Source organism: Phyllobates terribilis, unplaced genomic scaffold (genome assembly GCF_046119375.1).
Source record: "Phyllobates terribilis strain yellow unplaced genomic scaffold, ASM4611937v1 Scaffold_1__5_contigs__length_1240528914, whole genome shotgun sequence".
Taxonomy (NCBI): Eukaryota; Metazoa; Chordata; class Amphibia; order Anura; family Dendrobatidae; genus Phyllobates; species Phyllobates terribilis.
Window position 1 is genome coordinate 627,714,404 of NW_027362761.1, and position 288,358 is coordinate 628,002,761.

Here is a 288,358-nt window from a genome sequence, read left to right on the forward strand (position 1 = left end):
AAGCAGCATAGGAAACAGCAGAGTTACAAGGAGTCAGGGGCTGGCAGCTGCAGAGCTCGCCCTGACTAAGAAGATTCTTTACCGGACCCGGAGTCCGAGGCTGTGGGGACTAACTCCTACCCAGCAGCAGAATCCGTCAGGCAGGGGATTTCAGGTCCTCTGGCCCAGAAGCCCGAAGGCACGGTCACACGCGTGGGACCAGCACCGCCATCGTGGAGCGGAAGCCATTAGAAGGCCCCGAGTCACCGGCCATACGGGTGAGCACCACACGGTACACTCAGGGACGTGGGCTACTTACATCAGCTTCTAGCAAGGTAGCCAGAAGAGTACAGTCAGTTTGGGAGGCCTACAACTACGCCTGGCCAGGGGAGATCCCATCTGCTCAAAGACTGACCAGGCCCCGTTTGCTAGCAAGTACTCCGGGAGGGTCTGTCGTTGTTACCAGTAAAGACCCTGAACTACACCGTACCGTCTCTGAGTGGTTCCTGCTACCCCCATCATCCACGTCGGCTGCCCTGAGGCCATACCCCTCCCGTTGGGGGTTATACTATCACGCTGCATAATCCTACCATCGGCCTCAGCGGTCTGCCCCGCAGCAGCAGCTCCCTGGCTGCACTCAACGGGTGGCGTAGTCATCAACTATTTACTACTAATAGACTGCCGTCTAGTTTGACTCCCTGGGCACGGACCGGGTCACCGCCACGAGACTACAACCCTCCACTGATCCGGCTCCGGGTAGGCTCCCGCGTGCGCAACGCAGCGCGACACAGGCCCAGGGGCGCGTCAGATACATCATGGCCAGTGGTCGGCAGGTGGATACATTATGGCCAGTGGTCGGCAGGTGGGTACATCATGGACAGTGGTCGGCAGGTGGATACATCATGGCTAGTGGTCGGCAGGTGGATACATCATGGCCAGTGGTCGGCAGGTGGATACATCATGGTCAGTGGTCGGCAGGTGGGTACATCATGGACAGTGGTTGGCAGGTGGATACATCATGGCTAGTGGTCGGCAGGTGGTTACATCATGGCCAGTGGTCGGCAGGTGGATACATCATGGCCAGTGGTCGGCAGGTGGATACATCATGGCCAGTAGTTGGCAGGTGGCTACATCATGGCCAGTGGTCGGCAGATGGATACATCATGGCCAGTGGTCGGCAGGTGGATACATCATGGCCAGTGGTCGGCAGGTGGATACATCATGGACAGTGGTCAGCACAAGCTACATATTTGACTATTTGACAGCAATTTCAGGCAGTCACATACAGAAAAACAATCAGCATCAGTAGTGTTAGGGATGTATAGGTATTTTTGAATAGCTTTGGTCATCTTGGAAATCTTTGGGGATTGACTGATCAATAAAGCAATGTAAATGGACAAGTGCAGTCTAGTTTAGTAAATCTCTCTGGAGTCTTAGGCTATGTGCCCACGTAGCAGATTTGATGCAGAGCGTTTTTGCCTCTCTCTGGCAGAAAAAAACGCATGCAGATTTACATGCGTTTTTTCAAGCACTTTTCCAAGCGATTTTGAGCATCACTTGAAAAGTGCTTGACAAGTTGGTCACATGCAATCTGCATGGATTTATATAGCGTGACCAACTTAGATGCTTTAAATGCTGCATCTATAGTTAAAAAAAAAAGAATTAAAAAGTAAAAAATAAAAAAAACCTGTATACTCACCTCTCCGGTATCCTCCCGGCCACGTCCTCTCTCATTGGCGTTCCGCGGTGTACTGTCAGGACCTGCGGTGACGTCATTTAGTCAGCTGATGGTCACACGACCATCACCTGACTGCTGATGTCAGCGGTCTCTTGACCATCAGCTGACTAAATGACGTCACCGCAGGTCCTGACAGTACACCGCGGAACGCCAATGAGAGAGGACGCGGCCGGGAGAAGACCGGAGAGGTGAGTATACAGGTTTTTTTTATTTTTAACTTTTTAATTTTTTTTTTCAGAAGAGTTGTAGTCTCCTCTTCATCCCGGGTACCACACGCACCGCGATTACGCTGCAAATTCGCGGCCATTGAATTTAATTGAAACGCAGCAAATCCACATATACCTGCGGGTTTGCTGCGTTTCAATATTCCTCAATGGCCGTGAATTTGTGGCGTAATCGCGGTAGAAATAGTCATGCTGCGTTTTGCAACGCAATGCGAATTCGGCGCGCTAATTAGCGCATTATGTGCACAACACATCCGAATTCACATTGCTTTGCATGGCAGACAGTGTTACAAGCGTTTTTGCGACCGTAAAAACGCTTCAAAAACGCTACGTGAGCACATAGCCTTACTACTGCAGATGAACTTTATATCATTGTGTATTTTCTAGAAAAATCTGCCTTTGCCAACCTTCTTGAATTGTGATAAGAACTGACACCATACAATGAGGTGACTGTAGAATAGATAAGAGAATGTTCTGTCCACAGATATTTGTCTCAATAAAGGATTAGTCATAGATCATGTTCTGCACCATTCTCCGGTGGAGGCGACCGTAGTCATGTCCTGTAGGCTGAGATCCCTTAGTTCCAATAAAGATAAATAAACTGGAGAGCACATGGTGCCCAGTGATCAACAGGTGGTGAAAACATGGTCAGTGGTCAGCAGGAGGCCACATCACAGACAGCAGTCAGAAAGATTTCACATCATGAACAGTGGATAGCAGACGGTCACATCATGAACAGTGGCTAATGGTAGACCACATAATTGACGCGCCCAGGGGGATATGGAGGACTCGGTACCCAGGCCTTTACCTTTTTTGTAGGATGTCACAGCAGTCGGCTACCGGGCCCGTACCCTGGGGTCACTCTTTAAAAGGGGTTTTGTTACTTGAACGGATGGATATTAGTTTTGTCTCGTGATGCCACCTGTGATTTCTGGTAATGGGTACCAGCGCTGCTGCAGACCTCCGGGGGTGATAGGATGGCAGCTAGGATGCTTCGGCTCCCCACAGGCGGAGCGGGCCCCCCGGGGCAGGGTTGATGGAAGGAATGCAGGTGAGAGGTGGCCAGGTCAGGTCAGGGGAGAATAACAGACACGCACACAGGGGGTTCGCTTCAGTACCTTTACTGGTGTAGATGGCAGGTACGGTCCAGGGTACTTGATAGGAAGGGTGCACTTCTGGACTCTCCCCAGTGAACGGGTATAAGGCCTCCTGATCCATTTCTTCCTCTCACTCTGAAGCTTCTGACCAGCCTGAAACTAGGCCTAGCTTCTGTACTTGTGGCACCCCTGAGGGTTCGGTCGCCACAGAGGTACTGCACCTTACCCAGAGGTGTGGTGTCTTCCTTCTCTCAGGTAAGGAGGGAGTGCTGCACGGAACCTCAAACACCTACATCCAAAACTACATTACCCCAGGCAAGCAGGAGGGGCAAGATGCAATGTAGTTTTCTGCTGAGCCCTGTCCCTGGCTGGGGTGGGGGGAACCCAAAGTTAGGGGGAACCAGTAGTGGGTGTGGGTGGAGGAAGTAGTTTAGGGGAGCACTCATACAGTAGATATATAAAAAGGCAGACATCTTAAGAGTGTAGAGAGTGGTTCAGAGGAACAGTCTGGGAGCAGAGTCTCTGTAGGAGCTCTGCTCCACTACAAGGGCCCAGGACTGAGGCCCAGGAGTGGAGCAGGGAGTAAGCTCCATTTTGTACAAGGGATCCTAGGGGAGTACGGCGAGTGCAGGTGGCACCCGTACACTCCGAACCTGCCAAGTGTCAGGAGGATCTAGGCCGCAAGAAGGGGACCGGCCCCTGGCCCAGTCATGCAGCTTCAAGCCTCGGGTGGAAAAACCAGAGGCTTCTGACTTCTATAACCAGAAGCCAAACCCCCGGACTAATCCTAGTAAGGTCAAGCAGGTCTATGCAACTCTGACGGACAGGGGGGACCTCGCAGCACCCGAACAGGATTCACAGTTGGAAGCGCAGGGCAGGAGGGAGTAAAGACCCAGCGTGAAGTCGGTCTAGAGAGGCACATGAGAAAGTGGGGTTCTGCCAGGTACTCCCGAGCTGCCTGAGGAAGGACTGAACCCCTGCCCGGTGAATGCAGTGCGACGTGGGAGGCCTGCACTAGTACAGTGCACCTGTGGACTGTCTAAGAACTGTGAGTAAATGTCACGCTGTCTCTGTATACTGGAGGTAGGGGGCCTAAGCTGACCCTAAGCTGGGGCCCTGACTAATCCCTCAACCTGGAGGTACTGCTAAAGGTACAGAGGTCCAGGCCGCCAGCGTAACCCCTACCTCCTGAGGATCCCTGCACCTAAGTAATCTAGTCCTGAGAAGGACCCCGATCACAACAAAAGGGGACAAGTAATAATATGCCCACACACAGTACTTAGATGAACGAGACAGTAAAAGGGAAAAACCAAAACCACCTTGCATACAAAAACTACACAACTACAACAGAGGGAACACCAACGGGAAAGGAGATAAATGATAAAGCGAGGAAGGGAAAAAACACTCCAAATACACTTATCTCTGAAACTCCAAATACCACGATCCGCTCTGTTAGTCTGCATGAAATGCTTTCACCGACACTTCCCTAACAGACCAGCAGGCATTTGAAGGAGTCTCACTACAGCAGCATTGATTGCAGCTGGGCGAGGCAGGACCTCGTCTAACACAGAGAGAGAGAGAATTAACTCCCTCACTGCCGAAAAACACAAAGCACCAAAAAGTCAGCTGCGAGAAGTCAGGCTGTGTAATCGTGACGATCTTCGTGGCGACACACCCGTGACAGTACCCCCCCTTCTACGAGGGGCCTCCGGACCCTCAGGGCCAGGTTTATCCGGGTGAGTCGTGTGGAAGGCCCGAACTAATCGGTCTGCGTTAATATCCGACGCAGGAACCCACATCCTCTCCTCAGGACCATACCCTTTCCAATGAACCAGGTACTGAAGGGACGGGCGATTAAAGCGTGAATCGATGACCCTCGATACCTGGAACTCCAAGTTACCCTTGACCACCACTGGAGGGGGAGGTAAAGGTGACGGTACCACCGGCGCCACATACCTCTTAAGCAACGATCTGTGGAACACGTTGTGAATTTTAAACGTAGGGGGGAGGTCAAGACGGAATGCCACCGGATTAATAATAGAACTGATTCTGTACGGCCCGATGAACCTGGGACCCAGTTTCCAGGAGGGAACCTTAAGTTTTATATTCCTGGTAGACAACCATACCCGATCGTTCACACTTAGGTCCGGACCAGGCACTCTCCTCCTATCAGCCATACGTTTGTATCGGTTCCCCATAGTATTCAGATTCTTCAGCACCCCTCTCCATACTGAAGCGAGTGATGAGGAAAATCGTTCCTCCTCAGGAACCCCCGAAGAGCCCCCCCCACTGAAAGTACAAAACTGGGGGTGAAAACCATATGCCCCAAAAAACGGGGACTTACCAGTGGACTCGCTCCGCCTATTATTAATAGCAAACTCTGCCAGAGGTAAGAAAGAAGCCCAGTCCTCCTGGTTCTCTGACACAAAACACCGGAGATATGTCTCCAAGCTCTGGTTCATACGTTCCGTCTGACCATTGGTCTGAGGATGAAAAGCCGATGAGAACGACAAATGCATCCCCCGCCGTGCACAAAACGCCTTCCAGAACTTGGACACAAACTGAGACCCCCGATCAGACACCACCTCGGAGGGTACCCCGTGAAGCCTCACAATCTCCCCAATGAACACCTGCGCAAGAGTTTTAGCATTAGGGAGAGCCGGAAGAGCGATAAAATGTGCCATCTTGCTGAACCTGTCCACTACAACGAGTATGACCGTTTTACCCGAAGACGGAGGGAGGTCCGTAATAAAGTCCATAGACAGATGAGTCCAAGGACGCTCCGGGATCTTCAAAGGTAAGAGGGCCCCAGACGGACGGGTATGTGAGGTCTTAGAGCGCGCACAAACCCCACAGGACGCGACAAAAGTTACCACCTCCTTATGTAAGTCAGGCCACCAAAACCGACGCGAGAGGAGATCCACAGTTGCTCTACTCCCCGGGTGTCCTGAGAAAACTGAGTTATGGTGTGCCTCGATCACCTTTTGTCGCAACTGATCTGGAACAAACAGTCTCCCCGGAGGTCCAACAGTGGCGTCCCCCTGAGCCTCCAATACCTCCTCCTCCAGCTCAGAGCATACTGCCGAAACCACCACCCCCTCCTGAAGGATAGGAATCGGGTCGTCCGTATTCCCGGCCCCAGGGAAACTACGAGATAAGGCATCCGCCTTTACATTTTTTGACCCAGGACGATATGTAACGACAAAATTAAACCTGGTAAAAAACAATGACCACCTAGCTTGTCTGGGATTCAGACGTTTCGCGGACTCCAGATATAGCAGGTTCTTGTGATCGGTGATGACGGTGACCGGATGGACTGCCCCCTCCAAAAAATGGCGCCACTCCTCAAAAGCTAACTTAATGGCCAAGAGTTCCCTATTGCCGACATCGTAATTCCTCTCAGCGGACGACAATTTTTTAGAGAAAAAGGCGCACGGATGCCACTTACCAGGGGACGAACCTTGTGACAATACTGCTCCCACCCCTACCTCGGAAGCGTCTACCTCTACAATGAATGGCTGTGACGCATCAGGTTGAATGAGTATGGGTGCCGAGGCAAAACATTTTTTCAAGGAGGAGAATGCTTGACAAGCCTTGTCAGACCACCTAGAAAAATCCGTCCCCTTTTTAGTCATGTCTGTGAGAGGCTTATCCATGGACGAGAAATTACGAATGAACTTCCGGTAATAATTAGCAAACCCCAGGAAACGTTGTAGTGCCTTAAGATTCTCTGGCCGATCCCACTCAAGAACTGCCCGCACTTTCCCAGGGTCCATACGAAAACCGGACGCTGAAACCAGGAAGCCTAAAAACTGGAGTTCCTGTACGGCGAACACACACTTTTCCCATTTGGCATACAGTTTATTATCCCGCAAGATCTGTAACACCTGCCTAACGTGCTCCTGATGAGACACCAGATCCGGCGAGTAAATTAAGATATCATCCAGATATATGACAACAAACTGTCCCACCAGGCGGCGAAAAATGTCATTAACAAAGTGTTGGAACACCGCCGGGGCATTAGTCAGACCGAATGGCATGACAAGGTTCTCATAATGCCCCTCCGGAGTGTTAAACGCCGTCTTCCACTCATCCCCCTCCTTCATCCTAATCAGATTGTACGCCCCCCTGAGATCCAACTTAGAGAACCATTTGGCGCCCACGATCTGATTAAAGAGATCGGGAATAAGTGGGAGCGGATACGGATCTCGGACCGTAATCCGATTAAGTTCACGGAAATCCAGGCAAGGGCGTAGGCCTCCATCTTTCTTCTTAACAAAGAAGAACCCCGCAGCCACCGGTGAAGATGAAGGTCTAATATGCCCCTTAGCCAGACTTTCTGAAATATAATCCTTCATGGCCTGCCTCTCAGGACCAGAAAGGTTATACAACCTAGCTTTAGGTAACTTGGCCTCAGGGAGCAGTTTTACAGAACAGTCATACTCGCGATGAGGAGGTAGTTCCTGACACCCTTTCTCCGAGAATACATCCTCAAAGTCCGCCAGAAATGGAGGTAAGACCCAAGGAGTAACCGCACCGATGACCGTGTTCATGCAGTTTTTATTACAGAATTTACTCCATTGGCTTATCTCTCTGGTTTGCCAATTAATAACCGGGTTATGCTTAGTTAACCAAGGAAGGCCCAACACTATAGGAGTGGGAAGACCCTCCAACACGTAGCAAGACAACAGTTCTTTATGTATCGCCCCCACTTGAAGTTTTACGTCATGCACAGCTTGCAAAAAACTTCCCTGACCGAGAGGCCTGGCATCGATCGAGAATATGGGGATGGGTTTAGCCAACTCACTCAATCGCATACCTTGAACCCGGGCAAACCGAGCATCAACCAGATTAGCCCCAGCCCCACTATCCAGAAGAACAGATATCCTCTCAGTTCTCGTACCCACCACCACCTCCGCCTGTACGAGAAACTGAGACGAACCTAGGGACGAAATACCTACTCCCAGATTGCCGTCCACCACACAACCTGGGATCAACAGTTTTCCGACGACTCTTCACTCTGCAAGGGACGAGATGGACACCCCCCAATAAAATGTCCCTTTCTCCCGCAGAAGAAACACCTTCCTGTCCTATGGCGCACCACCGGTCCCCTCCCCCGAAATGATGTCCCTCCTAATTGCATAGGCTCCTCTGGACTGACCAGGGGAACAACCATATGAGGGGACCTTGTAGGAGGTGGAGTCATCACAGGGGGTAGAGTTATCCCGCACCTCTTCCGAAGCCGTCTGTCAACGCGAATAGCAAGGGCCATAGCGGCTTCCAGTGACGCGGGAGAGTCATACTGTGCCAACACATCCTGTAATTTGTCGGATAAACCTTGACAAAACTGGCTCCTAAGAGCCGGGTCATTCCACTGGGTGTCCGTGGCCCACCTACGGAACTCCGAACAGAATTACTCCGCCGGACGATCTCCCTGCTGGATCCTACGTAACTTAGACTCAGCAAGGGAGATCCGATCTGGGTCATCATATACGAGTCCCAGAGCAGCGAAAAACCTATCCACTGACTGGAGAGCCGGGGAGCCCGGGGGAAGAGAGAACGCCCAAGATTGTGGGTCCCCTTGTAGGAGCGAGATGACAATTCCCACCCTTTGTTCTTCACTCCCCGATGACTGAGGCCGCAGCCGAAAGTACAACTTGCAAGCCTCCCGGAAAACAAAAAACTTGTCCCGCCCCCCAGTGAACCTGTCAAGGAGAGCTACTTTAGGTTCTGGTCCGGCTTGCTCCTGAGGATACAAAACCTTGGACCTAACGTCCGCCAGCTCCATGGACAAACTCTGCAACTGCCGAGCTAGACCGGCTACTGGATCCATGGTAGCTGGAGAAAAACTAAGTGGTCGGTGAAAATGTCACGCTGTCTCTGTATACTGGAGGTAGGGGGCCTAAGCTGACCCTAAGCTGGGGCCCTCACTAATCCCTCAACCTGGAGGTACTGTTAAAGGTACAGAGGTCCAGGCCGCCAGCTTAACCCCTACCTCCTGAGGATCCCTGCACCTAAGTAATCTAGTCCTGAGAAGGACCCCGATCACAACAAAAGGGGACAAGTAATAATATGCCCACACACAGTACTTAGACGAACGAGACAGTACAAGGGAAAAACCAAAACCACCTTGCATACAAAAACTACACAACTACAACAGAGGGAACACCAACGGGAAAGGAGATAAATGATAAAGCGAGGAAGGGAAAAAACACTCCAAATACACTTATCTCTGAAACTCCAAATACCACGATCTGCTCTGTTAGTCTGCATGAAATGCTTTCACCGACACTTCCCTAACAGACCAGCAGGCATTTGAAGGAGTCTCACTACAGCAGCATTGATTGCAGCTGGGCGAGGCAGGACCTCGTCTAACACAGAGAGAGAGAGAATTAACTCCCTCACTGCCGAAAAACACAAAGCACCAGAAAGTCAGCTGCGAGAAGTCAGGCTGTGTAATCGTGACGATCTTCGTGGCGACACACCCGTGACAGTAAATCTTGGATGACTGCACTGAGCTGCCTCCGCTCCTTTCTTTCGCTGGTGCCATTTCCCTCCCTGCACTACAACACCCAGCGCACCTCCATTTCATCTACACTGCCCTGAGGCCTGCTCCACCTGTGGGGAGCCATTCCATCTCAAGCTGACCTATCATCTGCCTCAGAGGACTGTTGCAGCGCTGGTGATCCTCACCAGACACCACAGGTGGAGTCACGACAAATCCCTTATAAATATCCCCTTTTTGCACTGACCGCCCTGCGTCACGGACCGGGCTAGCCACCGTAATCTCCCCCAAAAGCAGCCATAAGGCCCGGCTGCCGAGTACCCCACGGCCCTAGGGGCGAGTCATAATCTTTCACTCTCCTAACCTGTATGCTTGGTGGTAAGAACTTTCTTCTGGCTACCACTATCCCTGGACGCTGAGGCCTTCGTGGTTCCTAGTTCTTTAAATGATTGTAGCTTCAGGTTGACCAGGGGTTTAGAATCCTCCTGGTATACCGGTTGTTCCTACTGGGTGTAGAGGACCCTGTAGTCGCGGACCTGGTGTCCGGCTTGTGTCCTGGGCTGAGCCTGAGATGCTCCTCTGCCCCATAACTCCTCTCATTCTTCTCCTTGCCTCCGGCCCTGCTCTAGGCCCTGAGACTTCAGCACGTGCTTTAGACCTTGGCTGGCCCTCAGCACAGCAGCTCACATGCTGCTTCTTCACTGATCTCTGTGCCAGCACAAACTGACTCTAACTCCACCTTCCAGTCTATATATATCCCTAACAGGGCTCCCTCTGGTGGTATGAGGTGGAAGGGTGGAGGTGTCTGTTATGTAATTGAGGGCATCTTGTGGAGAAGTCCGTCCATGCACCCTTTTGGGTTCTGTGGTACCTGTGGTAGCAGGGTGCCACATAATAGACAGTAATCCACAGGAATGCCACATCATGGGCAATGGTTAGCAGTAGGACACACTCATCAAGGACAGTGACCATCAGGAGTCACCATTTTAGAAAGCAGTCTGTAGATAAATACATCATGGACTGTAGTAAGCAGGATACCACATTATGGACATTGGTCAGCAGGTCAAAAAACCCACATTGGTCAGTAGGAGGCCACATCATGGACAGTAGACAATAGGAGGAAATATCATGCTCAGTGGTCTGCAGGGGGCAAAATCATGGACAGTGGTCAGCACAAAACTACATAATGGAACGCAGTATGTAGCAGTGGTGTTGGGGATACATGGGTAGTTTTGCATAGCTTTGGTCATCTTGGAAAACTCTGGAGATGGACTGATCTGTAAAGCAATGTAAATGGGTGAGTGCAGTGTAGTTTAGTAAATGTTTCTGGAGTCTTACCACTGCGCTCTAGGATATGAACTTTACATCATTGTATAATTTCTACAGAAATCTGTCATTGCCAACCTTCCTGCAGAATTGTGATAAGAACTGACACATACAAGGTGACTGTAGATACAGTAACTGACTCTTCTGATCACAGATCTCTGTCACAATAGAGGGTTAGTCAGGGTGATGTTGTGTATTAGACTCTGTACACACAACGCAGTTGGCGGGCACAGCTTAATTATTAGATACAGTATATGAATACATGAAGGGGTGCTGCAGTAAATCCACACTAGGGATCAATTAGTATAAAGAAGAGAAAAGGACGTGGGGCAAAACAAAGAGCCGTGCACTCCCAGATATAATGCAAAATATCAAAAAATCTTTATTAATAATACATCAGCAACACACAGACAAGCAGATTTTTTTAAAAAAACACTTAAAACACGTCATGTACAAACAATATTCAGATACAAGAGGTATGGACACAATAGCCAAAAAATGCAAAAAAAACTCTTAACTTTGTAGGCCCTGTGAAAAATCCTTTATTTATTAAGTCCAGATAGAAGACACCACCTTAGATCACTGACCACAAGGTGAATATATTAATAAACGATCAGTGTCTGCGGTAACAACGTGACCTAGGCAGATGAAAGAACTATATAGAATTAATGCATATAGTTACCTGCAAAGAGAATGGACCCAAAGCGTGATGTTTAAATACCCCAGATAAGAAGAACATGTGACCATTGAGAGGTGTAATAGATTAGGAGGGAGGCATTTGCGGTCCTGGTACAGGCGTGCATACCAGAACACAGACCACAAGGCGTAAGTAACCCATCGTGGAGGTAGCAGCCGGAAGTACCATGCGTTCCACCGTGTATCGCGGTGGAACGCAACCGGAAATGACGATCCAACGTCACTTCCGGTAGCCTTGTGTCTGAAGCGCCTGCATTCCACATACTAGCCGCAGTGGAACGCAAGCAAAGAAGTGTGATGCATGACACCTGCGGTTCGGTAAAGACAGGGGGGGGATGTATGGGGTGTCTGCCAGGTAAGTAAAAGATATGTACAGCACTTATAAAGTGGAAAAATATGAACAAAATACAAGATATAAAAAGAACATTAAACAAATACAAAAAAAGAATACTAAAGATCACCCATAGTGTGAATATAAATCAATACCCCAGGAGAGAAAAACTCAACAAAACAACATATAACAGGTATATACCTACCATCGGGAGCCAAAAATGAGATTATAGCTCAATCAACTACTTAGATCAGACACAAAGGAAGGGGGTCAGACTGTCAGAAAAAATATATATGTTAAGCCAAAAATTTGAAAAATTCCCATTAGACAATCAATAAACAATATACATAAAATACATAAAGAGAGACCACTAGTCACCCAAGAGGAAACCAGAGAACATCTAATTAAGATACCCCGTGAATGAGAGGTCCTCATTGATTCCCTTTGGGGCAACAGAATCAAGCGAAAAGATCCATCTGGACTCCAATCTCAACAGATCATTAGTGTGATCCATTTTACGAAAGTTAGGCTGAATTTTCTGCAGACCTATTACATGCAGATATTTGGGATTAGCCGAATGAAAATGCAAGAAATGTGATACTACCGTCGTAATTACCCGACCTTTCCTTACATCCTGTTCCGCAAGATTAATATTAGAGATATGCTGTTGTACCCTTTTCCGCAGCTGTTGAGTAGTTTGCCCCACATATATCTTGGGACAAGTACACCTCAAAGCATAAATAACATTCGATGTTCTGCAATTGATGTAATCCCTCAGGGGATACTGTTGATTATCCCCTGGGTTTGTCAGAGTGGTTCCTAGCAAGATATGTGGAGATATGTGGAGACACAGAGCAAACGCCACATGGAAAGGCTCCCCTAAGACGTATCCCTCCAGCAGTGTTATGCGTGGGGCGTGTATAGTGGCTCCTCATGAGCTTGTCCCTAAGACTGGGTGCATGTCTAGCCGTCATAAGTGGTCGCTCTGGTATCAGACCTGATATGCATCGTCAGCTTTTTATGGTCAGGTTTCTGATACCGCAATGGGTGCACGTTGTGCGCCTTCCTTTGCCAACCTATTTATGGATTGGTGGGAGGGCGAGTTTTGTACCCCTTGATAGGTTTTCGGAAATATATTTTCAGATGGCTCCGGTTCATAGATGACATTCTAGTCATCTGGACCGGTACCGAGTCGGAAGCACTGACATTCATTGAGGAGCTAAACAATAATAATTTAAATATTCATTTGACTCACCAAATATCCTCTGTTTGTCAATTTTTTAGATCTGGTGATTAAAGTAAAGGACAACATCCTTACGACCAAGTTGTATAGAAAGGTGTTGGCAACCAACAGTCTCCTGCATTACAATAGTTTCCATCCTCGGAACCTAAAGAATGGGATACCTATTGGACAATTTTCAAGGATTAAGAGGAACTGCACCATCCATGATTATAGAAGTGAGGCTAGAGACTTGTCCATGAGATTCCGTCAACAGGGCTACCCCAAGGCTGTGGTCTCTAGGGCTCATCAGGAGATCTTGGCTAAACCTCGTGAAGTTTTGTTGCAGTCTCATGCCAAAACGGATGATAATCAAATCAGATTTATCACACGGTTCAACAACCAATGGAGTCAACTTAATAAACTTTTTTGTAGGCACTGGGATATCCTGAGTACAGATAAATGCATATCAGGTCTGATACCCGAGCGACCACTTATGATGGCTAGACATGCACCCAGTCTTAGGGACAAGCTCATGAGGAGCCACTATACACGCCCCACGCATAACACTGCTGGAGGGATACGTCTTAGGGGAGCCTTTCCATGTGGCGTTTGCTCTGTGTCTCCACATATCTCCACATATCTTGCTAGGAACCACTCTGACAAACCCAGGGGATAATCAACAGTATCCCCTGAGGGATTACATCAATTGCAGAACATCGAATGTTATTTGTGCTTTGAGGTGTACTTGTCCCAAGATATATGTGGGGCAAACTACTCAACAGCTACGGAAAAGGGTACAACAGCATATCTCTAATATTAATCTTGCGGAACAGGATCTAAGGAAAGGTCGGGTAATCATGACTGTAGCAACACATTTCTTGCATTTTCATTCGGCTAATCCCAAATATCTGCATGTAATAGGTCTGCAGAAAATTCAGCCTAACTTTCGTAAAATGGATCACACTAATGATCTGTTGAGATTGGAGTCCAGATGGATCTTTTCGCTTGATTCTGTTGCCCCAAAGGGAATCAATGAGGACCTCTCATTCACGGGGTATCTTAATTAGATGTTCTCTGGTTTCCTCTTGGGTGACTAGTGGTCTCTCTTTATGTATTTTATGTATATTGTTTATCTGATTGTCTAATGGGAATTTTTCAAATTTTTGGCTTAACATATATATTTTTTCTGACAGTCTGACCCCCTTCCTTTGTGTCTGATCTATCTAAGTAGTTGATTGAGCTATAATCTCATTTTTGGCTCCCGATGGTAGGTATATACCTGTTATATGTTGTTTTGTTGAATTTTTCTCTCCTGGGGTATTGATTTATATTCACACTATGGGTGATCTTTAGTATTCTTTTTTTGTATTTATTTTATGTTCTTTTTATATCTTGTATTTTGTTCATATTTTTCCACTTGATAAGTGTTGTACATATTTTTTACTTACCTGGCGGACGTGCCATCCCCTCCCTCGCCCCCTTTCTTTACCAAACCGCGGGTGTCATCCATCACACTTCTTTGCTTGCGTTCCACTGCGGCTAGTATGTGAAATGCAGGCGCTTCAAACACAAGGAGACCGGAAGTGACGTTGGATCGTCATTTCCGGTTGCGTTCCACCGCGATACACGGTGGAACGCATGGTACTTCCGGCTGCTACCTCCACGGTGGGTTACTTACGCCTTGTGGTCTGTGTTCTGGTATGCACACCTGTACCAGGACCGCAAATGCCTCCCTCCTAATCTATTACACCTCTCAATGGTCACATGTTCTTCTTATCTGGGGTATTTAAACATCACGCTTTGGGTCCATTCACTTTGCAGGTAACTATATGCATTAATTCTATATAGTTCTTTCATCTGCCTAGGTCACGTTGTTACCGCATACACTGATCGTTTATTAATATATTCACCTTGTGGTCAGTGATCTAAGGTGGTGTCTTCTATCTGGACTTAATAAATAAAGGATTTTTCACAGGGCCTACAAAGTTAAGAGGTTTTTTTGCATTTTTTGGCTATTGTGCCCATACCTCTTGTATCTGAATATTGTTTGTACATGACGTGTTTTAAGTGTTTTTTAAAAAAAATCTGCTTTCCTGTGTGTTGCTGATGTATTATTAATAAAGATTTTTTGATATTTTGCATTATATCTGGGAGTGCACGGCTCTTTGTTTTGCCCTACGTCCTTTTCTCTTCTTTATACTGTGTATTATACTCTGGTGAAAGCCACACTTATATCTCTAATACTCTGCAGAATAGTGCTGTGTACAAGGGGTTGCAAGGTGTGATATACTGCAGAATGGGGCTGTATACAGGGAGCTGAACACATCATAGTCAGTGGTCAGCAGGAGGACACTCTCTAAACAGTTGTCAACAGGAGGTCAAATCCTGTACAGAAGTCAATGGGAGACCACATCATGGACAGTGGTCACATATACAAAACAGTTTGGACAGTGGTCAACAGCAGTGATCATTAGGGACAGCAAACAAAAGGAGTCCACACCAAGGAGAGTTGTCAGCAGGAGACCACAGTGGTGGACAGTGGTCAGCAAAATGACACACTATGGACAGTGGTCAATGGAGGACCACATAATGGCAAGTGAACAGTGGGAAGGTATACCTTGGACAGTTGTCAGCAGGAGGTAAAATTGTGGACTCCAGTCAGAAGTGGGACCCATCATGGACAATGGTCAATGGGAGACTACATAATGGCCAGTTGTTAACAAGAGTTCACATCGTGGACAGTTGTCAGTAGGAGACCACATCATGGACAGTGATTAGCAGCAGGTCACATCATGGACAATAGTCAGCAGGTAGACACTTCTTGGACAGTTTTCAACAGGAGGCCATATCACTGAGAGTGGTCAGCAGTAGGATGCACACATCATGGACAGAGGCCAGTCAGCAGGAGTCCCCATTTTGGAATGTAGTCAGTGGATAGATAGACATCATTGACAGATGTAAGAAGCAGGTCAAATTATACTCATTGGACAGCAGGAGGCAACATTGTGGCCAGTAGTCGGCAGGTGGATACATCATGGCCAGTGGTCGGCAGGTGGATACATCATGGCCAGTGGTCGGCAGGTGGATACTTCATGGCCAGTGGTCGGCAGGTGGATACATCACGGCCAGTGGTCGGCAGGTGGATACATCACGGCCAGTGGTCCGCAGGTGGATACATCATGGCCTGTGTTCGGCAGGTGGATACAATGTTATAGCAGAAGATAAGGCCCCTCAAATTCAAAGACCCCATCTATGCTATATAAGTTTGAAAGTTACTTTAGGTCAAAATAACACCAGCTGTGAATGTTGCTTCTTGAATCAATAATGCGTCCTTGCTAGTCATCAGAATGTATCTGATTAAATGTGTCTAATTAAATGTGTCCGAATAAATGTTTCAACACAAGCATAGACACCACGAGAATAGAAACTAGTCTTTGTGTGCTAAAATTGTATAATCAAACCATATATGGTAAATCCGTTTCCTGCCTTCAGAGTGGATATAAACCCATGCTTTGAAATAAAGTTTAGAGCTTGTTTGACACACATCCTGTCCTGTGTCTCAGTCTCTCCGAGCTTGTAATCCAAAGGATAGAAGACTCAGAATGCAGTGACCACAACATCATGTCCAGTGGTCAGCAGGTGGATACATTAAGGCCAGTGGTCGGCAGGTGGATACATCATGGTCAGTGGTTGGCAGGTGGATACATCATGGCCAGAGGTCAGCACAAAACCACATAATGGAACGCAGTCTGTAGCAGTGGTGTTGGGGATACATGGGTGTTTTTGATTCGGTTTGGTCATCTTGGAAAACTCTGGAGATGGACTGATCTGTAAAGTAATGTAAATTGGCGAGTGCAGTCTAGTTTAGTAAATGTTTCTGGAGTCTTACCACCAGGATATGAACTTTACATCATTGTATAATTTCTACAGAAATCTGTCATTGCCAACCTTCCTGCAGAATTGTGATAAGAACTGACACATACAAGGTGACTGTAGATAACTGACTCTTCTGTCCACAGATCACTGTCTCAATAGAGGGTTAGTCAGGGTGATGTTGTGTATTATACTCTGGTCAAAGTCACATGGGGTCAGATCACATAGTTTGAGGCCCCTTAGTTTGAATGAAGATAAATCTTAATTAGTGATGAGCAAACGTGCTCACCACTGCTCGGTCCTCGCCTGAGCATCTCACTGCTCAAGATGCTCGGTGCTTGGCGAGAATTTCCGGGGTTGCTCAGGCGGGAGCTTGGATCTCCTCCCTGCATGTTTGGCGCTCTTTTTAAGAGCCAAAGAACATGCAGAGATTGTAATGCTGCAGCCATGTTGGTTGTGGCATTACAGTGATTGGCTGGCCGCACAGCATCATCAGGTCAATATAAGACCAGGCGCCGCCATGCTCGTCACTTTCTACCCCAGGATCAGACAGAGTAGGGAGAGGTGCTGCTGAGATACGGAGAAATATGCTTGTTTAGAGTTAGTATAGGAATTCCACAACATATATATATATATACATCTGAACTAACAGTCCTTCTGAGGAATAATCCAACTGCATATAATCAGTGGTGATAGCAGGAGTTAGTCAGGCAGGCAGTGTATGTGGCAGACTGCAGTATATAATACAGCACAAGAGGCTCCATTCCAGTTCTGTCTGCTGTTTCTATTACAGATATTTCTAGAAATAGCCCCAGGTCTCAGGGGCCAAGGATAATTATTTTTTTTATCTTAATCCTGATTATTTGGTTAAAAATCAATCCAGAGAACACCGTTTTTGTGCTCTATTTGCTTCTTGCCACTGCAGAATACAGCCAGATTCTTTCCATATTACAGCGATAAAAATCCAGAAATTTATAGTGAACGTGGAAAATATTGGCCTCCATTTAAATTTTGTTGCAGTGTGTCAGTGAAGTTATTGACACGAGGTCGCAGTGAAAAATAGTAACCTACAGGCCAGGTATTTAAAACTGTGGTTTTCCGTCACACGTATCACATCGGTTCAAATCCAGCCATTTGTAGTGAGCGTGGAAGATATTGTCCTCCATTTAAAATGGGCAAGGCACGTGGCAAGGGATGGAGAAGTGGACGTGATGTTGATTGATAGTGCATGCAGAGGACGAGGCCGAGGGCAAGCGGAAATTGTGCCACAACACGCTCCCACATCTTGTCGCTCGACCTTCCTGTCCCAATTAATAGGGGACCGCAGAACACCACTATTGAACACAGAGCAGTGTGAAAAGGTTGTTGGTTGGATAGCAGATAATGCTTCCAGTCACTTAGCCACCACCACCACCAACCTGTCTTCCACACGGTCAAGTCTCAGTAGCCGTGAGTCTGGACCGCATATTCCTCACCCTGATACTCCTTCCTCCCACCATGCCGAGTGCCCGGAGACAACTGATCCCACACTTGGACACTCCGTAGAGCTGTTCACTTTTCCATTTATAGATTTGGGCCTCTCGCCCGGTCCACTTGAAGGGGGGCAAGAGGAGATCACATGTAGCCATGCCCAAATATTTGAGCAGCCACGGTCACACAAAGGCAATGGTGGAAAACTGTCACAAGCGGTGGATGATGATGAGACACAATTGCCAGACATTCAGGAGGAGGACCAGGGTGCGGAAATGGAAGATGAGGTGGTGGATGATGAAGTCACTGACCCAACCTGGCAAGGTGACATGCAGAGCGAGGACAGCAGCACACAGGGAGTGTGAGGCATAGCACCACAAGAGGCAGGAACAAGCAGTGGGGTGGCCGCAGACAGAAGGCAGGCAACCGTTCCCCGTAACATCAGCATGATGCAAAATGCCAGTACAACTGTTAGGTCTTCCCGAGTCTGGTTGTTTTTTAAAGACTCTGCCGATAACGATAACCTCAAAAAGGCCATTTGCACCACTTACCAGGCCAGCAACAGCAGGGGTAGCAAAACTAGCAGCCTGACCACCACCAGCATGATCAGGCACATGGCAGCAAAGCATCCGATTAAGTGGGCAGAACCCCAGGGTCCAGCAACAGTGTCTGCGGGTGACACCACTGCTTGCTCAGTTGTTGTGCGTGCACGCCAATCCCCTGTCCATAGCGCATGCCAAGATGCCTCCTGTCGTGCATCTGTTGTTGAACACTATCAGCTAGCACCATCAGCAAGCACGTCCATGTCCTTGTCCCAGCGCAGTGTTCAGTTGTCCCTACCCCAGTCCTTGGAAGGCAAGCGCAAATACACAGCTCACAACCCTCAGGCCACACTACTAAATTCACACATTTCGCGAATGATTACATTCGAAATGTTGCCTTTTAGGGTCATTGAGACGGAAACTTTCCCCAACCTCATGGCGGCAGCCGTCCCTCCGTACTCGGCCCCCAGCCGCCACTATTTCTCCCGGTGTGCCGTCCCCGCATTACACAAGCACGTGTCCCACAACATTAGCCGTGCCCTCAACAATGCAGTTACTGGGAAAGTCCACCTAACCATGGACACATGGACAAGTGCTTGTGGGCAGGGACGGTACATCTCGCTGACGGCACACTGGGTTAACATAGTGGAAACAGGGACTCAGTAGGACCTTGGGACAGAACACGTCCTCCCGGTGCCGAGGATTGCAGGCCCTGGGTCAATCAGGGTTGCCACCACATTCTACAGCTCCTGCACCTCCTCTTCCTCTTCAGCATCCATCTCCGAAATGACCACATCAGTCACAAGCTGGAAGCACTGCAGCACTGTGCTGAAGCTAATATGCTTAGGTGACAAACCACACAACACTGAAGAGTTGTGGACAGCTTTGAAAGAGCAGGCAGATCTGTGGCTCACACCGCTGAACTTACAGCCAGGCATGGTCATGTGTGACAATGGCCAGAACCTGGTGGCAGCTCTGAAGCGAGGCGAGCTCATACACGTACCATGCCTGGACCATGTGCTTAACATTGTGGTTCAGCGGTTTCTCAAAACCTACCTGGATCGGTCAGATCTGCTTGTCAAAGTACGCTGCCTGTGTGCCCATTTTAGAAAGTCAGCTACAGTGTCCGCCGCTCTTGCCGTGCTTCAGCAGTGTTTGCAGCTTCTGGCTCACCGATTGGTGTGTGATGTCCCCATGCGTTGGAACTCTACATTGCAGATGTTGGGAAGGATTTGTGAGTAGAAGAGGACAGTTGTTGACTACCTGCATAAACAAGAGCATCGGTATTCAGGTCAGACTCCACACAAAAAATCTCAGGAGTGGACATGAATGTCAGACATATGTACCATCCTCCAAAACTTTGAGGACTCCACTAAGATGGTGAGCGGCGATGACGCCATAATTAGCATCACCATCCCACTTCTCTGTCTTCTGAAACGCTCTCTGCTCTCAATTAAAGAGGATGCATTGCAGGCGGAGCACGATGAGATGGAGCAAGGAACCATACAAGGTGATTATACACAGCCCAGCCTCATCTCATCCCAATGTGGATTGGGTAACAATTAGGAAGATGAGAAGGAGGAAGAACAGGAACTAGTTTCCTGCGCTATAGACGCTACTACCTGCACAACTGCCATACTGTCTGTTCAGTGTGGATGGCCTGAGTACAGAAAAGAGGAGGAGGAAGAGGAGGAGGATGAGGAGGAAGAGGAGGAGGATGAGGAGGAGAGCATGGTCAGTCATCCTCTTGGTGAGGACACAGAAGTCTTGCCTCCTTGCAGTCTGGCACACATGGCTGAGTTTATGTTATGCTGCCTTTCCCGTAACCCTCGCATTGTCCAAATTTTGGGTGACAGTCATTACTGTTTGGTGACACTTCTAGACCCACGCTACAGGGAGAACTTTATGTCTCTTATTCCTTTGCAGGACAGGCCTAATAAAATAGGGCAGTACAAGAAGGCCCTTGTTGCGGAATTAGTGAAGAAATAGCCATCTGAAAACGCTGGCAGCAGAGGTCACAGTTCGTTGGACAACCAATGAGTACAGGTGAGAGAGACACAATTGCAATCCAGCAGAGGCTGGGGAACACTGTCAAAGTTCTGGGAGAGTTTTCTCAGAGCCTCCCATCGCACAGGCCCTGAGGCGGGGGTACTCTCACAAGGAGTGCTAAGTTTCGGAAGATGGTGAGGGAGTACCTTGCCGACCGTTCCAACATCCACCGTGATTCCTCTGTGCCTTATAATTATTGAGTATCCAAGCTGGACACGTGGCATGAACTGGCTCTCTACGCTTGGAGGTCCTGGCCTGCCCTTTCGCTAGCGTTTTATCAGAGCGGGTTTTTATTGTGGCCGGTGGAATTATAACCGATAGGCGCATTCGCCTCTCAACTGAAAATGCTGACAGGCTGACTCCTATAAAAATGAACAAGGGCTGGATTGGGCCAGACTTCTCAACACCTCCGAATGATAGCAGCGTAACATAAACTCAAATACAGTGGCTTTTTTTGGGAGGTCTAACTCTATTCCCATGCACCTCTGTCTTCACACCCAGACATGGGTTTACACTTCCTTATTTTGTCTATTTGCTCTTGTTCTCCTTCTTCTCTGCATCCTCATTCTCCACCACCATATCACCACCATATGTACCATATCAACATATCTACGTCTCTTGCAAGTGGCATTTGAGTGCCTCCAAATTTTTGGCAGCCGTTGCTTCACTGCATAGGCTAACACTATGGGAGACCCATTTCCTAATAATGGGAACATTGTTTTTAGGAAGTTCTTTGACCTCTATGTCTCTTGCAAGGGGCATTGGAGTGCCTCCAAATTTTAAGCAGCCCTTGCAGTCACTGCATACGCAATAACAGTATGGGATACCCACTCGTTAATAATGGGAACAACAAAGCATAGCCGGCTGATGGCTCTCTAACGATAGCGAGGGCCGACTGCTGGCCCTTTAAGAATAGTAAAGGTGGGACATGCAGAAGTAGTGCTGCTGCGGAGTGTGACATGCAGAAGTAGTGCTGTTGCTTTAAAAGCATTCTGCAACTATTAGCAGTAACACAAGCACATTAGGCAAGAAGTGTTGTGCTCCAGAAGCATCCAGCAAATAGAGGGGTTAACACAGTCACAGAAGAAGGGGAGTGTTTTAGCACAGCCCCAGGGTGATTGTGGGGAAGTTGTTTACTGTCTGGCTGGAGCCGAAGAGAAAGGTGTTGTGTGTGTTCTACATCTGCAAATGAATAGGATTCAAGTCAGGAGTGAAGCTAAGCACAGGTCAGGTAGAGTTCCTGAACTAGCAGTGCAGAGTATTGTCAAGCAGAAAGATAAGACTGGAAGAAATGGTGTCACAGGGATCATTTCCCCCAGGAAACCCTCCCCCCCTCCATCTCACTGTGCTGTAAAGAATGCTGTGTTCATTAGTGTGCCTTTGCATTAGAACTGTGCTGTCCTGTACTACTGGGAAGACTGTGAACTGCTGTGCTGCTAAGGAAACTGTACTGATTGTTACTGGAGTCTGTTGCTCATAAGACTTAACTTGCACTGGCTGTTCGGCTTCTTATTAAATGCTACTGTTCTACCGTTTATGAGGACTCTTGTTAAGTGTGTCTGGTCAGCAAGTGAAACAACCTATGTGTCTGTGCCTGAGGGTCAATACCCCTGTGTAGACTGAAAAAAGTTAATTAGCTCATATCACCTGATACTCACAGGAATCACAGGCTCACGGATTAGTGTCCAGCATACACTTGCAAGGATATATAAAGAAGGTAAAATCCAGTGTCACTTGCGATAAATCCTTTTATTCCAAAATTAAAAATCACAACATGTCCCTCCTACTCAAACACAAGAGAGTGAGGGTAACACTGTGTGGCAATACTTTATTGAACCACCAAACAGATAATAAACATATAGAACAGTCCCAGCAAATACACAAGATGGTGCAAGTTACAGAGTTTCACCCTTCCGCTGGCCTGCCGGGATTAGAGCCGTGAGATATGTGGCCAGGTGACCTGATTGTCCCAACCTGGATCTCCTCATAACATCTGAGAGTTCAGTGATAATCAATGTAGCAGATCTGTATTCCTCTTGATGGAGCCATGTGTCCTGGTTTCTGTCCCCAACAGTCTCTCTTGACTCTCTTTTTTTTGTAAAGTCTCTTTGATACAGATATACAGTATGTGCCTTAAATAGTTCACAATTGTCCTTTCAAGCACACATCTACAGGTCAAGGATACAGGATGATGATATTATTCCACAGGGCTCAAGTATCCACAGCTCATCCCCTAATGTTGACTGGCAAACATCCTACAATGGTATTTAACATATTTAGCAAACATCCATTGTTCAAAGACCCCGAGTCCCTGTATTGCAAAACTGGCAGACAATACATTGTGGGAGCTGATATAAGATGTAAACAACAGACATTCATCAATTAACAAATATTAACACAAATGATCAACATTTAGGTTTATAAAAATAATAGTCTGTGTTGACCAACCAAAGAACAACACAAATAAAAAAGTCACCATAAAAATAAAGGTATATGGCTCCCGGCCTTCTGAATGTATGTCTGGCATAATTAAGAAGAAAAGCTGTGTTGTCACAGGGCACATACTTTTTTCCATATTAGTGTCTATGGATATAGATGAGGACCGTGAAGCACCCGGCGGTGGATGTTGGGGTGGGGTGGGGGGCGGGGACATACTTTCTCCATATTAATGTCTATGGATGTAGATGAGGACAGAGAAGCCCCCGGAGGTGGATGTGGGGGGCACATACTTTCTCCATATTAATGTCTATGGATGTAGATGGAGGACGCAGAAGCCCCTGGAGGTGGATGTGGAGGGCACATATTTTTCTCCATTTTAAAGTCTATGGATGCAAATGGTGTACAGAGAAGCCCCCAGAGGTGGATGTGTTGGGAAAATACTTTCTTTTCTCCATATTATTGTCTATGGATATAGATGAGGACAGAGAAGCCCCTGGAGGTGGATGTGGGGGGTACATACTTTTCTCCATATTAATGTCTATGTATGTAGATGAGGACAGAGAAGCCCCTGGAGGTGGATGTGTTGGGAACATACTTTCTTTTCTCCATATTAATGTCTTTGGATTGTAGTAAGACGACTCACTCGGCCGCTTTTTGAAGTAGAGTCAGGAACCCGGGTTTTCTCTGCAGGCTTTATTGTAAGGCATAAAGCCCTTCAGCTCCAGCAAAATAAACACGGCCTTACTGGAAAAACAACAAAGCAAAAGAGAAACGATAACACAGTCCATATGTGTGTGTGGTTATCCCACACAGGTAGCTCCTTCCTGAGCTATGGCTATCCAGTTTGGAGACCTTGTCTCTTCAAGCACAACAACAGAAAGAAAAATAGTCCCTGAGCATTTAAGCTTGTTCAGCTACACCCTGAGGGGAGGTAGGGGAATGGCCTCCCATCCTCTTTGCCATTCCCATAAAACCACACCCTTTGAGAGAGTTAACCCCCATCATATAGCATGCTGGCAGAAATCTAGTAGGTTTTAGTTCACACAGGAGAGCAATCTGAGTGACACATACCTCCCCTCACATATAATACCAGTGACTCTGTCACATATTCCCACCCTCTTCCCAAAGCCAGGGGTTTGGGCACTTTCGGACACCAAACAGAGAATTCTGGAGAGGGGATCAGCAGTAGCGTGTAACTTCCCAGGTCTATGCTCAACGTAAAAGTTAAAGTCTTGGAGCCCTAAGAACCACCTAGTTACCCGGGAATTCTTACCCTTCTTTTCCCTCCACCATCTCAAAGGGGCATGGTTTGACACCAATTTAAACTTTCGGTCAAGTAGGTAATATCTTAGCATGTCTATGGCCCATTTTATGGCTAAGCATGCTTTCTCCACAATGGCATAATTTTTCTTGCAGGATGATAGCTTCCGGCTCATATACAGGATGCTCTTCCCCATTTATCTCTTGGGACAGTATGGCTCCCAAGCCAACTTCTGAGGAGTCTGTCTGGACCACAAATTCTTTACTGAAGTCTGGTGCGACCAGGACCGGCTGCTTACGTAGAGCCATTCTCAGCTCTTGAAATGCCATCTCAGTATCATCCATTGATTTCGCTTTCGCCATTGTAGATTTGGTGCCTTTCAGAAGGTCCATCAGTGGTGCGGCAATCAAGGCAAAATTTGGGATAAACCGCCGGTAATTCTTGGAGAGTGGTTGCAGCGAGTTCTGAATTGCCTTGATCTTACTGACCTGTGATTTCACCTCTCCCGATGATGTAGCCTAAGTACTTGGCCTCCTCCTTTCCAATAGCACATTTCTTCGGATTTATAGTAAACCCCGCCTTCCTTAGAGCATCCAGAGAGCCTGTACCATTGGCAGATGACTAGCCCAGTCTAGGCTAAAGACTACAATGTCATCAAGGTAGGCTGCAGCATACTTCTTATGATGGCCTAAGATCCGATGCAAAGCCCTCTGGAAGGTGGCTGGGGCCCCCTGTAGTCCAAACGTCATCCGAGTGTATTGCAAGCACCCATCAGTTGTCGAGAAAGCCGTCTTCTCCTTGGCCATCTGAGACATCATAGAATCATAGAATGGTAGAGTTGGAAGGGACCTCCTGGGTCATCTGGTCCAACCCCCTGCTCAAAGCAGGATTCACTAAATCATCTCAGACAGATGTCTGTCCAGCCTCTGTTTGAAGACGTCCATTGAAGGAGAACTCACCACCTCTCGTGGCAGCCTGTTCCACTTATTGATCACCCTAACTGTCAAAAAGTTTCAAAAAGACATGGGGATCTGCCAATAGCCCTTCGTCAGGTTGAGGGTGGTAATATACCTCACCGGTCCCAGCCTCTCGATAAGCTTGTTAACACTGGATATCAGGATACCTAATTTAGCCAGCGGTAGTCATTACAAAACCCCCACTCTCTGTTGGGTTTTGGTATGAGGACGATGGGGCTCGACCATCCACTCTTCGACTTCTCTATCACTCCAAGGTCTAACATCCTCTTCACCTCGGTTGAGATCACCTCCCGGCATGCTTCAGGAGTCCTGTATGGCTTCAGGTTCACCCTTACATGCGGCTCTGTTAGTATGTCATGTTCTACCACCTGGGTATGCCCCGGCAACTCTGAGAACAGGTCCTGATTCTGCTGGAGCAGTTCTCGACACTGGTTCTTCTGGGCTTGCGAAAGGGTCTCCGCTATCATGACATCTTCCACCTGACCTTCGGGAGTGCATTCCAGGCAAGGAGCTCCCACGGGTTTCCGATCTCGCCACGGCTTGAGCAGGTTTACATGGTACACCTGGTGTGGCTTCCTTTGGCTAGGTTGATGGACTCTGTAGTTCACTTCACCGAGTTTCTCAACCACCTCATACGGGCCTTGACACTTAGCCAGAAACTTACTTTCAATGGTAGGAATGAGAACCAGAATGCAATCCCCAGGTTGGAACTGTCTCAGTCTTGCCGATCGGTTATATACCCTCGCCTGAGCTTCCTGCAGGAGATGTTCCTTCACGATGGGCATCAACTTCGCCATTGTCTCCTGTAACTGGGCGACACCTTCAATGATGCTCCAGTGGCACATGACCTCGGCTTCCCAGGTTTCCTTGGTGATGTCTAGGAGACCCCTTTGAAGATATCTTTACAGGATCTCAAATGGGGAGAAGTCGGTGGATGCTTGAGGAACTTCTCTGATGGAGAAAAGTAGAAATGGGAGCAAGTAGTCCCAGTCTAACCCATCCTTTTCAACAACTTTCCTGAGCATCTCTTTTAAGGTCTTGTTGAAGCGTCCCACTAGGCCGTCCGTCTGCGGATTGTAAACTGAGATCCGAATCTGGGCAATCTGAAGAACTCTGCATAGTTCCTTCATCACTTTGCTCATGAAGGGGGTTCCTTGTTCTGTCAAAATCTCTATTGGCAGACCTGTTCAAGCAAAAATATGGACCAGCTCTCAGGGGTACCGGGTCGCATAGTCCATGACCATCAGGATGTATTGGTGGCCCCGGGCCAATTTAACTAAGGAACCTACGGGGTCCATGGCAATCCTCTCAAAGGGAACCTCTATCACAGGTAGTGGAACTAAGGGACTACGGAAGTGGGAGGTTTGTCAGTTATCTGGCAGGTGGGGCGGGACCTAGGATCTCCCGGTAACATCCTGGCCAATAGAACCTCCTCATTATTCTCTCCTGAGTTTTCTCAACCCCTAAGTGCCCCCCAGTATCTGTGAATGGGCCATGTCTAATACCCTCCGACAAATATTGCCCTGGAACCAACAGCTGTTCCACTACCTCTTCACCTTTTAGTTCAGTCACCCAGTATAATAGCTCCCCTTGAACTGCAAAGTGTGGGTACCTGGTGTCCGCCCCCGGCTCTTGAGCAACACCATTACAAACAGTAACAATGTCCCATGCCCCCTTCAAGGACAAGTCCCGAACTTGGGCTGACTCAAAGTTCTCTTTGGGCACTTCTAATTCCGAGAGGTCAGCCAACTCGGTTACAGTTTCATCCTCATCGCCAGCAAGGACACACAGTGGGAATTCATCCATTTCCGATGTTGACCAGGGTATTTCTCTTGGGTTCTGGCTTTTGTCCAAGTGACTAAGCCTGGTTCCCTTCCCCCACAAGTCCCAGAACATGGTAAAATTGCACCCCAATATGACGGGATGTATCAGGTCCTTGACCACCCCGACCTCGTGGGATTGGGTGCCACAGTTTGTTCCGACTGCCACTCTGGCCACCGGGTAGTTCTTGGCGTCCCTATGTATGCAGCAGACACCCACAGATTTGGTAGGGATCAGCTGGTGGGGAAGGGTGGCATTGATCAAGGTTATCAAACTCCTGGAGTCCAACAGCCCCACGACCATCACTCCATTAATGGATATGGCACACGCCTTTGGCTCCTTGCCAGATTGACAGTCCACACTGCAGGCTGGGTAAGCATAATATGAACATTGTCTGCCTAGGCTGCAGTCCATTGGCTCAGCAGACATATGACACTGGGCGGCTACGTGTCCTGGATTGTGACACCACTAACAGATCACATTCCTACCAACAGTCCTTGCGGCACCTTCAGTGGAAGTGGGATACCCCCCAGTGGTGGCTCTGAACCACTTTCTTGGTGAACCCGTCCCCTTTTGGGCACTAAAGTATGGGTAGGTGACTATGTCGGGTTTCCCCAGGGATTTTTCGATCACTTGGTACCTCTCTACCAGACCAACAATGTTGTCTGCATTCCGAGGGTTGCCCTGGGTGACCCAGGTCTGCACCGTCCTCGGTAGGGAATGGATGAACCTGTCCATCACCACACGCTCAACCATCTGAGCAGGAGAAGAAGATTCTAGCTGCTGCCACTTCTGGACCCGATGCAGCAAGTTGAACATCTGTGAGTGTGGAGGTTTGTCACCAGCATATGCTCATTGGTGGATCCTTTGCACTCTGACAGACATAGTCACTCCTGAGCGTGCCAATATCTCGGTTTTTAATTTAGCGTATTCCTTTGCGTCCTATAAAGTCAGATCATAATAGGCCTGCTGCGGCTCCCCGGTCAAATCTGGAGCCAGAACCTCCTCCCACTACTCCAGTGTCAATTTCTCCTGTTCTGCCACCCTCTCAAAAACAGTCAGAAATGCCTCAACATCATCCCCCGGGGTCATCTTCTGTAACGCTCTCCTTACCGTCTTCCTGACATATGTGTCATCACCTGGACTTGTTGGAGCCATCGCCTTGCCACGGATCGCCAATGCAAGTAACTCGATCTGCGGTTGCTGTTGGCAATGCTGATCCTGTTTCTGCTGTTTCTGGAGCTGAAACAGTTGTATCAGCAGCTTAGTGGTTTCTTGTTGCTGTAGCTGCTCACGGTGCTGCTGCTGCATGCTCTGCTGGATGCTCTGATGACTCTGCAAGCGCTGCATTCTCTGCCAGCTCTGCACCAGGTGCTTAATTAGCTCTTCCTTGCTGCCGGACGACTTCTGCCGTCTGGCAGCCTTCACCCAAGACAGCCACCCTTCTCTGTAGCAGTTAAACGTGTTACTGGATTCTTGCACGCACTCTCGCACCAACTGTTGTAAGATGACTCACTAGGCCGCTTTCGAAAGTAGACTCAGGAACCCGGGTTTTCTTTGCAGGCTTTATTGTATGGCATAAAGCCCTGCAACTCCAGCAAAATAAACACGGCCTTACTGGCAAAACAACAAAACAAAAGATAAACGATAGCACAGTCCATATGTGTGTGTGGTTATCCCACATAGGTGATAACCCAGCCTTCAGATCCTTCCTGAGCTCTGGCTGTCCAATCTGGAGACCTTGTCTCTCCAAACACAAAGAAAAATAGTCCCTGAGCATTTAATCTTGCTTAGCCACACCCTGAGGGGAGATAAGGGAATGGCCTCCCACCCTCTTTGCCATTCCCTTAAAACCACACCATTTAAGAGAGTTAATGTGACATGCAGAAGTAGTGCTGTAGCTTCAAAAGCATCCAGCAACTATTAGAAGTAGCACAAGCACAGGAGACAAGAAGTGTTGTGCCCCAGAAGCATCCAGCAAATAGAGGGGTTAACACGGTCACAGGAGACAGGGAGTGTTTTAGCAGAGCCCCAGGGGGATTGTGGGGAAGTTGTTTACTGTCTGGCTGGAGCCGAAGATAAAGGTGGTGTGTGTGTGTGTGTTCTGTATCTCACAGAAGGCAAGGGAACAGAATTCAGGTCAAGAGAGAAGCTAAACACAGGTCAGATAGACTCCCTGAGTATTATCAGACAGAAAGATAAGGACTGGAAGGAATCGTGTCATAGGGATATTCTCCCTCATCAAACCCTCCCCCCCTCCATCTCCATGCAGGATAAAGAATGCTGTGTACTATTGAGTCTTTGTGAAGGAAAAGCCTGTGGTTGTGTATGCATTAAAACTGTGCTGTACTGTGCTACCGGATAATAGACTGTGTACAGCTGTGCTGTGAAGGAGATTGCACTGTTACTGGAGCCTGTTACTCAAAGAGACGCTTAAATTGACAGGCTGTGCTTCATTAAATGTTACTGTTCTACCATTTCTGAGGACTCTTGTCAAATGTGTCTGGTCAGCAATTGAATCTATCCTGTGCCTGAGAGAAGCTGCAGCCTATGGTCGCCCTGAGTAACGGTTCCCCCAGGATAACAATGAATTCATGTAACCGGTCTCGCCCCTATCTGAACTTAGGCGGCGTACGTGTAACATTAACCGCCAACATATAGCATGATGGCAGAAATCTAGTAGGTTTTAGTTCACACAGGAGAGCGACCTGAGTGACACATACCTCCCCTCGCATATAATGCATGAGACTCTGTCACAGGATGTAGATGGAGGACAGAGAAGCCACTGGAGGTGGATGTGGGGGGCACATACTTTCTCCATATTAATGTCTATGGATGAGGACAGAGAAGCCCCCGGAGGTGGATGTGGGGGGCACATACTTTTCTCAATATAAATATCAATGGATGTAGAGGAGAAGAGAGAAGCCCGCGGAGGTGGATGTGGGGGGCATATACTTTTCTCCATTTTAATGTCTACGGATGTAGATGAGGACAGAGAAACCCCCAGAGGTGGATGTGGGGGGCACATACTTTCCACTATATTAATGTCTATGGATGTAGATGAGGACAGGGAAGCCCCTGGAGGTGGATGTGGGGGGCATATACTTTTCTCCATATTAATGTCTATGGATGTAGATGAAGACAGAGAAGCCCCCGGAGGTGGATGTGGGGGGCACATACTTTCCTCCATATTAATGTCTATGGATGTAGATGAGGACAGAGAAGCCCCTGGAGGTGGATGTGGGGGGCACATACTTTTCTCCATATTAATGTCTATGGATGTAGATGAGGACAGAGAAGCCCCTGGAGGTGGATGTAGGGGGCACATACTTTTATCCTTATTAATGTCTATGGATGTAGATGAGGACAGAGAAGCCCCTGGAGATGGATGTGGGGGGCACATACTTTTTCCATATTAATGTCTATGAATGTAGATGAGGACAGAGAATCCCCCGGAGGTGGATGTGGGGGGCATATACTTTTCTCCATATTAATATCTATGAATGTAGATGAGGACAGAGAAGCCCCTGGAGGTGGATGTGGGGGGCACATACTTTTCTCCATATTAATGTCTATGGATGTAGATGAGGACAGAGAAACCCCTGGAGGTGGATGTGGGGGGCACATACTTTTCTCCATATTAATGTCTATGGATGTAGATGGGGACAGAGAAGCCCCTGGAGGTGGATGTGGGGGCCACTTACTTTTCTCCATATTAATGTCTATGGATGTAGATGAGGACAGAGAAACCCCTGGAGGTGGATGTGGGGGGCACATACTTTCTCCTTATTAATGTCTATGGATGTAGATGAGGACAGAGAAGCCCCTGGAGATGGATGTGGGGGGCACATACTTTTCTCCATATTAAAGTCTATGGATGTATCTGCTCCAGATACAAGAGTATAACAGGAATCTGCTCCAGAGGCAGGAGACATCGGAAATCAGTTCTAAAGACAGTCAGGGTAGCAGGAATCTACTCCACAGACAATGAAAGCTCCAGAAATTTGCTCCACAGTCATTGGGGGCATCAAGAATATGCTCCAGAGACAGTGAAGGCACGAGCAATGTTCTTCAGATACAGGACAACATCAATAATCTGCTCCAGAAACAGGAGGACATTGGAAATCTTCTCCAGAGAGAGTGAAGGCACCAGGAATCTGCTCCAGAGACAATCAGGTCAGCAGGAATCTGCTCCAGTAACAGGAGGTCATCAGGAATCTGCTCCAGAGACAGTGAAGGCACTAGGAATCAGCTCCAGAGACAGTGGGGTCAGCAGGAATCTGCTCCAGAGACAGGAGGACATCGGAAATCTGCTCCAGAGACAGTGAAGGCACTAGGAATCAGCTCCAGAGAAAGTTGGGTCAGCAGGAATCTGCTCCAAAGACAGGAGGGCACCAGGAATCTGCTCCAGAGAAAGTGAAGGCACCAGGAATCTGGTCCATAGACAGTGAAGGCATCAAGAATCTGCTCCAGAGACAGGGATGGCAACAGGAATCTGCTCCAGAGACAGTGAGGGCATCAGGAATCTGCTCAAGAGACAGGGATGGCTACAGGAATCTGCTCCCGATACAATGAGGGCACCAAGAATATTTTCCAGATACAGCAAAGGCACCAAGAATCTGCTCCAGAGATAGTGAGGGCATCAGGAATCTTCTCCAGAAACAGTGAAGGCACCAGGAATCTGCTCCAAAGATAGTGAGGGCATCAGGAATCTGCTCAAGAGACAGTGAGGGCATCAGGAATCTGATCTAGAGACAATGAGGGCATCAGGAATCTTCTCCTGACACAGTGAGTATATCAGGAATCTGCTCCAGAGACAGTAAGGGCACCAGGAATCTGTTCCAGAGACATTAAGGGCATCAGGAATCTGCTCCAGAGACAGTGAGGACAGAAGGAATCTGGTCCAGAGAAAGTGAGGGCACGGAGAATTTGCTCCGAAGACAGTGAGGGCATCAGGAATCTGCTCCAGAGACAGTGAAGGCATCAGGAATCTGGTCCAGAGACAGCGAGGGCACCAATGATATTTTCCAGATACAGTGAAGGCACCAGGAATCTGCTCCAGAGAAAGTCAAGGTACCAGGAATCTGCTCCAGAGACAGTGAAGGCACCAGGAATCTACTCCACGGACAGTGGGGGCACCAAGAATATATTCCTGATACAGTGAAAGCACCAGGAACCTTCTCCAGAGACAGTGTAGACACCAGGAATCTGCTCCAGACACAATGAGGTCACCAGGAATCTGCTCCAGTAACAGGAGGTCATCAGGAATCTGCTCCAGAGACAGTGAGGACATCAGGAATCTGCTCCAGAGACAGTGAGGGCACCAGGAATCTGCTCCAGAGACAGTGAGGGCAAAAGGAATCTGCTCCAGAGCCTGTGAGGGGTTCAGGAATCTGCTCCAGAGAGAGGAGGACATCGGAAATCTGCTCCCGAGACAATGAAGACACGAGGAATCAGCTCCAGAGACAGGAGTACATCAGGAATCTGCTCCACGGACAGGAGGACATCATAAATCTGCACTAGAGACAGTCAGGGAAGCAGGAATCCTCTCCACAGACAGTGAGGGCACCAGGGATCTGCTCCACTGACAGAGAAGGCACAATCAATTTGCTCCAGAGACAGTGAGGGCACCAGGAATCTGCTCCAGAGACAGTGAGGGTACCAGGAATCAGCTACAGAGACAGTGAAGGCACCAGGAATCTGCTCCACAGACAGTGAAAGCACCAGAAATCTCCTCCACAGACAGTTGGGGCACCAAGAATATTTTCCAGATACAGTGAAAGCACCTGGAATCTGCTCCAGAGACAGTGAAGGCACCAGGAATCTGCTACAGACACAATCAGATCATCAGGAATCTGCACCAGAGACTGTGACGGCACGAGGAATCTGCTCCAGATGCAGTGAAGGCACCAGAAATCTGCTCCAGAGACAGTGAGGACATCAGGAATCTGCTCCAGAGACAGTGAGGGCATCGGGAAACTGCTCCCGAGACAGTGAGGGCATCAGGAATCTGGTCCAGAGACAGTGAGGGCTCCAGGAATCTGCTACAGAGACAGTGAGGGCATCAGGAATCTGCTCCAGAGACAGTGAGGGCATCAGGAATCTGCTCCAGAGAAAGTCAGGGTACCAGTAATCTGCTTCAGAGACAGTGAGGGCATCAGGAATCTGGTCCAGAGACAGTGAGGGCATCAGGAATCTGGTCCAGAGAGAGCGAGGGTACCGAGAATCTGCTCCAAAGACATTGAGGGCATTAGGAATCTGCTCCAGAGACAGTGAGGGCACCAGAAATCTGCTCCAAAGACAGTGAGGACACCAGGAATCTGCAACAGTAACAGGAGGTCCTCAGGAATCTGCTCCAGAGACAGTGAGGGCATCAGGAATCTGCTCCAGAGACAGTGATGGCATCAGGAATCTGCTCCAGAGACAGTGAGGGCATCAGGAATCTGCTCCAGAGACAGTGAGGGCACCGGGAATCTGCTCCAGAGACAGTGAGGACATCAGGAATCTGCTCCAGAGATAGTGAGGACATCAGGAATTTGCTCTAGAGACAGTGAGGGCATCAGGAATCTGCTCCAGAGACATTGAGGACACCAGGAATCTGCTCCAGAGACAGTGAGGACACCAGGAATCTGCTCCAGAGACAGTGAGGACATCAGGAATCTGCTCCAGAGACAGTGAAGACATCAGGAATCTGCTCCAGAGACAGTGAGGGCATCAGGAATCTGCTCCAGAGACAGTGAGGGCATCAGGAATCTGCTCCAGAGACAGTGAGGACACCAGGAATCTGCTCCAGAGACAGTGAGGACACCAGGAATCTGCTCCAGAGACAGTGAGGACATCAGGAATCTGCTCCAGAGACAGTGAGGGCATCAGGAATCTGCTCCAGAGACAGTGAGGGCATCAGGAATCTGCTCCAGAGACAGTGAGGACATCAGGAATCTGCTCCAGACACAGTGAGGACATCAGGAATCTGCTCCAGAGACAGTGAGGGCATCAGGAATCTGCTCCAGAGACAGTGAGGTCATCAGGAATCTGCTCCAGAGACAGTGAGGGCTCCAGGAATCTGCTCCAGAGAGAGTGAGGGCATCAGGAATCTGCTCCAGAGACAGTGAGGGCACCAGGAATCTGCTCCAGAGAGAGTGAGGGCATCAGGAATCTGCTCCAGAGACAGTGAGGGCATCAGGAATCTGCTCCAGAGAGAGTGAGGGCATCAGGAGTCTGCTCCAGAGACAGTGAGGACACCAGGAATCTGCTCCAGAGACAGTGAGGGCACCAGGAATCTGGTCCAGAGAGAGTGAGGGCACCGGGAATTTACTCCAAAAACAGTGAGGGCATCAGGAATCTGCTCCAGAGACAGTGAGGTCATCAGGAATCTGCTCCAGAGATAGTGAGGACATCAGGAATCTGCTCCACAGACAGTGAGGGCATCAGGAAGCTGCTCCAGAGACAGTGAGGACACCAGGAATCTGCTCCAGAGATAGTGAGGGCATCAGGAATCTGCTCCAGAGACAGCGAGGGCACCAGGAATCTACTCCGAAGACAGTGAGGGCACCAGTAATCTGCTCCAGAGACAGCGAGGGCACCAGGAATCTGCTCCAGAGACAGCGAGGGCACCAGGAATCTGCTCCAGAGACAGTGAGGGCACCAGGAATCTGCTCCAGAGACAGTGAGGGCACCAGGAATCTGCTCCAGAGACAGTGAGGGCACCAGGAATCTGCTCCAGAGATAGTGAGGACATCAGGAATCTGCTCCAGAGACAAAGAGGGCACCAGGAATCTGCTCCAGATACAGTGAGGGCACCGGGAATCAGCCCCAGAGACAGTGAGGGCATCAGGAATCTGCTCCAGAGACAGTGAGGACATCAGAAATCTGCTCCAGAGACAGTGAGGACATCAGGAATCTGCGCCAGAGACAGTGAGGACACCAGGAATCTGCTCCAGAGACAGTGAGGACATCAGGAATCTGCTACAGAGATAGTGAGGACATCAGGAATTTGCTCCAGAGACATGTGAGGGCATCAGGAATCTGCTCCAGAGACATTGAGGACACCAGGAATCTGCTCCAGAGACAGTGAGGACACCAGGAATCTGCTCCAGAGACAGTGAGGACATCAGGAATCTGCTCCAGAGACAGTGAGGACATCAGGAATCTGCTCCAGAGACAGTGAGGGCACCAGGAATCTGCTCCAGATACAGCGAGGACATCAGGAATCTGCTCCAGAGACAGTGAGGGCATCAGGAATCTGCTCCAGAAACAGTGAGGACACCAGGAATCTGCTCCAGAGACAGTGAGGACACCAGGAATCTGCTCCAGAGACAGTGAGGACATCAGGAATCTGCTCCAGACACAGTGAGGACATCAGGAATCTGCTCCAGAGACAGTGAGGGCTCCAGGAATCTGCTCCAGAGAGAGTGAGGGCATCAGGAATCTGCTCCAGAGACAGTGAGAGCACCAGGAATCTGCTCCAGAGAGAATGAGGGCATCAGGAATCTGCACCAGAGACAGTGAGGGCATCAGGAATCTGCTCCAGAAAGAGTGAGGGCATCAGGAGTCTGCTCCAGAGACAGTGAGGACACCAGGAATCTGCTCCAGAGACAGTGAGGGCACCAGGAATCTGGTCCAGAGAGAGTGAGGGCACCGGGAATTTACTCCAAAAACAGTGAGGGCATCAGGAATCTGCTCCAGAGACAGTGAGGTCATCAGGAATCTGCTCCAGAGATAGTGAGGACATCAGGAATCTGCTCCACAGACAGTGAGGGCATCAGGAAGCTGCTCCAGAGACAGTGAGGGCACCAGGAATCTGCTCCAGAGATAGTGAGGGCAACAGGAATCTGCTCCAGAGATAGTGAGGACATCAGGAATCTGCTCCAGAGACAGCGAGGGCACCAGGAATCTGCTCCAGAGATAGTGAGGACATCAGGAATCTGCTCCAGAGACAGCGAGGGCACCAGGAATCTGCTCCAGAGATAGTGAGGACATCAGGAATCTGCTCCAGAGACAGCGAGGGCACCAGGAATCTGCTTCAGAGATAGTGAGGACATCAGGAATCTGCTCCAGAGACAGCGAGGGCACCAGGAATCTGCTCCAGAGATAGTGAGGACATCAGGAATCTGCTCCAGAGACAGCGAGGGCACCAGGAATCTGCTCCAGAGACAGTGAGGGCACCAGGAATCTGCTCCAGAGATAGTGAGGGCTTCAGGAATCTGCTCCAGAGATAACGAGAACATCAGGAATCTGCTCCAGAGACAGCGAGGGCACCAGGAATCTGCTCCAGAGATAGTGAGGACATCAGGAATCTGCTCCAGAGACAGTGAGGGCACCAGGAATCTGCTCCAGAGATAGTGAAGACATCAGGAATCTGCTCCAGAGACAGTGAGGGCACCAGGAATCTGCTCCAGAGATAGTGAGGACATCAGGAATCTGCTCCAGAGACAGCGAGGGCACCAGGAATCTGCTGCAGAGACAGCGAGGACACCAGGAATCTGCTCCAGAGACAGTGAGGACACCAGGAATCTGCTCCTGAGACAGTGAGGACACCAGGAATCTGCTCCTGAGACAGCAAAGACACCAGGAATCTGCTCCGAAGACAGTGAGGGCACCAGGAATCTGCTCCAGAGACAGTGAGGGCTCCAGGAATCTGCTCCAGAGACAGTGAGGACACCAGGAATCTGTTCCGAAGACAGTGAGGGCACCAGGAATCTGCTCCGGAGACAGTGAGGGCACCAGGAATCTGCTCCAGAGACAGTGAGGACACCAGGAATCTGTTCCGAAGACAGTGAGGGCACCAGGAATCTGCTCCAGAGACAGTGAGGACATCAGGAATCTGCTCCAGAGACAGTGAGGACATCAGGAATCTGCTCCAGAGACAGCGAGGGCACCAGGAATCTGCTCCAGAGACAGTGAGGGCACCAGGAATCTGCTCCAGAGACAGTGAGGACATCAGGAATCTGCTCCAGAGACAGTGAGGACATCAGGAATCTGCTCCAGAGACAGTGAGGACATCAGGAATCTGCTCCAGAGACAGCGAGGGCACCAGGAATCTGCTCCAGAGACAGTGAGGGCACCAGGAATCTGCTCCAGAGACAGTGAGGGCACCAGGAATCTGCTCCAGAGACAGTGAGGGCACCAGGAATCTGCTCCAGAGACAGTGAGGGCACCAGGAATCTGCTCCAGAGACAGCGAGGGCACCAGGAATCTGCTCCAGAGACAGTGAGGGCACCAGGAATCTGCTCCAGAGACAGTGAGGACATCAGGAATCTGCTCCAGAGACAGTGAGGGCACCAGGAATCTGCTCCAGAGACAGTGAGGGCACCAGGAATCTGCTCCAGAGACAGTGAGGGCACCAGGAATCTGCTCCAGAGACAGTGAGGGCACCAGGAATCTGCTCCAGAGACAGCGAGGGCACCAGGAATCTGCTCCAGAGACAGTGAGGGCACCAGGAATCTGCTCCAGAGACAGTGAGGACATCAGGAATCTGCTCCAGAGACAGTGAGGGCACCAGGCTGTTGATCTTACATGGATATTAGGACTATAAAACTTTCTCACTACTAATCTAATCCAATTAATAATTCACTCTCTAAAATGAGTTTGTTCATTTAAATGTCCAAAATGTTCCTTTTTTCTGCCACGCCTCTACCTTTATTTGTGTATATATTTTTCCTTTGCTCAGATACTTTGTGACACAATGACTGATATAGAGTCCTAAGAAGTTTCGAAAGCTTGCTATGTAACATCATTTATTTTATTTTTGTTAGCCATTAAAATGTCTCATATCTACAAGATTATCTTGTTTTTCCCACTGAGAGTGATCATATTTCAGCCCGCTAAGACGATACTAAACCCTTTTTATTTGAATGCAACTTTTTATTTTTTTCTGATAATTTTTCCTCTTTGATATTATTGTTTGAAAATCTATTTTTTTGCACATTTTTATCCCTGTGTTTGTGTCTTTTTTAAATGTCACCCTTTGATTTTTACATAATAATAAAAATAGTGAGAAGTTCTTCTAATTCTTCCTCTTTCTCTCATTAATTTTCCTAGATGGTGGTTTCTTGTATTTCGTGTTTCCTGTCACTTTCTCTTTTTCTTCTCTTTCTCGTTTCTAGGTTCATTATAATAATATTTTTGCTACTTTCCTTCCTCTTTTTATGCAGTAAGGTCTCTGTTCTCAGCTGGTAATCAGGACAGATATGGCTGATGCTGTGACTTACGCCGACCTAAGATTTGCTGAGGTCCCGCAAAGGAAGAAGAAACTTTCCGGTAAGTTAATTTCTTCTTTATTAGCATCCATACAATCTACAGATTAAGAAACATTTAGCAAAAATGTCTACAGTCTCATACTCAATAAACCAACACCCCCATAGGGGTGTGTTGTATTGAAAGTTCCACACGGCAAGTGTAGCAGGTTCAATACATACCGCAACATATATCTCATAAGAAAAACATGTATATGAGAACCACATAGATATATTAACCATATCAACTCTTTATTTAGAAAAATTACCCAAACGTTAAAATCACATAAAAGACATATAAACAGTGAATTAATCACTAAATGACATCAGCATAAATATCTAATCATTCTTCAAAGTCTAGTATTGATATTATCATCCTTGTTGAATTGGGCCCATAAACCATATTGGACCAAAAATATATAAGGCAATCCAAAGTGATAACTTTGAGAGGATGTGGTGCCAATCCCAGGTGCCAAAAACACCCGACGTACGTTTCGGCTTGCTCCTTCTTCTGGGTCATACTGGTAAGAGCAGGTGACGGGCCCCCTGGGCCGTGTGCGAAGGAATACCCGGAGCCGGATCTCTGTGTAATATCAGGGGTTGTAGTCTCCGTGGCGGCGACCCGGTCCCGTGGCTCAGGGTGGTCAAACCAGTGGCGGATCTGTTTACTTGGTTTTTAATGTTGAAATGTCCGACTACGACACCCGTGGATTGCGGTCACTGAGAACCGCCGCTGTGGGGCAGACCGCTGAGGCTGATGTTGTGTGCGCAGTAGAGGGTAGTATAACTCCTCACGGGAGGAGTATAGCATCAGGGCAGCTTGTGTAGATGGTGAGGGTTGTGGTGCATGGGCGCAGCAGAAATGACTCAGAGTCCGTGCAGTGCAGTTCAGGGTCTTTACTGTTGGTAATGAAGAAGGCCCTGCTGGGAGTACTGGCTAACATTAGAGGCCTGGTCAGTCTGTGAGAGTACAAGAGTCCCCCTGGCCAGGTGGAGGCGTAGGCCTTCCCGTCTGACTGCACTCTTCCTGGCTACCTTGCTGTAGTCGTGTAGTAGCCCACGTCCCTGAGTGTACCGTGTGGTGCTCACCCGTATGGCTGGTGACTTGGGGTCTTCGGTTCCTTCCGCTCCTCGATGGCGGTGCCGGTCCCTTGCGTGTGACTGAGCCTCCGGGCTTTCTATGGCCAGAGGACCTGAAATCCCCTGCCAAGTGGTTTCTGCTGCTGGATGTGGATATCCTCGCAGCCTCGGACTCCGGTGTCCGGTTCTCTGCGTCTTCGGCCAGGACGAGCTCTGCTAGCTCCAGTCCCTGGTCTTCAGCTCCTGTCTCCTACAGAGCTCCTTGCTGCTCCTCTGTCCCTTCCTCTGGAACTAACTAACTAACCCCGCCCCAGTTCCAGTTTATAAAGGGCAGGTTCCTCCCCTCCCTGGACTGGGGCAGGAGGCGTTGCATGTAATAGTGCTCCTGACCAGGAAAACCCATGCTTGCTCTCAGACATGGTATTTCTACCACTGTGGCAACCAGACCCCCTGGGGTGCCACATTCCCCTCTGGTAAATTTTAGTACTCCGGGATGAAACACATTTTATGAAAACATACATAACAGGGTATAAGTAATAACACATCAACATATGTACAAGGAGTTCAGTTTTTATAGGTCACGGTGCTTCCGTAACCAGGTGTCCATGTCACCCAAGATGTATTTTGAGGGACCCGTCCCAAACCCTCCACGTAGGCCCTGGGGTGGCTACAGGGCATCGATGATCCGGCGTTGGACCACGTCTTCAGTCACCTCCACGTGTTTTTGTTCTGTGGTCTGGCACAAAAGGGGCACTTAACAGGTGCAACTATTTACAAGGTACAGTTCCGGTTATTCATTGTCCATAACCTGTCAGTCCATAAACCCTGTCGGGTAACTTGAGAGACATAGTTATTATTCATGCAACAAACCTAAAACATTTCAACATTTGCAATATACAGGTAGATATCATCATTTTTTTCTAGATTCTCCAGCGAGCGGGCTTCTGACCTCCAGTGCTCCTGGTGGACCTTCGTAACACACTATCTGGTGGTGTTCTTTCTGAGTCCCCTGTTTCCACCCCTTGTGTAGTGGGCTCGCTAGTGTCTGCACTACAGGTGTTTGGAGATGTTACGGGTAGGTTGGGCAGCTTTCTACGTACTCGTTGGCTTACCACGGGCATGGCAGGCTCACTACTAGCAGAGGGTTGATTCTCCTGGGCTGCTGGTATGGAATCTTCTGCCTCCGGGGCCGGTTTCTCTCCAAACACTACTTGCTCTTCTGTAGGCCCTTGCGGGGCTGGCTGGAGAAAGGTAAGGATGGGTACCACAATAGTGTTGTTAATTTGTGTCCAGGACCGGGGAAATTCTCCGAGTACTATACTGACCATTTCTTCCCTTTCCTCTGCGGGATGAGGGCTATCTTGGTCTTCATCAGTGCTTTGCAGCTGCTCAGGACACTTCTTCAGGTGGTCTCTGGAGACAGTGGCTGTGGTCTCTCCTCCATCCTTACTGATAACACATACTTTCGGATTTTCATGGCTTGAGGGCAGTACTGTGTATGGTTCTTTCTCCCACTGGTCATCCAACTTATGGAGCCGCCTCTTTCTCTTCAAGACCTGCTCTCCAGGTACCAGGGGAACAGCGGGAGTATGCTGGTTGTAAGTCCTCTCTTGCCTTTCTCTTGCTTGAGACAGACTTCTCTCAACACTCTCCTGCACTTTCCGGTACTGTTGCTGCCGTTCTCTATCCCAGTCTGCCTCTGGCGAGGTGTCCTCGGGTGTCAGGACTTCCATATCCAGGTCAATAGGCAGCTTACCAGGTCTTGCTCTCATTAGGTAAGCCGGGGTGCAGTTGGTGGAATTTACTGGGATGTGGTTATACAAGTCCACCAGATCAGGCAGTTTTTCAGGCCACAGACTACGTTCTTCCAGGGGCAACGTTTTCAGCAAGTCTATCACCACCTGGTTCATCTTCTCGCATAATCCATTGGTTTGGGGGTGATAAGGCATTGTCCTTATCTTCTTGCAGCCATACAGGTTGCAGAACTCCTGGAAGACCTCCGCTTCGAAGGCTGGACCTTGGTCAGGCAACACTTGCTCCTGATACCCGTGTGGACGGCAGAAGTGCTGCTGGAAGGCTCTTGCTGCTGTCTGAGCTGTTAAGTCCTTGACAGGGACCACCACCAGGAACCGGGAGTAGTGGTCTACAATGGTGAGGGCGTAGACGTACCCGGACCTACTTGGAGCCAGCTTCACATGGTCCAGGGCTACCAGTTCTAGAGGCTGATTGGTGATGATGGGCTGCAGGGGAGTCTTCTGGCTGGCATGGTCCTTTCTTCTTAGGTTGCATGGGCCGCAGTCTCTGCACCATCTCTCAATGGCCCCTCTCATGCCTAGAACCGTTCACGCAACAGGAACTCCAGCTTCTTCCATCCAAAGTGCCCTGCTCTGTCGTGGTATGCCTCCAGGACCATAGCCGCGTCTCGTCTCGGGACCACTACCTGCCAGGTCAGCTCATGTGTCCGGGAGTTGACAATTCTCCGGCACAGCTTCCCCTTGTAGAGAAACAGTTTACTCTTCTCATTCCACAGCTGTTTGGTGTCTTCCGGAGCATCTGGGTCAATCCGGGCATCAGCCTGTGTCATCATCTCTTTTACCAGGCGGACGGCTGGGTCACTGACTTGCGTCTCCGCCCAGCTGTAGTGGGGTAAGGGATTGAACGTGGCAGAGTGCTTGTCCCTTACACAGTGGGAACACTGGGTAATCCCATGACGGTGGAACGCAGGGAGTTCAATCTCTTCCAGTTCTTCTGGATCTTCCCCTCCGTCCGGCAAGTTTGGCATCCTGGACAGGGTGTCTGCGTTGGCATTTGTGCGTCCCGCCCGGTTTTGGATGGTGAACTCATAGTTGGACAGCCGGGCCATCCATCTTTGCTCCAGGACACCAAGTCTTGCAGTGTCCAGGTGTGTCAACGGGTTGTTGTCGGTGCATGCAGTGAACTTGGCAGAGGCAAGGTAATGTTTGAAACGTTCCGCCACTGCCCACACCACTGCCAGGAACTCTAGCTTGAAGGAGCTATAATTCTCAGGGTTTCTCTCTGTGGGCCGTAGTTTTCGGCTGGCGTAAGCGATTACCCGTATTCTGCCCTGCTGGATCTGGGATAGTACGGCTCCTAGCCCGATGTTGCTCGCGTCCGTGTGGAGAATAAAAGGCTGGCCAAAATCAGGGCAAGCCAGGATCTCATCCCCCGTGAGGGCCATCTTCAGCTGGCGGAAAGACTCCTCTTCCAGCGTGACCCACCTGAAGGGCGGCTTCTGATTCTTGGTCTTTGACTGACCTAACAGGAGGTCTTGCATAGGGGCTGCCATTTTGGTGAACCCGGGGATGAATCTTCGGTAGTAGCCTACCAACCCGAGGAACTGCCGCACTTCCTTTATGCTGGAGGGTCTTGGCCATTCCTTAATCACCGTGATCTTATCAGGGTCTGGAGCACTCACCACGTCAGCACTCACCACGTGTCCGAGGTACTGTACCTTTGGTTTCAGTAGATGACACTTGGAGGGTTTCACCTTTAGGCCGTAGCCTGCCAGGGCATCAAACACCTCTGCCAGGTGTTTCAGATGGTCCTCATATGTTTTGGAATACACAATGACATCGTCCAGGTATAGCAGGACCGTCTCGAAATTCCTGTCCCCCAGGCAGCACTCCATCAACCGCTGGAAGGTTCCTGGTGCGTTGCAGAGCCCGAATGGCATACAGTTGAATTCACTGAGACCCATCGCGGTGGTGAACGCGGTCTTCTCCTTGTCTGCCTCTGCTACAGGAACCTGCCAGTACCCGCTAGTAAGATCCAAAGTGGAGAAGAAGTTAGCAGACTTTAAATGCAGCTAAAGATTCCTCTATCCTAGGTAACGGGTACGCATCTTTGTGTGTGATACGGTTGACCTTTCTGTAATCTACACACATTCTCATGGTGCCATATTTCTTTTTCACAAGAACTAGTGGACCTGCCCAGGGGCTACAGCTGTCCCTGATTACCCCAGCCTCCTTCATTTCTCGTAACATTCCCTTGGCATTCTGATAGTGTGCAGGGGGTACAGGTCGGTATCTTTCCTTTATGGGTGGATGGTCTCCTGTGGGGATGTGGTGTTCTACCCCCTTTACTTGCCCAAAGTCTAGTGGGTGTTTGCTAAAGACTCTTTCGTACTCCTGCACCACCCGGTAGACTCCCTGTTTTTGGTGTGAGGGAGTGGAGTCGGTGCCCACATGCAGCTTCTGACACCAGTCTTCCATTTGTTTCTTAGAGCCGTTAACCTCCTCTGGTTGAGATGGAGGCTAGGGTTCCACTGCCTTTACAGAGTTTTGGTTAACGGTGAACAATTTGGCTAGAGTGGCATACCGGGGCAAGTATACTTCTCTTTCCCCAATGTTTAGGATGCGGACGGGTACCCTCCCATGGCGTACATCGACCACCCCCCATGCTGTCAAAATAGTGGGCCTACTGTCTGAGTAGACGGGTTCTACCATGGCTTGGTAGTCCCTTCCTCTTAACCCGATTGCAGTCCGGCACCAGATCATCATCTCACTTTTTGGGGGCATGGCGATAGGGAACGGGTCACTCATCCTAACGCTACCAATCTCACCACCAGACAGTTCTACCTGTTGCCTTTTCATCAGGGTTCTGATCTCTTTTTGTAGGACACGCAGCTGGCTGGAGCTGGCGTTCACCGCAACCTGCTGTAATATGACAATTATCTCTGCAAGACAATTTTCAATAACATTAGTACCCAAGGTTATCTTAGGGTGGCTTTCACGACCGTCAATGTCCACAATAATCAGTCCTTGCGCTGGCAGTTCAACTTCACCAATTTTGATGGTCACCTCCTTGAATCCCACCTGTGGTACGGGCTGACCATTGCTGGCGATGATGCTCAAATCGTTATCTGGGTAGCGGGTAATATCTGAGTCATTCCAGTGCCGCTTGAAAAGCACATAGGGGATGGTGGTTACCTGCGACCCGGTGTCCAACAGTGCAGTCATAGGAATGCCATCCAGCACCACAGGCAAGACCGGTCGTCCCCCTACCTACTTATCACACCAGCTCGATGGGCCTTGTGGTCTTATGCCTGGGGGTCGGCCCTCTGCCCCAGGTTGGGCCCGTTTAAATAACAGTACCTTGCCATATGTCCTGGTTGGTTGCAGCGTCGGCAGATGGGTTGTCAGTCCTGGTCGTAGCGGTCGCTGGGCCTTCCTCTGGAAGATGGGATCCTCCTCTGTCGGCGCCAAGGGATGTCCTCCGGACTGGAAGCCAGCTGGATCTTTCCTGGGGGGGACACCTGTAAAGACTGCACAGTTCTGGTTAGCGTGGCAATGCTTTTGGTCAGCTCTTGGACCTGATGGTGCACGTCTGCAGCCGGGGCTTTGTCCAAAGCCTGTGCATCAGCTCCCACAGGGTCTGCAGACAAGGGCGCCGCCTCCTGGTGATAGGTAATAGCAGGGCGCCTGTGGGTTACAGCGCCACCTGGTGCCAGTTCTCGGAGCACCCGGATAGCCCTGTCTTTGAACTGCACAAAGTTCAAATCAGGGTTCTGCAAGGCCATTACACGCAACTGGGTTCGGTGGGTGCTGAACTGTAGACCCTCAATGAACTGTTCAGTCAACAGCTTATCCTCATTCCGCACGCTGTCAGGGTCTGCCTGCTTAATGGCTCTCATGGCCTCCTGAAAATTCAAAGCATAGTCCCGTATACTGTCTTGTGCCCGCTGTTTTCATCCATAAAATTTTAATTTGATCTCTGCTGAGGTGCGGGTATCAAAAGTGTCCTTTAGACTGGCCAGTATTTCCTTTACAGTCCCCTTTTCCCTGGCTGACCAGGACTTCACTTCTCTTTGGGCTGCTCCGATTAACTGACCTATCAGAATGCTCACTTTTTGTTCCTCGGACAGGGGGTATACTTTGAATAGGCTATTCAGTCTTTCTTTAAAGTCGCTCAGGGTATGCGACTCCCCTGAGTACTGGGGTAACCATGCCGCTCCGGGGATATACGGCATCGTGAACGGCATCACTGAGGCAGCAGCCGCGCTGGCGGTGGGAGCTCCCTCCATTCCTGGTGTCTTCCTCCCCCCTAGTTAACCGTGGCCTACCTTCCGTTGCTTCTACTTCGTAGGCCGCAGCTCCGCAGGCGATCGTCGGGGCCAAGGACCTCGCATCGCGCGCTGGTGACGCCTGCATCCGCTGGGCTCTTCCAGGACCTTGCGCAGCTTCAGTACATAAGGCGGGGCTTCAGCTCTTGCGTGCTTTTGGCGTCCACGCCCCTCTTCTTCCCGTGCGCCGTCCCAAAAATGGCGCCCAGTGGCGGTAAAATGGCTGCGAATGGTGGGAAAATGGCTGCGGATGGTGGGAAACTTCACCACGGTAAGTATCACAGTCTTTCTTAAGGCACGCAGTACCCGGTGGTTGCGGGCATGAAGTCCTGCCGACTACGCCGAAGTTGACGCGCCCCCTGGGCTGTGTGCGAGGGAATACCCGGAGCCAGGTCTCTGTGTAATATCAGGGGTTGTAGTCTCCGTGGCGGCGACCCGGTCCTGTGGCTCAGGGTGGTCAAACCAGTGGCGGATCTGTTTACTTGGTTTTTTAATGTTCAAATGTCCGACTACAACACCCGTGGATTGCGGTCACTGAGAACCACCGCTGCGGGGCAGACCGCTGAGGCTGATGTTGTGTGCGCAGCAGAGGGTAGTATAACTCCCCACGGGAGGAGTATAGCCTCAGGGCAGCTTGTGTAGATGGTGAGGGTTGTGGTGCATGGGCGCAGCAGAAATGACTCAGAGTCCGTGCAGTGCAGTTCAGGGTCTTTATTGTTGGTAATGAAGAAGGCCCTGCTGGGAGTACTGGCTAACATTAGAGGCCTGGTCAGTCTGTGAGCGAACAAGAGTCCCCCTGGCCAGGTGGAGGTGTACGCCTTCCCATCTGACTGCATTCTTCCTGGCTACCTTGCTGTAGTCGTGTAGTAGCCCACTTCCCTGAGTGTACCGTGTGGTGCTCACCCGTATGGCTGGTGACTTGGGGCCTTTGGTTCCTTCCACTCCTCGATGGCGGTGTGACTGAGCCTCCGGGCTTTCTATGGCCAGAGGACCTGAAATCCCCTGCCAGGTGGTTTCTGCTGCTGGATGTGGATATCCTCGCAGCCTTGGACTCCGGTGTCCGGTTCTCTGGGTCTTCGGCCAGGACGAGCTCTACTAGCTCCAGTCCCTGGTCTTCAGCTCCTGTCTCCTACAGAGCTCTTTGCTGCTCCTCTGTCCCTTCCTCTGGAAATAACTAACTAACCCCGCCCCAGATCCAGTCTATAAAGGGCGGGTTCCTCCCCTCCCTGGACTGGGGCAGGAGGCGTTGGATGTAATAGTGCTCCTGACCAGGAAAACCCTTGCTCGCTCTCAGACATGGTATTTCTACCACTGTGGCAACCAGACCCCTGGGGAGCCATACAGGCATATATGTTGAAGAACCATCAATCAGCAGATTGCTGCACATGTGGAAACTGATAATTGTCATCAACACAGGCTCATATAGAGGCTCGGGGCGGGACATGGTATACATATTCATGGCAGTGGATGTGTCATATGTTAATCTCCCAGGCACGCCCCTATATCTGCCTCCCATCTCCCATTCAATCTCTTTCTTTTCAAACAGTTCCTCTCATTTACAAGTGTAATAGGATCTGTGCCATTATTGGACTACAAGAAAAGATGATTATCTCATCATAAGAGACAAGGGGTTGTATGTTGTTCGTGGGTGCTCATGAATATGGGCCACTCCCATGTGCAGGTGCTAGTGGCACACATCGCACCGGTGCGCTGGGGGAGCGCATCCATCAGCCACGTCAGAGAGGGCGGTCCGGTCACTCGACCAGCCACAACACACCCACGTGTGCACGTGAGCGAAGGACCTGGCACGTGACCGGAGCGACGATCCCCAAAGACACAGCGATGAATGCGCGTCACCGCATGGCGGTGCGACCGCGCGCCTGACCTCCCTTGAGAAAACATCACATGCTGTACGGGTAAGGAGACTAAATATGAAAAATGGGCTATTATCCTATGGCAGATCAAAGGAACTTCTTAAAAAGTATGTAAAGCTATCCACATTCCATAATCAAGTAAATTCCTCAAAATCTCAATAAGTCAAAAGTGGATCATACCTGTGTAAAAACAAGCAGTATAGCTCATACACATAATTCATATGCAATGTCCCACACTTATCAAGAGATATATATGTATATATATTCATATCAAACTAAAAAGAGATATCACAAGGAAAAGTACATATATATATCAGGTCTCATAGAAATTCTTGAACTAAGCTTGTAGATCCATCATAAGTCCATATAGTCCAGATGAAATAGAACTTATAGGACATCCCACTTGTCATGTAGATAGCATCCAAAGAGGATTATTCGTAATTCCACCTCCCAACACAACCAGCTGTATATTCCACATGGCGGGAAAATGGACCATCTATCGCGGTATATATGTATGCTCTTCTAAAATATGGGAATTGGATGTTTCGCCCCCAGCAGTTCTCCCCCAGCAGTTCGCCCCCAGCAGTTCGCCCCCAGCAGTTCGCCCCCAGCAGTTCGCCCCCGGGTACATTTCGCCCCCGCACATTTCATCCCCAGCATTTGGCTGATAGGGGCAAAATGTGCGGGGGCGAAATGTACCGGGGGGCGAACTGCTGGGGGAGAACTGCTGGGGGCGAACTGCTGGGGGCGAACTGCTGGGGGCAAATTGCTGGGGGTGAAACTTCCTATAACCCTAAAATATAACAAAACAACAAACAACTTTAAACAACAGACAAGGATAAAAAGCATAAAAACAATGAAAAAGAGGGAAAGGGAATGAATGGAGAAAGAAAAATATACTATTTCTAATCATTCTAATCAAAGGAATGGAGCAAAACTCGGCGTGGAGGTCAGATCACCTGCGTGCTCAAATGGTTGGAAACAAAATGGATTTGGACCTCACGAAGCTTAAATCCAGATGGTTTGAATGAACGTGAGTTTTGCTCCATTCCTTTGATTAGAATAATTAGAAATAGTATATTTTTCTTTCTTCATTCATTCCCTTTCCCTCTCTTTCCTATTATATATCTATGTGGTTCTTATGCACATGTTTCTCTTATGGGATATCAGTCAGACACAACCTCGTACAGTTGTCACAATCACACAGTTGGATGCAATAATATGGTATATACCCTCACACAGACGCATACAGAATGGTCAGGTCCACTCACATACACTCAGATACACCATCAAAAAGTCTCATACTGCGGAGATAAGGGGAGCGAGAAAGAATAATGACTGACTTTATCAGTCTCCAAATATAATGGAAGTGGCAGAAAATATACTACTAGACCAAATATTAATCAATAGATGGGACCACATATCACGTATATGAGTCGGTGGGCATTTCTGTAATTGTGATCACAAGATAAAACATGTATAGTAGAGGGGGGACAAGAACACTGCGGGAAGGAGCGTTTCCAACAGCTGAGAAATAAAAGTACAAAGCAACTGGGAGACTTTCCTAAACCTCCTGAATAAGAGCTGCTTAATATATATAGAAAGAGACAAGAAAATAATACAAGAGGGAGGAGGTACGGAAATTATATAAGAGGGACGAGATGAGGAAATGATAAAAGAGGGAGGAGACAAGGAGATAATACAAAAGGGAGGAGAGGGTAAATAATACAAGAGGGATGAGAGGAGGAAATAATACAAGAGGGATGAGAGGAGGAAATAATACAAAATGGCAAAGAGGGGGAAATAATACAAGAGGGATGAGAGGAGGAAATAATACAAGAGGGATGAGAGGAGGAAATAATACAAGAGGGGGGAGACAAGGAGATAATACAAAAGAGAGGAGAGGGGAAATAATACAAGAGGGAGGAGGTAAGGAAATTATATAAGATGGACGAGATGAGGAAATGATAAAAGAGGGAGGAGACAAGGAGATAATACAAGAGGGAGGAGGTAAGGAAATTCTATAAGAGGGAAGAGATGAGGAAATGATACAAGAGGGAGGAGACAAGGAGATAATACAAAAGGGAGGAGAGGGGAAATAATACAAGAGGGATGAGAGGAGGAAATAATACAAAATGGCAAAGAGGGGGAAATAATACAAGAGGGAGGAGACAAGGAGATAATACAAAAGAGAGGAGAGGGGAAATAATACAAGAGGGTTGAGAGGAGGAAATAATGCAAAAGGGAGGAGAGGGGAAATAATACAAGAGGGATGAGAGGAGGAAATAATACAAGAGGGAGGAGATGAATAAATTATACAAGAGGGAGGAGATGAGGAAATAATACAAAAGGGAGGAGACAAGGAGATAATTCAAAAGGGAGGAGAGGGGAAATATTACAAGAGGGTTGAGAGGAGGAAATAATGCAAAAGGGAGGAGAGGGGAAATAATACAAGAGGGATAAGAGGAGGAAATAATACAAGAGGGAGGAGATGAAGAAATTATACAAGAGGGAGGAGATGAGGAAATAATACAAGAGGGAGGAGACAAGGAGATAATTCAAAAGGGAGGAGAGGGGAAATAATACAAGAGGGATGAGAGGAGGAAATAATACAAAATGGCAAAGAGGGGGAAATAATACAAGAGGGAGGAGACAAGGAGATAATACAAAAGAGAGGAGAGGGGAAATAATACAAGAGGGTTGAGAGGAGGAAATAATGCAAAAGGGAGGAGAGGGGAAATAATACAAGAGGGATAAGAGGAGGAAATAATACAAGAGGGATGAGAGGAGGAAATAATACAAGAGGGAGGAGATGAAGAAATTATACAAGAGGGAGGAGATGAGGAAATAATACAAGAGGGAGGAGACAAGGAGATAATTCAAAAGGGAGGAGAGGGGAAATATTACAAGAGGGTTGAGAGGAGGAAATAATGCAAACGGGAGGAGAGGGGAAATAATACAAGAGGGATGAGAGGAGGAAATAATACAAGAGGGAGGAGATGAAGAAATTATACAAGAGGGAGGAGATGAGGAAATAATACAAGAGGGAGGAGACAAGGAGATAATTCAAAAGGGAGGAGAGGGGAAATAATACAAGAGGGATGAGAGGAGGAAATAATACAAAATGGCAAAGAGGGGGAAATAATACAAGAGGGAGGAGACAAGGAGATAATACAAAAGAGAGGAGAGGGGAAATATTACAAGAGGGTTGAGAGGAGGAAATAATGCAAAAGGGAGGAGAGGGGAAATAATACAAGAGGGATAAGAGGAGGAAATAATACAAGAGGGAGGAGATGAAGAAATTATACAAGAGGGAGGAGATGAGGAAATAATACAAGAGGGAGGAGACAAGGAGATAATTCAAAAGGGAGGAGAGGGGAAATATTACAAGAGGCAAGAGAAGAGGAAATGATACAAGAGGGAGGAGATGAGGAAATGATATAAGAGGGAGGAGATAAGGAAATAATACAAGAGGGAAGAGATGAGGAAATAATACAATAGGGAAGAGATGGGGAAATAATACAATAGGGAAGATATGAGGAAATAATACAAGGGGGAGGAGACAAGGAAAATTACAAGATGGAAGAGACCAGGAAATAATACAAGAGGAAGGCGAGAGGGAAATAATACAAGAGGAAGATGAGGAATAAATAATACAAGAGGGAGGAGATGAGGAAATAATTAGTGATGAGCGAACATGCTCGCCACTACTCAGTACTTGCCCGAGCATCATGATGCTTGACAAGCTCGGCACTCAGTGAGCATTTCCGGGTTGCTCGGGCAGGAACTCGGGTCCCCTCCCTGCATGTTTGGCGCTCTTTAGAGAGCCAATGAACATGCAGGGATTGCTTGCCATGCACTGTAATGCCGTAGCCATGTTGGTTGTGGGCATTACTGTGATTGGCTGGCCGCACAGCGTCATCAGGTCTATATCAGACCCGGCGCTGCCATGCTCGTCACAGTCTACCCCGGAAACAGGCCGAGCAGGGAGAGCTGCTGCTGAGCTAGGGAGAGATTTGCTTGTTTATAGTTAGTGTAGGTATTCCACAGCATATCTATATATATATATACACACATATATATATATATATATAAATATATCCATCTGAACTAACAGTCCTTCTAAGGACTAATCCAGCTGAATATATTCAGTGGTGATAGCAGGAGTTAGGCAGGCAGTGTATGTGGCAGACTGCTGTGCATATAGTGCAAGAGGCTCCATTGAACGTCCTGTCTGCTGCTGCTATAATTACAGATACTTGTAGACATAGCCCCAGATATCAGGGGCCAGGGCTATTTTTTTTTTATCTGAATCCCGGTTATTTTCTTAAAAAGCAAGGCAGGCAGGGTATGTGACAGACTGCAGTGCATGATACAGCACAAGAGGGTCCATTGCATGTTCTGACTGATCCTGCTAATACAGATATTTGTAGATAAAGCCCCAGGTATCAGGGGCCAAGGCTAATTTTTTTGTTATTTTTATCGTAATCCTGATTATTTGCTTAAAAAGCAATCCAGAGTACAACATTTTTCTGCTCCATTTGCTTGTTAGCACTGCAGAATACAGCCAGATATTTTCCATAATACAGCGATAAAAATCCCGAAAATAAAACTGAACTTGGAAAACATTGGCCTCCATTTCCATTTTGTTGCAGTGTGTCAGTGACAGCTCACACAAGGTCTCTGTGAAGAATAGTATTAGTAAACTACAGGCCTGCTATTTAAAACCGTGGTTCTCTGTCAGACGTATCACATATAATTGCGTTCCAAAATCAGCCATTTCTAGAGAACGTGGAAAATATTGTCCTCCATTTAAAATGGGCAAACTGAGTGGCAAGGGACGGGAAGTGGACGTGATAGTGATGGTGCATGCAGAGGCCGTGGGCAAGTTGAAATTGTGCCACAACAAACACCCACATCTTGTCGCTCGACCTTCCTGTTCCATTTACTAGGGGACTGCAGAACACCACTATTGAACCTAAAGCAGTGTCAAAAGGTTGTTGGTTGGATAGCTGATAATGCTTACAGTCACTTTGCCACCACCACGACCACCTTGTCTTCCACACGGTCAAGTCTCAACAGCCGTGAGTCTGGGTCGCATATTCCTCACCCTGATCCTCCTTCCTCCCACCAAGCTGGATGCCCGGAGACAACTGATCCCATACTTGGACACTCCGAAGAGCTGTTCACTTTTCCATATGTAGATTCGGGCCTCTCGCCCGGCCAGCTTAAAGCAAGTCAAGAGGAAAACGCGTGTAGCGATGCCCAAATATTTGAGCAACCACGGTCACACGAAGGCAATGATGGGAAAGTGCAAGAGGTGGATGAGTATGATAACACACAATTGCCAGAAAGTCAGGAGGAGGGCGACGACGTGGTGGATGATATAGTAACTGACCCAACCTGGCAGGAGGACATGCAGAGTGAGGACACCAGCACACAGAGGGAGGGAGGCGTAGCACCACAACAGGCAGGAAGAAGCAGTGTGGTGGCCGCAGACAGAAGGTGGGAAAGTGTTCTCTGTAATGCCAACACGACGGAAGTTGCCAGTACAACTGTTAGGTTTTCCCGAGTCTGGTTGTTTTTTTAAAGATTTTGCAGATAACCCCAAAACTGCTATTTGCACCACCTCCCAGGCCAGCATCAGCAGGGGTAGCAAAACTAGCAGCCTGAACACCACCAGCATGATCAGGTACATGGCAGCAAAGCATCCGACTAAGTGAGCCGAACCCCAGGGTCCAGAAACAATGTCTGCAGGTGACACCACTGCTCTTTCCACTGTTGTGCATGCACGCCAATCCCTTCTCCATGGCACATGCCAAGATGGCTCCCGCCCTGCACGTGTCGTTGCACACTCTCAACTAGCACCATCAGCAAGCATGTCCATGTCCTTGTCCCAGTGCAGCAATCAGTTGTCCCTACCCCCGTCCTTGGAACACAAGTGCAAATACGCAGCCAACGCCCCACAGATCACACTACTAAATTCATACATTTCGCAAATGCTTGCTCTCAGAATGTTGCCTTTTAGGCTTGTGGAGATGGAAGCTTTCCGCAACCTGATGGCGGCTGCCGTCCCTCGGTACTCAGTCCCCAGCCACCACTATTTCTCCCGGTGTGATATCCCTGCATTACACAAGCAAGTGTCCCACAACATTAGCCTTGCCCTCAACAACGCAGCTACTGGGAAAGTCCACCTAACCGCAGACATGTGGACAAGTGCTTGTGGGCAGGGACGGTCCATCTCGCTGACGGCACACTGGGTTAACATAGTGGAAGCAGGGACCCAGTCGGACTTTGGGACGGAACACGTCCTCCCGATGCCGAGGATTGCGGGCCCTGGGTCAATCAGGGTTGCCCCCACATTCTACAGCTCCTGCACCTACTCCTCAGCCTCCTCTTCAGCCTCCATCTCCGAAATGACCACATCAGTAACAAGCTGGAAGCACTGCAGCACTGTCTAGGCCAAGGGGCAACAGGCTGTGCTGAAGCTAATATGCTTACGTGACAAACCGCACACCGCTGAAGAGTTGTGGACAGCTCTGAAAGAGAAGGCAGATCTGTGGCTGACACCGCTGACCCTACAGCCAGGCATGGTCGTGTGTGACAATGGCCGGAACCTGGTAGCGGCTCTGAAATGAGGCAAGCTCACACAAGTACCATGCCTGGCCCATGTGCTTAAACTCGTGGTTCAGCGATTTCTCAAAACCTTCCCAGATCTGCTTGTCAAAGTATGTACATGCCCATTTAAGAAAGTCAGCTACAGCTTCCACTGCCCTTGCCGTGCTTCAGCAGCGTTTGCAGCTTCCAGCTCACCGACTGGTGTGTGATGTCCCCACGTTATGGAACTCTACATTGCAGATGTTGGGAACGATTTGTGAGCAGAGGAGGGCAGTTATTGACTACCAGCGTCAACAAGGCTGTCAGTATTCATGTCAGACTCTCAGCCACATAGAAATGCACGTGATGGCACACTGCATGAGGTAAAATCATCTTTTTATTCATGTCAGGATTAAAACATGGAAGCTGGGGGAGCGGGTCCACAGTTGGACAATGGCCTTTTCGGGTGCCAAGCACTTAAGTCTAACTTAGGACCAAGTTGGACCCTGAGAAGAGTGCTTGGTGCGCGAAAAGGCCATCGTCCTACTGTGGATCCGCAGGGTGATTACACACAGCCTAACCTCATCTCATCGCAATGTGGGTTGGGTGACAATGAGGAAGAGGAGGAAGAAAAAGAGGAGCTAGTTTCCTGTGCTATAGACGGTACTACCTGCACAGCTGTCATACCGTCTGTTCAGCGTGGATGGCCTGAGGACAGGGAGGAGGAGGAGGAGAGCATGGTCACTTGTTCTCTTGGTGAGGACACGGAAGTCTTGCCTGTTAGCAGTCTGGCACACATGGCTGAGTTTACGTTACGCTGTCTTTCCCGTGACCCTTGCATTGTCCAAATTTTGGGTGACCGTCATTACTGGTTGGTGACACTTCTAGACCCACGCTACAAGGAGAACTTTCTGTCTCTTATTCCCATGCAGGACAAGCCTAATAAAATGGGGCAGTATGAGAAGTCTCTTGTTGTGGAATTATTAAAAAAATTCCCATCTGAAAATGCTGGCGAACGAGGTCACAGTTTGTTGGACATCCAAGGAGTACAGGCGAGAGAGACACAACTTCAATCCAGCAGAGGCAGGGGAACACTGTCAAAGTTCTGGGACAGTTTTCTCAGTTTTCTCAGACCCTCACATTGCACAGGCCCTGAGGCGTGGGGTACTCTCAAAAGGAGAGAAAAGTTTTGGAAGATGATGAGGGAGAACCTTGCCGACCGTACCAATGTCCTTTGTGATTCCTCTGTGCCTTATAATTATTGGGTATCCAAGCTGGACATGTAGTATGAACTGGCTCTCTACACCTTGGAGGACCTGGTTTGCCCTGCCACTAGCGTTTTATCAGAGCGGGTTTTTAGTGCTGCCGGGGAGATTTTAACTGATAAGTGCATCCGCCTGTCAACTGAAAATGCTGACAGGCTGACTCTTATAAAAATGAACAAGGGCTGGATTGGGCCAGACTTCTCAACACCACCGAATGATAGCGGCATAACATAAACTCAAGTACAGTGTCTTTTTTTGGGAGGTCTATTCCCATGCACCTCTGTCTTCACACCCAGACATTGGTATACACTTCCTGATTTTGTCTATTTTCTCTTGTCCTCCTCTTTCTCCTCATCCTCATCCTCCACCACCATATTACCACCATATTTACCACATCTACATATCTTGCAAGGGGCATTCATTGCATAAGCAAACAGTATGAGAGACCCACTTCCTAATAATGGGAACATTGTTTTCAGGAGGCCCTCCGACTTCTATGTCTCTTGCAAGAGGCATTGGAGTTCCTTCAAATTTTTGGCAGCCGTTGCATTCACTGCATAGGCAAACGGTATGGGAGACCCATTCCTTTCTAATGGGAATATCTTGTTACTATGGCCCACCTCTACGTGTCTTTAAATTGTTATTAGGGTTTTTCCTAAATTTTGGAAGCCGTTGGACTCACTGCATACCCTATAAATGGGTAGCAGAACTGCTCCTTTCCAGGAACATATCGTTACCGAGGCCCATTTCTATGTGTCTTTAAATTGTTATTGGGGTTTTTCCAAATTTTGGCAGTCCTTGCAGTCACTGCTTGGGCATTACCACTATAGGAGACCCGCTCCGTTATAATGGTAACATTTTTTTTACTCAGGCCCTCCTCTATGTCTCTTCAAAGGGGTATTGGGTTGCGTTCAAATTTTTGGCAGCCCTTGCAGTCACTGGATATGCAATAACAGTATAGGAGACCCACTTGTTAATAATAGGAACAACAAAGCATAGCCGGCTAATGGATCTCTAACAATAGCGAGAGCCGACTGCTGGCCCTTTAAGAAAAGTAAGGGCCACCTGATGGCTCTATTAAAATAGGCTTTGTGACTTTCAGAGTCCCTCCATCATAAATGAAACACGATGTGTCTGATGATGTTTCACACACCACATGGCCAGATAAGGTAGTAAAATGTTAAAATGATATTTACCGGTGAATGTATTTTTCACGGTTTAAAGTAATGCAAAATTGCAAAAATGCATCAAAAATGCTATGTGTGAACATAGCCCAAGGTGTGGAGGAGCATTTTTGTTTTGGGTTATTTTTGTTTGCCTTATATACAAGTCATTACCCTGGAAAGGATGTTCCTTAACATTTTTCCCAGGAAAATCCATTTTGGTTTAGTTTTTGTATGCTTTATTGTGAGTCTGTAAAAGAGGACTAATACTCTGACAACGTTGTTGACAACAGTGACCTGGGAGTCAGGGATGCTTCTAGGGGTCTTCCCCATGCTGTTCCCATGTCATTTGAGCACTGTTCCTATTGATTTGGGCAACTTTTTGGCCCCCCACAGACCACCGGGGGGAGCCGCCTGAAAAATGCTCGAGTTTCCCATAGACTTACATTGAGCTCGTTACTCGGAGCTGGCACTTGAGCATTCCAATTTGCTCAACCCGAGCAACGACTACACGAGCATTTTAGTGCTCGCTCATCACTAGAAATAATACAAGAGGGAAGAGATGAGGAAATAATAGAAGAGGGAAGAGATGAGGAAATAATAGAACAGGGAGGAGAGGGGAAATAATACAAGAGGAAGGAAAGGGAGAAATAATACAAGAGGGAAGAGATGAGGAAATAATAGAAGAGGGAAGAGATGAGGAAATAATAGAAGAGGGAAGAGATGAGGAAATAATAGAAGAGGGAGGAGAGGGGAAATAATACAAGAGGAAGGAAAGGGAGAAATAATACAAGAGGGAAGAGATGAGGAAATAATAGAAGAGGGAAGAGATGAGGAAATAATAGAAGAGGGAAGAGATGAGGAAATAATAGAAGAGGGAGGAGAGGGGAAATAATACAAGAGGAAGGAAAGGGAGAAATAATACAAGAGGGAAGAGATGAGGAAATAATAGAAGAGGGAAGAGATGAGGAAATAATAGAAGAGGGAGGAGAGGGGAAATAATACAAGAGGAAGGAAAGGGAGAAATAATACAAGAGGAAGGAGAAGAGGAAATAATACAAGGGAGAGGAGATGAGGAAATAATACAAGAGGAAGGAAAGGGAGAAATAATACAAGAGGGAGGAGATGAGGAAATATTACAAGAGGAAGGAGAAGAGGAAATAATACAAGGGAGAGGAGATGAGGAAATAATACAAGAGGAAGCAAAGGGAGAAATAATACAAGAGGGAGGAGATGAGGAAATATTACAAGAGGAAGGAGATAGGGAAATAATACAAGAGGAAGGAGAAGAGGAAATAATACAAGGGAGAGGAGATGAGGAAATAATACAAGAGGAAGATGAGGGGGAAATAATACAAGAGGGAGGAGATGAGGAAATAATACAAGAGGAAGATGAGGGGGAAATAATACAAGAGGGAGGAGATGAGGAAATAATACAGGAGGGAGGAGACAAGGAAATAATACAAGAGGGAGGAGACAAGGAAATACCGTAATACAAGAGGAAGGAGAGGGGGAAATAATACAAGAGGGATGAGAAGAGGAAATAATACAAGGGAGAGGAGATGAGGAAATAATACAAGAGGAAGATGAGGGGGAAATAATACAAGAGGGAGGAGATGAGGAAATAATACAGGAGGGAGGAGACAAGGAAATAATACAAGAGGGAGGAGACAAGGAAATACCGTAATACAAGAGGAAGGAGAGGGGGAAATAATACAAGAGGGATGAGAAGAGGAAATAATACAATAGTCAGGAGATGAAGAAATAATACATGAGGAAGAAAAGAGGGAAATAATACAAGAGGGAAGAGATGAGGAAATAATACAAGGGGGAGGCGACAAGGAAATATTACAAGAGGGAGGAGATGAGGAAATAATGCAAGAAGGAGGAGACAATGAAATGATACAAGAGGAAAGAGAAGGGGAAATAATACTAGAGAGAAGAGACGAGGAAATAATACAAGAGGCAGGAGATAAGGAAATAATACAAGAGGAAGGCGACAAGGAGATAATACAAGAAAAAAGAGATAATATAAGAGGGAGGAGACGAGGAAATTATACAAAAGGGAGGAGACAAGAAAATTATACAGGGTTGAGGAGGTGAGGAAATAATACAAGAAGGAGAGGGAGAAATAATAGAAGAGGGAAGAGATGAGGAAATAATACAAGGGGGAGGAGATGAGGAAATATTACAAGAGGAAGGAGAGGGGGAAATAATGCAAGAGGGAGGTGATGAGGAAATAATACAAGGAGGAGGAGACGAGGAAATTATACAAGAGCAAGGAGACAAAAAAAATATATGAGATTGAGGACACGAGGAAATAATACAAGTGGGAAGAAACAAGGAAATAATACAAGAGAGAGTAGATAAGGAAATAATACAAGAGGAAGGAGACAAGAAAATTGTGCACCTCCAGGTCATTCACCTCCAGAGCAGGGAGCAAAACTGCTCTGCGAGCTCTGCAACAGTACCCATACCAAGGGAGAAAGGAAAAAAAAGGTCCAAACCCAAAATGTCATGTTTTTTTTTCCTTTTCAAAACGTGCTCGGCAGGCGATGATGTCACTCAGGGAGTGGGAAAGACTTAGTGCACACAGAGGGAAGAGGGAAAGGGAGCCCAGACACTATGGAAAGGGGGGAGTGGAGACCTCCTAGTCTGGTCTAGTGTCACCCTGTCTCAACTGCCAACCCTATATTGGCTCTTCACCAATCGCCGCACGCGTGACTCGCCCTGACTTTCCCTGGCATAAGGCTAAGGCTAGGGAAGGGAGGAGATGAGCACTAGTCGATCTCCATTAGACACTATAGACAATGAGGGTAGACAAACAGGGAGATTGCTTAGCTTTAGACGACTCCAGACAAATGTGCACACGGCCTCAAGCTCCAGAGAGGACGAAGTACTGCTCTTGCTAAAGCCGCACAAGTAGTAATGAATATCGCCGGCACCTCCCTCTCAGACACACCAGGTATTTATACACCCAGGTCAGGGAGCTAATTAGCCAGAGGGAGGTAGCCGCTGGGTCCTAGAGACAGTCACTAGCCTCTAAGAAGATGTCTGTAATGCCAAATGCAGAGATCTCCTGCAACCAACTGCTAGGCGACTGTCTGTCTCCTCTGACACACCTGTGACACATACATCCTCAGACAGATGAATACAGCCTGATATTCTATCACTCCATTTGTTGATATCAATTTCGTGGATTTATTTTCCTCTGTATAACACAGTAAATACCAGATGGAGATAAGCCCCTTTACATGACCAATTTTCTCTTGCGTTACAGAGACCCTACATGAGAGAGACAGTGATTTCTTGGATGATACCTATGAAAATGTCAATAAAGCACCTGTAGAGATAGAAGTCCCTGAAGTGCCCCCTAGTAGAAGATGGCATCCCCTTCTAACAGGTAGGTCAGAATTGTGAGCATCAAGATTCAGTGGCTCACATGTATCAATGAGACGCTGAGAAAAATCTATCTCTGCTATGTAAATGGGCAACATATCAATTATCAATATCTGTATGATGGCAGTTTTTAGCAACAGGGCCACCATTGAGGCCACCACCAGAGAGTGACTTCAAACATAGGATGAAGTGACACTGCCAAAGGGGTGACCATCAGAGGGTGACACTTTTCAGAAAGTGACACCAGTAGAGAGAGATCACCACCAGAAATTGACACCGGCATAGACTGATACAGCCAAAGAGTGACATTACCAGAGTGGTCACCATCAGAGGGTGACACTTTTCAGAAAGTGACACTAGTAGAGAGAGATCACCACCAGAGATTGACACCGTCATAGACTGATACTGCCAAAGAGTGACATTACCAGAGTGGTCATCATCAGAGGGTGACAATTTTCAGAAAGTGACACAAGTTGTCACTCAATGCCTTGGGACTGTGGGAACTAACCAGGTCCCTAGAAGTAGGACGCCCTAGTCCATTCCTGTCTCCCGGAATACTCCTCAAGGCGGAGATGCCGTGTTCACAATCCTTGGTATGCTTAATCAAACCGGCGGGAGTCACTGCCATTTCCTGGCACCTGCGCAAAAGAAATCTGCGGCGCAGAGCACAGGCCGATGATGAAGAAAAGCGTGCTCTATGTGAGCTGTATGTGAATGGCGCTCTGCACATGTACGGAAAGTCAGGGGGCACAGTGTACATCACAGGGCCCTGTGATGTGCAGGGGAGGAGGAATATGATAATTAAGCATATAGGCGGGGATTTGGGGGGGAATAATAAAGAGATGGACGGGGTTTCTTGGCGTCCCCCGGACTCCAAGCCTGTACAAAATAGAATTGATTAAAGCGCTTTTCTCTGCAATCAGACTTCTACTATGGCCATACAGGTAGGTATAGAGTTACATTTCTATCACCTGTATGCCCATAGTAGAGGTCAGATATCTCCCAGGGGGGACAGACTCCCATCAGACCTCTACTATGGCCATACAGGTAGGTATAGAGTTACATTTCTATCACCTGTATGCCCATAGTAGAGGTCAGATATCTCCCAAGGGGGACAGATTCTCATCAGACCTCTACTATGGCCATACAGGTAGGTATAGAGTTACATTTCTATCACCTGTATGCCCATAGTAGAGGTCAGATATCTCCCAAGGGGGACAGACTCCCATCAGACCTCTACTATGGACATACAGGTAGGTATAGAGTTACATTTCTATAACCTGTATGTCCATAGTAGAGGTCAGATATCTCCCAGGGGGGACAGACTCCCATCAGACCTCTACTATGGGCCATACAGGTAGTTATAGAGTTACATTTCTATCACCTGTATGTCCATAGTAGAGGTCAGATATCTCCCAGGGGGGAGAGATTCCCATCAGACCTCTACTATGGCCATACAGGTAGGTATAGAGTTACATTTCTATCACCTGTATGCCCATAGTAGAGGTCAGATATCTCCCAGGGAGGACAGATTCCCATCAGACCTCTACTATGGCCATACAGGTAGGTATAGAGTTACATTTCTATCACCTGTATGGCCATAGTAGAGGTCAGATATCTCCCAGGAGGGACAGATTCCCATCAGACCTCTACTATGGCCATACAGGTAGGTATAGAGTTACATTTCTATCACCTGTGTGCCCATAGTAGAGGTCAGATATCTCCCAGGGGGGACAGACTCCCATCAGACCTCTACTATGGCCATACAGGTAGGTATAGAGTTACATTTCTATCACCTGTATGGCCATAGTAGAGGTCAGATATCTCCCAGGGGGGACAGATTCCCATCAGACCTCTACTATGGCCATACAGGTAGGTATAGAGTTACATTTCTATCACCTGTATGCTCATAGTAGAGGTCAGATATCTCCCAGGGGGGACAGACTCCCATCAGACCTCTACTATGAGCCATACAGGTAGGTATAGAGTTACATTTCTATCATCTGTATGTCCATAGTAGAGGTCAGATATCTCCCAGGGAGGACAGATTCCCATCAGACCTCTACTATGGCCATACAGGTAGGTATAGAGTTACATTTCTATCACCTGTATGCCCATAGTAGAGGTCAGATATCTCCCAGTGGGGACAGATTCCCATCAGACCTCTACTATGGCCATACAGGTAGGTATAGAGTTACATTTCTATCACCTGTATGGCCATAGTAGAGGTCAGATATCTCCCAGGAGGGACAGATTCCCATCAGACCTCTACTATGGCCATACAGGTAGGTATAGAGTTACATTTCTATCACCTGTATGCCCATAGTAGAGGTCAGATATCTCCCAGTGGGGACAGATTCCCATCAGACCTCTACTATGGCCATACAGGTAGGTATAGAGTTACATTTCTATCACCTGTATGGCCATAGTAGAGGTCAGATATCTCCCAGGAGGGACAGATTCCCATCAGACCTCTACTATGGCCATACAGGTAGGTATAGAGTTACATTTCTATCACCTGTATGCCCATAGTAGAGGTCAGATATCTCCCAGGGGGACAGATTCCCATCAGACCTCTACTATGGGCCATACAGGTAGGTATAGAGTTACATTTCTATCACCTGTATGTCCATAGTAGAGGTCAGATATCTCCCAGGGAGGACAGATTCCCATCAGACCTCTACTATGGGCCATACAGGTAGGTATAGAGTTACATTTCTATCACCTGTATGCCCATAGTAGAGGTCAGATATCTCCCAGGGAGGACAGATTCCCATCAGACCTCTACTATGGACATACAGGTAGGTATAGAGTTACATTTCTATCACCTGTATGCCCATAGTAGAGGTCAGATATCTCCCAGGGGGGACAGATTCCCATCAGACCTCTACTATGGCCATACAGGTAGGTATAGAGTTACATTTTTATCACCTGTATGTCCATAGTAGAGGTCAGATATCTCCCAGGGGGGACAGATTCCCATCAGACCTCTACTATGAGCCATACAGGTAGGTATAGAGTTACATTTCTATCACCTGTATGTCCATAGTAGAGGTCATATATCTCCCAGGGGGGACAGATTCCCATCAGACCTCTACTATGGCCATACAGGTAGGTATAGAGTTACATTTCTATCACCTGTATGCCCATAGTAGAGGTCAGATATCTCCAGGGGGGACAGATTCCCATCAGACCTCTACTATGGCCATACAGGTAGGTATAGAGTTACATTTCTATCACCTGTATGCCCATAGTAGAGGTCAGATATCTCCCAGGGGGGACAGATTCCCATCAGACCCCTACTATGGCCATACAGGTAGGTATAGAGTTACATTTCTATCACCTGTATGTCCATAGTAGAGGTCAGATATCTCCCAGGGGGGACAGATTCCCATCAGACCTCTACTATGGCCATACAGGTAGGTATAGAGTTACATTTCTATCACCTGTATGTCCATAGTAGAGGTCAGATATCTCCCAGGGGGGACAGATTCCCATCAGACCCCTACTATGGCCATACAGGTAGGTATAGAGTTACATTTCTATCACCTGTATGTCCATAGTAGAGGTCAGATATCTCCCAGGGGGGACAGATTCCCATCAGACCCCTACTATGGCCATACAGGTAGGTATAGAGTTACATTTCTATCACCTGTATGTCCATAGTAGAGGTCAGATATCTCCCAGGGGGGACAGACTCCCATCAGACCTCTACTATGGCCATACAGGTAGGTATAGAGATACATTTCTATCACCTGTATGGCCATAGTAGAGGTCAGATATCTCCCAGGGGGGACAGATTCCCATCAGACCTCTACTATGGCCATACAGGTAGGTATAGAGTTACATTTCTATCACCTGTATGACCATAGTAGAGGTCAGATATCTCCCAGGGGGGACAGACTCCCATCAGACCTCTACTATGGCCATACAGGTAGGTATAGAGTTACATTTCTATCATCTGTATGCTCATAGTAGAGGTCAGATATCTCCCAGGAGGGACAGACTCCCATCAGACCTCTACTATGGCCATACAGGTAGGTATAGAGTTACATTTCTATCACCTGTATGGCCATAGTAGAGGTCAGATATCTCCCAGGGGGGACAGATTCCCATCAGACCTCTACTATGGCCATACAGGTAGGTATAGAGTTACATTTCTGTCACCTGTATGCCCATAGTAGAGGTCAGATATCTCCCAGGGGGAACAGACTCCCATCAGACCTCTACTATGAGCCATACAGGTAGGTATAGAGTTACATTTCTATCACCTGTATGTCCATAGTAGAGGTCAGATATCTCCCAGGAGGGACAGATTCCCATCAGACCTCTACTATGGCCATACAGGTAGGTATAGAGTTACATTTCTATCACCTGTATGTCCATAGTAGAGGTCAGATATCTCCCAGGGGGGACAGACTCCCATCAGACCGCTACTATGGCCATACAGGTACGTATAGAGTTACATTTCTATCACCTGTATGCCCATAGTAGAGGTCAGATATCTCCCAGGGGGGACAGATTCCCATCAGACCTCTACTATGGCCATACAGGTAGGTATAGAGTTACATTTCTATCACCTGTATGCCCATAGTAGAGGTCAGATATCTCCCAGGGGGGACAGATTCCCATCAGACCTCTACTATGGCCATACAGGTAGGTATAGAGTTACATTTCTATCACCTGTATGCCCATAGTAGAGGTCAGATATCTCCCAGGGGGGACAGATTCCCATCAGACCTCTACTATGGCCATACAGGTAGGTATAGAGTTACATTTCTATCACCTGTATGCCCATAGTAGAGGTCAGATATCTCCCAGGGGGGACAGATTCCCATCAGACCTCTACTATGGCCATACAGGTAGGTATAGAGTTACATTTCTATCACCTGTATGCCCATAGTAGAGGTCAGATATCTCCCAGGGGGGACAGACTCCCATCAGACCTCTACTATGGCCATACAGGTAGGTATAGAGTTACATTTCTATCACCTGTATGTCCATAGTAGAGGTCAGATATCTCCCAGGGGGGGACAGATTCCCATCAGACCTCTACTATGGTCATACAGGTAGGTATAGAGTTACATTTCTATCACCTGTATGGCCCATAGTAGAGGTCAGATATCTCCCAGGGGGGACAGATTCCCATCAGACCTCTACTATGGCCATACAGGTAGGTATAGAGTTACATTTCTATCACCTGTATGCCCATAGTAGAGGTCAGATATCTCCCAGGGGGGACAGACTCCCATCAGACCTCTACTATGGCCATACAGGTAGGTATAGAGTTACATTTCTATCACCTGTATGCCCATAGTAGAGGTCAGATATCTCCCAGGGGGGACAGATTCCCATCAGACCTCTACTATGGCCATACAGGTAGGTATAGAGTTACATTTCTATCACCTGTATGCCCATAGTAGAGGTCAGATATCTCCCAGGGGGGACAGATTCCCATCAGACCTCTATTATGGCCATACAGGTAGGTATAGAGTTCCATTTCTATCACCTGTATGCCCATAGTAGAGGTCAGATATCTCCCAGGGGGGACAGATTCCCATCAGACCTCTACTATGGCCATACAGGTAGGTATAGAGTTACATTCCTATCACCTGTATGCCCATAGTAGAGGTCAGATATCTCCCAGGGGGGACAGACTCCCATCAGACCTCTACTATGGCCATACAGGTAGGTATAGAGTTACATTTCTATCACCTGTATGCCCATAGTAGAGGTCAGATATCTCCCAGGGGGGACAGATTCCCATCAGACCTCTACTATGGCCATACAGGTAGGTATAGAGTTCCATTTCTATCACCTGTATGCCCATAGTAGAGGTCAGATATCTCCCAGGGGGGACAGACTCCCATCAGACCTCTACTATAGCCATACAGGTAGGTATAGAGTTCCATTTCTATCACCTGTATGCCCATAGTAGAGGTCAGATATCTCCCAGGGGGGACAGACTCCCATCAGACCTCTACTATGGCCATACAGGTAGGTATAGAGTTACATTCCTATCACCTGTATGCCCATAGTAGAGGTCAGATATCTCCCAGGGGGGACAGACTCCCATCAGACCTCTACTATGGCCATACAGGTAGGTATAGAGTTACATTTCTATCACCTGTATGCCCATAGTAGAGGTCAGATATCTCCCAGGGCGGACAGACTCCCATCAGACCTCTACTGTGGCCATACAGGTAGGTATAGAGTTCCATTTCTATCACCTGTATGCCCATAGTAGAGGTCAGATATCTCCCAGGAGGGACAGATTCCCATCAGACCTCTACTATGGCCATACAGGTAGGTATAGAGTTACATTCCTATCACCTGTATGCCCATAGTAGAGGTCAGATATCTCCCAGGGGGGACAGACTCCCATCAGACCTCTACTATGGCCATACAGGTAGGTATAGAGTTACATTTCTATCACCTGTATGCCCATAGTAGAGGTCAGATATCTCCCAGGGGGGACAGATTCCCATCAGACCTCTACTATGGCCATACAGGTAGGTATAGAGTTCCATTTCTATCACCTGTATGCCCATAGTAGAGGTCAGATATCTCCCAGGAGGGACAGACTCCCATCAGACCTCTACTATGGCCATACAGGTAGGTATAGAGTTACATTTCTATCACCTGTATGCCCATAGTAGAGGTCTGATATCTCCCAGGGGGGACAGACTCCCATCAGACCTCTACTATAGCCATACAGGTAGGTATAGAGTTCCATTTCTATCACCTGTATGCCCATAGTAGAGGTCAGATATCTCCCAGGTGGGACAGATTCCCATCAGACCTCTACTATGGCCATACAGGTAGGTATAGAGTTACATTCCTATCACCTGTATGCCCATAGTAGAGGTCAGATATCTCCCAGGAGGGACAGATTCCCATCAGACCTCTACTGTGGCCATACAGGTAGGTATAGAGTTCCATTTCTATCACCTGTATGCCCATAGTAGAGGTCAGATATCTCCCAGGAGGGACAGATTCCCATCAGACCTCTACTATGGCCATACAGGTAGGTATAGAGTTACATTTCTATAACCTGCATGACCATAGTAGAGGTCAGATATCTCCCAGGAGGGACAGATTCCCATCAGACCTCTACTATGGCCATACAGGTAGGTATAGAGTTACATTTCTATCACCTGTATGCCCATAGTAGAGGTCAGATATCCCCCAGGGGGGACAGACTCCCATCAGACCTCTATTATGGCCATACAGGTAGGTATAGAGTTACATTTCTATCACCTGTATGCCCATAGTAGAGGACAGATATCTCCCAGGGGGGACAGATTCCCATCAGACCTCTACTATGGCCATACAGGTAGGTATAGAGTTACAATTCTATCACCTGTATGTCCATAGTAGAGGTCAGATATCTCCCAGGGGGGACAGACTCCCATCAGACCTCTACTATGGCCATACAGGTAGGTATAGAGTTACATTTCTATCACCTGTATGCCCATAGTAGAGGACAGATATCTCCCAGGGGGGACAGATTCCCATCAGACCTCTACTATGGCCATACAGGTAGGTATAGAGTTACATTTCTATCACCTGTATGCCCATAGTAGAGGTCAGATATCCCCCAGGGGGGACAGACTCCCATCAGACCTCTATTATGGCCATACAGGTAGGTATAGAGTTACATTTCTATCACCTGTATGCCCATAGTAGAGGTCAGATATCTCCCAGGGGGGACAGATTCCCATCAGACCTCTATTATGGCCATACAGGTAGGTATAGAGTTACATTTCTATCACCTGTATGTCCATAGTAGAGGTCAGATATCTCCCAGGGGGGACAGATTCCCATCAGACCTCTACTATGGCCATACAGGTAGGTATAGAGTTACATTTCTATCACCTGTATGCCCATAGTAGAGGTCAGATATCTCCCAGGGGAGACAGACTCCCATCAGACCTCTACTATGGGCCATACAGGTAGGTATAGAGTTACATTTCTATCACCTGTATGTCCATAGTAGAGGTCAGATATCTCCAGGGGGGACAGACTCCCATCAGACCTCTACTATGGCCATACAGGTAGGTATAGAGTTACATTTCTATTACCAGTATGTCCATAGTAGAGATCAGATATCTCCCAGGGGGGACAGATTCCCATTAGACCTCTACTATGGCCATACAGGTAGGTATAGAGTTACATTTCTATCACCTGTATGTCCATAGTAGAGGTCAGATATCTCCCAGGGGGGACAGATTCCCATCAGACCTCTACTATGGGCCATACAGGTAGGTATAGAGTTACATTTCTATCACCTGTATGCCCATAGTAGAGGTCAGATATCTCCCAGGGGGGACAGATTCCCATTAGACCTCTACTATGGCCATACAGGTAGGTATAGAGTTACATTTCTATTACCAGTATGTCCATAGTAGAGGTCAGATATCTCCCAGGGGGGACAGATTCCCATTAGACCTCTACTATGGCCATACAGGAAGGTATAGAGTTACAATTCTATCACCTGTATGTCCATAGTAGAGGTCAGATATCTCCCAGGGGGGACAGACTCCCATCAGACCTCTACTATGGCCATACAGGTAGGTATAGAGTTACATTTCTATCACCTGTATGCCCATAGTAGAGGTCAGATATCTCCCAGGGGGGACAGACTCCCATCAGACCTTTACTATGGCCATACAGGTAGGTATAGAGTTACATTTCTATCACCTGTATGCCCATAGTAGAGGTCAGATATCTCCCAGGGGGGACAGAATCCCATCAGACCTCTACTGTAGCCATACAGGTAGGTGTAGAGTTACATTTCTATCACCTGTATGTCCATAGTAGACGTCAGATATCTCCCAGGGGGGACAGATTCCCATCAGACCTCTACTATGGCCATACAGGTAGGCATAGAGTTACATTTCTATCACCTGTATGGCCATAGTAGAGGTCAGATATCTCCCAGGGGGGGACAGACTCCCATCAGACCTCTACTATGGCCATACAGGTAGGTATAGAGTTACATTTCTATCACCTGTATGCCCATAGTAGAGGTCAGATATCTCCCAGGGGGACAGACTCCCATCAGACCTCTACTATGGCCATACAGGTAGGTATAGAGTTACATTTCTATAACCTGTATGTCCATAGTAGAGGTCAGATATCTCCCAGGGGGGACAGACTCCCATCAGACCTCTACTATGGGCCATACAGGTAGGTATAGAGTTACATTTCTATCACCTGTATGCCCATAGTAGAGGTCAGATATCTCCCAGGGGGGACAGAATCCCATCAGACCTCTACTATAGCCATACAGGTAGGTATAGAGTTACATTTCTATCACCTGTATGGCCATAGTAGAGGTCAGATATCTCCCAGGGGGGACAGACTCCCATCAGACCTCTACTATGGCCATACAGGTAGGTATAGAGTTACATTTCTATCACCTGTATGTCCATAGTAGAGGTCAGATATCTCCCAGGGGGGACAGACTCCCATCAGACCTCTACTATGGGCATACAGGTAGGTATAGAGTTACATTTCTATCACCTGTATGTCCAAAGTAGAGGTCAGATATCTCCCAGGGGGGACAGACTCCCATCAGACCTCTACTATGGCCATACAGGTAGGTATAGAGTTACATTTCTATCACCTGTATGTCCATAGTAGACGTCAGATATCTCCCAGGGGGGACAGATTCCCATCAGACCTCTACTATGGCCATACAGGTAGGCATAGAGTTACATTTCTATCACCTGTATGGCCATAGTAGAGGTCAGATATCTCCCAGGGGGGACAGACACCCATCAGACCTCTACTATGTCCATACAGGTAGGTATAGAGTTACATTTCTATCACCTGTATGTCCATAGTAGAGGTCAGATATCTCCCAGGGGGGACAGACTCCCATCAGACCTCTACTATGTCCATACAGGTAGGTATAGAGTTACATTTCTATCACCTGTATGTCCATAGTAGAGGTCAGATATCTCCCAGGGGGGACAGACTCCCATCAGACCTCTACTATGGGCATACAGGTAGGTATAGAGTTACATTTCTATCACCTGTATGCCCATAGTAGAGGTCAGATATCTCCCAGGGAGGACAGACTCCCATCAGACCTCTACTATGGCCATACAGGTAGGTATAGAGTTACATTTCTATTACCAGTATGTCCATAGTAGAGGTCAGATATCTCCCAGGGGGGACAGACTCCCATCAGACCTCTACTATGGCCATACAGGTAGGTATAGAGTTACATTTCTATTACCAGTATGTCCATAGTAGAGGTCAGATATCTCCCAGGGAGGACAGACTCCCATCAGACCTCTACTATGGGCATACAGGTAGGTATAGAGTTACATTTCTATCACCTGTGTGCCCATAGTAGAGGTCAGATATCTCCCAGGGGGGACAGACTCCCATCAGACCTCTACTATGGCCATACAGGTAGGTATAGAGTTACATTTCTATCACCTGTGTGCCCATAGTAGAGGTCAGATATCTCCAGGGGGGACAGACTCCCATCATACCTCTACTATGGCCATACAAGTAGGTATAGAGTTACATTTCTATTACCAGTATGTCCATAGTAGAGGTCAGATATCTCCCTGGGAGGACAGACTCCCATCAGACCTCTACTATGAGCCATAGAGGTAGGTATAGAGTTACATTTCTATCACCTGTATGCCCATAGTAGAGGTCAGATATCTCCCTGGGAGGACAGACTCCCATCAGACCTCTACTATGGGCCATACAGGTAGGTATAGAGTTACATTTCTATCACCTGTATGCCCATAGTAGAGGTCAGATATCTCCCAGGGGGGACAGATTCCCATCAGACCTCTACTATGGCCATACAGGTAGGTATAGAGTTACATTTCTATCACCTGTATGCCCATAGTAGAGGTCAGATATCTCCCTGGGAGGAAAGATTCCCATCAGACCTCTACTATGGCCATACAGGTAGGTATAGAGTTACATTTCTATCACCTGTATGTCCATAGTAGAGGTCAGATATCTCCCAGGAGGGACAGATTCCCATCAGACCTCTACTATGGCCATACAGGTAGGTATAGAGTTACATTTCTATCACCTGTATGCCCATAGTAGAGGTCAGATATCTCCCAGGAGGGACAGATTCCCATCAGACCTCTACTATGGGCCATACAGGTAGGTATAGAGTTACATTTCTATCACCTGTATGCCCATAGTAGAGGTCAGATATCTCCCAGGAGGGACAGATTCCCATCAGACCTCTACTATGGCCATACAGGTAGGTATAGAGTTACATTTCTATCACCTGTATGTCCATAGTAGAGGTCAGATATCTCCCAGGGGGGACAGATTCCCATCAGACCTCTACTATGGGCCATACAGGTAGGTATAGAGTTACATTTCTATCACCTGTATGTCCATAGTAGAGGTCAGATATCTCCCAGGGGGGACAGATTCCCATCAGACCTCTACTATGGCCATACAGGTAGGTATAGAGTTACATTTCTATCACCTGTATGCCCACAGTAGAGGTCAGATATCTCCCAGGAGGGACAGATTCCCATCAGACCTCTACTATGGCCATACAGGTAGGTATAGAGTTACATTTCTATCACCTGTATGTCCATAGTAGAGGTCAGATATCTCCCAGGGGGGACAGATTGCCATCAGACCTCTACTATGGGCCATACAGGTAGGTATAGAGTTACATTTCTATCACCTGTATGCCCATAGTAGAGGTCAGATATCTCCCAGGAGGGACAGATTCCCATCAGACCTCTACTATGGCCATACAGGTAGGTATAGAGTTACATTTCTATCACCTGTATGTCCATAGTAGAGGTCAGATATCTCCCAGGGGGGACAGATTCCCATCAGACCTCTACTATGGCCATACAGGTAGGTATAGAGTTACATTTCTATCACCTGTATGTCCATAGTAGAGGTCAGATATCTCCCAGGAGGGACAGATTCCCATCAGACCTCTACTATGGCCATACAGGTAGGTATAGAGTTACATTTCTATCACCTGTATGTCCATAGTAGAGGTCAGATATCTCCCAGGGGGGACAGATTCCCATCAGACCTCTACTATGGCCATACAGGTAGGTATAGAGTTACATTTCTATCACCTGTATGCCCATAGTAGAGGTCAGATATCTCCCAGGAGGGACAGATTCCCATCAGACCTCTACTATGGCCATACAGGTAGGTATAGAGTTACATTTCTATCACCTGTATGTCCATAGTAGAGGTCAGATATCTCCCAGGGGGGACAGATTGCCATCAGACCTCTACTATGGCCATACAGGTAGGTATAGAGTTACATTTCTATCACCTGTATGGCCCATAGTAGAGGTCAGATATCTCCCAGGGGTGACAGACTCCCATCAGACCTCTACTATGGCCATACAGGTAGGTATAGAGTTACATTTCTATCACCTGTATGCCCATAGTAGAGGTCAGATATCTCCCTGGGAGGAAAGATTCCCATCAGACCTCTACTATGGCCATACAGGTAGGTATAGAGTTACATTTCTATCACCTGTATGTCCATAGTAGAGGTCAGATATCTCCCAGGAGGGACAGATTCCCATCAGACCTCTACTATGGCCATACAGGTAGGTATAGAGTTACATTTCTATCACCTGTATGTCCATAGTAGAGGTCAGATATCTCCCAGGGGGGACAGATTCCCATCAGACCTCTACTACGGCCATACAGGTAGGTATAGAGTTACATTTCTATCACCTGTATGGCCCATAGTAGAGGTCAGATATCTCCCAGGGGTGACAGATTCCCATCAGACCTCTACTATGGCCATACAGGTAGGTATAGAGTTACATTTCTATCACCTGTATGGCCCATAGAAGAGGTCAGATATCTCCCAGGAGGGACAGATTCCCATCAGACCTCTACTATGGCCATACAGGTAGGTATAGAGTTACATTTCTATCACCTGTATGGCCCATAGAAGAGGTCAGATATCTCCCAGGGGTGACAGACTCCCATCAGACCTCTACTATGGCCATACAAGTAGGTATAGAGTTACATTTCTATCACCTGTATGGCCCATAGAAGAGGTCAGATATCTCCCAGGGGTGACAGACTCCCATCAGACCTCTACTATGGGCCATACAGGTAGGTATAGAGTTACATTTCTATCACCTGTATGTCCATAGTAGAGGTCAGATATCTCCCAGGAGGGACAGACTCCCATCAGACCTCTACTATGGCCATACAGGTAGGTATAGAGTTACATTTCTATCACCTGTATGTCCATAGTAGAGGTGAGATATCTCCCAGGGGGGACAGATTCCCATCAGACCTCTACTATGGCCATACAGGTAGGTATAGAGTTAATTTTCTATCACCTGTATGTCCATAGTAGAGGTGAGATATCTCCCAGGGGGGACAGATTCCCATCAGACTTCTACTATGGCCATACAGGTAGGTATAGAGTTACATTTCTATCACCTGTATGTCCATAGTAGAGGTGAGATATCTCCCAGGGGGGACAGATTCCCATCAGACCTCTACTGTGGGCCATACAGGTAGGTATAGAGTTACTTTTCTATCACCTGTATGTCCATAGTAGAGGTGAGATATCTCCCAGGGGGGACAGATTCCCATCAGACCTCTACTATGGCCATACAGGTAGGTATAGAGTTACATTTCTATCACCTGTATGCCCATAGTAGAGGTCAGATATCTCCCAGGGGGGACAGATTCCCATCAGACCTCTACTATGGCCATACAGGTAGGTATAGAGTTACATTTCTATCACCTGTATGCACATAGTAGAGGTCAGATATCTCCCAGGGGGGACAGACTCCCATCAGACCTCTACTATGGCCATACAGGTAGGTATAGAGTTACATTTCTATAACCTGTATGCCCATAGTAGAGGTCAGATATCTCCCAGGGGGGACAGACTCCCATCAGACCTCTACTATGGCCATACAGGTAGGTATAGAGTTACATTTCTATCACCTGTATGCCCATAGTAGAGGTCAGATATCTCCCAGGGGGGACAGACTCCCATCAGACCTCTACTATGGCCATACAGGTAGGTATAGAGTTACATTTCTATCACCTGTATGCCCATAGTATAGGTCAGATATCTCCCAGAGGGGACAGATTCCCATCAGACTTCTACTATGGCCATACAGGTAGGTAGAGAGTTACATTTCTATCACCTGTATGTCCATAGTAGAGGTCAGATATCTCCCAGGAGGGACAGATTCTCATCAGACCTCTACTATGGCCATACAGGGAGGTAAAGAGTTACATTTCTATCACCTGTATGCCCATAGTAGAGGTCAGATATCTCCCAGGGGGGACAGACTCCCATCAGACCTCTACTATGGCCATACAGGTAGGTATAGAGTTACATTTCTATCACCTGTATGTCCATAGTAGAGGTCAGATATCTCCCAGGAGGGACAGATTCCCATCAGACCTCTACTATGGCCATACAGGTAGGTATAGAGTTACATTTCTATCACCTGTATGTCCATAGTAGAGGTCAGATATCTCCCAGGAGGGACAGATTCCCATCAGACCTCTACTATGGCCATACAGGTAGGTATAGAGTTACATTTCTATCACCTGTATGCCCATAGTAGAGGTCAGATATCTCCCAGGAGGGACAGATTCCCATCAGACCTCTACTATGGCCATACAGGTAGGTATAGAGTTACATTTCTATCACCTGTATGTCCATAGTAGAGGTCAGATATCTCCCAGGGGGGACAGATTGCCATCAGACCTCTACTATGGCCATACAGGTAGGTATAGAGTTACATTTCTATCACCTGTATGGCCCATAGTAGAGGTCAGATATCTCCCAGGGGTGACAGACTCCCATCAGACCTCTACTATGGCCATACAGGTAGGTATAGAGTTACATTTCTATCACCTGTATGCCCATAGTAGAGGTCAGATATCTCCCAGGAGGGACAGATTCCCATCAGACCTCTACTATGGCCATACAGGTAGGTATAGAGTTACATTTCTATCACCTGTATGCCCATAGTAGAGGTCAGATATCTCCCAGGGGGGACAGATTCCCATCAGACCTCTACTATGGGCCATACAGGTAGGTATAGAGTTACATTTCTATCACCTGTATGTCCATAGTAGAGGTCAGATATCTCCCAGGAGGGACAGACTCCCATCAGACCTCTACTATGGCCATACAGGTAGGTATAGAGTTACATTTCTATCACCTGTATGTCCATAGTAGAGGTGAGATATCTCCCAGGGGGGACAGATTCCCATCAGACCTCTACTATGGCCATACAGGTAGGTATAGAGTTAATTTTCTATCACCTGTATGTCCATAGTAGAGGTGAGATATCTCCCAGGGGGGACAGATTCCCATCAGACTTCTACTATGGCCATACAGGTAGGTATAGAGTTACATTTCTATCACCTGTATGTCCATAGTAGAGGTGAGATATCTCCCAGGGGGGACAGATTCCCATCAGACTTCTACTATGGCCATACAGGTAGGTATAGAGTTACATTTCTATCACCTGTATGTCCATAGTAGAGGTGAGATATCTCCCAGGGGGGACAGATTCCCATCAGACCTCTACTATGGGCCATACAGGTAGGTACAGAGTTACTTTTCTATCACCTGTATGTCCATAGTAGAGGTGAGATATCTCCCAGGGGGGACAGATTCCCATCAGACCTCTACTATGGCCATACAGGTAGGTATAGAGTTACATTTCTATCACCTGTATGCCCATAGTAGAGGTCAGATATCTCCCAGGAGGGACAGATTCCCATCAGACCTCTACTATGGGCCATACAGGTAGGTATAGAGTTACATTTCTATCACCTGTATGCCCATAGTAGAGGTCAGATATCTCCCAGGGGGGACAGATTCCCATCAGACCTCTACTATGGCCATACAGGTAGGTATAGAGTTACATTTCTATCACCTGTATGTCCATAGTAGAGGTGAGATATCTCCCAGGGGGGACAGATTCCCATCAGACCTCTACTATGGCCATACAGGTAGGTATAGAGTTACATTTCTATCACCTGTATGCCCATAGTAGAGGTCAGATATCTCCCAGGGGTGACAGACTCCCATCAGACCTCTACTATGGCCATACAGGTAGGTATAGAGTTACATTTCTATCACCTGTATGCCCATAGTAGAGGTCAGATATCTCCCAGGAGGGACAGATTCCCATCAGACCTCTACTATGGCCATACAGGTAGGTATAGAGTTACATTTCTATCACCTGTATGGCCCATAGAAGAGGTCAGATATCTCCCAGGGGTGACAGACTCCCATCAGACCTCTACTATGGCCATACAGGTAGGTATAGAGTTACATTTCTATCACCTGTATGTCCATAGTAGAGGTCAGATATCTCCCAGGAGGGACAGACTCCCATCAGACCTCTACTATGGCCATACAGGTAGGTATAGAGTTACATTTCTATCACCTGTATGTCCATAGTAGAGGTGAGATATCTCCCAGGGGGGACAGATTTCCATCAGACCTCTACTATGGCCATACAGGTAGGTATAGAGTTAATTTTCTATCACCTGTATGTCCATAGTAGAGGTGAGATATCTCCCAGGGGGGACAGATTCCCATCAGACTTCTACTATGGCCATACAGGTAGGTATAGAGTTACATTTCTATCACCTGTATGTCCATAGTAGAGGTGAGATATCTCCCAGGGGGGACAGATTCCCATCAGACTTCTACTATGGCCATACAGGTAGGTATAGAGTTACATTTCTATCACCTGTATGCCCATAGTAGAGGTCAGATATCTCCCAGGGGGGACAGATTCCCATCAGACCTCTACTATGGCCATACAGTTAGGTATAGAGTTACATTTCTATCACCTGTATGTCCATAGTAGAGGTGAGATATCTCCCAGGGGGGACAGATTCCCATCAGACCTCTACTATGGGCCATACAGGTAGGTATAGAGTTACATTTCTATCACCTGTATGTCCATAGTAGAGGTGAGATATCTCCCAGGGGGGACAGATTCCCATCACACCTCTACTATGGGCATACAGGTAGGTATAGAGTTACATTTCTATCACCTGTATGGCCATATTAGAGGTCAGATATCTCCAGGGGGGACAGACTCCCATCATACCTCTACTATGGCCATACAGGTAGGTATAGAGTTACATTTCTATTACCAGTATGTCCATAGTAGAGGTCAGATATCTCCCAGGGGGGACAGACTCCCATCAGACCTCTACTATGGGCCATACAGGTAGGTATAGAGTTACATTTCTATCTCCTGTATGTCCATAGTAGAGGTCAGATATCTCCCAGGGGGGACAGATTCCCATCAGACCTCTACTATGGCCATACAGGTAGGTATAGAGTTACATTTCTGTCACCTGTATGCCCATAGTAGAGGTCAGATATCTCCCTGGGAGGAAAGATTCCCATCAGACCTCTACTATGGCCATACAGGTAGGTATAGAGTTACATTTCTATCACCTGTATGTCCATAGTAGAGGTCAGATATCTCCCAGGGGGACAGACTCCCATCAGACCTCTACTATGGCCATACAGGTAGGTATAGAGTTACATTTCTATCACCTGTATGCCCATAGTAGAGGTCAGATATCTCCCAGGGGGACAGACTCCCATCAGACCTCTACTATGGCCATACAGGTAGGTATAGAGTTACATTTCTATCACCTGTATGCCCATAGTAGAGGTCAGATATCTCCCAGGGGGGACAGATTCCCATCAGACCTCTACTATGGCCATACAGGTAGGTATAGAGTTACATTTCTATCACCTGTATGCCCATAGTAGAGGTCAGATATCTCCCTGGGAGGAAAGATTCCCATCAGACCTCTACTATGGCCATACAGGTAGGTATAGAGTTACATTTCTATCACCTGTATGTCCATAGTAGAGGTCAGATATCTCCCAGGAGGGACAGATTCCCATCAGACCTCTACTATGGCCATACAGGTAGGTATAGAGTTACATTTCTATCACCTGTATGCCCATAGTAGAGGTCAGATATCTCCCAGGAGGGACAGATTCCCATCAGACCTCTACTATGGCCATACAGGTAGGTATAGAGTTACATTTCTATCACCTGTATGTCCATAGTAGAGGTCAGATATCTCCCAGGGGTGACAGACTCCCATCACACCTCTACTATGGGCCATACAGGTAGGTATAGAGTTACATTTCTATCACCTGTATGTCCATAGTAGAGGTCAGATATCTCCCAGGAGGGACAGATTCCCATCAGACCTCTACTATGGCCATACAGGTAGGTATAGAGTTAATTTTCTATCACCTGTATGTCCATAGTAGAGGTGAGATATCTCCCAGGGGGGACAGATTCCCATCAGACTTCTACTATGGCCATACAGGTAGGTATAGAGTTACATTTCTATCACCTGTATGTCCATAGTAGAGGTGAGATATCTCCCAGGGGGGACAGATTCCCATCAGACCTCTACTATGGCCATACAGGTAGGTATAGAGTTACATTTCTATCACCTGTATGTCCATAGTAGAGGTCAGATATCTCCCAGGGGTGACAGACTCCCATCACACCTCTACTATGGGCCATACAGGTAGGTATAGAGTTACATTTCTATCACCTGTATGTCCATAGTAGAGGTCAGATATCTCCCAGGAGGGACAGATTCCCATCAGACCTCTACTATGGCCATACAGGTAGGTATAGAGTTAATTTTCTATCACCTGTATGTCCATAGTAGAGGTGAGATATCTCCCAGGGGGGACAGATTCCCATCAGACTTCTACTATGGCCATACAGGTAGGTATAGAGTTACATTTCTATCACCTGTATGCACATAGTAGAGGTCAGATATCTCCCAGGGGGGACAGACTCCCATCAGACCTCTACTATGGCCATACAGGTAGGTATAGAGTTACATTTCTATAACCTGTATGCCCATAGTAGAGGTCAGATATCTCCCAGGGGGGACAGACTCCCATCAGACCTCTACTATGGCCATACAGGTAGGTATAGAGTTACATTTCTATCACCTGTATGCCCATAGTATAGGTCAGATATCTCCCAGAGGGGACAGATTTCCATCAGACTTCTACTATGGCCATACAGGTAGGTATAGAGTTACATTTCTATCACCTGTATGTCCATAGTAGAGGTCAGATATCTCCCAGGAGGGACAGATTCTCATCAGACCTCTACTATGGCCATACAGGGAGGTATAGAGTTACATTTCTATCACCTGTATGTCCATAGTAGAGGTCAGATATCTCCCAGGGGGGACAGATTCCCATCAGACCTCTACTATAGCCATACAGGTAGGTATAGAGTTACATTTCTATCACCTGTTTGTCCATAGTAGAGGTCAGATATCTCCCAGGGGGGACAGATTGCCATCAGACCTCTACTATGGGCCATACAGGTAGGTATAGAGTTACATTTCTATCACCTGTATGGCCCATAGTAGAGGTCAGATATCTCCCAGGGGTGACAGACTCCCATCAGACCTCTACTATGGCCATACAGGTAGGTATAGAGTTACATTTCTATCACCTGTATGCCCATAGTAGAGGTCAGATATCTCCCAGGAGGGACAGATTCCCATCAGACCTCTACTATGGCCATACAGGTAGGTATAGAGTTACATTTCTATCACCTGTATGGCCCATAGAAGAGGTCAGATATCTCCCAGGGGTGACAGACTCCCATCAGACCTCTACTATGGCCATACAGGTAGGTATAGAGTTACATTTCTATTACCTGTATGCCCATAGTAGAGGTCAGATATCTCCCAGGAGGGACAGACTCCCATCAGACCTCTACTATGGCCATACAGGTAGGTATAGAGTTACATTTCTATCACCTGTATGTCCATAGTAGAGGTGAGATATCTCCCAGGGGGGACAGATTCCCATCAGACCTCTACTATGGCCATACAGGTAGGTATAGAGTTACATTTCTATCACCTGTATGTCCATAGTAGAGGTGAGATATCTCCCAGGGGGGACAGATTCCCATCAGACCTCTACTATGGCCATACAGGTAGGTATAGAGTTAATTTTCTATCACCTGTATGTCCATAGTAGAGGTGAGATATCTCCCAGGGGGGACAGATTCCCATCAGACTTCTACTATGGCCATACAGGTAGGTATAGAGTTACATTTCTATCACCTGTATGTCCATAGTAGAGGTGAGATATCTCCCAGGGGGGACAGATTCCCATCAGACCTCTACTATGGCCATACAGGTAGGTATAGAGTTACATTTCTATCACCTGTATGGCCATAGTAGAGGTCAGATATCTCCAGGGGGGACAGACTCCCATCATACCTCTACTATGGCCATACAGGTAGGTATAGAGTTACATTTCTATTACCAGTATGTCCATAGTAGAGGTCAGATATCTCCCAGGGGGGACAGACTCCCATCAGACCTCTACTATGGCCATACAGGTAGGTATAGAGTTACATTTCTATCACCTGTATGCCCATAGTAGAGGTCAGATATCTCCCTGGGAGGACAGACTCCCATCAGACCTCTACTATGGCCATACAGGTAGGTATAGAGTTACATTTCTATCACCTGTATGCCCATAGTAGAGGTCAGATATCTCCCAGGGGGGACAGATTCCCATCAGACCTCTACTATGGCCATACAGGTAGGTATAGAGTTACATTTCTATCACCTGTATGTCCATAGTAGAGGTCAGATATCTACCAGGAGGGACAGATTCCCATCAGACCTCTACTATGGCCATACAGGTAGATATAGAGTTACATTTCTATCACCTGTATGCCCATAGTAGAGGTCAGATATCTCCCAGGAGGGACAGATTCCCATCAGACCTCTACTATGGCCATACAGGTAGGTATAGAGTTACATTTCTATCACCTGTATGTCCATAGTAGAGGTCAGATATCTCCCAGGAGGGACAGACTCCCATCAGACCTCTACTATGGCCATACAGGTAGGTATAGAGTTACATTTCTATCACCTGTATGTCCATAGTAGAGGTGAGATATCTCCCAGGGGGGACAGATTCCCATCAGACCTCTACTATGGCCATACAGGTAGGTATAGAGTTAATTTTCTATCACCTGTATGTCCATAGTAGAGGTGAGATATCTCCCAGGGGGACAGATTCCCATCAGACTTCTACTATGGCCATACAGGTAGGTATAGAGTTACATTTCTATCACCTGTATGTCCATAGTAGAGGTGAGATATCTCCCAGGGGGGACAGATTCCCATCAGACTTCTACTATGGCCATACAGGTAGGTATAGAGTTACATTTCTATCACCTGTATGTCCATAGTAGAGGTGAGATATCTCCCAGGGGGGACAGATTCCCATCAGACCTCTACTATGGCCATACAGGTAGGTATAGAGTTACATTTCTATCACCTGTATGTCCATAGTAGAGGTCAGATATCTCCCAGGAGGGACAGACTCCCATCAGACCTCTACTATGGCCATACAGGTAGGTATAGAGTTACATTTCTATCACCTGTATGTCCATAGTAGAGGTCAGATATCTCCCAGGGGGGACAGATTCCCATCAGACCTCTACTATGGCCATACAGGTAGGTATAGAGTTACATTTCTATCACCTGTATGTCCATAGTAGAGGTCAGATATCTCCCAGGGGGGACAGATTCCCATCAGACCTCTACTATGGCCATACAGGTAGGTATAGAGTTACATTTCTATCACCTGTATGTCCATAGTAGAGGTCAGATATCTCCCAGGGGGGACAGATTCCCATCAGACCTCTACTATGGCCATACAGGTAGGTATAGAGTTACATTTCTATCACCTGTATGCCCATAGTAGAGGTCAGATATCTCCCAGGGGGGACAGACTCCCATCAGACCTCTACTATGGCCATACAGGTAGGTATAGAGTTACATTTCTATCACCTGTATGTCCATAGTAGAGGTCAGATATCTCCCAGGGGGGACAGACTCCCATCAGACCTCTACTATGGCCATACAGGTAGGTATAGAGTTACATTTCTATCACCTGTATGCCCATTGTAGAGGTCAGATATCTCCCAGGGAGGACAGATTCCCATCAGACCTCTACTATGGCCATACAGGTAGGTATAGAGTTACATTTCTATCACCTGTATGGCCATAGTAGAAGTCAGATATCTCCCAGGGGGGACAGACTCCCATCAGACCTCTACTATGGCCATACAGTTAGGTATAGAGTTACATTTCTATCACCTGTATGCCCATAGTAGAGGTCAGATATCTCCCAGGGGGGACAGATTCCCATCAGACCTCTACTATGTCCATACAGGTAGGTATAGAGTTACATTTCTATCACCTGTATGCCCATAGTAGAGGTCAGATATCTCCCAGGGGGGACAGATTCCCATCAGACCTCTACTATGAGCCATACAGGTAGGTATAGAGTTACATTTCTATCACCTGTATGCCCATAGTAGAGGTCATATATCTCCCAGGGGGGACAGACTCCCATCAGACCTCTACTATGGACATACAGGTAGGTATAGAGTTACATTTCTATCACCTGTATGCACATAGTAGAGGTCAGATATCTCCCAGGGGGGACAGACTCCCATCAGACCTCTACTATGGCCATACAGGTAGGTATAGAGATACATTTCTATCACCTGTATGTCCATAGTAGAGGTCAGATATCTCCCAGGGGGGACAGACTCCCATCAGACCTCTACTATGGCCATACAGGTAGGTATAGAGTTACATTTCTATCACCTGTATGCCCATAGTAGAGGTCAGATATCTCCCAGGGGGGACAGACTCCCATCAGACCTCTACTATGGCCATACAGGTAGGTATAGAGTTACATTTCTATCACCTGTATGCCCATAGTAGAGGTCAGATATCTCCCAGGGGGGACAGACTCCCATCAGACCTCTACTATGGCCATACAGGTAGGTATAGAGTTACATTTCTATCACCTGTATGCCCATAGTATAGGTCAGATATCTCCCAGAGGGGACAGATTCCCATCAGACTTCTACTATGGCCATACAGGTAGGTATAGAGTTACATTTCTATCACCTGTATGCCCATAGTAGAGGTCAGATATCTCCCAGGGGGGACAGACTCCCATCAGACCTCTACTATGGCCATACAGGTAGGTATAGAGTTACATTTCTATCACCTATATGTCCATAGTAGAGGTCAGATATCTCCCAGGGGGGACAGATTCCCATCAGACCTCTACTATGGCCATACAGGTAGGTATAGAGTTACATTTCTATCACCTGTATGCCCATAGTAGAGGTCAGATATCTCCCAGGGGGGACAGACTCCCATCAGACCTCTACTATGGCCATACAGGTAGGTATAGAGTTACATTTCTATAACCTGTATGCCCATAGTAGAGGTCAGATATCTCCCAGGGAGGACAGATTCCCATCAGACCGCTACTATGGCCATACAGGTAGGTATAGAGTTACATTTCTATCACCTGTATGTCCATAGTAGAGGTCAGATATCTCCCAGGGGGGACTGATTCCCATCAGACCTCTACTATGGCCATACAGGTAGGTATAGAGTTACATTTCTATCACCTGTATGCCCATAGTGGAGGTCAGATATCTCCCAGGGGGGACAGACTCCCATCAGACCTCTACTATGGCCATACAGGTAGGTATAGAGTTACATTCCTATCACCTGTATGTCCATAGTAGAGGTCAGATATCTCCCAGGGGGCACAGATTCCCATCAGACCTCTACTATGGCCATACAGGTAGGTATAGAGTTACATTTCTATCACCTGTATGCCCATAGTAGAGGTCAGATATCTCCCAGGAGGGACAGATTCCCATCAGACCTCTACTATGGCCATACAGGTAGGTATAGAGTTACATTTCTATCACCTGTATGTCCATAGTAGAGGTCAGATATCTCCCAGGGGGGACAGACTCCCATCAGACCTCTACTATGGCCATACAGGTAGGTATAGAGTTACATTTCTATCACCTGTATGGCCATAGTAGAGGTCAGATATCTCCCAGGGGGGACAGACTCCCATCAGACCTCTACTATGGCCATACAGGTAGGTATAGAGTTACATTTCTATCACCTGTATGCCCATAGTAGAGGTCAGATATCTTCCAGGGGGGGCAGACTCCCATCAGACCTCTACTATGGCCATACAGGTAGGTATAGAGTTACATTTCTATCACCTGTATGCCCATAGTAGAGGTCAGATATCTCCCAGGGGGGACAGACTCCCATCAGACCTCTACTATGGCCATACAGGGAGGTATAGAGTTACATTTCTAGCACCTGTATGCCCATAGTAGAGGTCAGATATCTCCCAGGGGGGGACAGATTCCCATCAGACCTCTACTATGGCCATAGAGGTAGGTATAGAGTTACATTTCTATCACCTGTATGCCCATAGTAGAGGTCAGATATCTCCCAGGGGGGGACAGATTCCCATCAGACCTCTACTATGGCCATACAGGTAGGTATAGAGTTACATTTCTATCACCTGTATGTCCATAGTAGAGGTCAGATATCTCCCAGGGGGGACAGATTCCCATCTGACCTCTACTATGGCCATACAGGGAGGTATACAGTTACATTTCTATCACCTGTATGTCCATAGTAGAGGTCAGATATTTCCCAGGGGGTACAGATTCCCATCAGACCTCTATTATGGCCATACAGGTAGGTATAGAGTTACATTTCTATCACCTGTATGCCCATAGTAGAGGTCAGATATCTCCCAGGGGGGGACAGATTCCCATCAGAGCTCTACTATGGCCATACAGGTAGGTATAGAGTTACATTTCTATCACCTGTATGCCCATAGTAGAGGTCAGATATCTCCCAGGGGGGGACAGATTCCCATCAGACCTCTACTATGGCCATACAGGTAGGTATAGAGTTACATTTCTATCACCTGTATGCCCATAGTAGAGGTCAGATATCTCCCAGGGGGGACAGATTCCCATCAGACCTCTACTATGGCCATACAGGTAGGTATAGAGTTACATTTCTATCACCTGTATGTCCATAGTAGAGGTCAGATATCTCCCAGGAGGGACAGACTCCCATCAGACCTCTACTATGGCCATACAGGTAGGTATAGAGTTACATTTCTATCACCTGTATGTCCATAGTAGAGGTCAGATATCTCCCAGGGGGGACAGACTCCCATCAAACCTCTACTATGGCCATACAGGTAGGTATAGAGTTACATTTCTATCACCTGTATGCCCATAGTAGAGGTCAGATATCTCCCAGGGGGGACAGACTCCCATCAGACCTCTACTATGCGCCATACAGGTAGGTATAGAGTTACATTTCTATCACCTGTATGTCCATAGTAGAGGTCAGATATCTCCCAGGGGGGACAGATTCCCATCAGACCTCTACTATGGCCATACAGGTAGGTATAGAGTTACATTTCTATCACCTGTATGTCCATAGTAGAGGTCAGATATCTCCCAGGAGGGACAGATTCCCATCAGACCTCTACTATGGCCATACAGGTAGGTATAGAGTTACATTTCTATCACCTGTATGTCCATAGTAGAGGTCAGATATCTCCCAGGGGGGACAGACTCCCATCAGACCTCTACTATGGTCATACAGGTAGGTATAGAGTTACATTTCTATCACCTGTATGCCCATAGTAGAGGTCAGATATCTCCCAGGGGGGACAGACTCCCATCAGACCTCTACTATGGGCCATACACGTAGGTATAGAGTTACATTTCTGTCACCTGTATGCCCATAGTAGAGGTCAGATATCTCCCAGGAGGGACAGATTCCCATCAGACCTCTACTATGGCCATACAGGTAGGTATAGAGTTACATTTCTATCACCTGTATGCCCATAGTAGAGGTCAGATATCTCTCAGGAGGGACAGATTCCCATCAGACCTCTACTATGGCCATACAGGTAGGTATAGAGTTACATTTCTATCACCTGTATATCCATAGTAGAGGTCAGATATCTCCCAGGTGGGACAGACTCCCATCAGATCTCTACTATGGCCATACAGGTAGGTATAGAGTTACATTTCTATCACCTGTATGCCCATAGTAGAGGTCAGATATCTCCCAGGAGGGACAGATTCCCATCAGACCTCTACTATGGCCATACAGGTAGGTATAGAGTTACATTTCTATCACCTGTATGGCCATAGTAGAGGTCAGATATCTCCCAGGGGGGACAGATTCCCATCAGACCTCTACTATGGCCATACAGGTAGGTATAGAGTTACATTTCTATCACCTGTATGCCCATAGTAGAGGTCAGATATCTCCCAGGAGGGACAGATTCCCATCAGACCTCTACTATGGCCATACAGGTAGGTATAGAGTTACATTTCTATCACCTGTATGGCCATAGTAGAGGTCAGATATCTCCCAGGTGGGACAGACTCCCATCAGACCTCTACTATGGCCATACAGGTAGGTATAGAGTTACATTTCTATCACCTGTATGCCCATAGTAGAGGTCAGATAACTCCCAGGAGGGACAGATTCCCATCAGACCTCTACTATGGCCATACAGGTAGGTATAGAGTTACATTTCTATCACCTGTATGGCCATAGTAGAGGTCAGATATCTCCCAGGGGGGACAGATTCCCATCAGACCTCTACTATGAGCCATAGAGGTAGGTATAGAGTTACATTTCTATCACCTGTATGCCCATAGTAGAGGTCAGATATCTCCCAGGGGGACAGACTCCCATCAGACCTCTACTATGGCCATACAGGTAGGTATAGAGTTACATTTCTATCACCTGTATGCCCATAGTAGAGGTCAGATATCTCCCAGGAGGGACAGATTCCCATCAGACCTCTACTATGGCCATACAGGTAGGTATAGAGTTACATTTCTATCACCTGTATGGCCATAGTAGAGGTCAGATATCTCCCAGGTGGGACAGACTCCCATCAGACCTCTACTATGGCCATACAGGTAGGTATAGAGTTACATTTCTATCACCTGTATGCCCATAGTAGAGGTCAGATATCTCCCAGGAGGGACAGATTCCCATCAGACCTCTACTATGGCCATACAGGTAGGTATAGAGTTACATTTCTATCACCTGTATGGCCATAGTAGAGGTCAGATATCTCCCAGGGGGGACAGATTCCCATCAGACCTCTACTATGAGCCATAGAGGTAGGTATAGAGTTACATTTCTATCACCTGTATGCCCATAGTAGAGGTCAGATATCTCCCAGGGGGACAGACTCCCATCAGACCTCTACTATGGCCATACAGGTAGGTATAGAGTTACATTTCTATCACCTGTATGGCCATAGTAGAGGTCAGGTATCTCCCAGGGGGGACAGACTCCCATCAGACCTCTACTATGGCCATACAGGTAGGTATAGAGTTACATTTCTATCACCTGTATGCCCATAGTAGAGGTCAGATATCTCCCAGGGGGGGACAGATTCCCATCAGACCTCTACTATGGCCATACAGGTAGGTATAGAGTTACATTTCTATCACCTGTATGCCCATAGTAGAGGTCAGATATCTCCCAGGGGGGGACAGATTCCCATCAGACCTCTACTATGGCCATACAGGTAGGTATAGAGTTACATTTCTATCACCTGTATGCCCATAGTAGAGGTCAGATATCTCCCAGGGGGGACAGATTCCCATCAGACCTCTACTATGGCCATACAGGTAGGTATAGAGTTACATTTCTATCACCTGTATGTCCATAGTAGAGGTCAGATATCTCCCAGGAGGGACAGACTCCCATCAGACCTCTACTATGGCCATACAGGTAGGTATAGAGTTACATTTCTATCACCTGTATGTCCATAGTAGAGGTCAGATATCTCCCAGGGGGGACAGACTCCCATCAAACCTCTACTATGGCCATACAGGTAGGTATAGAGTTACATTTCTATCACCTGTATGCCCATAGTAGAGGTCAGATATCTCCCAGGGGGGACAGACTCCCATCAGACCTCTACTATGCGCCATACAGGTAGGTATAGAGTTACATTTCTATCACCTGTATGTCCATAGTAGAGGTCAGATATCTCCCAGGGGGGACAGATTCCCATCAGACCTCTACTATGGCCATACAGGTAGGTATAGAGTTACATTTCTATCACCTGTATGTCCGTAGTAGAGGTCAGATATCTCCCAGGAGGGACAGATTCCCATCAGACCTCTACTATGGCCATACAGGTAGGTATAGAGTTACATTTCTATCACCTGTATGTCCATAGTAGAGGTCAGATATCTCCCAGGGGGGACAGACTCCCATCAGACCTCTACTATGGTCATACAGGTAGGTATAGAGTTACATTTCTATCACCTGTATGCCCATAGTAGAGGTCAGATATCTCCCAGGGGGGACAGACTCCCATCAGACCTCTACTATGGGCCATACACGTAGGTATAGAGTTACATTTCTGTCACCTGTATGCCCATAGTAGAGGTCAGATATCTCCCAGGAGGGACAGATTCCCATCAGACCTCTACTATGGCCATACAGGTAGGTATAGAGTTACATTTCTATCACCTGTATGCCCATAGTAGAGGTCAGATATCTCTCAGGAGGGACAGATTCCCATCAGACCTCTACTATGGCCATACAGGTAGGTATAGAGTTACATTTCTATCACCTGTATATCCATAGTAGAGGTCAGATATCTCCCAGGTGGGACAGACTCCCATCAGATCTCTACTATGGCCATACAGGTAGGTATAGAGTTACATTTCTATCACCTGTATGCCCATAGTAGAGGTCAGATATCTCCCAGGAGGGACAGATTCCCATCAGACCTCTACTATGGCCATACAGGTAGGTATAGAGTTACATTTCTATCACCTGTATGGCCATAGTAGAGGTCAGATATCTCCCAGGGGGGACAGATTCCCATCAGACCTCTACTATGGCCATACAGGTAGGTATAGAGTTACATTTCTATCACCTGTATGCCCATAGTAGAGGTCAGATATCTCCCAGGAGGGACAGATTCCCATCAGACCTCTACTATGGCCATACAGGTAGGTATAGAGTTACATTTCTATCACCTGTATGGCCATAGTAGAGGTCAGATATCTCCCAGGTGGGACAGACTCCCATCAGACCTCTACTATGGCCATACAGGTAGTTATAGAGTTACATTTCTATCACCTGTATGCCCATAGTAGAGGTCAGATAACTCCCAGGAGGGACAGATTCCCATCAGACCTCTACTATGGCCATACAGGTAGGTATAGAGTTACATTTTTATCACCTGTATGGCCATAGTAGAGGTCAGATATCTCCCAGGGGGGACAGATTCCCATCAGACCTCTACTATGAGCCATAGAGGTAGGTATAGAGTTACATTTCTATCACCTGTATGCCCATAGTAGAGGTCAGATATCTCCCAGGGGGACAGACTCCCATCAGACCTCTACTATGGCCATACAGGTAGGTATAGAGTTACATTTCTATCACCTGTATGCCCATAGTAGAGGTCAGATATCTCCCAGGAGGGACAGATTCCCATCAGACCTATACTATGGCCATACAGGTAGGTATAGAGTTACATTTCTATCACCTGTATGGCCATAGTAGAGGTCAGATATCTCCCAGGTGGGACAGACTCCCATCAGACCTCTACTATGGCCATACAGGTAGGTATAGAGTTACATTTCTATCACCTGTATGCCCATAGTAGAGGTCAGATATCTCCCAGGAGGGACAGATTCCCATCAGACCTCTACTATGGCCATACAGGTAGGTATAGAGTTACATTTCTATCACCTGTATGGCCATAGTAGAGGTCAGATATCTCCCAGGGGGGACAGATTCCCATCAGACCTCTACTATGAGCCATAGAGGTAGGTATAGAGTTACATTTCTATCACCTGTATGGCCATAGTAGAGGTCAGATATCTCCCAGGGGGGACAGATTCCCATCAGACCTCTACTATGAGCCATAGAGGTAGGTATAGAGTTACATTTCTATCACCTGTATGCCCATAGTAGAGGTCAGATATCTCCCAGGGGGACAGACTCCCATCAGACCTCTACTATGGCCATACAGGTAGGTATAGAGTTACATTTCTATCACCTGTATGGCCATAGTAGAGGTCAGGTATCTCCCAGGGGGGACAGACTCCCATCAGACCTCTACTATGGCCATACAGGTAGGTATAGAGTTACATTTCTATCACCTGTATGTCCATAGTAGAGATCAGATATCTCCCAGGGGGGACAGATTCCCATCAGACCTCTACTATGAGCCATACAGGTAGGTATAGAGTTACATTTCTATCACCTGTATGCCCATAGTAGAGGTCAGATATCTCCCAGAGGGGACAGATTCCCATCAGACCTCTACTATGAGCCATACAGGTAGGTATAGAGTTACATTTCTATCACCTGTATGTACATAGTAGAGGTCAGATATCTCCCAGGGGGGACAGACTCCCATCAGACCTCTACTATGGCCATACAGGTAGGTATAGAGTTACATTTCTATCACCTGTATGCCCATAGTAGAGGTCAGATATCTCCCAGGGGGGACAGACTCCCATCAGACCTCTACTATGGCCATACAGGTAGGTATAGAGTTACATTTCTATCATCTGTGTGTCCATAGTAGAGGTCTGATATCTCCCAGGGGGGACAGATTCCCATCAGACCTCTACTATGGCCATACAGGTAGGTATAGAGTTACATTTCTATCACCTGTATGCCCATAGTAGAGGTCAGATATCTTCCAGGGGGGGCAGACTCCCATCAGACCTCTACTATGGCCATACAGGTAGGTATAGAGTTACATTTCTATCACCTGTATGTCCATAGTAGAGGTCAGATATCTCCCAGGGGGGACAGACTCCCATCAGACCTCTACTATGGCCATACAGGTAGGTATAGAGTTACATTTCTATCACCTGTATGGCCATAGTAGAGGTCAGATATCTCCCAGGGGGGACAGACTCCCATCAGACCTCTACTATGGCCATACAGGTAGGTATAGAGTTACATTTCTATCACCTGTATGCCCATAGTAGAGGTCAGATATCTCCCAGGGAGGACAGACTCCCATCAGACCTCTACTATGGCCATACAGGGAGGTATAGAGATACATTTCTATCACCTGTATGCCCATAGTAGAGGTCAGATATCTCCCAGGGAGGACAGACTCCCATCAGACCTCTACTATGGCCATACAGGTAGGTATAGAGTTACATTTCTATCACCTGTATGCCCATAGTAGAGGTCAGATATCTCCCAGGGAGGACAGACTCCCATCAGACCTCTACTATGGCCATACAGGTAGGTATAGAGTTACATTTCTATCACCTGTATGCCCATAGTAGAGGTCAGATATCTCCCAGGGGGGACAGACTCCCATCAGACCTCTACTATGGCCATACAGGTAGGTATAGAGTTACATTTCTATCACCTGTATGCCCATAGTAGAGGTCAGATATCTTCCAGGGGGGGCAGACTCCCATCAGACCTCTACTATGGCCATACAGGTAGGTATAGAGTTACATTTCTATCACCTGTATGCCCATAGTAGAGGTCAGATATCTCCCAGGGGGGACAGATTCCCATCAGACCTCTACTATGGCCATACAGGTAGGTATAGAGTTACATTTCTATCACCTGTATGCCCATAGTAGAGGTCAGATATCTCCCAGGGGGGGACAGATTCCCATCAGACCTCTACTATGGCCATACAGGTAGGTATAGAGTTACATTTCTATCACCTGTATGTCCATAGTAGAGGTCAGATATCTCCCAGGGGGGACAGATTCCCATCAGACCTCTACTATGGCCATACAGGTAGGTATAGAGTTACATTTCTATCACCTGTATGTCCATAGTAGAGGTCAGATATCTCCCAGGAGGGACAGATTCCCATCAGACCTCTACTATGGCCATACAGGTAGGTATAGAGTTACATTTCTATCACCTGTATGTCCATAGTAGAGGTCAGATATCTCCCAGGGGGGACAGACTCCCATCAGACCTCTACTATGGGCCATACACGTAGGTATAGAGTTACATTTCTGTCACCTGTATGCCCATAGTAGAGGTCAGATATCTCCCAGGAGGGACAGATTCCCATCAGACCTCTACTATGGCCATACAGGTAGGTATAGAGTTACATTTCTATCACCTGTATATCCATAGTAGAGGTCAGATATCTCCCAGGTGGGACAGACTCCCATCAGACCTCTACTATGGCCATACAGGTAGGTATAGAGTTACATTTCTATCACCTGTATGCCCATAGTAGAGGTCAGATATCTCCCAGGAGGGACAGATTCCCATCAGACCTCTACTATGGCCATACAGGTAGGTATAGAGTTACATTTCTATCACCTGTATGGCCATAGTAGAGGTCAGATATCTCCCAGGGGGGACAGATTCCCATCAGACCTCTACTATGGCCATACAGGTAGGTATAGAGTTACATTTCTATCACCTGTATGCCCATAGTAGAGGTCAGATATCTCCCAGGAGGGACAGATTCCCATCAGACCTCTACTATGGCCATACAGGTAGGTATAGAGTTACATTTCTATCACCTGTATGGCCATAGTAGAGGTCAGATATCTCCCAGGTGGGACAGACTCCCATCAGACCTCTACTATGGCCATACAGGTAGGTATAGAGTTACATTTCTATCACCTGTATGCCCATAGTAGAGGTCAGATATCTCCCAGGAGGGACAGATTCCCATCAGACCTCTACTATGGCCATACAGGTAGGTATAGAGTTACATTTCTATCACCTGTATGGCCATAGTAGAGGTCAGATATCTCCCAGGGGGGACAGATTCCCATCAGACCTCTACTATGAGCCATAGAGGTAGGTATAGAGTTACATTTCTATCACCTGTATGCCCATAGTAGAGGTCAGATATCTCCCAGGGGGACAGACTCCCATCAGACCTCTACTATGGCCATACAGGTAGGTATAGAGTTACATTTCTATCACCTGTATGCCCATAGTAGAGGTCAGATATCTCCCAGGAGGGACAGATTCCCATCAGACCTCTACTATGGCCATACAGGTAGGTATAGAGTTACATTTCTATCACCTGTATGGCCATAGTAGAGGTCAGATATCTCCCAGGTGGGACAGACTCCCATCAGACCTCTACTATGGCCATACAGGTAGGTATAGAGTTACATTTCTATCACCTGTATGGCCATAGTAGAGGTCAGATATCTCCCAGGTGGGACAGACTCCCATCAGACCTCTACTATGGCCATACAGGTAGGTATAGAGTTACATTTCTATCACCTGTATGCCCATAGTAGAGGTCAGATATCTCCCAGGAGGGACAGATTCCCATCAGACCTCTACTATGGCCATACAGGTAGGTATAGAGTTACATTTCTATCACCTGTATGGCCATAGTAGAGGTCAGATATCTCCCAGGGGGGACAGATTCCCATCAGACCTCTACTATGAGCCATAGAGGTAGGTATAGAGTTACATTTCTATCACCTGTATGCCCATAGTAGAGGTCAGATATCTCCCAGGGGGACAGACTCCCATCAGACCTCTACTATGGCCATACAGGTAGGTATAGAGTTACATTTCTATCACCTGTATGCCCATAGTAGAGGTCAGATATCTCCCAGGAGGGACAGATTCCCATCAGACCTCTACTATGGCCATACAGGTAGGTATAGAGTTACATTTCTATCACCTGTATGGCCTTAGTAGAGGTCAGATATCTCCCAGGTGGGACAGACTCCCATCAGACCTCTACTATGGCCATACAGGTAGGTATAGAGTTACATTTCTATCACCTGTATGCCCATAGTAGAGGTCAGATATCTCCCAGGAGGGACAGATTCCCATCAGACCTCTACTATGGCCATACAGGTAGGTATAGAGTTACATTTCTATCACCTGTATGGCCATAGTAGAGGTCAGATATCTCCCAGGGGGGACAGATTCCCATCAGACCTCTACTATGAGCCATAGAGGTAGGTATAGAGTTACATTTCTATCACCTGTATGCCCATAGTAGAGGTCAGATATCTCCCAGGGGGACAGACTCCCATCAGACCTCTACTATGGCCATACAGGTAGGTATAGAGTTACATTTCTATCACCTGTATGGCCATAGTAGAGGTCAGGTATCTCCCAGGGGGGACAGACTCCCATCAGACCTCTACTATGGCCATACAGGTAGGTATAGAGTTACATTTCTATCACCTGTATGTCCATAGTAGAGATCAGATATCTCCCAGGGGGGACAGATTCCCATCAGACCTCTACTATGGCCATACAGGTAGGTATAGAGTTACATTTCTATCACCTGTATGCCCATAGTAGAGGTCAGATATCTCCCAGAGGGGACAGATTCCCATCAGACCTCTACTATGAGCCATACAGGTAGGTATAGAGTTACATTTCTATCACCTGTATGTACATAGTAGAGGTCAGATATCTCCCAGGGGGGACAGACTCCCATCAGACCTCTACTATGGCCATACAGGTAGGCATAGAGTTACATTTCTATCATCTGTGTGTCCATAGTAGAGGTCTGATATCTCCCAGGGGGGACAGATTCCCATCAGACCTCTACTATGGCCATACAGGTAGGTATAGAGTTACATTTCTATCACATGTATGTCCATAGTAGAGGTCAGATATCTCCCAGGGGGGACAGATTCCCATCAGACCTCTACTATGGCCATACAGGTAGGTATAGAGTTACATTTCTATCACCTGTATGCCCATAGTAGAGGTCAGATATCTCCCAGGGGGGGACAGATTCCCATCAGACCTCTACTATGGCCATACAGGTAGGTATAGAGTTACATTTCTATCACCTGTATGCCCATAGTAGAGGTCAGATATCTCCCAGGGGGGACAGATTCCCATCAGACCTCTACTATGGCCATACAGGTAGGTATAGAGTTACATTTCTATCACCTGTATGTCCATAGTAGAGGTCAGATATCTCCCAGGGGGGACAGATTCCCATCAGACCTCTACTATGGGCCATACAGGTAGGTATAGAGTTACATTTCTATCACCTGTATGCCCATAGTAGAGGTCAGATATCTCCCAGGGGGGACAGATTCCCATCAGACCTCTACTATGGCCATACAGGTAGGTATAGAGTTACATTTCTATCACCTGTATGCCCATAGTAGAGGTCAGATATCTCCCAGGGGGGGACAGATTCCCATCAGACCTCTACTATGGCCATACAGGTAGGTATAGAGTTACATTTCTATCACCTGTATGCCCATAGTAGAGGTCAGATATCTCCCAGGGGGGACAGATTCCCATCAGACCTCTACTATGGCCATACAGGTAGGTATAGAGTTACATTTCTATCACCTGTATGTCCATAGTAGAGGTCAGATATCTCCCAGGGGGGACAGATTCCCATCAGACCTCTACTATGGCCATACAGGTAGGTATAGAGTTACATTTCTATCACCTGTATGGCCATAGTAGAGGTCAGATATCTCCCAGGGGGGACAGATTCCCATCAGACCTCTACTATGGCCATACAGGTAGGTATAGGGTTACATTTCTATCACCTGTATGTCCATAGTAGAGGTCAGATATCTCCCAGGGGGGACAGATTCCCATCAGACCTCTACTATGGCCATACAGGTAGGTATAGAGTTATATTTCTATCACCTGTATGTCCATAGTAGAGGTCAGATATCTCCCAGGAGGGACAGATTCCCAACAGACCTCTACTATGGCCATACAGGTAGGTATAGAGTTATATTTCTATCACCTGTATGTCCATAGTAGAGGTCAGATATCTCCCAGGGGGGACAGACTCCCATCAGACCTCTACTATGGCCATACAGGTAGGTATAGAGTTACATTTCTATCACCTGTATGCCCATAGTAGAGGTCAGATATCTCCCAGGGGGGACAGATTCCCATCAGACCTCTACTATGGCCATACAGGTAGGTATAGAGTTATATTTCTATCACCTGTATGTCCATAGTAGAGGTCAGATATCTCCCAGGAGGGACAGATTCCCATCAGACCTCTACTATGGCCATACAGGTAGGTATAGAGTTACATTTCTATCACCTGTATGCCCATAGTAGAGGTCAGATATCTCCCAGGGGGGACAGACTCCCATCAGACCTCTACTATGGCCATACAGGTAGGTATAGAGTTACATTTCTATCACCTGTATGCCCATAGTAGAGGTCAGATATCTCCCAGGGGGGACAGATTCCCATCAGACCTCTACTATGGCCATACAGGTAGGTATAGAGTTACATTTCTATCACCTGTATGTCCATAGTAGAGGTCAGATATCTCCCAGGGGGGACAGATTCCCATCAGACCTCTACTATGGTCATACAGGTAGGTATAGAGTTACATTTCTAGCACCTGTATGCCCATAGTAGAGGTCAGATATCTCCCAGGGGGGACAGATTCCCATCAGACCTCTACTATGGCCATACAGGTAGGTATAGAGTTACATTTCTATCACATGTATGTCCATAGTAGAGGTCAGATATCTCCCAGGGGGGACAGATTCCCATCAGACCTCTACTATGGCCATACAGGTAGGTATAGAGTTACATTTCTATCACATGTATGTCCATAGTAGAGGTCAGATATCTCCCAGGGGGGACAGATTCCCATCAGACCTCTACTATGGCCATACAGGTAGGTATAGAGTTACATTTCTATCACCTGTATGCCCATAGTAGAGGTCAGATATCTCCCAGGGGGGGACAGATTCCCATCAGACCTCTACTATGGCCATACAGGTAGGTATAGAGTTACATTTCTATCACCTGTATGCCCATAGTAGAGGTCAGATATCTCCCAGGGGGGGACAGATTCCCATCAGACCTCTACTATGGCCATACAGGTAGGTATAGAGTTACATTTCTATCACCTGTATGCCCATAGTAGAGGTCAGATATCTCCCAGGGGGGACAGATTCCCATCAGACCTCTACTATGGCCATACAGGTAGGTATAGAGTTACATTTCTATCACCTGTATGCCCATAGTAGAGGTCAGATATCTCCCAGGGGGGACAGATTCCCATCAGACCTCTACTATGGCCATACAGGTAGGTATAGAGTTACATTTCTATCACCTGTATGTCCATAGTAGAGGTCAGATATCTCCCAGGGGGGACAGATTCCCATCAGACCTCTACTATGGCCATACAGGTAGGTATAGGGTTACATTTCTATCACCTGTATGCCCATAGTAGAGGTCAGATATCTCCCAGGGGGGACAGACTCCCATCAGACCTCTACTATGGGCCATACACGTAGGTATAGAGTTACATTTCTGTCACCTGTATGCCCATAGTAGAGGTCAGATATCTCCCAGGAGGGACAGATTCCCATCAGACCTCTACTATGGCCATACAGGTAGGTATAGAGTTACATTTCTATCACCTGTATGCCCATAGTAGAGGTCAGATATCTCCCAGGAGGGACAGATTCCCATCAGACCTCTACTATGGCCATACAGGTAGGTATAGAGTTACATTTCTATCACCTGTATATCCATAGTAGAGGTCAGATATCTCCCAGGGGGGACAGACTCCCATCAGACCTCTACTATGGCCATACAGGTAGGTATAGAGTTACATTTCTATCACCTGTATATCCATAGTAGAGGTCAGATATCTCCCAGGTGAAACAGACTCCCATCAGACCTCTACTATGTGCCATACAGGTAGGTATAGAGTTACATTTCTATCACCTGTATGTCCATAGTAGAGGTCAGATATCTCCCAGGGGGACAGACTCCCATCAGACCTCTACTATGGCCATACAGGTAGGTATAGAGTTACATTTCTATCACCTGTATATCCATAGTAGAGGTCAGATATCTCCCAGGTGAAACAGACTCCCATCAGACCTCTACTATGGCCATACAGGTAGGTATAGAGTTACATTTCTATCACCTGTATGCCCATAGTAGAGGTCAGATATCTCCCAGGAGGGACAGATTCCCATCAGACCTCTACTATGGCCATACAGGTAGGTATAGAGTTACATTTCTATCACCTGTATGGCCATAGTAGAGGTCAGGTATCTCCCAGGGGGGACAGACTCCCATCAGACCTCTACTATGAGCCATAGAGGTAGGTATAGAGTTACATTTCTATCACCTGTATGCCCATAGTAGAGGTCAGATATCTCCCAGGGGGACAGACTCCCATCAGACCTCTACTATGGCCATACAGGTAGGTATAGAGTTACATTTCTATCACCTGTATGGCCATAGTAGAGGTCAGGTATCTCCCAGGGGGGACAGACTCCCATCAGACCTCTACTATGGCCATACAGGTAGGTATAGAGTTACATTTCTATCACCTGTATGTCCATAGTAGAGATCAGATATCTCCCAGGGGGGACAGATTCCCATCAGACCTCTACTATGGCCATACAGGTAGGTATAGAGTTACATTTCTATCACCTGTATGCCCATAGTAGAGGTCAGATATCTCCCAGAGGGGACAGATTCCCATCAGACCTCTACTATGGCCATACAGGTAGGTATAGAGTTACATTTCTATCACCTGTATGCCCATAGTAGAGATCAGATATCTCCCAGGGGGGACAGATTCCCATCAGACCTCTACTATGGCCATACAGGTAGGTATAGAGTTACATTTCTATCACCTGTATGCCCATAGTAGAGGTCAGATATCTCCCAGAGGGGACAGATTCCCATCAGACCTCTACTATGAGCCATACAGGTAGGTATAGAGTTACATTTCTATCACCTGTATGTACATAGTAGAGGTCAGATATCTCCCAGGGGGGACAGACTCCCATCAGACCTCTACTATGGCCATACAGGTAGGTATAGAGTTACATTTCTATCACCTGTATGCCCATAGTAGAGGTCAGATATCTCCCAGGGGGGACAGACTCCCATCAGACCTCTACTATGGCCATACAGGTAGGTATAGAGTTACATTTCTATCATCTGTGTGTCCATAGTAGAGGTCTGATATCTCCCAGGGGGGACAGATTCCCATCAGACCTCTACTATGGCCATACAGGTAGGTATAGAGTTACATTTCTATCACCTGTATGCCCATAGTAGAGGTCAGATATCTCCCAGGGGGGACAGATTCCCATCAGACCTCTACTATGGCCATACAGGTAGGTATAGAGTTACATTTCTATCACCTGTATGCCCATAGTAGAGGTCAGATATCTCCCAGGAGGGACAGATTCCCATCAGACCTCTACTATGGCCATACAGGTAGGTATAGAGTTACATTTCTATCACCTGTATGCCCATAGTAGAGGTCAGATATCTCCCAGGGGGGACAGATTCCCATCAGACCTCTACTATGGCCATACAGTTAGGTATAGAGTTACATTTCTATCACCTGTATGCCCATAGTAGAGGTCAGATATCTCCCAGGGGGGACAGACTCCCATCAGACCTCTACTATGGCCATTCAGGTTGGTATAGAGTTACATTTCTATCACCTGTATGCCCATAGTAGAGGTCAGATATCTCCCAGGGGGGACAGATTCCCATCAGACCTCTACTATGGCCATACAGGTAGGTATAGAGTTACATTTCTATCACCTGTATGCCCATAGTAGAGGTCAGATATCTCCCAGGAGGGACAGATTCCCATCAGACCTCTACTATGGCCATACAGGTAGGTATAGAGTTACATTTCTATCACCTGTATGTCCATAGTAGAGGTCAGATATCTCCCAGGAGGGACAGATTCCCATCAAACCTCTACTATGGCCATACAGGTAGGTATAGAGTTACATTTCTATCACCTGTATGCCCATAGTAGAGGTCAGATATCTCCCAGGAGGGACAGATTCCCATCAGACCTCTACTATGGCCATACAGGTAGGTATAGAGTTACATTTCTATCACCTGTATGTCCATAGTAGAGGTCAGATATCTCCCAGGAGGGACAGATTCCCATCAGACCTCTACTATGGCCATACAGGTAGGTATAGAGTTACATTTCTATCACCTGTATGTCCATAGTAGAGGTCAGATATCTCCCAGGAGGGACAGATTCCCATCAGACCTCTACTATGGACATACAGGTAGGTATAGAGTTACATTTCTATCACCTGTATGCCCATAGTAGAGGTCAGATATCTCCCAGGGGGGACAGATTCCCATCAGACCTCTACTATGGACATACAGGTAGGTATAGAGTTACATTTCTATCACCTGTATGCCCATAGTAGAGGTCAGATATCTCCCAGGGGGGACAGATTCCCATCAGACCTCTACTATGGACATACAGGTAGGTATAGAGTTACATTTCTATCACCTGTATGTCCATAGTAGAGGTCAGATATCTCCCAGGAGGGACAGATTCCCATCAGACCTCTACTATGGCCATACAGGTAGGTATAGAGTTACATTTCTATCACCTGTATGTCCATAGTAGAGGTCAGATATCTCCCAGGAGGGACAGATTCCCATCAGACCTCTACTATGGCCATACAGGTAGGTATAGAGTTACATTTCTATCACCTGTATGCCCATAGTAGAGGTCAGATATCTCCCAGGGGGGACAGATTCCTATCAGACCTCTACTATGGACATACAGGTAGGTATAGAGTTACATTTCTATCACCTGTATGCCCATAGTAGAGGTCAGATATCTCCCAGGGGGGACAGATTCCCATCAGACCTCTACTATGGCCATACAGGTAGGTATAGAGTTACATTTCTATCACCTGTATGTCCATAGTAGAGGTCAGATATCTCCCAGGGGGGACAGATTCCCATCAGACCTCTGCTATGGCCATACAGGTAGGTATAGAGTTACATTTCTATCACCTGTATGTCCATAGTAGAGGTCAGATATCTCCCAGGGGGGACAGATTCCCATCAGACCTCTACTATGGCCATACAGGTAGGTATAGAGTTACATTTCTATCACCTGTATGTCCATAGTAGAGGTCAGATATCTCCCAGGGGGGACAGATTCCCATCAGACCTCTACTATGGCCATACAGGTAGGTATAGAGTTACATTTCTATCACCTGTATGTCCATAGTAGAGGTCAGATATCTCCCAGGGGGAACAGACTCCCATCAGACCTCTACTATGCGCCATACAGGTAGGTATAGAGTTACATTTCTATCACCTGTATGCCCATAGTAGAGGTCAGATATCTCCCAGGGGGGACAGATTCCCATCGGACCTCTACTATGGCCATACAGGTAGGTATAGAGTTACATTTCTATCACCTGTATGCCCATAGTAGAGGTCAGATATCTCCCAGGGGGGAACAGACTCCCATCAGACCTCTACTATGGCCATACAGGTAGGTATAGAGTTACATTTCTATCACCTGTATGCCCATAGTAGAGGTCAGATATCTCCCAGGGGAGACAGATTCCCATCAGACCTCTACTATGGCCATACAGGTAGGTATAGAGTTACATTTCTATCACCTGTATGTCCATAGTAGAGGTCAGATATCTCCCAGGGGGGACAGACTCCCATCAGACCTCTACTATGGCCATACAGGTAGGTATAGAGTTACATTTCTATCACCTGTATGCCCATAGTAGAGGTCAGATATCTCCCAGGGAGGACAGATTCCCATCAGACCTCTACTATGGCCATACAGGTAGGTATAGAGTCACATTTCTATCACCTGTATGTCCATAGTAGAGGTCAGATATCTCCCAGGGGGGACAGATTCCCATCGGACCTCTACTATGGCCATACAGGTAGGTATAGAGTTACATTTCTATCACCTGTATGCCCATAGTAGAGGTCAGATATCTCCCAGGGGGGAACAGACTCCCATCAGACCTCTACTATGGCCATACAGGTAGGTATAGAGTTACATTTCTATCACCTGTATGCCCATAGTAGAGGTCAGATATCTCCCAGGGGAGACAGATTCCCATCAGACCTCTACTATGGCCATACAGGTAGGTATAGAGTTACATTTCTATCACCTGTATGTCCATAGTAGAGGTCAGATATCTCCCAGGGGGGACAGACTCCCATCAGACCTCTACTATGGCCATACAGGTAGGTATAGAGTTACATTTCTGTCACCTGTATGTCCATAGTAGAGGTCAGATATCTCCCAGGGAGGACAGACTCCCATCAGACCTCTACTATGGCCATACAGGTAGGTATAGAGTTACATTTCTATCACCTGTATGCCCATAGTAGAGGTCAGATATCTCCCAGGGAGGACAGATTCCCATCAGACCTCTACTATGGCCATACAGGTAGGTATAGAGTTACATTTCTATCACCTATATGCCCATAGTAGAGGTCAGATATCTCCCAGGGGGGACAGATTCCCATCAGACCTCTACTATGGGCCATACAGGTAGGTATAGAGTTACATTTCTATCACCTGTATGCCCATAGTAGAGGTCAGATATCTCCTAGGGGGGACAGATTCCCATCGGACCTCTACTATGGTCATACAGGTAGGTATAGAGTTACATTTCTGTCACCTGTATGGCCCATAGTAGAGGTCAGATATCTCCCAGGGGGGACAGATTCCCATCAGACCTCTACTATGGCCATACAGGTAGATATAGAGTTACATTTCTATCACCTGTATGCCCATAGTAGAGGTCAGATATCTCCCAGGGGGGACAGATTCCCATCAGACCTCTACTATGGGCCATACAGGTAGGTATAGAGTTACATTTCTATCACCTGTATGCCCATAGTAGAGGTCAGATATCTCCCAGGGGGGACAGATTCCCATCAGACCCCTACTATAGCCATACAGGTAGGTATAGAGTTACATTTCTATCACCTGTATGCCCATAGTAGAGGTCAGATATCTCCCAGGGGGGACAGACTCCCATCAGACCCCTACTATATCCATACAGGTAGGTATAGAGTTACATTTCTATCACCTGTATGCCCATAGTAGAGGTCAGATATCTCCCAGGGGGGACAGATTCCCATCAGACCTCTACTATGGCCATACAGGTAGGTATAGAGTTACATTTCTATAACCTGTGTGCCCATAGTAGAGGTCAGATAGCTCCCAGGGAGGACAGATTCCCATCAGACCTCTACTATGGCCATACAGGTAGGTATAGAGTTACATTTCTATCACCTGTATGCCCATAGTAGAGGTCAGATAGCTCCCAGGGAGGACAGATTCCCATCAGACCTCTACTATGGCCATACAGGTAGGTATAGAGTTACATTTCTATCACCTGTATGTCCATAGTAGAGGTCAGATATCTCCCAGGGGGGACAGACTCCCATCAGACTTCTACTATGGCCATACAGGTAGGTATAGAGTTACATTTCTATCACCTGTATGTCCATAGTAGAGGTCAGATATCTCCCAGGGGGGACAGATTCCCATCAGACCTCTACTATGGCCATACAGGTAGGTATAGAGTTACATTTCTATCACCTGTATGTCCATAGTAGAGGTCAGATATCTCCCAGGGGGGACAGACTCCCATCAGACCTCTACTATGGCCATACAGGTAGGTATAGAGTTACATTTCTATCACCTGTATGCCCATAGTAGAGGTCAGATATCTCCCAGGGGGGACAGACTCCCATCAGACCTCTACTATGGCCATACAGGTAGTTATAGAGTTACATTTCTATCACCTGTATGCCCATAGTAGAGGTCAGATATCTCCCAGGGAGGACAGATTCCAATCAGACCTCTACTATGGCCATACAGGTAGTTATAGAGTTACATTTATATCACCTGTATGCCCATAGTAGAGGTCAGATATCTCCCAGGAGGGACAGACTCCCATCAGACCTCTACTATGGCCATACAGGTAGGTATAGAGTTACATTTCTATCACCTGTATGCCCATAGTAGAGGTCAGATATCTCCAGGGGGGACAGATTCCCATCAGACCTCTACTATGGCCATACAGGTAGGTATAGAGTTACATTTCTATCACCTGTATGTCCATAGTAGAGGTCAGATATCTCCCAGGGGGGACAGATTCCCATCAGACCTCTACTATGGCCATACAGGTAGGTATAGAGTTACATTTCTATCACCTGTATGCCCATAGTAGAGGTCAGATATCTCCCAGGGGGGACAGACTCCCATCAGACCTCTACTATGGCCATACAGGTAGGTATAGAGTTACATTTCTATCACCTGTATGCCCATAGTAGAGGTCAGATATCTACAGGGGGGACAGACTCCCATCAGACCTCTACTATGGCCATACAGGTAGGTATAGAGTTACATTTCTATCACCTGTATGCCCATAGTAGAGGTCAGATATCTCCCAGGGGGGACAGATTCCCATCAGACCTCTACTATGGCCATACAGGTAGGTATAGAGTTACATTTCTATCACCTGTATGCCCATAGTAGAGGTCAGATATCTCCCAGGGGGGGACAGATTCCCATCAGACCTCTACTATGGGCCATACAGGTAGGTATAGAGTTACATTTCTATCACCTGTATGTCCATAGTAGAGGTCAGATATCTCCCAGGGGGGACAGACTCCCATCAGACCTCTACTATGGTCATACAGGTAGGTATAGAGTTACATTTCTATCACCTGTATGCCCATAGTAGAGGTCAGATATCTCCCAGGAGGGACAGATTCCCATCAGACCTCTACTATGGCCATACAGGTAGGTATAGAGTTACATTTCTATCACCTGTATGGCCCATAGTAGAGGTCAGATATCTCCCAGGGGTGACAGACTCCCATCATACCTCTACTATGGCCATACAGGTAGGTATAGAGTTACATTTCTATCACCTGTATGTCCATAGTAGAGGTCAGATATCTCCCAGGGGTGACAGACTCCCATCACACCTCTACTATGGGCCATACAGGTAGGTATAGAGTTACATTTCTATCACCTGTATGTCCATAGTAGAGGTCAGATATCTCCCAGGAGGGACAGACTCCCATCAGACCTCTACTATGGCCATACAGGTAGGTATAGAGTTACATTTCTATCACCTGTATGTCCATAGTAGAGGTGAGATATCTCCCAGGGGGGACAGATTCCCATCAGACCTCTACTATGGCCATACAGGTAGGTATAGAGTTAATTTTCTATCACCTGTATGTCCATAGTAGAGGTGAGATATCTCCCAGGGGGGACAGATTCCCATCAGACTTCTACTATGGCCATACAGGTAGGTATAGAGTTACATTTCTATCACCTGTATGTCCATAGTAGAGGTGAGATATCTCCCAGGGGGGACAGATTCCCATCAGACTTCTACTATGGCCATACAGGTAGGTATAGAGTTACATTTCTATCACCTGTATGTCCATAGTAGAGGTGAGATATCTCCCAGGGGGGACAGATTCCCATCAGACCTCTACTATGGCCATACAGGTAGGTATAGAGTTACATTTCTATCACCTGTATGTCCATAGTAGAGGTCAGATATCTCCCAGGGGGGACAGATTCCCATCAGACCTCTACTATGGCCATACAGGTAGGTATAGAGTTACATTTCTATCACCTGTATGTCCATAGTAGAGGTGAGATATCTCCCAGGGGGGACAGATTCCCATCAGATCTCTACTATGGGCATACAGGTAGGTATAGAGTTACATTTCTATCACCTGTATGCCCATAGTAGAGGTCAGATATCTCCCAGTGGGGACAGATTCCCATCAGACCTCTACTATGAGCCATACCAGTAGGTATAGAGTTACATTTCTATCACCTGTATGCCCATAGTTGAGGTCAGATATCTCCCAGGGGGGACAGATTCCCATCAGACCTCTACTATGGCCATACAGGTAGGTATAGAGTTACATTTCTATCACCTGTATGCCCACAGTAGAGGTCAGATATCTCCCAGTGGGGACAGATTCCCCTCAGACCTCTACTATGAGCCATACAGGTAGGTATAGAGTTACATTTCTATCACCTGTATGTCCATAGTAGAGGTCAGATATCTCCCAGGATGGACAGATTCCCATCAGACCTCTACTATGGCCATACAGGTAGGTATAGAGTTACATTTCTATCACCTGTATGTCCATAGTAGAGGTCAGATATCTCCCAGGGGGGACAGACTCCCATCAGACCTCTACTATGGCCATACAGGTAGGTATAGAGTTACATTTCTATCACCTATATGCCCATAGTAGAGGTCAGATATCTCCCAGGGGGGACAGAATCCCATCAGACCTCTACTATGGCCATACAGGTAGGTATAGAGTTACATTTCTATTACCAGTATGTCCATAGTAGAGGTCAGATATCTCCCAGGGGGGACAGACTCCCATCAGACCTCTACTATGGGCCATACAGGTAGGTATAGAGTTACATTTCTATCACCTGTATGCCCATAGTAGAGGTCAGATATCTCCCTGGGAGGACAGACTCCCATCAGACCTCTACTATGGCCATACAGGTAGGTATAGAGTTACATTTCTATCACCTGTGTGCCCATAGTAGAGGTCAGATATCTCCAGGGGGGACAGACTCCCATCATACCTCTACTATGGCCATACAGGTAGGTATAGAGTTACATTTCTATTACCAGTATGTCCATAGTAGAGGTCAGATATCTCCCTGGGAGGACAGACTCCCATCAGACCTCTACTATGGCCATACAGGTAGGTATAGAGTTACATTTCTATCACCTGTATGCCCATAGTAGAGGTCAGATATCTCCCAGGGGGGACAGATTCCCATCAGACCTCTACTATGGCCATACAGGTAGGTATAGAGTTACATTTCTATCACCTGTATGCCCATAGTAGAGGTCAGATATCTCCCTGGGAGGAAAGATTCCCATCAGACCTCTACTATGGCCATACAGGTAGGTATAGAGTTACATTTCTATCACCTGTATGTCCATAGTAGAGGTCAGATATCTCCCAGGAGGGACAGATTCCCATCAGACCTCTACTATGGCCATACAGGTAGGTATAGAGTTACATTTCTATCACCTGTATGCCCATAGTAGAGGTCAGATATCTCCCAGGAGGGACAGATTCCCATCAGACCTCTACTATGGCCATACAGGTAGGTATAGAGTTACATTTCTATCACCTGTATGTCCATAGTAGAGGTCAGATATCTCCCAGGGGTGACAGACTCCCATCAGACCTCTACTATGGCCATACAGGTAGGTATAGAGTTACATTTCTATCACCTGTATGCCCATAGTAGAGGTCAGATATCTCCCAGGAGGGACAGATTCCCATCAGACCTCTACTATGGCCATACAGGTAGGTATAGAGTTACATTTCTATCACCTGTATGGCCCATAGTAGAGGTCAGATATCTCCCAGGGGTGACAGACTCCCATCAGACCTCTACTATGGCCATACAGGTAGGTATAGAGTTACATTTCTATCACCTGTATGTCCATAGTAGAGGTCAGATATCTCCCAGGGGTGACAGACTCCCATCACACCTCTACTATGGGCCATACAGGTAGTTGACGCGCCCCTGGGCCTGTGTCGCGCTGCGTTGCGCACGCGGGAGCTTACCCGGAGCCGGATCTCTTGAGGGTTGTAGTCTCGTGGCGGTGACCCGGTCCGTGCCCAGGGAGTCAAACTGAGCGGCGATGTAACAGCGGTAGATCCTGCCGACTACGCCAAAGTTGACGCGCCCCTGGGCCTGTGTCGCGCTGCGTTGCGCACGCGGGAGCTTACCCGGAGCCGGATCTCTTGAGGGTTGTAGTCTCGTGGCGGCGACCCGGTCCGTGCCCAGGGAGTCAAACTGAGCGGCGATGTATCGGCGGTAGATGTTGTACGACTACGCCACCCGTTGAATGCAGCTATGGAGCTGCCGCTGCAGAACAGTCCGCTGAGGCCGGTGGATGGATGGTGCAGCGTAGATGGTATAACCCCCAACGGGAGGGGTATGGCCTCAGGGCAGCAGATGTGGATGATGGGGGTAGCAGGAACCACTCGGAGACGGTACTGTGTAGTTCAGGGTCTTTACTGGTGACAATGATAGACCCTCCCGGAGTACTGGCTAGCGATTGGGGCCTGGTCAGTCCTTGAGCAGATGGGATCTCCCCTGGCCAGGTGGAGTTGTAGGCCTCCCAAACTGACTGTACTCTTCTGGCTACCTTGCTAGAAGCGGGTATAAGTAGCCCACGTCCCTGAGTGTACCATGTGGTGCTCACCCGTATGGCCGGTGACTCGGGGCCTTCTAATGGCTTCCGCTCCACGATGGCGGTGCTGGTCCCACGCGTGTGACTGTGCCTTCGAGCTTCTTGGCCAGAGGACCTGAAATCCCCTGCCTGACGGATTCTGCTGCTGGGTAGGAGTTAGTCCCCACAGCCTCGGACTCCGGGTCCGGGAAGAAATCATCTCAGTCAGGGCGAGCTCTGCAGCTGCCAGCCCCTGACTTGTAGTAGTATTGCTCCCACTGAGCTTCTGCTGTTTCTTCCTGTGACTGTTTCTCTGTCTCTACTCTCCTTGACTCCTAACCCTGCTTCAGCCCCAGGTTTATATAGGGGAAGTTCTTCCCCTCCCAAGACTGGGCAGGAGGTGTGGCATGCACAGGATCCCTGACCAAAGGACCTCCCACCTGCTCTCAGACGTAATATCTCTATCACTGTGGCAACCAGACCCCTGGGGTGTCACATTCCCCCCTAGTGAAATTTAGTACTCCGGGACTAAACATATTTTTTAGAAAAACATAACAAGGTATAACAATAACAATACAATAAGAAAAACACATAAGATGGTTGCGGCGTGTCCGCAACCGGGTGCAGTATTTGAAGAAAGCAAGGTGTCCATTTCACCAAAACAGGGAGACGTAACCAGGTAGGGGTCTGTCCTACCCCGAGTCCTTAACAGTCTCTAGTCCATCCTGGGTTACGCTCCAACTATGTACAAGGATTCCCGGTAAATCCACCAAGGACTCCTAAAAATAACTGGAAGCACAAAATTATACACAAGCAACAATACACAGATAAACATAAATAAAACAATTTATACACTTCAAATCCTCCACCGTGCGGGTAACTGGCCTCTAGTGGCCCTAGTGGACCTACGGAGCTGACTGCCTAGCCCTGAACTACAGGGTGTAGGAGCTGTCAAGGGTAAACTGGGCAGCTGTCTACCGGCTCTTTGGCTCACTAGGGATATGGCAGGCTCACTGCAAGCAGAGGGTTGATCCTCCTGGTCTGCGGGTGTGGGGTCTTCTGCCTCCTGGACCGGCTGTTCTTCCAGCTCTACCTGTTGCTCCGTAGGTGCTTGGGATGCTGGTTGGAGGAAGGTGAGTACGGGTACCACAACTGCACCATTGACTTGAGTCCAAGACCGAGGGAAGTCCCCGAGCACAGTACTAACCATATCTTCCCTTTCCTCTACGGGTCGATGGTCTTCTTGTTCCTCTTCAGGGTTCCTCAGTTGTTCGGGACACTTCTTCAGGTGGTCCCGGGATACAATGGCTGTGGTTTCCCCTCCGTCTTTACTGATGGTACAAACCTTCGGGTTCTCGTGGCTTGAGGGCAGTACGGTGTACGGGTCCTTCTCCCACTGGTCGTCCAACTTGTGGAGCCGTCTCTTCCTCTTCAAGACCTGCTCTCCGGGTACCAGGGGAACAGCGGGAGCATACTGGTTGTAAGTTTTCTCTTGTCTTTCCCTAGCCTGACAGAGACTTCGCTCCACGCTCTCCTGTACTCTCCGGTACTGCTGCTGCCTCTCTGTGTCCCAGTCTGTTTCTGGTGAAGTGTCCTCGGGTGTCAGGACTCCCATTTCCAGGTCAACAGGTAACTTACCAGGTCTTGCCCTCATTAGGTAAGCCGGGGTACAGTTGGTGGAACCTACCGGGATGTGGTTGTATAGGTCCACCAGATCGGGCAACTTCTCAGGCCACAGACTGCGTTCTTCCAGGGGCAACGTTTTTAGAAGATCCATTACCACCTGGTTCATTTTCTCACAAAGTCCATTAGTTTGCGGATGGTAGGGTGTCGTCCTTATCTTCCGGCAGCCATACAGATTGCAGAATTCCTGGAAGACCTCCGCTTCAAAGGCAGGTCCCTGGTCCGTCAGCACTTGGTCCGGGTACCCGTGTGGACGGCAAAAGTGCTGCTGGAAGGCTCTAGCTGCTGTTTGAGCCGTTAAGTCCTTGACGGGGACGACAACCAGAAACCGGGAGTAATGATCCACGATGGTTAACGCGTAGACGTAGCCACTTCTGCTTGGGGTCAGTTTTACATGATCCAAGGCTACCAGTTCCAACGGTTGCCGGGTGACGATGGACTGCAGGGGAGTCTTCTGGCTGGCACGGTCCTTCCTTCTCAGGTTGCACGGGCCACAGTCTCTGCACCACTTCTCGATGGTTCCCCTCATGCCTACCCAGTGGAACCGCTCGCGCAGCAGGAACTCCAGCTTCTTCCACCCGAAGTGTCCAGCTCCGTCGTGGTATGCCTCCATCACCATGGCTGCGTCTCTTCGTGGCACCACTACTTGCCAGAGTAATTCATGCGTCCGGGAGTTAACCATTCTGCGGCACAACTTCCCTTTGTAAAGGAACAGTCGACTCTTCTCTGCCCATAGTTGTTTGGCTTCCTCCGGAGCGTCTGGTTCAAGGCGAGCCTCCGGCCGAGTCAGCATCTCCTTCACCAGTCGGACGGCAGGGTCGCTGTCTTGCGTTTCCGCCCAGTTGTAGTGGGGTAAGGGGTTCAACGTAGCAGCCTGCTTACTCCTTACCCGGTGGGAATACTGGATAGTCCCATGACGGTGGAACGCAGGGAGTTCAACTTCTTCCAGTCCCTCCGGATCTTCTCCTCCGTCCGGCAGGTTGGGCATCCTGGACAGGGCGTCCGCGTTGGTATTGGAGCGTCCTGCCCGGTATTTGATTGTGAACTCGTAGTTGGACAGACGGGCCATCCACCTCTGCTCCAGGGCACCGAGTCTTGCCGTGTCCAGGTGTGTCAACGGGTTGTTATCCGTGTACACGGTGAACCGGGAAGAAGTGAGGTAATGCTTAAAGCGCTCGGTGACTGCCCATACTACGGCCAGGAACTCTAGCTTAAATGACCTGTAATTCTCGGGGTTCCTTTCGGTGGGTCGCAGTTTTCGGCTGGCGTAGGCGATTACTCGTTCCTTCCCCTGCTGGATCTGGGACAGTACGGCTCCTAGCCCGATGTTACTGGCGTCGGTGTAGAGGATAAAGGGCTGGCTATAATCCGGGTACGCCAGGATTTCGTCCCCCGTGAGGGCCATCTTCAGCTGGCGGAAGGACTCTTCTTCCAGCTCCTCCCATTTGAAGGGCGGCTTCTGGTTCTTGGCCTTCCGGGACTGGCCTATCAGGAGGTCCTGCATAGGTGCTGCCTTTTTGGTGAAACCGGGAATAAACCTTCGGTAGTAGCCTACCAACCCGAGGAACTGCCGCACTTCTTTTACGCTGGAGGGGCTTGGCCATTCCTTAATTGCGGTGATCTTATCAGGGTCGGGAGCCACTCCGTCAGCGCTCACCACGTGTCCCAGGTACTGCACCTTTGGTTTCAGGAGGTGACACTTGGAAGGTTTCACCTTTAGGCCGTAACTTGCCAGAGCTTCGAACACTTCCGCCAGGTGTTTCAGGTGGTCCTCATACGTCTTGGAATATACGATGACATCGTCCAGGTACAACAGGACCGTCTCGAAGTTTCTGTGGCCCAGACAACACTCCATTAGTCGTTGGAAGGTTCCCGGTGCGTTGCAGAGTCCGAACGGCATGCAGGTGAACTCGCTAAGTCCCATCGGGGTGGTGAATGCGGTCTTCTCCCGGTCCGCCTCTGCTACAGGAACCTGCCAGTACCCGCTAGTGAGATCCAAGGTAGAGAAGAAGTTAGCAGATCTTAAAGCAGCCAAAGACTCCTCTATCCTTGGTAAGGGGTACGTATCCTTGTGTGTGATACGGTTGATTTTCCGGTAATCTACACACATCCTCATGGTGTTGTCTTTCTTTTTGACTAAGACTAGTGGAGCTGCCCAGGGGCTACAGCTATCCCTGATCACCCCAGCCTCCTTCATGTCCCTAAGCATCCCCTTGGCGTGTTGGTAGTGTGCAGGGGGTACGGGTCGATACCTCTCTTTTATGGGAAGATGGTCTCCCATGGGGATGCGGTGTTCTACCCCCTTGACTCGCCCGAAGTCTAACGGGTGTTTACTAAACACTCTCTCGTACTCTTGAACCACCCGATAGACTCCTTGTTTCTGGTGGGCGGGAGTGGAGTCAGTACCCAGATGTAGTTGCTGACACCAGTCCTCCATGTTTTTCTTAGAGCCGTTACCTTCCTCCGGGTGAGATGGAGGCAAGGGTTCCACAGATTGTATAGAATTTTGGTTAATGGTATATAATTTGGCTAGCGTGGCATACCGGGGCAGGTACACTTCCCTCTCCCCGATATTTATTATGCGAACGGGCACCCTCCCATGGCGTACATCAACCACCCCCCGTGCTGTCAAAATGGTGGGCCTACTGTCCGAGTAAACTGGTTCTACCATTGCCTGGTAATCTCTACCTCTCAGACCAATAGCTGCCCGGCACCAAATCATCATTTCACTTTTTGGGGGCATGGCAATAGGAAAAGGGTCACACATTCTTACGCTACCAATCTCACCGCCGGAGAGTTCCACCTGTTGCCGTCGCATCAGTGCCCGGATCTCTTTCTGGAGCACCCGCTGCTCGCCGGAGCTGGCGTTCTTGGCAACCTGCTGTAAAAGGAAAATCACCTCTGCAAGACAATTTTCAATTACATTAGTTCCTAGAGTTATTTTTGGGTGACTCTCATGTTTGTCAATATCTACAATGATCAGTCCCTGTGCTGCCAGTTCGACTCTACCGATTTTGATGGTCACCTCTTTAAATCCGATCTGTGGCACGGGCTGGCCATTGCTGGCGATGATACTCAAGTCGTCGTCAGGGTAGCGGGTAATATCCGAGTCATTCCAGTACTGCTTAAAGAGCACGTACAGGATGGTGGTGACCTGTGACCCGGTGTCCAGTAGGGCACTCATGGGAATGCCATCCAGTACCACAGACAAGACTGGACGTCCTCCCACATATCTGTCGCGCCAGTTCGATGGGCCTGGTGATCTTTTTCCTGGGGGTTGGCCCTCTACCCCAGGTTGTGCCCGTTTAAAGAACAGTACCTTGCCATATCTCCGGGTTGATTGCAGCGGCGGCAGATGGGTCGTCCGTCCTCGCTGTATCGGTCACTGGGTCTTCCTCTGGCCGGTGGGGTCCTCCTTGGTCGACGCCACGGGATGTCCTCCGGTCCGGATGCCAGCTGGATCTTCCCTGGGGTGGAAGCCTGTAAAGACTGCACAGTTCGGGTTAGCGCAGCAACGCTCTTAGCTAGCTCTTGGACCTGATGGTGTAGGTCTGGAGCCGGGTCATTGTCCAAAGCCTGCGCATCAGCTCCCACAGGCCCTGCCGACAAGGGCGCCGCCTCCTGGTGGTAAGTGATAGCAGGGCGCCTGTGGGTTACAGCGCCACCCGGTGCCGGTTCTCGGAGCACCCGGATGGCTCTGTCCTTGAACTGTGCAAAGCCCAGATGGGGATCCTGTAAGGCCATTGCCCGCAACTGGGTTCGGTGGGTATTACAATACAGTCCCTCTATAAACTGTTCGGTCAACAGCCTGTCCTCGTTTCCCACTCCATCAGGGTCGGTCTGCTTAATGGCCCTCAGGGCCTCTTGTAGGTTTAGTGCATAGTCCCTTATACTCTCATGCGCTCGCTGCTTGCACCCGTAGAATCTAAGCTTAATCTCGGCTGAGGTGCGGGTATCAAAGGTGTCCTTCAGCCGGGTTAGTATCCCTGCGACAGTCTTCCTCCCAGGTGGCCAGGATTTTACTTCCCTTTTGGCTGCCCCGGTTAGTTGGGCCACCAGGATGCTCACTTTTTGCTCTTCTGTGAGGGGGTACACCTGGAAGAGGCTATCCAGCTTTTCTCTAAAGTCATGCAGGGTATGTGACTCCCCTGAGTACTGGGGTAGCCAAGCTGCTCCCGGGATATAGGGCATGGTGAAGGGCATAACTGCAGCAGCGGTAGCGCTGGCGGGGGTTGAGGCAGTGAAGCTCTCCTCCGTATCCGACATCTTCCTCCCCCCTAGTGGACCGTCGCCTACCTTGCGATGATCCTCTTCCGTAGGCCGCGGCTCCGCAGTGGATCGTCAGGGTTGAGGACCTTCCGTCGCGCTCCTGTGACGTCGGCGTCTGCTGGGCTCCTTCCAGGACCTTACGCAACGTCCGGACGTGAGGCGGGGCTTCAGTTCTCGCGCGCTTTCGGAGTCCACGCCCCTCTTCTTCCCGCGCGGCGTCCTCAAGATGGCATCCAATGGCGGGAAAACTCCATGGATGGCGGGAAGAAGGCAGAAGATGGCGCCGGATGGCGGGAAACTTCACCGATGGCGGGAAGAAGGCTGAAGATGGCGCCGGATGGCGGGAATCTTCACCACAGGTAAGTTTGAAAAGTCTCTTTTTCAGGCACGCAGTACCCGGTGGTTGCGGGCACGAAATCCTGCCGACTACGCCAAAGTTGACGCGCCCCTGGGCCTGTGTCGCGCTGCGTTGCGCACGCGGGAGCTTACCCGGAGCCGGATCTCTTGAGGGTTGTAGTCTCGTGGCGGTGACCCGGTCCGTGCCCAGGGAGTCAAACTGAGCGGCGATGTAACAGCGGTAGATCCTGCCGACTACGCCAAAGTTGACGCGCCCCTGGGCCTGTGTCGCGCTGCGTTGCGCACGCGGGAGCTTACCCGGAGCCGGATCTCTTGAGGGTTGTAGTCTCGTGGCGGCGACCCGGTCCGTGCCCAGGGAGTCAAACTGAGCGGCGATGTATCGGCGGTAGATGTTGTACGACTACGCCACCCGTTGAATGCAGCTATGGAGCTGCCGCTGCAGAACAGTCCGCTGAGGCCGGTGGATGGATGGTGCAGCGTAGATGGTATAACCCCCAACGGGAGGGGTATGGCCTCAGGGCAGCAGATGTGGATGATGGGGGTAGCAGGAACCACTCGGAGACGGTACTGTGTAGTTCAGGGTCTTTACTGGTGAGAATGATAGACCCTCCCGGAGTACTGGCTAGCGATTGGGTCCTGGTCAGTCCTTGAGCAGATGGGATCTCCCCTGGCCAGGTGGAGTTGTAGGCCTCCCAAACTGACTGTACTCTTCTGGCTACCTTGCTAGAAGCGGGTATAAGTAGCCCACGTCCCTGAGTGTACCATGTGGTGCTCACCCGTATGGCCGGTGACTCGGGGCCTTCTAATGGCTTCCGCTCCACGATGGCGGTGCTGGTCCCACGCGTGTGACCGTGCCTTCGAGCTTCTTGGCCAGAGGACCTGAAATCCCCTGCCTGACGGATTCTGCTGCTGGGTAGGAGTTAGTCCCCACAGCCCCGGACTCCGGGTCCGGGAAGAAATCTTCTCAGTCAGGGCGAGCTCTGCAGCTGCCAGCCCCTGACTTGTAGTAGTATTGCTCCCACTGAGCTTCTGCTGTTTCTTCCTGTGACTGTTTCTCTGTCTCTACTCTCCTTGACTCCTAACCCTGCTTCAGCCCCGGGTTTATATAGGGGAAGTTCTTCCCCTCCCAAGACTGGGCAGGAGGTGTGGCATGCACAGGATCCCTGACCAAAGGACCTCCCACCTGCTCTCAGACGTAATATCTCTATCACTGTGGCAACCAGACCCCTGGGGTGTCACATAGGTATAGAGTTACATTTCTATCACCTGTATGTCCATAGTAGAGGTCAGATATCTCCCAGGAGGGACAGATTCCCATCAGACCTCTACTATGGCCATACAGGTAGGTATAGAGTTACATTTCTATCACCTGTATGTCCATAGTAGAGGTGAGATATCTCCCAGGGGGGAAAGATTCCCATCAGACCTCTACTATGGCCATACAGGTAGGTATAGAGTTACATTTCTATCACCTGTATGTCCATAGTAGAGGTGAGATATCTCCCAGGGGGGACAGATTCCCATCAGACTTCTACTATGGCCATACAGGTAGGTATAGAGTTACATTTCTATCACCTGTATGTCCATAGTAGAGGTGAGATATCTCCCAGGGGGGACAGATTCCCATCAGACCTCTACTATGGGCCATACAGGTAGGTATAGAGTTACTTTTCTATCACCTGTATGTCCATAGTAGAGGTGAGATATCTCCCAGGGGGGACAGATTCCCATCAGACCTCTACTATGGCCATACAGGTAGGTATAGAGTTACATTTCTATCACCTGTATGCCCATAGTAGAGGTCAGATATCTCCCAGGGGGGACAGATTCCCATCAGACCTCTACTATGGCCATACAGGTAGGTATAGAGTTACATTTCTATCACCTGTATGTCCATAGTAGAGGTGAGATATCTCCCAGGGGGGACAGATTCCCATCAGACCTCTACTATGGGCATAAAGGTAGGTATAGAGTTACATTTCTATCACCTGTATGCCCATAGTAGAGGTCAGATATCTCCCAGGAGGGACAGATTCCCATCAGACCTCTACTATGGCCATACAGGTAGGTATAGAGTTACATTTCTATCACCTATATGCCCATAGTAGAGGTCAGATATCTCCCAGTGGGGACAGATTCCCCTCAGACCTCTACTATGAGCCATACCAGTAGGTATAGAGTTACATTTCTATCACCTGTATGCCCATAGTAGAGGTCAGATATCTCCCAGGGAGGACAGATTCCCATCAGACCTCTACTATGGCCATACAGGTAGGTATAGAGTTACATTTCTATCACCTGTATGCCCATAGTAGAGGTCAGATATCTCCCAGTGGGGACAGATTCCCATCAGACCTCTACTATGGCCATACAGGTAGGTATAGAGTTACATTTCTATCACCTGTATGTCCATAGTAGAGATCAGATATCTCCCAGGGGGGACAGACTCCCATCAGACCTCTACTATGGCCATACAGGTAGGTATAGAGTTACATGTCTATCACCTATATGCCCATAGTAGAGGTCAGATATCTCCCAGGGGGGACAGAATCCCATCAGACCTCTACTATGGCCATACAGGTAGGTATAGAGTTACATTTCTATCACCTGTATGCCCATAGTAGAGGTCAGATATCTCCCAGGGGGGACAGAATCCCATCAGACCTCTACTATGGCCATACAGGTAGGTATAGAGTTACATTTCTATCACCTGTATGCCCATAGTAGAGGTCAGATATCTCCCAGGAGGGACAGACTCCCATCAGACCTCTACTATGGCCATACAGGTAGGTATATAGTTACATTTCTATCACCTGTATGGCCATAGTAGAGGTCAGATATCTCCCAGGGGGGACAGATTCCCATCAGACCTCTACTATGGCCATACAGGTAGGTATAGAGTTACATTTCTATCACCTGTATGGCCATAGTAGAGGTCAGATATCTCCCAGGGGGGACAGACTCCCATCAGACCTCTACTATGGCCATACAGTTAGGTATAGAGTTACATTTCTATCACCTGTATGCCCATAGTAGAGGTCAGATATCTCCCAGGGGGGACAGATTCCCATCAGACCTCTACTATGGCCATACAGGTAGGTATAGAGTTACATTTCTATCACCTGTATGCCCATAGTAGAGGTCATATATCTCCCAGGGGGGACAGATTCCCATCAGACCTCTACTATGAGCCATACAGGTAGGTATAGAGTTACATTTCTATCACCTGTATGCACATAGTAGAGGTCAGATATCTCCCAGGGGGACAGATTCCCATCAGACCTCTACTATGGCCATACAGGTAGGTATAGAGTTACATTTCTATCACCTGTATGCACATAGTAGAGGTCAGATATCTCCCAGGGGGGACAGACTCCCATCAGACCTCTACTATGGCCATACAGGTAGGTATAGAGTTACATTTCTATCACCTGTATGTCCATAGTAGAGGTCAGATATCTCCCAGGGGGGACAGACTCCCATCAGACCTCTACTATGGCCACACAGGTAGGTATAGAGTTACATTTCTATCACCTGTATGCCCATAGTATAGGTCAGATATCTCCCAGAGGGGACAGATTCCCATCAGACTTCTACTATGGCCATACAGGTAGGTATAGAGTTACATTTCTATCACCTGTATGGCCATAGTAGAGGTCAGATATCTCCCAGGGAGGACAGATTCCCATCAGACCTCTACTATGGCCATACAGGTAGGTATAGAGTTACATTTCTATCACCTGTATGGCCATAGTAGAGGTCAGATATCTCCCAGGGGGGACAGACTCCCATCAGACCTCTACTATGGCCATACAGTTAGGTATAGAGTTACATTTCTATCACCTGTATGCCCATAGTAGAGGTCAGATATCTCCCAGGGGGGACAGATTCCCATCAGACCTCTACTATGGCCATACAGGTAGGTATAGAGTTACATTTCTATCACCTGTATGCCCATAGTAGAGGTCATATATCTCCCAGGGGGGACAGATTCCCATCAGACCTCTACTATGGCCATACAGGTAGGTATAGAGTTACATTTCTATCACCTGTATGCCCATAGTAGAGGTCATATATCTCCCAGGGGGGACAGATTCCCATCAGACCTCTACTATGAGCCATACAGGTAGGTATAGAGTTACATTTCTATCACCTGTATGCACATAGTAGAGGTCAGATATCTCCCAGGGGGACAGATTCCCATCAGACCTCTACTATGGCCATACAGGTAGGTATAGAGTTACATTTCTATCACCTGTATGCACATAGTAGAGGTCAGATATCTCCCAGGGGGGACAGACTCCCATCAGACCTCTACTATGGCCATACAGGTAGGTATAGAGTTACATTTCTATCACCTGTATGTCCATAGTAGAGGTCAGATATCTCCCAGGGGGGACAGACTCCCATCAGACCTCTACTATGGCCATACAGGTAGGTATAGAGTTACATTTCTATCACCTGTATGCCCATAGTATAGGTCAGATATCTCCCAGAGGGGACAGATTCCCATCAGACTTCTACTATGGCCATACAGGTAGGTATAGAGTTACATTTCTATCACCTGTATGCCCATAGTAGAGGTCAGATATCTCCCAGGGGGGACAGACTCCCATCAGACCTCTACTATGGCCATACAGGTAGGTATAGAGTTACATTTCTATAACCTGTATGCCCATAGTAGAGGTCAGATATCTCCCAGGGAGGACAGATTCCCATCAGACCTCTACTATGGCCATACAGGTAGGTATAGAGTTACATTTCTATCACCTGTATGTCCATAGTAGAGGTCAGATATCTCCCAGGGGGGACAGATTCCCATCAGACCTCTACTATGGCCATACAGGTAGGTATAGAGTTACATTTCTATCACCTGTATGCCCATAGTAGAGGTCAGATATCTCCCAGGAGGGACAGATTCCCATCAGACCTCTACTATGGCCATACAGGTAGGTATAGAGTTACATTTCTATCACCTGTATGCCCATAGTAGAGGTCAGATATCTCCCAGGGGGGACAGACTCCCATCAGACCTCTACTATGGCCATACAGGTAGGTATAGAGTTACATTTCTATCATCTGTATGTCCATAGTAGAGGTTTGATATCTCCCAGGGGGGACAGATTCCCATCAGACCTCTACTATGGCCATACAGGTAGGTATAGAGTTACATTTCTATCACCTGTATGCCCATAGTAGAGGTCAGATATCTCCCAGGAGGGACAGATTCCCATCAGACCTCTACTATGGCCATACAGGTAGGTATAGAGTTACATTTCTATCACCTGTATGCCCATAGTAGAGGTCAGATATCTCCCAGGGGGGACAGACTCCCATCAGACCTCTACTATGGCCATACAGGTAGGTATAGAGTTACATTTCTATCACCTGTATGTCCATAGTAGAGGTCAGATATCTCCCAGGGGGGACAGACTCCCATCAGACCTCTACTATGGCCATACAGGTAGGTATAGAGTTACATTTCTATCACCTGTATGCCCATAGTAGAGGTCAGATATCTCCCAGGGGGGACAGACTCCCATCAGACCTCTACTATGGCCATACAGGTAGGTATAGAGTTACATTTCTATCACCTGTATGCCCATAGTAGAGGTCAGATATCTCCCAGGGGGGACAGACTCCCATCAGACCTCTACTATGGCCATACAGGTAGGTATAGAGTTACATTTCTATCACCTGTATGTCCATAGTAGAGGTCAGATATCTCCCAGGGGGGACAGACTCCCATCAGACCTCTACTATGGCCATACAGGTAGGTATAGAGTTACATTTCTATCACCTGTATGTCCATAGTAGAGGTCAGATATCTCCCAGGGGGGACAGACTCCCATCAGACCTCTACTATGGCCATACAGGTAGGTATAGACTTACATTTCTATCACCTGTATGGCCATAGTAGAGGTCAGATATCTCCCAGGGGGGACAGACTCCCATCAGACCTCTACTATGGCCATACAGGTAGGTATAGAGTTACATTTCTATCACCTGTATGCCCATAGTAGAGGTCAGATATCTCCCAGGGTGGGACAGATTCCCATCAGACCTCTACTATGGCCATACAGGTAGGTATAGAGTTACATTTCTATCACCTGTATGTCCATAGTAGAGGTCAGATATCTCCCAGGGGGGACAGATTCCCATCAGACCTCTACTATGGCCATACAGGTAGGTATAGAGTTACATTTCTATCACCTGTATGGCCATAGTAGAGGTCAGATATCTCCCAGGGGGGACAGATTCCCATCAGACCTCTACTATGGCCATACAGGTAGGTATAGAGTTACATTTCTATCACCTGTATGTCCATAGTAGAGGTCAGATATCTCCCAGCGGGGACAGACACCCATCAGACATCTACTATGGCCATACAGGTAGGTATAGAGTTACATTTCTATCACCTGTATGCCCATAGTAGAGGTCAGATATCTCCCAGGTGGGACAGATTCCCATCAGACCTCTACTATGGCCATACAGGTAGGTATAGAGTTACATTTCTATCACCTGTATGCCCATAGTAGAGGTCAGATATCTCCCAGGGGGGACAGACTCCCATCAGACCTCTACTATGCGCCATACAGGTAGGTATAGAGTTACATTTCTATCACCTGTATGTCCATAGTAGAGGTCAGATATCTCCCAGGGGGGACAGATTCCCATCAGACCTCTACTATCAGCCATACAGGTAGGTATAGAGTTACATTTCTATCACCTGTATGTCCATAGTAGAGGTCAGATATCTCCCAGGGGGGACAGATTCCCATCAGACCTCTACTATGGCCATACAGGTAGTTATAGAGTTACATTTCTATCACCTGTATGTCCATAGTAGAGGTCAGATATCTCCCAGGGGGGACAGATTCCCATCAGACCTCTACTATGGTCATACAGGTAGGTATAGAGTTACATTTCTATCACCTGTATGCCCATAGTAGAGGTCAGATATCTCCCAGGGGGGACAGACTCCCATCAGACCTCTACTATGGCCATACAGGTAGGTATAGAGTTACATTTCTATCACCTGTATGCCCATAGTAGAGGTCAGATATCTCCCAGGAGGGACAGATTCCCATCAGACCTCTACTATGGCCATACAGGTAGGTATAGAGTTACATTTCTATCACCTGTATGCCCATAGTAGAGGTCAGATATCTCCCAGGGGGGACAGACTCCCATCAGACCTCTACTATGGCCATACAGGTAGGTATAGAGTTACATTTCTATCACCTGTATGCCCATAGTAGAGGTCAGATATCTCCCAGGAGGGACAGACTCCCATCAGACCTCTACTATGGGCCATACACGTAGGTATAGAGTTACATTTCTGTCACCTGTATGCCCATAGTAGAGGTCAGATATCTCCCAGGAGGGACAGATTCCCATCAGACCTCTACTATGGCCATACAGGTAGGTATAGAGTTACATTTCTATCACCTGTATGCCCATAGTAGAGGTCAGATATCTCCCAGGGGGACAGACTCCCATCAGACCTCTACTATGGCCATACAGGTAGGTATAGAGTTACATTTCTATCACCTGTATATCCATAGTAGAGGTCAGATATCTCCCAGGTGGGACAGACTCCCATCAGACCTCTACTATGGCCATACAGGTAGGTATAGAGTTATATTTCTATCACCTGTATGCCCATAGTAGAGGTCAGATATCTCCCAGGAGGGACAGATTCCCATCAGACCTCTACTATGGCCATACAGGTAGGTATAGAGTTACATTTCTATCACCTGTATGGCCATAGTAGAGGTCAGGTATCTCCCAGGGGGGACAGACTCCCATCAGACCTCTACTATGAGCCATAGAGGTAGGTATAGACTTACATTTCTATCACCTGTATGCCCATAGTAGAGGTCAGATATCTCCCAGGGGGACAGACTCCCATCAGACCTCTACTATGGCCATACAGGTAGGTATAGAGTTACATTTCTATCACCTGTATGGCCATAGTAGAGGTCAGGTATCTCCCAGGGGGGACAGACTCCCATCAGACCTCTACTATGGCCATACAGGTAGGTATAGAGTTACATTTCTATCACCTGTATGTCCATAGTACAGGTCAGATATCTCCCAGGGGGGACAGATTCCCATCAGACCTCTACTATGGCCATACAGGTAGGTATAGAGTTACATTTCTATCACCTGTATGTCCATAGTAGAGATCAGATATCTCCCAGGGGGGACAGATTCCCATCAGACCTCTACTATGGCCATACAGGTAGGTATAGAGTTACATTTCTATCACCTGTATGCCCATAGTAGAGGTCAGATATCTCCCAGGGGGGACAGACTCCCATCAGACCTCTACTATGGCCATACAGGTAGGTATAGAGTTACATTTCTATCACCTGTATGTCCATAGTAGAGGTCAGATATCTCCCAGGGGGGACAGATTCCCATCAGACCTCTACTATGGCCATACAGGTAGGTATAGAGTTACATTTCTATCACCTGTATGTCCATAGTAGAGGTCAGATATCTCCCAGGGGGGACAGATTCCCATCAGACCTCTACTATGGTCATACAGGTAGGTATAGAGTTACATTTCTATCACCTGTATGCCCATAGTAGAGGTCAGATATCTCCCAGGGGGGACAGACTCCCATCAGACCTCTACTATGGCCATACAGGTAGGTATAGAGTTACATTTCTATCACCTGTATGCCCATAGTAGAGGTCAGATATCTCCCAGGAGGGACAGATTCCCATCAGACCTCTACTATGGCCATACAGGTAGGTATAGAGTTACATTTCTATCACCTGTATGCCCATAGTAGAGGTCAGATATCTCCCAGGGGGGACAGATTCCCATCAGACCTCTACTATGGGCCATACACGTAGGTATAGAGTTACATTTCTATCACCTGTATATCCATAGTAGAGGTCAGATATCTCCCAGGTGGGACAGACTCCCATCAGACCTCTACTATGGCCATACAGGTAGGTATAGAGTTACATTTCTATCACCTGTATGCCCATAGTAGAGGTCAGATATCTCCCAGGAGGGACAGACTCCCATCAGACCTCTACTATGGCCATACAGGTAGGTATAGAGTTACATTTCTATCACCTGTATATCCATAGTAGAGGTCAGATATCTCCCAGGAGGGACAGATTCCCATCAGACCTCTACTATGGCCATACAGGTAGGTATAGAGTTACATTTCTGTCACCTGTATGCCCATAGTAGAGGTCAGATATCTCCCAGGAGGGACAGATTCCCATCAGACCTCTACTATGGCCATACAGGTAGGTATAGAGTTACATTTCTATCACCTGTATGCCCATAGTAGAGGTCAGATATCTCCTAGGGGGGACAGATTCCCATCGGACCTCTACTATGGTCATATAGGTAGGTATAGAGTTACATTTCTATCACCTGTATGGCCCATAGTAGAGGTCAGATATCTCCCAGGGGGGACAGATTCCCATCAGACCTCTACTATGGCCATACAGGTAGGTATAGAGTTACATTTCTATCACCTGTATGCCCATAGTAGAGGTCAGATATCTCCCAGGGGGGACAGATTCCCATCAGACCTCTACTATGGCCATACAGGTAGGTATAGAGTTACATTTCTATCACCTGTATGCCCATAGTAGAGGTCAGATATCTCCCAGGGGGGACAGATTCCCATCAGACCCCTACTATAGCCATACAGGTAGGTATAGAGTTACATTTCTATCACCTGTATGCCCATAGTAGAGGTCAGATATCTCCCAGGGGGGACAGACTCCCATCAGACCCCTACTATAGCCATACAGGTAGGTATAGAGTTACATTTCTATCACCTGTATGCCCATAGTAGAGGTCAGATATCTCCCAGGGGGGACAGATTCCCATCAGACCTCTACTATGGCCATACAGGTAGGTATAGAGTTACATTTCTATAACCTGTGTGCCCATAGTAGAGGTCAGATATCTCCCAGGGGGGACAGACTCCCATCAGACTTCTACTATGGCCATACAGGTAGGTATAGAGTTACATTTCTATCACCTGTATGTCCATAGTAGAGGTCAGATATCTCCCAGGGGGACAGATTCCCATCAGACCTCTACTATGGCCATACAGGTAGGTATAGAGTTACATTTCTATCACCTGTATGCCCATAGTAGAGGTCAGATAGCTCCCAGGGAGGACAGATTCCCATCAGACCTCTACTATGGCCATACAGGTAGGTATAGTGTTACATTTCTATCACCTGTATGCCCATAGTAGAGGTCAGATATCTATCTCCCAGGGGGGGACAGATTCCTATCAGACGTCTACTATGGCCATACAGGTAGGTATAGAGTTACATTTCTATCACCTGTATGCCCATAGTAGAGGTCAGATATCTCCCAGGGGGGACAAATTCCCATCAGACCTCTACTATGGCCATACAGGTAGGTATAGAGTTACATTTCTATCACCTGTATGTCCATAGTAGAGGTCAGATATCTCCCAGGGGGGACAGATTCCCATCAGACCTCTACTATGGCCATACAGGTAGGTATAGAGTTACATTTCTATCACCTGTATGCCCATAGTAGAGGTCAGATATCTCCCAGGGGGGACAAATTCCCATCAGACCTCTACTATGGCCATACAGGTAGGTATAGAGTTACATTTCTATCACCTGTATGTCCATAGTAGAGGTCAGATATCTCCCAGGGGGGACAGACTCCCATCAGACCTCTACTATGGCCATACAGGTAGGTATAGAGTTACATTTCTATCACCTGTATGTCCATAGTAGAGGTCAGATATCTCCCAGCGGGGACAGACGCCCATCAGACATCTACTATGGCCATACAGGTAGGTATAGAGTTACATTTCTATCACCTGTGTGCCCATAGTAGAGGTCAGATATCTCCCAGGGGGGACAGATTCCCATCAGACCTCTACTATGGCCATACAGGTAGGTATAGAGTTACATTTCTATCACCTGTATGTCCATAGTAGAGGTCAGATATCTCCCAGGGGGGGACAGACTCCCATCAGACCTCTACTATGGCCATACAGGTAGGTATAGAGTTACATTTCTATCACCAGTATGTCCATAGTAGAGGTCAGATATCTCCCAGGAGGGACAGATTCCCATCAGACCTCTACTATGGCCATACAGGTAGGTATAGAGTTACATTTCTATCACCAGTATGTCCATAGTAGAGGTCAGATATCTCCCAGGAGGGACAGATTCCCATCAGACCTCTACTATGGCCATACAGGTAGGTATAGAGTTACATTTCTATCACCTGTGTGCCCATAGTAGAGGTCAGATATCTCCCAGGGGGGACAGACTCCCATCAGACCTCTACTATGGCCATACAGGTAGGTATAGAGTTACATTTCTATCACCTGTATGCCCATAGTAGAGGTCAGATATCTCCCAGGAGGGACAGATTCCCATCAGACCTCTACTATGGCCATACAGGTAGGTATAGAGTTACATTTCTATCACCTGTATGTCCATAGTAGAGGTCAGATATCTCCCAGGGGGGACAGTCTCCAGTCAGACCTCTACTATGGCCATACAGGTAGATATAGAGTTACATTTCTATCACCTGTATGTCCATAGTAGAGGTCAGATATCTCCCAGGGGGGACAGATTCCCATCAGACCTCTACTATGGCCATACAGGTAGGTATAGAGTTACATTTCTATCACCTGTGTGTCCATAGTAAAGGTCAGATATCTCTCAGGGGGGACAGACTCCCATCAGACCTCTACTATGGCCATACAGGTAGGTATAGAGTTACATTTCTATCACCTGTATGTCCATAGTAGAGGTCAGATATCTCCCAGGGAGGACAGATTCCCATCAGACCTCTACTATGGCCATACAGGTAGGTATAGAGTTACATTTCTATAACCTGTATGCCCATAGTAGAGGTCAGATATCTCCCAGGGAGGACAGACTCCCATCAGACCTCTACTATGGCCATACAGGTAGGTATAGAGTTACATTTCTATCACCTGTATGCCCATAGTAGAGGTCAGATATCTCCCAGGAGGGACAGATTCCCATCAGACCTCTACTATGGCCATACAGGTAGGTATAGAGTTACATTTCTATCACCTGTATGTCCATAGTAGAGGTCAGATATCTCCCAGGGAGGACAGACTCCCATCAGACCTCTACTATGGCCATACAGGTAGGTATAGAGTTACATTTCTATCACCTGTATGCCCATAGTAGAGGTCAGATATCTCCCAGGAGGGACAGATTCCCATCAGACCTCTACTATGGCCATACAGGTAGGTATAGAGTTACATTTCTATCACCTGTATGTCCATAGTAGAGGTCAGATATCTCCCAGGGAGGACAGACTCCCATCAGACCTCTACTATGGCCATACAGGTAGGTATAGAGTTACATTTCTATCACCTGTATGCCCATAGTAGAGGTCAGATATCTCCCAGGAGGGACAGATTCCCATCAGACCTCTACTATGGCCATACAGGTAGGTATAGAGTTACATTTCTATAACCTGTATGCCCATAGTAGAGGTCAGATATCTCCCAGGGAGGACAGACTCCCATCAGACCTCTACTATGGCCATACAGGTAGGTATAGAGTTACATTTCTATCACCTGTATGCCCATAGTAGAGGTCAGATATCTCCCAGGAGGGACAGATTCCCATCAGACCTCTACTATGGCCATACAGGTAGGTATAGAGTTACATTTCTATCACCTGTATGTCCATAGTAGAGGTCAGATATCTCCCAGGGGGGACAGACTCCCATCAGACCTCTACTATGGGCCATACAGGTAGGTATAGAGTTACATTTCTATCACCTGTATGCCCATAGTAGAGGTCGGATATCTCCCAGGGGGGACAGATTCCCATCAGACCTCTACTATGGCCATACAGGTAGGTATAGAGTTACATTTCTATCACCTGTATGTCCATAGTAGAGGTCAGATATCTCCCAGGGGGGGACAGACTCCCATCAGACCTCTACTATGGCCATACAGGTAGATATAGAGTTACATTTCTATCACCTGTATGTCCATAGTAAAGGTCAGATATCTCCCAGGGGGGACAGTCTCCAGTCAGACCTCTACTATGGCCATACAGGTAGGTATAGAGTTACATTTCTATCACCTGTATGTCCATAGTAGAGGTCAGATATCTCCCAGGGGGGGACAGATTCCCATCAGACCTCTACTATGGCCATACAGGTAGGTATAGAGTTACATTTCTATCACCTGTATGTCCATAGTAGAGGTCAGATATCTCCCAGGGGGGACAGATTGCCATCAGACCTCTACTATGGCCATACAGGTAGGTATAGAGTTACATTTCTATCACCTGTATGTCCATAGTAGAGGTCAGATATCTCCCAGGGGGGACAGACTCCCATCAGACCTCTACTATGGCCATACAGGTAGATATAGAGTTACATTTCTATCACCTGTATGTCCATAGTAAAGGTCAGATATCTCCCAGGGGGGACAGTCTCCAGTCAGACCTCTACTATGGCCATACAGGTAGGTATAGAGTTACATTTCTATCACCTGTATGTCCATAGTAGAGGTCAGATATCTCCCAGGGGGGGACAGACTCCCATCAGACCTCTACTATGGCCATACAGGTAGGTATAGAGTTACATTTCTATCACCTGTATGCCCATAGTAGAGGTCAGATATCTCCCAGGGAGGACAGATTCCCATCAGACCTCTACTATGGCCATACAGGTAGGTATAGAGTTACATTTCTATCACCTGTATGCCCATAGTAGAGGTCAGATATCTCCCAGGGGGGACAGATTCCCATCAGACCTCTACTATGGGCCATACAGGTAGGTATAGAGTTACATTTCTATCACCTGTATGTCCATAGTAGAGGTCAGATATCTCCCAGGGGGGACAGATTCCCATCGGACCTCTACTATGGTCATACAGGTAGGTATAGAGTTACATTTCTATCACCTGTATGTCCATAGTAGAGGTCAGATATCTCCTAGGGGGGACAGATTCCCATCGGACCTCTACTATGGTCATACAGGTAGGTATAGAGTTACATTTCTATCACCTGTATGTCCATAGTAGAGGTCAGTTATCTCCCAGGGGGAGAGATTCCCATCAGACCTCTACTATGGTCATACAGGTAGGTATAGAGTTACATTTCTATCACCTGTATGGCCCATAGTAGAGGTCAGATATCTCCCAGGGGGGACAGATTCCCATCAGACCTCTACTATGGCCATACAGGTAGGTATAGAGTTACATTTCTATCACCTGTATGCCCATAGTAGAGGTCAGATATCTCCCAGGGGGGACAGATTCCCATCAGACCTCTACTATGGCCATACAGGTAGGTATAGAGTTACATTTCTATCACCTGTATGCCCATAGTAGAGGTCAGATATCTCCCAGGGGGGACAGATTCCCATCAGACCCCTACTATAGCCATACAGGTAGGTATAGAGTTACATTTCTATCACCTGTATGCCCATAGTAGAGGTCAGATATCTCCCAGGGGGGACAGACTCCCATCAGACCCCTACTATAGCCATACAGGTAGGTATAGAGTTACATTTCTATCACCTGTATGCCCATAGTAGAGGTCAGATATCTCCCAGGGGGGACAGATTCCCATCAGACCTCTACTATGGCCATACAGGTAGGTATAGAGTTACATTTCTATCACCTGTATGCCCATAGTAGAGGTCAGATATCTCCCAGGGGGGACAGATTCCCATCAGACCTCTACTATGGCCATACAGGTAGGTATAGAGTTACATTTCTATCACCTGTATGCCCATAGTAGAGGTCAGATATCTATCTCCCAGGGGGGGACAGATTCCCATCAGACGTCTACTATGGCCATACAGGTAGGTATAGAGTTACATTTCTATCACCTGTATGCCCATAGTAGAGGTCAGATATCTCCCAGGGGGGACAAATTCCCATCAGACCTCTACTATGGCCATACAGGTAGGTATAGAGTTACATTTCTATCACCTGTATGTCCATAGTAGAGGTCAGATATCTCCCAGGGGGGACAGACTCCCATCAGACCTCTACTATGGCCATACAGGTAGGTATAGAGTTACATTTCTATCACCTGTATGTCCATAGTAGAGGTCAGATATCTCCCAGCGGGGACAGATTCCCATCAGACCTCTACTATGGCCATACAGGTAGGTATAGAGTTACATTTCTATCACCTGTGTGCCCATAGTAGAGGTCAGATATCTCCCAGGGGGGACAGATTCCCATCAGACCTCTACTATGGCCATACAGGTAGGTATAGAGTTACATTTCTATCACCTGTATGTCCATAGTAGAGGTCAGATATCTCCCAGGGGGGACAGATTCCCATCAGACCTCTACTATGGCCATACAGGTAGGTATAGAGTTACATTTCTATCACCTGTGTGCCCATAGTAGAGGTCAGATATCTCCCAGCGGGGACAGACGCCCATCAGACATCTACTATGGCCATACAGGTAGGTATAGAGTTACATTTCTATCACCTGTATGCCCATAGTAGAGGTCAGATATCTCCAGGGGGGACAGACTCCCATCAGACCTCTACTATGGCCATACAGGTAGGTATAGAGTTACATTTCTATCACCTGTATGCCCATAGTAGAGGTCAGATATCTCCCAGGGGGGACAGACTCCCATCAGACCTCTACTATGGCCATACAGGTAGATATAGAGTTACATTTCTATCACCTGTATGTCCATAGTAAAGGTCAGATATCTCCCAGGGGGGACAGTCTCCAGTCAGACCTCTACTATGGCCATACAGGTAGGTATAGAGTTACATTTCTATCACCTGTATGTCCATAGTAGAGGTCAGATATCTCCCAGGGGGGGACAGACTCCCATCAGACCTCTACTATGGCCATACAGGTAGGTATAGAGTTACATTTCTATCACCAGTATGTCCATAGTAGAGGTCAGATATCTCCCAGGAGGGACAGATTCCCATCAGACCTCTACTATGGCCATACAGGTAGGTATAGAGTTACATTTCTATCACCTGTATGCCCATAGTAGAGGTCAGATATCTCCCAGGAGGGACAGATTCCCATCAGACCTCTACTATGGCCATACAGGTAGGTATAGAGTTACATTTCTATCACCAGTATGTCCATAGTAGAGGTCAGATATCTCCCAGGAGGGACAGATTCCCATCAGACCTCTACTATGGCCATACAGGTAGGTATAGAGTTACATTTCTATCACCTGTATGCCCATAGTAGAGGTCAGATATCTCCCAGGGGGGACAGATTCCCATCAGACCTCTACTATGGCCCTACAGGTAGGTATAGAGTTACATTTCTATCACCTGTATGCCCATAGTAGAGGTCAGATACCTCCCAGGAGGGACAGATTCCCATCAGACCTCTACTATGGCCATACAGGTAGGTATAGAGTTACATTTCTATCACCTGTATGCCCATAGTAGAGGTCAGATATCTCCCAGGGGGGACAGACTCCCATCAGACCTCTACTATGGCCATACAGGTAGGTATAGAGTTACATTTCTATCACCTGTATGCCCATAGTAGAGGTCAGATATCTCCCAGGAGGGACAGATTCCCATCAGACCTCTACTATGGCCATACAGGTAGGTATAGAGTTACATTTCTATCACCTGTATGTCCAGAGTAGAGGTCAGATATCTCCCAGGGGGGACAGTCTCCAGTCAGACCTCTACTATGGCCATACAGGTAGATATAGAGTTACATTTCTATCACCTGTATGTCCATAGTAGAGGTCAGATATCTCCCAGGGGGGGACAGACTCCCATCAGACCTCTACTATGGCCATACAGGTAGATATAGAGTTACATTTCTATCACCTGTATGTCCATAGTAGAGGTCAGATATCTCCCAGGGGGGACAGATTCCCATCAGACCTCTACTATGGCCATACAGGTAGGTATAGAGTTACATTTCTATAACCTGTATGCACATAGTAGAGGTCAGATATCTCCCAGGGGGGACAGACTCCCATTAGACCTCTACTATGGTCATACAGGTAGGTATAGAGTTACATTTCTATCACCTGTATGTCCATAGTAAAGGTCAGATATCTCTCAGGGGGGACAGACTCCCATCAGACCTCTACTATGGCCATACAGGTAGGTATAGAGTTACATTTCTATCACCTGTATGTCCATAGTAGAGGTCAGATATCTCCCAGGGAGGACAGATTCCCATCAGACCTCTACTATGGCCATACAGGTAGGTATAGAGTTACATTTCTATCACCTGTATGTCCATAGTAAAGGTCAGATATCTCTCAGGGGGGACAGATTCCCATCAGACCTCTACTATGGCCATACAGGTAGGTATAGAGTTACATTTCTATCACCTGTATGTCCATAGTAGAGGTCAGATATCTCCCAGGGGGGACAGATTCCCATCAGACCTCTACTATGGCCATACAGGTAGATATAGAGTTACATTTCTATCACCTGTATGTCCATAGTAGAGGTCAGATATCTCCCAGGGGGGACAGATTCCCATCAGACCTCTACTATGGCCATACAGGTAGGTATAGAGTTACATTTCTATCACCTGTATGTCCATAGTAGAGGTCAGATATCTCCCAGGGGGGACAGACTCCCATCAGACCTCTACTATGGTCATACAGGTAGGTATAGAGTTACATTTCTATCACCTGTATGTCCATAGTAAAGGTCAGATATCTCTCAGGGGGGACAGACTCCCATCAGACCTCTACTATGGCCATACAGGTAGGTATAGAGTTACATTTCTATCACCTGTATGTCCATAGTAGAGGTCAGATATCTCCCAGGGAGGACAGATTCCCATCAGACCTCTACTATGGCCATACAGGTAGGTATAGAGTTACATTTCTATCACCTGTATGCCCATAGTAGAGGTCAGATATCTCCCAGGGAGGACAGACTCCCATCAGACCTCTACTATGGCCATACAGGTAGGTATAGAGTTACATTTCTATCACCTGTATGTCCATAGTAGAGGTCAGATATCTCCCAGGAGGGACAGATTCCCATCAGACCTCTACTATGGCCATACAGGTAGGTATAGAGTTACATTTCTATCACCTGTATGTCCATAGTAGAGGTCAGATATCTCCCAGGAGGGACAGATTCCCATCAGACCTCTACTATGGCCATACAGGTAGGTATAGAGTTATATTTCTATCACCTGTATGCCCATAGTAGAGGTCAGATATCTCCCAGGAGGGACAGATTCCCATCAGACCTCTACTATGGCCATACAGGTAGGTATAGAGTTACATTTCTATCACCTGTATGTCCATAGTAGAGGTCAGATATCTCCCAGGGGGGGACAGACTCCCATCAGACCTCTACTATGGCCATACAGGTAGATATAGATTTACATTTCTATCACCTGTATGTCCATAGTAAAGGTCAGATATCTCCCAGGGGGGACAGTCTCCAGTCAGACCTCTACTATGGCCATACAGGTAGGTATAGAGTTACATTTCTATCACCTGTATGTCCATAGTAGAGGTCAGATATCTCCCAGGGGGGGACAGACTCCCATCAGACCTCTACTATGGCCATACAGGTAGGTATAGAGTTAAATTTCTATCACCAGTATGTCCATAGTAGAGGTCAGATATCTCCCAGGAGGGACAGATTCCCATCAGACCTCTACTATGGCCATACAGGTAGGTATAGAGTTACATTTCTATCACCTGTATGCCCATAGTAGAGGTCAGATATCTCCCAGGAGGGACAGATTCCCATCAGACCTCTACTATGGCCATACAGGTAGGTATAGAGTTACATTTCTATCACCAGTATGTCCATAGTAGAGGTCAGATATCTCCCAGGAGGGACAGATTCCCATCAGACCTCTACTATGGCCATACAGGTAGGTATAGAGTTACATTTCTATCACCTGTATGCCCATAGTAGAGGTCAGATATCTCCCAGGAGGGACAGATTCCCATCAGACCTCTACTATGGCCATACAGGTAGGTATAGAGTTACATTTCTATCACCTGTATGTCCATAGTAGAGGTCAGATATCTCCCAGGGGGGACAGTCTCCAGTCAGACCTCTACTATGGCCATACAGGTAGGTATAGAGTTACATTTCTATCACCTGTATATCCATAGTAGAGGTCAGATATCTCCCAGGGGGGGACAGACTCCCATCAGACCTCTACTATGGCCATACAGGTAGATATAGAGTTACATTTCTATCACCTGTATGTCCATAGTAGAGGTCAGATATCTCCCAGGGGGGACAGATTCCCATCAGACCTCTACTATGGCCATACAGGTAGATATAGAGTTACATTTCTATCACCTGTATGTCCATAGTAGAGGTCAGATATCTCCCAGGGGGGACAGATTCCCATCAGACCTCTACTATGGCCATACAGGTAGGTATTGAGTTACATTTCTATAACCTGTATGCACATAGTAGAGGTCAGATATCTCCCAGGGGGGACAGACTCCCATCAGACCTCTACTATGGTCATACAGGTAGGTATAGAGTTACATTTCTATCACCTGTATGTCCATAGTAAAGGTCAGATATCTCTCAGGGGGGACAGACTCCCATCAGACCTCTACTATGGCCATACAGGTAGGTATAGAGTTACATTTCTATCACCTGTATGTCCATAGTAGAGGTCAGATATCTCCCAGGGAGGACAGATTCCCATCAGACCTCTACTATGGCCATACAGTTAGGTATAGAGTTACATTTCTATCACCTGTATGTCCATAGTAGAGGTCAGATATCTCCCAGGGAGGACAGATTCCCATCAGACCTCTACTATGGCCATACAGGTAGGTATAGAGTTACATTTCTATAACCTGTATGCCCATAGTAGAGGTCAGATATCTCCCAGGGAGGACAGACTCCCATCAGACCTCTACTATGGCCATACAGGTAGGTATAGAGTTACATTTCTATCACCTGTATGCCCATAGTAGAGGTCAGATATCTCCCAGGGAGGACAGACTCCCATCAGACCTCTACTATGGCCATACAGGTAGGTATAGAGTTACATTTCTATCACCTGTATGCCCATAGTAGAGGTCAGATATCTCCCAGGAGGGACAGATTCCCATCAGACCTCTACTATGGCCATACAGGTAGGTATAGAGTTACATTTCTATCACCTGTATGTCCATAGTAGAGGTCAGATATCTCCCAGGGGGGACAGACTCCCATCAGACCTCTACTATGATCATACAGGTAGGTATAGAGTTACATTTCTATCACCTGTATGTCCATAGTAAAGGTCAGATATCTCCCAGGGGGGACAGACTCCCATCAGACCTCTACTATGGCCATACAGGTAGGTATAGAGTTACATTTCTATCACCTGTATGTCCATAGTAGAGGTCAGATATCTCCCAGGGGGGACAGACTCCCATCAGACCTCTACTATGGCCATACAGGTAGGTATAGAGTTACATTTCTATCACCTGTATGCCCATAGTAGAGGTCAGATATCTCCCAGGGGGGACAGACTCCCATCAGACCTCTACTATGGGCCATACAGGTAGGTATAGAGTTACATTTCTATCACCTGTATGACCATAGTAGAGGTCAGATATCTCCCAGGGGGACAGACTCTCATCAGACCTCTACTATGGGCCATACAGGTAGGTATAGAGTTACATTTCTATCACCTGTATGCCCATAGTAGAGGTCAGATATCTCCCAGGGGGGACAGATTCCCATCAGACCTCTACTATGGCCATACAGGTAGGTATAGAGTTACATTTCTATCACCTGTATGTCCATAGTAGAGGTCAGATATCTCCCAGGGGGGAGAGATTTCCATCAGACCTCTACTATGGCCATACAGGTAGGTATAGAGTTACATTTCTATCACCTGTATGGCTATAGTAGAGGTCAGATATCTCCCAGGAGGGACAGACTCCCATTAGACCTCTACTATGGCCATAGAGGTAGGTATAGAGTTACATTTCTCTCACCTGTATGGCCAAAGTAGAGGTCAGATATCTCCCAGGGAGGACAGATTCCCATCAGACCTCTACTATGGCCATACAGGTAGTTATAGAGTTACATTTCTATCACCTGTATGCCCATAGTAGAGGTCAGATATCTCCCAGGGGGGACAGACTCCCATCAGACCTCTACTATGGCCATACAGGTAGGTATAGAGTTACATTTCTATCACCTGTATGCCCATAGTAGAGGTCAGATATCTCCAGGGGGGACAGATTCCCATCAGACCTCTACTATTGGCCATACAGGTAGGTATAGAGTTACATTTCTATCACCTGTATGGCCATAGTAGAGGTCAGATATCTCCCAGGAGGGACAGACTCCCATCAGACCTCTACTATGGCCATACAGGTAGGTATAGAGTTACATTTCTATCACCTGTATGTCCATAGTAGAGGTCAGATATCTCCCAGGGGGGACAGACTCCCATCAGACCTCTACTATGGCCATACAGGTAGGTATAGAGTTACATTTCTATCACCTGTATGTCCATAGTAGAGGTCAGATATCTCCCAGGGGGGACAGACTCCCATCAGACCTCTACTATGGCCATACAGGTAGGTATAGAGTTACATTTCTATCACCTGTATGACCATAGTAGAGGTCATATATCTCCCAGGGGGACAGACTCTCATCAGACCTCTACTATGGGCCATACAGGTAGGTATAGAGTTACATTTCTATCACCTGTATGCCCATAGTAGAGGTCAGATATCTCCCAGGGGGGACAGATTCCCATCAGACCTCTACTATGGCCATACAGGTAGGTATAGAGTTACATTTCTATCACGTGTATGTCCATAGTAGAGGTCAGATATCTCCCAGGGGGGAGAGATTTCCATCAGACCTCTACTATGGCCATACAGGTAGGTATAGAGTTACATTTCTATCACCTGTATGCCCATAGTAGAGGTCAGATATCTCCAGGGGGGACAGATTCCCATCAGACCTCTACTATGGGCCATACAGGTAGGTATAGAGTTACATTTCTATCACCTGTATGCCCATAGTAGAGGTCAGATATCTCCAGGGGGGACAGATTCCCATCAGACCTCTACTATGGCCATACAGGTAGGTATAGAGTTACATTTCTATCACCTGTATGGCCATAGTAGAGGTCAGATATCTCCCAGGAGGGACAGACTCCCATTAGACCTCTACTATGGCCATACAGGTAGGTATAGAGTTACATTTCTATCACCTGTATGTCCATAGTAGAGGTCAGATATCTCCCAGGGGGGAGAGATTTCCATCAGACCTCTACTATGGCCATACAGGTAGGTATAGAGTTACATTTCTATCACCTGTATGCCCATAGTAGAGGTCAGATATCTCCAGGGGGGACAGATTCCCATCAGACCTCTACTATGGGCCATACAGGTAGGTATAGAGTTACATTTCTATCACCTGTATGCCCATAGTAGAGGTCAGATATCTCCAGGGGGGACAGATTCCCATCAGACCTCTACTATGGGCATACAGGTAGGTATAGAGTTACATTTCTATCACCTGTATGCCCATAGTAGAGGTCAGATATCTCCCAGGGGGGACAGATTCCCATCAGACCTCTACTATGGCCATATAGGTAGGTATAGAGTTACATTTCTATCACCTGTATGTCCATAGTAGAGGTCAGATATCTCCCAGGGGGGAGAGATTTCCATCAGACCTCTACTATGGCCATACAGGTAGGTATAGAGTTACATTTCTATCACCTGTATGCCCATAGTAGAGGTCAGATATCTCCAGGGGGGACAGATTCCCATCAGACCTCTACTATTGGCCATACAGGTAGGTATAGAGTTACATTTCTATCACCTGTATGGCCATAGTAGAGGTCAGATATCTCCCAGGAGGGACAGACTCCCATTAGACCTCTACTATGGCCATAGAGGTAGGTATAGAGTTACATTTCTATCACCTGTATGGCCAAAGTAGAGGTCAGATATCTCCCAGGGAGGACAGATTCCCATCAGACCTCTACTATGGCCATACAGGTAGTTATAGAGTTACATTTCTACCACCTGTATGTCCATAGTAGAGGTCAGATATCTCCCAGGGGGGAGAGATTCCCATCAGACCTCTACTATGGCCATACAGGTAGGTATAGAGTTACATTTCTATCACCTGTATGCCCATAGTAGAGGTCAGATATCTCCAGGGGGGACAGATTCCCATCAGACCTCTACTATTGGCCATACAGGTAGGTATAGAGTTACATTTCTATCACCTGTATGGCCATAGTAGAGGTCAGATATCTCCCAGGAGGGACAGACTCCCATCAGACCTCTACTATGGCCATAGAGGTAGGTATAGAGTTACATTTCTATCACCTGTATGCCCATAGTAGAGGTCAGATATCTCCCAGGGGGACAGACTCTCATCAGACCTCTACTACGGGCCATACAGGTAGGTATAGAGTTACATTTCTATCACCTGTATGCCCATAGTAGAGGTCAGATATCTCCCAGGGGGGACAGATTCCCATCAGACCTCTACTATGGCCATACAGGTAGGTATAGAGTTACATTTCTATCACCTGTATGTCCATAGTAGAGGTCAGATATCTCCCAGGGGGGAGAGATTCCCATCAGACCTCTACTATGGCCATACAGGTAGTTATAGAGTTACATTTCTACCACCTGTATGTCCATAGTAGAGGTCAGACATATCCCAGGGGGGACAGACTCCCATCAGACCTCTACTATGGCCATACAGGTAGGTATAGAGTTACATTTCTACCACCTGTATGTCCATAGTAGAGGTCAGATATCTCCCAGGGGGGAGAGATTCCCATCAGACCTCTACTATGGCCATACAGGTAGGTATAGAGTTACATTTCTACCACCTGTATGTCCATAGTAGAGGTCAGATATCTCCCAGGGGGGAGAGATTCCAATCAGACCTCTACTATGGCCATACAGGTAGGTATAGAGTTACATTTCTATCACCTGTATGCCCATAGTAGAGGTCAGATATCTCCCAGGGAGGACAGATTCCCATCAGACCTCTACTATGGCCATACAGGTAGGTATAGAGTTACATTTCTATCACCTGTATGTCCATAGTAGAGGTCAGATATCTCCCAGGGGGGAGAGATTCCAATCAGACCTCTACTATGGCCATACAGGTAGGTATAGAGTTACATTTCTATCACCTGTATGCCCATAGTAGAGGTCAGATATCTCCCAGGGAGGACAGATTCCCATCAGACCTCTACTATGGCCATACAGGTAGGTATAGAGTTACATTTCTACCACCTGTATGCCCATAGTAGAGGTCAGATATCTCCCAGGGGGGGACAGATTCCCATCAGACCTCTACTATGGCCATACAGGTAGGTATAGAGTTACATTTCTATCACCTGTATGCCTATGCCCATAGTAGAGGTCAGATATCTCCCAGGGGGGACAGACTCCCATCAGACCTCTACTATGGGCCATACAGGTAGGTATAGAGTTACATTTCTATCACCTGTATGCCTATGCCCATAGTAGAGGTCAGATATCTCCCAGGGGGGACAGACTCCCATCAGACCTCTACTATGGGCCATACAGGTAGGTATAGAGTTACATTTCTATCACCTGTATGCCCATAGTAGAGGTCAGATATCTCCCAGGAGGGACAGACTCCCATCAGACCTCTACTATGGCCATACAGGTAGGAATAGAGTTACATTTCTATCACCTGTATGCCCATAGTAGAGGTCAGATATCTCCCAGGGGGGACAGATTCCAATCAGACCTCTACTATGGCCATACAGGTAGGTATAGAGTTACATTTCTATCACCTGTATGCCCATAGTAGAGGTCAGATATCTCCCAGGAGGACAGATTCCCATCAGACCTCTACTATGGCCATACAGGTAGGTATAGAGTTACATTTCTATCACCTGTATACCCATAGTAGAGGTCAGATATCTCCCAGGGGGGACAGATTCCCATCAGACCTCTACTATGGCCATACAGGTAGGTATAGAGTTACATTTCTATCACCTGTATACCCATGGTAGAGGTCAGATATCTCCCAGGGGGGACAGATTCCCATCAGACCTCTACTATGGCCATACAGGTAGGTATAGAGTTACATTTCTATCACCTGTATGCCCATAGTAGAGGTCAGATATCTCCCAGGAGGGACAGATTCCCATCAGACCTCTACTATGGGCCATACAGGTAGGTATAGAGTTACATTTCTATCACCTGTATGTCCATAGTAGAGGTCAGATATCTCCCAGGAGGGACAGATTCCCATCAGACCTCTACTGTGGCCATACAGGTAGGTATAGAGTTACATTTCTATCACCTGTATGCCCATAGTAGAGGTCAGATATCTCCCAGGGGGGACAGATTCCCATCAGACCTCTACTATGGCCATACAGATAGGTATAGAGATATATTTCTGTCACCTGTATGTCCATAGTAGAGGTCAGATATCTCCCAGGGGGGACAGACTCCCATCAGACCTCTACTATGGCCATACAGGTAGGTATAGAGTTACATTTCTATCACCTGTATGGCCATAGTAGAGGTCAGATATCTCCCAGGGGGACAGATTCCCATCAGACCTCTACTATGGCCATACAGGTAGGTATAGAGTTACATTTCTATCACCTGTATGCCCATAGTAGAGGTCAGATATCTCCCAGGGGGACAGATTCCCATCAGACCTCTACTATGGCCATACAGGTAGGTATAGAGATACATTTCTGTCACCTGTATGTCCATAGTAGAGGTCAGATATCTCCCAGGATGGACAGATTCCCATCAGACCTCTACTATGGCCATACAGGTAGGTATAGAGTTACATTTCTATCACCTGTATGGCCATAGTAGAGGTCAGATATCTCCCAGGGGGGACAGATTCCCATCAGACCTCTACTATGGGCCATACAGGTAGGTATAGAGTTACATTTCTATCACCTGTATGCCCATAGTAGAGGTCAGATATCTCCCAGGGGGGACAGACTCCCATCAGACCTCTACTATGGCCATACAGGTAGGTATAGAGTTACATTTCTATCACCTGTATGGCCATAGTAGAGGTCAGATATCTCCCAGGGGGGACAGATTCCCATCAGACCTCTACTATGGGCCATACAGGTAGGTATAGAGTTACATTTCTATCACCTGTATGTCCATAGTAGAGGTCAGATATCTCCCAGGGGGGACAGATTCCCATCAGACCTCTACTATGAGCCATACAGGTAGGTATAGAGTTACATTTCTATAACCTGTATGCTCATAGTAGAGGTCAGATATCTCCCAGGGGGGACAGATTCCCATCAGACCTCTACTATGGCCATACAGGTAGGTATAGAGTTCCATTTCTATCACCTGTATGTCCATAGTAGAGGTCAGATATCTCCCAGGGGGGACAGATTCCCATCAGACCTCTACTATGGGCCATACAGGTAGGTATAGAGTTACATTTCTATCACCTGTATGTCCATAGTAGAGGTCAGATATCTCCCAGGGGGGACAGATTCCCATCAGACCTCTACTATGGCCATACAGGTAGGTATAGAGTTCCATTTCTATCACCTGTATGTCCATAGTAGAGGTCAGATATCTCCCAGGGGGGACAGATTCCCATCAGACCTCTACTATGGGCCATACAGGTAGGTATAGAGTTACATTTCTATCACCTGTATGTCCATAGTAGAGGTCAGATATCTCCCAGGGGGGACAGATTCCCATCAGACCTCTACTATGGCCATACAGGTAGGTATAGAGTTACATTTCTATCACCTGTATGCCCATAGTAGAGGTCAGATATCTCCCAGGGGGGACAGATTCCCATCAGACCTCTACTATGGCCATACAGGTAGGTATAGAGTTACATTTCTATCACCTGTATGTCCATAGTAGAGGTCAGATATCTCCCAGGGGGGACAGATTCCCATCAGACCTCTACTATGGGCCATACAGGTAGGTATAGAGTTACATTTCTATCACCTGTATGTCCATAGTAGAGGTCAGATATCTCCCAGGGGGGACAGATTCCCATCAGACCTCTACTATGAGCCATACAGGTAGGTATAGAGTTACATTTCTATAACCTGTATGCTCATAGTAGAGGTCAGATATCTCCCAGGGGGGACAGATTCCCATCAGACCTCTACTATGGCCATACAGGTAGGTATAGAGTTCCATTTCTATCACCTGTATGTCCATAGTAGAGGTCAGATATCTCCCAGGGGGGACAGATTCCCATCAGACCTCTACTATGGGCCATACAGGTAGGTATAGAGTTACATTTCTATCACCTGTATGTCCATAGTAGAGGTCAGATATCTCCCAGGGGGGACAGATTCCCATCAGACCTCTACTATGGCCATACAGGTAGGTATAGAGTTACATTTCTATCACCTGTATGCCCATAGTAGAGGTCAGATATCTCCCAGGGGGGACAGATTCCCATCAGACCTCTACTATGGCCATACAGGTAGGTATAGAGTTACATTTCTATCACCTATATGCCCATAGTAGAGGTCAGATATCTCCCAGGGGGGACAGATTCCCATCAGACCTCTACTATGAGCCATACAGGTAGGTATAGAGTTACATTTCTATCACCTGTATGCTCATAGTAGAGGTCAGATATCTCCCAGGGGGGACAGACTCCCATCAGACCTCTACTATGGCCATACAGGTAGGTATAGAGTTACATTTCTATCACCTGTATGGCCATAGTAGAGGTCAGATAGCTCCCAGGGGGGACAGATTCCCATCAGACCTCTACTATGGGCCATACAGGTAGGTATAGAGTTACATTTCTATCACCTGTATGCCCATAGTAGAGGTCAGATATCTCCCAGGGGGGACAGATTCCCATCAGACCTCTACTATGGCCATACAAGTAGGTATAGAGTTACATTTCTATCACCTGTATGCCCATAGTAGAGGTCAGATATCTCCCAGGGGGGACAGACTCCCATCAGACCTCTACTATGGCCATACAGGTAGGTATAGAGTTACATTTCTATCACCTGTATGTCCATAGTAGAGGTCTGATATCTCCCAGGGGGGACAGACTCCCATCAGACCTCTACTATGGCCATACAGGTAGGAATAGAGTTACATTTCTATCACCTGTATGTCCATAGTAGAGGTCAGATATCTCCCAGGGGGGACAGATTCCCATCAGACCTCTACTATGGCCATACAGGTAGGTATAGAGTTACATTTCTATCACCTGTATGCCCATAGTAGAGGTCAGATATCTCCCAGGGGGGGACAGACTCCCATCAGACTTCTACTATGGCCATACAGGTAGGTATAGAGTTACATTTCTATCACCTGTATGGCCATAGTAGAGGTCAGATATCTCCCAGGGGGGACAGATTCCCATCAGACCTCTACTATGGGCCATACAGGTAGGTATAGAGTTACATTTCTATCACCTGTATGCCCATAGTAGAGGTCAGATATCTCCCAGGGGGGACAGATTCCCATCAGACCTCTACTATGAGCCATACAGGTAGGTATAGAGTTACATTTCTATCACCTGTATGCCCATAGTAGAGGTCAGATATCTCCCAGGGGGGGACAGACTCCCATCAGACCTCTACTATGGCCATACAGGTAGGTATAGAGTTACATTTCTATCACCTGTATGTCCATAGTAGAGGTCAGATATCTCCCAGGGGGGACAGATTCCCATCAGACCTCTACTATGGCCATACAGGTAGGTATAGAGTTACATTTCTATCACCTCTATGCCCATAGTAGAGGTCAGATATCTCCCAGAGGGGACAGATTCCCATCAGACCTCTACTATGGCCATACAGGTAGGTATAGAGTTACATTTCTATCACCTGTATGTCCATAGTAGAGGTCAGATATCTCCCAGGGGGGACAGACTCCCATCAGACCTCTACTATGGCCATACAGGTAGGTATAGAGTTACATTTCTATCACCTGTATGCCCATAGTAGAGGTCAGATATCTCCCAGGAGGACAGATTCCCATCAGACCTCTACTATGGCCATACAGGTAGGTATAGAGTTACATTTCTATCACCTGTATACCCATGGTAGAGGTCAGATATCTCCCAGGGGGGACAGATTCCCATCAGACCTCTACTATGGCCATACAGGTAGGTATAGAGTTACATTTCTATCACCTGTATGTCCATAGTAGAGGTCAGATATCTCCCAGGAGGACAGATTCCCATCAGACCTCTACTATGGGCCATACAGGTAGGTATAGAGTTACATTTCTATCACCTGTATGTCCATAGTAGAGGTCAGATATCTCCCAGGAGGACAGATTCCCATCAGACCTCTACTATGGCCATACAGGTAGGTATAGAGTTACATTTCTATCACCTCTATGTCCATAGTAGAGGTCAGATATCTCCCAGGGGGGACAGATTCCCATCAGACCTCTACTATGGCCATACAGGTAGGTATAGAGTTACATTTCTATCACCTGTATGCCCATAGTAGAGGTCAGATATCTCCCAGGAGGACAGATTCCCATCAGACCTCTACTATGGCCATACAGGTAGGTATAGAGTTACATTTCTATCACCTGTATACCCATGGTAGAGGTCAGATATCTCCCAGGAGGGACAGATTCCCATCAGAACTCTACTGTGGCCATACAGGTAGGTATAGAGTTACATTTCTATCACCTGTATGCCCATAGTAGAGGTCAGATATCTCCCAGGGGGGACAGATTCCCATCAGACCTCTACTATGGCCATACAGGTAGGTATAGAGATATATTTCTGTCACCTGTATGTCCATAGTAGAGGTCAGATATCTCCCAGGGGGGACAGACTCCCATCAGACCTCTACTATGGCCATACAGGTAGGTATAGAGTTACATTTCTATCACCTGTATGGCCATAGTAGAGGTCAGATATCTCCCAGGGGGACAGATTCCCATCAGACCTCTACTATGGCCATACAGGTAGGTATAGAGTTACATTTCTATCACCTGTATGCCCATAGTAGAGGTCAGATATCTCCCAGGGGGACAGATTCCCATCAGACCTCTACTATGGCCATACAGGTAGGTATAGAGATACATTTCTGTCACCTGTATGTCCATAGTAGAGGTCAGATATCTCCCAGGATGGACAGATTCCCATCAGACCTCTACTATGGCCATACAGGTAGGTATAGAGTTACATTTCTATCACCTGTATGGCCATAGTAGAGGTCAGATATCTCCCAGGGGGGACAGATTCCCATCAGACCTCTACTATGGGCCATACAGGTAGGTATAGAGTTACATTTCTATCACCTGTATGCCCATAGTAGAGGTCAGATATCTCCCAGGGGGGACAGACTCCCATCAGACCTCTACTATGGCCATACAGGTAGGTATAGAGTTACATTTCTATCACCTGTATGCCCATAGTAGAGGTCAGATATCTCCCAGGGGGGACAGACTCCCATCAGACCTCTACTATGGCCATACAGGTAGGTATAGAGTTACATTTCTATCACCTGTATGCCCATAGTAGAGGTCAGATATCTCCCAGGGGGGACAGATTCCCATCAGACCTCTGCTATGGCCATACAGGTAGGTATAGAGTTACATTTCTATAACCTGTATGCTCATAGTAGAGGTCAGATATCTCCCAGGGGGGACAGATTCCCATCAGACCTCTACTATGGCCATACAGGTAGGTATAGAGTTCCATTTCTATCACCTGTATGTCCATAGTAGAGGTCAGATATCTCCCAGGGGGGACAGATTCCCATCAGACCTCTACTATGGGCCATACAGGTAGGTATAGAGTTACATTTCTATCACCTGTATGTCCATAGTAGAGGTCAGATATCTCCCAGGGGGGACAGATTCCCATCAGACCTCTACTATGAGCCATACAGGTAGGTATAGAGATACATTTCTATCACCTGTATGCTCATAGTAGAGGTCAGATATCTCCCAGGGGGGACAGACTCCCATCAGACCTCTACTATGGCCATACAGGTAGGTATAGAGTTACATTTCTATCACCTGTATGGCCATAGTAGAGGTCAGATATCAACCAGGGGGGACAGATTCCCATCAGACCTCTACTATGGGCCATACAGGTAGGTATAGAGTTACATTTCTATCACCTGTATGCCCATAGTAGAGGTCAGATATCTCCCAGGGGGGACAGATTCCCATCAGACCTCTACTATGGCCATACAAGTAGGTATAGAGTTACATTTCTATCACCTGTATGCCCATAGTAGAGGTCAGATATCTCCCAGGGGGGACAGATTCCCATCAGACCTCTACTATGGCCATACAGGTAGGTATAGAGTTACATTTCTATCACCTGTATGCCCATAGTAGAGGTCAGATATCTCCCAGGGGGGACAGACTCCCATCAGACCTCTACTATGGCCATACAGGTAGGTATAGAGTTACATTTCTATCACCTGTATGCCCATAGTAGAGGTCAGATATCTCCCAGGGGGGACAGAATCCCATCAGACCTCTACTATGGCCATACAGGTAGGTATAGAGTTACATTTCTATCACCTGTATGTCCATAGTAGAGGTCAGATATCTCCCAGGGGGGACAGACTCCCATCAGACCTCTACTATGGCCATACAGGTAGGTATAGAGTTACATTTCTATCACCTGTATGGCCATAGTAGAGGTCAGATATCTCCCAGGGAGGACAGATTCCCATCAGACCTCTACTATGGGCTATACAGGCAGGTATAGAGTTACATTTCTATCACCTGTATGCCCATAGTAGAGGTCAGATATCTCCCAGGGGGGACAGACTCCCATCAGACCTCTACTATGGCCATACAGGTAGGTATAGAGATACATTTCTGTCACCTGTATGTCCATAGTAGAGGTCAGATATCTCCCAGGATGGACAGATTCCCATCAGACCTCTACTATGGCCATACAGGTAGGTATAGAGTTACATTTCTATCACCTGTATGGCCATAGTAGAGGTCAGATATCTCCCAGGATGGACAGATTCCCATCAGACCTCTACTATGGGCCATACAGGTAGGTATAGAGTTACATTTCTATCACCTGTATGGCCATAGTAGAGGTCAGATATCTCCCAGGGGGGACAGATTCCCATCAGACCTCTACTATGGGCCATACAGGTAGGTATAGAGTTACATTTCTATCACCTGTATGCCCATAGTAGAGGTCAGATATCTCCCAGGGGGGGACAGACTCCCATCAGACCTCTACTATGGCCATACAGGTAGGTATAGAGTTACATTTCTATCACCTGTATGGCCATAGTAGAGGTCAGATATCTCCCAGGGGGGACAGATTCCCATCAGACCTCTACTATGGGCCATACAGGTAGGTATAGAGTTACATTTCTATCACCTGTATGTCCATAGTAGAGGTCAGATATCTCCCAGGGGGGACAGATTCCCATCAGACCTCTACTATGGGCATACAGGTAGGTATAGAGTTACATTTCTATCACCTGTATGTCCATAGTAGAGGTCAGATATCTCCCAGGGGGGACAGATTCCCATCAGACCTCTACTATGGCCATACAGGTAGGTATAGAGTTACATTTCTATCACCTGTATGTCCATAGTAGAGGTCAGATATCTCCCAGGGGGGACAGACTCCCATCAGACCTCTACTATGGCCATACAGGTAGGTATAGAGTTACATTTCTATCACCTGTATGCCCATAGTAGAGGTCAGATATCTCCCAGGAGGACAGATTCCCATCAGACCTCTACTATGGCTATACAGGTAGGTATAGAGTTACATTTCTATCACCTCTATGCCCATAGTAGAGGTCAGATATCTCCCAGAGGGGACAGATTCCCATCAGACCTCTACTATGGCCATACAGGTAGGTATAGAGTTACATTTCTATCACCTCTATGCCCATAGTAGAGGTCAGATATATCCCAGGGGGGACAGATTCCCATCAGACCTCTACTATGGCCATACAGGTAGGTATAGAGTTACATTTCTATCACCTGTATGTCCATAGTAGAGGTCAGATATCTCCCAGGGGGGACAGACTCCCATCAGACCTCTACTATGGCCATACAGGTAGGTATAGAGTTACATTTCTATCACCTGTATACCCATGGTAGAGGTCAGATATCTCCCAGGGGGGACAGATTCCCATCAGACCTCTACTATGAGCCATACAGGTAGGTATAGAGTTACATTTCTATCACCTGTATGCCCATAGTAGAGGTCAGATATCTCCCAGGGGGGACAGATTCCCATCAGACCTCTACTATGGCCATACAGGTAGGTATAGAGTTACATTTCTATCACCTCTATGCCCATAGTAGAGGTCAGATATCTCCCAGAGGGGACAGATTCCCATCAGACCTCTACTATGGCCATACAGGTAGGTATAGAGTTACATTTCTATCACCTGTATGTCCATAGTAGAGGTCAGATATCTCCCAGGGGGGACAGACTCCCATCAGACCTCTACTATGGCCATACAGGTAGGTATAGAGTTACATTTCTATCACCTGTATACCCATGGTAGAGGTCAGATATCTCCCAGGGGGGACAGATTCCCATCAGACCTCTACTATGGCCATACAGGTAGGTATAGAGTTACATTTCTATCACCTGTATGCCCATAGTAGAGGTCAGATATCTCCCAGGAGGACAGATTCCCATCAGACCTCTACTATGGCCATACAGGTAGGTATAGAGTTACATTTCTATCACCTCTATGCCCATAGTAGAGGTCAGATATCTCCCAGAGGGGACAGATTCCCAACAGACCTCTACTATGGCCATACAGGTAGGTATAGAGTTACATTTCTATCACCTGTATGTCCATAGTAGAGGTCAGATATCTCCCAGGGGGGACAGACTCCCATCAGACCTCTACTATGGCCATACAGGTAGGTATAGAGTTACATTTCTATCACCTGTATACCCATGGTAGAGGTCAGATATCTCCCAGGGGGGACAGATTCCCATCAGACCTCTACTATGGCCATACAGGTAGGTATAGAGTTACATTTCTATCACCTGTATGCCCATAGTAGAGATCAGATATCTCCCAGGGGGTCAGATTCCCATCAGATCTCTACTATGGCCATACAGGTAGGTATAGAGATATATTTCTGTCACCTGTATGTCCATAGTAGAGGTCAGATATCAACCAGGGGGGACAGACTCCCATCAGACCTCTACTATGGCCATACAGGTAGGTATAGAGATACATTTCTGTCACCTGTATGTCCATAGTAGAGGTCAGATATCTCCCAGGAGGGACAGACTCCCATCAGACCTCTACTATGGCCATACAGGTAGGTATAGAGTTACATTTCTATCACCTGTATGTCCATAGTAGAGGTCAGATATCTCCCAGGGGGGACAGATTCCCATCAGACCTCTACTATGGGCCATACAGGTAGGTATAGAGTTACATTTCTATCACCTGTATGCCCATAGTAGAGGTCAGATATCTCCCAGGGGGGACAGACTCCCATCAGACCTCTACTATGGCCATACAGGTAGGTATAGAGATACATTTCTGTCACCTGTATGTCCATAGTAGAGGTCAGATATCTCCCAGGATGGACAGATTCCCATCAGACCTCTACTATGGCCATACAGGTAGGTATAGAGTTACATTTCTATCACCTGTATGGCCATAGTAGAGGTCAGATATCTCCCAGGATGGACAGATTCCCATCAGACCTCTACTATGGGCCATACAGGTAGGTATAGAGTTACATTTCTATCACCTGTATGGCCATAGTAGAGGTCAGATATCTCCCAGGGGGGACAGATTCCCATCAGACCTCTACTATGGGCCATACAGGTAGGTATAGAGTTACATTTCTATCACCTGTATGCCCATAGTAGAGGTCAGATATCTCCCAGGGGGGACAGACTCCCATCAGACCTCTACTATGGCCATACAGGTAGGTATAGAGATACATTTCTGTCACCTGTATGTCCATAGTAGAGGTCAGATATCTCCCAGGATGGACAGATTCCCATCAGACCTCTACTATGGCCATACAGGTAGGTATAGAGTTACATTTCTATCACCTGTATGGCCATAGTAGAGGTCAGATATCTCCCAGGATGGACAGATTCCCATCAGACCTCTACTATGGGCCATACAGGTAGGTATAGAGTTACATTTCTATCACCTGTATGGCCATAGTAGAGGTCAGATATCTCCCAGGGGGGACAGATTCCCATCAGACCTCTACTATGGGCCATACAGGTAGGTATAGAGTTACATTTCTATCACCTGTATGCCCATAGTAGAGGTCAGATATCTCCCAGGGGGGGACAGACTCCCATCAGACCTCTACTATGGCCATACAGGTAGGTATAGAGTTACATTTCTATCACCTGTATGGCCATAGTAGAGGTCAGATATCTCCCAGGGGGGACAGATTCCCATCAGACCTCTACTATGGGCCATACAGGTAGGTATAGAGTTACATTTCTATCACCTGTATGCCCATAGTAGAGGTCAGATATCTCCCAGGGGGGACAGATTCCCATCAGACCTCTACTATGGGCCATACAGGTAGGTATAGAGTTACATTTCTATCACCTGTATGCCCATAGTAGAGGTCAGATATCTCCCAGGGGGGGACAGACTCCCATCAGACCTCTACTATGGCCATACAGGTAGGTATATAGTTACATTTCTATCACCTGTATGGCCATAGTAGAGGTCAGATATCTCCCAGGGGGGACAGATTCCCATCAGACCTCTACTATGGGCCATACAGGTAGGTATAGAGTTACATTTCTATCACCTGTATGTCCATAGTAGAGGTCAGATATCTCCCAGAGGGGACAGATTCCCATCAGACCTCTACTATGGCCATACAGGTAGGTATAGAGTTACATTTCTATCACCTGTATGTCCATAGTAGAGGTCAGATATCTCCCAGGGGGGACAGACTCCCATCAGACCTCTACTATGGCCATACAGGTAGGTATAGAGTTACATTTCTATCACCTGTATGCCCATAGTAGAGGTCAGATATCTCCCAGGAGGACAGATTCCCATCAGACCTCTACTATGGCCATACAGGTAGGTATAGAGTTACATTTCTATCACCTGTATGTCCATAGTAGAGGTCAGATATCAACCAGGGGGGACAGACTCCCATCAGACCTCTACTATGGCCATACAGGTAGGTATAGAGATACATTTCTGTCACCTGTATGTCCATAGTAGAGGTCAGATATCTCCCAGGAGGGACAGACTCCCATCAGACCTCTACTATGGCCATACAGGTAGGTATAGAGTTACATTTCTATCACCTGTATGTCCATAGTAGAGGTCAGATATCTCCCAGGGGGGACAGATTCCCATCAGACCTCTACTATGGGCCATACAGGTAGGTATAGAGTTACATTTCTATCACCTGTATGCCCATAGTAGAGGTCAGATATCTCCCAGGGGGGACAGATTCCCATCAGACCTCTACTATGGGCCATACAGGTAGGTATAGAGTTACATTTCTATCACCTGTATGCCCATAGTAGAGGTCAGATATCTCCCAGGGGGGACAGATTCCCATCAGACCTCTACTATGAGCCATACAGGTAGGTATAGAGTTACATTTCTATCACCTGTATGTCCATAGTAGAGGTCAGATATCTCCCAGGGGGGACAGATTCCCATCAGACCTCTACTATGGGCCATACAGGTAGGTATAGAGTTACATTTCTATCACCTGTATGCCCATAGTAGAGGTCAGATATCTCCCAGGGGGGACAGACTCCCATCAGACCTCTACTATGGCCATACAGGTAGGTATAGAGTTACATTTCTATCACCTGTATGTCCATAGTAGAGGTCAGATATCTCCAGGGGGGACAGATTCCCATCAGACCTCTACTATGGCCATACAGGTAGGTATAGAGTTACATTTCTATCACCTGTATGCCCATAGTAGAGGTCAGATATCTCCCAGGGGGGACAGATTCCCATCAGACCTCTACTATGGCCATACAGGTAGGTATAGAGTTACATTTCTATCACCTGTATGTCCATAGTAGAGGTCAGATATCTCCCAGGGGGGACAGACTCCCATCAGACCTCTACTATGGCCATACAGGTAGGTATAGAGATACATTTCTATCATCTGTATGCCCCTAGTAGAGGTCAGATATCTCCCAGGGGGGACAGATTCCCATCAGACCTCTACTATGGCCATACAGGTAGGTATAGAGATATATTTCTGTCACCTGTATGTCCATAGTAGAGGTCAGATATCAACCAGGGGGGACAGACTCCCATCAGACCCCTACTATGGCCATACAGGTAGGTATAGAGATACATTTCTGTCACCTGTATGTCCATAGTAGAGGTCAGATATCTCCCAGGATGGACAGATTCCCATCAGACCTCTACTATGGCCATACAGGTAGGTATAGAGTTACATTTCTATCACCTGTATGTCCATAGTAGAGGTCAGATATCTCCCAGGGGGGACAGACTCCCATCAGACCTCTACTATGGCCATACAGGTAGGTATAGAGATACATTTCTATCACCTGTATGCCCCTAGTAGAGGTCAGATATCTCCCAGGGGGGACAGATTCCCATCAGACCTCTACTATGGCCATACAGGTAGGTATAGAGATATATTTCTGTCACCTGTATGTCCATAGTAGAGGTCAGATATCAACCAGGGGGGACAGACTCCCATCAGACCCCTACTATGGCCATACAGGTAGGTATAGAGATACATTTCTGTCACCTGTATGTCCATAGTAGAGGTCAGATATCTCCCAGGATGGACAGATTCCCATCAGACCTCTACTATGGCCATACAGGTAGGTATAGAGTTACATTTCTATCACCTGTATGGCCATAGTAGAGGTCAGATATCTCCCAGGGGGGACAGATTCCCATCAGACCTCTACTATGGGCCATACAGGTAGGTATAGAGTTACATTTCTATCACCTGTATGTCCATAGTAGAGGTCAGATATCTTCCAGGGGGGAAAGACTCCCATCAGACCTCTACTATGGCCATACAGGTAGGTATAGAGTTACATTTCTATCACCTGTATGCCCATAGTAGAGGTCAGATATCTTCCAGGGGGGAAAGACTCCCATCAGACCTCTACTATGGCCATACAGGTAGGTATAGAGTTACATTTCTATCACCTGTATGTCCATAGTAGAGGTCAGATATCTCCCAGGGGGGACAGATTCCCATCAGACCTCTACTATGGCCATACAGGCAGGTATAGAGTTACATTTCTATCACCTGTATGCCCATAGTAGAGGTCAGATATCTCCCAGGGGGGACAGACTCCCATCAGACCTCTACTATGGCCATACAGGTAGGTATAGAGTTACATTTCTATGACCTGTATGCCCATAGTAGAGGTCAGATATCTCCCAGGGGGGGACAGACTCCCATCAGACCTCTACTATGGCCATACAGGTAGGTATAGAGTTACATTTCTATCACCTGTATGTCCATAGTAGAGGTCAGATATCTTCCAGGGGGGAAAGACTCCCATCAGACCCCTACTATGGCCATACAGGTAGGTATAGAGTTACATTTCTATCACCTGTATGCCCATAGTAGAGGTCAGATATCTTCCAGGGGGGAAAGACTCCCATCAGACCTCTACTATGGCCATACAGGTAGGTATAGAGTTACATTTCTATCACCTGTATGTCCATAGTAGAGGTCAGATATCTCCCAGGGGGGACAGATTCCCATCAGACCTCTACTATGGCCATACAGGCAGGTATAGAGTTACATTTCTATCACCTGTATGCCCATAGTAGAGGTCAGATATCTCCCAGGGGGGACAGACTCCCATCAGACCTCTACTATGGCCATACAGGTAGGTATAGAGTTACATTTCTATGACCTGTATGCCCATAGTAGAGGTCAGATATCTCCCAGGGGGGGACAGACTCCCATCAGACCTCTACTATGGCCATACAGGTAGGTATAGAGTTACATTTCTATCACCTGTATGTCCATAGTAGAGGTCAGATATCTCCCAGGGGGGACAGATTCCCATCAGACCTCTACTATGGCCATACAGGTAGGTATAGAGTTACATTTCTATCACCTGTATGCCCATAGTAGAGGTCAGATATCTCCCAGGGGGGACAGATTCCCATCAGACCTCTACTATGGCCATACAGGTAGGTATAGAGTTACATTTCTATCACCTGTATGCCCATAGTAGAGGTCAGATATCTCCCAGGGGGGACAGATTCCCATCAGACCTCTACTATGGCCATACAGGTAGGTATAGAGTTACATTTCTATCACCTGTATGTCCATAGTAGAGGTCAGATATCTCCCAGGGGGGACAGACTCCCATCAGACCTCTACTATGGCCATACAGGTAGGTATAGAGTTACATTTCTATCACCTGTATGTCCATAGTAGAGGTCAGATATCTCCCAGGGGGGACAGATTCCCATCAGACCTCTACTATGGCCATACAGGTAGGTATAGAGTTACATTTCTATCACCTGTATGCCCATAGTAGAGGTCAGATATCTCCCAGGGGGGACAGATTCCCATCAGACCTCTACTATGGCCATACAGGTAGGTATAGAGTTACATTTCTATCACCTGTATGCCCATAGTAGAGGTCAGATATCTCCCAGGGGGGACAGATTCCCATCAGACCTCTACTATGGCCATACAGGTAGGTATAGAGTTACATTTCTATCACCTGTGTGCCCATAGTAGAGGTCAGATATCTCCCAGGGGGGGACAGATTCCCATCAGACCTCTACTATGGCCATACAGGTAGGTATAGAGTTACATTTCTATGACCTGTATGCCCATAGTAGAGGTCAGATATCTCCCAGGGGGGACAGATTCCCATCAGACCTCTCCTATGAGCCATACAGGTAGGTATAGAGTTACATTTCTATCACCTGTATGCTCATAGTAGAGGTCAGATATCTCCCAGGGGGGACAGACTCCCATCAGACCTCTACTATGGCCATACAGGTAGGTATAGAGTTACATTTCTATCACCTGTATGGCCATAGTAGAGGTCAGATATCTCCCAGGGGGGACAGATTCCCATCAGACCTCTACTATGGGCCATACAGGTAGGTATAGAGTTACATTTCTATCACCTGTATGCCCATAGTAGAGGTCAGATATCTCCCAGGGGGGACAGATTCCCATCAGACCTCTACTATGGCCATACAGGTAGGTATAGAGTTACATTTCTATCACCTGTATGTCCATAGTAGAGGTCAGATAACTCCCAGGGGGGACAGACTCCCATCAGACCTCTACTATGGCCATACAGGTAGGTATAGAGTTACATTTCTATCACCTGTATGCCCATAGTAGAGGTCAGATATCTCCCAGGAGGGACAGATTCCCATCAGACCTCTACTACGGCCATACAGGTAGGTATAGAGTTACATTTCTATCACCTGTATGTCCATAGTAGAGGTCAGATATCTCCCAGGGGGGACAGATTCCCATCAGACCTCTACTATGGCCATACAGGTAGGTATAGAGTTACATTTCTATCACCTGTATGTCCATAGTAGAGGTCAGATATCTCCCAGGGGGGACAGACTCCCATCAGACCTCTACTATGGCCATACAAGTAGGTATAGAGTTAAATTTCTATCACCTGTATGCCTATAGTAGAGGTCAGATATCTCCCAGGAGGGACAGACTCCCATCAGACCTCTACTATGGCCATACAGGTAGGTATAGAGTTACATTTCTATCACCTGTATGCCCATAGTAGAGGTCAGATATCTCCCAGGAGGGACAGATTCCCATCAGACCTCTACTACGGCCATACAGGTAGGTATAGAGTTACATTTCTATCACCTGTATGTCCATAGTAGAGGTCAGATATCTCCCAGGGGGGACAGACTCCCATCAGACCTCTACTATGGCCATACAGGTAGGTATAGAGTTAAATTTCTATCACCTGTATGCCTATAGTAGAGGTCAGATATCTCCCAGGGGGGACAGATTCCCATCAGACCTCTACTATGGCCATACAGGTAGGTATAGAGTTACATTTCTATCACCTGTATGCCCATAGTAGAGGTCAGATATCTCCCAGGGGGGACAGACTCCCATCAGACCTCTACTATGGCCATACAGGTAGGTATAGAGTTAGATTTCTATAACCTGTATGTCCATAGTAGAGGTCAGATATCTCCCAGGGTGGACAGATTCCCATCAGACCTCTACTATGGGCATACAGGTAGGTATAGAGTTACATTCCTATCACCTGTATGCCCATAGTAGAGGTCAGATATCTCCCAGGGGGTACAGACTCCCATCAGACCTCTACTATGGCCATACAGGTAGGTATAGAGTTACATTTCTATCACCTGTATGTCCATAGTAGAGGTCAGATATCTCCCAGGAGGGACAGACTCCCATCAGACCTCTACTATGGGCCATACAGGTAGGTATAGTGTTACATTTCTATCACCTGTATGTCCATAGTAGAGGTCAGATATCTCCCATTGGGGACAAACTCCCATCAGACCTCTACTATGGCCATACAGGTAGGTATAGATTTACATTTCTATCACCTGTATGCCCATAGTAGAGGTCAGATATCTCCCAGGGGGGACAGACTCCCATCAGACCTCTACTATGGCCATACAGGTAGGTATAGAGTTACATTTCTATCACCTGTATGTCCATAGTAGAGGTCAGATATCTCCCAGGGGAGACAGATTCCCATCAGACCTCTACTATGGCCATACAGGTAGGTATAGAGTTACATTTCTATCACCTGTATGCCCATAGTAGAGGTCAGATATCTCCCAGGGGGGACAGATTCCCATCAGACCTCTACTATGGCCATACAGGTAGGTATAGAGTTACATTTCTATCTCCTGTATGCCCATAGTAGAGGTCAGATATCTCCCAGGGGGGACAGATTCCCATCAGACCTCTACTATGGCCATACAGGTAGGTATAGAGTTACATTTCTATCACCTGTATGTCCATAGTAGAGGTCAGATATCTCCCAGGAGGGACAGATTCCCATCAGACCTCTACTATGGACATACAGGTAGGTATAGAGTTACATTTCTATCTCCTGTATGCCCATAGTAGAGGTCAGATATCTCCCAGGGGGGACAGATTCCCATCAGACCTCTACTATGGCCATACAGGTAGGTATAGAGTTACATTTCTATCACCTGTATGTCCATAGTAGAGGTCAGATATCTCCCAGGGGGGACAGATTCCCATCAGACTTCTACTATGGCCATACAGGTAGGTATAGAGTTACATTTCTATCACCTGTATGTCCATAGTAGAGGTCAGATATCTCCCAGGGGGGACAGACTCCCATCAGACCTCTACTATGGCCATACAGGTAGGTATAGAGTTACATTTCTATCACCTGTATGCCCATAGTAGAGGTCAGATATCTCCCAGGGGGGACAGATTCCCATCAGACCTCTACTATGGACATACAGGTAGGTATAGAGTTACATTTCTATCTCCTGTATGCCCATAGTAGAGGTCAGATATCTCCCAGGGGGGACAGATTCCCATCAGACCTCTACTATGGGCCATACAGGTAGGTATAGAGTTACATTTCTATCACCTGTATGTCCATAGTAGAGGTCAGATATCTCCCAGGGGGGACAGATTCCCATCAGACCTCTACTATGGCCATACAGGTAGGTATAGAGTTACATTTCTATCACCTGTATGTCCATAGTAGAGGTCAGATATCTCCCAGGGGGGACAGACTCCCATCAGACCTCTACTATGGCCATACAGGTAGGTATAGAGTTACATTTCTATCACCTGTGTGCCCATAGTAGAGGTCTGATGGGAGTCTGTCCCCCCTGGGAGATATCTGACCTCTACTATGGGCATACAGGTGATAGAAATGTAACTCTATACCTACCTGTATGGCCATAGTAGAGGTCTGATGGGAATCTGTCCCTCCTGGGACATATCTGACCTCTACTATGGGCATACTGGTGATAGAAATGTAACTCTATACATACCTGTATGGCCATAGTAGAGGTCTGATGGGAGTCTGTCCCTCCTGGGAGATATCTGACCTCTACTATGGGCATACTGGTGATAGAAATGTAACTCTATACATACCTGTATGGCCATAGTAGAGGTCTGATGGGAGTCTGTCCCTCCTGGGAGATATCTGACCTCTACTATGGGCATACTGGTGATAGAAATGTAACTCTATACATACCTGTATGGCCATAGTAGAGGTCTGATGGGAGTCTGTCCCTCCTGGGAGATATCTGACCTCTACTATGGGCATACAGGTGATAGGAATGTAACTCTATACCTACCTGTATGGCCATAGTAGAGGTCTGATGGGAGTCTGTCCCCCCTGGGAGACATCAGACCTCTACTATGGACATACAGGTGATAGAAATGTAACTCTATACCTACCTGTATGGCCATAGTAGAGGTCTGATGGGAATCTGTCCCTCCTGGGAGATATCTGACCTCTACTATGGGCACACAGGTGATAGAAATGTAACTCTATACCTACCTGTATGGCCCATAGTAGAGGTCTGATGGGAATCTGTCCCCCTGGTAGATATCAGACCTCTACTATGGGCATACAGGTGATAGGAATGTAACTCTATACCTACCTGTATGGCCATAGTAGAGGTCTGATGGGAATCTGTCCCTCCTGGGAGATATCTGACCTCTACTATGGACATACAGGTGATAGAAATGTAACTCTATACCTACCTGTATGGCCATAGTAGAGGTCTGATGGGAGTCTGTCCCCCCTGGGAGACATCAGACCTCTACTATGGACATACAGGTGATAGAAATGTAACTCTATACCTACCTGTATGGCCATAGTAGAGGTCTGATGGGAATCTGTCCCTCCTGGGAGATATCTGACCTCTACTATGGACATACAGGTGATAGAAATGTAACTCTATACCTACCTGTATGCCCATAGTAGAGGTCTGATGGGAGTCTGTGCCCCCTGGAGATATCTGACCTCTACTATGGGCGTACAGGGGATAGAATTGTAACTCTATACCTACCTGTATGCCCATAGTAGAGGTCTCATGGGAGTCTGTGCCCCCTGGAGATATCTGACCTCTACTATGGGCATACAGGTGATAGAAATGTAACTCTATACCTACCTGTATGGCCATAGTAGAGGTCTGATGGGAATCTGTCCCCCCTGGGAGATATCTGACCTCTACTATGGGCATACAGGTGATAGAAATGTAACTCTATACCTACCTGTATGGCCGTAGTAGAGGTCTGATGGGAATCTGTCCCCCCTGGGAGATATCTGACCTCTACTATGGGCATACAGTTGATAGAAATGTAACTCTATACCTACCTGTATGGCCATAGTAGAGGTCTGATGGGAATCTGTCCCCCCTGTGAGATATCTGACCTCTACTATGGGCATACAGGTGATAGAAATGTAACTCTATACCTACCTGTATGGCCATAGTAGAGGTCTGATGGGAGTCTCTGCCCCCTGGAGATATCTGACCTCTACTATGGGCGTACAGGTGATAGAATTGTAACTCTATACCTACCTGTATGGCCATAGTAGAGGTCTGATGGGAGTCTGTCCCCCCTGGGAGATATCTGACCTCTACTATGGGCATACAGGTGATAGAAATGTAACTCTATACCTACCTCTATGGCCATAGTAGAGGTCTGATGGGAGTCTGTCCCCCCTGGGAGATATCTGACCTCTACTATGGGCGTACAGGTGATAGAATTGTAACTCTATACCTACCTGTATGGCCATAGTAGAGGTCTGATGGGAGTCTGTCCCCCCTGGGAGATATCTGACCTCTACTATGGGCATACAGGTGATAGAAATGTAACTCTATACCTACCTGTATGGCCATAGTAGAGGTCTGATGGGAGTCTGTCCCCCCCTGGGAGATATCTGACCTCTACTATGGGCATACAGGTGATAGAAATGTAACTCTATACCTACCTGTATGGCCATAGTAGAGGTCTGATGGGAATCTGTCCCCCCTGGGAGATATCTGACCTCTACTATGGCCATACAGGTGATAGAAATGTAACTCTATACCTACCTGTATGGCCATAGTAGAGGTCTGATGGGAGTCTGTCCCCCCTGGGAGATATCTGACCTCTACTATGGACATATAGGTGATAGAAATGTAACTCTATACCTACCTGTATGGCCATAGTAGAGGTCTGATGGGAGTCTGTCCCTCCTGGGAGATATCTGACCTCTACTATGGACATATAGGTGATAGAAATGTAACTCTATACCTACCTGTATGGCCATAGTAGAGGTCTGATGGGAATCTGTCCCCCCTGGGAGATATCTGACCTCTACTATGGACATACAGGTGATAGAAATGTAACTCTATACCTACCTGTATGGCCATAGTAGAGGTCTAATGGGAGTCTGTCCCCCCTGGGAGATATCTGACCTCTACTATGGACATACAGGTGATAGAAATGTAACTCTATACCTACCTGTATGGCCATAGTAGAGGTCTGATGGGAATCTGTCCCCTCTGGGAGATATCTGACCTCTACTATGGGCATACAGGTGATACAAATGTAACTCTATACCTACCTGTATGGCCATAGTAGAGGTCAGATGGGAGTCTGTCCCCCCTGGGAGATATCTGACCTCTACTATGGGCATACAGGTGATAGAAATGTAACTCTATACCTACCTGTATGGCCATAGTAGAGGTCTGATGGGAATCTGTCCCCTCTGGGAGATATCTGACCTCTACTATGGGCATACAGGTGATAGAAATGTAACTCTATACCTACCTGTATGGCCATAGTAGAAGTCTGATGGGAGTCTGTCCCTCCTGGGAGATATCTGACCTCTACTATGGGCATACAGGTGATAGAAATGTAACTCTATACCTACCTGTATGGCCATAGTAGAGGTCTGATGGGAATCTGTTCCCCCTGGGAGATATCTGACCTCTACTATGGCCATACAGGTGATAGAAATGTAACTCTATACCTACCTGTATGGCCATAGTAGAGGTCTGATGGGAGTCTGTCCCCCCTGGGAGATATCTGACCTCTACTATGGCCATACAGGTGATAGAAATGTAACTCTATACCTACCTGTATGGCCATAGTAGAGGTCTGATGGGAGTCTGTCCCCCCTGGGAGATATCTGACCTCTACTATGGCCATACAGGTGATAGAAATGTAACTCTATACCTACCTGTATGGCCATAGTAGAGGTCTGATGGGAATCTGTCCCCTCTGGGAGATATCTGACCTCTACTATGGGCATACAGGTGATAGAAATGTAACTCTATATCTACCTGTATGGCCATAGTAGAGGTCTGATGGGAGTCTGTCCCTCCTGGGAGATATCTGACCTCTACTATGGGCATACAGGTGATAGAAATGTAACTCTATACCTACCTGTATGGCTCATAGTAGAGGTCTGATGGGAATCTGTCCTCCCTGGGACATATCTGACCTCTACTATGGGCATACAGGTGATAGAAATGTAACTCTATACCTACCTGTATGGCCATAGTAGAGGTCTGATGGGAATCTGTCCCCCCTGGGAGATATCTGACCTCTACTATGGGCACACAGGTGATAGAAATGTAACTCTATACCTACCTGTATGGCCATAGTAGAGGTCTGATGGGAATCTGTCCCCCCTGGGAGATATCTGACCTCTACTATGGGCATACAGGTGATAGAAATGTAACTCTATACCTACCTGTATGGCCCATAGTAGAGGTGTGATGGGAGTCTGTCACCCCTGGGAGATATCTGACCTCTACTATGGGCATACAGGTGATAGAAATGTAACTCTATACCTACCTGTATGGCCCATAGTAGAGGTCTGATGGGAATCTGTCCACCCTGGGAGATATCTGACCTATACTATGGCCATACAGGTGATAGAAATGTAACTCTATACCTACCTGTATGGCCATAGTAGAGGTCTGATGGGAATCTGTTCCCCCTGGGAGATATCTGACCTCTACTATGGCCATACAGGAGATAGAAATGTAACTCTATACCTACCTGTATAGTCATAGTAGAGGTCTGATGGGAATCTGTCCACCCTGGGAGATATCTGACCTATACTATGGCCATACAGGTGATAGAAATGTATCTCTATACCTACCTGTATGGCCATAGTAGAGGTCTGATGGGAATCTGTCCCCCCTGGGAGATATCTGACCTCTACTATGGGCATACAGGTGATAGAAATGTAACTCTATACCTACCTGTATGGCCATAGTAGAGGTCTGATGGGAATCTGTTCCCCCTGGGAGATATCTGACCTCTACTATGGCCATACAGGAGATAGAAATGTAACTCTATACCTACCTGTATGGCCCATAGTAGAGGTCTGATGGGAATCTGTCCACCCTGGGAGATATCTGACCTATACTATGGCCATACAGGTGATAGAAATGTAACTCTATACCTACCTGTATGCCCATAGTAGAGGTCTGATGGGAGTCTGTGCCCCCTGGAGATATCTGACCTCTACTATGGGCGTACAGGGGATAGAATTGTAACTCTATACCTACCTGTATGGCCATAGTAGATGTCTGATGGGAGTCTGTCCCCCCTGGGAGATATCTGACCTCTACTATGGCCATACAGGTGATAGAAATGTAACTCTATACCTACCTGTATGGCCATAGTAGAGGTCTGATGGGAGTCTGTCCTCCCTGGGAGATATCTGACCTCTACTATGGGCATACAGGTGATAGAAATGTAACTCTATACCTACCTGTATGGCCATAGTAGAGGTCTGATGGGAGTCTGTCCCCCCTAGGAAATATCTGACCTCTACTATGGACATACAGGTGATAGAAATGTAACTCTATACCTACCTGTATGGCCACAGTAGAGGTCTGATGGGAATCTGTCCCCCCTGGGAGATATCTGACCTCTACTATGGACATACAGGTGATAGAAATGTAACTCTATACCTACCTGTATGGCCATAGTAGAGGTCTGATGGGAATCTGTCCCCCCTGGGAGATATCTGACCTCTACTATGGACATACAGGTGATAGAAATGTAACTCTATACCTACCTGTATGGCCATAGTAGAGGTCTGATGGGAATCTGTCCCCCCTGGGAGATATCTGACCTCTACTATGGACATACAGGTGATAGAAATGTAACTCTATACCTACCTGTATGGCCGTAGTAGAGGTCTGATGGCAATCTGTCCCCCCTGGGAGATATCTGACCTCTACTATGGGCATACAGGTGATAGAAATGTAACTCTATACCTACCTGTATGGCCATAGTAGAGGTCTGATGGGAGTCTGTCCCCCCTGGGAGATATCTGACCTCTACTATGGGCATACAGGTGATAGAAATGTAACTCTATACCTACCTGTATGGCCATAGTAGAGGTCTGATGGGAATCTGTCCCCCCTGGGAGATATCTGACCTCTATTGTGGGCATACAGGTGATAGAAATGTAACTCTATACCTACCTGTATGGCCCATAGTAGAGGTCTGATGGGAGTTTGTCCACCCTGGGAGATATCTGACCTCTACTATGGGCATACAGGTGATAGAAATGTAACTCTATACCTCCCTGTATGGCCATAGTAGAGGTCTGATGGGAGTCTGTCCCCCCTGGGAGATATCTGACCTTTACTATGGGCATACAGGTGATAGAAATGTAACTCTATACCTACCTGTATGGCCATAGTAGAGGTCTGATGGGAGTCTGTGCCCCCTGGAGATATCTGACCTCTACTATGGGCGTACAGGTGATAGAATTGTAACTCTATACCTACCTGTATGGCCAAAGTAGAGGTCTGATGGGAGTCTGTCCCCCCTGGGAGATATCTGACCTCTACTATGGGCATACAGGTGATAGAAATGTAACTCTATACCTACCTGTATGGCCATAGTAGAGGTCTGATGGGAATCTGTCCCCCCTGGGAGATATCTGACTTCTACTATGGGCATACAGGTGATAGAAATGTAACTCTATACCTACCTGTATGGCCATAGTAGAGGTCTGATGGGAGTCGGTCCCCCCTGGCAGATATCTGACCTCTACTATGGACATACAGGTGATAGAAATGTAACTCTATACCTACCTGTATGGCCCATAGTAGAGGTCTGATGGGAATCTGTCCCCCCTGGGAGATATCTGACCTCTACTATGGACATGCAGGTGATAGAAATGTAACTCTATACCTACCTGTATGGCCATAGTAGATGTCTGATGGGAATCTGTCCCCCCTGGGAGATATCTGACCTCTACTATGGACATACAGGTGATAGAAATGTAACTCTATACCTACCTGTATGGCCATAGTAGATGTCTGATGGGAGTCTGTCCCCCCTGGGAGATATCTGACCTCTACTATGGACATACAGGTGATAGAAATGTAACTCTATACCTACCTGTATGGCCATAGTAGAGGTCTGATGGGAGTCTGTCCCCCCTGGGAGATATCTGACATCTACTATGGACATATAGGTGATAGAAATGTAACTCTATACCTACCTGTATGGCCATAGTAGAGGTCTGATGGGAGTCTGTCCCTCCTGGGAGATATCTGACCTCTACTATGGGCATACAGGTGATAGAAATGTAACTCTATACCTACCTGTATGGCCATAGTAGAGGTCTGATGGGAATCTGTCCCCCCTGGGAGATATCAGACCTCTACTATGGGCATACAGGTGATAGAAATGTAACTCTATATCTACCTGTATGACCATAGTAGAGGTCTGATGGGAGTCTGTCCCCCCTGGGAGATATTTGACCTCTACTATGGGCATACAGGTGATAGAAATGTAACTCTATACCTACCTGTATGGCCATAGTAGAGGTCTGATGGGAATCCGTCCCCCCTGGGAGATATCTGACCTCTACTATGGGCATACAGGTGATAGAAATGTAACTCTATACCTACCTGTATGGCCCATAGTAGAGGTCTGATGGGAGTCTGTCCCCCCTGGGAGATATCTGACCTCTACTATGGACATACAGGTGATAGAAATGTAACTCTATACCTACCTGTATGGCCATAGTAGAGGTCTGATGGGAGTCTGTCCCCCCTGGGAGACATCAGACCTCTACTATGGACATACAGGTGATAGAAATGTAACTCTATACCTACCTGTATGGCCATAGTAGAGGTCTGATGGGAGTCTGTCCCCCCTGGGAGACATCAGACCTCTACTATGGACATACAGGTGATAGAAATGTAACTCTATACCTACCTGTATGGCCATAGTAGAGGTCTGATGGGAATCTGTCCCTCCTGGGAGATATCTGACCTCTACTATGGACATACAGGTGATAGAAATGTAACTCTATACCTACCTGTATGCCCATAGTAGAGGTCTGATGGGAGTCTGTGCCCCCTGGAGATATCTGACCTCTACTATGGGCGTACAGGGGATAGAATTGTAACTCTATACCTACCTGTATGCCCATAGTAGAGGTCTCATGGGAGTCTGTGCCCCCTGGAGATATCTGACCTCTACTATGGGCATACAGGTGATAGAAATGTAACTCTATACCTACCTGTATGGCCATAGTAGAGGTCTGATGGGAGTCTGTCCCCCCTGGGAGATATCTGACCTCTACTATGGGCATACAGGTGATAGAAATGTAACTCTATACCTACCTGTATGGCCGTAGTAGAGGTCTGATGGGAATCTGTCCCCCCTGGGAGATATCTGACCTCTACTATGGGCATACAGTTGATAGAAATGTAACTCTATACCTACCTGTATGGCCATAGTAGAGGTCTGATGGGAATCTGTCCCCCCTGGGAGATATCTGACCTCTACTATGGGCATACAGGTGATAGAAATGTAACTCTATACCTACCTGTATGGCCATAGTAGAGGTCTGATGGGAGTCTGTGCCCCCTGGAGATATCTGACCTCTACTATGGGCGTACAGGTGATAGAATTGTAACTCTATACCTACCTGTATGGCCATAGTAGAGGTCTGATGGGAATCTGTCCCCCCTGGGAGATATCTGACCTCTACTATGGGCATACAGGTGATAGAAATGTAACTCTATACCTACCTGTATGGCCATAGTAGAGGTCTGATGGGAATCTGTCCCCACTGGGAGATATCTGACCTCTACTATGGGCGTACAGGTGATAGAATTGTAACTCTATACCCACCTGTATGGCCATAGTAGAGGTCTGATGGGAGTCTGTCCCCCCTGGGAGATATCTGACCTCTACTATGGGCATACAGGTGATAGAAATGTAACTCTATACCTACCTGTATGCCCATAGTAGAGGTCTGATGGGAGTCTGTGCCCCCTGGGAGATATCGGACCTCTACTATGGACATATAGGTGATAGAAATGTAACTCTATACCTACCTGTATGGCCATAGTAGAGGTCTGATGGGAATCTGTCCCCCCTGGGAGATATCTGACCTCTACTATGGACATACAGGTGATAGAAATGTAACTCTATACCTCCCTGTATGGCCATAGTAGAGGTCTGATGGGAATCTGTCCCCCCTGGGAGATATCTGACCTCTATTATGGGCATACAGGTGATAGAAATGTAACTCTATACCTACCTGTATGCCCATAGTAGAGGTCTGATGGGAGTCTGTGCCCCCTGGGAGATATCGGACCTCTACTATGGACATATAGGTGATAGAAATGTAACTCTATACCTACCTGTATGGCCATAGTAGAGGTCTGATGGGAATCTGTCCCTCCTGGGAGATATCTGACCTCTACTATGGACATACAGGTGATAGAAATGTAACTCTATACCTACCTGTATGCCCATAGTAGAGGTCTGATGGGAGTCTGTGCCCCCTGGAGATATCTGACCTCTACTATGGGCGTACAGGGGATAGAATTGTAACTCTATACCTACCTGTATGCCCATAGTAGAGGTCTCATGGGAGTCTGTGCCCCCTGGAGATATCTGACCTCTACTATGGGCATACAGGTGATAGAAATGTAACTCTATACCTACCTGTATGGCCATAGTAGAGGTCTGATGGGAGTCTGTCCCCCCTGGGAGATATCTGACCTCTACTATGGGCATACAGGTGATAGAAATGTAACTCTATACCTACCTGTATGGCCGTAGTAGAGGTCTGATGGGAATCTGTCCCCCCTGGGAGATATCTGACCTCTACTATGGGCTTACAGTTGATAGAAATGTAACTCTATACCTACCTGTATGGCCATAGTAGAGGTCTGATGGGAATCTGTCCCCCCTGGGAGATATCTGACCACTACTATGGGCATACAGGTGATAGAAATGTAACTCTATACCTACCTGTATGGCCATAGTAGAGGTCTGATGGGAGTCTGTGCCCCCTGGAGATATCTGACCTCTACTATGGGCATACAGGTGATAGAAATGTAACTCTATACCTACCTGTATGGCCATAGTAGAGGTCTGATGGGAGTCTGTCCCCCCTGGGAGATATCTGACCTCTACTATGGACATACAGGTGATAGAAATGTAACTCTATACCTACCTGTATGGCCATAGTAGAGGTCTGATGGGAGTCTGTCCCCCCTGGGAGATATCTGACCTCTACTATGGGCATACAGGTGATAGAAATGTAACTCTATACCTACCTGTATGGCCATAGTAGAGGTCTGATGGGAGTCTGTCCCCCCTGGGAGATATCTGACCTCTACTATGGACATACAGGTGATAGAAATGTAACTCTATTCCTACCTGTATGGCCATAGTAGAGGTCTGATGGGAATCTGTCCCCCCTGGGAGATATCTGACCTCTACTATGGACATACAGGTGATAGAATTGTAACTCTATACCTACCTGTATGGCCATAGTAGAGGTCTGATGGGAGTCTGTCCCCCCTGGGAGATATCTGACCTCTACTATGGGCATACAGGTGATAGAAATGTAACTCTATACCTACCTGTATGGCCATAGTAGAGGTCTGATGGGAATCTGTCCCCACTGGGAGATATCTGACCTCTACTATGGGCGTACAGGTGATAGAATTGTAACTCTATACCTACCTGTATGGCCATAGTAGAGGTCTGATGGGAGTCTGTCCCCCCTGGGAGATATCTGACCTCTACTATGGGCATACAGGTGATAGAAATGTAACTCTATACCTACCTGTATGCCCATAGTAGAGGTCTGATGGGAGTCTGTGCCCCCTGGGAGATATCGGACCTCTACTATGGACATATAGGTGATAGAAATGTAACTCTATACCTACCTGTATGGCCATAGTAGAGGTCTGATGGGAATCTGTCCCCCCTGGGAGATATCTGACCTCTACTATGGACATACAGGTGATAGAAATGTAACTCTATACCTCCCTGTATGGCCATAGTAGAGGTCTGATGGGAATCTGTCCCCCCTGGGAGATATCTGACCTCTACTATGGGCATACAGGTGATAGAAATGTAACTCTATACCTACCTGTATGGCCCATAGTAGAGGTCTGATGGGAATCTGTCCCCCCTGGGAGATATCTGACCTCTACTATGGGCATACAGGTGATAGAAATGTAACTCTATACCTACCTGTATGGCCATAGTAGAGGTCTGATGGGAATCTGTCCCCCCTGGGAGATATCTCACCTATACTATGGCCATACAGGAGATAGAAATGTAACTCTATACCTACCTGTATGGCCATAGAAGAGGTCTGATGGGAATCTGTCCCCCCTGGGAGATATCTGACCTCTACTATGGACATACAGGTGATAGAAATGTAACTCTATACCTACCTGTATGGCCATAGTAGAGGTCTGATGGGAATCTGTCCCTCCTGGGAGATATCTGACCTCTACTATGGACATATAGGTGATAGAAATGTAACTCTATACCTACCTGTATGGCCATAGTAGAGGTCTGATGGGAATCTGTCCCCCCTGGGAGATATCTGACCTCTACTATGGACATACAGGTGATAGAAATGTAACTCTATACCTACCTGTATGCCCATAGTAGAGGTCTGATGGGAGTCTGTCCCCCCTGGGAGATATCTGACCTCTTCTATGGACATACAGGTGATAGAAATGTAACTCTATACCTACCTGTATGGCCATAGTAGAGGTCTGATGGGAGTCTGTCCCCCCTGGGAGATATCTGACCTCTACTATGGACATATAGGTGATAGAAATGTAACTCTATACCTACCTGTATGGCCATAGTAGAGGTCTGATGGGAATCTGTCCCCCCTGGGAGATATCTAACCTCTACTATGGGCCATACGGGTGATAGAAAAGTAACTCTATACCTACCTGTATGGCCATAGTAGAGGTCTGATGGGAATCTGTCCCCCCTGGGAGATATCTGACGTCTACTATGGGCATACAGGTGATAGAAATGTAACTCTATACCTACCTGTATGGCCCATAGTAGAGGTCTGATGGGAATCTGTCCCCCCTGGGAGATATCTGACCTCTACTATGGGCATACAGGTGATAGAAATGTAACTCTATACCTACCTGTATGGCCATAGTAGAGGTCTGATGGGAATCTGTCTCCCCTGGGAGATATCTGACCTCTACTATGGGCATACAGGTGATAGAAATGTAACTCTATACCTACCTGTATGGCCATAGTAGAGGTCTGATGGGAGTTTGTCCCTCCTGGGAGATATCTGACCTCTACTATGGGCATACAGGTGATAGAAATGTAACTCTATACCTACCTGTATGGCCATAGTAGAGGTCTGATGGGAATCTGTTCCCCCTGGGAGATATCTGACCTCTACTATGGCCATACAGGAGATAGAAATGTAACTCTATACCTACCTGTATGGCCATAGTAAAGGTCTGATGGGAGTCTGTCCCCCCTGGGAGATATCTGACCTCTACTATGGACATACAGGTGATAGAAATGTAACTCTATACCTACCTGTATGGCCATAGTAGAGGTCTGATGGGAATCTGTCCCCCCTGGGAGATATCTGACCTCTACTATGGGCACACAGATGATAGAAATGTAACTCTATACCTACCTGTATGGCCATAGTAGAGGTCTGATGGGAATCTGTCCCCCCTGGGAGATATCTGACCTCTACTATGGGCATACAGGTGATAGAAATGTAACTCTATACCTACCTGTATGGCCCATAGTAGAGGTCTGATGGGAATCTGTCCACCCTGGGAGATATCTGACCTATACTATGGCCATACAGGTGATAGAAATGTAACTCTATACCTACCTGTATGGCCATAGTAGAGGTCTGATGGGAATCTGTTCCCCCTGGGAGATATCTGACCTCTACTATGGCCATACAGGAGATAGAAATGTAACTCTATACCTACCTGTATGGTCATAGTAGAGGTCTGATGGGAATCTGTCCACCCTGGGAGATATCTGACCTCTACTATGGCCATACAGGAGATAGAAATGTAACTCTATACCTACCTGTATGGCCCATAGTAGAGGTCTGATGGGAATCTGTCCACCCTGGGAGATATCTGACCTATACTATGGCCATACAGGTGATAGAAATGTAACTCTATACCTACCTGTATGGCCATAGTAGAGGTCTGATGGGAATCTGTCCCCCCTGGGAGATATCTGACCTCTACTATGGGCATACAGGTGATAGAAATGTAACTCTATACCTAACTGTATGGCCATAGTAGAGGTCTGATGGGAGTCTGTCACCCCTGGGAGATATCTGACCTATACTATGGCCATACAGGTGATAGAAATGTAACTCTATACCTACCTGTATGGCCATAGTAGAGGTCTGATGGGAATCTGTTCCCCCTGGGAGATATCTGACCTCTACTATGGCCATACAGGAGATAGAAATGTAACTCTATACCTACCTGTATGGTCATAGTAGAGGTCTGATGGGAATTTGTCCACCCTGGGAGATATCTGACCTCTACTATGGCCATACAGGAGATAGAAATGTAACTCTATACCTACCTGTATGGCCCATAGTAGAGGTCTGATGGGAATCTGTCCACCCTGGGAAATATCTGACCTATACTATGGCCATACAGGTGATAGAAATGTAACTCTATACCTACCTGTATGGCCATAGTAGAGGTCTGATGGGAATCTGTCCCCCCTGGGAGATATCTGACCTCTACTATGGGCATACAGGTGATAGAAATGTAACTCTATACCTAACTGTATGGCCATAGTAGAGGTCTGATGGGAATCTGTCCCCCCTGGGAGATATCTGACCTCTACTATGGACATACAGGTGATAGAAATGTAACTCTATACCTACCTGTATGGCCCATAGTAGAGGTCTGATGGGAATCTGTCCACCCTGGGAGATATCTGACCTCTACTATGGACATACAGGTGATAGAAATGTAACTCTATACCTACCTGTATGGCCATAGAAGAGGTCTGATGGGAATCTGTCCCCCCTGGGAGATATCTGACCTCTACTATGGACATACAGGTGATAGAAATGTAACTCTATACCTACCTGTATGGCCATAGTAGAGGTCTGATGGGAATCTGTCCCTCCTGGGAGATATCTGACCTCTACTATGGACATATAGGTGATAGAAATGTAACTCTATACCTACCTGTATGGCCATAGTAGAGGTCTGATGGGAATCTGTCCCCCCTGGGAGATATCTGACCTCTACTATGGACATACAGGTGATAGAAATGTAACTCTATACCTACCTGTATGCCCATAGTAGAGGTCTGATGGGAGTCTGTCCCCCCTGGGAGATATCTGACCTCTTCTATGGACATACAGGTGATAGAAATGTAACTCTATACCTACCTGTATGGCCATAGTAGAGGTCTGATGGGAGTCTGTCCCCCCTGGGAGATATCTGACCTCTACTTTGGACATATAGGTGATAGAAATGTAACTCTATACCTACCTGTATGGCCATAGTAGAGGTCTGATGGGAATCTGTCCCCCCTGGGAGATATCTAACCTCTACTATGGGCCATACGGGTGATAGAAAAGTAACTCTATACCTACCTGTATGGCCATAGTAGAGGTCTGATGGGAATCTGTCCCCCCTGGGAGATATCTGACGTCTACTATGGGCATACAGGTGATAGAAATGTAACTCTATACCTACCTGTATGGCCATAGTAGAGGTCTGATGGGAATCTGTCTCCCCTGGGAGATATCTGACCTCTACTATGGGCATACAGGTGATAGAAATGTAACTCTATACCTACCTGTATGGCCATAGTAGAGGTCTGATGGGAATCTGTTCCCCCTGGGAGATATCTGACCTCTACTATGGCCATACAGGAGATAGAAATGTAACTCTATACCTACCTGTATGGCCATAGTAAAGGTCTGATGGGAGTCTGTCCCCCCTGGGAGATATCTGACCTCTACTATGGCCATACAGGTGATAGAAATGTAACACTATACCTACCTGTATGGCCATAGTAGAGGTCTGATGGGAGTCTGTCCCCCCTGGGAGATATCTGACCTCTACTATGGGCATACAGGTGATAGAAATGTAACTCTATACCTACCTGTATGGCTCATAGTAGAGGTCTGATGGGAATCTGTCCTCCCTGGGACATATCTGACCTCTACTATGGGCATACAGGTGATAGAAATGTAACTCTATACCTACCTGTATGCCCATAGTAGAGGTCTGATGGGAATCTGTCCCCCCTGGGAGATATCTGACCTCTACTATGGGCATACAGGTGATAGAAATGTAACTCTATACCTACCTGTATGGCCCATAGTAGAGGTCTGATGGGAATCTGTCCACCCTGGGAGATATCTGACCTCTACTATGGGCATACAGGTGATAGAAATGTAACTCTATACCTACCTGTATGGCCCATAGTAGAGGTCTGATGGGAATCTGTCCACCCTGGGAGATATCTGACCTATACTATGGCCATACAGGTGATAGAAATGTAACTCTATACCTACCTGTATGGCCATAGTAGAGGTCTGATGGGAATCTGTTCCCCCTGGGAGATATCTGACCTCTACTATGGGCATACAGGTGATAGAAATGTAACTCTATAACTACCTGTATGGCCCATAGTAGAGGTCTGATGGGAATCTGTCCCCCCTGGGAGATATCTGACCTCTACTATGGACATACAGGTGATAGAAATGTAACTCTATACCTACCTGTATGGCCATAGTAGAGGTCTGATGGGAGTCTGTCCCCCCTGGGAGATATCTGACCTCTACTATGGACATACAGGTGATAGAAATGTAACTCTATACCTACCTGTATGGCCATAGTAGAGGTCTGATGGGAGTCTGTCCCTCCTGGGAGATATCTGACCTCTACTATGGACATACAGGTGATAGAAATGTAACTCTATACCTACCTGTATGGCCCATAGTAGAGGTCTGATGGGAATCTGTCCCCCCTGGGAGATATCTGACCTCTACTATGGGCATACAGGTGATAGAAATGTAACTCTATACCTACCTGTATGGCCCATAGAAGAGGTCTGATGGGAATCTGTCCCCCCTGGGAGATATCTGACCTCTACTATGGACATACAGGTGATAGAATTGTAACTCTATACCTACCTGTATGGCCATAGTAGAGGTCTGATGGGAATCTGTCCCCCTGGGAGATATCTGACCTCTACTATGGACATACAGGTGATAGAAATGTAACTCTATACCTACCTGTATGGCCATAGTAGAGGTCTGATGGGAATCTGTCCCCCTTGGGAGATATCTGACCTCTACTATGGGCATACAGGTGATAGAAATGTAACTCTATACCTACCTGTATGGCCATAGTAGAGGTCTGATGGGAATCTGTCCTCCCTGGGAGATATCTGACCTCTACTATGGGCATACAGGTGATAGAAATGTAACTCTATACCTACCTGTATGACCATAGTAGAGGTCTGATGGGAATCTGTCCCCCCTGGGAGATATCTGACCTCTACTATGGGCATACTGGTGATAGAAATGTAACTCTATACCTACCTGTATGGCCATAGTAGAGGTCTGATGGGAATCTGTCCCCCCTGGGAGATATCTGACCTCTACTATGGACATACAGGTGATAGAAATGTAACTCTATACCTACCTGTATGGCCATAGTAGAGGTCTGATGGGAGTCTGTCCCCCCTGGGAGATATCTGACCTCTACTATGGACATACAGGTGATAGAAATGTAACTCTATACCTACCTGTATGGCCATAGTAGAGGTCTGATGGGAGTCTGTCCCTCCTGGGAGATATCTGACCTCTACTATGGACATACAGGTGATAGAAATGTAACTCTATACCTACCTGTATGGCCATAGTAGAGGTCTGATGGGAGTCTGTCCCCCCTGGGAGATATCTGACCTCTACTATGGGCATACAGGTGATAGAAATGTAACTCTATACCTACCTGTATGGCCATAGTAGAGGTCTGATGGGAGTCTGTCCCTCCTGGGAGATATCTGACCTCTACTATGGGCACACAGGTTATAGAAATGTAACTCTATACCTACCTGTATGGCCATAGTAGAGGTCTGATGGGAATCTGTCCCCCCTGGGAGATATCTGACCTCTACTATGGGCACACAGGTGATAGAAATGTAACTCTATACCTACCTGTATGGCCATAGTAGAGGTCTGATGGGAATCTGTCCCCCCTGGGAGATATCTGACCTCTACTATGGACATACAGGTGATAGAAATGTAACTCTATACCTACCTGTATGGCCATAGTAGAGGTCTGATGGGAATCTGTCCCCCCTGGGAGATATCTGACCTCTACTATGGGCACACAGGTGATAGAAATGTAACTCTATACCTACCTGTATGACCATAGTAGAGGTCTGATGGGAGTCTGTCCCCCCTGGGAGATATCTGACCTCTACTATGGACATACAGGTAATAGAAATGTAACTCTATACCTACCTGTATGACCATAGTAGAGGTCTGATGGGAGTCTGTCCCCCCTGGGAGATATCTGACCTCTACTATGGGCATACAGGTGATAGAAATGTAACTCTATACCTACCTGTATGGCCATAGTAGAGGTCTGATGGGAATCTGTCCCCCTGGGAGATATCTGACCTCTACTATGGACATACAGGTGATAGAAATGTAACTCTATACCTACCTGTATGGCCATAGTAGAGGTCTGATGGGAATCTGTCCTCCCTGGGAGATATCTGACCTCTACTATGGGCATACAGGTGATAGAAATGTAACTCTATACCTACCTGTATGGCCATAGTAGAGGTCTGATGGGAGTCTGTCCCCCCTGGGAGATATCTGACCTCTACTATGGGCATACAGGTGATAGAAATGTAACTCTATACCTACCTGTATGGCCATAGTAGAGGTCTGATGGGAGTCTGTCCCCCTGGGAGATATCTGACCTCTACTATGGACATACAGGTGATAGAAATGTAACTCTATACCTACCTGTATGACCATAGTAGAGGTCTGATGGGAATCTGTCCCCCCTGGGAGATATCTGACCTCTACTATGGACATACAGGTGATAGAAATGTAACTCTATACCTACCTGTATGGCCATAGTAGAGGTCTGATGGGAGTCTGTCCCCCTGGGAGATATCTGACCTCTACTATGGGCATACAGGTGATAGAAATGTAACTCTATACCTACCTGTATGGCCATAGTAGAGGTCTGATGGGAATCTGTCCCCCCTGGGAGATATCTGACCTCTACTATGGACATACAGATGATAGAAATGTAACTCTATACCTACCTGTATGGCCATAGTAGAGGTCTGATGGGAATCTGTCCCCCCTGGGAGATATCTGACCTCTACTATGGACATACAGGTGATAGAAATGTAACTCTATACCTACCTGTATGGCCATAGTAGAGGTCTGATGGGAATCTGTCCCCCCTGGGAGATATCTGACCTCTACTATGGGCATACAGGTGATAGAAATGTAACTCTATACCTACCTGTATGGCCATAGTAGAGGTCTGATGGGAATCTGTCCCCCCTGGGAGATATCAGACCTCTACTATGGACATACAGGTGATAGAAATGTAACTCTATACCTACCTGTATGGCCATAGTAGAGGTCTGATGGGAATCTGTCCCTCCTGGGAGATATCTGACCTCTACTATGGGCATACAGGTGATAGAAATGTAACTCTATACCTACCTGTATGGCCATAGTAGAGGTCTGATGGGAGTCTGTCCCCCTGGGAGATATCTGACCTCTACTATGGGCATACAGGTGACAGAAATGTAACTCTATACCTACCTGTATGGCCATAGTAGAGGTCTGATGGGAATCTGTCCCCCCTGGGAGATATCTGACCTCTACTATGGACATACAGATGATAGAAATGTAACTCTATACCTACCTGTATGGCCATAGTAGAGGTCTGATGGGAGTCTGTCCCCCCTGGGAGATATCTGACCTCTACTATGGACATACAGATGATAGAAATGTAACTCTATACCTACCTGTATGGCCATAGTAGAGGTCTGATGGGAATCTGTCCCCCCTGGGAGATATCTGACCTCTACTATGGACATACAGGTGATAAAAATGTAACTCTATACCTACCTGTATGGCCATAGTAGAGGTCTGATGGGAATCTGTCCTCCTGGGAGATATCTGACCTCTACTATGGACATACAGATGATAGAAATGTAACTCTATACCTACCTGTATGGCCATAGTAGAGGTCTGATGGGAATCTGTCCTCCTGGGAGATATATGACCTCTACTATGGACATACAGGTGATAGAAATGTAACTCTATACCTACCTGTATGGCCATAGTAGAGGTCTGATGGGAATCTGTCCTCCTGGGAGATATATGACCTCTACTATGGACATACAGATGATAGAAATGTAACTCTATACCTACCTGTATGGCCATAGTAGAGGTCTGATGGGAGTCTGTCCCCCCTGGGAGATATCAGACCTCTACTATGAGCATACAGGTGATAGAAATGTAACTCTATACCTACCTGTATGGCCCATAGTAGAGGTCTGATGGGAATCTGTCCCCCCTGGGAGATATCTGACCTCTACTATGGGCATACAGTTGATAGAAATGTAACTCTATACCTACCTGTATGGCCATAGTAGAGGTCTGATGGGAATCTGTCCCCCCTGGGAGATATCTGACCTCTACTATGGGCATACAGGTGATAGAAATGTAACTCTATACCTACCTGTATGGCCATAGTAGAAGTCTGATGGGAATCTGTCCCCCCTGGGAGATATCTGACCTCTACTATGGGCATACAGGTGATAGAAATGTAACTCTATACCTACCTGTATGGCCATAGTAGAAGTCTGATGGGAATCTGTCCTCCCTGGGAGCTATCTGACCTCTACTATGGGCATACAGGTGATAGAAATGTAACTCTATACCTACCTGTATGGCCATAGTAGAGGTCTGATGGGAGTCTGTCCCTCCTGGGAGATATCTGACCTCTACTATGGCCATACAGGTGATAGAAATGTAACTCTATACCTACCTGTATGGCCATAGTAGAGGTCTGATGGGAATCTGTCCCCCCTGGGAGATATCAGACCTCTACTATGGGACATACATCACATGTATTTCTGCATGCGGGTTGACAAGCGATTTTAGCATCACATGGAAAGTGCTTGACAACTTGGGTCACACTATATAAATCCATGTGACCGGCATGTATAGTGTTACCAAGTAATAGTTAAAAAAAAAAAGAATAAGAATGGTAAAAAATAAAAAATAAAGATTATACTCACCTTCCGATGTCCCCCGGTGTTTCCTCCGCTCCGTCCGGTGTCTTGGGCAGCTCGCGGTGGTGTGAAGGACCTGCGGTGACGTGACTGAGTCATGTTTCAGGTCACATGACTCAATGATGTCATGGCAGGTCCTTCACAACCACGCGACCCATACAGCAGACCAGACGGAGGGGAGAAAACCGTAAGGTGAGTATTATCTTTATTTTTTATTTTAAATTCTTTTTTTTACAGGTTCTATGGTACCCAGGTGTGGATGAGAGTCTCCTCTTCTCCAGACTTGGGTACCATCTGCACATTGAACCATATAATAACCGTGTGTACAAATGTACTGACACGGATATTATGCGTTTCAATGCAAGGCAATGGCGGCGAATTTCTGCAGCATGTGCACAGCACATGAGGATTATCATTGGGGACCATGGGGCGCGTATTACCAAGTGTTTTTAAACGTTTTTCGCTGCGGAAATTCCGCGGCAAAAAAACCCTTGAAAAACGCATAGTGGGCATGCAGCTCAATAATAAAAGCACCATTAGTACTTACCTGTCCCAGCTACTGCATTGCAGGGAGCTCCATAGGGCGTCCACATGTGACCAGCATTGCTGTCTAGGATCGGTGCTGGGAGGAGAGGATGAGTAGTCATGTAATGTGGGTGGCACAGGATGGCATCGCAGGTGGTAGATTGTAAAGCCATAGTCTAATAGTACAACAGTCTTCTTCAGTGCGCCTCCAGGAGGTGGAATAGTCTCCGCTTTGCTCCTGACTTTACTCCGTAATACAATGTGACCCATCTCTGTAATACAATGTGACCCATCCCTGTCCCCAGCATCCAGTAACCTTCTCTGTTATTTAGGGTTCAGACTTTGGGCTCCCCACTTGGCTCTTCTGTTCCTGCTGCTCAGTGTTATACTTTCCACAATCACCATCGAAAGGACAATAAAATGTAAGTAAAATTCCCAAAATCAACAATGACCATGAAGCGTTTCGAACTTATGTGTTAGCCTCAATGGGCAACTGGTTGGTTACACGACACCAGTGATGACCAGCAACACTCCCACTAGGACACATCCGTAGAGCGCTGTGTATTTGGTGGCTTTCTGATTCCAAGCCTCCATCTCATATGGCTGCTGCGGTGGTACAAGAGCAAGGAGGAAGGTGGAGCACCATAATGTCATGTATGACTGTCATGGACCACCCATGTTCCCCGCTGCCTACTGTGAGTCTACAGAAAAGGACATTTTAGATTTTTCTATGAGATCTTGGACTTCTAGTGACCCCCACCAGCTTAGTTTAGGACGTCATGGTGAGATCAGTAGTGATTTGATAAGTTATGATTAATATGGTAATCGTATTTCCAATGAACTGTCTCTGCTCCTACAGACCTCCACGTGTCCAGTGAACTCCAAGCTCTTTCTGCAAGTCACCAAGCAATGAACAGAAGTCTAATGCAGAATGTGCAGAGTAAAGAGGACATCTTGACCATCCTGCGGAGAGACCTGCAAAATACCGAGCAAAGAGTCAAGCAGCTGAGGGAGGAGACGGAGAGGCTGGCCTCCTCATTGCAACAAGCAGAAGTGGAGCTGCAGGCCCAGAAAACAGCAACCAACGGAGTCCAGACAGAACTGGAAAGAGCAGAGAAGAAGAGCAGGGAAGAGCAGGCAAAGCTAAGACAGAGGGAAAGAGGTATGTAGTGGGTGAGACAAGGGTCGGACTGTTGTGTCTGGGGCCCACAGCGGAAATGGACGTTAGTGGCTTACCCTACAGCTATAGGCAAATATCTGTAAGACCTTATCCCAGTTATAGTGGAGCGTCGACTTTAAGTCACAGGCGGATCCTGGACATCTACTGTGCGCCACCATAACTGGGATGTACAATTCCGGTAGTTTGCATTAAAGGGTTCTTTGGTTGAAAACAAGTTATCACCGATCCATGGGCTCCACAGGATCGATGATAACTTACGGATCGTTTGCGTCCGAACATTGAAAAACGCACCGATCGGAAGAATGGGGAAGTTTTATCCCATTTTAAAATGCAGCGGCAGGTGGGACGTCTGACCGCAGCTCCATTAATTCACTTGGGGGCTTCCAGAAGACAAAAGCCCAGCGCTCTCAGCATGGAGGAAATGAATGGGTCAGTGGTGGAGTCGCACATTTTGCTCCAGTCTAATGGGGATAAAAGTTCTACATTCTGCCGATAGGGTCCCAGCAGTCAGGCCCCCACCAATCAATATGTTATCACTGATCCTGTGGAGAGGCAATTACTTTTTTCACCGGAAAACCCTGTAAGTGCATCTCTTACGCTGCGTTACAAGTATTTAATCTCTAATAGAAATAAAGAATGTTCTCCTAATTAATATCAGAGAAAACAAATGACCGCCATACACAACACAGTCCACTATACCAACAACAATAATACCACGTACAAGGTAGAAATACCGCCACACCATGACCAGACCACATATTACCACCACATAGTGACCGAATAATAATACCACATACAAGGGACAAATACCGCCAGACCATGACCAGACTACATAGGGGTTGAGTAATGCCTCATACAAAGGGAGAAATACCGCAACACCATAACAGAACTATATATTCCACCACATAGTGACCAAATAATACCACATACTGTACAATGGAGAAATACCATCACACCATGACCGGACCACATCACCACCACATAGTGACCGAATAATACCACATACAAGGGACAAATACCACCACACCGTGACCAGACCACAAATTACCACCCCATAGTGACTGAATACTACAATACTGATCATGAATACAAACCACAATACTAACAACACTGTTATTACCACCAATGACATTATACACAAGAGCTCTGTATACAATATACAGTATACAGTATATAGTGTCAGTGTACAGGTAATACAGTGATCACCAGTGACATTATACACAGGAGCTCTGTATATAGTATATAGTGTACAGGCAATACAGTGATCACCAGTGACATTATGCACAAGAGCTATGTATACAATATACAGTATACAGTATATAGTGTCAGTGTACAGGTAATACAGTGATCACCAGTGACATTATACACAGGAGCTCTGTATATAGTGTATAGTGTACAGGTAATACAGTGATCACCAGTGACATTATATACAGGAGCTCTGGATATAGTGTCAGTGTACAGGTAATACAGTGATCAACAGTTACATTATATACAGGAGCTCTGTATATAGTGTACAGGTAATACAGGGTTCACCAGTGACATTATACACAGGAGCTCTGTATATAGTGTACAGGTAATACAGTGATCACCAGTGACATTATACACAGGAGCTCTGTATATAGTGTCAATGTACAGGTAATACAGTGATCACCAGTGACATTATACACAGGAGCTCTGTACATAGTATACAGTGTATGTATACAGTGTATAGTGTCAGTGTACAGTCATGGCCAAAAGTTTTGAGAATGACACCAAAATTATATTTTCACATGATCTGCTGGCCTCTGGTTTTTATTAGTGTTTGTCTGATGTTTATATCACATACAGAAATATAATTGCAATCATATTATGAGTACCAATAGGTTATATTGACAGTTAGAATGAGTTAATGCAGCAAGTCAATATTTGCAGTGTTGCCCTTTCTTCTTCAAGACCTCTGTAATTCTCCCTGGCATGCTCTCAATCAACTTTTGGACCAAATCCTGACTGATAGCAGTCCATTCTTGCATAATCAATGCTTGCATTTTGCCAGAATTTGTTGGTTTTTGTTTGTCCACCCGTCTCTTGATGATTGACCACAAGTTCTCAATGGGATTAAGATCTGGGGAGTTTCCAGGCCATGGACCCAAAATCTCTATGTTTTGTTCCATGAGCCATTTAGTTATCACCTTTGCTTTATGGCAAGGTGCTCCATCATGCTGGAAAAGGCATTGTTGGGCGCCAAACTGCTCTTGGACGGTTGGGAGAAGTTGCTCTTGGAGGACATTCTGGTACCATTCTTTATTCATGGCTGTGTTTTTAGGCAAGACTGTGAGTGAGCCGATTCCCTTGGCTGAGAAGCAACCCCACACATGAATGGTTTCAGGATGCTTTACAGTTGGCATGAGACAAGACTGGTGGTAGCGCTCACCTCTTCTTCTCCGAATAAGCTGTTTTCCAGATGTCCCAAACAATCGAAAAGGGGATTCATCAGAGAAAATGACTTTGCCCCAGTCCTCAGCAGTCCACTCCCTGTACCTTTTGCTGAATATCAGTCGGTCCCTGATGTTTTTTCTGGTGAGAAGTGGCTTCTTTGCTGCCCTCCTTGAAACCAGCCCTTGCTCAAAGAGTCTCCGCCTCACAGTGCGTGCAGAAGCACTCACACCAGCCTGCTGCCATTCCTGAGCAAGCTCGGCACTGCTGGTAGTCCGATCCCGCAGCTGAAACCGTTTTAAGATACGGTCCTGGCGCTTGCTGGTCTTTCTTGGGCGCCCTGGAGCCTTTTTGACAACAATGGAAGCTCTCTCCTTGAAGATCTTGATGATGCGATAGATTGTTGACTGAGGTGCAATCTTTGTAGCTGCGATACTCTTCCCTGTTAGGCCATTTTTGTGCAGTGCAATGATGGCTGCACGTGTTTCTTTAGAGATAACCATGGTTAGCTGAAGAGAAACAATGATACCAAGAACCAGCCTCCTTTTAAATTGTCCAGTGATGTCATTCTTACTTAATCATGACTGATTGATCGCCAGCCCTGTCCTCATCAACACCCACACCTGGGTTAATGGATCAATCACTAAAACGATGTTAGCTGCTCCTTTTAAGGCAGGACTGCAATGATGTTGAAATGTGTTTTGGGGGTTAAAGTTCATTTTCTGGGCAAATATTGACTTTGCAAGTACAGTAATTGCTGTTAAGCTGATCACTGTTTGACATTCAGGAGTATATGCAAATTGCCATTACAAAAAATGAAGCAGTAAACTTTGGAAAAATTACTATTTGTCTCATTCTCAATACTTTTGGCCATGACTGTACATGTAATACACTGACTCACCAGTGATGTCTCTAGGTGAAGTCCTTCATCTTATCTTTTCTTCTTCATCTGGCAGAACCGCAATCACTTCTTCCAGCCAGGACTTGTCTCTGCAGAAAATAACACACAGTCATCAATAGCTGATCGCATCTAGAGCACATTCCCCACTTTTTCTCTGACTTATACACTATGGCAGATGAAGAAAAAAAAACTGAGGTAGTGCCACCCTGCACAGTAACAGGACCCGCTTTTTGTCCCCTCCCCCATGGAAAACAGTTTCCCAAAAAGTAAATTATATTACAGTAGTAATAATGTCCTTAATTGGACCCTAAAGTAATTATGTTCCCCACTTGCCACCATAAACTAATAATGTATATTCCTCATTCTGGCCCCCAGACAGTAATTAAGTCCCTTATCCCGGCCCCCTATATTTAATAATGTGCCCTCATATGTCCAGCCTGGCCCCCATATGTCCAGCCCAGCCCCCATATGTCCAGCCTGGCCTCCATGTCCCTTGCCCAGCCTGGCCCCCATATATGTCCAGCCTGGCACCCATATGTGCATCCTGATCCCCTAAATGTTCCTTGTCCTGGTCCCCATATGTGTATCCTGGCCTCCCTATATATTCATCCTGGAACAAATATGCATATCTTGCCCCCTCCATATATCCATCCTGACCCCCATATCATGCCGCACTTGACGCGCCCCCTGGGCCGTGGGGTACTCGGTAGCCGGGCCAGTCGTTGCTAGGGGAGATGTCACAATGGCGGTGACCCGGTCCGTGACTCAGGGCGGTCAATCAAAGAGGATTTTATAGTTTTTGTATTTACTGTTCGTGACGCCACCTGTGGTATGCGGCCATATGGAGCCGCCGCTGCGGAGCAGGTCTTCTGGAGCAGCAGAGTTGTCAGCTCTCCACAGGCAGAGATTAGCTCCAGGGCAGGAAGTGGTGATGTTATAGATGTTGTTGTGCAGTGTAGATGTTGTATGAGGTAGATATTGCTGTGCAGTGTGATGCAGGGGATGATGGCGCAGCAATAATTCACAGAGGCAGAGGGGTGCAGTCTTCAGGGTTTACTCACGATTATCACGTTGCTCCTGGTTACAACTGCAGATTATAACCACCCACGTCGTCCTGCATTCTCCACGGGAGGGGTTCAGCAATCCCTCAGGTAGAATCATAGAATCATAGAATGGTAGAGTTGGAAGGATCAACCCCCTGCTCAAAGCAGGATTCACTAGATCATCTCAGACAGATGTCTGTCCAGCCTCTGTTTGAAGATGTCCATTGAAGGGGAACTCACCACCTCTCGTGGCAGCCTGTTCCACTCATTAATCACCCTAACTGTCAAAAAGTTTTTTCTAATATCTAATCTGTGTCTCCTCCCATTTAGTTTCATCCCATTGCTTCTAGTCTTTCCTTGTGCAAATGAGAATAAAGATGATCCTTCTACAATGTGACAGCCCTTGACATATTTGTAGACAGCTATTAAGTCTCCTCTCAGTCTTCTTTTTTGCAGCTAAACATTCCCAAATCCTGCAACCGTTCCTCATAGGACATGGTTTGCAGACCAGTCACCATTCTGGTCGCTCTTCTCTGAACTTGCTCCAGTTTGTCGATGTCTTTTTTAAAATGTGGTACCCAAAACTGTACACAGTATCCAGATGAGGTCTGACCAAAGAGGAGTAAAGACCGATAATGACTTCACGTGATCTAGACTGTATGCTTCTGTTAATACATCCCAGAATTGTATTTGCCTTTTTTGCTGCTGCATCACACTGTTGACTCATGTTTAGTCTATGATCTATTAGTATACCTAAGTCTTTTTCACATGTACTGTTGCTTAACTCTATTCCTCCCATTCTGTATATGCTTTTTTAATTTTTATTGCCCAGATATAGCACTTTGCATTTTTCCCTGTTAAAAACCATTCTGGTAGTTGATGCCCACTGCTCCAGTTTATTTAGGTATTTTAAAGCCTCTCTCTCTCTTCTCTAGTGTTAGCTATTAGTGTTGAGCGAACATGCACGACACTGCTCGGTACTCGCCCGAGCATCACGCTACTCGAGATGTTCGGCGAGCACCGAGCATTTCCGGGTTACTCGGGCGGGAGCTCGGGTCTCCGCCCTGCATGTTTGGCGCTCTTTACAGAGCCAATGAACATGCAGGGATTGCCAGCCAGTCACTGTAATGCCGCAGCCATGTTGTTTGTGGGCATTACAGTGATTGGCTGGCCGCACAGCGTCACCTCGAGTATTTAAAACCGGGCGCCGCCATCTTGGACACAGTCGCTCCGGATTAGACAGTGTAGGGACAGCGCTGCTGATTTAGGGAGAGATATATCCTGCAAAATAGTTAGTGTAGGGTCTGTAAAGGCTGCCAGATCAAACAAACAGTCCTTCTCAGGACTAATATCCATCCCAGGTATATCAGGCAGGCAGGCAGGCTGTATAGGAGACGCAGTGGTTATACCAGCAAACGCTGCATTACAGTCCTGTGTGCTGCTCCTGTTGCTGAAATTGCTGGACTTAGCTCCAGGTCCCGGGGGACAGGAAAAATCCTTTTTTTTTATCTAAATCCTCTTTTTTTTTTCCTCCTTCACAATGTACAAATACCCATCTTATTAACCTTTTGGTGTCCCCCCACCCCCAGAAAAAAAAAAGTGTGCCTCTGATTTTTCAGACACAAATATATCTGTTGAAAATAGTCTGGTGTAGGCCAGAGAAATAGAAGTGTGGTTTTGCAGTTCTATGGGCCATTTGTATCTAAACAAAACAGTTTGAGTGTGTCGCTCACTGTTCAGCCGCAAATATATATATATTTAAAAAAGTCTGGTATACACCAGTAAATTATTACTGTGGTTTTGATGTTCCATGGTAAAACATCTCTATTATCCTGTTTTTGGCATTTTTTGCTGTATAAAAATAATAATAGTGTCTCCCTGATTTTTCAGACACAAATATATCTGTTGAAAATAGTCTGGTGTAGGCCAGAGAGACAGAAGTGTGCTTTTGCTGTTCCACGGTAAAAAATCTCTATTATCCTGCTTTTTGCATTTTCTGCTGTAAAAAAAAAAAATAATAGTGTCTCCCTGATTTTTCAGACACAAATATATCTGTTGAAAATAGTCTGGTGTAGGCCCGAGAAATACAAGTGTGGTTTTGCAGTTCCACGGTACAAACCTCTGTATTATCCACTTTTGGGCCATTTGTATCTAAAAAAAACAGTTTGAGTGTGTCGCTCACTGTTCAGCCGCAAATATATATATATTTTAAAAAGCCTGGTATACACCAGTAAATTATATCTGTGGTTTTGCTGTTCCACAGTAAAAAATCTCTATTATCCTGCTTTTGGCATTTTTTGCCGCAAAAAATAAATAGTGTCTCTTGATTGTTCAGACACAAATATATCTGTTGAAAATAGTCTGGTGTAGGCCCGAGAAATACAAGTGTGGCTTTGCAGTTTCACGGTTCAAACCTCTGTATTATCCACTTTTGGGCCATTTGTATCTAAAAAAAACAGTTTGAGTGTGTCTCTCACTGTTCAGCCGCAAATATCTCTATTTAAAAAAGTGTGGTATACCCCAGTAAACAATAACTGTGGTTTTGCCATCCCACGGTAAAAAATCTCTATTATTCAGGTTTTGGTAGTTTTTTCCGTAAAGAAAAACAGTAGTGTCTCCTGACTGTTGTGACACAAAAATATATCTGTTGAAAATAGTCTTGTGTAGGCCCGACATCCCAGTGTGGTTTCGCAGTTCCACGGGTCAAATCGCTGTACTATCCAGTTTTGGGCCTTTGGTATCTTAAAAAAAAGCAGTTTGAGTGTGTCGCTCACTGTTCAGCCGCAAATATCTCTATTTAAAAAAGTGTGGTATACCCCAGTAAACAATAACTGTGGTTTTCCTCTTCCACGGTTCTAATCTACTCTTTATTACCCTTTTTCCATTGATAGTGCAAGTGTAAGCTATTTTACTTCATTTACAATGGGCAAGGCGCGTGGCAAGGGACGTGGAAGTGGACGTTCTGGTGATGGTTCGTGCAGAGGACGGGGCCGTGGCCAAGGTGGAAATGTGCCACAACCAACAGCCACATCTTCTCGCTCCCACTTCTTGACCGAATTACTAGGGAAGCACAGAAAAACACCAGTATTGAGAACTGATCAGTGTGAACAGGTTATTAATTGGATAGCAGACAATACTTCCAGTTACTTGGGCAACACCACCTCCGGTCTGTCTTCCACACGGTCAACTCTTAGTAGCCGTGAGTCTCGACCGCATACTCCTCCTCACCCTGATGCTCCTTCCTCCCACCATGCCGAGTGTCGTCAGACAGCAAGTGATCCCACACTTGGACACTCTGAAGAGCTGTTCACTGGTCCATTTCCATATTTGGGCCCCTCGCCTGATACGCTTGAAGTGGTGGAAGAGGAGATCCCATGTTGCGATGCCCAAATATTTGAACAGCCACGGCCACAGGAAGTCGACGTTGGCAATCTGTCACAAGAGGTGGACGATGACGAGACACAATTGCCAGGAAGTGAGGAGGAGGATCGTGGTGCGCAAGTGGAAGAGGAGGAGGTGGTGGATGATCTAGTAACTGACCCAACGTGGAAGGAGGACATTCAGAGTGAGGCCAGCAGCACACAGGGAGAGGGAGGCAGAGTACCCCAACAGGCAGGAAGAAGCAGTGTGGTGGCCGCAGACAGAAGGCAGGCAACCGTTCCCCGTAACACCAACACGAGGGACGTTGCCAGTACAAGCGGTAGGTCTTCCAGAGTCTGGAATTTTTTTAAAGACTCTGCTGATAACCCCAAAAAGGCCATATGTTCCACCTGCCTTGCCAGCATCAGCAGGGGTGACAAAACTACCAGCCTGACCACCACCAGCATGATCAGGCACATGGCAGCAAAGCACCCGACTTTGTGGGGTGAAACCCAGGGTCCACGACCAGTGTCAGCGGGTGTCACCACTGCTTCTTCCGCTGTTGTGCGTGTAAGAGAACCCCCTGTTGTGTGTGCAAGGCAATCCCCTGTCCATACTGCATGTAAAGATGTCCCCTCCTCTCAGTCTTCACTTGTTATGGCAGTTTCTCAAGAAACAGCATCAACGTCCACATCCACGTCCCACCGCAGCGTTCAATTGTCCATATCCCAGACCTTTGAACGAAAGCGGAAATTCGCAGCTAACGCCCCACAGGCCACAGTCCTAAATTCGCACATTTCACGACTGCTTGCATTGGAAATGCTGCCTTTTAGGCTGGTGGAGACGGAATCCTTCCGCAATCTTATGGCGGTGGCCGTCCCTCGGTACTCGGTCCCCAGCCGACACTATTTTGCCCGGTGTGCCATCCCTGCACTACACAAGCACGTGTCTCAAAGCATCTGCCGTGCCCTCAACAACGCAGTTACTGGGAGAGTCCACCTGACAATGGACACGTGGACAAGTGCTTGTGGCCAGGGACGGTACATCTCTCTGATGGCACACTGGGTAAACATAGTGGAAGCCGGGACCCAGTCGGACCTTGGGACGGAACACATCCTCCCCACACCGAGGATTGCGGGCCCTATGTCAGTCAGAGTTGCCCCCACAGTGTACAGCTCCTGCGCATCCTCCTCCTCCTCCTCCTCATGTTCAGCCTCCATCTCAGATATCACCACATCAGTTACAAGCTGGAAGCATTGCAGTACTGCCTCCGCCAAGCGGCAACAGGCTGTGCTGAAACTCCTAAGCTTAGGTGATAAACCTCACACTGCTTGTGAGTTGTGGACAGCTGTGAAAGAGCAGGCAGATCTGTGGCTGAGACCGCTGAACCTACATCCCGGCATGGTCGTGTGTGACAATGGCCGTAACCTGGTGGCGGCTCTGAGGCGAGGTGAGATCACACACGTACCATGCCTGGCTCATGAGCTTAACCTCGTGGTTCAGCGGTTTCTTAAATCGTACCCGGAGTTGCCAGATCTGCTCGTGATAGTACGCCACCTGTCAGCTCATTTTCGCAAGTCGGCTACAGCTTCTGCCGCACTTGCTGTGTTGCAGCAGCGTTTGCAGCTTCCGGCACACCGATTGGTGTGTGATGTCCCCACACGTTGGAACTCTACCCTCCACAAGTTGCAAAGGATTTGTGAGCAGAAGAGAGCAGTTGTGGAGTACCAGCTGCAACAAGGCCGTCGATATTCAGGTCAGACTCCACACATAAGACCTCAGGAGTGGACCTGGATGTCTGACATATGTACCATCCTGACAAACTTTGAGGAGGCCACCAAGATGGTGAGTGACGATGACGCCATCATTAGTGTCAGCATCCCACTTGTCTGTCTTTTGCAACGCTCTCTGCAGAGAATTAAAGAGGAGGCATTGCAGCCAGAGTTTGATGAGATGGATCAAGAAGCCGTAGCGGGTGATTACACACAGCCCAGCCTCATCTCATCCCAACGTGCATTGGGGGACAATGAGGGAGAGGAGGAGAAGGAGGAGGAGGAGGAAGAACAGGAGCTGCTATCATGCGTTGTAGACGGTAGTACCTGTACAAGTGTCATACCGTCGGTTCAGCGTGGGTGGCCTGAGGACAGGGGGGAGGAGGAAGAGGAGGAGAGCATGGTCAGTCGTCATCTTGGTGAGGACACGGAAATCTTGCCCGTTACCAGTCTGGAACGCATGGCTGACTTTATGTTACGCTGCCTTAACCGTGACCCTCGCGTTGTCAAAATGTTGGGTGACAGTCATTACTGGTTGGTGACACTTTTAGACCCCCGCTACAAGGAGAACTTTCACTCTCTTATTCCTGAGGTGGAGAGGTCTACAAAAATGGGGCAGTACCAGAAGGCCCTTGCTGCAGAACTCTTAAAAAAATTCCCATCTGAACACGCTAGCGGCAGAGGTCACAGTTCGTTGCCCAACCAAGGCGTACAGGCGAGAGAGATGCAACTCCAATCCAGCAGAGGCAGGGGAACACTGTCAACGTTCTGGGACAGTTTTCTGACACCGTCCCAGCTTACAGGCCCTGTGGCGTGGGGTACTCTCACAAGCAGTGGAAAGTTTCAAAAGATGGTGAGGGAGTACCTTGCCGATCGTACCAGTGTCCTCCGTGATTCCTCTGTGCCTTTTAATTATTGGGTATCCAAGCTGGACACTTGGAATGAACTCGCTCTGTACGCCTTGGAGGTCCTGGCCTGCCCTGCCGCTAGCGTGTTATCGGAGCGTGTTTTTAGTGCCGCTGGGGGAATTATAACTGATAAGCGCACTCGCCTGTCAACTGACAATGCTGACAAGCTGACCCTTATCAAAATGAACAAGGGCTGGATTGGGCCAGACTTCTCATCACCACCAAATGACAGCAGAGTAACATAAAGTCAAATCCACTGTGTTATTTCGGGAGGTGTATTCACATGCACCGCTTCACACCCACACATGGGTATACACTTCCTCGTTTCGGCTGTTTAATCTTCTTCTCCTTATCCTCAGCCTCCACCACCACTATACCACCAGGGTGCCAGCATTGCAAGTTCCTCCGTCCTAATTTTTGGCAGCTTTTGCTGGGAAAGCATAAGCAAATACTATGGGAGACCCACTCCCCAATAATGGGACTTATGTTTGTAATATGCTGTACTGAATGGCTCTTGTAAGGGGCATTGCAAGTTGCTCCGTCCTAATTTTTGGCAGCTTTTGCTTGCAAGGCATAAGCAAATACTATGGGACACCCACTCCCCAATAATGGGACTTATGTTTGTAATATGCTGTACTGCATGGCTCTTGTAAGTGGCATTGCAAGTTGCTCCGTCCTAATTTTTGGCAGCTTTTGCTGGGAAAGCATAAGCAAATACTATGGAAGACCCACTCCCCAATAATGGGACTTATGTTTGTAATATGCTGTACTGCATGGCTCTTGTAAGGGGCTGTAGCGCCGGCGTCCCTGCCCTCTGCTAGGCAGGGACGCTGTTCCCCTCACCTCCCTGCTCCGTGCCCGGCGTCCTCCTCCCGCTCTGCTGGCAGCGCGCGCTCCTTCCCGGCCACTGTGCTTAGGGCGCGCGCGCGCGCTCTCCCTCCCTCTTAAAGGGGCCGCGCGCGCCGTCCTAAGGAGTCCCCGGCCAATGGCCGGAGGACTTCACCATATATAAGGCACCTCCTCCAAAATGGAGGTGCCCGAGCAATGTTGTTGCACTGTTCACTACTCTGCTTCAGCCCTCAGGTCCCGTTGCCAGTTACCTGCCAGTTACCTGCCAGATTCCTGCCTGATTATCTGCTACCTTCCTGCTAGTCTGAGGTCCGACGGTCTGCCTTACTACTCCTGTCAGTCTGTCTAAGGACCAGCCTGCCCGCTCACCTGGGAGCGCACATCAGCCACCTGCCTGCTTGCCTGAGGTCCGACGGTCTGCCTTCCAACTCCTGTCAGTCTGTCTAAGGACCAGCTTGCCCGCTCACCTGGGAGCACACACCTGCTACCTGCCTGCTGGTCTACCTGGAGGCTCCGCCGTCACGTGCTGTGACCACCTGCCTGTCCAGTGACTCCTGCTCGCTCATCTGGGAGCGCTCATCTGCTGCCTGTCTGCTAGCCTACCTGGAGGCTCTGCCGTCACGTGCTGTGACCACCCGCCTGTCCAGAGACTTCTGCCCGCTCACCTGGGAGCGCTCATCTGCCGCCTGTCTGTTGGTCTTCCTGGAGGCTCCGCCGTCACATGCTGTGACCACCCGTTCATCCAGAGACTCTCGCTTGCTCACCTGGGAGCTCACGTCTATCATCAGCCGCCACAGGTCGTACCAATCCTTTACCTAGAGACTGCCCCGGTCACTTGCCGTGACCACCTGCCCGTTCATCCAGAGACTGCCCCGGTCACTTGCCGTGACCATCTGCCCGTTCATCCAGAGACTGCCCCGGTCACTTGCCGTGACCATCTGCCCGTTCATTCAGAGACTGCCCCGGTCACTTGCCGTGACCATCAGCCCGTTCATCCAGAGACTGCCCCGGTCACTTGCCGTGATCTCCAGCCCGTTCACTCAGAGACTGTCCCGGTCACCTGCTGTGACCTCCTGCCCGTCTTCCCTGGTTGCCACCCGCTCCCTTACAAGGACTGCCCGCTTGTATAGTAGCTCAGAGGTTCCGCCTCCCAGACCCGTTACAGTTTGCTCGGGCCATGGAACCCGGTGGCACCCAAGCTCCCTCGCTCTCGGACCTGTGTCATGAACTGTCCCGTCAAAGGTCCCAACAGGAGTCCATCCTGGGTCACCTGCGGAATGTCAATACTCGCCTGGACACTCTGACTGCTCCGCCAGCAACCTCCGCCAGTGCCATGACTCGCAATCCGGCAGCCCCGCTGCCCACTAATACCATGGTATCCTACCCCGGACCCCGGCTTTCTGCACCTCCTCGCTTCGGAGGCGACTCCGCCCAGGCTCGGGGCTTCATAAATCAGTGCACCCTGCACTTTGAACTATTGTCCTACCAGTTTAACTCCGACCGGGCCAAAATTGCATTCATCATGTCCCATCTCACCGGGGAGGCCCTGGCCTGGCTAAATCCTCTATGGGAGAGAGGAGACCCCCTGGTGTCCAACTTGCCTGCTTTTCTCACGGCTTTCCGGAAAGTCTTCGACGAACCCGGACGGAAGACCTCATCCGCATCATCACTGCTACGCCTCCGTCAGGGAAGTCTCACCGTGGGCCAATATGCCATACGGTTCCGTACCCTTGCCTCGGAGCTGGCCTGGGATAACGACGCTCTGGTATCCGTCTTCTGGGAGGGTCTGTCCGGCCGTATTAAAGATGAACTTGCCGGTCGGGACATTCCTACCACTCTCGATGACCTAATAATTCTTGCCACCCGGATTGACCTACGGTTCCAGGAGCGTGCCAAAGAGGTCACCCGTGAGAGGAGGTTACCACGTCTAGCTCCTACTTTTCAGAAACCCGTCACTCCCTCCGTCTCTGCCCAGGTACACTCTCCTGAGTCTATGCAGGTCGACCAGACCAAGATGGTCAAAACCCGTCAGGACTTACGCCGTGCCAAGGGGAGCTGCTTCTACTGTGGCAGTAAGGAGCACCGGATCCGTGCCTGTCCGGAGAGGTCGGGAAACGCCTGTGTCTAGGTTCGCTCAGAGAGGTCGACCTAGACAAGAATAAATCCTCTCCATCTCTGCTGCTGTCAGTCTCAATCGTCTGCGGGGAGAACCGTTATTTCGAACTTGCCCAACTTTACTCTGGAGCAGCCGGGAATCTTATTTCACAGTCCCTGGTAGAGAAATACCGCATCCCCACCAAACCTCTGGCTGTACCCTTGTCTGTTGCTGCCGTGGATGGGGGCCTCTTACCACGCCCCATCCAACTCATCACCGAATCCATTACTCTGCAGGTGGGAATGCTGCATTCTGAGAGTATCTCCTTTCATGTTCTGCCTGGACTCTCTCACGCCCTCTTGCTAAGCCTACCTTGGCTCCAGAGACATGCACCCGTGCTTGACTGGCAGACCGGAGAAGTCCTTCGCTGGGGACAGGACTGCCATAAGACCTGTCTGGTTCCCGTCCATCCCGTCCGTCCTTCTCCTACCCCAGCTAATCTACCTGGACTTCCGATTCCTTATTGGTCTTATGCTGATGTCTTTAATAAAAAGGAAGCAGAGACACTACCTCCTCATAGACCATACGACTGCCCTATCGACCTGTTACCTGGTACTACTCCTCCCCGTGGGCGTATTTATCCTTTTTCCGCTGCTGAGACCCGGTCGATGTCCGAATATATTGAGGAGAATCTGGCCAGGGGATTCATCCGGAAATCTACCTCCCCGGCGGGAGCAGGCTTCTTTTTCGTCAAAAAGAAGGACGGCTCTCTCCGTCCCTGTATAGACTATAGAGGCCTTAACCAGATCACGGTGAAGAATAAGTACCCCCTTCCGCTCATTCCGGAGTTATTTGATCGTCTGAGGGGGGCTAGAATCTTCACCAAACTGGACCTCCGTGGGGCGTACAACCTGGTTCGTATCCGTCAAGGGGATGAATGGAAGACGGCATTCAACACCCGGGACGGCCACTATGAATATCTGGTAATGCCCTTTGGTCTCTGTAACGCTCCTGCCGTCTTTCAAGAGTTGGTCAATGACATCTTCCGGGACCTTCTCTACTCCTGCGTAGTGGTGTACCTGGACGACATCTTGGTCTTCTCTCCGGATCTCCAGACTCACCGGAGGGACGTTCGTCAGGTCCTGCTCAGGCTCAGGCAGAATCACCTCTTCGCTAAATACGAGAAGTGCCTCTTTGAGCAGACCTCTCTTCCGTTTTTGGGCTACATTATTTCTCAGACCGGCCTACGAATGGATCCAGAGAAACTGTCTGCCATCGAGAAATGGCCTCGACCGGAGGGGTTGAAGGCCATTCAGCGATTCCTGGGCTTCGCCAACTACTACCGCCTCTTCATACCACACTTCTCTTCCCGGACTGCCCCAATTTCCGCGCTCACCCATAAGGGTACTAATCCCAAAGAGTGGCCGCCCGAAGCAGAGGAGGCCTTTCTTTCCCTAAAACAGGCCTTCTCTTCCGCCCCGGTGCTGCATCGCCCGGACGGCAACAAGCAGTTCTTCCTGGAAGTTGACGCCTCCTCCTCTGGAGCCGGAGCGGTACTTACTCAAAAATCATCTTCCGGGAGAATGGTAACTTGTGGCTTCTTCTCCAAACTCTTCTCCTCTTCTGAGCGCAACTATTCTATAGGAGACTGAGAGTTATTGGCCATCAAACTGGCATTGGAGGAGTGGCGTTACCTACTCGAGGGGGCTCTTCACCCGGTAATAATTTACACTGACCACAAGAACTTGGCTTACCTCCAGCATGCCGAGAGACTTAACCCGCGCCAAGCCCGGTGGTCCTTGTTTTTTGCTCGCTTTGATTTTGTTCTTCATTTTCGCTCGGCTGACAAAAACGTCAAAGCAGATGCCTTGTCCCGATCCTTTCTGGTGTCCGATCTCGAGGAAGAACCTAAACATATCATCGATCCCGCCAGAGTAATGCAGGTGGCTCCCGTGAGCCTAAATCGTCTCCCTCCCGGTAAGACGTTCGTATCAGTACCTGATCGGGAGAAAATCCTACACTGGGGTCACTCGTCTAAACTAGCTGGCCACGCCGGTCAGAAAAAGACCCTCCAGCTTATTGCCCGGCACTACTGGTGGCCTACCCTGCACAAGGACGTAATAGACTTTGTTTCTGCCTGTGTGTCCTGCGCCCGCAACAAAGTCCCGAGACACCTGCCAGCCGGTCGCCTTCTTCCGCTTCCTGTGCCTGCTGCCCCCTGGCAGCATATTGCTATGGACTTCATAACTGATCTCCCCGTCTCTGCCGGTTGTACGGTCATCTGGGTGGTCGCTGACCGCTTTTCCAAGATGGCTCACTTTATTCCCCTGCCTGGCCTCCCGTCTGCACCCGAGCTGGCTAAAGACTTTATCCGCCACATCTTCCGTCTTCATGGCCTGCCCCTCCACATCGTGTCGGATCGTGGGGTACAGTTCACCTCACGTTTCTGGAGAGCCACTTGTAAACTGCTAGACGTCACCCTGGACTTCTCTTCCGCTTACCACCCACAGTCCAATGGTCAAGTGGAGCGGATCAATCAGAACCTGACCAGTTACCTCCGGCACTTCGTTAATGCCCATCATTCTGACTGGGTGGATCTCCTACCATGGGCCGAGTTCTCCTATAACAATCACGAGAGCGAATCCTCCTCCAAATCCCCGTTTTTTGTAGTCTTCGGTCAGCATCCTCGGATTCCTTTTCCTGTCTCCACCTCTGTGGACAACCCGGCTGCGGAATCTCTCGTTAGCAAATTTTCCTCCATTTGGGAGAGTACCCGATCCGCACTCCTTCAGTCGTCCGAACGGATGAAAAGACACGCTGACAAAAAACGCCTGGATCCTCCACAATTTCGTCCTGGAGATAAAGTCTGGCTCTCATCTAAATATGTCCGACTCAAGATACCTTCTTACAAGTTAGGGCCTCGGTTCATCGGTCCTCTGGAGGTCATCAGTCAGATCAACCCGGTGGCCTATAAATTAAAACTCCCGGCCAACTTACGGATCCCTAACTCCTTCCATGTATCTCTCCTCAAACCTGTGGTACTTAACTCTTTTTCCAAGTCTACAGGTACGCCTCCTGCTCCGGTTTCTGCTGAGGACGAGTTTGAGGTAGAGAACATTCTTGCCACCAAAAGGGTAAGAGGAAAGACCTTTTTTCTAGTAGATTGGAGGGGGTTTGGTCCTGAGGAGAGAACGTGGGAGCCCCGGGAGAACATCCATGCCCCTCTTATCCTAGCTAAATTTCTGTCTGGCCTAAAAAAGGGGGGGCCTAAAGGGGGGGGTACTGTAGCGCCGGCGTCCCTGCCCTCTGCTAGGCAGGGACGCTGTTCCCCTCACTTCCCTGCTCCGTGCCCGGCGTCCTCCTCCCGCTCTGCTGGCGCCGTCCTAAGGAGTCCCCGGCCAATGGCCGGAGGACTTCACCATATATAAGGCACCTCCTCCAAAATGGAGGTGCCCGAGCAATGTTGTTGCACTGTTCACTACTCTGCTTCAGCCCTCAGGTCCCGTTGCCAGTTACCTGCCAGTTACCTGCCAGATTCCTGCCTGATTATCTGCTACCTGCCTGCTAGTCTGAGGTCCGACGGTCTGCCTTACTACTCCTGTCAGTCTGTCTAAGGACCAGCCTGCCCGCTCACCTGGGAGCGCACATCAGCCACCTGCCTGCTTGCCTGAGGTCCGACGGTCTGCCTTCCAACTCCTGTCAGTCTGTCTAAGGACCAGCTTGCCCGCTCACCTGGGAGCACACACCTGTTACCTGCCTGCTAGTCTACCTGGAGGCTCCGCCGTCACGTGCTGTGACCACCTGCCTGTCCAGTGACTCCTGCTCGCTCACCTGGGAGCGCTCATCTGCTGCCTGTCTGCTAGCCTACCTGGAGGCTCTGCCGTCACGTGCTGTGACCACCCGCCTGTCCAGAGACTTCTGCCCGCTCACCTGGGAGCGCTCATCTGCCGCCTGTCTGTTGGTCTTCCTGGAGGCTCCGCCGTCACATGCTGTGACCACCCGCTCATCCAGAGACTCTCGCTTGCTCACCTGGGAGCTCACGTCTATCATCAGCCGCCACAGGTCGTACCAATCCTTTACCTAGAGACTGCCCCGGTCACTTGCCGTGACCACCTGCCCGTTCATCCAGAGACTGCCCCGGTCACTTGCCGTGACCATCTGCCCGTTCATCCAGAGACTGCCCCGGTCACTTGCCGTGACCATCTGCCCGTTCATTCAGAGACTGCCCCGGTCACTTGCCGTGACCATCAGCCCGTTCATCCAGAGACTGCCCCGGTCACTTGCCGTGATCTCCAGCCCGTTCACTCAGAGACTGTCCCGGTCACCTGCTGTGACCTCCTGCCCGTCTTCCCTGGTTGCCACCCGGTCCCTTACAAGGACTGCCCCCTTGTATAGTAGCTCAGAGGTTCCGCCTCCCAGACCCGTTACAGGGGCATTGCAAGTTGCTCCGTCCTAATTTTTGGCAGCTTTTGCTTGCAAGGCATAAGCAAATACTATGGGAGACCCACTCCCCAATAATGGGACTTATGTTTGTAATATGCTGTACTGCATGGCTCTTGTAAGGGGCATTGCAAGTTGCTCCGTCCTAATTTTTGGCAGCTTTTGCTTGCAAGGCATAAGCAAATACTATGGGACACCCAGTCCCCAATAATGGGACTTATGTTTGTAATATGCTGTACTGCATGTGACGCGCCCCCTGGGCCGTGTGTACACGTGTGTGGGATACCCGGTGCCGGGTCTCTGGGGTCTGTAGTCTCCGTAGCGGTGACCCGGTCCCGTGGCTCAGGCTGGTCAAACCAGTGGCAGTCTTTCTTAGGTTTTGAGGTTAATTGTCCGACTGCGCCACCCGTGGATTGCGGTCAGGGAGTACCACCGCTGCGAGGCAGACCGCTGAGGCTGGTGTTGTGTGCGCAGCATAGAATGGGATAACTCCCCTCGGGAGGAGTATAGCCTCAGGGCAGTGAGTATGGATGATGGGGGTGATGGTGCACGAGCGCAGCAGTAACGACTCAGAGTCTTTGCAGTGCAGTTCAGGGTCTTTACTGATGATTATAAGGTAGACCCTCCCGGGAGTACTGGCTAGCATAAGAGGCCTGGTCAGTCTGTGAGAAAGCAGGAGTTCCCCTGGCCAGGTGGAGTTGTAGGCCTCCCCGTCTGTCTGCACTCTACCTGGCTACCTTGCTGTAAGCGGGTAGAAGTAGCCCACATCCCTGAGTGTACCGTGTAGTGCTCACCCGTATGGCTGGTGACTTGGGGCCTTCTGTTAGCCTCCGCTCCACGATGGCGGTGCTGGTCCCTTGCTTGTGACTGAGCCTCCGGGCTTCTATGGCCAGAGGACCTGAAATCCCCTGCCGGCTGGTTTCTGCTGCTGGATATATAAGTCCTCACAGCTTCGGACTCCTGTGTCCGGTTCCTACTGTCTTCTGCCAGGGCGAGCTCTGCTCAGCTTCCAGCCCCTGGTCTTTAGCTTCTAGCTCCTACAGAGCTCCTTGCTGTTACTTTCCCTTGCTCTCACTCTGACTCTGACTGTTCTCTGACTCACTCAACCCCGCCCCAGATCCAGTTTATAAGGGCAGAATTCTCCCCTCCCAGGACTGGGGCAGGAGGATGTTGCATGTTTAAGGGATCCTGACCAGGAAACCTCCCACTTGCTCTCCGACGTAATATCTCTATTACTGTGGTGACCAGATTCCTGGGGTGCCACACATGGCTCTTGTAAGGGGCATTGCAGTTCCTCATAATTTTTGGAAAGCCTTCCATTCACTGCTTAGGCCAACAGTGCACGGGAGATCCAGTTGTTATAAATCGAAAAAAAGGTTTAGTTAACGCCCTCTGACCTCCATGTCATTTCCAAGGGGCATTGGAGTGGCTTGAAATTTTTGGTAGGCATTGCACTCACTGTATGCCCTATAACTGTGTAGCCGAACCGCTCCTTTTGTTACAGAAACATATCCTACAAGACCTATCTGGTTGACTGGCCTGATATTGATGTGAATGGTCCCTGATCCTCCTGCTCTTTCTCCTTTGCCACCACCTCATCCATCATTTATCACCTGAAGCTTTGTTTTAACGGGAGTCATAGAACTGGGATAGTAGCAGGAAAACATCCAGCAATCCTTGAAGGAGGTAGGATATGCGCCAAAACGCGGACCACCTCAGGCCTAGCCGCTACTACATACATGCGTTTGCATTCCAAGAAAACAAAGCAGATGCTAACTTCTATCATCATCATCATGCTCCTCACCTAGGCACTCTCAACTCCCCTGATGGAGAAGCCAGGGCCCACCGGAGGAGTCTGGTTCTCTGGTGGGCTCGTCCAATGCTGCCCTAAAGCAGGCCAGGCTAAGAAAAGTGTGGGGGAAGGTGACAGGAGAAATCAGGGCGGCTGGGGACCGAGTATGGATACCCGGCCGCCACCTGGCGGCCGGGGACCGAGCGTGGACACCCGGCCGCCGGGCGGCTGGGGACAGAGTATGGATACCTCGCTGCCGAAGCGGCCATGAGGTAGTGGCCAGCTTCGGCCTCCTCCAAACTAAAAGGCCCCATTTCAAGTGAAAGCTAGCAGTATGGTATTGCAGCCTGCGGGTGGGTGGGTGGTTGGCTGCATATTTTCGCTTGCATTGCAAGGAATGGGGGAGGTACAATTGAACACTGCCCTGGGACAAGGACTTGCACGTGGATAGTTGCAAGTCTGCATCTTCTGATGCGGCAAGGATCACTTCTGATGGGCACACTTTTGGACAGTGACCTGGGGGTCAGAGATGCTTCCAGGGGTCTTCCCCATGCTAATCCCTTGTCTTTTCAGCACTGTATGCATGTGTCACACAGCACATGGCCAGATAAGGTTGTAAAATGTTAAAATGACATTTCCCGGTGAACGCATTTGTCACGGTTGAAAGCAATACAAAAGTGCAAAAACGCATGAAAAATGCTACTTGTGAACATAGCCCAAGGTGTGGAGGAGTATTTTTGTTTTTGGTTATTTATTTTACCTTATACACAAGTTTTTACCCTGGAAAGGAAATTCCTTAACATATTTCACAGGAAAACCGTTTCAGTTTCGTTTTTGAACGTTTTATTGTGAGCCCGCAAAAGTGGCTTAATACCTCTGACCACGTTGTTGACAGCAGTGACCTGGGGGTCAGAAATGCTTCCAGGGGCGATCCCCATGCTGCCCCCATGTCTTTTGAGCACTGTCACTATCGTTTTGGGCACTTTTTAGGCTTTCTACAGACTGCCGGGGGTGCTGCCGCAAAAATGCTCGGGTCTCTCATAGACTAACATTGGGCTCGTTGCTCAGGTCGAGCACCCGAGTATCACGGTAAGCTCGGCCCGAGCTTCGAGCACCCGAGCATTTTAGTGATCGCTCAACACTATCAGTCGTCATCTTGGTGAGGACACGGAAGTCTTGCCCGTTACCAGTCTGGCACCCATGGCTGACTTTATGTTACGCTGCCTTAACCGTGACCCTCGCATTGTCAAAATGTTGGGTGACAGTCATTACTGGTTGATGACACTTTTAGACCCCCTCTACAAGGAGAACTTTCACTCTCTTATTCCTGAGTTGGAGAGGTCTACAAAAATGGGGCAGTACCAGAAGGCCCTTGCTGCAGAACTATTAAAAAAATTCCCATCTGAACATGGTAGCGGCAGAGGTCACAGTTCGTTGCCCAACTAAGGCATACAGGCGAGAGAGACGCAACTCCAATCCAGCAGAGGCAGGGGAACACTGTCAATGTTCTAGGACAGTTTTCTGAGACCTGCCCAGCTTACAGGCCCTGAGGCGCAGGGTACTCTCACAAGGAGTGGAAAGTTTCAAAAGATGGTGAGGGAGTACTAGTGTCCTCCGTGATTCCTCTGTGCCTTTTAATTATTGGGTATCCAAGCTGGACACTTGGAATGAACTCACTCTGTATGCCTTGGAGGTCCTGGCCTGCCCTGCCGCTAGCGTGTTATCGGAGCGTGTTTTTAGTGCCGCTGGGGGAATTATAACTGATAAGCGCACTCGCCTGTCAACTGACAATGCTGACAAGCTGAGCCTTATCAAAATGAACAAGGGCTGGATTGGTCCAGACTTCTCATCACCACCAAATGAAAGCAGAGTAACATAAAGTCAAATCCACTGTGTTATTTCGGGAGGTGTATTCACATGCACCGCTTCACACCCACACATGGGTATACGCTTCCTCGTTTCGGCTGTTTAATCTTCTTCTCCTTATCCTCAGCCTCCACGACCACTATACCACCAGGGTGTCCGTGGTCCATGTTGCCAGCATTGCAAGTTCCTCTGTCCTAATTTTTGGCAGCTTTTGCTTGGAAGGCATAGGCAAAGACTATGGGAGACCAACTCCCCAATAATGGGAATAATGTTTTTAATATGCTGTACTGCATGGCTCTTGTAAGGGACATTGCAAGTTCCCCCTTCCTAATTTTTGGCAGCTTTTGCGTGGAAGGCATAGGCAAAGACTATGGGAGACCCACTCCCCAATAATGGGAATAATGTTTATAATATGCTGTACTGCATGGCTCTTGTAAGGGGCATTAAAATTGTCTTGTTAAGCTACTGTGATCTCCACGTCTCTTCCAAGGGTCGTTAATATTGTCTTTTTATTCCACTGCGACCTCCACCACTCTTCCAAGGGGCATTAAAAGCGTCTTGTTAAGCTACTGTGACCTCCAAGTCTCTTCCACAGGGCGTTGATATTGTCTTTTTATTCCACTGTAACCTCCACCACTCTTCCAAGGGGCATTGATATTGTCTTTTTATTGCACTGCGACCTCCACTACTCTTCCAAGGGGCATTAAAACCATCTTGTTAAGCTACTGTGACCTCCACGTCTCTTCCACGGGGCATTGATATTGTCTTTTTATTCCACTGTAACCTCCACCACTCTTCCAAGGTGCATTAAAACTGTCTTGTTAAACCACTCTGAACTCCACGTCTCTTCCAAGGGGCATTAAAACCATCTTGTTAAGCTACTGTGACCTCCACATCTCTTCCAAGGGGCATTAAAACTGTCTTGTTAAACCACTCTGAACTCCACGTCTCTTCTAAGGGGCATTAAAACCGTCTTGTTAAACCACTCTGAACTCCACAGCTCTTCCAAGGGGCATTGACATGTTGTTTTTAATTACCTCTAACCTCCATGACTCTTGCAACGGGCATTGCATTTCCTCCTAATTTTTGTCAGCTTTTGCTTTTCAATGCATAGGCAAACACTAAGGGAGACCCACTCCCCAATAATGGGTAGAAGGTTTTTAATACGATGTAATCCACGTCTGTTTCAAGGGGCATTGCAGTGCCTAATAATTTTTGGAAAGCCTTCCATTCCCTGCTTAGGCCAACAGTGTACAGGAGACCCAGTTGCTATAAATGGAAAAAACGGTTTAGTTAAGGCCCTCTGACCTCCATGTCACTTCCAAGGGGCATTGGAGTGCCTCGAAATTTTTGGTAGGCATTGCATTCACTGTATGCCTTATAACTGTGTAGCTGAACCGCTCCTTTTGGTACAGAAACATATCCTACAAGACATGTGTGGTTGGCTGGCCTGATATTGATGTGAATGGTCCCTGTTCCTCATGCTCTTTCTCCTTTGCCACCACCTCATCCATCATTCATCACGTGAAGCTTTGTTTTAACGGGAGTCATAGAACTGGGATAGTAGCAGGAAAACATCCAGCAATCCTCGAAGGAGGTAGAATATGCGCCAAAACGCTGACCACCTCAGGCCTAGCTGCTACTACATACATGCGCTTGCATTCCAAGGAACAGAAAGCTAAGGAGGTGGATGGCCTCATGATCATGAATAATTTACTCGTTGTGTAGGAGGCCGACCACTGCTGCTGTCTACCTTCTGAACTTTGTGTTGAAGCCTGATTGACCCAGGACCCGCAATCCTCTATGTCTGGAGGACGTGTTGCATCCCAGTGTCCAACTGTGTCCCGGCTTCCACAATATTAACCCAGTGTGAAGGAATCAGTGAGATGGACCATTCCTGGCCACATTCACTTGTCCACGTGTTTGTGGTTAGGCTGTCCTTCCCACTAAATGCACTGGGGAGGGCACAGGTAATGTTTTGGTATGCGCGCTTGTGTATAAGGCGCATCGGGACAAATAGGGGCGGCTGGGGACCGTTTATGGACACCCGGCCACCCCCACGCGGCTGGGGACTGTGTGTGGGCACCCGGCCGCGGGTCGGCTGGGGACTGAGTATGGACACCCGGCCGCCCCCTGGCGGCTGGGGACCAAGCGTGGACACACGGCCGCCGGGCGGCTGGGGACTGAGTATGAATACCAGGCTACCGACGCAGCCATGACGTGGTGGCCAGATTCCACCTCCACATGCCTAAAAGGCCCAATTTCAAGTGCAAGCAAGCTAGCAGTATGGTATTGCAGCCTGGGGGTGGGTGGGTGGCAGGCTGCATACTTGCGCTTGTATTGCAAGGAATGGGGGAGGTACAATTGAACACTGCCCTGGGACAAGGACTTGCACGGGGATAGTTGCAAGTCTGCATCTTCTGATGCGGCAAGGATCACTTCTGATGGGCACACTTTTAGGCAGTGACCTGGGTGTCAGAGATGCTTCCAGGGGTCTTCCCCATGCTGTTCCCATGTCTTTTTAGCACTGTATGCATGTGTCACACAGCACATGGCCAGATAAGGTTGTAAAATGTTAAAATGACATTTCCCGGTGAATGCATTTGTCACGGTTGAAAGCAATACAAACGTGCAAAAACGCATAAAAAATGCTACTTGTGAACATAGCCCAAGGTGTGGAGGAGTATTTTTGTTTTTGGTTATTTATTTTACCTTATACACAAGTCTTTACCCTGGAAAGGATGTTCCTTAACCCCTTTCCGACCTGGTCAGTAATAGTACGCACCAGTTCGGGAAGGCCGGTTCAGCGGCGGCTCCGGCGGTGAGCCCGCACTGAAGCGAGCACATGTCAGCTGATTATGGGAATCGCAATCCACCCGCAGCTGTTAACATGTTAAATCTCTGACTGTGGCATTTAACTCGCGCTTCCGGGAGTCCTAAGCCCCGCCCATCAGTGACCCCGTCACGTGATCGCGGGTCACCAATGGGTGGGCATGACAACTCAGGGTCTGCAGCAGACGCCTGTGGTTGTCATGTCTCAATTGCTATGAGCGCCACCTGGTGGTCAGCGCTCATAGCAAGTGAGCATTTCTCCTGCATACAAGCGATCTGCTCATCGCTTGTATGCAGTAGAAGCAATCAGACAACTGCTGCTTCTAGTCTCCTCTGGAGACTATAGAAGCAAGCAGAAAGTGTAAAAAAAAAGTTTTTAAAAAAATAAAAAATATATAAAAGTTTAAGTCACCCCCCTTTCGCCCCATTCAAAATAAAATATATATATATAAAAAAAAAAACCACATACACATATTTGGTATCGCCGCGTTCAGAATCGCCCGATCTATCAATATAAAAGAAGAATTAATACAATCAGTAAACGGCAGAATTAAGTTTTTTTGGTCGCTACAACTTTGCAATAAAATGCAATAACGGGCGATCAAAACATCGGATCTACCCCAAAATGGTATCAATAAAAACGTCAGCCCGGCACGCAAAAAATAAGCCCTCACCTGGCCCCAGATCCCGAAAAATGGAGAAGCTAAGGGTCTCAGAAAATGGCGTAATTTTTTTTTTTTTTAGCAAGCTTTGGATTTTTTTTTCACCACTTAAATAAAAAAGAACCTATACATGTTTGGTGTCTATGAACTCGTAACGACCTGGAAAATAATGATGGCAGGTCAGTTTTAGCAATCTGTGAACGTGGTAAAAAAAGGACCCAAAAAACAACTGTGGAATTGCATTTTTTTGCAGTTTCACTGCACTTGGAATTTTTTTCCCATTTTTCAGCACACGATATGGTAAAACCAGTGATGGTGTTTAAAAGTACAACTCGTCCCGCAAAAAATAAGCCCTCACATGGCCATATTGAACGAAAATTAAAAAAGTTCTGGCTCTGGGAAGAAGGGGAGCAAAAAAGGAAAACACAAAAACAGAAAGACCCATGGTCGTTAAGGGGTTAACATATTTCACAGGAAAGCACTTTCACTTTCATTTTTGAACGTTTTATTGTGAGCCTGTAAAAGTGGCTTAATACCTCTGACCACGTTGTTGACAGCAGTGACCTGGGGGTCAGAAATGCTTCCTGGGGCGATCCCCATGCTGTCCCCATGTCTTTTGAGCACTGTCACTATCGTTTCGGGCCCTTTTTAGGCTTTCTACAGACTGCCGGGGGTGCCGCCGCAAAAATGCTCGGGTCTCCCATAGTCTAACATTGGGCTCGTTGCTCGGGTCGAGCACCCGAGTATCACAGTGAGCTCGGCCCGAGCTTCGAGCACCCGAGCATTTTAGTGCTCGCTCAACACTATTAGCTATCCCTCCTAGCTTTGTGTCATTCAGGTAATTCACGAGCACTTAACGGGACCCCTTTCTGTGTGCCTTTCTCAGTCGTCTTCCTGCACTGGCTCTCACCCTCCTGCCCTGCGCCTCGCAAACAGTGTCCCAAGCTGGTAACCTCAGATCTTGGCGGGCAACCTGGAGTTCCCTGGATCCTGTGTGGCTACCTTTTTGGCGATTAATTGTGGTTGTGGCAACTACACCCTGGAAATGTAGAAGCCTCCGGTTTCTAGCTGAATATTGCAATTCTCACTAGTTAGGGGCCGGTCCCCTCTGCGGCTTGATCCCTCCACGTCCTGGTAGATTCGTGCATACGGGTGGCCTCCAGCACTTCCCGTACCCCTAGGATCCCCTCTTTCCTTCTTGGAGCCTTTCTTCCTGCTCCTCTTCTCTCTTCAGTCAGTCTCACCTCCTGGGCCTCTCTCGCTCAGGCCCGCTCCTCCTATTTTAAAGACATGCAAATTTTTAGAATGCATTCACATAGAAGAATTTTCACACAACTGTTGCTTCCCTTTATGGGAGGCACATTTTCTTGAACGTTACATGTTACTATATCAGCTTATAAAACATTATGAAACTTTCTTCAATAAAATTCTCTTCACATTAATAAAACATTTTTTCATATAAAGCATTTTCAATAAACTACAGTGCAATCTATAGCCGGGTGTCCATTTCACTGAACAAGGTGCAATCTGATAAACATGAGGGACCCGTCCGTAAACCCTGAACGAAGGCCCTGGGCGTGGCTGTGATGTGCCCAGGGGATGGGGACGACTCGGTACCTGGGCTTTTGCCTGGTATGGGGATGTCGCGGTGGTCGGCTCCCGGGCCCGTACCCTGGGGTCACTCTTGAAAAAGGGGATTGAAACTTGGATAGAAATAAAAATAAAGTAAATAGTTTGTGACGCCACCTGTGGTACCTGGTAATGATTACCAGCGCTGCTTCAGACCTCCGGGGGTGTTGGGATGGCAGCTGAGATGTTTCTGCTCCCCACAGGTGGAGCGGGCCCCCGGGGCAGGGATGGTTTGAAGGAATGCAGGAGAGAGGGTACCCAGCTGGGTCAGAGGAAGAACAGACACACACACCGGGGCTAGTTTCAGTACCTTTACTGATGATGGTAGTCAGGTACGATCCGGGGTACTTGTAGGTGGTGTGCACTTCTGGACTTGCTCCCCAGTGAGCGGGTGTAAGGCCTCCTTGCCTGTATCCTCTTGTCTCTCTCCCTGGAGCTTCTGACCTGCCTGGAACAGGGTCTAGCTTCCTTGATGTTTCTCTCACCCGTATGCTTGGCGGCGAGGGCTTTCCCACTGGTTACCACGATCCCTGGATGCTGGGGCCTTCGTGGTACCTAGTCCTCTGAATGTGCGGTATTCACGGGTGGACTGAGGGATATGAAATCCTCCTCAATGGCCAGACTAGCCCGTAGCTTGGGCCTAGCCTGGCTTTCAGCCACACAGACTTCAGCTTGTCTGGAGCTGCAGCATCGTGTCACACTCACTGCTTCCCACTGACTGACTTCCTGAACTCCACACCCCAGTATATATATACCTGACAGGGCTCCATCTAGTGGACTTGGGCGGAGGTGTCTGCATGTATTGAGGCCACTGGGGAGAATCCATTTGTGCAACACCAAGGAGTTCTGTGACAGCCTGCGGCCGCAGGGCGTCACAGCTGCCGGGCATAGGTGATCCAGCTGTTGGACCATGCTTTCGGCCACGTCAAACGGGTTTTTGTTCAGTGGTCTTTTAAATATAAAACCAATAAGAAGCACCTTAAGAAGTGCAAACTATGTACAGTTGAAAGTTTTTGGCTGCTCACAGTCCTCAGCCTGTTAGTTCTGGTACCCTTACCGGGTAGTTAAGTAAACACTCATAAGCTATTTTAAACATGCAGCATCCCTGCTTTACCCTTCCGGGTAACTATTTACAGTACAGTTTCTTTAAATGAATAGCTCAATAGTGGTTCTCCCTCCTGGGACACCCCTGTTCTCTGTAGGCTGGCCCAGCCGGGTTGTCAGCCTTGAACTGCAGGGGCATGTCCTCCTCCTCCTCCACTACTCTGTGTACATGGAGGGCATACCAGCCCCGCTCTCCTTTGTGCCGGGTATAGGTGACTCGGTCACCAGGGTACAGATCTCTGTCAGGATGTCCTTGCTGGAGGTGGGGCTCCACGTCCTTCCAATTCACAAAGAGATCTGTGCCAAGTTGTGATTCCCGGATGAAGCCCCATCCTCCATCCAGGTCAAACTTGATGACGACCCCTTCTACCCGTGGGTAAGGCGTGGCCGGCTTGGCTTTGCAGGCCCGGGTCTTTTCCTCCATGTTGCGGGCATCCATTCTCTCCCAGCGCACCAGCCGGGTGCGCCGCTCCTTCTTCTGCTGAAGGAGTTCCCACCGGCAATGCTCCTCTCGGCGTGTGGCCTCCTTTTGGGTCTCCCGAGGAAAACTAATCAGGACACCCGCCGGGTTATGCCAATGGAATTGGTATCCCTCTTCCCTATGGGCGACTGAGGGCACAGGAGTGGGCAGTAAAGGGAGGCTCTGATCTTCAACCTCCGCGGACCAATACCATACCGCGTGGCCGTACACCCATTCGGGTGTAGGGGCAGGTGGCTCTAGCAGGGGGCCTAGGAGCAGGTCTGCATCACCAGCGCCCAGGATAGAAGGTTCCGCTACCGGGCCCAGGAGCAAATCTGTGGCGTGAGCGCCCGGGGATGGAGGTTCCACCATGAGGACCAAGAACGGAGCAGCGCCAGCCGCGTCCGGGACAGTGATATCGCTCCTACCTGCTCCCGCGATTGCTTCAGCTCGGCCTGACACCTCCTGGTCCAGGGGCAGCTCCGCCGGGGCTGGGGCGCTGCCGGTCACATGCAGCGCCGACTGCTGCCGGGTCAGCATCTTCTCTAGTTGCTCAGCTCTCCAGATGGTGACAGCAGCTCGCTAGGCCTCCTCCATTCTCCTGCCCAGTTCTTGCACCTCATCTCGGAGGAACCCCGTATCCTCCAGGGACAGCTTCATTAATATCCCCTCCAGGGTGAAGAGTGATGCACTTGGCTGCAGGCCATGGCCCAGACTCTGAGGCTGATCTCCATCCATCTTGCCTGCCGGGTGCGGTCTGGCTGCTCTGCTGGAGACTCCGCCCTGTCTCCAAGGTTTCTTCTCTCCTCTCCCCTTTCTGGTGTGGTCCCATGGCTGCTTGCTGTCGGCCACACCTGGGGACAGCCTCCCCAGACTGATGGACAGGTCTAGGTATATGGCCACAGGCGCATGGGGCGGGCTGGGACCCAGCCCACGATGGGAGGTTCCTTGTAGTCCTTGATAACGCACATAAGGGCGCCCGTTCTTGTGGGGTGGGTGCCACATTCAGTATACAACACAGTCTCTAGGCGCACAATGCTCAGTGATAACAGGTGGGTTCATATCCTGTTCGTGATGCCAAAAGTGACGCGCCCCCTGGGCCGTGGGGTACTCGGCGGCCGGGCCAGTCATTGCTAGGGGAGATGTCACAGTGGCGGTGACCCGGTCCGTGACCCAGGGCAGTCAATCAAAGGGGATTTTATAGTTTTTGTGACGCCATCTGTGGTATGCGGCCATATGGAGCAAAGAGCTGGTCCTCTGGAGCTGTTGGTAATGCAGCAAAGTTGGTTCAGCTCTCCACAGGTAGAGCTAAGCTCCAGGGCGTTGCTGTGGTGATTATAGATGAGGTAGATGTTGCTGTGCAGTGTGTTGCAGGTGATGATGGCGCAGCAATAATTCACAGAGACAGTGGGGTGCAGTCTTCAGGGTTTACTCATGATTATCACGTTGCTCCTGGTTACAACTGCAGATTATAACCACCCACGTCGTCCTGCATTCACCACGGGAGGGGTTCAGTAATCCCTCAGGTAATTAAAGAGCACTTAACGGGACCCCTTTCTTTGTGCCTTTCTCAGTCGTCTTCCTGCGCTGGCTCTCACCCTCCTGCCCTGCGCCTCGCAAACAGTGTCCCAATCCGGTAATCTCAGATCTTGGCGGGCAACCTGGAGTTCCTTGGATCCTGTGTGGCTACCTTTTTGGCGATTAATTGCGGCTGTGGCAACTACACCCTGGAAATGTAGAAGCCTCCGGTTTCTAGCTGAATATTGCAGTTCCCACTAGTTAGGGGCCGGTCCCCTCTGCGGCTTGATCTCTCCATGTCCTGGTAGATTCAGGCGTACAGGTGGCCTCCAGCACTTCCCGTACCCCTAGGATCCCCTCTTTCCTTCTGGAGCCTTCCTTCCTGCTCTTCTCCTCTCTTCAGTCAGTCTCACCTCCTGGGCCTCTCTGGCTCAGGCCCGCTCATCCTGAGCAGAGCTCCTGCGGAGCTCCTGTTCCCACTTCATCCTTTTTTATACTACTCCTGAAGTGCTCCCCTAACTTCTTCCTCCACCCACACCCACTACATAGTTCCACCCTCCAGCTAGGGACCAAAGGACTGTGCTCTCCCTTAGGAGCATTCTCACCCTGCCCTCTGAAGTGAAGTGTAATGTATGTAAGTGGTTGGGTCCCGGGCAGTACTCCTGCCTTACCTGAGAGTGGGATACCACACCTCTGGGAGAGATGCAGTACCTTTGTGGCGACTGAACCCTCAGGGGCGCCACACATCCATAGAAGAAAAAAAAAAATCCTGTTGTCTGCCTGTACTCCCAGCGCTGTGTGGCGTCCTACTCATACAGAATCGGTGTGCTCGTGTTAAAATGGCCGCCGACCTAGCAGAGGCCAGCGGATGACTGAATCCACCCATCGCAAGTGATGCACGACAGTGACGTCATACGCCGGCGACATCAGATGCACAGTCGCCAGCGTTCATCGTGACGTGCGACGCGTAGGTTCAGGTAATGAATGCTGCGTGCACACACCTCTGCCTATACTCTGCATGCACTTTTAAAGGGCCCCGGCACCTATAAACTGCAGGTTGTTTTATTCTCTTCCCCCTCTTTTTCTCTCGTCCACAGCTAGGGCCCACCAGGGATTTCCCTTATAACCCGACAGGTCGGTCTGATCCTGAGCGAGATACCAACTCTATAGTTAAGTTGTACCTGATGATATGGCAGATGATGGGGCATCATAAACAAATCCAAAAACTCCACTACACCAGAGAGTCTCCACAAACTACACACCAGAGTGTCTTCCAAAACTCTTCTTCACAGGAGTAGCACCAAAAACTCCCCAACATCAGAGCCTTTCACAAAACTGCACCACCCAAAAGTAGCCCCCAAACTTCCTGCACACTGGAGCATTTCCAAAAACCCCACCTCACCAGAGGACCTCAAAAAATCCATCACACTGGAAAATCTGATTGTCACAAGTCATATATGAGCTTTTAACCTGCTTAGCTTATCTCCAAACTGTGGCTCTCCAGCTGTTGGATAACTACAACTCTTACAAGACTCTGCGTTATAATGTACAGCTAAAAAGATGGATTGCTCCAGAGAAGAGGGCAAGTAAAGTCCACAGGTTCAGATTCTGGACTTTGCCTCACTGAAGTCAATGGTTCCATTAGGGATACATTTGTATCATGAAGACAGACGTGATGTGAGCCAGGCCTAAGACTTAGTCCATGATTATGTGCTTGGAGATAACCAGGCCTACATGCGACAGAGAGGTGGGATGTTTCTGGTTTTGGAATTGTGAACATAGTCACTTGGAACATTAGGATCCTATCATTTGCGGCAGCCACATTAAACACCTTGGCTAAGAATGATGAATGGATGGGTTCAAAGTCTGGTAATACTCCGTGTAATGACCGGAGGTCTGAGAGAGATCGAGTCACAAACTGAGATAGAGAAATAAACACTTTCTTTACTAAAACAGGGATTAGACTAAAATTCAGTATTGCATGAATCAGTCTCAGGTTCTACCTGGGACATTGTCTCTACTAACTACACACAATCAGCAAGAGCTGAAATCAATGTGCCAATCTCAAGGTTTCCAGTTTATGTGAATTATTCTAGAGATCTGGAACAATTTTACCTAACCACAGTGTCTGTCTAGTGAGGGTGGTCTATAGGGACCCCCTGAGATGGCACACTGAGTACAATCCCACCACTATTAACAATAACAATGCATGACACTAGACCAATTGCTCTTATATCCCTAGTATAGGGATACCCGGGTATCTTAAAGTTACGGTACTGTTAACCTCAGATGTGGTCTATCACAGGCCTGTGAATCACGGTGGCTGCAGCTAGTCCCAGAAAACTTGGCGCCAAATAAAAAGCAACGTTCACAAAATCAACAAAGGTTCCTTGTCTTGTCGGCCGATGCCGAGCCCACACGCCGGGGACTTAAGTCCTGTAGCCTCAGGTTAAGGTCTGGGAAGAACTCTTCACCAGGCTTGTCAGTATCCTCTCAATATGAATGGCACCGGACCCCTTCTCTCCTCTCGCAGTCACTCACTGTTTTCCAGACCACCGACCATGTGCTCCGTCACAGAAATGGATTCCTCAGTCTCTTTCCTTCTCACTCGACACTTGGCTCCTTCAGAACAAAGTCTCTAGTCCACTCAGCATGGACTTCCACAAAACTCCAAAGAGCCACACAGCTTTCCCCAGCTCAGCACTTGTTCTTAAGCAGGGACACAGCTTCACCAGAGCCAGGGGTTATCAACCCTCCCAGGAGAGCTTGTAGAGAGAGAGTCTTGTTGCAGCTCAGTTCTCATAGACTTCCTGTCTCGCCTCTCACACAGCAGACACTCTCAGAACACACAGGGTTTCCTGCTCTGCCCCTGCTCTGAGCTCAGCCAGGAAAAAGCCACAGGGTCCTAATGCTATCCTGCTGCTATCACAGTTCACACTCTCACACTCCGTAGAAAAGCCCCCGGGACCTCATTAGATTGGGCTAGTTCAGAGACTTTGAAGACTCCTGATTGTAGAATTGGCGGCTGAGTTGGGCTTTTTTCATAAATCTCTTGTAAATATCAAGACAAATAAAAGCTGCTGGAAAAAGACCTGGAGCAAAAACAGATATTATACCTTCATCTGCTGCGGTAAGACTCATGGATCCCAATAGGAACATGGGATTGTTAGCGAAGACTGTGATGAGAATATAGACGTCACTTCCAAGTCCCAGCGACCGCCATAGTGGGATCCAAATCTATTAAAGAGTAATCGTTGTTTTAATTTTTTTTTTCATAAATCAATAGTACACATGAAAAAAAGGAAACGTTATTATTTCTGATCAGAGAAATTCACTTCTTTCTGTCCCTGGACTCTTCATTCATTCTCAAAATTCTCAATTTATGGATAAAATGTGTCTCAGTGAACCCAGACTTTCCTGTTACTATGATAGATGACAGCTAGTGCTTATAACGCTCTATGGAGAACTGTAATTGTGGTCTCAGGAGAATGTCTGTGTCTGCCTCTATCTCCTCCCCTTTTATGTTTGTGCCTGACTCTAGCTCCTCCCCTCTGTTGGTGTCTGCCTCTATCTCCTCCCCTTTTATGTTTGTGCCTGACTCTAGCTCCTCCCCTCTGTTGGTGTCTGCCTCTGTCTCCTCCCCTTTTATGTTTGTGCCTGATTCTAGCTCCTCCCCTCTGTTGATATCTGCCTCTAGCTCTTCCCCCTCTATGTCTGTGTCTGATCCTAGCTCCTACCCTTATATGCCTGCGTCTGCCTCTAGCTCCTCCCCTCTATTCCTGCGTCTGTCTCTAGCTCCTCCCCTCAGATGGTGTCTGCCTCTATCTCCTCCCCTCCATGTCTATGTCTGATCCTAGCTCCTCCCCTCTATGTCTGCGTCTGTCTCTAGCTCCTCCCTTCCATGTCTGCATGTCTCTAGCTCCTCCTCTCCATGCCTGTGTCTGATCCTAGCTCCTCCCCTTCTATGCCTGCATCTGTCTCTAGCTCCTCCCCTCTGTTGGTGTCTGTCTCTAGCTCCTCCCCTCCATGTCTGTGTCTGCTCCTAGCTCCTCCCGTCTATGTCTGCATCTGTCTCTAGCTCCTCTCTTCCATGTCTGTGTCTGATCCTAGCTCCTCCCCCTCTATGTCTGCGTCTGTCTCTAGCTCCTCCCTTCCATGTCAGCATCTGTCTCTAGCTCCTCCCCTCCATGTCTGTGTCTGATCCTAGCTCCTCCCCTCTATGTCTGCGTCTGTCTCTAGCTCCTCCCTTCCATGTCAGCATCTGTCTCTAGCTCCTCCCCTCCATGTCTGTGTCTGATCCTAGCTCCTCCCCTCTATGTCTGCGTCTGTCTCTAGCTCCTCCCTTCCATGTCTGCATGTCTCTAGCTCCTCCTCTCCATGCCTGTGTCTGATCCTAGCTCCTCCCCTTCTATGCCTGCATCTGTCTCTAGCTCCTCCCCTCTGTTGGTGTCTGTCTCTAGCTCCTCCCCTCCATGTCTGTGTCTGCTCCTAGCTCCTCCCGTCTATGTCTGCATCTGTCTCTAGCTCCTCTCTTCCATGTCTGTGTCTGATCCTAGCTCCTCCCCCTCTATGTCTGCGTCTGTCTCTAGCTCCTCCCTTCCATGTCAGCATCTGTCTCTAGCTCCTCCCCTCCATGTCTGTGTCTGATCCTAGCTCCTCCCCTCTATGTCTGCGTCTGTCTCTAGCTCCTCCCTTCCATGTCAGCATCTGTCTCTAGCTCCTCCCCTCCATGTCTGTGTCTGTCTCTAGCTCCTCCCCTCTATGTCTGCGTCTGTCTCTAGCTCCTCCCTTCCATGTCTGCGTCTGTCTCTAGCTCCTCCCCTCTGTTGGTGTCTGCCTCTAGCTCCTCCCCTCCATGTCTGTGTCTGATCCTAGCTCCTCCCCTCTATGCCTGCGTCTGTCTCTATCTCCTCCCCTTTTATGTATGTGCCTGATTCTAGCTCCTCCCCTCTATGTCTGTGTCTATCTCTAGGTCCTCCCCTCCATGCCTGTGTCTGATCCTAGCTCCTCCCCTTCTATGCCTGCATCTGTCTCTAGCTCCTCCCTTCTGTTGGTGTCTGCCTCTAGCTCCTCCCTTCCATGTCTGTGTCTGATCCTAGCTCCTCCCCTTTATGCCTGTGTCTGTCTCTAGCTCCTCCCCTCCATGTCTGTGTCTGATGCTAGCTCCTCCCCTCTATGTCTGTGTCTATCTCTAGGTCCTCCCCTCCATGCCTGTGTCTGATCCTAGCTCCTCCCCTTCTATGCCTGTGTCTGTCTCTAGCTCCTCCCCTCTGTTGATGTCTGCCTCTAGCTCCTCCCCTCCTTGTCTGTGTCTGATACTAGCTCCTCCCCTCTATGTCTGCGTCTGTCTCTAGCTCCTCCCCTCTATGTCTGCGTCTGTCTCTAGTTCCTCCCTTCCATGTCTGTGTCGATCCTAGCTCCTCCCCTCTGTTGGTGTCTGCCTCTAGCTCCTCCCCTCCATGTCTGCGTCTGTCTCTAGCTCCTCCCCCTCTATGTCTGTGTCTATCTCTAGCTCCTCCCCTCCATGTCTGTGTGTCTCTAGCTCCTCCCCCTCTATGTCTGTGTCTGTCTCTAGCTCCTCCCCTCTATGTCTGCCTCTGTCTCTAGCTCCTCCCTTCCATGTCTGCGTCTGTCTTTAGCTCCTCCCTTCCATGTCTGTGGCAGATTTCTCGGATAAGATAAATCTTGTAGACTGTGCGCCCTCGTGGGCAGGGTCCTCTCTCCTCCTGTACCAGTTCTATTGTACTTGTTGTTTGCTTTTCACATGTAATTAACCATGGAATTAATGGCGCAATAATATTAAATAATAATAATAATTACAAAGTTTCTTATTTCCATGTGAACTATTGATTATTATGAAACAAAACTTACAATGACGTTTCGGGACCACAGATATTTTTACATTGATAATTCCCCATCTCTGGGTCTGATATCTGGATTTTCTCAGTAGAGTGATGACGTCCATCTTTCTATACTTTGCAGATATTTGCTCAGAAGATTGGATTCTGGTTGGAAGTAAATGTGTCCTCCTCACAGATGTAGTAAGAAGTTGGATGCAATGTGCCGAGTTTTGTAAAAGCAGAGGCGCTAACCTTATTGTCATCCCGTGGAATGATCTGACGCTTCAGGTAAAGCTCAGGGGGTCTGATGAGGGTCTTACTTCTGGTCCATGTCTCTTCTCTACCATCACATCGGTCATCCCTTGGCCTCTGAACCACCACACGTCCACCAGGAAGCCATCAATGTGGTGTGTGTGTGTGGGGGGGGGGGGGGCTCTGGTACAAGGAATGACACTTTTTATTTCATGATTGATTTCAGGAATTTCTGTCAAATACAACAGAAGACTTATGGGTCGGGAAGGAATTTAGATGGAAAGCGAAATTCGGAATCTGGGAGTGGCCGGAGCAGTACTGGTAAGTCAGGCAATGTAATGTTGTGTCAGTCTACTAAAAGCAGCAGAGAGAAAACCATAGAGAGAGTAAGGAGAGTAAGGAGAGAAAACCATAGCGAGAGTAAGGAGAGAAAACCATAGAGAGAATAAGGAGAGTAAGGAGAGAAAACCATAGAGAGAGTAAGGAGAGTAAGGAGAGAAAACCATAGAGAGAGTAAGGAGAGAAAACCATAGAGAGAATAAGGAGAGTAAGGAGAGAAAACCATAGAGAGAGTAAGGAGAGTAAGGAGAGAAAACCATAGAGATAGTAAGGAGAGTAAGGAGAGAAAACCATAGAGAGAGTAAGGAGGGTAAGGAGAGAAAACCATAGAGAGAGTAAGGAGAGAAAACCATAGAGAGAGTAAGGAGAGAAAACCATAGAGAGAATAAGGAGAGTAAGGAGAGAAAACCATAGAGAGAGTAAGGAGAGAAAACCATAGAGAGAGTAAGGAGAGAAAACCATAGAGAGAATAAGGAGAGTAAGGAGAGAAAACCATAGAGAGAGTAAGGAGAGTAAGGAGAGAAAACCATAGAGAGAGTAAGGAGAGTAAGGAGAGAAAACCATAGAGAGAGTAAGGAGAGTAAGAAGAGAAAACCATAGAGAGAGTAAGGAGGGTAAGGAGAGAAAACCATAGAGAGAATAAGGAGAGAAAACCATAGAGAGAGTAAGGAGAGAAAACCATAGGGAGAATAAGGAAAGTAAGGAGAGAAAACCATAGAGAGAGTAAGGAGAGAAAACCATAGAGAGAATAAGGAGAGTAAGGAGAGAAAACCATAGAGAGAGTAAGGAGAGAAAACCATAGAGAGAATAAGGAGAGTAAGGAGAGAAAACCATAGAGAGAGTAAGGAGAGTAAGGAGAGAAAACCATAGAGAGAGTAAGGAGAGTAAGGAGAGAAAACCATAGAGAGAATAAGGAGAGTAAGGAGAGAAAACCATAGAGAGAGTAAGGAGAGAAAACCATAGAGAGAATAAGGAGAGTAAGGAGAGAAAACCATAGAGAGAGTAAGGAGAGTAAGGAGAGAAAACCATAGAGATAGTAAGGAGAGTAAGGAGAGAAAACCATAGAGAGAGTAAGGAGGGTAAGGAGAGAAAACCATAGAGAGAGTAAGGAGAGAAAACCATAGAGAGAGTAAGGAGAGAAAACCATAGAGAGAATAAGGAGAGTAAGGAGAGAAAACCATAGAGAGAGTAAGGAGAGTAAGGAGAGAAAACCATAGAGAGAGTAAGGAGAGTAAGGAGAGAAACCATAGAGAGAGTAAGGAGAGTAAGGAGAGAAAACCATAGAGAGAGTAAGGAGAGAAAACCATAGAGAGAATAAGGAGAGTAAGGAGAGAAAACCATAGAGAGAGTAAGGAGAGTAAGGAGAGAAAACCATAGAGAGAGTAAGGAGAGTAAGGAGAGAAAACCATAGAGAGAGTAAGGAGAGTAAGGAGAGAAAACCATAGAGAGAGTAAGGAGAGAAAACCATAGAGAGAATAAGGAGAGTAAGGAGAGAAAACCATAGAGAGAGTAAGGAGAGTAAGGAGAGAAAACCATAGAGAGAGTAAGGAGAGTAAGGAGAGAAACCATAGAGAGAGTAAGGAGAGTAAGGAGAGAAAACCATAGAGAGAGTAAGGAGAGAAAACCATAGAGAGAATAAGGAGAGTAAGGAGAGAAAACCATAGAGAGAGTAAGGAGAGTAAGGAGAGAAAACCATAGAGATAGTAAGGAGAGTAAGGAGAGAAAACCATAGAGAGAGTAAGGAGGGTAAGGAGAGAAAACCATAGAGAGAGTAAGGAGAGAAAACCATAGAGAGAGTAAGGAGAGAAAACCATAGAGAGAATAAGGAGAGTAAGGAGAGAAAACCATAGAGAGAGTAAGGAGAGAAAACCATAGAGAGAGTAAGGAGAGAAAACCATAGAGAGAGTAAGGAGAGAAAACCATAGAGAGAATAAGGAGAGTAAGGAGAGAAAACCATAGAGAGAGTAAGGAGAGTAAGGAGAGAAAACCATAGAGAGAGTAAGGAGAGAAAACCATAGAGAGAGTAAGGAGAGTAAGAAGAGAAAACCATAGAGAGAGTAAGGAGGGTAAGGAGAGAAAACCATAGAGAGAATAAGGAGAGAAAACCATAGAGAGAGTAAGGAGAGAAAACCATAGGGAGAATAAGGAAAGTAAGGAGAGAAAACCATAGAGAGAGTAAGGAGAGAAAACCATAGAGAGAATAAGGAGAGTAAGGAGAGAAAACCATAGAGAGAGTAAGGAGAGAAAACCATAGAGAGAATAAGGAGAGTAAGGAGAGAAAACCATAGAGAGAGTAAGGAGAGTAAGGAGAGAAAACCATAGAGAGAGTAAGGAGAGAAAACCATAGAGAGAGTAAGGAGAGAAAACCATAGAGAGAATAAGGAGAGTAAGGAGAGAAAACCATAGAGAGAGTAAGGAGAGAAAACCATAGAGAGAGTAAGGAGAGAAAACCATAGAGAGAGTAAGGAGAGAAAACCATAGAGAGAATAAGGAGAGTAAGGAGAGAAAACCATAGAGAGAGTAAGGAGAGAAAACCATAGAGTAAGGAGAGAAAACCATAGAGTAAGGAGAGAAAACCATAGAGAGAGTAAGGAGAGTAAGGAGAGAAAACCATAGAGAGAGTAAGGAGAGTAAGGAGAGAAAACCATAGAGAGAGTAAGGAGAGTAAGGAGAGAAAACCATAGAGAGAGTAAGGAGAGTAAGGAGAGAAAACCATAGCGAGAGTAAGGAGAGAAAACCATAGAGAGAGTAAGGAGAGAAAACCATAGAGAGAATAAGGAGAGTAAGGAGAGAAAACCATAGAGAGAGTAAGGAGGGTAAGGAGAGAAAACCATAGAGAGAGTAAGGAGAGAAAACCATAGAGAGAGTAAGGAGAGTAAGGAGAGAAAACCATAGCGAGAGTAAGGAGAGAAAACCATAGAGAGAGTAAGGAGAGAAAACCATAGCGAGAGTAAGGAGAGAAAACCATAGAGAGAGTAAGGAGAGAAAACCATAGAGAGAATAAGGAGAGTAAGGAGAGAAAACCATAGAGAGAGTAAGGAGAGTAAGGAGAGAAAACCATAGAGAGAGTAAGGAGAGAAAACCATAGAGAGAGTAAGGAGAGAAAACCATAGAGAGAATAAGGAGAGTAAGGAGAGAAAACCATAGAGAGAGTAAGGAGAGAAAACCATAGAGAGAGTAAGGAGAGAAAACCATAGAGAGAATAAGGAGAGTAAGGAGAGAAAACCATAGAGAGAATAAGGAGAGAAAACCATAGAGTAAGGAGAGAAAACCATAGAGAGAGTAAGGAGAGTAAGGAGAGAAAACCATAGAGAGAGTAAGGAGAGTAAGGAGAGAAAACCATAGAGAGAGTAAGGAGAGAAAACCATAGAGAGAGTAAGGAGAGAAAACCATAGAGAGAGTAAGGAGAGAAAACCATAGAGAGAATAAGGAGAGTAAGGAGAGAAAACCATAGAGAGAGTAAGGAGAGTAAGGAGAGAAAACCATAGAGAGAGTAAGGAGAGTAAGGAGAGAAAACCATAGAGAGAGTAAGGAGAGTAAGAAGAGAAAACCATAGAGAGAGTAAGGAGGGTAAGGAGAGAAAACCATAGAGAGAATAAGGAGAGAAAACCATAGAGAGAGTAAGGAGAGAAAACCATAGGGAGAATAAGGAAAGTAAGGAGAGAAAACCATAGAGAGAGTAAGGAGAGAAAACCATAGAGAGAATAAGGAGAGTAAGGAGAGAAAACCATAGAGAGAGTAAGGAGAGAAAACCATAGAGAGAATAAGGAGAGTAAGGAGAGAAAACCATAGAGAGAGTAAGGAGAGTAAGGAGAGAAAACCATAGAGAGAGTAAGGAGAGAAAACCATAGAGAGAGTAAGGAGAGAAAACCATAGAGAGAATAAGGAGAGTAAGGAGAGAAAACCATAGAGAGAGTAAGGAGAGAAAACCATAGAGAGAGTAAGGAGAGAAAACCATAGAGAGAGTAAGGAGAGAAAACCATAGAGAGAATAAGGAGAGTAAGGAGAGAAAACCATAGAGAGAGTAAGGAGAGAAAACCATAGAGTAAGGAGAGAAAACCATAGAGTAAGGAGAGAAAACCATAGAGAGAGTAAGGAGAGTAAGGAGAGAAAACCATAGAGAGAGTAAGGAGAGTAAGGAGAGAAAACCATAGAGAGAGTAAGGAGAGTAAGGAGAGAAAACCATAGAGAGAGTAAGGAGAGTAAGGAGAGAAAACCATAGCGAGAGTAAGGAGAGAAAACCATAGAGAGAGTAAGGAGAGAAAACCATAGAGAGAATAAGGAGAGTAAGGAGAGAAAACCATAGAGAGAGTAAGGAGGGTAAGGAGAGAAAACCATAGAGAGAGTAAGGAGAGAAAACCATAGCGAGAGTAAGGAGAGAAAACCATAGAGAGAGTAAGGAGAGAAAACCATAGCGAGAGTAAGGAGAGAAAACCATAGAGAGAGTAAGGAGAGAAAACCATAGAGAGAATAAGGAGAGTAAGGAGAGAAAACCATAGAGAGAGTAAGGAGAGTAAGGAGAGAAAACCATAGAGAGAGTAAGGAGAGAAAACCATAGAGAGAGTAAGGAGAGAAAACCATAGAGAGAATAAGGAGAGTAAGGAGAGAAAACCATAGAGAGAGTAAGGAGAGAAAACCATAGAGAGAGTAAGGAGAGAAAACCATAGAGAGAATAAGGAGAGTAAGGAGAGAAAACCATAGAGAGAATAAGGAGAGAAAACCATAGAGTAAGGAGAGAAAACCATAGAGAGAGTAAGGAGAGTAAGGAGAGAAAACCATAGAGAGAGTAAGGAGAGTAAGGAGAGAAAACCATAGAGAGAGTAAGGAGAGAAAACCATAGAGAGAGTAAGGAGAGAAAACCATAGAGAGAATAAGGAGAGTAAGGAGAGAAAACCATAGAGAGAGTAAGGAGAGAAAACCATAGAGTAAGGAGAGAAAACCATAGAGAGAGTAAGGAGAGTAAGGAGAGAAAACCATAGAGAGAGTAAGGAGAGTAAGGAGAGAAAACCATAGAGAGAGTAAGGAGAGAAAACCATAGAGAGAGTAAGGAGAGTAAGGAGAGAAAACCATAGAGAGAGTAAGGAGAGAAAACCATAGAGAGAGTAAGTAGAGTAAGGAGAGAAAACCATAGCGAGAGTAAGGAGAGAAAACCATAGAGTAAGGAGAGAAAAGCATAGAGAGAGTAAGGAGAGTAAGGAGAGAAAACCATAGAGAGAGTAAGGAGAGTAAGGAGAGAAAACCATAGAGAGAGTAAGGAGAGAAAACCATAGAGAGAGTAAGGAGAGTAAGGAGAGAAAACCATAGAGAGAGTAAGGAGAGTAAGGAGAGAAAACCATAGAGAGAGTAAGGAGAGAAAACCATAGAGAGAGTAAGGAGAGTAAGGAGAGAAAACCATAGAGAGAGTAAGGAGAGAAAACCATAGAGAGAGTAAGTAGAGTAAGGAGAGAAAACCATAGAGAGAGTAAGGAGAGTAAGGAGAGAAAACCATAGCGAGAGTAAGGAGAGAAAACCATAGAGAGAGTAAGGAGAGAAAACCATAGAGAGAGTAAGGCGAGTAAGGAGAGAAAACCATAGAAGAGAAGAAAAGAGAAGAGGAAGAGGAGTGAAAAGGGGAAATATGAAATATGAGAGGGAGTAATATTGAAGAGGAGTGGAAAAGAGAGGAAAAACAAAGAAGGACAGGAAAGTAAGAAGAGAGATAAGAGAAAGGAGGGAAGAGGATAGAAGAAAGGTGGAAAGAAGAGAAGAAGAAAGAATGAGAGGAGATAGACAGATCGATGAGAGATGAAATGCGATGAAAGACAGAAGTAACAAGAGACAGAGAGCGGAGAGCATAGAAAAGAGATGAGAAGAAAGGACAAAGAGAGAAGAAGAGGGGGAAGAAATGAGAGAGTTGAGATGAGACAGGAGGGAGAAGAAACAAGAGACAGTACGCAGGAGAGCAGAAAAGGGTGAAATGAGAGAAAAAGGGATGAGGAGGGAAGGGGAAAGGAAAAGAAAGAAAAGAGAAAGGTTATGAGAAGAAAGAGATAAGAAAGAAAAGCCGTAAGAAGGGAGAAGAAGAAAGCAGCATAGCGTGTGTGGCTGGAGTGGTCGCCCTCACAGCCGGGAGCTGGGGCCACCTCATTAGAAAACGCCAGTATAACAAGAACTGGCCCCCGGCAGATGAAATGTCAGGAGCAGGTTTTGTACTGAGGCCCAGATGTTTTATGTAACTCCACTGGAAGAGAAGAGACACAAGAGAGGAAAGAATATCGACAAGATGAGATGGATACAAGTACACGAAGGAGAAACTGGTCATTCCCAGATGATTGCAGAACCACAGCGCTCTAATATGATAGTCCTTATAATAATTACCCCCATACATCAGTAATACAGGCCATGGGGACATAAGGCAGGACCGTCCCATGAAGCTGCGCTCGCCTCCGGCCATAGTGGATGTATCACCGGTGAGGGCATGGATTGGTTTGGATCACCAAGCGGTTGTTTGATGGTCACCGGAGGATCTGAATTTATTATTCGCCTTTACTGGAATTAGTAAGAATAAGAGGGGCAGTTAGTGTCGGTACGAGGCTCGTATGATGGTGCGATGATGTACGAAGAGTCTGAGATACTGTGACAAAAACATCTTTCTTGTACTTTATACTTTTTACTTTGCTTTTCAGGATCCAAAATGAAAATTGTTGGAAAATCAGCAAAAGTGGCTTAATGAATGAGAACTGTTCAGAAAACAAAAAGTGCGTCTGCGAAAAGAATCTCGCCCTGACGACAATAAGGAAATATCCCTCTAATAATAACTTTGATCTCCTGTATCTGGTTCTGTCAAGCACAGAATATTACTGCTTCGGAAAAGAGTCAGAAAAAAAAGCATCAAGTAAATGAAGGCGCCCGACCCGTGCCCGCGCTATGTGCTGCGCACCCGGTGTCACCTCCAGCTGTAGATACATAACAGTGATGAAGACCAGCACCTATATATGCGCTATAAAATGTCTCTATATCTATTAACTATTAATAAAAGTCCTGTCACACAATAAATCTGATCCATAGGATATCTATCTCGCGGGCCCTCGTGTTATATCTGACTGAGAATCTGACCTGACAACAGTCACCGGACAAGCTCCAATGTGCAAAAGAAGATAAAGGAACACAGGACTGCTTACATTACTTAAATGTCCAATTATTAATGATCCCAATATAATGGGGGCGTGTCCTTACAATATGTGGGGGCGTGTCCTTACAAGCTGTGGGGGGGTGTCCTTACAAGCTGTGGGGGGTTGTCCTTACAAGCTGTGGAGTGTGTCCTTACAAGCTGTGGGAGTGTGTCCTTACAAGCTGTGGGAGTGTGTCCTTACAAGCTGTGGAGTGTGTCCTTACAAGCTGTGGGGGGGTATCCTTACAATTAGAGTAGGCGTGCACTTACAATATGTGCAATCTGTGGGGGCATGTCAAAACAATAAGAAGGGGCATGCCTTTACAAGCTGTGGGGTGTGTCCTTTCAAGCTGTGGGGGGTGTCCTTACAATTTGAGGAGGAGTGGCCTTACAATGTATGGGGACCATGACCTAACAATAAGAGGGGGTGTGCCCTTACAATAAGATGGGGTGTGCCCTTACAATGTATGGGGGCCATGACCTTACAATAAGAGGAGAAGTGGCCTTACAATTTGTGGGGGCTGTGACCTTACAAAAAGAGGTAGATTGGCCTTACAATGTGTGGGGGCTGTGACCTTCCAATAAGAGGAGGAGTGGCCTTACAATTGGTGGGGGCTGTGACCTAACAAGAGGAGGAGGGGCCTTACAATGTGTGGGGGCTGTGACCTTAAAATAAGAGGTAGAGTGGCCTTACAATGTATGGGGGCCAAGACTTTACAATAAGAGGATGAGTGGCCTTACAATGTGTGGGGGCTGTGACCTTACAAAAAGAGGGGGTGTGCCTTTGCAATGTGTGGGGACCGTGACCTAGCAAGAAGAGGAGGAGTGGCCTTACAATGTGTGGGGGCTGTGACCATACAATAAGAGGAGGAGTGGCCTTATAATGTGTGGGGGCTGTGACCTTAAAATAAGAGGAGGAGTGGCCTTACAATGTGTGGGGGCCAAGACCTTACAATAAGAGGAGGAGTGGCCTTACAATGTGTGGGGGCTGTGACCTTACAATAAGAGGAGGAGTGGCCTTACAATGTGTGGGGGCTGTGACCTTACAATAAGAGGAGGAGTGGCCTTACAATGTGTGGGTGCTGTGACCTTACAATAAGAGGAGGAGTGGCCTTACAATGTGTGGGGGCTATCACCTTACAATAAGAGGGGGTGTGCCCTTACAATGTGTGGGGACCGTGACCTAGCAATAAGAGGAGGAGTGGCCTTACAATGTGTGGGGGCTGTGACCTTACAATAAGAGGAGAAGTGGCCTTACAATTTGTGAAGCCTGTGACCTTACAATAAGAGGAGGAGTGGCCTTACAATGTGTGGGGGCTGTGACCTTACAATAAGAGGAGAAGTGGCCTTACAATTTGTGAAGCCTGTGACCTTACAATAAGAGGAGGAGTGGCCTTACAATGTGTGGGGGCTGTGACCTTAGAATAAGAGGAGGAGTGGCCTTACAATGTGTGGGGGCTGTGACCTTACAATAAGAGGAGAAGTGGCCTTACAATTTGTGAAGCCTGTGACCTTACAATAAGAGGAGGAGTGGCCTTACAATGTGTGGGGTCTGTGACCTTGCAATAAGAGGAGAAGTGGCCTTACAATTTGTGAAGCCTGTGACCTTACAATAAGAGGAGGAGTGGCCTTACAATGTGTGGGGGCTGTGACCTTAGAATAAGAGGAGGAGTGGCCTTACAATGTGTGAAGGCTGTGACCTTAGAATAAGAGGAGGAGTGGCCTTACAATGTGTGGGGGCTGTGACTTAACAATAAGAGGGGGTGTGCCCTTACAATGTATGGGGGCCATGACCTTACAATAAGAGGAGGAGTGGCCTTACAATGTGTGGGGGCTGTGACCTTACAATAAGAGGAGGAGTGGCCTTACAATGTGTGGGTGCTGTGACCTTACAATAAGAGGAGGAGTGGCCTTACAATGTGTGGGGGCCATGACCTTACAATAAGAGGAGGAGTGGCCTTACAATGTGTGGGGGCCATGACCTTACAATAAGAGGAGGAGTGGCCTTACAATGTGTGGGGGCTGTGACCTTACAATAAGAGGGGGTGTGCCCTTACAATGTGTGGGGGCCGTGACCTGGTAATAAGAGGATGAGTGGCCTTACAATGTATGGGGGCCATGACCTTACAATAAGAGGAGGAGTGGCCTTACAATGTGTGTTGGCTGTGACCTTTCAACAAGAGGAGGTGTGCCCTTAAAATGTGTGGGGGCTGTGACCTTCCAATAAGAGGGGGTGTGCCCTTACAATGTTTGGGGGCCATGACCTAGCAATAAGAGGAGTAGTGGCCTTACAATATGTGGGGGCTGTGACCTTACAATAAGAGGAGGAGTGGCCTTACAATGTGTGGGGTCATGACCTTACAATAAGAGGAGGAGTGGCCTTACAATGTGTGGGGGCTGTGACCTTACAATAAGAGGAGGAGTGGCCTTACAATGTGTGGGTGCTGTGACCTTACAATAAGAGGAGGAGTGGCCTTACAATGTGTGGGGGCTATCACCTTACAATAAGAGGGGGTGTGCCCTTACAATGTGTGGGGACCGTGACCTAGCAATAAGAGGAGGAGTGGCCTTACAATGTGTGGGGGCCGTGACCTAACAATAAGAGGAGGAGTGGCCTTACAATGTGTGGGGGCTGTGACCTTACAATAAGAGGAGGAGTGGCCTTACAATTTGTGAAGCCTGTGACCTTACAATAAGAGGAGGAGTGGTCTTACAATGTGTGGGGGCCATGACCTTACAATAAGAGGAGGAGTGGCCTTACAATGTGTGGGGGCTGTGACCTTACAATAAGAGGGGGTGTGCCCTTACAATGTGTGGGGGCTGTGACCTTAGAATAAGAGGAGGAGTGGCCTTACAATGTGTGAAGGCTGTGACCTTAGAATAAGAGGAGGAGTGGCCTTACAATGTGTGGGGGCTGTGACTTAACAATAATATGGGGTGTGCCCTTACAATGTATGGGGGCCATGACCTTACAATAAGAGGAGGAGTGGCCTTACAATGTGTGGGGGCTGTGACCTTACAATAAGAGGAGGAGTGGCCTTACAATGTGTGGGTGCTGTGACCTTACAATAAGAGGAGGAGTGGCCTTACAATGTGTGGGGGCCATGACCTTACAATAAGAGGAGGAGTGGCCTTACAATGTGTGGGGGCTGTGACCTTACAATAAGAGGGGGTGTGCCCTTACAATGTGTGGGGGCCGTGACCTGGTAATAAGAGGATGAGTGGCCTTACAATGTATGGGGGCCATGACCTTACAATAAGAGGAGGAGTGGCCTTACAATGTGTGTTGGCTGTGACCTTTCAACAAGAGGGAGTGTGCCCTTAAAATGTGTGGGGGCTGTGACCTTCCAATAAGAGGGGGTGTGCCCTTACAATGTGTGGGGGCCATGACCTAGCAATAAGAGGAGGAGTGGCCTTACAATGTGTGGGGGCTGTGACCTTACAATAAGAGGAGGAGTGGCCTTACAATGTGTGGGGGCTGTGACCTAACAATAAGATGGGGTGTGCCCTTACAATGTATGGGGGCCATGACCTTACAATAAGAGGAGGAGTGGCCTTACAATGTGTGGGGGCTGTGACCTTACAATAAGAGGGGTTGTGCCCTTACAATGTGTGGGGGCCGTGACCTGCTAATAAGAGGATGAGTGGCCTTTCAATGTGTGGGGGCCATGACCTTACAATAAGAGGAGGAGTGGCCTTACAATGTGTGTTGGCTGTGACCTTACAACAAGAGGGGGTGTGCCCTTAAAATGTGTGGGGGCTGTGACTTTACAATAAGAGGGGGTGTGCCCTTACAATGTGTGGGGGCCATGACCTAGCAATAAGAGGAGTGGCCTTACAATGTGTGGGGGCCATGACCTAGCAATAAGAGGAGGAGTGGCCTTACAATGTGTGGGGGCTGTGACCTTACAATAAGAGGGGGTGTGCCATTACAATGTGTGGGGGCTGTGACCTTACAATAAGAGGGGGTGTGCCCTTACAATGTGTGGGGGCCATGACCTAGCAATAAGGGGAGGAGTGGCCTTACAATGTATCGGGGCCATGACCTTACAATAAGAGGAGTGGCCTTACAATGTGTGGGGGCTTTTACCTTACAATGAGAGGTGTGCCCTTACAATGTGTGGGGGCTGTGACCTTACAATAAGAGGAGGAGTGGCCTTACAATGTGTGGGGGCTGTCACCTAACAATAAGAGGGGGTGTGCCCTTACAATTTATGGGGGCCGTGACCTTACAATAAGATGGGGAGTACCCTTACAATGTGTCATCCAAAAAGTGAAACTTTATTATGAAAAAGAAGAACAAATACAACACAGTGATTAAAAGTACCAAAGGTGTGAATGATAACATATCTCAGCCCAAGATAATGAGCAATAATAGACGACATCCTCAAACACAATAATGGGTGCAGATATGTATTTGGAACACTCAAAAATCAAAAAACAATTCACCCATAATGATAATGTAATACAATTAACCAATATGTGAAGAATGGGTGCGTAAGAAATATGATAATGCAGAGTCTAACAGGGATGATGAGAGAATGAGATGAGAAAATGCTAGAGGGGAGTAGCGGCAACAGAGATATTGGTCAAGACAAAAAAAACATTCATGGTTATGAAATGAAGTAAATAACAGCGATATCAGCCAATAGGTGAGAAAGAGTAAAGGAGCAGATTTATCCAACCATATGTGAAAACAATGAGGAGGTGGACAGAGGCACAACGCGTATCGCCACACACAGCGGCTTCATCAGGAGCTCAGTTTGTAGGGAGAGCTGTGATTTATGTCTAGCAAACGCTAGAAATAAAGAGGGGAAAAAAAGTATTTATTCAGCCACCAATTGTGCAAGTTCTCCCACTTAAAAAGATGAGAGAGGACTGTAATTGACATCATAGGTCGACCTCGACTATGAGAGACAAAATGAGAAAACAAATCCTGAAAATCACATTGTCTGATTTGGAATGAAATTGTTTTCAAATATTGGTGGAAAATAAGTATTTGGTCAATTACAAACCAGCAAGATTTGTGCCTATCACAGACCTGTAACTTCTTTAAGAGGCTCCTCTGTCCTCCACTCATTACCTGTAATGCCGGCACCTGTTTGAGCATATTATCAGTATAAAAGACACCTGTCCGCAACCTCAAACAGTCACACTCCAAACTCCACTATGGTGAAGACCAAAGAGCTGTTGCAGGACACCAGAAACAAAATTGTAGCCCTGCACCAGGCTGGGAAGACTGAATCTGCAATAGGCAAGCAGCTTGGTGTGAAGAAATCAACTGTGGGAGCAATAATTAGAAAATGGACTACATACAAGACCACTGATAATCTCGCTCGATCTGGGGCTCCACACAAAATCTCACCCTGTGGGGTCAAAATGATCTCAAGAACGGTGAGCAAAAATCCCAGAACCACATGGGGGATCTAGGGAATGACCTGCAGAGAGCTGGGACCTACTTTACACAGGCTACCATCAGTAACACACTACGCCACCAGGGACTCAGATCCTGCAGTGCCAGATGTGTCCCCCTGCTTAAGCCATTACATGTCCAGGCCCGTCTGAAGTTTGCTAGAGAGCATTTGGATGATCCAGAAGAGTATTGGGAGAATATCAGATGGTCAGATGAAACCAAAATAGAACTGTTTGGTAGAAATGCAACTCGTCGTGTTTGGAGGAGAAAGAATGCTGAGTTGCAGCCAAAGAACACCATACCTACTGTGAAGCATGGGGGAGGCAACATCATGCTTTGGGGCTGTTTCTCTGCCAAGGGACCAGGACAATTGCATATTTTGTCATGGTTAGTCGAATTTTGCCTAAATTTTTTTTGTGTGTGTTTTTAGGTTAAAACATGGCACCGACAAAGCCAAATTTCTCACCAGATGTCAGAAAGCTTAGTATTCTGAGAGTGAAGCCAAAAAGAGGCAGCTATGGAATTCACCTGATCTCAGAGTAAAGTGTCACGTATATTAAAGAAAGAAAAAGAAGGTTCTTGAACAGCTGACAAACCTAGAAGTGGACGACCACGGAAAACTTCCTCCAGAGCTGATCACCTTATTAAGACAAAGTCAGTATCTGATGTCCATAAAAGTGCTGCACAGATTTCACACGAAATTAAGGAAGAATATTGGGTCAAAGTGAGTCACCAAACTGTGGTGCGACGGCTAAGAGATGAAGGCTGAATGCACGAGGTCCAGACAAGAAGCTTTTCATCTCTGTAAAGAACCGGAACAAAGAACAATGGAAAGAGACCGATTGGTGTAAGGTGTTGTGGTCGGATGAATCCAAGTTCAATCTGTTTGGTAGTGATGGCAGTACTATACATATATTGGAAATCATAATGATGTAAGATACCAAACACCTACAGTGAAGCATGGTGGTGGCAATGTCATTGTTCAGGGCTGCTTTTCTGCATCTGCCATTGGCCCTTTGGATAGAATTGATGGAAATATGAATGCTACCATGTACAGGGATATACTGGAGAATGTAATGCTGCCACATGATAAAACCAAAGTAGGAGGGGATGGAAATTCCAGCAGACAATAATCCTAAGCACACATCCAATTTAGTCAAAAATTGGTTAGCGAAGAAAAATGTTCACCTTTTGCAATGGCCGAGCCAATCACCTTATGTACACCCTATAGAGCACCTTTGGGGTGAGTTAGGGCGATGAGTTGGGGTATTTCTAAAGTCCGTTTATGATATATCAATGAGGGCTTTGACTAGTCGATGGGGCAATAGTGTCTGCAGACTAGTCGGCCCACTTAGGTGTTATCACGCCGTGTGGGTGTGATAGCATAACTTACAAGAGCCGGTGTCATCGTTAGCCTGCGCATGTGCGTGGCTCCTTCCCCTGTCATCATTGTACGCATGCTGGCTTCAGAGAGGCGCAGTGCACATGATCGGTTACACCCGACTTCAGAGCATCAATGATGTGAGGGGAAGAAGCCACGTGCATGCGTGAAGTATAGCGATAATGATGACACCGGCGCTTGTAAGTTATGTTATCATACCCACACGGTGTGATAACATCTAAGTGGGCCGACTAGTCTGCAGACACTATCGCCCCATCGACTAGTCACAGCCCTCATTTACATATCATAAACGGACTTTAGAAATACTTCTACAGATCTGTTTGTGTGTAATCTTGCACACCGAATGTTAGGCAAGGTGTGTATATATGCAGACACAACTGCTGCTGGTTCTGGGTGTCTGACAGGTTCCCTTTAAATGTGGGGGTCACATGTGAGTGCAGCAAGTGCTGAGGTCACAAGGAAATGTAACAATTGCTCAATAAATTTCTGTGAAATTGTTACAATTAGTGATGAGCAACATGGTTGAATAAGGGGTAGGATTCCCTAACAAACATGCAATCCCTGCATGCATTGAGGCTGTGCCCCCTGTGCAGGGACTCGAACATAATATACGAGCATGCCGAAGACATTCAGATAACACCCGAGTGTGCTCTGTCAACCTTTTATACGAGCATGTTCACTCATCACTAGTGTCAGGGACGACACCGGGGAGATCATGCAATATCTCACCATGCCGGCACTGTGTCAGTGATTTAGTCAGGGATCAGCGAGCACACGGTCCCCACTACTCTCTACAGAGGAATCGGCAAGCGACCAGTGAGAGTATTGCGTCACACCTTGGGATTCCAACGCATGGAATATGTGTACACGCCCCGTACGGTCACTGTCAGCTTCACGATAGACCGATTATTAATATTTATTCGCTGCCACCACCATCCAGCTTTGAAATATAATACAGGTCTGGGCGGACGCCTGCTTTCTGGTAGCGTATGAGGGAACGATTACAGGACAAAAGAAACAGAACTATTAAATTTTATATTTAATCCAAAAGGGAGGCTGTGTTTAGGAAAAATATATACAAGGATTTTACAAAGGAGACATTAAAATACAGACAGAAAAATATCCCTATCGTTCCCTAGCTTACCCTGCCTCTAAAAATATGGGTCCCATCATTACAAGATGTACGGAACTTTAGTTATTCCATATTTTGCATCGGAGTCGAAAATCCTGCAGTCTTTGTTTAAACCCTCTTTGAGAGTAACGAGCCATTTCCTCCTTACTTCCATCTCTGCCCCTATGCTGGAAGGTGTCAATCTATCCCAGGTCTGTGTTAAGAGGAAATGCATTCATATGTTAAGTGGGTCCTGTATACTTCTCTTTGTGCCAGCAGCTGGCTAATTAGCCATTTTTCCTGTGTGCCGAGACACACAGACAGCTGCATGGAGTGTCAGCTCTGGTCTCCTGACAAATGATGCATGAGGGAGGGGTGAGGGGTGTCTTCAGGGGGGGGGGGGGGTTAATATTTTCTTAATATCTCCCTGACATTAATATCTCCCTGACAACTAGTTACAATGTATACGTGCAAAAAGGGAACAAAGTAGCAGTTCAAGTCTCTCTCCTGCCCTGATAACTCATTACAATGAAATCTGGAGTTCAAGTTTCTCTTCTGTCCTGCAGCCGAAAACTCTCTTTTCCTGAGATTTTATTACAATGTATTGATGTAAGTAAGAAACACATCAGCATTCAGCAGTCTAAAAATGTGTCCTGTCCTGATAATTTGTTACAATGTAGCAGTGCGGACAAGGAACAAATCAGAAGACCCAAAATGTCTCCTGTCATTATGGCTTGGTCATTATGGAAAATATCATCAGAATAAATCTCTTTGGTGACCTGATAGTTTGTTACATTGCATCAGTGAAAATACAAATAAATAGTAAAATAAAAACTAAGTCCATAAAATATAAATGCAGCGAGTGTTAAGCTGGAAGGTTAGAGATTTGTGGCCTCCCACTCGGCCACCAGGTAGCACTGACCAGAGACCTGTGAATCCATCCGCTCATCTCTAGTCCCAACTGTCCCGGATACAGCGGACAGCCCCGGATACATAAGAAAGCCCCCGTATACAGCGGACAGCCCCCGTATACAGCGGACAGCCCCCGGATACAGAGGACAGCCTCCGGATACAGCGGACAGCCCCCGGATACAGACGACAGCCTCCGGAAACAGCAGTCAGCCCCCGAATACAGCAGACAGCCCCCGGTTACAGAAGACAGCCCCTGGATACAGCGGACAGCCCCCGGATACAGAGGACAGCCTCCGGATACAGCGGACAGCCCCCGGATACAGACGACAATCTCCGGAAACAGCAGTCAGCCCCCGAATACAGCGGACAGCCCCCGGATACAGAGGACAGCCCCCGGATACAGCGAATGGCCCCCAAATACAGCAGACAGCGCCGGATACAGCAGACAGCCCCAGATACAGCGGACAGCCTTGGATACAGCAGACAGCCCCCGGATACAGCGGACAATCCCCGGATACAAAGGACAACCCTCGGATATAGAGGACCACCCCCGGATGCAGAAGACAGCCACCGGATACAGCAGACAGTTCCCGGATACAGCGGACAGCCCCCGGATACAGAGGACCACCCCCAGATGCCGAAGACAGCCACCGGATACAGCAGACAGCCCTCGGATACAGAGGACCACCCCCGGATACAGCGGACAGCCCTGGATACAGCGGACAGCCCCTGGATACAGCAGACAGCCCCCAGATATAGCAGACAGCCCCCAGATACAGCGGACAGTCCCCGGATACAGCGGAAAGCCTCCAGATACAGAGGACCACCCCCGGATGCAGAGGACAGCACCCGGATACAGAGGACAGCCCTGGATACAGCAGACAGCCCCCAAATACAGCAGACAGCCCCCAGAAACAGCGGACCACCCCCGGATTCAGAGGACAGCACCCAGATACAGCGGACAGTCCAAGGATACAGCGGACAGTCCACGGATACAGCAGACAGCCCCCGGATATAGCAGAGAGCCCTCGGATTCAGCGGACAGCCCCCAGATACAGTGGACAGCCTCAGGATACAGAAGACAGCCCCTGGCTACAGAGGATGGCCCCGGGATACAGAGAACGGCACCCAGATACAGATGACAGCCCCCAGATACAGAGGACAGCCTCCAGATACAGAAGACAGCCCCCGGCTACAGAGGACAGGCTTGGATACAGCAGACAGCTCCCAGATACAGAGATAAAGAGGACCGCCCTGGAAACAGAGGACAGTCCCCGGATACAGCGGATAGCCCCCGGATACCGAGGACAGCCCCCAGAAACAGAGGACAGCCCCGGATACAGAGGACGGCCCCCAGATACAGCGGATGGCCCTGAATACAGCAGACAGTCCTGGATACAGCAGACAGCCCCCGGATACAGCGGACAGCCCCCAGATACAGCAGACAGCCCCCATATACAGCAGATAGCCCCCGGATACAGAGGACCACCCCCGGATACAGAGGACAGCACCTGGATACAGCGGACAGCCCTGGATACAGCAGACAGCCCCCAAATACAGCAGACAGCCCCCAGATACAGCGGACAGTCCCCGGATACAGCAGACTGCCCCCAGAAACAGAGGACCACTCCGAATGCAGAGAACAGCACCCGGATGCAGCGGACAGTCCCTAGATACAGCGGACAGTCCACGTATACAGCAGACAGCCCCCGGATTTAGCGGACAGCCCCCAGATACAGAGGACAGCCTCCGGATACAGAGGACAGCCTTGGATACAGCGGACAGACCCCGGATACAGAGATATAGAGGACAGTCCTGGATACAGAGGACAGTCCCCGGATACAGCGGACAGCCCCTGGATACAGAGGACAGCCCCCAGATACAAAGGACGGCCCCGGGATTCAGAGAACGGCACCCGGATACAGATGACAGCCCCCAGATACAGAGGACAGCCTCCGGATACATAAGATAGCCCCCGGCTACAGAGGACAGCCTTGGATACAGTGACAGCCCCCGGATACAGATGACGCGCCCCCTGGGCCACGGGGTACTCGGCAGCCGGGCCTATGGATGCTGGTGGGGAATATGTCACAGTGGCTGGCCCGGTCCGTGACCCAGGGCGGTCAATAAAAAGGGGAAGTTTCTCTATTTATAGGGGATTTATAAAGTTCGTGACGCCACCTGTGGATTGCGGCCAAAGGGAGCCACCGCTGCGGAGCAGTCCTCTGAAGCTGATGTTACTGCAGCAGGGATGGTGTGGCTCTCCACAGGAAGAGCTAGCTCCAGGGCAGTGTAGAAATTGTTGGTTGCGCTGGGCGTTGTAGTGCAGGGGGAAAGATGGCGCAGCTGAAATAATGGACGGAGGCAGTGCGGTGCAGTCATCCGTGTCTTTACTCACAGTTCTCATGTACGTTCCACTGATACACTGCGTGGGTGCCAGCCTCCCACGTTGCACTGCGTTCACCAGACCGGGGGTTCAGCTCTTCCTCAGGTAGGTTAGAAGCACCTGACGGAACCCCGCTTTCTTGTGTTCCTCTCTAGACCGACTTCACGCTGGGTCTTCTCCCTCCTGCCCTGCGCTTCCCCATTCACAGTCCCGCTCGGGTGCTCTGAAGTCCCTCCTGTCAAACTCGAGTTCCCGGACCTGCTTGACCCTCATGGTGACTAAGATGAGGATTTGGCAACTGAACTATAAAAGCCAGAAGCCTCTGGTTTTTCCAGCCGAGACCTCGAGTAACACGGCTGGTCCAGGGGCCGGTCCCCTTCTTGCGGCCTGATCCCTCTGTCTTCTGACAGATTCGGGGCGTACGGGTGCCGTCCTGCTCTCGCCGTACCCCCTGGGATCCCTTCAATAGAACGGAGCCTTTCTCCTCTGCTCCCCTCCTGGGTCTCTAGCACTGGGCCCCACTATGGAGCAGAGCTCCTAAAGAGACTCTGCTCCCTGACTGACTAACACTCTCTTCTGATCTGACTGACTTACCTTTATATACCTCCTACAATGGTGCTCCCCGAATCTACTTCCTCCACCCACACCCACTACGGGTTCCCCCTACCTTTGGGTTCCCCCCACTCCAGGCAGGGACAGGGCTCAGCGGGAAACACATTGCATCTTGCCCCTCCAGCCGGCCTGGAGCAGTGTAGTGTTGGATGCAGGTGTTAGGGTCCTGGGCAGCACTCCCTCCTTACCTGAGAGAAGGAGACACCACACCTCTGGGTGAGGTGCAGTACCTCTGTGGCGACTGAACCATCAGGGGCGCCACACAGAGATATAGAGGACCGCCCTGAATACAGAGGACAGTCCCCAGATACAGCGGACAGAACCCGGATACAGAGGACAGTCCCCAGATACAGCGGATGGCCCCTGAATACAGCAGACAGCCCTGGATACAGCAGACAGCCCCCAGATACAGCGGACAGCCCCCGGATACAAAGGACCACCCCCGGATGCAGAGGACAGCACCCGGATATAGCAGACAGCCCCCGGATTCAGCGGACAGCCCCCAGATACAGAGGACAGCCTCCAGATACAGAAGACAGCCCCCGGATACAGAGGACGGCCTTGGATACAACGGACAGCCCCCGGATACAGAGATATAGAGGACAGTCCTGGATACAAAGGACAGTCCCCGGATACAACGGACAGCCCCCGGATCCAGAGATATAGAGGACAGTCCTGGATACAGAGGACAGTCCTGGATACAGAGGACAGTCCCCGGATACAGCGGACAGACCCCGGATACAGAGATATAGAGGACAGTTCTGGATATAGAGGATAGTCCCCGGATACAGCGGACAGCCCCCAGATACAGAGGACAGCCCCCAGATACAGAGGACAGCCTCCGGATACAGAAGATAGCCCCCGGCTACAGAGGACAGCCTTGGATACAGCGGACAGCCCCCAGATACAGAGATATAGAGGACCGTCCTGGATACAGAGGACAGTCCTGGATACAGAGGACTGTCCCCGGATACAGCGGACAGACCCCGGATACAGAGATATAGAGGACAGTTCTGGATATAGAGGATAGTCCCCGGATACAGCGGACAGCCCCCGGATACAGAGGACAGCCCCCAGATACAGAGGACAGCCTCCGGATACAGAAGATAGCCCCCGGCTACAGAGGACAGCCCCGGATACAGCGGACAGCCCCCAGATACAAGACAGCCCCCGGATACAGCAGACAGCCCTCAGATACAGTGGACAGTCCCTGGATACAGCGGCCAGCCCCCGGATACAGAAGACCACCCCCGGATGCAGAGGAGAGCACCCGGATACAGTGGACAGCCCTGGATACAGCAGACAGCCCCCAGATACAGCAGACAGTCCCTACATACAGCGGACATTCCCCGGATACAGCAGACAGCCCCCAGATACAGAGGACCACCCTCGGATGCAGAGGACAGCACCCGGATACAGCGGACAGTCCCCAGATACAGCGGACAGTCCATGGATACAGCAGACAGCCCTCGGATATAGCAGACAGCCCCAGAATTCAGCGGACAGCCCCCAGATACAGAGGACAGCCTTGAATACAGCGGACAGCCCCCGGATACAGAGATATAGAGGACAGCCCTGGATACAGGGGACAGCCCCCGGATACAGCGGACAGCCCCCGGATACAGAGGATAGCCCATAGATATAGAGGATGGCCCTGGGATACAGAGAACAGCACCCCGGATACAGATGACAGCCCCAAGACACAGCAGACAGCCCCAAATACAGAGGACGGCCCCCGGATACAGCAGACAGCCCCCAGATACAGAGATACAGAGGACAGTCCCCGGATACAGCGGTCAGTCCAGGATTTGGTTCTACCCTCTGCAGTCTATGGCGATTGATGAATTTCCCTCATTACCAACGTCCCTCTGACAACTCCTCCTGCCAGGGGAGAAAGAAATGGTAAATGGGTGTGACTCGGGGTGTGGCCATGGGCGTGGTCAAAATTTGCCTCTGTGCGCTCTGCATGATTTGTCCCTCTTTCTGTTCTTCAAAAGTTGTGAGATGTGGTAGTAGGGGTACAGAGGGTATGGAAAGTATTCGGACCCCTATAAATTTTTCACTCTTTGTTTTATTGCAGCCGTTTGGTAAATTCTAAAAAGTTCATTTTTTTCTCATTAAAGTCCACTCTGCGCCCCATCTTAAAGGAAAAAAAACAGAAATGTAGAAATTTTTGCAAATTTATTTAAAAAGAAAAACTGAAATATCACATGGTCATAAGTATTCAGACCCTTTGCTCAGTATTGAGTAGAAGCCCCTTTTGAGCTAGTACAGCCATGAGTCTCATTGGGAATGATGCAACAAGTTTTTCACACCTGGATTTGGGGATCTTCTGCCATTCTTCCTTGCAGATCCTCTCCAGTTCCGTCAGGTTGGATGGTGAACGTTGGTGGACAGCCATTTTCAGGTCTCTCCAGAGATGCTCAATTGGGTTTAGGTCAGGGCTCTGGCTGGGCCAGTCAAGAATGATCACAGAGTTGTTCTGAAGCCACTCCTTTGTTATTTTAGCTGTGTGCTTAGGGTCATTGTCTTGTTGGAAGGTGAACCTTCAGCCAAGTCTGAGATCCAGAGGACTCTGGAAGAGGTTTTCATCCAGGATATCTCTGTACTTGGCCGCATTCATGTTTCCTTCAATTGCAACCAGCCATCCTGTTCCTGCAGCTGAAAAACACCCCCATAGCATGATGCTGCCACCACCATGTTTCACTGTTGGATTGTATTGGGCAAGTGATGAGCAGTGCCTGGTTTTCTCCACACATACCGCTTAGAATTATCACCAAAAGTTCTATCTTCATCTCATCAGACCAGAGAATCTTATTTCTCATAGTCTGGAAGTCCTTCATTTGTTTTTGAGCAAACTCTATGTAGGCTTTCATATGTCTTCCGCTGAGGAGAGGCTACCGTCGGGCCACTCTGCCATAAAGGCCCGACTGGTGGAGGGCTGCAGTGATAGTTGACTTTGTGGAACTTTCTCCTATCTCCTCACTGCATCTCTGGAGCTCAGCCACAGTGATCTTGATTTCTTCTTTACCTCTTTCACCAAGGCTCTTCTCCCACGATTGCTCAGTTTGGCTGTACGGCCAGATCTAGGAAGACTTCTGGTGGTCCCAAACTTCTCCCATTTAAGGATTATGGAGGCCACTGTGCTTTTAGGAACCTTGAGTACTGCAGAAATTCTTTTGTAACCTTGGTCAGATCTGTGCCTTACCACAATTCTGTCTCTGAGCTCCTTGGGCAGTTCCTTTGAGCTCATAATTCTCATTTGGTCTGACATGCACTGTGAGCTGTGAGGTCTTATATAGACAGGTGTGCGCCTTTCCAAATCAAGTTCTATCAGTTTAATTAAACACAGCTGGACTCCAATGAAGGAGTAGAACCATCTCAAGGAGGATCACAAGGAAATGGACAGCATGTGACTTAAATATGAGTGTGACGCGCCCAGTGGGATATGGGGGAAACTCGGTACCCGGGCCTTGACCTTCTGTGGGATGTCATGGCAGTTGGCTCCCTGGCCCGTACCCTGGGGTCACTCTTTAAAAGGGGGTTTGTTAACAGTTTTTGTCTCGTGACGCCACCTGTGGTTCCCAGTAATGAGTACCGGCGCTGCTGCAGACCTCCGGGGGTGATGGGATGGCAGCTGGGATGTTTCTGCTCCTCACAGGTGGAGCGGGCCCCCGGGGCAGAGTTGATGGAAGGGATGCAGGTGAGCAGTGGCCCAGCCAGGCCAGGGGAGAATAACAGATACGCACACAGGGGGTTCGCTTCAGTACCTTTACTGGTGTAGGCGGCAGGTACCTTCCAGGGTCCAGCTTCAGGTTGACCAGGGGTTTAGAATCCTCCTGGTATACCAGTTATTCCTACTGGGCATAGAGGACCCGGTAGGCGTGGACCCGGTGTCCGGCTTGTGTTCTGGGGTGAGTCTAAGATGCTCCTCTGCCCCCATAACTCCTCTCACTCTTCTCCTTGCCTCTGGCCCCGCTCTAGGCCCCAAGGCTTCAGCACGTGCTTTAGGCCCTGGCTGGCCCTCAGCACAGCAGCTCACATGCTGCTTCTTCACTGATCTCTTTGCCAGCACACACACTGACTGCCTAACTCCACCCTCCAGTATATATATCCCTAACAGGCTCCCTCTGGTGGTATGAGGTGGAGGGTGGAGGTGTCTGTTATGTAATGGGGGCCACTGGTGGAGAAGTCCGTCCATGCACCCTTTTGGCTTCTGTGGTACCTGTGTGTAGCAGGGTGCCACAAGTGTCTGAGCAAAGGGTCTGAATACTTATGCCTGTGTGATATTTCAGTTTTTCTTTTTTTAATAAATTTGCAAAAATTTCTACATTTCTGTTTTTTTCAGTCCAGATGGGGTGCAGAGTGGACTTTAATGAGAAAAAAATTAACTTTTTAGAATTTATCAAGTGGCTGCAATGAAACAAAGAGTGAAAAATTTAAAAGGGTCTGAATACTTTCCGCACCCACTGTATAGGTGGTGCTTGTGGAGGAAATTGTTTTTGCTAATCCTATATTACCTGTTAATCATCAAGTATATTAAAGGGGTTGTCTGGAACATTTACATTGGTGACCTATCATTAGCAGAGGTCCTCAATATCTCCTCAGTGGGGAGTGCGACACTGGGCCCCCCGCTGATTACATGTTCCCGGTGCATCAGCTGGAACTGCTCAGTTGTGGAGCTGCACAGCTCTGTCAACTGCTTAGTGTCCTCGGCTGGATACTGCACCTCCACCACCTATTGATTAAAATACGGGGCAGATATACAGGATCTGGCTGCAGCTACTATATCATCTGTATGTAATAGGCGCCCCCTGGTGGCAGCTTCTGCTCTGTATGGGTACTGCACTATTACTGAGACTGCTCTGTAGAGCTGGAATTTGGAAACAGTCTCAGCCTCTAAAAACTACTTCTGACCATTAGCCTTACATTCATTTAAGGGTTTTCCTTCTTACAAAAAAAAGTGTGACTAGGTGCAAATTCCTATTAATGCAAAGTAAAGATCACAGCGAATATATGAAATCCAGACTGCATTAGTGCTGTATAGGATATAGACACTTACTGATCCCCGCCTATCACTCTCAGGCTGTGTGTAATCCTAACGGTCCTTTACATTTGTAGCTTTTATCCAGGGGGAAACAAGTCTGATAAATATTAGGTTTAGGGCCCATCAGAGAGCAGTCGCCTTGCCGTGGCTCGTGGGCTCTCATGAATTGACCAATTTGTGCTCTAGGTCACTTCATTTTCTCCATATAATCCATGTAGTAGTAGCACAGATGATATTCCATATATACTCCATGTGTACAGAGGCGGCTGTGTCCCCTTATATGTAATAGTTTTCGTTAGATTGTGTTTTGTTGAGTAACAAAGAATGACAATTTTCTTTTTTTTTTTACTTTATAAAACTTACGGTTTATTTCCTTATTTACCATAAAATGTATTTTTCTCATATGTTCCTGTTTTGTCAACGGTTGATGGGGGCACTCAACCTGCAAACCGCGGCTCGGGGAGGGGGCAGGAGTTCAGACGGTGGGACAGGACCATTGTAGAATTAGAACTCAGCCACTTCCTTCCTCATATGAAGCAGAGCCCTCTACGCGATTATGGAGGGTTTGTATCATCCAGAAATCGTCCTCGCGATGTGGGGAAGATGATGGTAATGATTATTACATGGGTATGTGGCATGGTATGATGGTGGACCGTGTTCTCCAGGTTAGTCCTCTCATGTGAACAAATAAAGTAGCACACTGTAACACTGAATATATAGATGTGAAATATGAAATATGAATAGCATAACTGCTGTAAAAAATAGAAATAAATGAAAAATTTTTGGAAAATTTTTTTAGCGCATGAAATATGAAGTATGGAAAATGAATAGCATTACTGCTGTAAATAAATGAGAAATCTTAGCGCATAAATTGGCCAATTCATGTGTACCTGACAGCCGCGGTAAGGCGTTTCTCGATGTCAGAACCTACCAATGTGAATACCTCTCTAAGAGACCTCCGTCTGCTTATGTGTGGGAAAGACAGATCCTGATGCATTTAAAACCACCTGCGGCATGGGAGTGGGGGTGGAGTGCTCAGTCAACGCTAAATCTAGTAATGAAGAGAATGACGGCACTTCCACTACAAAAACTAGGTGTGAACAGGTTTTTGTAGTGGAAGTGCCGTCATTCTCTTCATTAGTCCTCTCATGTGGTCATGTCATCATGAGATTCATGCTATATCAACCACGGGCAGCAGGAACCTGACATCGGCTGCATCACTGGAATATGTTTTACGTTGCAGCGTTTCAGAGAAAACTTACCTTTAAAAGACAGCCGGGGATCATGGCTCTGATCCTTCAAAGTATTTCACCTGAGTTCTGTTGTAAAACACGCTGAAAAGTCGCCAGTCCCAGCCAGATCCATCACAGTGAGCGATCTGGAGTCCGGTAGCGACTAGGGATGGGTGGACCCATAGCTGTTCGGATCCATTGGGTTCAGCTGACCTATATAAAAAAGTTTGGTTCGAGTACCCGAATTTGTTCCCGAACTGGGACCCCAATTCAAGTGAATGGGGGCCCCGAACATCCAGCGGTTCCCAAGCTGTAATCTTTGTGACACATCGGGAAGCACCAGCTCTGATCGGCGGTAATCTTACTGATGATACCACCAGTACAGATGACAGCGTGTGAGCCAGCAGATGTGACCGGTGGCAGAAAGGTTACCGCCGCTCAAGCGTTGGCTGATGACTACTACTCTCATCAGCGTATGCCTGGTCAGTGAGAGCAGGCATATGCTAATGAGAATATTCACCAGCAGGCACCTGTGCATTGTAAGAAATATGTCAGGGAGATATATGATTAGTGCAGTCTGTGTGTAGCTTACTGTACATGTATTTAGCTAATAAATAAATAAATGAAAAAATGATGTGGGATCCCCCTTATGTTTAATACCCAGCTGAGGAAAAGCAGACAGCTGGGGGCTAGTGTTATAGTGTTATTATTCTGGGAAGGGGCCAATATCCATGAAGCCTCCCAGGCTATTAATAACAGCTGACAATTGTCTGCGTAGCATTTACTGGTTATTAAAATGGGGGAACTCCCAAAAAATGACATGGGCCCCCCCTATATTTAACAACCAGCAAAGGCTAAACAGCTGCAGGCTTATATTAATAGGCTGGGAAGGGGGCATGGATATTGTCCCCCTCCCAGACTAAAAACATCAGCCCTCAGCCCCTCCCAGAAATGGCGCATTCATAAGATGTGCCAATTCTGACGCTTAGCCTGAGCTGAGCATGAAAACGAAGCTGCATGTAATCGGCGGTAATCTTAATGACATCACCACTCATCACTGCAGTCGTGTTCTCATACTAAGCTTAGTGTGTTCTGGCTGCCAGGCTGAGTAGCCACATTACTGATGTCAGCTGACATTACAAAGCGGACATCACCCCCAAAATATTACCCTACTTGCCAACGCACCGGGGCAAGCGGGAAAAGCAAGGCAAAGAACAGGAATTGGCACATCTAATGGATTCGACTTTTCTGGGGCTGCTGAGGGCTGCTAATTTTTGGCTGGGGAGGGACAAATATTTATGGGCCTTCCCAGCCTGAGAATACCAGATCTCAGCTGTCTGTTTTAGCTTGGCTAGTTATCAAAAATTGGGGCGACCACACACTTTTTTAAAATTATTTATTTAAATAATTTAAAAAAAGACGTGGGGACCCCTCTATTTTTGATAACCAGCGAAGATAAAGCTGACAGCTGATGGCTGCTGCCCGCACTGTCGGTTTTACCTGCGCTTGTTATCAAAAATAGGGGGGACCCCATGTCTCTTTTCATTATTATTTTATTTTTTTACACACTGCACAATACTTGACATGGCTGTGATGGGACCGGAAGTGCCCACACAGGAAAAGCTTGTTGATTGGCTGCACTGCATCCTTTCAACAAGCTTTGTTTGGGCTACTGAACCTGAACACTAACACAGACTTTCGGGAGAAGTCTGTGTTTGGGATCCATGCACGAACACTAGGTGTCTGGTACGGACCCCAAACTTTACCGTTCAGGTTCGTCCATCTCTAGTAACGACTACCCAGCTAATTCTTCAGCTATTTTAGTGGCGTAACTTGTGCCAGAAATGTACCCCATTCTCTGACTCTATTAACTCTACTGATAAGGTGAACGGGGGCCTCTTAATGAATTAGGTGCATCTTACTCACCACTCCCCATTATTAAAGAGAATCTGTCACCAGATTTTTGCTAACTCATCTGACAGCAGCATGATGTAGGGGCAGTGACCCTGATTCCATGTGTCATTTAGTTTCCTTGGTGCAGCAGTGCAGCAGCTGTGATACTGTTTTCTCTGCTGCAGATCTAGCAGGGCTTGGAATTCTGAGCTCTGTGTTGCTCCGCCCACTCCACTGATTGGCAGATTTTGTGTGTACGCTGTGCATAGGCAGAAAGCTGCCATTCTGTGTTGAGGGGAGAGGGCTACAGAAAGCAAGAAGACTAGATGGCACGAGGCATCAAGTTCTCTGGGGAAAATCTCCTGCTGATAAAACACTGATTTTATTGAAATAGCAAAACAGCCCTGTAAGTGATACTTTGCTGGAATCAGGCTCTCTGCTCCGATATCATGCCTGCATTGCAAAAACCTGCTGACAGATTCCCTTTAAGACTGGTGCGCACCACACCAGGCTCAATGAACCTAACCCTATATGTCTCAGATAAATAGTTGTGGCCACTCCCGAAGCCTTTCCCCCTGTCAGTCCAGGTGAGTGGGGGGAGTGAGAAGCCGCCGGGGTCCTGCCTCTTGGAATGCTCATCTGAGACATATGGTTATCCGGTCGTCTTTTCAAAGTATGTCTTCTCTGAAACCACTACAATGGCCCAACCAATGTCTGTTCCATGCCGCCCGTAGTTGGAGCATGATCCTCCCGTCATGTTCCCTCAATGCAGGGCTCTGCTGACTTCATCTATAGTCAGATCAGCAAATACATAAAAGCAGAATAGAATTTTATTGGAATTTTACAAACATCCGCCATTGCCAAATTGCATAATTTTGTAATTCAGCAAGATGGCTGCCAGCAGTGGCCGTTCTTCTGAACCATAACCAGCCATCAAAAGGTTAAAAAAAATCATTCTATTCACCTGACTGTCACTCGCCCGGTCCTTGCTGCATCTTCTGATCCACCGAGGATCACAATGGATTCTTCAGTCCTCTTGTGCTCTCCGATGTCATGGCACCCGGCAGGGCTCTTTGCAGAGGTCATGGCACATGTTGTGACGTCGTGACGCCGTTGACCTTCCGTGCATTTACGCAGAGTCCTCCCGGATGCCAAGACACCAGTTACTACAGCAGAGCACAAGATGACCAAAAATTCCGACACCAGACGGTTGGGGATGAGAAGATGTGAGCGCAGGACAGCGGAGAGGTGAGCGGTGAATATAATAACTTTATTTTTCAAATATTTCATTTATTTTTTCCTCTTTAGTCTTTATCAGCGCATAATCAAAAAGAATACGTTTGCGGAGAAAATAGTTTACAGGGAAAAAAAAAACGTGCAAACATGAAAATTAAAATTTTTCTTAATCCGCTCATCTATAACAGTCACTCATCAAGTACTGAAAACCAACACTGCAATTAGATGTAAAAAACGCTAAAGAATTGCAGCTTACTAAAAGAAAATTGTCCACCCACCCCCCTCCCCCTGACGCACGCTCACAGAAGAAAACTTTATCTTGTTTCAATAACTTTTTACTGGAAGTTGAAATGCAAATGAGAGTGTGAAAATACGAATGCTGGTAATTGTCTGACCGAAAAACCCGCTGAAAGTAGTTCCACTTCCATCTTTATGTCCTTACACAGCGCTGTACATAAGTCTTCAGCAGGTGTGAAAAAATGCTGCAACGTAACAATGGTTTAGAAAACAGATGAGTTCATAGATTATTTTTATCAATTAATAAAATACAAAGTGAATAAAGAAAAGAGAAATGTAAATCCCATCAGCATCCGTGGACCCCCTGTTACACACCTGTCCCAGGGATCCCGGTCCACCCTTTCTTCACCTGGGTCCACAGCCCTCTGTTGTGGGCCAAGTGGGGTTTTGCAGGTTGCGTGGCGTGCACCAGTAACTTCACCTCCCTAGTCCTATTTAAGGCTCACTGACACATACCTGTCAGATTGTGTTTCAAGACTCATTTGGGTTTCTCAACCTCCTATGCACGGGTTGCTTACCTGCCTCTATCCTTGCTTACTTCATTGCATCCGTCCTGTTGCTCCCGAGACTCCTGAATGTTCCATATCATTGCTCCCCACATGTCATCCTGCACCGGGACTGTGTACCCTCCGGGACTTGGGGCTTAGTGGGTCCACTTCACAAAATATGTGTTTTCATTGGCTGTAAGCCATAATCACCATCATTAACAGAAGTAAACACGTGAAATAGATCCCTCTGTGTGTAATGACTCTATATAATAGATCCCTCTGTGTGTAATGACTCTATATAATAGATCGCTCTGTGTGTAATGACTCTCTATAATAGATCCCTCTGCGTGTAATGACTCTATATAATAGACCACTCTGTGTGTAATGACTCTATAAAATAGATCCCTCTGTGTGTAATGACTCTATATAATAGATCCCTCTGTGTGTAATGACTCTATATAATAGATCACTCTGTGTCAGGGACGGCACCGGCAGGATCACACAATATCCCACCGCTGCCACCAATTTGTCAGGAACGGCCCCAGCAGGATCACACAGTATCCCACCGCTGCCACCAATTTGTCAGGGAATCCACCCACACACAGTCAGGCCGACACCGAGGAGATCACACAATATCTCACCGTGCCGTCACGCTGTCCGTATTTCGTCCGTATTTCGTCCGAGTCGCGAGCACGCGATCCAGACTACTCTCTACGTAGGTATCGGTAAGCGACCAGTGAGCGTATGGCTCAACACCCTGGTTTCCACAGCCTGGAATCCGTGTTTAACGCCCTCCGCACGGTCACTGTCAGCTTCACGATAGCCCAATTATTAATACTCTCTGCCACCACCGGCCGAGTTTTAAATATAATACAGGCCTGGCCGGACGCCTGCGTTTTGGTAGCGTATATGGCTTCGGGGGAGGGAACGATTACAGAACAAAAGAAACAGAACTATTAAATTTTATATTTAATCCAAAAGGGAGGCAGTGTTTAGGAAAAATATATACAAGGATGTTACAAAGGGGACATTAAAATACATAGGCAGTTACATAAAATAAAACAGGATAAAAAAGTGAAACTTACACTATAAAGTTCGCTGCGACGACTCAATATAGGTGGAGGAGGGGCTCCCCGGTTGGAATATGCTGTTATTGAACAGGACCCGTTGCTTATAATTCTTATTCCCCCTGGCAATGAGAGCTCCTGTCTTCTCCATAGATTCTTTTAAACCTAAGGGAGATCTGGCCACACGCCCCTTGTGGTGACATCATGTGGGCCGGTCTCCAGCCTGTACATTTTTATTAGAAACGCTAACTTCTGCAATAACTCATCGCCCGTTGATCGCAGAAGCTTGCATTCCTTTATGATTTTATCTTTATTTTGATATCACACTTCGCATAGCTGCAGTCTGCCATTCCGGTGTTTTTGCGCTGCAGCTCCCTGATTTTGCTTACAGCCCTGGAAAACTACCTACACAACCCTGGGCTGATTTGGTCACTACCCATTTGGGTCTCGTTATTGCCGGACGTATGGAACTCATAATATCTCATAATTCATATCGGAGTCATCATGTCTGCAAATTCCCCTTTGAAGCTCGGGAAGCAGCTTCAACAGTTACATGCAAATTAGTGCAAGCCTGCATTTTAATTACCTCCTGCGTCTTTCAGGGACAAGATGCTTGCTTCTTAACGAAGTTATAACACGCCTTGCCTGGCCTTGTTTGCATAAACTATTTAGCAGGCGTGGACTAATTGGGGCTTTTGTGCTGAGCAGAAGGGGAATAAGGGAGGGGGGTGAACATCTATCTCAGGCAGATATGGACGAACATTTCCCTGATATTAATATTTTATAATATTCCTGACACTCTGTGTGTAATGACTCTATATAGCAGATCCCTCTGTGTGTAATGACTCTATATAATAGATCCCTCTGTGTGTAATGACTCTATATAATAGATCCATCTGTGTGTAATGACTCTATATAATAGATCACTCTGTGTGTAATGACTCTATATAATAGATCCCTCTGTGTGTAATGACGCTATATAATAGATCGCTCTGTGTGTAATGACTCTATATAATAGATCACTCTGTGTGTGATGACTCTATATAATAGATCGCTGTGTGTGATGACTCTATATAATAGATCACTCTGTGTGTAATGACTCTATATAATAGATCACTCTGTGGGTAATGACTCTATATAATAGATCCCTCTGTGTGTAATGACTCTATGCAATAGATCCCTCTGTGTGTAATGACTCTATATAATAGATCACTCTGTTTGTAATGACTCTATATAATAGATCCCTCTGTGTGTAATGACTCTATATAATAGATCCCTCTGTGTGTAATGACTCTATATAATAGATCACTCTATGTGTAATGACTATATAATAGATCCCTCTGTGTGTAATGACTCTATATAATAGATCCCTCTGTGTGTAATGACTCTATATAATAGATCCCTCTGTGTGTAATAACTCTATATAATAGATCCCTCTGTGTGTAATGACTCTATATAATAGATCCCTCTGTGTGTAATGACTCTATATAATAGATCCCTCTGTGTGTAATGACTATATAGTAGATCCCTCTGCAAGTGACGCGCCCAGGGGATGGGGACGACTCGGCGCCCGGGCCTTGCTGTTAGCTTTGGGGGATGCCGCGGTGGCCGACTCTCAGGCCCGTACCCTGAGGCAAGGAATAATGGGGGAAAGGTGTATGGGATAGGAAAAGTTCATGAAGCCACCCATGGTGTCTGGTGAGGATCACCAGCGCTGCTACAGTCCTCTGAGGCCGGTGGTCAGGCAGATTAGTTGGTGCGCCTCCCCACAGGTGGAGGAGGGCCTCAGGGCAGCGTAGGAAAAGGGATGCAGGACAGAGGGGACCTAGCCGGTTCGGAAGAAGAATAGGCACACTCACAACAGTTCACTTCAGTACCTTTACTGGTGGTGTTTCAGGCACGATCCAGGGCACTGTAGGGTGAAGGGTGCATTTCAGGACTCTCCCCAGTAAGCCGGTGTGGGGCCTCCTGTTTCTTGCCTTTTCCTGATAAGTTTATGACCTGCCTGGAGCTAGGCCTAACTTGGTCTCTGTCTTTCACCGGCTGACCTGGTGGTAGGGCCTTCTGTTGGAGATCACTCTCCCTGGTCTCTTGGGCCTCTGTGACTCCTGACCCTGGTATGACAGTCAGCTTTTGGTGTTCCTGGAACATGTAGTTCGCCAGGGGTTCCGGTTGTTTCTGCTGGTCCTAGAGATCCTTGAAGACACGAACCCGGTGTCCGGTATATGGTCTTGGGGTGAGCTGGCTAAGCTTCTCTGCCCCCTATGTAGCTCGCTTACTCCACTTGCCTTCAGCCGCGCTCGGGGCCCTCACTAGGCTTCACACTGGCAGTAGGCCTCGCTACTCTTCACCGCTCTTTTGGCGTCGGCATGCCCTAGGCTCACTAACTGAGCTCACTGAGTCTGTACTGACCTGACAACCTCTCTGGCTGCAGCAGACTTTAGACTGACTGCCTAGCTCCACCTTCCCTATTTATATCCCTAACGGGCTCCCTCTGGTGGTCTGAGGTGGAAGGTGGAGGTGTGTGAATGCTATGAGGGCCTCTTGTGGAGGAATCTATCCATGCACCCCTCTAGGATCTGTGGCACCAATGCACAGCAGGGCGCCACACAAGGAGAACTTTATATGTCTTATTCCTGGGGCGGACAGGTCTACAAAAATGGGGCTGTACCAGAAGGCCCTTGTCGCGGAACTATTAAAAAAATTCCCATCTGAAAACGCTGGCGGCAGAGATCACAGTTCGATGCACAACCAAGGAGTACAGCCGAGACACAACTCCAATTCAGCAGAGGCAGGACCGTACCAACGCCCTCCGTGATTCCTCTGTGACTTATAATTATTGGGTATCCAAGCTGGACACGTGGAATGAACTGGCTCTCTACGCCTTGGAGGTCCGGGCCTCCCCTGCCGTTAGCGTTTTATCAGAGCGGGTTTTTAGTGCCGCTGGTGGAATTATAACTGATAAGCGCATCCGCCTGTCAACTGACAATGCTGACAGGCTGACTCTTATAAAAATGAACAAGAGCTGGATTGGGCCAGACTTCTCAACACCACCGAATGATAGCAGCATAACATAAACTCAAATCCAGTTTCTTTTTTTGGGAGGTGTATTCACATGCACCTACTCACACCCACGCATGGGTATATGCTTCCTGATTTTGACTATTTGCTCTTGTCCTCCTCCTCCTCATCCTCCACCACCATATCACAAGGGTGACCGTGAACCGTGATGCAACACCCACATAATTTTTTTAAAGGGTGTTTATGATGCACGTAAAATAAAAATTTTATACAGTATATTCATGTATACCCCCCCCAGGGTAATGGGCATTACACGTATAAGAGACCCGCGCCTTTCTAATGGGAACATTTTTTCATGAGGCCCTCTACATCTCTTCTAAGGGACATTGGAGTGCCACCCAATTTTTGGCAGCCCTTGTATTCACTGCATAGGCTAACACTATGGGAGACCCACTTGCTAATAATGGGAACATTTTTTCATGAGGCCCTCTACGTCTCTTCCAAGTGGCATTGGAGTGCCTCCCAATTTTTGACAACCCTTGCATTCACTGCATAGGCAAATAGTATGGGAGACCCACTTCCTAATAGTGGGAACATTGTTTTCAGGAGGCCCTCCTCCTAGTCTCTTCAAAGGGGTATTGGGGTGCGTCCAAATTTTGGGCAGCCCTGCCACGTACTGCATACGCAATAACAGTATAGGAGACTCATTCTTTAGTAATGGGAATGTGGCGCCCCTGAGGGTTCGACCGCCACAGGGATGCTGCACTTCTCTAATGAAGTGTAGTGTTCCTCCTCTGAGGTAAGAACAGTGTGATGGTCGGGACCCAACTTTTGCATCCAACACCACATTTCTCCACCAGAGGGGGCTAGAATCCACTAGGTGCTGCCCTCCTGGTTACAGGGAGACTGGGGAACCAAGAGTTAGGGGAACCAGTTAGTGGGTGAGGGTGGAGGACTCACAATTTAGTGACACTGTAAATTTCATATTTAATAAAAAGCCATCTTGGTTCTTGGTCCTTGAAGTTTAGTTCTTTGACAGTCCTGGTAGTTAACTTGCCTGGCTGTCATGTACCGTGATCTCCTACCCTGAAAGTGGATCCTGTGTGGACCTGTAGCGGATGGGGACACAGCCCTCGTACCCCGGCCTTGGGACGACGGGCAGGTTGCAGACGAGGAATGTCTCAACCTGGTCAAGGACCACGACCAAGAAGGCCCGGAGCTTAGGAGTGTAGCTTCACAGCAAATGAATCCCGGGGAGGATGCAGACGGAGCGGAGTACGCCACCTGTCCTCACCACCTGATATATTCGGAAGGAGTCCGGCTGCAAAAGGGGTACCGGCCCCCGACACCCGACCTTGCTACTCCATGTCCTGGTCGGGAAAGCCCGGTAGGCCCAGAGGATCCCATCGGGTATCGGAAGGAGCGGAGCTGTCACCCGTGCCCTTGTTCTGAGAGGAGCTCAGAGGGAGACCCGGCCTATTCACACACACACGGACTGGAAAGGATTCGGTCTGTAGTTCAGGAACACTCTGGTGCGGGGTCCCGATTGAATGCTGGACTTGCTCAGAGGTTGTCGGACCCCTGTCCCTGGTGACCGCAGGACTCCACGGGGAGCAGGGAGTCGCCTTCCTACTGCCATCTCTAATGTGAGTAAAGCCTTGGAAGTTCACCCCTATGGCCTCCGGACTGTTTATTCTGCGCTACACCGCACGACGCAGCACCCGTTCTCCTCTACTACTACCCCCTCCATCCTGTCTCTCTGCCCTGAGGCCCAGCTCCGCCTGTGGGGAGTAGTAACAACGCCGGCTGCCCTAACACCAGGCCTCAGCGGACTGCAGCAGCGCTGGTGGCCTTCACCAGGTGCCACAGGTGGTGTAGTCGTAATCAGCCACTCAACCCGGATAAGCCCACACCATCCTTTTTAATGTGACGGCCCTGAGCACGGGTTGGGTCCGGGCCACGGCTGCACCCCATCTCTCCATCACAGGACCCGACTCCAAGTCCCCCATCTCCCAGGGTAAAGAAAAGGGCTTTTCGAGTAGAGGCATCACAGGAACAACAAAGCATAGCCGGCTTATAGCTCTCTAAGTGAGGGCCAACTGCTGGCCCTTTAAGAATAGTAAAGGCCGCCTGATGGCCCTACACAAATAGGCTTTGTGACTTTCAGAGTCCCTCCTTCATAAATTAATCAGGATGTGTCTGATGATGTCTCACACACCACATGGCCAGATAAGGTTGTAAAATGTTATAATGACATTTCCCGGTGAATGCATTTGTCAAGGTTGAAAGCAATGCAAAAGTGCAAAAACGCATCAGAAACCCTATGTGTGAACATAGCCCAAGGTGTGGAGGAGCATTTTTGTTTTCGGTTATTTGTTTTGGCTTATATACAAGTCACTACACTGGAAAGGATGTTCCTCATCATATTTCCCAGGAAAATCCATTTTGGTTTCGTTTTTGTATGTTTTATTGTGAGTCTGTAAAAGTGGCGTAATACTCTGACAACTTTGTTGACAGCAGTGACCTGGAATCAGAAATGCTTCCAGGGGTCTTCCCCACGCTGTTCCCATGTCATTTGAGCATTGTTTCTATTGATTTGTGCAATTTTTAGGCCCTCTGCAGACCGCCGGGGGGAGCTGTCTGAAAAATGCTCGAGTTTCCCATAGAGTTTCATTGCTTGGGTCGAGCACCCGAGTATTCCAATGTGCTCGACCCGAGCATCGAGGACCTGAGCATTTTAGTGTTCACCCATCACTAGTTTCAGCATTTCGTCCCCTACCTGTTCAGCTATATTAGGAGGCTTGTAACAAACTCCAATTAGCAGCTTTCCATTATTGCCACCCCCATGTACATTTACCCATACTGACTCTACATTGTCGCAGCGCCCCCCAATGTTGTCATTAAGTTGGATCTTACGAAAATGCACCCCCTCCACCTTTTTTGTCTTACCTGTCCTTTCTACATGTAGTGTATCCCTGTGTCACCCAGTCATGGCTTTCATCCAGCCAGGTTTCCGTAATACCCACCACATCGTATTCTGTGACCGACATAAGAGTCTCCAGTTCAGACATTTCAGAGACTTCTTGCATTTGCCAACAGACATTTAATACTATTAGCACATTTGTTACTCCTACTCAGCTCCCTACTTTCCTTGCATATCCCAGCCCCCACTAGATCCTCTATAACCCCTGCTATCCCACTCTCTCTGTCTACTCTATCTATCCCTTTATTAGCACACATAAGCTCCCTCCCCCCAGATCCTAGTTTAAAAGCTCCTCCATCCGTCTGACCATTTTTTCCCCCAGCACAGCTGCACCCTCCCCATTGAGATGCAGCCCGTCCCTACTGTAGAGCTTGCAGCCGACAGCAAAGTCGGCCCAGTTCTCCATGAACCCAAACCCTTCCTTCCTGCACCAATTTCTGCACCGCTTATTTATCTCCCTAAGCTCCTGCTGTCTTTCTAGTGACACACGTGGCACCGGCAGTATTTCTGAAAACCCCACTTGGAGGTCCTGGCCTTCAGCTTCTCTCCTAGTTCCCTGTAATCATTTTTAAGGACCTTCCACCTCCCTAACTTTGTCATTGGTACCGATGTGTACCATGACCACTGGGTTTTCCCCAGTCTTACCCAGCAATCTGTCTATCTATCCTAATATGTCAAACTCGAGCACCCGGCAGTAGAGATGAGCGGTGTTCGACTAGAACTGTTCGCCAATCTCAAATTCGAGCTGTTTTGGGCGGTGTTCGAGTTGTTCGACGAACCCGAACGATTTGCAAAAAATTCGGCTGTTCGAGGTTATGTTCGATAACTGTTCGTGCACCAAAAGCGTGTCCTGCATGTCTGGCGCTATTTAGAGCACCAATCATGCAGGGATTGTCTGCCACTCACTGTAATGCCACAGCCATGGTGGTTGTGGCATTACAGTGATTGCCCAAATCGATGGGAACAGTGCTCACAGTGAAACATGAAAAGCCGGCAATTCAGCAGCGGCATACACCGGTACCCGACAATTTAGAACAGAAAGAATAGAGAATCACACATAGATTAGATAGATAGAAACATGTCAGTCACACATATAAGAAGCACAGTGACAGTGTTGCTTACTGTACTTGTCATTTAGTGTAAAGGATTTATCAAAAAAAATAATAGTGTTTTCATGCACCGTCTCTTTAAAAAAGCCTGCCGGCAATTCAGCATCTGTACCCGACAATTTAGAATAGAAGGAATAGAGAATCACACATAGATTAGATAGATAGAAACATGTCAGCCACTTATATACGAAGTACAGTGACAGTGTTGCTTACTGTACTTGTCATTTAGTGTAAAGGATTTATTAAAAAATATAATAGTGTTTTCGTGCACCGTCTCTTTAAAAAAGCCGGCCGGCAATTCAGCAGCGGTACCCGACAATTTATAACAGACAGAATAGAGCTTCACACATAGATTAGATAGATAGAAACATGTCAGTCACATATATATGAAGTACTGTGACAGTGTTGCTTACTGTACTTGTCATTTACTGCAAAGGATTTATTAAAAAAAATAATAGTGTTTTCATGCACCGTCTCTTTAAAAAAGCCGGCCGGCAATTCAGCATCTGTACCCGACAATTTAGAATAGAAGGAATAGAGAATCACACATAGATTAGATAGATAGAAACATGTCAGCCACATATATATGAAGTACAGTGACAGTGTTTCTTACTGTACTTGTCATTTAGTGTAAAGGATTTATTAAAAAAAATAATAGTGTTTTCATGCACCGTCTCTTTAAAAAAGCCGGCCGGCAATTCAGCATCTGTACCCGACAATTTATAACAGACAGAATAGAGCTTCACACATAGATTAGATAGATAGAAACATGTCAGTCACATATATAATAAGTACAGTGACAGTGTTGGTTACTGTACTTGTCATTTAGTATTAAAATAAAGGATTTATTATTAAAAAAAATTGGCGTGGGGTTCCCCGTAATTTTAGTCTCTAGCGGAGGTTAAGCAGACAGCTGGGGCAGATGTTTGAAGCCTGGGAAGGGGGTAATACCCATGGAGCTTCCCAGGCTACTAATATCAGCCCCCAGCTGAATACCTAGCCTTTACTAGCTATTAAAATGGGGGACCCCCCAAAAAAATGACGTGGGGTCCCCCCTAATTTAATAGCTAGCAAAGGCTAGGCAGACAGCTGGGGGCTGATATTAATAGCCCAGGAAGGGAACCATGAATATTGGCCCCCTCCCAGGCTAGAAACACCAGCCGTCAGCCGCCCCAGAAATGGCGCATCCATAGGATGCGCCAATTCTGGCACTTAGCCTCGCTCTTCCACGCTGCCCTGGTGCGGTGGCAGGGGGTAATAGGGCTGGGGTTGATGTCAGCTTATAATGCCAGCTGACATCAAGCCCAGGTTAGTAATGGAGAGGCGTCTATAAGACACCCCCATTACTAACCCCATAGTCAAAGTTAAAAGAAAACACAAACACCCAGAATAAAGTCCTTTAATTGAAATAAAGACACATTCCTTTATTGTTCTAAATTAAACCATACTTACCATCACGCCCATTCCAGCTGAAGCCAACGATCTCCTGCAATAAAAGAAAAATAATAAAGCAACCTCATCCTTACCTTTCCATGGTTCCCACGACAGCTCCAGCTCTGCTACATCGAGATGACTGGCTGGACCGCAGCAGAACGCTGCCATCCAGCCTGTCATCCCGCAGACACTGAGAAGCGCAGGCATGCTTGCGCTCTGCAGTGTCTGGCTGTGACGGCATAAAGATGAGACGAGTTCATGTCCAATCAACTCGGCGCACCTCATGCACGTCACTGAAAGCGTGGGAGAATTCTCCTGCACTCAGCACTTCAGCGTGAGAATTCTCCCACGCTGTCAGTGACGTGCATGAGGTCAGCTGAGTTCATTGGACATGAATGAGCTCACCTCATGCACGTCACTGACAGCGTGGGAGAATTCTCACGCTGTAGCGCTGAGTGCAGGAGAATTTTCCCACGCTGTCAGTGACGTGCATGAGGTGAGCTGAGATCATTGGACATGAATGAGCTCACCTCATGCACGTCACTGACAGCGTGGGAAAATTCTCCTGCACTCAGCGCTTCAGCGTGAGAATTTTCCCACGCTGTCAGTGACGTGCATGAGGTGAGCTCATTCATGTCCAATGAACTCAGCTGACCTCATGTACGTCACTGACAGCGTGGGAGAATTTTCACGCTGAAGTGCTGAGTGCAGGAGAATTTTCCCACGCTGTCAGTGACGTGCATGAGGTGAGCCGAGTTCATTGGACATGAGCTTGTCTCATCTTTATGCCGTCACAGCGAGACACTGAGGAGCGCAAGCATGCCTGCGCTTCTGAGTGTCCGCGGGATGACAGGCTGGATGGCAGCGTTCTGCTGCGGTCCAGCCTGTCATCTCGATGTAGCAGAGCTGAAGCTGTCGTGGGAACCATGGAAAGGTAAGGATGAGGTTGCTTTATTATTTTACTTTTATTGCAGAAGACATTGGCTTCAGCTGGAATGGGTGTGATGGTAAGTATGGTTTAATTTAGAACAATAAAGAATTGTGTGTTTATTTCAATTAAAGGACTTTTTTCTGGGTGTTTGTGTTTTTTTAAATACTTTACTAGAAATTCATGGTGGTCATGTCTAATATTGGCGTGACTCCATGAATTTCGGGCTTAGGGCCAGCTGATAATGCCAAGCTGGCCTTAACCCCTTTATTACCCAGTGAGCCACCGCACCAGGGCCCTGGATGAGTTGGGTACAGCGCCAGAAGATGGCGCTTCTATGAACGCGCCATTTTCCGGGGCGGCTGCGGACTGCAATATGCAGCGGGTGGGGTCCAGAAAGCTTGGGCCTCCCTGCGCTGCAGATTCCAGCCCCCAGCTGCCTAGTTGTACCTGGCTGGACACAAAAACAGGGCGAAGCCCCACGCATTTTTTTTTAAAATTATTTCATGAAATTCATGGAATAATTAAGAAAAAAAGGGCTTCCCTATATTGTTGTGTCCGGCCAGGTACAAATAGGCAGCTGGTGGTTGGGGGCAGCCCGTTCCTGCCTGCTGTACCTGGCTGGACAGAAATATAGGGCGAAGCCCCACGTCAATTTTTTTTTAATTATTTCATGAAATTCATGAATTTAAAAAAAAAATGCGTGGGGCTTCGCCCTATTTTTGTGTCCAGCCAGGTACAACAAGGCAGCTGGGGGCTGGAATCTGCAGCGCAGGGAGGCCCAAGCTTTCTGGGCCCCACCCGCTGCAAATTGCAGTCCGCAGCCACCCCGGAAAATGGCGCGTTCATAGAAGCGCCATCTTCTGGCGCTGTACCCAACTCATCCAGGGCCCTGGTGCGGTGGCTCACTGGGTAATAAAGGGGTTAAGGCCAGCTTGGCATTATCAGCTGGCCCTAAGCCCGAAATTCATGGGGTTACGCCAATATTAGACATGACCACCATGAATTTCTAGTAAAGTATTTAAAAAAAACACAAACACCCAGAAAAAAGTCCTTTAATTGAAATAAACACACAATTCTTTATTATTCTAAATTAAACCATACTTACCATCACACCCATTCCAGCTGAAGCCAACGATCTCCTGCAATAAAAGAAAAATAATAAAGCAACCTCATCCTTACCTTTCCATGGCTCCCACGACAGCTTCAGCTCTGCTACATCGAGATGACAGGCTGGACCGCAGCAGAACGCTGCCATCCAGCCTGTCATCCCGCGGACACTGAGAAGCGCAGGCTTGCTTGCGCTACTCAGTGTCTGGCTGTGACGGCATCCAGATGAGCCGAGGTCATGTCCAATGAACTCGGCTCACCTCATGCACGTCACTGACAGCGTGGGAAAATTCTCACGCTGAAGCGCTGAGTGCAGGAGAATTTTCCCACGCTGTCAGTGACGTACATGAGGTGAGCCGAGTTCATTGTCGGCTCATCTGGATGCCCTCACAGAGAGACGCTGTGGAGCGCAAGCATGCCTGCGCTTCTCAGTGTCTGCGGGATGACAGGCTGGATGGCAGCGTTCTGCTGCGGTCCAGCCTGTCATCTCGATGTAGCAGAGCTGGAGCTGTCCTGGGAACCATGGAAAGGTAAGGATGAGGTTGCTTTATTATTTTTCTTTTATTGCAGGAGATCGTTGGCTTCAGCTGGAATGGGCGTGACTGTAAGTATGGTTTAATTTAGAACAATAAAGAATTGTGTCTTTATTTCAATTAAAGGACTTTATTCTGGGTGTTTGTGTTTTTTTTTTAACTTTGACTATGGGGTTAGTAATGGGGGTGTCTTATAGACGCCTCTCCATTACTAACCTGGGCTTGATGTCAGCTGGCATTATAAGCTGACATCAACCCCAACCCTATTACCCCCTGCCACCGCACCAGGGCAGCGTGGAAGAGCGAGGCTAAGTGCCAGAATTGGCGCATCCTATGGATGCGCCATTTCTGGGGCGGCTGAGGGCTGGTGTTTCTAGCCTGGGAGGGGGCCAATATTCATGGCTCCCTTCCTGGGCTATTAATATCAGCCCCCAGCTGTCTGCCTAGCCTTTGCTAGCTATTAAATTAGGGGGGACCCCACGTCATTTTTTTGGGGGGGTCCTCCATTTTAATAGCTAGTAAAGGCTAGGTATTCAGCTGGGGGCTGATATTAGTAGCCTGGGAAGCTCCGTGGGTATTACCCCCTTCCCAGGCTTCAAACATCTGCCCCAGCTGTCTGCTTAACCTCCGCTAGAGACTAAAATTACGGGGAACCCCACGCCAATTTTTTTTTAATAATAAATCCTTTATTTTAATACTAAATGACAAGTACAGTAACCAACACTGTCACTGTACTTATTATATATGTGACTGACATGTTTCTATCTATCTAATCTATGTGTGAAGCTCTATTCTGTCTGTTATAAATTGTCGGGTACAGATGCTGAATTGCCGGCCGGCTTTTTTAAAGAGACGGTGCATGAAAACACTATTATTTTTTTTAATAAATCCTTTGCAGTAAATGACAAGTACAGTAAGCAACACTGTCACAGTACTTCATATATATGTGACTGACATGTTTCTATCTATCTAATCTATGTGTGAAGCTCTATTCTGTCTGTTATAAATTGTCGGGTACCGCTGCTGAATTGCCGGCCGGCTTTTTTAAAGAGACGGTGCACGAAAACACTATTATATTTTTTAATAAATCCTTTACACTAAATGACAAGTACAGTATGCAACACTGTCACTGTACTTCATATATATGTGACTGACATGTTTCTATCTATCTAATCTATGTGTGAAGCTCTATTCCTTCATGTCTAAATTGTCGGGTACCGGTGTATGCCGCTGCTGAATTGCCGGCCGGCTTTTTTAAAGAAAGCGTCTTCTGAGCAGTTTGTCAGCTTTTGGACACCTTTGAAGGTGTTTTCTATGTGTTCCTATGTGTTTTTGTTTGCCTGCCATTGGTTTTAACGGTGTTCGACGGTGTTCTAAGGTGTTCGACGAACATTTCGACGAACAGTTCCTCGAACATCCCGGTGTTCGACGAACCGAACCGAACCCGAACACTACGGGGGTGGCTCAACACTACCCGGCAGACAACAAACTGTTCGGCATTCACGGTCTCGGTGGCAGATGCCCCTGTCTGCCCGCCTAATTATAGCATCCCCTACCACCAACATCTGTCTGGCCTTTGCTGCACTCCTATTTCCCTCCTTCCTACAGCAGTCGTCTTCCTGGCTGCTAGGAGCAACGTCCTGCTGCAGTGTTCCCAGCCCTGGGCTAGCATTCCTAATATCAGCCAAACAGGCATATTTACTAGGTTGTGCCAGATCAGGACTGGGCTCTCCGGCACTTTTCCCCCTACCCCTTCTTCTAACTGTTACCCAGCTACCTACTTCTGGGTCCTGCTCTTCCCCACCTCCACCCTCCTCCATATCACTGGCCTCAGCCAGAGCCGCTCAGTGAGCTCTAAACTCCTCTCCAGGTTTGCAATGCTCCTGCGTGTTGCCAGCTGCACATTCAGATCCAGTATCTGGGCTTCCAAACATGTAACTAGCTGATATCGAACGCAGACACGTTCACCCTCAATCGACTGTTCAAGGCCTGCAGACATCTCACAAGACACACACTTTGTAGCATTGTCCATGGAACACATAATATATGAGGATAAACAATACAGATAAAAGCAGAAAAACTACTGGAAGGCTAGTAAGGAAAACATCAAACTATGTTCTGGCGTTAAACTATGTTATTGCGTTTAACTATGTACTTTTCTGCCACCTTTGTACTTGGCTGCAGCCTCTGCATGCTCAGGAGCCTCGCTGGAGACACACTCTATGTGTCTTCAAATTGGTATTGGGATTTTTCCAAATTTTTTAGCAGGCCTTGAAGTCACTGCATACGCAATAACAGTATAGGGGACCCACTCCTTAATAATGTGAATTTTTTTAAAACTAAGGCCCTCTTCTATGTCTATTCAAAGGGGTATTGGGCTTTTTCCACATTTTGGGCAGGCCTTCAGTCACTGCATATGCAATAACTGCTCCTAAACAATGGGAACGACAAAGCATAGCCAGCTGATGGCCCTCTAACAATAGTGAGGGCTGACTGCTGGCCCTTTAACAATAGTAAAGGCCGCCTGATGGCCCTATAAAAATAGACTTTGTGACTTTCAGAGTCCCTCCTTCATAAATGAAACAGGATGTGTCTGATCATGTCTCACACATCACACGGGCAGAATACGGTAGTAAAATGTTAAAATTACATTTACTTGTGAATACAATTTTCTCCATTGAAAGCAATGCAAGGTGCAAAAATGCATCAAAAGCGTTACGTGTGAACATAGCCCAAGGTGTGGAGGGGTATTTTTGCTTCAGGTTATTTCTTTTGCCTTATATACCAGTCATTATCCTGGAAAGGATGTTCCTTAAAGGGGTTGTCCACTACTATTGAAAATAGCCCAATATATTTGTGGCACCCCGAGGGTTCGGTTGCCACAGGGGTATTGCACCTCAACCAGAGGTGTGATATTCCACTCCCAGGTAAGGATGGAGTGTGGACCAGATCTCAGTTAGCTGCACACACACTTACACACTCCCCATTTCCGGGGGACAGCTCAACGGTGCTCCCATATAATTGCAGGCACAACTGACCATGTCCCTGGCTGGAGTGGGGAGGGGGGAGAGAACCCAGTGGTGTGGGAGCAGGAGGGGACGGTTTCTGGAGCATAGGAAGGAGCTCATTGGGTGCAGGTCACCTGAGCTCAGACACAGAGAAGTAGATAAAAGGTGGGAGCCATCTTTAGTCAGTGTTCAAAGTGGGAGAGAGAGACGGAGTTCAGCCAGAGAGAGCTGGCAGGGAGCTGTGGCTCAGCTTGAGCTCAGCTCCACGAGGCAGGCCTAGAGAGAAGGCCGGGGCCAGAGAGGAGAAGAGGAGAAGGAGAAGGAAGGAAAGAGGAGAGACAGAGGAGTAGAAAGGCTCCAGAAACAAGAAGGCAGAAGGGACCCTAAGAGAGCAGAACGGACAGCAACCATTGCAAGCCCGCGTTATATCGGGTGAAGGGTCAGGCCGTGGAAGGGTACCGGATTCCCAAGTTGGTGGAGGTAAATTATCCCTCAGCCAAGAACTGGAGGTCATGATCATTTATTGGTGCGACCCCCTGCTACACCCGCTAGGAAGGCACCACATAGGGTCAGGGAAACCGGCGCCAAGTTTTACCAAGAGAAGGCCCGAGGCAGCCGGACAGAAGCGTGCTCACTGGTGGGGCATGAGAGGCCAGAGAAAGGATAGAAGGGGGTCCTGTGCTGTACTCCTGAACTGCCTGGGGGTTGACCGAGCCCCTCACCTGGTGGACGCAGCACGGCTTGGGCAGTCATTGCTGACAGAAGTGACTTGGATATCAACTGTGAGTAAAAGGCCTGAACTGCACCATTGGACTCTGTGTGATTTATGCTGCGCCTGCACCATCACCCCGAGCATCCACCTACATTGCCCTGAGGCTATACTCTTCCCGTGGGGAGTTATTCCATCCCTGTGCTGCACACCAACACCAGCCTCAGTGGTCTGCCTTGCAGCGGCGGTCATCCCTGACCGCAATCCATGGGTGGCGTAGTCGGACATTCACTAATCTATAAATAGACTGCCACAGCATTTGGTCTGACCACCCTGAGCCATGGGATCGGGTTGCCACTACTACCCCCAGCATCGCACAGAAGCCCGGTTCCGGGTGCCCCACGGCCCAGGGGGCGAGTCATATTTCTATGATGAATAGGAGTTTCTTTGTAATTACGTCCCTCTGCCTTTTCTGCCTGTGAGCGGCGCGATCACTGGCCCCTCACAGGCATCACGTGACCCCCGGCTGCAGCCGGCGCTGACATCCGCTGATGTCACGACAAGTCCAGGCTGCAGCCGAGGGTCCCTCTTCTGCATTCCACGGTGGCTGCTGGGTTGTGGACGGGGTTACCCCGTGAGTCACACCCGGCATCCACCGGGAGCCGCCTGAAAAATGCTGCAGTTTCCCATAGACTTACATTGGGCTCGTTGCTCGGGTCGAGCGCCCGAGTATTCCAATGTGCTTGACCCGAGCATCGAGCACCCGAGCATTTTAGTGGTCACTCATCACTTGTAATTAGTTATTTCCATCTGTAAGTACAGAACCGCTCCACCACCAGGAGGCGCTCATCCTATAATGCATTTAGAGGAACACTCCACCACACAGGTACATTGTAACATACACAGTGTTATTGTCAGTCTGTCGGTGGAGACGTAGGATGTACGAGTCCTGTGATATCTGCGGGCGGTATAATATATTCATTATTATATTTCTCAGTTTCCTTCCTCTTTCTTCTTCTTACATTTGCTGTTACAGTAATTTCTTCTCTATTCTTGCACCGTGATCAGGACACACATGGCCGAGGCTGTGACTTATGCCGACCTGAGATTTGCGGAGATTCCATTGAAGAAGATGGATCCTTCAGGTAACGTCTTGTCTTCTTGAGGACTGGGCTGGATTTGTGTAGACTCATATATAAGACTAGATGGTGGCCCGATTCTAACGTATCGGATATTCTAGAATATGTATGCAGCCGACCGGGTGCAATCAGCAGAGCGGTGTTTAAATTTGGCGCCAAAATCACTGATTGGTCGCGGCCGGCGGCCAATCAGCGAACCGTGTTAGTGAGGACCGGAGAGCGTGTTTAAATTTGGTTCCAAAATCGCTGATTGGTCGCGGCCGGCGGTCGCGACCAATCAGCAGAGCGGTATTTAAATTTGGCGCCAAAATCACTGATTGGTCGCGGCCGGCGGCCAATCAGTGAACCGTGTTAGTGAGGACCGGAGAGCGTGTTTAAATTTGATTCCAAATCGCTGATTGGTCGCGGCCGGCGGTCGCTGATCTCCTGACGGTAGCCGCATGGAGGTCAGCGGCGCTGCCGGTCAGGGTACTTCTGCTGCGAGCAGCCGGTCATCGCCCGGCTGCATTGCCGCTGACCTCCGTGCGGCAGATGAGCCGCTAACGGCCGCCATCTTTTTCTGAAATCCTGCGTCGCTGATTCGCCTCGGCCAGACCAATGAGCGATGCGGGATTTCCTGGACAGAAGGACAGACAGACGGGATAAGACGATTATATATATTAGATGTGTATTATACCTTATTATAAATATCTTTTCTTTCTCGGGTACATCCCGATTCATCAAGCAATTTTTTACCTCTTCTCTGGTGTAAAACTAGTTAGAACTTTGCAGCATGTCTGGTGTTTTTATGCCAGTCCTGGCAACTTTTTGAAAGGTCCCAATGTAAAAGAAATGTTAATGTCAGTAATAGAACATTAGATTAGGAAGTCACATAATTATAGCGTGCCATACACAATAGATGGCCATTAGATGAAAAAACCTTTGATCGACAACCATCTCAGCCGATTCCCCCGAACGCAGGAACGCTCGTTCCGATAAGTGCTCCTGTGTTGAGACGAGCCACTGGCCGACTGAGACGTCGGCCAGTGGCTCGTCTCAAGGGGAACAATGCAATCAGAAGTCCACAACCGGATATGGTGTGATCGACCTCTCTCCCACCCATCCGTCAGCTGGCACCCTCATACACATTAGACCTCCGGCTGGACCTGTCCATATTGTAGGGTTCGGCCGACATAAGTCTAATGTGTATGGCCAGCTTAACACTGAACAAAGGCTCATAAAAAATGTGAGCTATTAGGGGTCAGGATGCCAACAGGAATCGAGGACCAAGTAGGCCATCACTGGGTCATTCCTGACACCTCGGCCTTGTGAACCCAAGCTTCAAAGGTTGAGCAGATGGTGCTGGACGTCCCCCGTTTACCATAGAGAGGGAGGATTGGAAAAATCAAGGTCTTTCATATGCACCGTGCTCACCTTCATATTGGCCCACGGTCCAGTTACAGACCTGCCATTTTTCTATATTACAATATAGTGTGGATCAGCGGGACGTGAATATTCAGAGGGTTTATTATAAAGCCGCTCACCTGCTTCGGTTGTGGTAGGACAGACACAACACCTAGGAACGCTAGGATCGATGCACGCGTGACTGGCTGCAGCGCCAACCGCTGATCTGGGGCGCGAGATTCTAGGAATGGATATGGAAATATTCCAAAAAGAACTAATGTCCAGATGAACCACAAATGACCGACGGTAAGAAAAAACTGAGGATTTGTTTCAGACAACGCGTTTCAGAGTTGATCCATTGCCTTCATCAGGTCCAATTAAACCGGATATTACCCTGGACCTTTATAGTGGTCAGTGCTGATGCATTTCATCAAGATTTTAACATATAATGATGAGTTAATTATAAACCAATACAAAACATTTACATCTATATCAGTCGCTGAAAAAAAAACAATGTATCGATTGCTGATTAATAGCACTTTATCCATGACTAGAGCTATTTGTACCCATATAATCATGTAATAATCATTGTAAATCATACAAAATACCTATCAATCACACGGTAAATCTTAGCACTTATTTTCAGTATTTTCATTCATGACGTCTGTTACTAGGGTGGATAATTTAAAAATCCAAAAAGGTTATTTCTGCTTGCAAATAACTATCATTTCCCTTATCAGCGGACATTCATGGATCACCTGGCAGCGCCCGCCATTAACTGCTCCTTTATTGTAATTATATATATCCGTATTACTATATACTCCATCCTGGGAACTTGAACCCAGGGGTGAAACATTGGGAAGGCGTTCACATGCTGGGGGTCAGCCTGAGCTGAGGGGGATCCATAAACCTTCTCTACCCTCAAGGAAACAATTGCAACGTTAGACGGAAACGTTTTAGATATTTTTGTTATTTTTTGCTTTGAGCTGTTTTGCTTATTAATGTGTCGCTTTATTTTTCTCATTTTATACCTTTTCTTTTGAGCAGTCTTTTTTGCAACTCTTCATATTAAAGCTTAAAGCGTATTAACTTTGGTCCTTGTCTGCTCTAACGGCCTTTCGGAGAGCGTTTGGCCTTTTGGATGTCGGACATCAGTGGGTATTTCGTGGATTTATCGCCCTGTTTGTTTGCTGAGTAGGGGGCAGTGTGTTGTGTATCTGGTGTGTGGACTGTATTGGGGGTGATTCATGTTCCCTTTGCAGACTGAGGTTGAGTGCAGGATTGCAGACGCACCCTACGTCAAGTGCTGAGAACTGTGGACTTGGCGGCTGCGGAGTGAGAGTTTATATCTATTGGAGCATTAGTCCTTGGTTTAAGCAATTATTTCCTGCACTAAAGGACTGGCCGAGTCCTTGCGAGGAGTGCACCAGTTCTGCAAGGTCCATCTCAGTGCTTACTTGTAAGACACACTTGCAAACAACCTAGATTGTACAGTCATGGCCAACAGTATTGAGAATGAGACAAATAGTAATTTTTCCAAAGTTTACTGCTTCATTTTTTGTAATGGCAATTTGCATATACTCCTGAATGTCAAAGAGTGATCAGCTTAACAGCAATCACTGTACATGCAAAGTCAATATTTGCCCAGAAAATGAACTTTAACCCCCAAAACACATTTCAACATCATTGCAGTCCTGCCTTAAAAGGAGCAGCTAACATCGTTTTAGTGATTGATCCATTAACCCAGGTGTGGGTGTTGATGAGGACAGGGCTGGCGATCAATCAGTCATGATTAAGTAAGAATGACATCACTGGACACTTTAAAAGGAGGCTGGTTCTTGGTATCATTGTTTCTCTTCAGTTAACCATGGTTATCTCTAAAGAAACACGTGCAACCATCATTGCACTGCACAAAAATGGCCTAACAGGGAAGAGTATTGCAGCTACAAAGATTGTACCTCAGTCAACAATCTATCGCATCATCAAGAACTTCAAGGAGAGAGCTTCCATTGTTGTCAAAAAGGCTCCAGGGCGCCCAAGAAAGACCAGCAAGCGCCAGGACCGTATCTTAAAACTGTTTCAGCTGCGGGATCGGACTACCAGCAGTGCCGAGCTTGCTCAGGAATGGCAGCAGGCTGGTGTGAGTGCTTCTGCACGCACTGTGAGTCAGAGACTCTTTGAGCAAGGGCTGGATTCAAGGAGGGCAGCAAAGAAGCCACTTCTCTCCAGAAAAAACATCAGGGACCGACTGATATTCTGCAAAAGGTACAGGGAGTGGACTGCTGAGGACTGGGGCAAAGTCATTTTCTCTGATGAATCCCCTTTTCGATTGTTTGGGACATCTGGAAAACAGCTTATTCGGAGAAGAAGAGGTGAGCGCTACCACCAGTCTAGTCTCATGCCAACTGTAAAGCATCCTGAAACCATTCATGTGTGGGGTTGCTTCTCAGCCAAGGGAATCGGCTCACTCACAGTCTTGCCTAAAAACACAGCCATGAATAAAGAATGGTACCAGAATGTCCTCCAAGAGCATCTTCTCCCAACCGTCCAAGAGCAGTTTGGCGCCCAACAATGCCTTTTCCAGCATGATGGAGCACCTTGCCATAAAGCAAAGGTGATAACTAAATGGCTCATGGAACAAAACATAGAGATTTTGGGTCCATGGCCTGGAAACTCCCCAGATCTTAATCCCATTGAGAACTTGTGGTCAATCATCAAGAGACGGGTGGACAAACAAAAACCAACAAATTCTGGCAAAATGCAAGCATTGATTTTGCAAGAATGGACTGCTATCAGTCAGGATTTGGTCCAAAAGTTGATTGAGAGCATGCCAGGGAGAATTACAGAGGTCTTGAAGACGAAGGGGCAACACTGCAAATATTGACTTGCTGCATTAACTCATTCTAACTGTCAATATAACCTATTGGTCCTCATAATATGATTGCAATTATATTTCTGTATGTGATATAAACATCAGACAAACACTAATAAAAACCAGAGGCCAACAGATCATGTGAAAATATAATTTTGGTGTCATTCTCAATACTTTTGGCCATGACTGTACACGAGGTTGTCCTGAAGAAGGAGTTTGTCTGACTTTGAAAACTCGTTGACTTGGTCCTTGGATCCTTCATTGGAAGTTCCTCCTCAGCGCAGAGATAATCCACTTTCTCCATCTATCTTGAGCTTTGCACAAGAAGCAGAGCAAAGAGTCTCTGATTAATCTATTGAGACAGCAGACAAATCAAGAATCTGCAGATTGGTGCCTGGATGGAGCAGGACTCGGAGCAGAGCACTGTGGACCCAGGATGAAGAGCCTAACATAGAGAAGCCAAGCAATGGAGCATGTCCCAGAAAGAACATAGACGCCTCGGCGGACTCACTTAGCAAGTCACCATGTAGTCACTGGCACTCATCTTCCCAATAGGCAATCTGCACATCGGGCATCTGCAGGGGTGAAAGCAAACATGAAGGGGCAGATAGAGGAGATGCTGGGCCTGGGTGTAATACCCTGGGTCCCAGTCCCTGGGCCTGACCAGTGGTTCTTGTTCCAAAAAAAGGTCGTTCAACCTGGTTCTGTGTGGACTAAAGAAAACGAAGTTTGCTTACTGCGTTTGACGCCTATCCAGTGCCAAGGATGGGGGAGTTATTAGACCAGCTGCTGAACGCATCTTACCTAACCAGTATGGACTTTAGTAGGGGATTTTGGCAGATCCCCATTACACAATTCAGGAAAGTCTTTATGACACCATTTGGCTGTTTAAGTTCTTGCTTATGTCATTTGGTATAAAAAATGCCCAGTTACCTTGTTTGTTATTCAACTCCCGGAGGGACTTGATGGTTTTCCAGTTACTTATCTTGATGACAGACATTTTTAGTAATTCCTGGGGGGAACATCTGGTGCATCTGTCTCAGGTGCTAAAGAAACTGTTTAGATCTCTGGGCCGGACATAGATCTACCCGAGACTCCGCCTCCAGAGCTTATTATAAATTACAGGGGGGGGGCATAGACAGTGTGAGACATGTAATGACTGACAGTCTGCTCTCCTGATCTACAGATCTCACCCTGGTAATGTCTCCTTAAATGTAAAATAAGCTCCACAGTCAGATTCTTGGGGAGATCTATGTCCCGCCCACAGATCTTAACATCTCATTTACGTATTGAAAAAAATGTGAATTTCTCTGGAATAATAGATCGGATGGCAGATATCAAGGTGTCACGTTATTCAGCTTCCTATGACCTAGATGCCCATGTAGATGGCTCAGGAGGGTTGATCCTTCTGACAGATGCCCCGGAAGCATGGCAGTACACTTCCCAATGTTATACAAGAGCCTGAGAACGATGTGTCCAATGTCAGAAATTATTCCAAGAGTTTGTGTAAATTGTGACATTTTATACAAGTTAATTGATATATTTCACAGTGTTAGACAAGAGCCTGAGACCGATGTGTCCAATGTCGCACAGTAAAGTGGAGGTCAGCACTTTTTATGCATTAATGTACTCGTTCAGCACTTTTTACCAAACCTATAATTCATCTAGAATATGCAACTTGTAGGTAAAAACACCGTCATTGATATGTTGCACTATGTTATGATAAATTGTTTGCTAAATGGCAGAAATTTGGCTTAGACATTTACGACAATGAAATGTTACAGTATGAACAAACAGTTTGTTGCAACCACAATGATAAATGTCCTCACTTTGCTACAAAGCTCTAAAAGGTGGCAAAGTATGTTGGGATGGGGCTTGTCCTGGGGCAGAACTTGGTTGGATGTGGCCTGTGATAGAGCAGAGTTTGAACATGCCTTGTCATGAGATGGGCTTGTTTGTATGTAGCCTGTGATGGGGCAGAGTTTGGACATGCCTGGTCATGGGATGGGCTTGTTTGGGTGTGGCCTGTGATGGGGCAGAGTTTGAACATGCCTTGTCATGGGATGGGCTTGTTTGTATGTAGCCTGTGATGGGGCAGAGTTTGGACATGCCTTGTCCCGGGATGGGCTTGTTTGGATGTGGCCTGTGATAGGGCAGAGTTTGAACATGCCTTGTCATGAGATGGGCTTGTTTGTATGTAGCCTGTGATGGGGCAGAGTTTGGACATGCCTGGTCATGGGATGGGCTTGTTTGGGTGTGGCCTGCGATGGGGCAGAGTTTGAACATGCCTTGTCATGAGATGGGCTTGTTTGTATGTAGCCTGTGATGGGGCAGAGTTTGGACATGCCTGGTCATGGGATGGGCTTGTTTGGGTCTGGCCTGTGATGGGGCAGAGTTTGAACATGCCTTGTCATGAGATGGGCTTGTTTGTATGTAGCCTGTGATGGGGCAGAGTTTGGACATGCCTTGTCCCGGGATGGGCTTGTTTGGATGTGGCCTGTGATAGGGCAGAGTTTGAACATGCCTTGTCATGAGATGGGCTTGTTTGTATGTAGCCTGTGATGGGGCAGAGTTTGGACATGCCTGGTCATGGGATGGGCTTGTTTGGGTGTGGCCTGTGATGGGGTAGAGTTTGTCATGAGTTTGGTTGGGGCAAGGATTGTCGTGAGTTTGGTTGGGATAACGCTTGTCGTGAGTTTGGTTGAGGCAAGCCTTGTCATGAGCTTGGCTGGGGCAAGGCTTGTCGTGAGTTTGGTTGGGGCAAGGCTTGTCGTGAGTTTGGTTGGGATAAGGCTTGTCGTGAGTTTGGTTGGGGCAAGGCTTGTCGTGAGTTTGGTTGGGATAACGCTTGTCATGAGTTTGGTTGAGGCAAGGCTTGTCATGAGTTTGGTTCGGGCAAGGCTTGTCGTGAGTTTGGTTGGGGCAAGGCTTGTCATGAGTTTGGTTGGGATAAGGCTTGTCGTGAGTTTGGTTGGGGCAAAGCTTGTCGTGAGTTTGGTTGGGGCAAGGCTTGTCATGAGTTTGGTTGGGATAAGGCTTGTCGTGAGTTTGGTTGGGGCAAAGCTTGTCGTGAGTTTGGTTGGGGCAAGGCTTGTCGTGAGTTTGGTTGGGATAAGGCTTGTCGTGAGTTTGGTTGAGGCAAGGCTTGTGGTGAGTTTGGTTGGGGCAAGGCTTGTCGTGAGTTTGGTTGGGGCAAGGCTTGTGGTGAGTTTGGTTGGGGTAAGGCTTGTGGTGAGTTTAGTTGGGGCAAGGCTTGTCGTGAGTTTGGTTGGGGCAAGGCTTGTCGTGAGTTTGGTTGGGGCAAGGCTTGTCGTGAGTTTGGTTGGGGTAAGGCTTGTCGTGAGTTTGGTTGGGGCAAGGCTTGTGGTGAGTTTGGTTGGGGCAAGGCTTGTGGTAAGTTTGGTTGGGGCAAGGCTTGTGGTGAGTTTGGTTGGGGAAAGGCTTGTCGTAAGTTTGGTTGGGGCAATGCTTGTCGTGAGTTTGGTTGGGGCAAGGCTTGTCATGAGGTCAAGATTTCTAGGACACAGATAAGAGATTGGATAGTCCATATCTCCGACAGCAACTTACACTTTGCATAAGGTTTCTTTAACCTCTTTTATATCGATCAAATCCCAAAATTCTGCCTCCAGACCAGAAGCAATTATTTCCATCCCATTCTCCAATAGATTTGTGTCTGTGAATTATTCCCTTTTGCTTTCAGATAACTTAGAGGAGATTGATGCGGAGTACGGGGATGTCATGTATGAGAACATCACTGGACCAAACCAACCGCAAATAAGAACAGAACCAGCAACTGCACCAACTGGACCGGTGCACCAACTCAGGACAGGTATCACAGCACTGCAGTATTATATATTATATAACATGTACATCCAGATTGATAGGCAGATCAGATTGAGACTAATATAAAGACTAAATCCCACATCAGGGTCCTAAATACAAAAATATATAACCCGGGAACACAAAGATCGAGCAGAGCTGAAGAGATAGACACTGAAATATCATAAAAAATCAATGAATGAACCTACAATGTCAGGCACATAAATGCACATATTAAATGATGATACTAATTGATTCATCTTCTTCCATTTTCAATGCAGAGATATCAAAGAGCCCAAAATAAACAATGTATATAGGGAAATACAAGAGAGAAGGGAGCAATCTGCATCTGATAGAGCACAGGAACAGCGAAGGGGGTAAAATCCTCTGACTAAGCCCGATGCGAAACGCTCATCAGGTGCTTTATTCTTCTGGGTGAGCTTTTACCCAAAACTCTGTCATGTGCAGATTTAGAGATAGATAGATAGATAGATAGATAGATAGATAGATAGATAGATAGATAGATAGATAGATAGATAGATAACTACCACAATGTAATATTACGTGAAAATTCTATTAGGGTAATTTTATCACTCACCTTGTTCTCCATTTATGTGTCTGACATTGTATGTTCATTAATTGTTTTTTAATTGAAATTTCAATAAAAATCTAAAATATTATCTATCACTTAAGCTCTTCGCATTCTATGTAAAGGTATTGCTTAATTTAGGGTACAAGTGAAAAAATATAGAGAATGTGGGTCATCTACAATAGATATAAAAATTCTACATGCCCATTAAAATGTAATTTTTTTTCGTCATGTAAAACAAAATATAGTGATGAGCGAGCATGTTCACTACTGCTCGGTGCTCACCCATCTCACTGCTCGACATGCTCAGCACTCACCGAGTATCTCCGGGGTTGCTCGGCGGGAGCTCGGGTCCCCTCCCTGCATCTTTGGGGCTCTTTAAAGAGCCAATAAACATGCAGGGATTGCCTGCCACTCACTGTAAAGCCGCAGCCATGTTGGTTGTGGCATTACAGCGATTGGCTGGCCCCATAGCATCATCAGGTCTATAATAAGACCTGGCGCCGCTGTGCTCATCACAGTCACTCCGGATCAGACAGTGTAGGGAGAGCTGCTGCTGAGCTAGGGAGAGCTTGTTTCTAGTTAGTGTAGGTGTAAGGAGGAAAACCAGGGTGTAAGTACTTTCAGAACAAGGGATCCAGAACTGCCGGGGCCCTGCCTCTGGTTGCAGGGGGAAGACAGACTGCAAGCACAGGAGTCAGGTGACCGGGAAGCTGGGGGCGTATCCAGAGTGAGAGCTGAGAGGTCAGGTGACCGGGGAGCTGGTGGCGTGGCTAGAGAGAGAGAGAGAGACGAAGACTTTTGCACGGGAAAGCGGCAGGAGAGTCCCGCTCAGGAGAGCAGTGTGAGAGGGTCCAGGCTCCTGGCTCCAGTACTTGGAGCAGGAGTCGAGTGCAGTAGAGCAGAGGAGTCAAGCCCGACTAGAGGGAGAAGAGATGCAGGGTTCGTGGAGCCGAGCAAGTAAGGGGCCGTGTTATGGACTAGGGGCTCAGCGGGTAAAACCGGAGACCGCCCGCTGCCGCCAGAATACGGAGCATTGTTTAGGTGGGGAAGCCTGAAGAGGCTAACACCGGCATCAGCTGGCAACTGCCTTGTGGAGAATAAGAGTCAGCTAATTGTTAAACTGTCGATTACAACCGTTTCGACTCTGCTATATCTAGTCAAACTGTGAATTGTCAGTTATAGCCTTTTACCTGCTACTTCCCTTGTTGTCCCCATATTTCCCCGGCTACTCCCTGCGTGGAGATTGACCCTGTTATCATAAACCCCCCCTGTTTACTAACCCTGTACTGGCTGCTCTGTGTTTCTGTGTCGCTGCATCTAAAGTACCTGTGTTACATAGGTATACCACAACATATTCTACCCATATCCATCTCAACTAACAGTCCTTCTGAGGACTAATCCATCTGCAGAGATATCAGGCAGGCAGTGTATATAGGCAGGCAGGCAGGGTATATAGAAGACTGCAGTGCACATAGCACAAGAGGCTCCATTCCAGTTCTGCCTTCTGCTGCTGCTGTTAGATATTTCTATACAAAGGCCCAAGTCTCAGGGGCCATGAATAATTTTTTTTTTAATCTTAATCCTGATTATTTGCTTAAAAAGCAATCCAGAGAACACAGTTTTTCTGCGCCGTTTGCTTGTTGGCACTGCAGAATACAGCAAGGTCCTTTCCATATTACAGAGCTAAAAATCCAGATATTTAAAACTGTGGTTTGTCCGTCACATGGATCACATATAAGTGCTCTCAAAATTCTGCCGTTTCTGGCCTCCATTTAAATTTTGTTGCAGTGTGTTAGTGAAGTTATTGACACTAGGTCGCTGTTAATAATAGTTACCTACAGGCCAGCTATTTAACACTAGGACTACTGGACTCGTGACCCCGCCTAGAACTACTGAAACGAGTCATTTTGACTCCTTGCTTGTTTTCGTTTATTTTTAGAGTTTCATTTGTGGTTATTTATTAATAATTATATTTTTTGTAATGTATTATTATTGTGAGATCCAACAGTAATGCTTTTGATTGTTTTTTTTCTGCTTTTCTTATTTTTCTACAGAAAATAACAATAATTATAATAGACGTTTTTCAAACATTTTTTTTTATTCAAGTGCACACATATAAACAACAACTGAAGAACAAAAAGCAGAGAAAATGTAGGTGGAGGAGCATAAAAATGAAAATATGGCGCAGAATTCACCTTCTAAACATTTGGTGTTTCGCATTTTAGGCATTGCCTTTGATTTATGGCAGTACATTGCCCACACAAAGACTTACCACAAGTCTTACAATTTCCGACAGATCTATTTTTCTTGCACTTTTCTTTGATCTGGCAAAATTTTGTTTGAACCATCACTTCTGAGCATGTAGAAACTTGGGACGTGGAACCCTTTTCCCTATCTGTGACATAAGGACCACTCAACTCTCTCACAAGCGTTTGCAAAAATGCCTTGCGTGACATTGTTTGGTGGGTAATCTCCTTGAATATTATCCATGCATTTATACCCGCAAAGTCTAAGGCATTTTCAAATGCATGAACAGGCCATCTCCTTGTGCATGTTCGTGTGGTATATTTTCGTGCCATCTGATCCACTACATCTACTCCATATTTTGTTTCATTGTAAAACTTTACCGTTTCTGGAGTTTTTTTAGCGGAATCAGACGCAACAACAACATCTGGATGGACGGAACTCAAAATGACAACATTTTTGTTGGGCTTTCCTTGATATACTGTAAGTGTAAAATTGTCTTCATTTCTAAACACTTTAGTGTTGTACAATTCCTCTTTCATGGATTTTATTTCTTTAGGCACTTCTCGCCTTATCTTGTTCAGCGTTCCCACGATGGTTGTTCCTTTGCTTTTTAGCTGTTTAGCTAATTTTACTGAAGTAAAATAATTATCGGTTGTAACATTGCGACCTTTTTTCAAAAACGGGTCCAATAACTTCATTACCACATGGTCAGCTAAACGGTCCTCAGCACGGCGTGTGTCATCTTTGCCTAGATAAGGGAAGCCATTTGCCAGATATTTGCTCCTCTTATCAACAGCTAGCCAATATTTGTGGCCATATTTATCTGGTTTGGAAGGCATGTACTGCGTGAATGGACACCTAGTTTTGCTTGGGAAAAGTTGCTCTTCCACCGTTATGTATGGGCCAGGATTGTAACACGCAATACAATTTTCAATAAACCTGTCCCACACAGTAGAAAATAGAGCAAACTTGTCCGTTTGCAGTCTCTCCGATCGAGTAGATTTCTCATCAAATCTGAGAAACCTCATAATTTCAACAAAGCGGTCCCTAGACATTGTCGCTTTGCAAAACGGTATTCCCCAGTCATTACACCAAATACTGCTAATCGAGTGACGGTTCGTGCCAGATATTCCACGAGCATAGAATATCGCAATGAATGCATCTAGCTCCTCATCAGATAGAGTTTGTTCAGCATTACACAGTAATACAAGCAGGTAAAACACAAGGAAAATGTGAAAAGTTGACATGTAAATTGAACTACATCTATATGAACATCAGGGTAAATAAGAGTGAAAAAATTATGCACAAAACTTTATAGCAACATTTAGTGACAAAAGGACCTCAAAATATAGTAGGGAGTCAAAATGACTCCCTTCAGTAGTTCTTGGTAAATTTTGAAAAAAACGCGCAAATTTTTCACCAAAATTATTTATTCTCACAAAATCTTTTTTCACATCATATTTGAGGAAAAGTCATCGAGTTTCAAGCCGGAATTCTGAAAAATGTAGTCACAGAAGAGAAATAAAAAACGAAAGGAGTCAAAATGACTCCATCAGTAGTTCTAGTGTTAAAACTGTGATTTGTCCATCACACGGATCACATATCACTGAGGTTCAAATCCAGCCATTTGTAGTGAACGGGGATAATATTTTCCTCCATTTAAAATGGGCAAGGCGCGTGGCAAGGGACAGGGAACTGGACGTGATGGCGATGATGGTGCATGCAGAGGATGAGGCCGAGGGCTAGTTGAAATTGTCCCACAACAAACACCCACATCTTCTCGCTTGACCTTCCTGCCTCAATTAATAGGGGACCGCAGCACACCACTATTGAACCCAGAGCAGTGTGAAAAGGTTGTTTGTTGGATAGAGGATAATGCTTCCAGTCACTTTGCCACCACCACCACAATGTCTTCCACATGGTCAAGTCTCAGTAGCCGTGAGTCTGGACCGCATATTCCTCACCCTGATCCTCCTTCCTCCCATCATGCCGAGTACCCCGAGACAACTGATCCCACACTTGGACACTCTGAAGAGCTGTTCACTTTTCCATTTATAGATTCGGGCCTCACGCCAGGTCCACTTGAAGCGGGGCAAGAGGAGATCACATGTAGCGATGCCCAAATATTTGAGCAGCCACGGTCACACAAAGGCGACGGTGGGAAACTGTCACAAGAGGTGGAAGATGATGAGACACATTTGCCAGACCGTCAGGAGGAGGACCAGGGTGTGGAAGTGGAAGATGAGGTGGTGGGTGATATAGTAACTGACCCAACCTGGCAGGAGGACATGCAGAGAGAGGACAACAGCACACAGGGTGAGGGAGGCAAAGCACCCCAACAGGCAAGAAGAAGCAGTGTCGTGGCCGCAGACAGAAGGAGGGCAACAGTTCCCAGTAACACCAAAACGACGGAAGTTGCCAGTACAACTGTTAGGGCTTCCCGAGTCTAATTGTTTTTTAAAGACTCTATCGATAATCGCAAAAAAGGCCATTTGCACCACCTGCCAGGCCAGCAACAGCAGGGGTAGCAAAACTATCAGCCTGACCACCACCAGCATGATCAGGCACATGTCAGCAAAGCACCCGACTAAGTGGGCCGAATGCCAGGGTCCAGGAACACTGTCTGCGGGTGGCACCATTGCTTCTTCCGCTGTTGTGCCTGCAAGCCAATCCCCTGTCCATGACACATGCCAAGATGCCTCCCGCCCTGCACCTGTCATTGCACACTCTCAACCAGCACCATTAGCAAGCACATCCACATCCTTGTCCCAGCACAGCGTTCAGTTGTCCATACCCCAGTCCTTGGAACACAAGCGCAAATACGCAGCCAACGCCCCACAGGCCACACTACTAAATTCACACATTTCGCAAATGCTGGCGCTCAAAATGTTCCCTTTTAGGCTCGTGGAGACGGAAGCTTTCCGCAACCTGATGGCAGCAGCTGTCCCTCGGTACTCGGTCCCCAGCCACCATTTCTCCCGGTGTGCGGTCCCCGCATTACAAGCGCGTGTCCCACAACATTAGCCGTGCCCTCAACAACGCAGTTACTGGGAAAATCCACCTAACCATGGACACGTGGACAAGTGCTTGTGGGCAGGGACCGTTCATCTCACTGACGGCACACTGGGTAAACTTAGTGGAAGCCGGGACCCTGGGACGGAACACGTCCTCCCGATGCTGAGTATTGTGGGCCCTAGCTCAATCAGTGTTGCCCTCACAGTCTACAGCTCCTCATCCTCCTCCTCCTCTTCAGACTCCATCTCTGAAATGACCACATCAGTCACAAGCTGGAAGCACTGCAGCACTGCCTCGGCCAAGCGGCAACTGGCTGTGCTAATGCTACTATGCTTAGGTGACAAACCACACAATGCTGAAGAGTTGTGGACAGCTCTGAAAGAGCAGGCAGATCTGTGGCTCACATCGCTGAACCTACAGCCAGGCATGGTCGTGTATGACAATGGCCGGAACCTGGTGGCGGCTCTGAGCTGTGGCGAGCTCACACACGTACCATGCCTGGCCCATGTGCTTAACCTCATGGTTCAGCGGTTTCTCAAAACCTACCCAGAGCTGCTGGATCTGCTTGTCAAAGTGCCCATTTTAGAAAGTCACCTAAATCTTCCGCCGCCCTTGCCGTGTTGCAGCAGCGTTTCCAGCTTACGGCTCACCGACTGGTGTGTGATGTCCCTACGCATTGGAACTCTACACTGCAGATGTTAGGAAGGATTTGTGAGCAGAAGAGGGCAGTTGTTGAGTACCAGCATCAACAAGGTCATCAGTATTCAGGTCAGACTCCACACATAAGACCTCAGGAGTGGACCTAGATGTCAGACATATGTACCATCCTCCAAAACATTGAGGACTCCACCAAGATGGTGAGTGGCGATGACGCCATAATTAGCGTCACCATCCTGCTTCTCTGTCTTCTGAAACACACTCTGCTCACAATCAAAGAGGATGCATTGCAGGCGGAGCATGATGAGATGGAGCAAGGAACCATACAGGGTGATTACACACAGCCCAGCCTCATCTTATTGCAATGTGGATTGGGTGACAATGAGGAAGAGGAGGAGGAGGAGGAGGAAGAACAGGAGCTAGTTTCATACGCTATAGCCGGTACAACCTGCACAACTGTCATACCGTCTGTTCAGCGTGGATGGCCTGAGGACAGGGAGGGGGAGTAGGAGGAGGAGAGCATAGTCAGTCATCCTCTTGGTGAGGACACGGAAGTCTTGCCTGTTAGTAGTCTGGCACGCATGGCTGAGTTTATGTTACGCTGTCTTTCCTGTGACCCTCGCGTTCTCAAAATTTTGGGTGACAGTCATTACGGGTTGGAGACACTTCTAGACCCAATCTACAAGGAGAACTTTATATCTCTTATTCCTGAGGCGGACAGGTCTACTAAAATGGAGCAGTACCAGAAGGCCCTTGTTGCGGAATTATTAAAAAAATTCCCATCTGAAAACGCTGGCGGCAGAGGGCACACTTCGTTGGACAAACAAGGAGTACAGGCGAGAGAGACACAACTTCAATCCAGCTTAGGCAGGGGAACACTGTCAAAGTTCTGGGAGAGTTTTCTCAGTCCCTCCCATCGCACAGGCCCTGAGGCGCGGGGTACTCTCACAAGGAGTGCAAAGTTTGGGAAGATGCTGAGGGAGTACCTTGCCGACCGTACCAACGTCCTCCGTGATTCCTCTGTGCCTTATAATTATAGGGTATCCAAGCTGGACACGAGGTATGAACTGGCTCTCTATGCCTTGGAGGTCCTGGCCTGCCCTGCCGCCAGCGTTTTATCAGAGCGGGTTTTTAGTGCCACTGGTGGAATTATAACTGATAAGCGCATCCGCCTGTCAACTGAAAATGCTGACAGGCTGACCCTTATAAAAATGAACAAGGAATGGATTGGGCCAGACACCACCGAATGATAGCAGCGTAACATAAACTCAAATCCAGTGTCTTTTTTTGGGAGGTGTATTCCCATGCACCTATTCACACCCACGCATGGGTATACACTTCCTGATTTTGTCTATTTGCTCTTGTCCTCCTCCTCATCCTCCATCACCATATCATTCACCAACATATCTACCCTGTCACCTCCTCTATGTGTCTTGCAAGGGGCACTGGAGTTCCTCCCAATTTATGGCAGCCCTTGCATTCACTGCATAGGCAAACACTATGGGAGACCTACTTCCTAATAATGGGAACATTTTTTTCCATGAGGCCCTCTACGTCTCTTCCAAAGGGCATTGGAGTGCTTGTAAATTTTTGGCAGCTTTTGCATTCACTGCATAGGCAAATACTATGGGAGACCTACTTCCTAATAATGGGAACATTGGTTTTAGGAGGCTCTCTGACCTCTACGTGTCTTGCAAGGGGCATTGGAGTTCCTCCAAATTTTTGGCAGCTTTTGCATTCACCAAATAGGCAAACACTATGGGAGACCCACTTTCTAATAATGGGAACATTTTTTCATGAGGCCCTCCTCTACATCTGTTCCAAGGGGTATTGGATTGCCTCCAAATTTTTGGCAGCCATTGTACTCACTGCATACCCTATAACTGTATAGCAGAACCGCTCCTTTCTAATGGGAACATGTCGTTACTGTGGCCCTGCTCTATGTGTATTTAAATTCTTAGAGGGGTTTTTCCCAAATGTTGCCAGGTCTTGCAGTCACAGCATCGGCATTACCACTATAGGAGACCTGCTTCTTTATAATAGGAACATTTTTTTTACTGAGACCCTCCTCTATGTCTCTTCAGAGGTGTATTGGGTTACGTGCGTCCACATTTTTGGCAGCCCTTGCGGTCATTGCATACGCAATAACAGTATAGGAGACCCACTCATTAATAATGGGAACAACAAAGCATAGCTGGCTGATGGCTCTCTAACAATAGCAAGGGCTGACTGCTGGCCCTTTAAGAATAGTAAGGGCCATCTGATGGCCCTATAAAAAAAGGCTTTGTGTCTTTCAGAGTCCCTCCATTATAAATGAAACAGTATGTGTCTGATGATGTGTCACACACAACATGGCCAGATAAGGTGGTAAAATGTTAAAATTACATTTCCCGGTGAATGCATTTGTCTTGGTTGGAAGCAACTTAAAAGTGCAAAAACGCATCAAAAATGCTACTTGTGAACATAGCTCACAGAGCAGATTGATACGTGCCTCTTGACAAAGCTACACGCGAAATGCGCCTCGAGGCCCCTGGTGGATGTCCATCGTTCGCCTCTCTGTGCCCTACACATTGGTGAGAGGTATCAATCAGCTCGGTGAGTGCCCTGATTTACGCTTTATTAAGGTCTCCCATTTCGGAATTATATGTAAGGGCTATCTTACTTCGTGTATCTGACTGTGATTTGATACTCTCCCTTTGGTTCCACCCTCTCTATGTTCTTCTCTTTGCCCCCTTTTTTTCTCCTCCTCTCTTTTTTCCTTCTCTACTCCTCCCCCTGTGGATTTCATCTGGATATATTATACCCTGTAATACATTTATATGAGAGGTCCTGAAGATGTTACGGGGGCTTTTTCCCTTTCGATCCAATATTCACCCATTGTCCTAATATTTATATGGATCTATACATGTTTTGTATAATTTTTTGCACATTTTTAATTGATTAATAAACTTTGCTGTTGTATGCCGTTTATACTCATGTTCGCGGTTTTTCAGTCTGTTCCTTGAGTAGGCAATTTTCTACTCACGATTATGTGTGGTGAACTGGTTTGTCACCACTGATTCGTAAGTTCTCTAATATGTTGGCCCAAGTGTTTTCTAATGCTTCCAGGAGGATTGGCAGCACCCATCAGTCCCCAGCGGTACTCGGTCCACAGCGGCAACTTTTTCTCCCGGTGCGACATCACCGCCTTGTACCAACACGTGTTCAGGAATATCATCCGTGCCCTTTCTAACGCACTTACTGGGATTGTCCACTTAACGACCGACACATGGACAAGCACTTGCGGCCAAAGACGCTACATTTCCCTGATGGGACACTGGGTGTACATTGTGGAGGCCGGTGCCCAGTCCCACCCTGGCACGGCACATGTACTCCCAACGCTGAGGATTGCTGGCCCTACTACTATCAGATTTCCTCCATCTCCTACATCAGTTCCTGCACCCCCTCCGGCGCCTCCTCATCCTCATCTCAGAGCACACTGTCCGCATCAGCCAGAAGCTCTGCAGCACTGCCTCAGCGAAGCGGCAACAGGCTCTGCTGAAGCTAATTTGTCTAGGAGACAAACCGCACACCGCTGCAGAGTTACTTAAAGGAAAAAAGATCAAATAGATCTGTGGTTTTTGCCACTGAACCTTCAACCAGGCATGGTCGTGTGTGATAATGGCTGTAACATGATGGCAGCTGTGAAGCTTGGCAAGCTCACACACGTACCATGCTTGGCCCATGTGCTCAACTTGGCAACTCAGCGGTTTCTGAAAACCTACACAGATTTGCCAGAGCTTCTGGTCAAGGTACACTGAGTCAGCTCCCATTTCTGCGAGTCGGCTAAAGCTGTCGCCGGTCTGGTAGTGCTGCAGCAGGCCATGCAAGTGCATGCTCACCGACTGGTGTGCGACGTGACCACGCACTAGAACTCCACACTGCACATTCTGGCAAGGCTTTGTGAGCAGCAGACGTCAGTTGTGGAATACCATTTCCAACACGTCCGGCAGTATTCTGGTCAGCCTCCACACATAACTGAAGAGTGGGCATGGATGTCTGACATTTGTGCGGTTCTCCAAGACTTTGATGACTCCACAAAGATGGTGAGCGGTGATGACGCCATCATCAGCGCAACGATCCCGCTTCTGTGCCTAATTAAGCAGTCGCTGCTGACAAGCATGAAGCTTTGTATGTGGACCAAGTGGAGATGGAGGAAAACATGAGACAGGGAGATACTATCCAACTCAGTCTCATCTCATTTGCTCAGTGAAGATTGGGTAACAATGAGGAGGTGGAGGCTGAAGAAGAGGAGGTGGATAATGAACTAACTGATAGCACAAAAGAGGCTAGTACCCTCACAAACTTTATCCTGTCTTTCCTACGTGAATGGGCTGAGAAAGGGAATGAAGAGGAAGAGATGGAGGAGGAGGAGATGGAGAGTAGTCCTCATGGTGGAGACAGGGAAGTGTTGGCTGTAGAGACCTTGGCACATATGGCAGACTTTATGTACCTCTGCCTTTCTCGGTTACATTCATCTTGGCCAAAAAAGAGTACTGGTTGTTCACCCTCCTTGACACACGCTACAATGAGAACTTATAGCTCTTCTTGCTGGGGTGGAGAGGTCTTCCAAAAAAGGTGCTATACCAGAAGGCCATTGTCTAAAATATGTTGAAAAAAATTCCCATCAGCACCAGAGGGCCAGCTTCCTTGGCCAACCAAGGAGCAGAGGTGAGGGAGAAACACAGCAGAGGCAAGAGTACACTGTCAAAGGCCTGGGCCAATTTCATGACACTCTCTCAGCGTCCATGCCCTAATGACCATGTATTTTTAAGAAGGAGGGAAACGTTTTTAAACATGGTCAAGCAATACCTGGCCAATAAAACCAGAGCATTTTCTAATTCCTCTTCGATCTTCAGCTATTGAGTCTCAAAGTTGGACACCTGGCATGAGCTCTCCATCTATGACTTGGAGGTGTTGTGCTGCCCTGCCCCTATCGTCTTGTCTGCGTGGGACTTTAGTGCCACCATGGCGGTCATAACAAACAGGCACTTTCATCTGTCAACAGAAAATGCTGACAGGCTCACTCTGATAACAATGAACAAAGCCTGGATTAGCCAGCACTTTTCCACACCACCAGATGACAGCAGCACATAAAGTGATTTTAATATGCAATATTTGAATGAGGCCCACCAGTTGTCACCTTCTAGGTAGTGTTGAGCCACCCCCGTAGTGTTCGAGTTCGGTTCGGTTCGTCGAACACCCGTGTGTTCGCCGAACTGTTCGTCGAACACCTTCGAACACCGTTAAAACCAATGGCAGGCAAACAAAAACACATAGAAACACATAGAAAACACCTTCAAAGGTGTCCAAAAGCTGACAAACTGCTCAGAAGACACAACTAACACATGGAAAAGTGACAAGTACATATAGTCATGCGAAAAGAAAAGAGGTGGAGGAGTAAAAGGAGGGGGAGACACAGATATAGGCATGTCATGCCCTTCTAAAATCCAAAAAGTGAGAAGCCGACACGTTCAGTCCGCTCCTGCCCGTGCCACCTCCGTGTCGCCGGGTTTGTGCCAGAGCCGCGGTGAACCCTGACGGCCAGCCCCCCTCTCCCAATACTGGTGCCTGTCCGCTGGTGGGTCGAGCGAGCCCCCCTGTGGTGGAGGCAGCTCTAAGCTTTTTAAGTTAAATTATCTCTCTAATTTGAATGAATACACTTTAAATCCATTTACAAGGATCTATTGGAGGGCAAGTCTCATGCCAGCAGCCGCGTAATTCCAGCTCCAGTAGCGTCCACTAAAGCTGCTGCAGTTAAAAAGCTTTTATAAGGATCGAGCTCGGCTGTCCACCGCAAGGCATCCTACTGCCAGTCCCAGCCCCTATGCTTTGGGGTGCCTCCTGATGCTCTTCACTGAGTATCCCGTGGTCCCGAAGCATTTCCTTTGAAAAAATTAAGTGTCCAAACTACAGGTGGTGTAGCTTGCTTAACAGCCGGGATAATCCGCTGACTAGCAGACACTGCTACTAGGCACAAAGTATTTCCTGGGCTAGATGCAGTTAAAAATTTGTAATTAGATACTCTCGTTGGATGCTGAGAAAGCATTCCATAGAGTCTCCTGGCACGCCATATATGATTCTCTTAAAAAGCTTGGGGTAGGGGTCTAGGGGACCCTTTTATAGCCAAAATCACGGCCCTGTATCACAATACGTCACCTAGGCTGAAGATAAATGGAACTGTAGCACCCTGAGGGCCCGGTTGCTACAGAGGTATTGCACCTCACCCAGAGGTGTGATATCTCACTCTCAGGTAAGGATGGAGTGTGGATCAGGACCCGACACCTGCATGCATTACACCACATTGCCGTGGGGCAGGGCGACCAATATGCCCCTGAGATGGGCACGACAGTCACTGACCCTGGCTGGAGTGGGGGGAGGGAACACTGAGGAAGGGGAATCCTGTAGTGCAGGAGCAGGGAGGAAGCAGTTCCTGGGTGCATTGATAAGGGAGTATAAAAGGTGGGCACCATATTAGTTCAGTGCAGAGAAGTCTGAGCAGAAGTGACAGGGAGCAGGGGCTCTGCATGAGCTCTGCTCCGGAGGCGGGCCTAGTAACACAGGCCCAGGCCTGGAAGAGGGAGAAGGAAGGAAGAGGAGCGGAGAAGGCTCCAGGAACGAGGAACGAAGGGATCCCAGGGTTGCGGACGGGCGAGTCGCCACCGCACGCCCGAATCCACCTGCGTAGAGGGGTCAGGCCAAAGGGGGAGACCGGTCCCTGAAACTAGTGGAGGCGGGAAACGACCCTCAGCTAGAAACCGGAGGCTGTGACATTTTATGTGGCGCAACCCCTCGCTACACCCGCTAGGAAGGCACCACATAGGGTCAGGGAAACTGGTGCCAAGTTTAGCAAGAGGAGGCCCGAGGCAGCCGGACAGAAGCGTTGGTAAGAAAGGCCAGACAAAGGACACACAAAGGGGGTCCTGTGAAGCGCTCCAAAGTTATCTGGGAGTTGTCTGAGCCCCTCACCTGGTGAGCACAGTACGACGTGGGCAGCCGTTACCTGCAGACGTGGTCTGGATAATAAGAACTGTGAGTAAAGGCCCTGGACTGCATCACTGACTCCGTGTCGTTACTGCTGCTGCCCTGCACCATCACCACCATCCTCCGCATACACTGCCCTGAGGCTATACTCCTCCCGTGGGGAGTTATGCTACGCTCTGCTGCACCCACAACACCAGCCTCAGCGGTCTGCCCTGCAGCGGCGGTTCACTCTGACCGCAATCCACGGGTGGTGTAGTCGGACATTTAAACATCAAAACCACATAAATAGTTCCGCCACTGGTTTGACCACCCTGAGCCACGGAACCGGGTCGCCGCCACGAAGACTACAACCACCAGCATCCACCAAAAAGGGTCCGGCTCCGGGTGTCCCAAGGTCCAGGGGGTGCATCAGAACATTTTCATCACCTTTCACAATCACCAATGGGACAAGGCAGGGATGTTCTCTGTCCCCTCTCATACATCCTAGTAACGGAGCACCTGCTCTCATCAATTCGCCATAACCCCAATATTAGGTGGATTGAGGTGGGAGGCACCGAGTACAAGTGCTCTCTATTTGCTGATGATGTCCTAGTATATATCACTCAATCACATATATCCATCCATGCTGTTATGGCTGAAATAGATCACTTTGTTACATGGTCAAATTTTAAAATCAATGCAGCGAAGTCTGAGGCCCTCGATGTCTCCCTCCCCAAATCCATATAGGATTCCATCCAGTCCAACTTTCCCTTTGCCTGGCCCTCACAGGGTATCAAATACTTAGGAATTCCTATTCATAGAGACCTCTCCCATCTATGTTATCTTAATTTTGGGCCCTTTATTGAACAACTCCATACAGATCACGGTTGGCAAGTTAGAACTGTAAGATTCACTACGTGAACCACTGGTGTTTTGTGGAAAAGCACATGTACACTGTGTTCCAAATTATTATGCAAAAAGTGTTTAGGAGTGATAAGGGAAGAACTTGTTTGTTTGTCAGTTAAACTCATTGATGGTGATGTGTGTCAGGGCTCTTTATATCACTGTAAGCAATTGCAGACACCTGTGCTAATTAGTTTGGCAGGTGTGTCCAATGAAAGGCAAGACTACTTAAGAAGGCTGTCTCACATTATTAAGCAGCCTACATTTTCTGCCAAAATGGGAAAGAAAAAGGATGTGTCGGCTGCTGAGAAGCAACAAATTGTGGAGTGTTTAGGTCAAGGCATGACTACAATCAACATTGTGCGATGATCAGGATGAAGTGTCTTGGCAATCAAGAAGTATGTAGCTGATTCACAGTACACACGTGTGCGTGCTGATAAGGGCAAATTGAGGACTCTTTCCTACAGGCAATTACGTGAGGTTAAAAGAGCAGCGGCAAAAAAGCCTTGTCATAGCAGCAGACAAGTTTTTGAAGCTGCTGGTGCCTCCAACGTCCCCCGAACAACAAGATGCAGGGTCCTTCAGAGGTTTGCAGCTGTGCATACGCCATCCTGTCGACCTCCTCTATCCACTTCACACAAGCAGAAACGGCTCCAGTGGGCCAAACATTAAATGAAGACTGATTTCAAAACTGTTTTGTTCACGGATGAGTGCCGTGCAGCGCTCGATGGTCCAGATGGATGGAGTGGAGCATGGCTGGTTGATGGACACCCCACGCAAACACGGCTACAGCGCTAACAAGGAGGAGGTGGAGTAATGTTTTGGGCTGGAATCATGGGGAGAGAGATTGTCGGCCCCTTTAGGATCCCTGAAGGCGCTAAAGATGAACTCCATAATGTATGTGGATTTTCTCAAACAGCACTTCCTGCCATGGTTCAAGAAGAAGAACCGTGTATTTCACAGCAAGATCATTTTTTTGCATGATAATGCACCATCTCATGCTGCACATAAAACATCTGCATCTCTGGCTGATATGGGCATAAAAGGGGACAAACTTATGGTGTGACCCCCATGCTCCCCTGACCTCTACCCCATTCAGAACCTCTGGAGCATCATCAAAAGGAGTGTCTATGATGGCGGGAGGCAGTTCACATCTAAGCAACAGCTCTGGGAGGGTATTCTGTCCTCATGCAAAGCAACTGAAGCAGAAACCATCCAAAACCTGACAAATTCAATGGACGAGAGAGTTCAGAAGCTCCTTTCGAACAAGGGGTCCTATGTGAAAATGTAACATCACCTAGAATAAAGTTTTGAGTTGAAAACTGTTTGATTTTAGTTTCTAATAACCTGCTAATGCTTATAATTTCACAAATGACCATTTTTTTGGTCTTTATTAAAATGAAAAGGTTGATCGAAAATTTTGGGGGATCTAAGAGTGTGGCAACCCAGTAGTCATGATTACTTCGAATTCTGACAATATGAGGGTCATGTTGCAGGTAGTGCAGCAAGAAGGCACTTATGTGTCTTGCGCATCTCGGAGCCCCAAAATTATTTTCCGGGCTAGATGCAGCTAAAAATTATTATTAATTTTAAATCTGATGGAGCTTAGTATAGATGGCCTAATAGGATCAGTGCTGCACACTGCTACAAAGCCCAAATTATTTTCCAGTCAAGATACAGATAAACATGATTAGTAATTTTAAATCTGGTGGAGCTTATTATAGATGGCCTAATAGAATCAGTGCTGCACACTGCTACAAAGCCCAAATTATTTTCCAGCCAAGATACAGATAAACATGATTAGTAATTTGAAAGCTTAAAATGGTTGGTAGGGTGATTTTAACCAATCATCAAGCTTTTACTCTCCCCAGGATGACACAGGGGTAGAAAAGTCATTTTGGATCCATGATTTGTTCATCTTTATGAACGTGAGTCTGTCTACATTATCAGTGGAGAGCCGCGTGCGCTTATCTGTCAGCACACCACCAGCAGCGCTGAACACACGTTCAGACAGAACGCTGGCTGTGGGGCATGACAAGATCTCCAAGGCGTAAGTGGCTAGCTCCGGCCATTTATCCAGATTGGAAGCCCAAAAAGAGCAAGGGTCCAGTGACACAGTCATGGCTTCAATGTTTACTTGGAGATACTCCTGTACCATCGTCTCTAGGCGTTGACTATGTGTCAGACTTCTTGTCTCCTGTGGCCTTGCAAAGGATGGGCTAAAAAAGTGGTGAAATGATTCCGCAAAATTGATGTTACCAGCAGATACTGTGGTTCTGTTACGGTTTGAGTGCTGAACACTTGACGGTCCCACGGTTGGCAAGTTGGAACTGTGAGATTCACTACGTGCACCACTGGTGTTTTGTGGAAAAGCACATATAAGATTCTGCAACAGTCTCTGCTGATACTCCTGCATGCGTGCATACCTTTCTATGGCAGGAATAATTTCTGCAAATTTACTTTTGTACCGGGGATCTAACAGTGTGGCAACCCAGTAGTCAGGATTATTTCTAATTCTCACAATTCGAGGGTCATGTTGCAGGTAGTGCAGCAAGAAGGCACTCATGTGTGCTGCGCATCCAGGAGCACCAAGTCCCTGTTGTGTTGGTGGCGAGGTAACAATCATGCTTCCTTCCTCTGTCCTCTCCCCCCAACCTCGCACAACAGAAATGTGATCAAGGTCTCCCTCATCTGATGAGTCTTCCATCAGTTCGTCCTCCTCTTCTTCCTGGGCTCCTGCACCTTCCTCACTAGTTTGGCTGCTACCATGCGCCCTGGTAAAACCATCTCCCCCACCCTCACATGCCTGCCGCCTTGGTGCTGCCGACCGTCTGGACCTTGCAGATGTTAGCCCTTCCGCATACAACTCCTCCTCCTCTACTTCCTCCACCTCCTCTTGTGCCACCACCTGACTCCGAATTCTGTTTAACATGTGCTCCAGCATGTAAATCACCGGAATAGTCATGCTGATAATGGCATCGTCAGCACTAAACATCTTCGTTGCCATTTCAAAACTGTGCAGAAGGGTGCATAGGTCCCTGATCTGAGACCACTCCTCCAGCGTGATTTGCCCCACCTCTGGATTTCGTTGGCCCAGGCTATACGTCAGAACGTATTGCACCAGGGCTTGTCGGTGCTGCCACAGTCGCTGCAACATGTGCAGAGTTGAATTCCACCGGGTAGGCACATCGCATTTTAGCCGGTGAAGTGGCAGGCCCAACGACTTCTGTAGAGATGTAAGTCGCTGAGCTGCGGGATGCGAACGGCGAAAGTGAGCACACAGCGACCGTGCCCTCTGCAGAAGGCCATCTAGTCTGGGATAGTGGGCTAAAAATTGCTGGACAACCAGGTTCAACACGTGAGCCATACAAGGCACGTGTGTGACATTGCCCCGGCGAAGGGCCGCACCCAGGTTTGCAGCATTGTCGCACACGGCCTTCCCTGGTTTCAGGTCCAGTGGAGACAACCATTCATGAAATTGGTTCTCCAGAGCTGACCACAACTCCTCAGCTGTGTGACTCACATTTCCCAGACATTTCAATGTAAAAACCGCCTGATGACGTTGAGCCCTACTGCCAGCATAGTAAGGAGGTGTGCAGGATCCCTTCTGCACAGTTAGAAAGCTTGTGGCATGACCAGACAGGCTTTGGGTGCAGGTGGAAGACCGAGAGGAAGTTGAGGAGGCAGAAGCAGTGGAGGAACTTTGACATAAAGAGGATTGACGCACAACTCGTGGGGACGGCAAGACTTGGACAGCAGCCCCTTGTCCTGCTGTCACCATAGTTACCCAGTGCCCAGTCAGCGACATGTAACGCCCCTGTCCATGCCTACTCGTCCAAGTGTCTGTGGTGAAATGCACCCTGTCACACACAGAGTTTCTCAAAGAAGCGGTGATGTTGTGTGCGACATGCTGGTGGAGCGCAGGCACACCTTTCTTTGAGAAGTAGTGCCGACTGGGCATCTGGTACTGGGGCACTGCGACGGACATAAGGCCTCGAAAATCCTCTGTGTCCACCAGGCGGAAAGGCAGCATTTCTGTAGCCAAGAGCTTGCAGATGGTGAAATTCAACCTCTTAGCTTTCTCATGGCTAGGAGGAAATGGTCTTTTACTTGTCCACATCTGAGGGACCGAGGGCTGGCTATTGTGCTTAGACGGGGTTGATAAGGGTGTCCCCGGCAAACTGCCGGTCTGTGAGGAAGATGCAGGCGGACATGTTAGGTTGCCTTGATCCAAAGGTGGTGCTATCGATGTCGGACAGCGCTCAACACCAGCTGGTGTTACCACCTCCAAAGAAAATGATGACCTGCCAATCACGCTGGCTGTTGCGGGTAAAGAGGTGGCAGGTCTGCGCCCCAAAACAGGTGTGACTGCTGTCCCCCCAGTCACAGAGGATGAAGAGACCGCGGATGCACAAGATATGGCAGACGGCGGTTGGCCCGGCCGGCTAGGCCGCATTGTAGCACACAGAGCTTCCCACTGCAACTTATGCTTCATGTCCATGTGCCGGTTCATGCATGAAGTACTCAAACTATGTATTTTTTGGCCTCTACTTAGCTTTTGCTGACAAATGTTACAGATAACACGAGTTGGGTCATCTTTATCGATCTGAAAAAATGCCCAGGCTGTGCAAGGCTTAGCACCCATGCGACCTGAAGAGCCACCACGACTTGTGGTGAGAGGCAGTTGTGTTTGAGGATGCAGTTGTTGACGTGCTTCCAGTACTAC

General features: G+C 47.6%; 1 protein-coding gene across 2 annotated transcripts; it reads left to right on the plus strand.

Moving 5' to 3' along the window:
• The first annotated feature begins 38,654 nt into the window (after positions 1–38,654).
• LOC141169943 (uncharacterized) lies at positions 38,655–221,910 on the plus strand. 2 transcript variants are annotated; one of them, XM_073655131.1, is made up of 7 exons: positions 38,655–38,809; positions 60,126–60,248; positions 178,001–178,090; positions 178,528–178,830; positions 214,474–214,619; positions 214,810–214,904; positions 221,588–221,909. In XM_073655131.1, exons 1-7 carry the CDS (start codon positions 38,740–38,742, stop codon positions 221,802–221,804), a joined length of 1,044 nt encoding a protein of 347 aa, XP_073511232.1. In that variant the 5' UTR covers positions 38,655–38,739; the 3' UTR covers positions 221,805–221,909. The 2 variants fall into 2 exon arrangements, with proteins under 2 accessions (XP_073511232.1, XP_073511233.1); XM_073655132.1 differs by lacking the exon at positions 178,001–178,090 and having other exon boundaries at positions 221,588–221,910.
• Positions 221,911–288,358: the final 66,448 nt, after the last annotated feature.

Coding starts and splice junctions, on each gene's coding strand:
- LOC141169943 (XM_073655131.1), top strand. CDS start 38,740: ATGGCTGATGCTGTGACTTACGCCGACCTAAGATTTGCTGAGGTCCCG. Junction 38,810..60,125: donor AAGGAAGAAGAAACTTTCCG/GTAAGTTAATTT, acceptor CTTGCGTTACAG/AGACCCTACATGAGAGAGAC. Junction 60,249..178,000: donor ATGGCATCCCCTTCTAACAG/GTAGGTCAGAAT, acceptor TCTGTTATTTAG/GGTTCAGACTTTGGGCTCCC.